General features: G+C 38.3%; 7 protein-coding genes across 9 annotated transcripts; 3 read left to right on the top strand and 4 right to left on the bottom strand.

Annotated features, from left to right (window-relative positions):
* Positions 1–50904: 50904 nt before the first annotated feature.
* On the bottom strand, positions 50905–58030 carry LOC140239590 (uncharacterized). Its single transcript, XM_072319424.1, has 4 exons — positions 57877–58030; positions 55932–56090; positions 54576–54738; positions 50905–51647 (listed from the first exon to the last, which is right to left on the bottom strand). The coding sequence occupies exons 1-4, from the start codon at positions 58028–58030 to the stop codon at positions 51107–51109; spliced, it is 1017 nt and encodes a 338-aa protein (XP_072175525.1). The 3' UTR covers positions 50905–51106.
* A 3818-nt stretch (positions 58031–61848) lies between these two features.
* On the top strand, positions 61849–89540 carry LOC140246151 (CXXC-type zinc finger protein 1-like). 3 transcript variants are annotated; one of them, XR_011902437.1, is made up of 17 exons: positions 61849–61962; positions 73007–73248; positions 73832–73932; positions 75020–75342; positions 75778–75816; positions 76356–76430; positions 76997–77071; positions 77851–77952; positions 78531–78761; positions 80685–80869; positions 81755–81962; positions 82665–82772; positions 83366–83415; positions 83931–84024; positions 84718–84870; positions 86053–88250; positions 88320–89540. XR_011902437.1 is itself a non-coding variant. In XM_072325590.1 (16 exons), exons 1-16 carry the CDS (start codon positions 61930–61932, stop codon positions 86209–86211), a joined length of 2178 nt encoding a protein of 725 aa, XP_072181691.1. In that variant the 5' UTR covers positions 61849–61929; the 3' UTR covers positions 86212–89540. The 3 variants fall into 3 exon arrangements, 2 of the variants coding, with proteins under 2 accessions (XP_072181691.1, XP_072181692.1); XM_072325590.1 differs by having other exon boundaries at positions 86053–89540; XM_072325591.1 differs by lacking the exon at positions 75778–75816 and having other exon boundaries at positions 86053–89540.
* A 6086-nt stretch (positions 89541–95626) lies between these two features.
* On the bottom strand, positions 95627–111085 carry LOC140238166 (NACHT domain- and WD repeat-containing protein 1-like). The gene is made up of 20 exons (XM_072318107.1): positions 111080–111085; positions 110386–110521; positions 109402–109604; positions 108552–108852; positions 108075–108192; positions 106871–107602; positions 106235–106461; positions 105274–105472; positions 104645–104848; positions 104189–104300; positions 103726–103878; positions 103009–103160; positions 101959–102185; positions 101465–101590; positions 101060–101289; positions 100149–100394; positions 99223–99406; positions 97769–98652; positions 96879–96947; positions 95627–96038 (listed from the first exon to the last, which is right to left on the bottom strand). The coding sequence occupies exons 1-20, from the start codon at positions 111083–111085 to the stop codon at positions 95844–95846; spliced, it is 4704 nt and encodes a 1567-aa protein (XP_072174208.1). The 3' UTR covers positions 95627–95843.
* A 15806-nt stretch (positions 111086–126891) lies between these two features.
* LOC140239601 (dynamin-1-like protein) lies at positions 126892–160230 on the top strand. Its single transcript, XM_072319436.1, is given in 18 exon segments — positions 126892–127054; positions 129701–129758; positions 132276–132365; positions 138599–138628; positions 138786–138907; positions 139339–139425; positions 140596–140758; positions 141516–141596; positions 142357–142424; positions 143355–143459; positions 144445–144650; positions 146670–146790; positions 148009–148245; positions 148680–148856; positions 149340–149540; positions 152229–152289; positions 157183–157394; positions 158627–160230. Coding segments are annotated over 18 exon segments (2178 nt in total). The 5' UTR covers positions 126892–126952; the 3' UTR covers positions 158684–160230.
* A 6924-nt stretch (positions 160231–167154) lies between these two features.
* On the top strand, positions 167155–190260 carry LOC140238177 (uncharacterized). The gene is made up of 17 exons (XM_072318118.1): positions 167155–167250; positions 173773–174074; positions 174463–174695; positions 175722–175880; positions 176578–176640; positions 178022–178131; positions 179583–179690; positions 181259–181352; positions 181970–182100; positions 182946–183032; positions 183630–183745; positions 184802–184880; positions 185095–185184; positions 187000–187104; positions 188211–188369; positions 189500–189561; positions 190188–190260. Exons 1-17 carry the CDS (start codon positions 167155–167157, stop codon positions 190258–190260), a joined length of 2067 nt encoding a protein of 688 aa, XP_072174219.1.
* Positions 190261–193455: 3195 nt separating this feature from the next.
* LOC140239611 (kelch-like protein 26) lies at positions 193456–203631 on the bottom strand. Its single transcript, XM_072319446.1, has 6 exons — positions 202406–203631; positions 201068–201662; positions 200186–200372; positions 197817–198059; positions 196858–197084; positions 193456–196274 (listed from the first exon to the last, which is right to left on the bottom strand). Exons 1-6 carry the CDS (start codon positions 203612–203614, stop codon positions 196087–196089), a joined length of 2649 nt encoding a protein of 882 aa, XP_072175547.1. The 5' UTR covers positions 203615–203631; the 3' UTR covers positions 193456–196086.
* Positions 203632–214428: 10797 nt separating this feature from the next.
* LOC140238187 (uncharacterized) lies at positions 214429–227975 on the bottom strand. Its single transcript, XM_072318127.1, has 9 exons — positions 227666–227975; positions 225377–225509; positions 222259–222410; positions 221079–221248; positions 220040–220181; positions 218434–218658; positions 217548–217730; positions 216608–216777; positions 214429–215901 (listed from the first exon to the last, which is right to left on the bottom strand). The coding sequence occupies exons 1-9, from the start codon at positions 227973–227975 to the stop codon at positions 214429–214431; spliced, it is 2958 nt and encodes a 985-aa protein (XP_072174228.1).
* Positions 227976–243793: the final 15818 nt, after the last annotated feature.

The raw sequence follows: 243793 nt of genomic DNA on the forward strand, positions 1-243793 counted from the left end.
TAGCTTGGCCAGAACTGAGGAATTATCGGGAACCAAGGACTACAGGTGTTACTGTGTTAGAGCCTTTTAAAAGGAAGGTAGCAAAGAGGGAGAAGACTCAAGATTAGCAAGAATGCAGGGGATGGATAGATACCTGTAGGAATACCTTGCTTATCATCTCAAGATCTCATAGTCACTCTTCGCTCAAGTTATTCTCCTGTCAAGTGCCTAAAGTTTGCCAAATCAAGATGTACCACATATTACAGCCCAGGTCAAATGTGATTATCATGCCAATCATTACAATGGGATCAATGTCTGAATGACTCTACCCATACAGAAAACAAACAAAGAAACTCAACGGCATGCATCAAACATAAAATTGGATATCACCGGTTGCCGATATCAAGATTTATGTTTGCTATGCACTTAATCCTCAAAAAAGTAACTTTATGAGGGCTCATCACAGTGCCAAGACAATTCAACACCATAGACTTTGTAATAGGTGAATGTGTCAGGTTTATATCTTCATTTCATCACACTGTAATTCTACTTGTATTGACAGATCAGCGGGGTCAAACCATTTGTGCACCGCTATTGGGTGATGGAATTGTACTGCCGACTTTGCTGTACATCCATTTTGCCTCGAAGCGCGAGTCTCAGACTGCGTGTCTGTATGAAGGTCAAAGATTCATTTCTCATCCAGAATTCTGAACCAATTACAGTAAAGTAGAAAGGGGCTCATAGCCCTGAACAAATTGAGTAAAGGGTGGTTATTGCATAAATGTAGATATTACTTACATGTCTGCATTCCTCGAATTGCAAGTTTTTAAAAGTGCACCTAGAGGGCACAAGTAAATGGAGACTTGCTTGGAATCAAACACATCTTTGCTTATAACTACTGTATACTGACTACTTTTACCCATCAGTTTGACTTTATAGAAAGCATCTATAACATATGCACACAACCTTCAACCACCTTATGCAGCTTACGAAATCTATATTTCAACTGTGTGGATAATGACAATTACCATGATATTAGCATTAATGACAAAGACAAAATAGTACCAATATCGTGGGCATAGTAGTAAAGTAAACCTCACGTAACTTGGACTTTGTGTGCATTCGTACTCATCACTTACTGTTAGCATTATCTTCAGTCACCTTAAGTTGCTGATGAAAACATGGACAGTGGTAGGTTGATATATCAGTGACTGCTAGTGTTGTACAATGTACCTACAAATTTGATGACCTTTGAAGTTTGTACCCTTTTGTGGAAGAGATTTCTTTGAATTTACTGAAAGACAAGTTCGGGCATGAATCTCAAAAGTAGATTAATGTATTAAACATCTTTGTTTACACTCCCTTCAGACATCCAAATCTGAAAATTATGAAATCTCTCCTGGTTAACTATTACTTGTTATTCATTATCATTATTTCTGTTGCTTATATTGATAAAGTTAAAAAAGAAGAAGACAAATTTTGGGAATTTCCCTCCACATTCCACTTTCATGATGTGCTTCCAAACAGTCCGCAAAAGCTGACCGAGCAAGTCTTAGGTGGTGTTTATTGTATTTACTTGAGAGAGGGAACTGGTGGTACCATTTAATACCTTTCATCCAGGTACCTGATTATTTATCTGGGTTGAACAGGAATCGTCTGGTGAGACACCGCATCCATTGCTACATACATTAAATGTAGATTGAACTTCGGAACTTTTGGCTTAGAGAATTGAACAATCTCCTTTATTACAATGATCCTACAGAACAGGGCAGACTCTATCAATTTTAAATGCTCTTTGCCTCCCTATCCTAAATATACTTGAAATACACAAGTGTAATCACATGTATATCTTGACAAATAGAGTGATTTGACAACCATACAGTTAGTCAAGAGATGTGAAAAAAATATGTGTGTGTGGGTAACATGACTGGGTCCGAGTGGGCACTTCTACGCGAAAATGCATATTGTAACCTTTTGTCTAATATCTTGCTTGCACTGGACATATACTGTAGTTGGGAATCCATCGACACAGAGACACACAAACAAAGTACTTCTACTGGCCCATAGAATCACATCTTAGGGACAAATGGACTCCAGATATGTCAGTAGGAGGCAGTTACCGAGAGATTCATCTCGTAGTGTTTGCACTGGCTTAGGCTAGGGATCATGTCACACCAGCTGATGATGATGATGATGATGATGATGCTGGGATAGACACGCCCACCTCAGTATTGTTGGATGTTGACGTGGTCTTTTGGTAGAGTGTAATTAAGGGAGGAGGGAGGAAAAACACAGTCAGCAATGATACACTCGTGCCAGATTCTGCGGGGGCGGGCAAGTCTCGTGCCTGTTTGGAGTGCGGGCTTTATGAAATCCTCCCATCCCACGACTCTTTGGTCCCTTGAATCCCTGTGGTGTGAGAGGCGATGCAGGCTGGACATGGTGTACATAAGACACAATGTAAACTGGGTCACGGTCGCTACGATTGATGGACAATGGCAAGTTTTTTTTCCATCTCATTGTGTAATGATAAAGGCAAAATGGCCAGGCAAACAGACACACATACATAATATATATAAATAAATACACTGTATGTACATAAATATGTATATAAATATAAATAAATAAATAATATATATATATATATATATATATATATATATATATATATATATACATATTATTATATGAAATTTTTATCTATATTTTGAGAGAGACAGAGAGAAAGAGAGAGACAGGATGAGAGATATATGCATACAAACATATTGTATATGCCATATATCTAGCAAGTCTGTTTCGGAATCGGAACTTCAAACAATATTGCGAGTGGTTAGATTCGTGATTGTCACATACAGTATTGAATGGAAAAATGTATCTTACATTCATTTCGGGATCAGAGTTAATATTTTTGTGTGATTTTAAATTCACAAAAAATAAAAACCTTGTGATATATTCGGCATGTACAGTAATCTATTGCAGTGACACCACAGAATGTCCCCAGGAAAGGGAAATATGAATATACAAAATATAAACATATATATTTGACAGACAGGTGACTACTGTAAATGGTCTGGTGGTCATTTGATATTCAACCCACGTTTCTACATGATAATTAGTTCCACTCAAGTCTTTCAAGTGAAAGCAAAAGGTCAAAAGACAATAACTAATTGTTATATTTCAAAAAGCTATATAGACATACAAAAAATACAATAGTGTCTGATTTTCATTTTTTTTGGGGGGTAATACTGTCAGTTTTGAATGCATCTTTCAGTCTCTATCTGTACTTCTCTTTCTATCAATATATACATACATAATTATATGTCATTACATAGAATGCAATAACATAAAAACTAGAATGTTCCTATCTGTAGGGCATATGTTAAGACAAATATATAGATACAAAGATAAAATGTACTTTGACTTCATTTCTAGGACAGTATGCTGGCTTATGCGTCGTGAAATGTTAATTTCTAAATATGTGTATTCTTTTGTTATGTGTGATTTGGAAAAAGGCAGAAATAAAACCAAACCAAACCAAAACCAAAAAAAAAAATAAAATAAACAAATAATAATAACAAAATTGGGCTGAAAACTTGCCATGGAAGTGTATGCAATGAAAACTGAATCAGGGCCCCACCCATCATCCATCCTCACACTGAAATGGTGTCGAGTGATATTGCTTCCTTCCCCTCTTAAATAGAGACAATGAGACACACACATAAAATAAGAGACAGTACTCTACTACAGCTCAATTCATCTCAGTCTCCTGTTTGCTGTCTTGGCCACATAATGCCCCTTGGCCATCTCTATTCCGCCACCAGTTCAAGGGCAAGTTAGGAAGATGACACAGACTACATTTATCTCCGCCAGTGGGTAAATAATCTCGAGCTGGAAGATGCTTCCTCTCCCCCCCCCCGAGATGCTAAAGATTCAGCGGGGTCAACTGGGGGTCACGGGATGCGGGGCATGGGGTGTGTGCCGGCTGCCGCGGCAACCTGCTTGATCGATGGTGGATCGGTCTCCTGTCTGCTTTCACAATCCATACCCAAGCTGCTCGAGATACAATTTATACATACTGACAAGATAAGCATACCCTGGAGGGCTGGAGCTCGGCCCGGAGTTCAACAAATACGAGGAGGAAGAGTGGTTTCAGACTAGCAAACAGAGCTTGTTTAACATCATATTTCCGAAACTGATATCCAAACATGTTTGGAGTTGACTCATGTTCAGGCACTGAAATTAGTCTTTTCATTGGTGCTTACTGCTGACGACATTCTATACAGCAACTGCGTCACGAACTGCCATGGCCCGTAATTCAAACACGCAACTCTTGGTCCACTTTCATGCAGGAGACAATATACATACTTTAGCAAATGGTGGTGAAATGTCATTACAGGGTCGAGCTGAGTTCCGCCTCCTAAATCTCATTTGAGAGGTCATGTTCATCAGCCTGCAAACCTGGCTCTAGAATGGAGCCAATAGTTGAAGAACACCACTGGACCCATGAATGGCTAAACATGATCTTAAAAATGTTTGGGAAGAACATGATTCCAGCTTATTTCAGATTTACGATAATAACTTCATGAAAGTGCATTGTGTCACACATTTTGAATAGGACTTGATTTACATCTAACATATCAACAAACAAAACATACATCTAAACACATTAACAAACAAGTTCTCTTACAGAGTCTGAAATCCCCCCCAAAGAAAGAAAAAAAAAAAAACTACAACAATCCACCCTGCTACCCAAAGATAGTAAAATACAATTTATTAATGTATGCCTCTGCCCCCCAGGCGGGGTTTGCATTGAGAGCTGAAATTAGTCTAATCAATGAGATTTGTCCCCAGAAATCTGCGGCAAATCTCGGGGCAGCTGGTTGGATCCATACTCTCAAGGACGAACCCGCTTTCGCAGCCCAATTTATTACCCCGCAGACAAGAGCCCCCTCATTGGGGCACAAGTAATGTTGTCGTTAATCACCCTTGCAAAATTGATATTAATTGTTTCCTGATTAATAAGTCAGGAGAGAAAACAAAATGTTATACACACAGCATTCTCTGCAAAGCATTCAACTCATTAAAGTGAACAAAAGGAGAAGTAGATAAATGGGATGGGAAAGGAACCTACAGCTCAGTGGGGGTTGTCAGTGACGTGAGGCAGATCAAAAAGTGCAACGCAAGCAGAAACATAATCTGGGTTCGCATCGCTCGCAACGAATTGCCACATTTGAATAACCAAAACACAAGCTTCGTCACAAAATGACATGTGGCTAATGCACCATGTGTGGGGAGAGAGAGAGAGCTAGAAATTACACACGCTACTCTCTCGAAAGCAAAATGCTGAAACTTTGCACTAATCCTATTGTCATTAGTAGCCTTTGATCATTTTGAAAGTGGGGGGGGGGGTGGGGTTGGGAGGGTAATTAAGTTAGGTCAGGAACTGAATCATTCCATCTTTATCATTAAACATGATGATCCATTCAAATAGAGATGTTATATCTAACACCATATTCGAGTGCAGCATTTTACAACATGTCAGGTGCATTTTTATCACCAGCTAACTATACAAGAAAATACATTATTGAAAAAGGGGTGAAGATGGTTGAGAATTGATTGAGTCATGCATTTTTACTGCTCCTTGCAAGCTTAAAGTGCAGATTGATTTCACGACATAATAGCTTATCAAAAGTTTGAATGTTGTTTAAACACCAAAGACTTGTAAGAGAGAGGAACGACCTGTTATCATGGATGTGATAAAAAAAAAGGAGTTTAATGGTTTCGCATTCTGATGCATCACTGTTGCCTACGACACGTGTGCAGTTCATTGGACAGCGTTCCTCTGTCTGAGTTCAGTTTACACGACTGCCGCAAGATCCACGCCAGATATTCTGCTGCATCATCGTGCCCTTTGCCTCCCAGATGTGAACGACGTGGACGCTGAACAAACAATTGAACCAGCCAAATGAATGCCGGGGTCCTGAACCACTGGGCAGAAATTCAGGACACTTCGGGACATTTGATTACTGTTGACAGGGTAAACAGTACCATGCCTTACCATTCACAGGACTGGTATAAATGCCAACCCCCTTCCCCTTCCCCCAACCCCACCCTTATAGTTGAATCTCACCTTACATCAGAGTTTAATTCCTCCCTGTACAGTGTCTGTTCGTTATATTTGTGTAAAGATTACAACTTATTTAGAGCAAAGTCTATATTTGACTTCTCCCTGTATGTCTAACTCGCCACAGAATGGCATGACAAAGACAAAATTGCTTGATAGTTTAGTGTTACATAAAATATTATCAACTCAGCATAAATTTAGCACTTGTACAAGAGGGCCGGTATCAACGGGTTTTCGAGGCACCGTCTTTACAGGGCAGACAATACTGGATCTGAAATGTTAACTTGCATCTTCAGGCCCAGGGGATGTTGGTATTCCACATGTTTAAATTATACCTGCATTTATCACTTGTGTATATCATATTCTCAATTAAATGAAGGAAGCTTTTTTTGTGTGTGTGTGTTTCTGTTTTTAATGCACTTAGTTACACAAATTTCAGAAATAGTTCTACCAATCAAACAAGAAAAAGCAAGCATCATGTCCGAACGGCAGGCTGTGCAAAGAGACTTGCAAAAAAATATTTAAAAAGTAGAATAAATAAATAAGATATTCAGGATTTCCCTGGAATTTCTTCTTTGACACCAATTCAGTGGGGGTTAATGGTGTTACACTTGAACTTTTGATGGGAAGAATTTGATAGCTCACTCTTCTTTTCAACCTTTGTTCACGTGAAGTACCCTTGTTAATTTCAATAACTGGTGATAACAAAGTTTGACTCCTAAGCCCAATCGCAGCTTACAGCACAAAGCTCACAGGCGGCTTTCTGTGCATCAAAAGTAACCTCATGCATAATTCATTAGGAGTCAATTATGAAATAAAGCTGCTCTCAGCAACTCATGAATATTCCAAAACAGGGGGGCATAGAAGGGTCATTCCTGCATGGACCAGCCTCGTTCTCCGGGGGGCGCTTGAGGCTTGGGCGTGAAGATGGCCAAAAGTAGTTCCGTCTCCCCCTAGCTGGGGCACGCCACTCATTGGGTGCTGTTATGTCCCAGTCGCACAGTACCACCCGAGTTTGGCTTTGGCGTGTCCAGCTGACCTCACACATAAGTAGGACAGGGCGCAGTTACAGCACTGGCTAGGCTGACATCACAGCTGGTTTGGTACAGTCTTTTTCGGCTTGGCGTGTAGTAGTCTACACAAGCAATATTATCCAGACTCTTACATGAAAATGTGATCAATATGTCAGGTGAAATACATCTGTACATTATATCATATTCAACTTGAAAAGAAATATCCATGTGAATGGATATTTCAATGTACTTGAATGTTTCTGATTTCACGGGCTACGTCTTAGTGTATATTTTCATTTGACCTTGCACAAACCAATAGATATCAGGCAAATAAAACATCAGACATAAATTCCTGGCAAGCTTTTTAGGTTGCTTCGAATGATTACACAAATGAAAGCATACAGAAACAAACAGCTGAAATACACACACATATACACAAACCAAAATATGTGCTACAAATCCCCAAATTCTGCCATAGCATCCTAATCCCGCCTCAAAAAAAAAAAAAAAAAAAAAAAAAAGAAGAAAAAAAAAGATCCCCAACAGCAACAATAAACAAACAAGCATAATATAGCAATCTTATCCTGTCTAAACACGGTTGTGTTAAGTCATGAGGGTACAGTATAGATCTGAGGTTCTAGAATCACAAGACTATGGGACATAGCCTCCTTGATAAAATAATCATATCTGGCTCCAAGATGAACGTATCTGCATATATGAGCTAGCAGCTGGGGCGGTGGCCCAAGAATAAGCACGGGCCACTCGGAGGAAGCGAGGTGTGCGGAAATGGGGGGTAAAGGAAACTATCACTTTGTTGGTCAAGATGAAATCAGGATTGGGGGGGGGGTGGGGGCAGTCTCTCTCCCCTCCTCCCCCTCCCTCAAATCCCCCCCCCCCCCCCCCCCGCAACATTTTTTCCCCTCCAGTCTGTAGTGGAATAAATGAAAATCGGCTATTACATCCAAAGATCAAAGAAGCTGGTGGTGGCAGCTGATGCATGCACAGTCATAACCAACATTCTGCCGAGATCGCAGGATGATATGGCAAACTAAAATGTGGTTAGTCGGCATATATAGTGGTTTTGACAATGAGGATTGGATCAGTGTCTGTGTCTTTCTTTGATGTCCAATCAAATCAAAACACTGTGAGGAAGAATAAAGCTGATCAATGCTGATCCACAGTAAAGGAAAAATCAAACACACCAAAGATTTAGAGGCATATAAAGTGTAACTCTTCAAAGCAATAATAAGTGGTGTTAAAAAAAATCAAGGACTTTAATGATCCAACTGATATGAGGCATTTCAGGAGAAAATTAAAAATCGATCTGCAATCAAATTTCATTGTACATTACAATCAGTAAAGAAGACTCAGAAAACAGGAAGGATAGGTGTATAGGACAAATTTACTGTAAGATGGTATGAAATTGTTCATTAGCTGAATTCTATAATCTATATCAAATACATGGCAAAATGAACACACATATTACGGAAAACCCCTTGTGGTTTTAAACACAAGCATTAGGTTTTAATTTCTTGTGTGTTTATTTCTGCCTGTTTGTTTTAGACATCCAGCTTACAGTAGGTGTGCAGAACGCACATTGCCAGACACTTTAAAAAGTGTGAACCTCAAACGAAAAATACAATATGCAAAAGAATAATCCCTGACTGGGCACGGAGAGTAGCATAATATCCCTCATAACATATTTACAGTGAAATTTGTTTTCCAAATCAAGAGATGATCAAAGGTTGCTTCTTTGCTCTTTACAGTATGCATCCCAGCGTCGCAGAAGGTAGACTCAAGTGTGTTTGCTCCCCCTGATCGTCCGAGGCTGGAGGAAATGACCACCTGGGACTTTATTGGGTACTTGAAGCTACCATACTTCTCAGCGGTGCGTAAATGGATGGAGCACACGTAGGGGTAGTCTTCTATCATTGCCTCCTACAACATGTTTGCACATGATATCGAGGGCAGCTTGCGGCAGTCGTCCCGAGAACCCGAAGGTCCAGAAAGAGGGCTGCACTTGTGATCATAAGCTCAAAGCTTCTAACTGCCCCTCCCCAAAACACCCCCTCCCCCTCCACACACACACATACAGTTTAAGAGGTATGGTCATTCAGCAATTAACAGGTTGTTCCATCTATTTTTACAAAGCTGGTGAGATATCAAAGCAACAGTCCCTATTATCTCATCTTAATTACCTTAATCCTTTGAAATGTCCATTACACTATTGTAGCAGATTAGTGAGTAGCCAAACTATCTCATGCAGAAGCTGCAAAGGAAGGAAGTTAGACTATTCACTCACCTCTTAGGTAGGTCATCCTTTTTCTCAATCTTTTTGCTTAGTCCATAAATTATCTTCATTGCTGATCTGTATAGGATAACACAGAAGAGTAAAAAAGAGTAACAGAATAAAATGAAGAAAAAAAAAATCCCTTTCAACATAACCCATTTTGCTTAGCAAGAGACGTATGGTTTCATCATATTCATACATACACATACACACACACACACACACACACACACACACACACAGAGAGAAGAAGAAAAAAAACCCCCACATAATTCTAATAAAAACTCTTGCCGCAAAATGTTAGCAACTTGCACTTGCTGGATGACAAAGAAAACATCTGGTGAAGGGACACATAAATTTGTCAAGTTCATCAAACTTTCTCGCCATGCATCTACTGGGAGTGAAAAAATGATGATAATTTCCTAAAGTTTTGGAGGAAATTAGCCAAATTGTACACGAGGAAGACAGAAATTCCCGATGGCTATTTCTCATGCACATATGATTCCTCTTTCTTGTTGGTCTGTGGCCAAGACATAAAATGAATGCATCACATGATTAAACCTGAACCCCCCCCCCCCCCCATCCCCTCCCATCTTCCACTCCCTTCTCTCGTCTGTGAGGAAGGTAATGAAATATGTATTTATAACTCTGGATGCTTTTAGCAACCGCCAACACACCAGCGACCTGGACTAAAGATAGTCTCTAGGAAACCCTTGGGCAGAAATAGAAACCGCTTCAGAGTAAATTGTCAACTTCTGGCCATCACTGCATCGCCACATGTTTCACAAGCATGCACTGATTTAGGGGACCGCCCTGACTGAATGGGTAAGTAGTTCCAGTCGCAAGGCATATAGGGGCGAAATCGGCGCTATAAAACTTGATTAAACTGCCTAATTTCTGGGGCTAGCAGCTACGATACCTGGGATGTTTCATGAAAGCAAGATCAACATTGCCGAAGCTCACACACAACAGAGAGTACATAATTATGGCAATAGAATGGTAGCAATGTGAGAGTTTTATTCACACTTGCACTTTTCGGCTTTGCGATACCTACCCCCCCCCCCCCCCTCCAGCTTTCTGTCCGTAAGTCTGACCTGTCTGTCTATCTGTCTGTTGTTGTGTTTTTCATCTCTCTCTCTCTCTTTTTCTCCCTTCTCTGTCTCATCTCAAAATACTACAGAGTCAATGGCCTCAACAACATTTAACTTTTAGCAGAATGATGAAATTCTTTGGCCAAATAACATAGAAGACATAAAATGCCAAAAACATGAAGCATTTGCAGTTGCCATGGTAAACAAGGATGCAACTGGTTGTTCTTTTCATTGTAATATCCACTGTCCACTTTTGTATTCTTTCAGGCAGTAAAGCTATCTTCTTGTCAGATTGCTGAATTTATCTGATTGTGACTTAAAAGTGTCATTTACTGATTTCCCCCTTTAACATCTCATGAGGGCAGGGACCTCATTCTAGGCCCCCTCACCAACTTTTATCCCCCTCCCTCTTATAATCTATCCACAAACACTCATATATTAAGCACACATATACAGCCATGGACACACACAACGTCGTCGCTGGGGCGACAAGACCTCGTATCTACAAAATGTCAAATGTTCAGGAGAGCCGAAAAACATGGCGGCCAAAGCACTATAGCGAATGGGATAGCCTTTCCTTTGACATGCCGTGGAGGCTTCATTTTGGGGCAAGACAGCTAGGATTTGGACAGGACATCTCTTATTTGATTATTTGACCATTAATAAAAAAAAAAATCATTTTCACCAAAATTTCAGATACAAGGTCTTGTCACCCCAGCAACGACAAGCTCTTACACAAGTCCATTGTTATCTCTTCCTCTTTTTCTCCCTTCAATTGCTGATATTGTTTTCGTTTCAAATTTGTCTTCATATGCAATTAAAGGGATGGTATAGTCTTGGTTGAGATGGGGGCTCCAGGTTTCAAACTTTTTGTGAGATAATGAGTCACCTGAGGTGTGAATTTCCTTCAATTTGTCTCCCTCTACAAATCAAATTTGTAAGATTGCAACTGCTGATCTGTAATTTAATAAACATGTCGGGGGAAAAATAGGAACCATGGTACTCGAACCTGCCATTTACTGCTCTCCGGGCAGCGACACTACCACTAGACTGTCCATGGTGATCGGCAGTGACATGATGAACTTTAAAGAAATACCCATGCTCGAAAATTCCGACATTGTTATGTTAACCCGTTGAGGACGGTTTGATTTTGCTACAACACGCATTCCCCATAGACACCTGCCCGAGTATACTCGGGACTCGTCCTCAACGGGTTAAGTATCCCAAAGCAGACAAGGCATTAATAAAAACAAGAGAATATTAATCAGAGGTTTATTTGTAGAGGGAGACAATTGAAGAAAATTCATATTTTGACCTTTCCCCCTCTGATTAATATTATCTTGCCTTGATTATACTAATGAGTATAACCTCTTAGGATATATGAAAGAGCACACAACCCTAAGAGGAATTCAAAGTTTAGTTGATGAATATTGGTTTTGAAATGGCTGAGATATCCAAAACAAAGAGGTCGTAATGAAAGGTGGGTGCCAACTTTTCATAGGACCACTCTGTTTTACTTTGTTTTTGGATACCTCAGCTGTTTCCAAACTGATTTTCATCAAATAAATTTTGAATTTCTCTTTTATAGAATTGCATGCATTTTAATAATTCATAAGTTGTTTCTGATTATCTCAGAAAAAAAGTTAAATTCTGAACCCCACCTCAACCAAACCTATACCATCCTTTTATTTTATTTTATTTCATTTTTTTTTTTTTTGGGGGGGGATATTGCATATTTCTGTATTATGTGTACATTACATATCTATTGATCACCCTTCAAGAAATTAACACCTCACCAATCTCATTGTTTACATGATAATAATGATAATGATAATAATAATAACAATAATAGTGGCTACTTCTATAGTGCACAGGTCCACCTTTCAGTGCTCATAGCACTTCAAAATGAAAAGATAGATACATCCACATACACGTATATCTCTGATTCTTTGTCCAAATCTCTTCCTTTTCTCTTTCTGTTTCATAAGCTTAATTTTTTTTAAATAGCTCATTTATCCTTGCCTTGCTTTATGCTGCTTTCATATCTACCCTGCTCTTTACCCATTTCATGATCTCCTGCCTTCTGCCTTTATTCATTTCTCTGTAGAAAAAAGCTTTTCATTTTCATTGAACCCTATTTCTATAATTCTCCATTTTCACCTTTTTTCAAAGCACTTCCAGCACTTCTGTGGGTATATTGCTATATAGATAACCATTATTATTATAATCATTATTCATTTTTCCTGTAGGCAGCAACACACAACAAAAGACACACAGCAAACATCATATCAACCCATATGTGAAAAGACCTTTGATTGTTGGCAAGTCTACTCTGCCATTTCTTTATATCTTTTCATCTTGCTGTTTAAAAGGCTCCACATTTCATCAACACCCAAGTACTTCCCCAACATGTAAAAATAGAAAAATTGTGCACTGACGCTGTCGATTGGTCCCGGTGATATTGACCCATTTATGCGTGGTAGGTGAGCCACAAAGATAAACACACACACACACAAACACACATACACACAAACCATAGACTAGCTTCACGTGCTGCTAATCTCACATGTCGCACACTACTTCGCTACCTTGGCAATGATCCAATTTATCTATTTATACATTCTTTTTTTGCCTCTCCACCACATCAAAGCAGCTGCTCTCCATAGGTATCTCGAAGCATTTATGCCAATAGGATATTGAGACCGATCGTCCGTCGCGGTGATTCTGCGGGATAAAGCGTTTATTGTAAAATCTCACCCAGTTTCGGGCTCTGGGGTCATGTCTGGCGTCCCGACGAAATCATTCCCCGTGCTTTACTGTCCAATCAACCGAGGAGAGACCTGCCTCTATGACTAAATATCAGCGGAGATGGATGGCCATATTTTGCGTTGGTTCTCTCTCTCTCTTTTTTTTTTTAGGGTAATAGCTGATTAGAATCACTTCTGGTGACTTGAAAGAATTGTGTATTAAACTGTCATGAGTGAGCTGAATCAAATATGTTTTAAGTGTTTGTAAAAATGAAGTCCTAATGGTCTCCCCCTACTGATGGTGACATTTCATCTCGGTCTTCCTTAGCAACCACGACTGGGCAGAAATTTTGCTTACATAGCCATTGCTTTTCACTACAAATTGGCCATCCCTACATCAATATGAATGTAGCAGTTACAAAATGGACATAATTTTTAGGTTGTGTTCAGCCTGAGGTCATGCCAATAATGTCACCTGTATGGCAAACTTTGTTTCACTAGCAGTACTCGTACTCTGGCGACGATCCACTCTTGGCCTATATGATACTCTTGACATATATGATACTCTTGACCTACGACTCTTGCCTTCTCTTTTTTAAAAGAGTAGCCATCACTCTGTGGGCTTTGTAAACATTCTCCATATTATGAAAATGGCATTTGTCAATTGTAGTTATGAGATACGTTTCTGTTGAACTTTGCGTATGCACTGTGCTTTGAAGAAGTGCATGACCTACTAAAAGCTGAATTCACCACTGAAGGTTAAGGTAAATGTGCCATATTAAGTGGCTGTGAGTTTGCATTGCACTCACTCACATTTTAAGTGAATGTCAGAAACTGTTAAGATATCAAAAATGTATACAATGATTATATATAGTCCCTCTATTTATGGTAAGATACGTAGGTGGATCTATGCATTCACTAACAATGTCAAAATAATTGATTCTTTCTTTTAATAGGCAAATAATAGTATTCAGGCAATGTGTATGATTCTTACAGTAACTCTTGGCAAACAAATTTTGCATTTCTTTCTTTGTAATAAAGTGAATTATGAACTTAAAAAAAAACATTCCCTAAATGAAGATCTCATTTTTCAATCATAGCTAAGAGAGATGTTTCTGTTGAACTATGCTTAAAAATTGTGTTTTGAAAAGCACATGACCTACTAAAAAAGCTAAAATCATCAAAATAAAGTTAAGGTCAACATGCCATATAAAGCAGCTGTGAGTGTGCCTTGTACTCACTCACATTTTAAGTGAAATAGTAAACATTTGAAATATTAGTGCCTTTTTTATGGTAAGATATATAGGTGGGTCCATTCACTACAGAATTTTGAAATAATTGCCTATTTTTTTTTTCAAAGGCAAATACTAAGATTCAGGCGATGTGTATATCATGGATATAATTACAGATGTATCAAGTTGAACAAACTGCCCCTACGCCTGATTTAAAAATAGCTCCAAAGTGTTTTTGACAAAGAACTTGACAATAATCTATATGGTAGATAGCAATCTACAAAGATTACTGGCAGATGGTGTAAATACACTTGGGCTCCTTTGCAAAATTGGTTTCCTACAATGGGGAAAAATATCATTACTCTCAACCCCCCCCCCCCATCACTTTGCAGCAGACAATATCTTTGGTTGTTGCCAAAAGCATTTGCAATTATTCCCTTTTACCATCATATTGAATTTTCCATACAGCGGACCTTGATCTGCACAGTTATAAGACAACATCAATATCGGCGGAATGGTTTCCCACACATGCAAAATATTTGTTCTCAAAGTCCAACTACAGGGCAGTGTTTTCGTCTCGTCGCAGAAAAAAACAACTCATGATTAATTAGTCGTGCCACGGGAGAGTGAAGCCCGAAAATAGAATGCACCTCACTCTTTGATATTTACACTCGTGCATGGGTTACCATGGCGATGTGGACCAACGCGTGCGTTTCCCGAAACGAGGACAAAGTGCTAACTCACTGTTCCCCCGACAAGCAACCTTCCGTTCATGAGAATTGGGCCATCCATGTTGACAAAGTGCTGCAACCTGCCATGTGTTTTCCTGTCACATTTTCCACGCTAAAACTTAAAGGAAAAAAAAAAATCCTAAAAAAATCCTCCACTATCATCGAGACACCTTTGGATTAGATGTATGATGATTATAGCTAAGTTTGAGTAGTGCCATTGGGTATATCTGGTATAAATATCCCCTGAAATAATCACCAGCAGTGCAAGCTTCCAGCAGTAATTAGTGTTATCAACCTTTTCAAGACATCACCATCATGTATTGCACTTCAGATAATGATTGACTTTGAAGGAACACATGAGTTTAAGCATATACTGAAGAAAAAGAAAATAGAAAATTTCACTCTTGGAGTAGAATACTAAAAATATTCCTAATATCCCATCTAATTTGTTTAAGGCATCCTGCCTTCTTTAAACAGAAATGGCATGTGTTCAACATCAGAGTTTTAATGATATAAGAGTAATAAAATGTTAATTAAAGGTACTTAGTAGGCCTAGTCATCCAAAACTTTAGTCTTGCAGTGCTTTTAACACAAGGGAGAAGGCCCTGTTTGAAACATACAGTATATCATAGATAGAGAGATATAGATATATCCTGGATGGCTGCCAATATCATATTCCACCTCAGATCTGTCAAAGATCTGGTCGCTATTTTCAGCCAGACGGGAGGAAAGTGCCCTCAGTGATGCCAGAAGGTGACATCATGTGACGTGATTGCGGCGATAAGGACGCACAACTGTCGGCGACCTCTTCTCACACTTGGAGATCCCCCAAGTCCAAGGATATTGCCATTACTTAATTGTCCACTCTCAGATCTAGCTACCCATGTCGTAACTGCTCCCTTTGTAGCGCTGTCCTTTTTAACAGGGATTTCTAGGGAGCAGAGTCATGACATGATAACATTAGCCATTGTGAGGCACCATCATCATAGAAATCTAAAGTGTATTTACACTTACAATGGTATCTGATTTTTGTCACTGCTAACCTTTGAAGGGGTCTCGTTATGAATCATAATATTATGATCTATACCTGGCATTAACAAGGACAAATTACGCTAATTATGGTCTAAGAGAAGAATAAATCTGTTACACAGCTTGGTAAGTATGATTTAGTTAGCATTACTACCAAACTTCATGACACAACATTTTATATATATTTCTTCAACCAACAGGCATCTTGGCATCTGACAAGCCTTGATGTTGCTGATATAAATAGCCTCTAGTACTTGTGGCCAAATGCAGTGATAGTAGTCCAAATGTTCCCCACCTGTGTTGATATTTTACAATGCATGTGTTCTTCAGGATTTTTTTTTTTTTTTTTTTTAGTTCCATCTGTCTACTTGATTCAGAGTATGCAAACTTGTGTAATCATATTTTCTTTTTTCCTATACATGCAGTGATTCACTGGATATTTATGACAGAACTCTTTGTAATTACGTATAATGGTACTTCAGCTATTTTGGACTTACTAATATTCGAAGGTGTGCCACATTTTTCTTGGCTGGTATTACAGTTTGACCAGGAGCCCATAGCAGTGATGTTTTTACGAGATAAGTCACTATTCTTAGCTAATCTGACAGATGTGTACCCCCTGGATAACTTTAAAGACATTGGCAAAAATACTGCAGAGCCACCCACACAGTACCTTTCATGATATTAGCACAGATATTGAAGAGCCAACCCCCACAGTAACTGTCAGGACACTGGAAAATATATCGAAGAGTCTCCCCTGCAGTTATTTTCAAAACATTGGTAAAGAAATTGAAGAACCACCTACACGATTCATGTCAACTGTCTTTTTTTTTTTCATCCTTGACTTAAATTGATTTGAATTGATTTGTTATATATATGTGGCCCCTAAGAAAGTAATGAATGCTTGTTAGTTAGCAGCCACAGGACCGACAACTTAATAGTCCAATTCGAAGGACTAGGGAATGGAGAAAGTGTCTTGCCTTGGGACACAATGGCTGCAGCCCGGGGACTTGAACCAGGGACCTTGTGATTGACAGTCCATGGTCTTATCCACTGAGTTACAACAGCTCCTATTGACAATTTGTGATCTTATAGATGAATGCACTTTAAAGGGATAGTATAGTATTTGTTGAGGTAAGAATTCAGCTTTTATCTTTTTGCGAGATACTACAAAACCACTTTGTGAAATGTTAAAGGACATCCAATTCTAAGAGGAATTCAAATTCAAAATTGGTTTGAAATGGCTGAGATATCTAAAAACAAAGTAAAACAAAGTGATCCTGACAAAAGGTAGATCCCATCTTTCACTAGGATCGCTTTGTTTTGGATATATCAGGCATTTTCAAAACCAATTTTCATCAAATAAACTTTGAATTCCTCTTAGAATTGTATGCTCTTTCATGTTTCATAAAACATTTCTCATTTTTTCTCTCAAAAAAAGTTGGAAACCTGAAGCCCCATCTAACCAAAACTATACCATCTCTTTAAGCTCATGCATTTTGGTGCTAATGACTAATTGACAGCAGTCACTTTTCATCAAATATAATCAACAGGCCTGACTGATGATAGCCATTTGATGTTGCACGACAATAGGCTCTAATGATTCATTTGTTTTATGAGACAGAAAGGTTGATGGGAGAACAAAACATCCGTTATCACAAGTTAATGAAATTAATGTTTGATGTGGAGTTTTCCACATAGCTCTGCAACGGCTGTTAGTTATTTGGGATGAGAACATATTAATTATTATACATCTGGCATTTATTTTGAAATATGACCATGAATGCTGAAATAATTCTGCACTGTCAAGGACTGATATTATAGACAAAAATTGAAGGTGATAATTTTTCCTGTTGCAAGCCAGCAACGTCACGTTACCTGTGGGTCACTCGTTAACCATGGAAACTAGGAATGCCAACAGACAAACAAGGAAATTGATGGTTTGGGAAGTTCAACCCAGATAGTCTTGGCGGAACTGGGGGGGGGGGGGGCATCATCCCCCTTGGGAGTGACGCCGAGAAGGGGGGCAAAAAGAGATGAAAAGTGACATGTTCGGGGGAGGGGAAACAGCCGAGAATAGCAACAAGGAAGTCTAAAATTAGACATATCAGATGAGCGGGGAGAGCCAAGGGGAAGTCTGGTGAGGACAAGGGGGGAAGATGGAGGGGGGAGTAGGGAGTAAGGCACCCACCGATTCCAGAGGAAATCCCAGGCTGTGAGTAATACGCGTTGCTTTGGGTAGGGGGAGGTCAGACAAATGTCACAGAGTGCAAACCAAGGCGGGCCTGCACCCCAAACAGTGCACCGAAAGGAAAGACAGATTTTTTTTTTCATTGTTGTAGTCAGGAGTGAAACTTAGCGATTGTCAGATCATGTGACGAAAACATAACCGCTCTGATGATTTGATATGACAATGTCAAATCGGTGCCTGTCAGTTTTATTTTTGTCTGCGAACCTCATCGCGTTGCGCTATTCTTGCTCTGATGGTGCCCGATAAGAGCGACATGAGATAGCTGAAATGTTGAGACGTTAATTCGTGCCCGGTAAAGTTCTCTGCCCCAGCAAAGCTAGGTATTCAGACCGCCTGCCACAGCGTAAAATGATATCAGAAACTTTTCTCTTGGCACAATAGTGCATTATCGCTGAACTTGCTGAGACTCTGCAAATAGGAAACACACACTGGAAAGCAATCGTCTCCTTGTGACCATTGCCAAGTTCCTGCGTCAAGATTTTCTTACGCCCATGTCATTACAGTCTCAAAAACCTGCCCTTTGGCGAGAGAACTGAACCGGAATCTAATTGAACAAGTTCAAACAATTTATCGCTACAGATGATTACTAACAAGGGCATTTTGTATCACGGTTTCAGTGTGCAACAATCTCGCTTTAAAAAAAAGAAAAAGAAAAAGAAAATAATAATCCCTCCTACATATGTGCAACTTGATTGAATTACATAGAAGCAGGCCTGGATATTCCCATATGCTGTGAAAACATCATCACACAGCGCAAAGAAATTTCAACGCTCCATTTCTCAAGGAAATACAATGTAATATACCAACATGCAGGTACATAACAGCATTTTGCTGGAAAAAAAAAGATGAAAAAAATGAAGTTAAATGGCAGGTATTACTATAGAAAAATGACACAAGTCTATACAAAACTCTGTTTAAACGATCTGCACAGTCTGGGATTTAGTACAGTTTCCTTGATACTCATTTTCGACCTGTTAAGACAAGTCCCGAGTATACTCGGGCCGGCGTCTATGGGAAACATGTGTTACAGCAAAATCAGTCTGTCCTCAACGGGTTAACCTTCAAATAGGCATAAACATTAATTATAAGGAAATTCAAAATCTGTCATGACATAAACATTAGTCTGTTCTGTATCATTTAGGAATATTCAAGTGACCATTCATGAGGTAGAAAATGTTTGAAAATATGAAAAGGCACGATCCTAAATTATCAAATGCCCAGAAAGCAAATTCAAGAAAGTTAAGACATTGCTATAGGTTTACAACCAAATAGATATTTAAACATATGTGTACATTTCAATTTCACTTTATTTCAATGTTTCTCATGAAAATGTCAGAAAAAATACACTTATATAATACCAGAATTACAGAAATACAAATTAGGTAAAACTTCACTTGAATGCACAACTGTCTCAATGAACACAAAGGTCTGTTTACAGTAGTATTGAACTATGTTTAAAGTACGAGAAATGTGATAGGGGCCTAAGCAAAAGCAAGCTTGTTCAGTCATAGGTCCCAGGATAGAATAATGGGGGAAAAAAAGAAGATATATAGATATACCCAAGGTAAAGAAATATTCTGAATGACCTGTTTTACCTCACTGTAAACTTGTAAGGTACCTTGTGAGTCAATAAGGGGTAAGGAAAGGGTGAGGGTGTGGGTGAGGTTGGTAAGAAGAAAAAAAAAAGGGATATGTAAGGTGGAAAGGAAGGGGGAGGCAAGAAAAAGGATGAAGGAGGTAGGGGTAGATGGGATGGACAAATAAAAAAGGAAGTAAACATGATAAACAGTTAGCTTGTAGCTGAACCTGCCAACATTGTTCAGCCTTCCCTCCAACTCAATTCTCGCAGCTTTTGAAGTGATCAATAAATGGAGGGCGGGTGCCTGGCTGAGTAAACATTATGAAGTTATTACCCATTAACTGGCATGTGATGTATATTCCTCGCCTGCTCTCTCTCTCTCTCTTGCATGCTCTGTTTGTCTGTCTGTCTGTCTGTCTGGCTCTTTCACTCTGTCTGTCTCTCTCCCTGCCCATATCAATCACTATCTGTCTATTCATCTGTACATCTCTTTCTTTCTTCATAATCCTCAATCAGTTCATGTTGTTTGCTGATAAAAAAAACAACAACATGCAGTTGAGAACATTATATGTCACAGATCCTCTGATTCTTCCCTTCAGATATATGCTTGGCATGGGGAAATCAGGGGCATTTGTGGGCAATAAGTCAGAGTAACCTGCTCCATCCATCTACAAATTTGTACATATATGTATGTATGTATCTATCTATCCATACATTATATTATCTATCAATCCATCTATCCATCCATCCATTCATCTCTGTTATCACAAGAAGTGAAATGTATGATTTGTCTAAAAATGAAATAAACTTTGAATTGAAATTGAATTGAACGAAGAATCTATCTATCTATCTATCTATCTATCTATCTATCTATCTATCTACATGTACCTATAGCTATCTATCTATTACACTATCCATCCAGCTATCCATCTATCTACATCATTCTATCTATCATATGATCTATATCTGTCTGTCTATCTATCTATCTATCTGTCTATCTATCTATTTATCTGTCTGTCTGTCTGTCTGTCTATATATCTATCTATCCATCTATCTATCAATGGCAGCAATATTTGTTCAATCTCCCAAGTCTCAATGCAATCATGTTGACCGAAGCTACAAACGTTCTTCCCTGGATGGATAGATGCACAGTTCATGAACTCCCATAAAAGTGTGCCAAAATAAGAAAGGGACGGCTGGAAACACATTGCTAGCAACCGGAACTCAAGTTTGCGCTGAGAGGATTAAAAAGGCATACAACTGGCTATTTGAGCAAAAACCTAAAAGCAGGGATGGAATGCATGACTCGTTCATGCTCCACATCTTGTTACCTCTTGTGCCAAAAACTGAGTCACCAAGTTACTGCTAGCGCCACTGCTCATGAACTGCTTTGTAGATGACATCATGCACTTGTGTGTATATATATATCTATCAAATCTAAATGCAAAATCAAGATTTTCCTTCTCCTTGTCACTCACATGCGCTGATATGTCCCAACATGACCACACCAGTGAAAAAACAACCTCCAAAAAATAATAAAAATGATAACATCTTGAGCTTTAACCCATTGAGGTTGGGCTGATTTTGCATTACAACATGCATTTCTCATAGACACTTGTCCGAGTATACTCAGGACTCGCCTTCAATGGGTTAAGTGGGTTACATCTTCTGTGATTTCTAGTACCAAATGAGATAACAGTCACCGGAAATTGGCACGCATTGCAAAAGACAGTCTCTTCAATGTGCAGGCATCTTCCAGTTGCCTTAGGTTTGAAAAAAAAGGCCAAAAAAAAAAAAGGTTTACCTTCTCCTTAAAAATGTGTATGTGTATGTGTGTGAGAGATGGACAGAGAGAGGGTGAAGAAATAAATAAAACTAGTTTAGACAGACTAAGGCAGAGATGATTTGAAGGCAAAAGATTCAAAGTCTGGAGAAGCTCACATCCACCCAGGCAGATCAATATTTCCAGACTAATTCAACTCTTGACATTTTGTGGGAAGTGGCCTGGGTCATATTATTGGCTCAATCATGAAGCAAAATTTTCTGGGCAAGACCTCCGTGATCCAACAGGATTAAGGAATGCAAGCCCTAATGAAAATGGTGCAGATGAAGAAGGAATTTACTATTCTTCTTTGAAGTTCGGGCGACGGCTTTTCGTGATTCAAATTCTCTTGGCTACGATGCTCTACCTTAATGCTCAAAATGTCTGTCATTTTATAGGGACATCAGACAACTAGAAATCCACAGCTTTGTGAGGATGTATGTCTGAAAAATCAATCATCAAAATTGTCAAAAAAATTGACAGAGAAAGGAAAAAATAGAAAAAAAAAATCTCAACTGGTGACTCAAAATGAATGTTCTCGTATTCCCACAGCTTGATGAGAATCTGGTGCTAATTGAAGTCAAAAACTGAAATATTGGTCTCCCTTTATCTGAGCACAATATGCAGACAAGTAAAAATGCACATCATTAAGTCATTTTGAAAATGTAATGATATGTAAAAAAAAAAAAAATTGAAAATTCCACAAGATGTCATTTTTGCAAAAGTACACAATGACCCGTTACTCTCTGATGTTATTATACCATTCCCCCTGCCTTCTAAAAGAGGCAAGTCACATGCTCTTCTCTTACGTGCAAAAAGTGAAAATACATTGACTTTTCCTTGTATTTTCCTTATATTGTTCTATGCACGTGACATCACAACAGGTAGCAATCTTCTCATCCAGCAACGGCTACTGAAACTTAAAAAATATACAACTTTTGAATGTTTGCATGTTCGTGTCACAAGTTGATGGCCGTTTGAGATGGTAAAACCTAGAGGGTTAAAAATCACAATGTCTATTGGTTGCTTTATCAAACTTGAAAGATCTGACAACCGATGAGTGCATGCAAACACTATTCCTGTAGATGAGTGAACTTCAAATGTGTAAATCAGCTGCAATGGGTAACTGTAAAACCAGAAGTGTTCATGTGTATTTCAATTTCACAAGAAGTTCTTCTGTACTATATGCATTGAATGCCAGTGACAATTTGTGTTAATTTCTCAGTGCGAAAATATCTTGCTTTATAGCATAAATTGCATTTCCCTACAGTATGAAGCTGGAAGAGGGGGGGGGGATGGTTAATGGACTTACAAACTTCAAACATTTTGGGAAACTCATTCCTCTTTCCTTGTTCCAAAGCCTCCCCATGCATCTTGTTCCGAAGCCTCCCCACCCTATTAAAACAGCCTAAACCTTTTCGATTCTGACCTCTTCAACTCATATTAAACAATATGACAGCAACATGTTTGTGCTTTCCATTATCTCCCAATGGATCCTGACACCCAAGCACCTTAAAGGTCCAGTTTACCTTTGGGAGCAGTGATTTCAAAAATTTTCAAGATATCATATTTGATGCATATGTGTAGGTCTGTTGTATCATAAAACATCCTACCATATGAAATATTTGCAATAAAACCTAAAATATAAGGAGATATCAGGGTTTTTCTCAATAAACCGTAACTGTATACGGTTTAGTCTGGAAAAATTTTTATTATAACTATTGTTCACATTTTGTGTATTTAACAACACTTAACATCGATTATACGGATTCAAATTTTGACAGTGGTTGTTTCTATCCCTAACTCACATTTCAGAAGTATTTTATAGCACTAAATGCTTTCATCTGCAAATGGTAAATTATGCCTTTAAAATAAAGCAAGGAAAAAACAAAAACAAAGCAAAAGGCATCCTTGCCCTTCACAATAACGTGAAGCAATATGAAAGCAGTGCATCATCTATGGTTTACCCTTCACCTCATCTCTTCTCTTCCTCCTATCTCCTTAATCCGCTCCATATTGAAAGAACAGGGTTCCAGGGATTCCTCCATAAGTCCTTCCTTAACCCCCACGCCCATCCTCAAATCATCCTCGTCCCTCCGATAATTAAAACCATGAAAGCTCCTTCCCATGTCTTTGCATCGCCATCCAACCCTTGAAATCTGCATCATTCCAAAGCTGCATCTTCACACAGCCCCCCTTCTGCTAGGGAGTTGTGCAGAGTATATAGCTTTATTTCATCGGCTGAGAACCAGAAGGGCATTATTACAATTTTGGGGGGTATTGAGTTATTGGTATCACATAGTAGAGCTTAATCTCCTCTACAGTATGGTGTTAATTTGGAATTACTTTCATTTTCAGTAAAATGTTAAAAATAAACAAACACAAGGTTGCTATTTTGCCAGATATTTTTAGCAATGCTTATAAATCCACCCACTTTTGATTAGATAAACTTTGTTTTTTATTTTATGAAAACCGATATTTTTTATTTTCTATTTTTATTTATTCTCAAATGTTGGAACTCGTTAGCATCCTTCTGGTTCTCAGCCAATATTTTTTTTTTTCAATACAAATACATTATATATCTGCACACACACAAATGAATATTTTTATAATACATAATCTTATGTCGTTATCAATCCCTTGAAGATGAGCTGATTTTGCTATATCATGCATTTTCCCATGAAATTTTGCCCAACTATTGACCGATTCTGTGACGCGCTATGTGTATTTTTGGCATGGGCGCAGCCATAGTGGGTGTATCAGCCGACCCCCCCTCCGCACTCCCCCACCCCTCTCCCTACACTAGCACGCGCGCAGAATGAAAAACTGCTTTAGCCAATAGGCGTCTCGTACTGAGTGCGCGAACCTTTGTTACAAGTGCGTGTAAACATGTTGCCCGGGGGTGGGGGAGAGCAGGGGGGGTCGGCTGATACACCCACTATGGCTGCGCCCTGTGCCGTAAAATGTCTGCTGCCCTCAACAAACCCGAATCGGTCAATACACGGGACTAGTCTTCAACGTGTTAATTTCAACTCTTTCTAACCTACCTCTTTCACACTCACAAATTCATCCAGGCACCCTTTTCCCTGGCGTATCTTTTAACAAATGCTCATGTTAGAAACAACCACACATGTAGTCTTATTTTTCCAGGACCTGGTAAATGTGGGAAAAATCTGCATATCGATGAACCTCCTCCACCTCATGATAAAGATGGAAAAAGAAAGAGAGAGAGGGCAGGAAGGACCAGGAGACCCCAGAATTTGGTAACTTAACCAGACATCTAATTCACACTTTAAAAATGAGCGCGTTCTCATCACAAGTGATGCAAAGAATCGCTGAAGTGATGTACCTCATTTCGCCTTTGCAATGTAATTATTCTGCAACCATCAGAGTTCATCGTGTGAGCTTGTTGCCATAGCAACATCGATTCACTCTCCACTTTTGCGACTGTTTTTCTGATCCCTTCTGTGCAACGCACTGCATTAACTGCATATGAAAACACACTGCACATGCAGGTAAGCCTTCGTCTGGCAGCGCTGCTCTTGAGACCAAAACACCATTCTGCTTGTTACTTAAGTTCGCATTCATTTCTCGAGTGTGAACAGGGGTCACAGGCTGATCTACTCTCTTCTGAAATGAAACTCCCAGGTCTGCTGAACATGGGGGGGGGGGGGGGGGGGAGAATCAAGGCCCATCGAGTAAAGCGCTGTCAAAGTCTCAAACTTCTATGTGAAATAGAAACGCCAACTGTGTCTAATCAAAGCTACTAAAAACCCACGCTGACTTTTCCTAGGCTGTTGTAAACTTCAGACACCTAGTACATAATCTCAAGACAACACATTATCCATCAGTTTTCCTCGTAACAAACAACCAATGGGTGAATCTGTATGGAGGGTTAATGCATCATCATTATGGCTACAAAGCAGAAATAAGTTCATTCTTTTTTTAATAAATCTTTTTATTGATGGTTCTCAACTCCTTAGAGGAAATTTTCATGGAAAATGTGAACCATACGAAATAATTATGATAAAGATTACAGCTCCTATCAGAACCTTACTCATATAACTTGATAACTATCCTGTCTTTTAACCTTCTGCTTTACATAGGTCAAACAAGACATACATGTATGTTAAATGGACTGTACAGTACTGGTTGAGGTTAGGATTCAGCTTGTAACGTTTTGCGAGATATTTAGAAACTGCTCTATGAAATGTTAAAAAGCATACGATTCTAAGGGGAATCAAAAGTTTATTTGATGAAAATCGGTTTTGAATGACTGAAATATCGACACACAAGGTAAAACAAAGAGATCCTAATAAAAGTCATGGCCTGTCAATTCTATTAGGATTGCTTTTTGGGATATCTCAGCCATTTCAAGGCCAGTTTTCATCAAATAAACATTGAATCCTTCTAGTTGAAATTATACATGCTCTTTCATATTTCATAAGAGGTTTCTCATTATCTCACTAAAAAATGTTATAAACCTGAATCCTCACCTAAACCAGTACTGTGCACTCCTTTAACTCTGTGGAATTACCATATCTAGGGGGCCTTGGCTCAGAAACATCCAGATGCTCCACAGCATCAATGGACTTATTTGGCTCTCATTATCTACAAGGTTAATAAACTTATTTGGCTCTAATTAAAGTGAAATTCCGTCCCGATATTACATTGCTTTGTATTACAACTGAAAAATCAAAGAATTAGATTAGTGCAAATTAAGGGATAAAAATTCAAACATACAATAAAAATTGTGAACTGTAAAACTTTATGGAGTAAAGCAAATTTGCAACTCTGTGTTCTGTAGGTGTAATACAACTGAGCAGCTCTCAATGCATTCAGTTTGAGCTAAAAAAATAACAACCAATTTTAATATTTTTCCAGAGAACAAGTTTCTTCAGACCTGTATGTGGTATATAACAAGAGTAATACATTTTTGTGTATCCGCCTCATTGGATAAGTTCTGTCAGTGCCAAAGTATTGAGAAAAATAAAAATCAGTGAGATTGTGTGTATAAAACTATATGAATAGAAAACCCAATACCTACATCACACAGACTTGTCAACTTTCAAAATCTCTACACTTTCACAATTCATAACTTTTTTTTTTTTCAGTGTCTAATTTTTCCCCAAAATTTTTAATTAATTTACTTCTCTGATTTTTTTGGTTTTCATACAAAGCAAAATAATATCATGTTGGAATTTCGCTTAAAGACGTGATATTAAGGCAAAGATGTCCCCCCACGGCCACATGATCAGAATGTCAGTCTGTGGGGGCTTTTCATCCATGACATAATCAATGTCACTTGATTGCTTCTTTTCATTTTTACCTTGCTGCAAAAAGAGATTTGGTCTCTCACAAGTAAATTTTGCAAAGCCACATGTCAGCTTTTTGACTGCAACATGACAACGCATAATAACAATAATAATAATAATAATAATAATAATAATAATAATAATGATAATAATAATAATTATTATTATTATTATTATTGTTATTATTATTATATTACTATTACTATTATCATTATTATCATTATCATCATCATCAATATTATCATTATTATTATTATTATTATAATTATTATTACTATTATTATTGTTATTATTATTACTATTATTATTATTATTACTATTATTATTATTATTATTATTATTATTATTATTATTATTATTGTTATTATTATTACTATTATTATTATTACTATTATTATTATTATTATTATTATTATTATTATTATTATTATTATTATTATTATTATTATTATTATTATTATTATTATTATTATTATTATTATTATTATTATTATTATTATTATTATTATTATTATTATTATTATTATTATTATTATTATTATTATTATTATTATTATTATTATTATTATTATTATTATTATTATTATTATTATTATTATTATTATTATTATTATTTGAAATGAATTGATGCCGGTGTTTCCATAGTCTTATTTCAGGTTTTCTTACAATTTGGGGTCAGAAATGCACAGGTTTCATAACTATGGACATTGACAATGAACACGTTGTGGAAAAGATCTGACCTAGAAGAGAGAAAGGGCAAGCAACGGGGTCATAACTTTTTACGAGAGTTTCCCAAAAAGACATGCTTCTTTGCTGTCTAATCGTGCACAAATGTAATGACACGGTATTGTTCAAAGAAATCTAATACTCGACAATGACAGTTTAAGTAAAGCAGCAAATTTTATCGTTTACCATAAAATTTATTCATTTCCCCTTTGCTTAAGTTTATTTTCTGAGGTACGTCTTTAAGGTCTTTCAATATCTCTCTTTTTTTTTTTTTGTTGTTCACTGAAAGGTAGACACCGAACTTCTCCATGTGCATCGACATGCATGTCATGCAGCTTCTTGCGTGTCAAATCAATATGCTGGTATCGTAATTTCTCCAAGCTTTTGTCTGGAGAGAGAAGTCAGAAGTCACATCCCTTTGGAGTCTGGACCAGTATTTGCCATCACAGAGACACATCTGCATATAGCACCTTCGCTCCAGGTACAAGCAGGGGTTTGCATACCAACAAACTCATGGGGAAATGCACCCTAAACATACAGTATAATATGTGTATTCCGTGAACGCAATAGTAAAATGCTTCTGTGAATTCAAATTCATGGAAAATCAGACTTTTCAACATTTCCATTAAATCCATGTGCCGGTCATCAGTGGATAAGAAGTCTATAATGATTTGTTATGTCACAAGAGTGGAACGCTATAAAGAAAATGAAGACAATTCCACATATATTGTGTACTTTCATTCTTCATTAAAAGTACATGTTCCCTCGAGTAATTACTGACAAATGTTAAATGTAATATTATTCCCCCTGCTTTCTGAAAGAGGCAAGTCAACTCCTCTTTCATTATGTTAGAAAATTAAATCATATGGAAATCTCTTTTGTAGACTGTCTGTATATCGTTCCATAACTATGACATAATATCACAAACTCTATATTGTAGCCTTCTTTTCTAGCAATGGCAGCATAACTATAAAAAAATCCATAACTTTTGCATGGACTGTCCAACTTTCCTAAAACTTCATTGATGTATTCTACTAATGTTGCTGCAATCCCTGAATCCAAAGGTGTGTTTGACTTTGAGGTAAATTCCCCTCCAAGCAGCGAATGAGGCAAGTTTGTAAAAAGTCCCTGGGATCACAGTGCGGGTTAGCCTCTTTCAAAGACCCTTACTCTATTAATGGCACAGAGTTGTGAGCAAAGACAGCCAAAAGTGCAAAAGAGCCTATACTGACATTTGTGAAGGTGATTATTTTTCATGGGCTGGGAAAAAGCCTAGCCTGCATTCTATACTCCTTCTGAATAATCAAGTAAGTCACCTTGACCACTGAACTGCTACATTCATCCATCGACTGTCACTGCTTAACGTAAATGCATGGGCTTCTTTGAACAAAAATTTGCTGATTGTTCTGTGATTTTTCACAACTAGAATGTGGTAATTCACGGGCATAAATTCAGATATTTGAGAGGGGCCTCCAAATGAGGTCCTCGTTTCTTGCCAGCGGCCGAACTCTTGTCACGTGTGATGGACCCTCCGCTCGCTTCCCCTCCAACTATAACTGTAAGAGGGACCCCTGATAGAGGTTATAGGCCCACAGGGTGGGTGTGATATTGGCAGCTTTGAGGTTGGGGGGGGGGGAGATAAGAAAAAGATGGGGGTGGGGGTTTGAAGAGAGGGGGCTTGAAGGAAGAGCAAAGAGAAATTCTTCTCACCCCTGAACGAAGGCCCCAGTGGCATGATTTTACACGTGACGCAGCCTCTCGCCACTCAACTTTCAATGCAGAGAAATGCTGATGCTTTCAAGAGCTCGTATTTTTCTTCCTTACCATACATCTTTTTTTTTTTCTTATGCTCCCCAAAGTGCTTCAAGCATAGGTCAGCTCTTGTAAATATCGAAGGATCGAACTAGCTTGTACCCCTTTAGCTCTCACCTCGGCTCTGAATTTTGCCCCGATAGCATTCCGAGTTGACTGAACGCCTGTACGGTTCCCTAGCAGAGTGATATTCTACCTGTAGGGCAGGTGAAATAGAATAACAGGGGCAGAGGGGTGAGTGAAAAAGGAAAGGACAACATCGGAAAATGTCAGGAGTTCACAGGACCTTCAGCCTGAGCTCAAGAAATTCAAGGTTGTCGTCACTCCATGAATCTTAGGAAACTTCAACAACTCCTTGCTGGTAGAATGCCTTCAAAATCTTTCTGATGCTCAATTTGGTTCAACCAGAGCAGTAACATCACTTTTTTTTTTTCAAGAAGCTCTACCCATCACATAAAATTCTTGAAACGTGCACTTGGTAAATGGCAACAGAACAGCTGGTGTCGTATTTCACATCACATTGTCTCATGAACCAAGGAATCACAAGGCTTTTTACACTCATCAAGAACTTGTTTGTAAATATCAGTTTACTCTTCTTCTGTTTAAAGTCTGAACCACTTCACGTTTCTTCCAAAAGACGTGTTGCTCAAATCACGTGCTTGCCTTCAATGTGTGATTAAGGAACTGGAGTGCAGCTTGACCTTGCATTACTCATTTCTGCAATGGTGCATGCATTCATTTATGAACTTTTGATTTTGCATGTGAGTGTCATGAGAGTTCCCTGTTTGATTGACAGGGTACATTGTATTGTTTTGTTACAAAGCTTTTGTGTGGAATGCAGTTTGCAGCATGGCATGGAGATTAATATCTGTGAGTCAACGCTCAGTTACTCCTTTAATATGTTTAGTAGAAATAACATGTTCTTCACCTCGAGTGTGTCTGAATTTGACGGAGGCTTGCAATGACAGTTTCAGTCTGTTTGACAGCACTCCCCCATCTCAGGCAACTTGAATGAGGTGTTGGGTTTCAGCTTTACACTTAATGAAGCTGCAGCTGTAGACGGGCACACTTTACTGATGGGAGAATATAGAGCTGCGGATGGAGTACAGCGAGATGTTGAGACGTTTAGAAGTCTTCCAGAAGAGCAAGAAACCAATCAGCAAAGGAAAGTAAAGATACCATCAACCACTGGAGAAACATTCACACTGTCTGGCTACCTTATAACTTATGACAAGAACAACATGGATTCTACAAACAGATAAAGATAATGAGACTGATAAAGGTAATTTGGTAGATAGAAAGACGGATAGGTCAGTGACAGAGAGAGAGAGAGAGAGATAGAGAGAAATAGATAGATAGATAAAGAGAAATATATAGAGAGAGATAGAGGGGGAGAGAGGGAAAGAGAGAGAGATGAAGAGAGAGAGGGAGAGAGAGACCAACCACCAGAAAGCAATAAGGTAGCCATTACACTTGGCAAATTTAAGAGGGATTTAGTTTCTTGTATTGGGAATGTTTCGGTCTGGTACGGTGATATTTGCGCCTAATATGAGACCCAGCAAGGGTTGCGGTGGGGAAATGTAGGAACGGCGCAGGAACATAGATTGACCTATTCTTTCAGACATACCCATGGACAAGGCCTGCGCCAATTACACCCTATTGGATTAATGCAGGCGAGGGTCGCGTGAAATTGATATAATACGCACCACTTCTTGGCTGAATCTGAGTTGGAAAAAGGATCGAAAAAGCAAGCAAGAAAGAAGATGCTACATACTTCCAGCCCTCTGGGTATCTCTTATTCTCAACACGGAGGACAATCGAGACTGAAAACACTCTGATTATATCCGCCTGCATCAAGGCCGAAGCACTTATGAACCACTTGCATGTTGTTCAATCTGTAATGGACATCAGACACTCAATTCTTGTAATAGCCCCATGTCTCTCTTATACGTGCATGGTTGATTATCACAAGTACATTCATTCATCTATTTTTTCATCTCCAACAGAAACATATAATTATCAATATTTACAGAAAATAAGCACATAAATGTTGCGAAACATTTGCAAAACATTTTGAGCATACAAAAATGCTAGAAATAGGGAGGAACGCAAGAGAAACAATGCTTGAAAGATGCATTCCCTCAAACATTATTGTAACACAAAAGTTGAACTTGACCTTGGACTAAGAGTCAGCCAGAGTTAATTCCAGCATGTCCAAGTTCATGGCCATGTCAGTGTAATAACTTCACAAGGTATTTGCTCTTACGCTATGTCACTTAAACTGCACTGTAATGTTACATCCACAAAGCAATTAAGTTGGGTAACATGTCTTAAAAACATGACAGAAAGCATTTTAAGCTTCAAGGATTTGACCATGACCTTTTGATGATGAGCACATCCTGCTGCTCTCATAAAATCTGATGAGTGAATGATACTGTCATGCACACTTTCACACGGTGGCAAGTGCAAGCAAGTGAAATTCTCATGGATGATACGTCAGACCGTATATTTCTCACAGTCTACAAGAGCGTGCATGAATGAACCTGCACTGCTTCAGTGGTGAATTCCAAACACAAAGCCCCATGCAAACTTGTTGCAGTGATATATAATGCAATACACACAAAGTGTATCCTTACTAAAACAAACTGAAGCATTCAGGATGCAACTGTCATTATTGACCTAATACCCGCTAACTTTACTTCGCAGGTACTTTCCTAACAGTCCCTTATCTCGGAACTTTTCCTGTGAGCAGTGATCCCGATAAAAAGTGACAGTCTAATACTAGTCTCAACCTTCCACAGTGTCATTGTACTGTTTTCTATTTGAAAAACACACACACACACACACACACACACACACACAACAAGTTGCTTTAATTACAATGCCCGCAGGAGGCTGTTGTTTGGAGTCAAATTATTTATGCCCGATACTAACAATAAAGTTGACCCCGGACGGACCGAGACCCGTTAAGGCCAGCCCTTATCTGCGGACGCCCGAACATCTGGACATTTGAAACACCTGCACTGTGCTCAGCAGACGATAACATGTCTGCACCAGTGAGTGCATCAAAAGAGGAAGCGTGCCTGAATTCTCCGCTCCTCTTAAAGGCAGCAGCCTCTTCTCTCGTACATTTAAGGGCATTAAAATGTCTCACAATAGGCCCGTTCACACACAAGGGAAAAAGTGCGATTTAAAAATCGATTTTCTTATCGCGATCAAAATTTCGAAATTTTTTCCAGTGTGGACAAAAAAATCTCACTAATTACCGCGATCCTTATCGCGATCCAACTCGCACTATTAGTGCGATTTTTCAGAATAATCGCGATTATTTTGCCAAGCGTCGTGTGTGTGAGCGCGATCGAGATTCGGAAATCGGTATTTTTAGTCCCATCGTTCGTAGCGCGTGCGAAACTCTATTGGGACTGCGGGGTCATTCTTCGGTCATGCAAGATTCGCGCATGCCACTGATCGTTCTTTCCTTGCTGCGAAGTGCGATTTTTCCCTGTGTATGAACGGGTGAAAAAAAAATTGAAATTTGGATCGCGATTGAAATTTCAATTTTCGTTGTTTGTGAACGGGCCTAATATATCAGCCACAGATAGAGTACACCATGTAAAGCTCAAACAACCATGTCCCCTTATCTCACAAACAACACTCTTTTCTTTTTCTTGTGTGTGTGTTTGTTGTTGTTGTTGGTTTTTTTTTTTGGGGGGGGGATGACTTTAACTCCTTTTTTATTTCCCTTGATTGTTTCGAGGCACCTTCACACTGTAATGATATGCACGCAAATATTTACATTTCTAAAGTGCCCCATGGACTAAAATCTAAGAACCAGCTGATACCAGCTGGCTACAACGTGACAACAATTCTCCAATACCTTCATATTGCCTTCAACAACTGATCCCGACTTTTCAATATTACTGAATAACAGCTACAACATATTGCTGCATACTGTATTTTGTTGTTGTTGTTGTTGCTGGTTTTTTGGGGGGCATGACCTGGTTTAGCAGGACAGACAAAGCTGTTTTTTCCTTGTGTTAAAAAAAAGAGAGAGAAGAAAAAAGTGAGAGAAATATTTTTCGTATCTGCCATGACTTAACATGGGAGTAGATATCAATAGGGTGTATGAGCTCTACATGCTCTTTGCAATCTACAAAAAAAAAAAGAAAAAAGAAGACATTTCGCTATTTGATAGGGAAACAGGAATTGAAATATTCTAATATAAGATACCATCTTAAAATTCAGTTTTCACTCTATTAACAAAGCAAACATTTATGTATAAGATATATACATACATCAAACAATACAGGATTTTTACTTTACCTTATGAACCACCAACAACAGTAAAAAAAAAGAAAAAAAAAAAGAATATGTTTTATAATTTGTGCGACAGTTTGAATATCTACATTCGGTGCAAGTTTAACCATTCTATTCAACTCTGCTTCATGTCGTTGGATGAAAAATAAATAAATCCATCCTAACTTGACCTGGCTGTAAAGTTTGGCAAGCTGACTCAGTTGTAGGTCCATGGGAGTAGCAATGTGCCTCAGTCCAACAGGAAGACAAGGGTGACATAATAGTGATTGGTAGGATTAGGTAACCTCTATTCAATGACAATTCGTTCCCAGACATCTATGTCTATCTGTGCAGAAAGTACTCTAGCATTCTAGCATGCATGCCAATCAGGTAACTAGTTTTTTGCCATTCAATTTTTACTCTATGCAATGGTTTGCCTCTCCTCATCAGAGAGTGCATTAATCAACTCACTTCTGGCACAGTGTTAAGGTTTTCATACAGCTTTCAGGGACTTTTGAGCAGTTGATAAATGCACAGCTGTTTTGATCATGGGGTTAAAAACACGTTTCTGAAATGCAAAAAAAAAAAAACATGATCGTAGACGCATTTGAGCTAGAAACGTGTTTCTGTAGAGTTGATAAATGCAAAATTGTTTTGAAAGGCGCTGAAAGGTCAGACCTGCCCATGCCAACCACTGCGAACTATACAGATCTCCGCTCCTCAGGTCAAACAGCGCAATGGAGCTACGCAGTGTGACAAGACCTCTTTAATCGACTCATGACAGAATTGATAAATGCAACACCACTAGAACTGTGATCCAAAAGGCATTTGCAAACGCATTTTGATAATGCGTTTCAAACATGAGAAAGTTGATAAACGCAGCCAGAGTCTTACACAACATCATAAAAATCGACCTTTTGCTTTCTTGTTTCTTCTCTGACCCCGCCAATGAGTGTTGCGCCTAATGCATCATTAAATGAATCCTTGAATACCTGTGTGACACAGGAGGGAAGTGCGGAATGAGAATCGTTCGCAGCCAAACTGCAATTCCCGATTCAATGACCTTGACTTAAAATGGCCGTCAGCGGGGAAAGAATCTCTCATCACTGTCATAATTGGCAATGGAAAAAAGAGAAGAGATGAGAATGAACCATTAAAGAGGAAAAAAATTCAATATGTGCACCTTGCAAACCAAATCACATGAGCAATTACCGAGGCAATTATTCCTTCGCAGACGACGTAATTGATTGTATTAATGTTCATGTTGGGATATTCGTGCAATGAATGGGGAAAATACAATGAGGGAAACAAAAGAAAAGAAAACGAGGGATGTCCTTGGAATTCAGGTAATGAACAACTGCACAGCAGATTGGCAGGAGGATTGAGGAATGATGTCTACACCTGCTGAATACAAACACCTCACACACTTCAATGAACAAATACCCAATAAACAATCACAATCACTGTCAAAATGTCTGGGAACAGATTTTTTTTTTTTTTTTAATCTCATCTTTCTTTTTTACCTCCTCCATTCAGTCACCCAACATAAACTATATTTTTTTTACTCCTCGTATGAAGAGATTCTTACGAAAGAATGTACAAGAGGCTAGCTTCAAAACCACATACAGCGATGTCTGCATCTTAAATGTGGTGGAATGTGAGATACAATGCCTAAAGGCGGTGGCACGCACGGCGTATAGAGAAATATGTGCCATTTGCACAAGAACATGTATAACGTTTGCACTATCTATGAAAGGTCATGAATGCAACTACTTCTCAAGGTCAGAATGTACGTACGAAGAAGCAAAGAATCAAACAGATTTCTATCTGACGCAGAATGTCACGTACATGTTATTCTCACTCTTCTAGCTCAAGGTAACTTGAATGACCAAAATCTACTTAAAGATAAGGGGTTATTCCCAAATGGTACAGCAAAAGAGACAACTCCCAGGTTAAATTTGGTTTTGCAAATGAACTATCATTATTTGTAAGGCTTGACTAAATGCACTGTCGATTTCACTGTCGCACAGTCAGGGCAAACTATATTGTATTTGATCGATTGATTGCTTAATTTTATTTCTGAATCTCTTTTTATACATATATTTGATACAAAGTCAATTGACGGAACAAATTGAGTACAATATTATTTGACTCTAACAGTTGAAACGGACTGACAATGTTCCATGATAACGCAAAATGAAAATGAGCAAGTATCATTTAACGCATACATGCAAACATAGAATCTTCTGTACCTGCCGTTCAAAAGACAAATTAACCCGTTGAGGATGGTCTGATTTTGCTACAACACACATTTCCCATAGACACCTGCCCGAGTATACTCGGGACTCGTCCTCAACGGGTTAAGCAACTCTATATATACCAGAAATACAGGAGACCATCATCACAGGCATAATTTTGAGCCATGAAATCCAAGTGCATGTATTCTACAGAGAAATCAATGTCTATAATGACATTAATACACATTACATTATAATGCTGCTATCATATTACACGAGTAGACAGCACAGAGTATTCGACAGCTTCAAGTCTTATAAAGACTAAATGCACTGGTAACAGAAACCCTCTATTCTGTAAATCATGCTTTGTCTACTTCTGGTCGATGGTGAAACTCGATAGCTGTCATGTCTCATGCTGTGATATTATGTGAAGTATAGAAACCTTTTCGATCAAAAATCTTTTTTTTCTTTTAGAATTATTATTTCATAGCTTTCTTTTCTTCCTTTCTTCCTTTCTTCCTGGAATAATACTACCCGACTCTTTGTTTGCGAGGTTTACAGAGAGCGTCATGTGAGACCTTGACTGCTGAGTAAATCTTCTGCGTGGATGCACCCCAATGGCGTCCGACTGGAAGGTCTGATTGACAAGAAAACTTTCAACGATTAGCTCTCATCGCAAAGGGGACTCCCTCCCCCCCCCCCCCCCCAAAAAAAAAAAAAAGGAAGAATAGAAAAAGAAAAATGCATTCATCATCACAGGCTGAAGGTGGATAAAAAGAAAGACTGGAAGACTCATGGATTGTACAGTTTATTGGAACCTTCACAATGACAAGAGGAGAGCGACTGGTAGTATGAACTACGGAGGAAAAGCCGCAGTTGCATGTCAGGGGCCTTAAAGGGAAATTTCCAGACCAGATAAAAGAAAGTCTGTAAAGAAAGAGCGAAATTTCACAAGCACGACCGTGACAATTTCATCAAAAATCAGTGAGAAATCAGGGAAGTTGAGGATAATGTTAAGTTTTACTAATTTTCACAAGACAGTTCTTAAGTGGTCAAGATGATGGGTACATGAAAATGCAAATGACTGAGTTCATGATGACATTAACTAACATCTTGCCATAGTTCGAAGATCTCGAAATGTCCATTGTTTTTGTTCAATAAATGCAATAACGCCCCGTCTCAAATCTTAGTTATTCAACTACGAATGACATTACGTTTTAAATGTTTATAGCAGAAGAACTGAATTTTCTTCAGTTTCTTCTTTTCTTTTTTTCTTTGAAAGGATCAATGGAATGTTTTGATGATGATGGTGATGATAATGATGATGAACATCAACTATATAGTGTCATTTATCTATAGAATATTTAAAAGGGCAGTGATAACATCATCAGCTCACCTATTTATACATTCACATCAGCTGTTTGAGAATTGTTTTGCAAGAATTATCAAATCTTTCAAATTTCGTTTATCCTCCTTGTGTTTAATTGGATTTTGAAAAAAAACAACAAACCTGCCATTTTTATGCTTGTAAACTGTTTGTCCTTCTTCTAAAATCATGTATTTCTGGTCTAGAAATAATGTCCTTATGTATATCAGGACCACCAACCTAAAATCCTTTTGACTTTAGGTATACATGTATGCATGTTTCCAATATGACTGAAAGAGGAAAAGTATAGTTTGAGCACAAGACACAAAAAACGTATAAAAAGCACACAACTTTGCATTTTACTCAGCCACTGTCTTCCTTTGAAAATCCCATCAACTTTCTGTTCTACCTTTATTTTTCAACAAACGTGCCTCTTCATGTGACTATTTATCATATTGCCTTGTTTTTGTTCTCTGAAATGACGACATTGCCCACTCTCTACTATTCAGATTTTGTTTTTCAGTTCACAGCAAGAGAACAAATACCTATCAAATTTCAGTGAATCACCTGCACTTGTTTACATACACCCCTGCCCCGGTTTCATTTTCAGCATATTACAGCTGTCTACATTTTAGTGCATTATGTAATGGCAAAAAGTGTCTATTCCCCCCTTTTTTTCTTTATCTCAACTCCCACACGCAAATCTTTTCTTCTCGGTTGTCGTTTTCTTCTGATATTCCGTGGGTGTTCCACACAGAAACCATCTTTTCCAGGTAGGGAGCGGGAGAGACTAAGCATCAATCTTCCCATACTACCGAGTGATGCAATCTGGAGACATGTGCCCACTCTTTTCTCGCCCACTTTTCTCTTTTTCTCCCCCTCTCCCTTTCTCTGCGTCTGAATGTACCTTCTCTTCCCCTCTTTCTCCATCTCCATCATCTTCTATCAGATCTTGGCCAGTCTAACGCCCACCTCTCTCTCCCCCTCTCGTTCTTTACTCTCTCTCCAGGGGTAATGCTAGCGGGAGAGGGAGAGAGAAGGTAAAATCCCCGCATCTGTGGACGATCCAGATCCAACTGCAGAGGCAGCCTTTGGCGTGGGCATATCTAATCATCTGTCCACCGCGGCCTGAGTGAACTAATCACGACTCAGCACTGTGAATCACCTATAAAACTCCTCAAAAATAAAGACTTAAGTCTTTCTCGTATCACCCCCACCCCCACCTCCTTTCTCCTCCACATCTTGATTCTTGATCCTTGATTGTCTGAGTCTCCGATTGCAAAGGGGGGCATATTATCCAGCCAGTTGGGAGAATGCTTCTAGTAATAATGGTAATGGAGGAGGAGGAGTGAAAGTTATGACCACGGGTGGGTTTTTTTTTTTGTGTGTTTTTTTGTTTTTTTGCATAAAAAGAGATAATTCTCACATCACCTACATGGTACATATTACAAGCAAGTAAACTAGAAAATCTCACGTTATCTATATAAGCAAACATGTAAAATAAGAATATTGCAGACCAACGCCCCTCGTACAGTGAATTCTATCATGAATCATCATACTGTACCTCCATACTTTGCTGAAAAAATAAAAAAAACTATTGTCACCACCCCCCCCCCCTTTGCAGATGGTCTGGGTCCCCCCCCCCCTTAATTAAATTTGTTATTTGCAATCAAAATCATACTTCTATCCTCCTTTCACATGTTCTATTCTTTCTTCTTCTTCTTTTTCCAACCCACACAGTTCAATTCAACTGTGACATTTGTAAGATAAGCATGACTTTCCCAATGACACCAGTTCTGGGACAGTCTGTTACTTTACAGACAGTCAAAAAAAAAACACATCTTCTGACTGATGCAGGGACAAAAAAAACAAACCCCAAATCTCTTCATTGTCTCGAATCTGACACCGTTAAGGAAACAACTGGCACTGCTTTGTTCCTCTAACGAAAGAGCATACAATTTATCAAATGGTTCAATGGCATACATATATTGAAATCGCATAATATAATAATGTCTATAACCTCATGTGCTTCTCGTTGACCACAAATACCCAGTCATGCAGAGTATCACCTGACAAGGCACTGCATTCAGAAGTATGGGGGGGGGGGGGGGTGTTGACTACCAAAATTCCCCTCCACCATTTTTGGTTGATTTTTCTCATAAATTATACCGCAAGAAGGCAATTGGTATAAAACTATATAAAATATTAATGACCTTGTCCCCTGGTTTACACAGTGGCAGTCAGACCATGCTCTTTAAATCATCGATTCTTGACAAAACTCCATTGTCTTAAAACCTCTACAGTCATTTTCTTTTTGAGTGCCCTACCAATACTGTCCTTTTTTTTCCAGAAATGATGGTATTTATGTTTCATCCATATTTTCAAACCACTCACACTTTCAAACAGCCCATGGCAATGCACTAATCTACTAAGGGTGCATGCAACAGTGTGTTATAGCTTCATCATGTAAGGTTGAGTCAACGATCACATAAATAAAGATTACAATTTAAAATCTTCTTGAATCAGTACAAAATACAATGTAGCACATCCCAACATTTTTCTTTTAATCTTCCCACTTCAGCATTTTAAAATGTACATATTTGTAATCTTCATTATCATAGTGTAAAGTTCTAATCAATGCATACTGCATAAAGACTTCAATGCAATTTACACTATTCATACGTGCCAATAACTTGCTAATCTCGCCCTTCTTTGATCTTGCCTCTAATCTGCAAGGGATTAATTTATTTAGGGCTTGTCCAGCGAGTAATCAGATCTGAGATAAGAGATCTCTTATCATTTGACTCTGCATGAGATAATATCAAACCGATCATTTGACATAAGTAAACAGCCATATGAATGCTGGTTGCTGTTATGCATCAAAAAATAAAGTCACATTCACCTACAATGAAAACAGTGTAATAAAGTGATTCCATGTGACTGTTTTGGAGAAAAAAAAATAAATGAAATGACAGGTTTGTAGTCCATCTCAAGTCATCTTCTCTCTTTTGTTACATTCAAAATGTAGACCAGCTCCCCCTTTTGATTCACAACTGTGCAGTTTTGTCAATTTTTCATACAAAATACATTGCCTTTAACATCAGATGTACCCTGTTGAGGAGCTGTTATGGTTCAAGTGGAAAGGACCATGGACTTTCTAAATCTTTAGGTCCTTGGTTCTGTTCTGGTAGCAGCTGCAGAAATGCCCTTGTGCTAGGCACACTATCCTTACTGCCCAGTCTGTTTGTTCCCCAGTTGCTGGGCTTCTACGCATTCAATCACTTCCATGGTTGCCACATAGAATGAGATTCAAACCAACAATATTTTGTAAAAATGAAATACTGATACCTTCAGTGAAGGAACAATCACTTTCTAGATTACAAAATGTCACACTAATGACCTTTTTGCCTGGAAAAAAAAAAAGAATGATCACCAAAGTCACAAGGAGAGAGGGGGGAGAAAAAAATAACAACTGCCATCTCTTGCCAACTGTTCTTAGGCAAGTTTTTGACATCTCCTGAACACAAGCTGTGACGGCTCACATTCACATATTTGACTACCAAATGTCTTTTGAGAAAACGCATTTCTTCACAGCGCATATTCAACATATCGACTTCAATTAGTCGCTACAAAAATCGTTACAGCTCACACGTGCCTGTGTCTGTGTGTGTGTGTGCCTCTGTGTGCATGTGTGTGAGTGTGTGTGTGTGCGGCAAATTTGAATAGAGTACACTGGCCGTTGGTTGAACCCCTCACGCACACAGACCAGACTAGAGAAGAGGGAAGTGTGTTTGTTCGCAGCGATCAGCATACGCTCGTAACTCAAGCATGAATGAGTGACGTCCGCTACCCTCGCTTCCCTCCCCTCTCTCTCTCTCTCCCTCTCTGTCTGCCTCTATCTCTCCTTTTTTTCCTCTCTACCATATATCAAGCATGTACCAGATTCTGAGCTTCTCCAGCTGAGAGAACGGTAATGTGATCAAGACGGTGAATAAATTCACATCCCCCGAACTAAACCATATATCTTCCCCACGCACGAGAAGTAATCTATCCTTCTAGCCTTTCGTCCCCCCCCCCCCCAACGGTGCCCCCCTTATTTTTTTTTTAAGCATCTGCATTGCATCTCCTATCCCTTCTTTTTATTTCCTCTTTAATGTGCGAGCTCATCATGATCCTTTCAAGTATCATTTAATCTACTTTACTTGCTAGGTACCAAGCACATTACTTGTTAGCTCCACATGATTGCATTCTTGATGGTGCAGACGCTCTTGTCACTTCTGTTTTACTATTCTACCCTACAGTAGATCGAGCCAGCAGAGATTAAACGCCCACTTCTTTTCAGTAACATCTTTCACCTGCAGCGTCTTATTATTCTCCTCATTTCTCGCCAAAGAATTGCTAATGTTCCCACGTCACTGCATTATCGTCATTTCGTAAGGCATGATTTCAGAATAAGCCGCATCTCCAAAGTTGCCATCTCTCTCCACACTTTGCAAGGTGCTGAAGGTCGAAAAGTTGATAAGCACTGAAAACTCCAGGTATCTATTATTTAAGAGAAATTACTTTGATTTTGCTCTTCATATCAAACGACTGGTCCATGCTGCCACACTATCACTACGTACCATGTCTGCTAATAAAGAAAAAAAAAAATCAAATATCTATGTATGAATTATACAACTGCAAAATTCACAAGCTTGTGCATAGACACTGCATTGTATGATATTTGCTTTTCTGCCCAAAAGAATCCCATTTTCTTTGCTCATTTTTCCACAAATAAATTAAATATACTATTTCCTTTAACCAAGTACCTATATAGCACAGGGCATATTATTCTGCTGGCAGCCACATTTCATATTAGAAGTGTCCACCTTTAACAAAACTGATACAGAGTATATATCTGGTTCTGGGAAGTGGAGAACTGCATAGTCATCCAAACATGCTTTCACTTCACAATCAGCAGCTTGAAAGCAGCGATAGCTCAGACAGGGCGGTGAGACTTGACTGAAAGCAATTACGGCACAAGTAGATCACAACGCGGTCAGAGTGACTGTGTTGAGATAGACCCAACTGGCTGCACAGGGAGTGCTTGCAGCGTAGACAATTTTTGCCTAACTGTGAGACTTTTTCCTCGTTGAATGATGTCTTTCAAACAGCTCTTACAGCTCACAATGTTATGCCTGTTATATATTCCAATTTGCCAGTTTCACACATTCATCACTGATGTTTTGTCATGAATGTCTTATTTGGGCATTATGAACAGTGACAGCACACAACATATGAAATGCACTGAATTTGGGAAGTTTCATATGCACAAAATTCATACTGTATATGAAGTTTTCCTGTACTGCAATGACTGTTTTCAACCTGAACTTCTCTTGGAACGTGGAACGACAGAACCAGTTTTTCCACTTTCAACAGTAGAGGGCGCACTCCCTTTACGGTCACTCTGGCAGCTTGAGTTTGCCATCAATATGTTGAATGCCTCACTAGCAAAAAGCTGTCTCAAGGTTTGTTTTTATGTGCATGTGTGTGTGCATTTCAGTGATGCATCAAAATTCAAATCTAACAACTTTAACTCTCAAGCTGCTCTTTATATATGACTGATATTGCAGTGTACATTGCTAAGCTATGCACTATTTGTCCCCAACATGACAAACATTCCTATTAAACGAGCTATTCTTTTGCTTGATTATGCCAAAAATCAAAAACTCATAAGCTTTATTATTTTTTTTCCTCGTAGATAATGCTGATCTATTCTTCAAGAAAGTGACTAAACTTGAAGTCCATGAAAAGGGGAATGAAACTCAAATATACATGTAAATCTAGTGAATGCAGCAAATATTAGTAGAACATGTCAGTAAAGTGCTAAGGAAAATCGGACAATCCTTTAAAAAGTTATAGCTGTAAAAGTTTTGTGCTGCCATTGTTGGATGAGACGAGTACAACACTTTCTTCTGACATCCCACAAGATATCAGAAGAAGGTATAAAAGAGAATTCAACATATTCTAATTTTGCTAGCATGATGAAAAAAGCACTTGAACTACCTCTTTCAGGAGAAATCAAGGCGACTCATAATGCCCTTAAAATATATCAGTCTCAAGAGGAGGGAAAGTGTACTTTTCATTTTTTTTTTTTTAAACTGTGGAATTCTTTTTAAAATATTTTCTGTATATCATTGTCCTGCACTGATGTCACAAACTTTCAAAAGTAGTCTTCTCATCTTGCGATGGCAGGCACCGAAACTTAATTCGAATGTCAGATTTTCCTCAAACTTTGCTGACATGTCCCACTAATATTGCTGCATTCCCTCAATCCACATACATATTAGGGTTTAATTCTCCTTTAGGCCTCACAGGACTACCTTCTAAAAAAGCCATAGATATTGTGCAGAAACAAGGTGTAAAAGAGTTAAAGGACAAGTCTGCCCCCCCCCCAAAAAAAAAAAAAAAAAAAAACTAGAAATGTCGCTATGGCGACTGATGCCTCCGCCATAATGCATGATTCTCCCAATAGATGTATAGTACAATGTCTCCACAATGTGTGATGACAGTTTCACATAACTGGCAAAATATTGATATGATAGGTTTGTCAGAAATGTCTTGAATGTTCACTTCCATCAAACTGGGTTTGCTACAATTGTCTGAGAGTGCAGGTACACATATTTGGGGAAATGAGGATTTTTACTTGACTTCTGACCGACCCTGTTATAAGTTTATGCACTAAGTAATTTTCAAGGTATGAAGAAAGAGTGTAATTACAGTACAAAATAGATTTTAAAAAAAATCTAAACCTGACCTTAGACCCTTAACCTTTGACCTTTGACCTTCTGGCTGGAAATTTCCCAGATAATTTCCATTAGGTAATACATGTATATATTAAGTTTTAAAACTAATAATGCAAGCATTGCATATACTAGTATATGAGGGAAACAATAAAATTTTGAGGAGTTGACCTTGACCTTTGACCCCTGGCTATTGACCCATGACCCCTAAATTCCCTAGATAATCCCTGCCAGTCAGTACATTCATATGTACCAAGTTCCATGAAGATACATTGAACCATTTGCGAGAAAAGTGAAATTGCAACATTTTCACCTAACCTTTGACCTTTTGACCTTTGACCTTATGACATGAAACTCTCTCTGGAGAATCTTTACGCAGTAGTACATGTCTACACTAAGTTTCAATAAAATACCTTTGGGTATTGCATACAGTGTAGATATGGAGGAAATAGCAACATTTCTAGCATTTGACCTTGACCTTTTGACCTTTGACCTCTTACCAATGTCACTAAAATCTCCTCAACTGATTGCCCCATCATACATCATCCTTGGACCAAGTTTGGTGAAAGCTGCTTCATCCAGTCTTGAGTTATCACATAAACAGGTAAATTTTAGGATTTGACCTTGATCTTTGACCTTTGACCTCTGTCCAATTTCACTAAGAAACTAATCATGTAATTGTCCTATCATACATCATCCTCGGACAAAGTTTGGTGAAATTTGCTCGATCCAGTCTTGAGTTATCACGTAAACGGATACAATTTCATGATTTGACCTTGACCTTTGACCTTTGGCCGATTTCACCCATAATTTAATCAAATAATTGCCCCATCACACTTTACACTTGGACCAAGTTTGGTAAAATTCCAGTCAATATTTCTCAAGTTATCGCGTAAACGAATGCGGACAGACGTACGTACGGACGGACGGACAACCCGAAAACATAATGCCTCCGGCACCACTTCGTGGCGGAGGCATAAAAAATAAATAAATAAATAAGATAAAAATATGACTTTATTCTGAAAAAAGGGCAAACAAATTACAAGAACACAGATGAACATTTCGTCAAAAACAGATTGAAAATAAAGAAATTATGATATGTCAAAGATTGGTTGATTTTTGCCTCTGTTCTACTCTCTCTGTCTTTCAGGATACTTTCACCTGCATCTGTGATAAGCCTATGTGGATACAACTTTGTATCTACTCTAGAAACTCCAAGAAATGGGGAAGGGGGATGCTACCTTACCCATCCTAAGGCATCAAGATACACATGCACACAGACACAGACACACCCACATACACACACATACACACATTTAGCACAAACTTTGTCATTGATATGCATGGATTTTTTTTTTCTATGACAAGACCTTGTGCTTAATAGCACTGTCCACAAACTTCTTGCCAACCCTAAATATATTGCCAACCTCATCAAAGACATATCATAAATTCCATCGATTTATTTACTTTTTTTGTTACCAGTGCAAAGTATGTATTGCTTGTATTCATTCATTCATATTTATATCCATAATAAAGATTTTATGACCTGCATTGCTTACAAAGTGTTAACAATATGTGATTTATTAATGTACATTTTGTATTTGTATTGCTATTCTGTTGGATGGAAATGCAACCTCAAATGAACCAAACTGAATTGAATAATGCATGTCCTTTCCAATTCTCACTTTCAGGGAAGATCGAGTTCTTCTTGAGTGCACAATCACTGCAATAAAAGGTACTGCTTTCATATTAAAGGGATCGTACAGTTTTGGTTGAGACCTAATTTCAAGTTTCTAACTTTTTTGGTGAGATAATGAGAAACCTCTTATGAAATATGAAAGAGCATGTAATTCTACGAGGAATTCAACGTTTATTAGATAAAAATTGGTTTTAAAATGGCTGAGATATCCAAAAAAGAGTGATTCTTATAAAGTGTGGGACCTACACTTTATTACGATCGCTTTGTTTTACTTTGTTTTTGGATGTTTCAGTCATTCCAAACCCGATTTTCATCAAATAAACTTTGAATTCCTTTTGAAATGGTATGCTCTGTACTTTATCATAAGTGTTTTCTTGGTATCTCGCAAAAAGTTAAAAGCCCAATTTTCATCTCCACCAATACTGTACTGTCCCTTTAAAGTTGATATTCATTCTCCATATACTCTGCATTGTAGGCCTGAGAAATTATCAGCGAACATACACCAATCGTAGATGTAGCCTATAATGTAGGCGGAGGATGCAGCTATTGTTTTTGCTGTTGCACAAAATGTCTGATGCGGTGAGACGATTGTCTTTGCTAAGCGATAAGTCTGATGCAGAGAGACTGTGAACAGTGAATGCACGTGAAGCAGCCACTGCCTATATCCACTCGCCTTGCTTTTATAGTCAATAATAAGAAAGTAACGATGAAAGCGAGATGAGTGGATATAGGTGGTGGATGCTTCCACTAATCGTAGTCTCGCCACATCAGACATTTAGCCCTCTGCCTAGATTATAGGCTATAATGGCTGTAGCTGATAGTCCCTTTGCTTAGGATCCAAGATTGAGAACCAAGAATATGGATTAATATCAAGCATAATATCAAAATGCCCTCACTGTGATTTGAAAAATGATTTGACATCATTGTGAAGTAAATGAGGGTTGGACGCAGTGGGAAATGAAGTATGTTATATGTCTACTTTAACACCCAGCCAGAACACGGATACGGAAAAGAAAAAAGTAAGTCACCAAGAAATTATACTGAAGTGATGATATCAAACAAATCTGATCTAAACCTGAATCTGACCATAACAAATTAATATGTCTTTTACTCTATGAAAAAAATATGAAAAACAATGACAAAGCCATGATATTAAAAAGAAACCACCAAAAATATGAGTTAATATCATGTCTCTTTATTTTTAGATCGTTTGGTACAGCCAACTGCTTTTCCCTGGTTTCATGTCAGCATTTCCAATCGCATTTGAGGCTACTTAATACAAATGATGATTATAATCCTTTGTCCTTATTTACAATCTTGAGGCACATACAAACAAACAAACACACACACACATACACATACACACACAACATGCAAAAAACAACAACAAAGTTTTGATGTGCCACATAACACAAAAAAGGGGGAGGATTACTACACAGCTGCAATAAAACAAATCAACAGTTTCTGCCTTCCATGGCATATTCCAGCCAACTTCTTGTGTGAGAATAATCATTTGTGAAAAAAATAAAAGTATCTGTTCCATAGCACATATAATACATCAAATAACGCAAATTCTGATTGACTTCTGGTATTCTATAAAGCACATTGCATCTGTGCAGACATATATATACATGGCCTTCTTCTCCATGTACAGAAATATGTGAAATATCACAAATGACACAAAAATAATGTGCAACAATACACAAAATGAGAGTCACTGAACCTTTCAGTATGCTCCAACCATGACTACAGACATGGTTAGTGCCACCGTGATATGACATAAATTTTATATCATTGAAGCGTTTCACTTTGATGTTAATTCCATTCTTTCTTTGCTTGGGATGGAAGAGAGGAAAGTGTGTTTCTACTGAAGACCTTGCTTCAATTTGCAGAACTTCAAATGTTTCTACTGAGCAAGACATACACAGTAATGCGGGGTGAGGCGCGGGAACTTACAAAATGGGGTGCATCAGGAAGTCACATGTTAAAAGGTCACAGATCAGGTCGCTGTGATGATCAACTGAATAACGTGCTGAATCTCTCAGTAAGAATTTGAGACTTCTGGTACATTGCACATTTCCTTCCTCTGTTTTTACTGGACATCGTCCCTCGCGTTAACCTAGCATTAACAATCAAAAAAGGTGGACGATGGATCACCATGCATTACCTCGTATTGTCTACTACCTGATGTGTTTCTACTGAGGAAATTTGAAGCTGAGCCCACATGATCTTTTTTTAAAATATAGTTCAGTAGAAGCCCACTCTATGACACTCACAAGAACTTCTTGTTGGGTGTGAGCAAAAGACCCAGTAAACAACTGAGATACTGTAAAACAAGGAATGTTCGCATTCATTTTAATTTCGTGAATTTCGCGAACGCCAACATTCGCGAAATTAAAATGCGCGCAAAAGTTCTTTTCTACACAATATGCATTAGATGCCAGTAGCAATTCGCAAAAACTTCATGCTGCGAGAACAGCCGTCGGCTCCAATTCGCAAAATTTTCATGCCGCGAATATATCGTGTTTTACAGTATTAGAGGATTAACCAAAAAAAAAGAGTTAATTTTACCATACATTATTCATGAACTTCAAGAGCTGTCAATACCCACTGCTGCTGGCCATGTGTATGCTCTCTTGCTGATTCACTCATGTCATGCTATAATTTATAGAAGTTTCCACACTTTAAGATTTCAACTGAATAATTGTTGCTAGAACAATGAATTCATGATTTTGTTTTCTCCCGCTTTAGATCGAGAGCCATTTGCATTAAGAAGCTAGATGTGACTTAACAGCTCTATTATATTAGTAAATTATGTAATTACATAATATAGGAATGAGACCATCCTCAGATTGTCATCTTTTTGTTTTATAGATGTGACTAAGTATAAACATGATAATTTTTGAAGAAAATGTTTTAAAATAAAATTCAAAAATATATTGGATAGCTATCAAAATTTAAATTAGTAACACAATCTATTAAAAGCAATCTATTGCACATTATTTTCAGCAAAATGATCAACCATGATTTTACCATGAGAGAACTACTTCACAATCACTCCCAATGATTGTTTGGAGGAACTTTTTCCAGCAGTGCACAAAAGTATGCATAAACTTGCGCTAGATATTTCACCCATCCTCTGTTAAAAGAGTACAATTCTGGATTCCCTCACGTATTCTGAAATAATGGTGCCATGGCTGGTTTCGATGCGTGTGACTGGCATACTCTACAATGTGAAATTGGCATCAAAACCTTACGCATATTCATTGATCATAGGATCTCATCAGTGCCCTTTTATCACTACCTCATTCTGGGCAACTGCACTTTGTGGAGACCACAGGAATTTCAAGGTAGTGATCAAGTGACCAGGCCTGTGCAACTCCTTGCCTATCACAATTAGTTTTGAGATGCACAACGGCCAGAACGTTTGCATCGTAAGACCACCATGGTCGAGCAACCCAAAAGCTTCCTGAATGGAGCTCATGAATGCAATCGCCCCCATCCAAGTGTAACTTGGTAAACAGATACACAGATAAGATCAAAGACAAAATGATGCCCACATACATGTATGTGCCACTTCATACTTGGATGTACAAATCCACTATTATGATAACATACATTGTAGGTGAAATTTTTAACCAACAAGACAGTCAAAGTGGTAGCAAATACTTTAAAAGTGGATATTTTTGCACGACTAATTTTTCACGCTCAGCCGCGTAAGAAAAGTTTCACATGTTTTTAATTCCATGGAATCAAGACATCAACTACTGAAACATATGGCAAGCAAAAATGTTCATGTGCTTTTATTTTCCTGCTAGCTTCTGGTTGCGCGAAAATTTCAAAACCACGAAAATTTCCACTTTTACAGTACACAAAATCAGCATATCAAGAATGACAAATGTTCACTATGACTATTTCCACAAAGTGATGAATCAGAAATGTGGAATCGACAGAAGAGTGTGGAGCAAACACTTTATCAAATACGACCATCAACGTCTATGAACAGGGTATGCATGAACAATCACTGTATTGTTTGAATAAAATGTACATTATTTCGTCTCTTACAAATAACATGGATTCAGGTAGCAGAAGCAAAGAGCAAACAGGTGAACAGAGAAAAGGAGGGGAACACACGAGGGCGTTCAACCAAAACAGAGTTAGAGAGCAACCCTATCATGAATGTGTACGAATAATAAAGCTGGACGATTTGCCAGATGAATTAAAACCGAACAGTCTGAGAGCAAAACGGCCACAATGATGTGATATAGAACTATAATGAGTTGTCAGAAATTGGAATGATCTGTGAAAACGACGTGTGGGGAATAAGACAGAAAAATAAATCATGCCATTAGATCAATGTTAGTGAAGCATCTGCGTTACGTTTTTAGCAAATGGTTTTGGTTGATGACGAACAGAAAAATCAACACATGGAAAACTTCGAGAACTTTGTCTCTTGATCGCATTTGGAACTCTGTGCAAACAGACCCCAGTGGGCCAACCCCATTTTGTAATATTTGTACCTTAGAATGACGACATGGGGCTTTTGGTCGCCCTGACTGGTGGGGCATCGGAATTCTCATTGAGTCCTCTCGAGAGATGGAAGGTAGATTTGGCAGTCTTTGATTTGCTATGGTTGCAGCAGCCCAGTCTAGCTTCTGGCTCTCCAAAAAGAAAAAAAAAAATGCAACCACATGCATGACGACATTGTCAGGCATTGATGACATGCTCTTAATGGTTATGATGCGGAAGATGTGGCAGTCTCATTGTTACTTGCCAGTCTGCCTAAGGCCTGAATCTATATATTGTATTTCAACCATTCCCCTTTCCTCATTATCCTCTCCTTTTGGTGACACTTTATGCAGGAAACATCCTGTGCATACAAAGTAAGGCCCACTGTTGCTGCAAAGATTCTTCAACGATATGTGCTCAGAATATCTATCCCCATCACAGAGAAGAAGGGGAGCTCAGGAAAGCTGCATGAGACATCAGTGTCCACTGAACTCCAGGTCGTGCAGAACGGACTGGATTTTGATTCTGGCAAGCGACTGTTGGTGCGGAGGCAGGCGTCTCATGGCCGGTGCCAGACTAATGAGAAAGTGCATGACTTCGTCGAATCTCTCCGCCTCCTGATGGAGCGAGAGGGAATGGCTTGCGGGGGAGCTGCTGTGCACTGGAGTTGGAGTATTGTTTGGCAAGGCGGTCAGAGATGGTACACTGTCCAGATAGCTCAGGACACGCTCGTTGCCCATGTCCGTGCTGGGAACGCTGATGCTGGGAACGCCGATGGTGGCGCCGCTGTGCTGGCCGTTGTTGAGGTGCTGCTGGTCGCTGCTGGTGTGGTGAGAGGACTGCTGGGAGACGTCCTCATTGGAATCTTCCATGGCAGACCATCCCTGCAGGAGGTCATCGTCGTCATCCTCATCGTCATCGTCCTCTTCCACTTTTGTGATATCAGTGATGGACAGCGAAGAGTCCTGGTCATGGACACCTCTGCTTTCTCCAGGATGATGCGGGTAGCTTGGGGGTCTGCTTTGAGAGAGAAACAGAGACGGGCCCAAAATGTGGTTTGGTTGCACATTCCATTTACTGTACCATGAATCACACCTTATGTAAAGCAAACCTTGGTACGAGTATCACTAAGAGGGTACATTTCAAGGTTCATTGCTTAGACCCCGTTTACAGTGCGAGGCTCGGCCGCGGCTCGGCCGCGGCCTTGCCCAGCCCCGCTTCAGTGTAAACGCGCAAAAGGCCAAATGCGAGGCCAAAATTGGCCTCGCATTTGGCCTCGCTCTGGAGGTGGTCTCGGCCGCGGCCGAGCCCGGCCTTTTCTTGGTGTAAACGCAAACTGGGCCAAATGCGCGGCCAATTGCGCGGCCACTTTTAGTCTGGCTTCCAAACCCTCTGCTTGTATATTTCGCTAATCAGGATGTTAACCCCCTCAACGTCGAAAACTAGCATAGTTTAAGGTGGTTTTGTCCTGCAAAGGATGTTTTTCTTCGGCAAAGGCCTTTGCCCGTACGGCGACTCTGTCGGCACGGAATTCAGTTGGCAAAGGGTCTGAAAACCAGACAATACGAAATTGCGTATGTTTACAAGCAGAGCGCCACTACGACAAGATATTGAAAGGTTTGAATCAAAAGCGCGGCCGAGCCCAGCAGTGTAAACGGACAAAATTGCGAGGCTCGGCCGCGGCCGAGCCGTGGCCGAGCCCGGCCCCGCACTGTAAACGGGGTCTAAGACTCTAAAAACAAAAGTTCTGTTTAGACATTAGTCTACTTGACAGAAATGCTAATGAATACTTGTTTTACTCCAAACACATCTAAATAACACTGTCCATGCCAACACCTCCTCAGGCTTCATAGCTGATATTTTTTTCAATACAGTCCGACCTCTCGTATCCAGACATGTCGGGACCAGAGCTCATCTGTTTAAGGGATTGGCCGCATAAGGGAGACTCAATGTTTAAAACATGCAGCTGCCTATTAACCCAGTGGTAGCTGCATGTAACCTATTGATAAATTGCACAATGCAGCAGACAGTAGTCCAGCCATGCTAGCACTACCTATACAGTACTGGGCCTGGTGCTTGGCGCATTGCCATTGAGTGTGATTGTAAGTGTGTGTACAGATTGTGAGTGTTAAAGGGGCACTCCAGACGATTTTCATAATTTAACAACATGTAGTACATAAATCAACAGCTCCATGTATCGATTTGTGAAATTTATTGTGGTTCTTGAGCAGAGAAACAATACTTTGAAAAACCTAAAAACAAATTACACTAAACAGGGATGATGACATAGGAGGTTCACATATTTCAGACATGTAGCAGTGTATTTCCATTACAATACTGCTTGCTTGCGAGTTCACCTGTGTATAATCTATGCATGCCTTCATCTTTTGTTCTGCTTCCTTGAGCCCCAAATTATGCATTCTTATGGTGACCCTGCCATGTCATCATCGTTGTTCATTGCAATCTGTTATAAATTTTTAAAAAATATTCTTATTCTTCATCCCAATAAGCCAGTTCACAGTTACAATCTGAGCATGTGCAGATAAAGGTCATTGCAGACCTTCTCTTGCAATGGATTTGCAACTGAGGTATTCAAAACCTAGATAGGGCTTCTTGACAACTGTGTTGTAAATGAACCAGGTGCAGATTGGTATTTACAGGTGAATGTGCATTCTTTTCAGCAACATTGACAAAACCCATTCATGCAGCACTGACATGTAAATCAACACTTCCTGCATTGCTGTTTTCAACTGCTCTTCTTGAGGACTATTCCATGTTTTGCAAAGTCTGTGGTTGGAGAGGTCATTGCAGACTAGTGCTAACTGTGAACTGGCTTATTATCATAAATTCTGAAACTCTGCCCTCAGTACAACTTACATTGTATTTATAGTTGTACATATGTACAAATCTGAAAATCGCCCGGAGGTCTCCTTTAATGTCATTCATCGTCCAGCCAATGAACTCAAACCAATGGCAAGGGCAACATGAGGCAATGAAAATGAGAGGAGCACATATCAATTTTGCGTGAATATGTCACTTCTTCGTCAGCTGGTCTGCAATCAGAATTCTCTGATAATTTGCTCAATGAACGATCGCCTGTACCATGCCCTGATTTAATGAAACGTTTTCTGTCCATGTTCTTGCAGGGACTTGGGAGTTTGAGGTAGTGTATGTCTGAATGCATGTAATTTAGATGAAAATTTGACATGAATTTATGTTAATTTTGTTGAGAATAATATGTATTTGAAATGACTTTGTGTAGGAATTTTGTTTGAGTTTGAAATCCCCCTTTTCTCAGTAATATAAGATTGAAAATATATCACAGCAAGATTGTATCCGGATAACAGAGAGATTCGGATAAAGGGAGGCCGGATAAGAGAGGTTGGACTGTAGTACCTTGACCAAGAGAAATGAAATCACATAATGTAAATGAAAAACCAAAAGAAGCATATTGTTATTTGAATTTATGCCACTTATTTTGTCTGTCATGCAAAAGGATGGGATTAATTTCTTTAGTGAGAGTATATTTGATTGTGAAATGTATGTTAGAATTGATTGAAAGCGCATATTACATCTCTACACATTATTTCAATTATTACTATCCACTGTCTTGCAGTTGAAAAAAAAAGATGATAAGCTAAGTCAACAACTCTTGTGAGTGTCGAGAGAAGAATGAATTAAATGCTGCAATGAATCTATAGGATAAAATAAACTTACTTTGCATTTCAAAAGTAAATATTAAGTCCCTCCCCCCTCCTTCTGCAGTGTATCAGACAGAAATATCTACAGTTCTTGACAGACATTTTGCTTTTTGTATTGTGCTTTTTTTTTTTGCATGAAATGTTTTGTACACTTATATTCTTTGTTGAAAATGAAAATGAATATATGAATAAATGAATACATGCAACATTACTCTCAGTAACTTCACATTGTCTGGTTACTAACCTATTTTGCTTGCGAAGGTGCTTCTTCAAGAATCCCAAATAGTGTGTGAATCGGTACGGCTTGAGGGTCTTCCTGTACCCATTCATGCCATTGACGCGTATCTCCTTCTGCGTCTTGACGAAGCGATCGCGAATGCTCTTCCATCTGAGCTTGCAATACTCCGCTGAGAAGGGAGAAAAGGAATAGGCAGGTAATATCAAAGTGACTGACAATGTCCACCATCAGTTCCCTGATTCAGCTGAAAGATATATGAAAGATACAACCATAGAGGAAGAACTGGCCTTTTTCCCCAGATGCAATGCTACCAACAGGAGAGGATTCATATTGTATCAAAATTAGTCCTTGCAATCGAGTACAATCAATAGGGTATCACTGATATACTTCAGAATGATTTGAATGATCACAGCAATGTAAAAGTCACAACTGTTCATTTTTTTTAATCACCTGAGCAGTGTTGTCATCATCACCTCAAGATTTGAATGCATGACTGTCATCACACAGTGACCTTAAAAGATAAAGTGAATCAAATCTAATGGTATAAGTGTCATCCAAATTTGAATCAAAATATGAAAATTTGACAAGTTCAAAATTTCACAAAATAGTACTGTAGTTACATATGCAGAGTATGAGCTGATGATGTCATTGACTCACCACTTTCCCACTGGCTTACACACACACATGAATCATGTTTTACGGCAATCATTTAAATCTAGCACCCCATCTGCCACATAAAAGTGTCAGTCATCATTGTTTTGAAGGACCTACCTACACTTTGTATCTTTTTCATCTTTTTCTTTTTCTTTTTCTTTTTCTCTCTCTAGAATTAATTTCAAAGAAGATAAGAATCTACTGATGACTTGTGTGCAGGTTGATGGAAGAATCCCAAGGTCATGATCTTATCACATATAATTTCAATGTGAAGGGTTTGAGCACAAAATGAGTTTACTCCTTTGTTTTTAATTTGAGATATTTGCAATTAACGCTGCTAAAAAACAAAGAAAATAATGGAAAAATATACAATATTTTTCATCATACCTTTAAGAAAATCCCTTGTTATGTCATAAGTGAGGTATCACTGGAAAAGTTTTACTTTGCTCTACATCAAGATGGACTAATTGTAAATTATCTAAAGATGACACTTATCCTGTTCTATAATCAAACTTTTCACCATATGTGCTTGTGAATAATTTCACTGCCTCATGAGAACACGCAACATGGAAACTGTGTAACTCCTCATCGCACGTCTGGTTTTTATGACACCTATAACATGCTGCATTTATTGATTAATTTATCTTACCCAATCCATGGGAAACAAGACAAACATTGAGTGTAATTGCACTTTAAATCGGTACTCACGGCACACGTCGATGTTCTTAGCTATCTGTTGCCACGTCTTCTCCTTCACGAGGGGATCCCTGTTGTGGGGGTGCTGGGGGTTGTAAATGCACGGATGCCGCCGGACTTCATGGATGAGTCTGATGTCCGTCTCCCCCGTCCGTACGGCCGCACCTTCACCTTGGAAGCAACAAGACACGTAGATTCCGGCTAACATTTCATGAAAACACTAGAAATGCCGCTATAGCGACTGGTATGCCTCCCACTATATCACATTTATTCTCGGAATAGGTCTGCAGTACATCTTGCCAATGTGAGATGACAGTTTCACACAACTGGCAAGTAATCACTATCTAGTAATATATAAACACTAATTCTCAAAACATCACTTTGAGCCATTTTTAAAACGTGGAAGAATTAGTGAAATTTTAGCATAATCAGTTGACCTCAGACCCCATGACCTAAATCATAACCTCCAGAATCATCGTGTAGTAACACATGTACACCACATTTTAAAAGTTATTTCTAAGGTACGGAGAAAATAGACTAATTTCTCCACTGACTAATGCAATTTTAGCATTTCAACCGGACCTTTGATACTTGACCTCATGACCAAATATAGATACCTCACAAGAGAATCATTGCCAGGCATTACATGGATGTACACTACTACATGTAGTTTCATGAATATACCTTGAGCCATTTCAGAGATTAGAGAAAAAAAAGTGAAATTTTAGCATTTTAATGACCTTTGACCCCATTGCCCAACACTTTCTTCCTTGTGAAGCAGACTACCATTTCCAGGATCAAAGACTTTCAGAAACCTTATAAAAGTTATATCTCCTACTAACAAATGAATTTACATGTTTATGACACTGACTTTAACCCTCATCAGGCTTGGCTTTTTTTTTTTGTGGCTATGCCGATCTCGGCCATCAGTGGTACGGTTGCAACAAAATTTGACATGCCTGTCACCCTCATTGTAATCTACAAGATTGTGTCTGAAGATTTTTTTGATATTCTCAATTTCTAATTTTAATCAATCAATTTTAAACCAATCATGCAAATTAAGCCAAAGATCTTATTTGAGCCTAATCAAAAGCATTGACAGTCTAGTTTTTTAGTTTATCTGCTTTTAACATACCGGTACTCAACAATTGTGATACGATTGTGGTACGATTGCAACAAAATTTGATATGCCTGTCACCCTCATTGTAATCTACAAGATTGTGTCTGAAGATTTTTTTGATATTCTCAATTTCTAATTTTAATCAATCAATTTTAAACCAATCATGCAAATTAAGCCAAAGATCTTATTTGAGCCTAATCAAAAGCATTGACAGTCTAGTTTTTTAGTTTATCTGCTTTTAACATACCGGTACTCAACAATTGTGAATTATAAAACTTCCAAACGTCATTTCAATTCTTAGGTGTTTAACTGTTTTTGAATTTCTTTTGTATTTGTTTGGTTTTTACTTTTGTTTTTCTTTGCTCTTTATTGAAAATTGTCACTAACCACTTTTCTACCATAACTAGCATAAAATTAAGCAAATTAAAAAGATTAAAAGTAAAAATAATCAGGTTTTTATGAGTCATGATGAAGCACCCTTTTCCATATGAAATGTACACAAAATCACAAAGACGGCCTCTTCTTCAACGAATAATGAGATCCGCAGAGACACATGATTTCAAAAAAACAAAATTTTAATTGCTTTCTGATGTACCCCATGTAATTCAATTTTTTTAGGCCATGCCAACAGTAAAAAAAAAAAAATGTCTTCTCTCAAAAGTGTAATATGAAACCACTGACTTGGACTATAGCTTTCTATTATTTTGATATGGCTTAAAAGACCAAACAAATTAATTTTCAAAATGAAACAGAGCACGAGACTGTGAGATACTGCTCTATTCATCTCTGCAATGTATAGTTTGGTATTAATTCTGCAAGCTTTGTGAGAGTACCCACTGTTGTTCTCTGCACTGTGGTCTGCTCTGGTCCTCCTCAGGACGGCACCTTGAGCCTTCTGCATTGCTGGAGGGGACTCATCGCTGGTGTTGGCTTGCTCCTCAGTGTTCAGCAATGTCACAGGTTTACAATCCTCGCATTCCTCATCAGACATCTTGTGCAGTCTGAAAAAAAAAAAAAGAGAGGAAAATGTTATCATCCTACCTAATGTCATCTGATTCTACTGCCTTTTTTTTATGAGGGATATCTGGCATTGACAGCACATTGACAAACTATGTCTGTGATCCATCAAGAACTCTATGCTAAAATCATTTTGAGTGTGGAACTTGGAATTTACTCACGTACACAAGCATTAAGGTGTAATGACAATGTCTACTTAAATCCACTGTGAATGTACTTTAATTTCATCATGCCAATGGCTTTACTTACTGGTTTTCCTCACACTTTGTCAACTAGAGAAGCACTCTGAGAGTGCAGACCTCTGCCAAGCAGCTCATTTCCACCAATAATCTTGTTCTTCCACAGAGATCAGTGATTTCCACCTATATGTATGCATGCTGAAAATCGCCCCATTTCCCCGAGTGTAGAAGCCTTTTGTTTATACCTTATCAACTTCAAGCTGCGCACACTCCTCACCCTAGCAGAAACTAGAACATACACTTTAGTGTGCGTATGAAACCCTAAAAAATGCGCAGCTTGAACTCCTAAGTTCATTGACCCTACCTGTCAAAATATTGAAAATCCTTCATAAAATCCATAAAAATTTCTGGATCACTACCAAAATTTAATCATCTCTTCCTACATGTAGTGTCATTCCCAACCTTTTCTGTAATAGTGTAAGTTTCATCAAAATCCCTATGTAATTTTTTTAGTTATTTTGCACACAAACACAGATAAAAACATAATCTCCTTCCTTGGCAGTGGTAGATATGTACTGAAAAAAAAAAATGATAATGAACAATAGCAACTGCAAGACAATGATACCATATAGGGTAAGCCCATCAGTATTCAGTAACCTACCATGGTCTATTTTTACTATCACGATGGACATTGGTCTTGCGATGGTGACAATAACATGAATTGGTAAGTGGTCAACCTTTATGATATAACCTGGGTTAAAGCAATTTGCAAGTTTGTGTTTCAGAGTGGAAAAACCCTTATGCGGCCGCAAACCGAGACACTTTAATACTCTAACAGTAGACCTAGTACTAGTACTATCTGGTTTTGATACATTCAATATGAGATTTTATATAACGCCTAGACCTAATAGATCAGATCCTTGTCATTTGATTGGCTGTTTGACATTGATCATTCGTCCCATTTCACTATGATGTCATCATCATCCTTGGATCCATGCAATTGGGGCTCCATTGCACGCACGCAGAGAGCCTGGCACACGACGCGTCAAACGCTTGCGTTCGCAGCTGTCGCACACGACAGCGCGTTAGTACAAAGCGCTCAGTGAGCAATTTCTCGATCTCAGATTCTCTCATTTCTACTTCTAGCTAAGTTAATAAAATATCAAATTACAAGGATCTACCGGTATTTTAGGCGTTAAAAAACAAATAAAATTTAGGTTTCTTAAGTAGATCTAATAGGATCTAACGTTTGTTAGGCCTAAATGTTTTTCATTTGTGCAATGGACAGAATATTTTCATTAAGTGAAATATGAAATCTTTGATCCATTCACTAGGGTTCTAACAATGTAACGAGGCGCAGCTGAGTTGAATGGATCATTTCATCTTTCACCTCATGAAATATTCTGTCCATTGCACTCATTAACATTCATTATTTGTATTTATATAACAACTGAAGAAATCCTTGTAATTTGATTGGTTCTTTGACATTGATCATTCGGCCCATTTCACTATGATGTCAGCATCTGTGCAATTGTGGTTCCATTTACCGTGCAATTTTGGATTCATACGATTTGCTCCATTGCACGTTTGCTGAGAGCCTTGCACACTGCGCGTGTTAAACACGCTTGCGTTTGCAGTGTGTGTATGCGACAGTAAAGCGCTCAGTGAGCACTCTCCCGATCTCGGTGAAAGATGAAATATTTGATCCATTCAACTCGGCTGCGCCTCGTTGAATGGGTCATTTTATCTTTCACCTCATGAAATATTCTGTCCATTGCGCTCATAAACATTCATTATTTGTATATTGTCATATAACACCTGAAGAGATCCTTGTTATTTGATTGGTTGTTTGACATTGATCATTCGGCCCATTTCACTATGACGTCATCATCCGTTAATTGTGGCTCCATTTACCATGCAGTTTTAGATCCATACGATTTGCTCCATTGCACGCACACCAAGAGCGCGACACACTACCCTGGTACGCGTTTAAATGTTTGCGTTTGCAGTATGTGTTTATGCGACAGCACGATAGCGTAAAGCGCTCAGTGAGCACTCTCTTGATCTCAGATTCTCTCGTTACGGAGACTTTCGTTCATTCAGTCGCCACGTCTGCACTCAAGCATTGCCGCGCCGCCGCCCCTGGCGACACTCACGCCAGTAATCGCTCGCATTTCAGCATTCGCATGGGTCGTTTGACATCGCATTTAAATCCATGATTTTAGATATGATGCCTCGAACCGATTTTGCTCAAATTTCGTGAGTAACTAGGAAACTTGTGAAGCTTTATGGACATAATAAAGCGAATTGCCGCAGTCCTTTCATTTTTGCATTGCAAAAAAGCGTGGAGACTCCTTATAAGGCGTGCCCCGGGGGTTACTTATAAGGGGGACGGGGTTACTTATAAGGGGGACGGGTTACTTATAAGGAGGGGCCCCCCTTGTGAGTGGGTTTCCCGAACTGATTCATTATTTGTATAACTATAAACGTTTACTACAGTTTCTACCAGTTGTTCTAACCACGTTAGACCCGGCCCGGTTTGTGATGATCCCACGATCCCATCCCGCATAGACTCCCATGCCATGCCCATGCCATTTATGGGGTACTTGAGTACTCAATTATCATGATTATGGTAGAAACTAGCCCGACCAGACGCTGTGCTTCGCAACATTTTATACAGCGACTGTGCCATTTATCAGTAAATTTACTAGACTATTAATTAGTGGCCGTTCGTTGCCGTTCGTTGGCTAAAAATGCCATTGATCTAGATTTGATGGAGCTCCTTTTCTACCAATCTCACCTGAAATTTCTAGCAGCGACACAGATGTTCTTTGAAGCAGCACGGCCAGCAGTAACGGGACCTCTTCTTGCGAATCCTGTTTACTCTTTAGGTAGAAGTGGCAGAAACTAGCTAGAAACCTTCTAATGCGTTGCCGTTGTACGTACGTCGTCGGTCCGTCCGGCCATGTGTAAACACATACACATCAACGTAAACCAACACAAACGAAGCCGCAAAATATCGCTCCCGTAGATCCCCTAGACGCCCGCACATTTATATTTCGCGTCGGCACTGCGGCGCCGCTTGTTATGTTACTGTATCTCGGCACACTCCATGGCGCGGCGCGGCGGATGATCTGAGAGCATGAAACATATCAAAGCAGCGCGAAGCTTTGATTGAAGGTGGAGTTCTAAATATCCTTGGACGATGATCGTGGGAGAGATCGGGTATGTGCCAATTTAATAAAACATTTATCTTTCACTGTGTCATGGTCAATGTTTCCTTAATGAAACCTAAAAAAATCTATTTTGAGACTTATTTATTTTTTAATATAATTATTTATAATTAATTAATTTATAAATTGGTAAAACAGAACAATTGTATTTTATTATTTTTGTTTTATGATGATTTTAACTTAAATCATTAGCCCCCCAAATCTAGTAATACTTGTATATTTTTTTATTCCCGACTCCGCGTCGCTTGCTTTTTCAGTACGCTCATACTGTACTTGTGACTGGGCGCTCGCTCCTTCCGGTGTACCAATGCACTGTGTGGAAGCGACGCGACGCGAGAGCAAAGGGAAGATCAAGAGGGTTGTATTTTATTTTACCAGGCCAGGGTGCTTGAATGCCGCGAATGGTGAAATTATTTAACAACGTTAACAATTGTTAGACAGGGCGAACTTTGATCGTGAAAATGGCGGATTCGACGGAGAAAGGAGAATCTAGCGTAAGTCAGCTACCATAAACAGTCTTTACATCCATGGAAGAATTAGTATAATCTATGTTGTATGCATGTAGACTTTTCTGTCGCGATTCTGAAATGTTGTTTGCGTGGGCCGTAACGTTAGGCGGCCTACCGCCCGGTATGATCTACACATGTAGCTATTGACCGATTCTGTGACGCGCTATGTGTATTTTTGGCATGGGCAGCGCCATTACTGCGGTGTCTCAGCCGACCCCCCCTCCTCTCTCCCCACCCCTCTCACGCGCGCAGAATGAAAAACTGATCAGTAGGGGCGCTGGTCCGAGAATGCGGATCGTCCGCACAAACGAGGGTATCTTCGTAAACGCGGAAAAATCGCGTCCGCGAAAATCAGCTTTTTCGCGGACGATTTTTTTCCTCGGGGCTTTGCGGGCTTAGGGGTACCGAACCGCACGTTCTAGATGCGATAAACGGATTCCTCGTGTACAAATACCCCTAGTTCACCGTCTACTTTTGTGGGTTGTCCGTCTTCCCGTGGATTTATCGCGCGAAATGTGAAAGTCGCTGTGCTGTCATTGGCAATACACGCATCATGGAGCAACACACCTACGAAGTAACCAAGTAATGCACTTTGCAGTGGAATTATGGCAAATTTGAACGGTATGAATATTTCTGATCGATAAAATATTAATTCTAATTATTGTTAATTAATATTTCGATTTCCGATTGCCTGGTTTGGCGACTGTATGCCGGTACCTAAAATCCCGTTGTGAACACCGTTGTGTTGAATATGTCCGACTGCCCGTGCATGGCAGCTGCGTTCATGCCGACGCTAGTTTCCCATGTACGGTGTAATGTATGCATGCACATGGACATTTAAATGACCACAAACAAAACAGAAAGTGCTTTAATATTCAAGGACCGGTTGAATATAACTAACAACAAAACTTTATGCAAAAAACAAAAAACAAACACGAAAAAAAAAGTAATTATTTTGAAACAGTGGAAACGAAATTATCAAAGATACTTCTTTCGATCGCATCTAACTTGTTAAATGATATTCCCATTTTTAAAATCCCAATAATAATTTATAAAATAAACGTGAAAATGGCTCCCATAAGTGAGTACTGTAGCAATTTTAAAGACTGGTCTCACTACAGTTATAGAGTATGCAGTGCTGATAGTTTTAACCAAACTGTGTTTGATTTATTCCCGTGAATCATGACATTGTATCTATGAGGGTGAGATCTCACCTGTAGGTCCGGTAGCACGCCCGTCATCGTGGAGTCAAGTGAGGGGAGAGGCCAGTATTATTATGGTAAGAAAAGTTACCGGTACCAGAACTTCTCACATGATGGCCCACACGCATGCTTCATTAATCATATCACATTTGTTTTATTGGTTATTGCATCATAAGCAGGAACAGATTATATGTACTTCTTTAGAAGTGTTATACGTGTGTCACATCTTAAATTCTGTTTGAATCTACAGTAGATGCAAGTGTACTAACCAAACTACATCTCTTAATTTCATAAAGATGACCTCCAAGAACTGATGGATGTTCACATTGAGGAAATGAAGGAGTTGCGTAATGAAGGCCAAAACGAACCAGGTAAGCAACGTTACACATAAAAGTAACATTGATATATTGCTACTAATCTGATCACATTGCATATTTATATTTCTCTCCGTGAAACCGGAACATTTCTTGACAGTTTTTGTATTTTTCTTTCCTTGTCTTATGGCACAGATCCCAACAGCACAGTCGAAGTTGAGCAAGGTAAGATCATACGATGTGTAGGATAATGGCAGCTCTGAAATAGGCCCTGCACTCTTCCCTGAATCATTATTATTATTGCTCAACAATGCTTAACTGCATGTTGCGTTGGCAAGAGGAGCTGATATGGTGCACTTGCGTTACTACGACACGAACGACATATTGTTACAACGTCGAAGCACATGCAAAAATTCAGATTTAAAAATAAACATCATTGAGTCGCTCAAAACTAAAACGTTTAATAGCTAGATGATTTTTGATTGAACTAAGTAACTTCCGGGCGACATTGAAAAAGAAAAACGAAATTTATTCAATTAGACCCTATAACGAAATGCGGGACGCTTACGATACACAGTATAACTTCAGCATAAGAAAAATTTAGCGAGCGTCGCTTTGTTGAAGAACGCATCACATTTTAGTGGGTTTAAATAGAAATCGCTCTGCGTTTCACGGAACTTGCATTAGGCCATATTATAAGATAATCCGAAATGCAATTACGATCGTTTTTCCGAAGGTTCGTAATTCCAAAACACACAAATTCTGTTTGCAGTGTACCTAGATGTTCGTTGCAAATCCGAAATAAACTACTGTCCGTCATTGCGACATTGTTTGTATGGCATTAGTTACTGCGAAGATTCGTTTTTCCTTGCGTTCAGTAATCCGAAAATGAAATAAGGTTCGCTATTACGAAGGTTCCTTTATCCAAAAATGTTAGGAATCTTTGTGTTTCAAGGTTCGTTAATCGGAAATAAAAATCATCGTTTTTAGATCAACAAGTCTTCGGATAATGAACCGTTTTCATTTCAGGATGAACGGTCTTTTTCTATGAACAATAAACCTTATTTCCATTTTATGATAAACGAAACGTAATAACGAACATTTTCTCATTGACGGATGAACGAACCTTCGCAAAAACGAATGATACATGTACTTCATTTCGGATTAATGGACTTTCAGAATAGCAAACCTTCAATTTCCTTTTCATATAAAAAGAACCTTTCATTATTAACGGATGAACGAACCTCCGGAAAATCGAATGATACTTCATTTCGGATTAATGGACTTTCAGAATAGCAAACCTTAAATTTCCTTTTCATATAAACAGAACCTTTCATTGACGGATGAACGAACCTCCGGAAAAATCGAATGATACTTCGTTTCGGATTAATGGACATTCAGAATAGCAAATCTTAAATTTCCTTTTCATATAAAAAGAACCTTTCATTGACGGATGAACGAACCTCCGGAAAAATCGAATGATACTTCATTTCGGATAAATGGACTTTCAAAATAGCAAACCTTACATTTCCTTTTCATATAAAAAAAAGAACCTTTGGAACAACCGTTACGAACCTTGGGAATAGCTAGCGAGCCGTAAAACCGGCGACCCGTCGAAACGACGAACCTTTTATAGTACAACGGACATTAGGAACAATGAACCTTTGGAATAGTACTCGAATCCTCAACTACTTTGATGTGATTTCAAACTAAGCATGAAGTACAAACAACTATCTCTATTAAATGTACATTATCAACGAAATTAGAGTGATAACATTGCATTTAATATTGCTTTTTAGCGTATTATGGGTACTCCCGGTAGTCGATAATCGCATACCGGTAATATAAACGGAGCTTGAGTGTTGGGTTTTGTGTGTGTGTGTGTGTTGTTGTTGTTGTACACAAAAAATTTGATACAAGGAAACAAAACTGCCGATCCCGAAGACTTTGTTCTAACGTCAGTGCACTGTACTTCGGCAAGATATCTTTATCGTAAATGACTGTAGCTTGATTATGTCGGACATACAGTGTATTATATTTTACATCAAATAGTTTTATTTAAAAGAACAAAAATATGTCATGGAATGGGTTACCATGCATATAAAGAGATCAGCTATGTTTAAGAGAGGTTATATAGATATATAATTTGAATAATGAACAACTAATTACATAATATAAGAGCTACAATGTACGCTCCTATCGTGTTTCATGTACAATTCTGCCACTACACTCAAAACTGCCGAGTTACTTTTGTTGTACAAATTAATTACAGTATTTGTTCTTCTCTTTGATTCAGTGAATGATCTTGGAGGACAGAACACGACAGCAGTTCTAGAAGTTGATGTTGAAGGGCACATGTTCATGCAAGTTGGGCTACTCCCAATTCATGTTCGCATGTTCGGCTTGCTCCTCACGAATGTCGGCTTTCCCGGCGGCTCTCAGTACCAGTGTCACGGCGTCATGAAACATAGCTTGCACCTGTCGTCATGCAATTAACATCCAGAATTACTGCTCAACTTTCCTTCAGCTTGTTCTTGATGGAAATGATGCTGTAACCTTAATTCTCATAACTTAATTCTGTAGAAAAAGAAAATGACATTTTTATTTCGAAACGGGGAAAACTTGTGTGATATCAAAGTATGCAGATCGTAAAGTGACTGTAGGCATAATGTTACAATATTGTGTACTTGACCAACGGTGTTGTATATAATGTTAGGGACATTCCTTCCTGATATGTTGCTGTGTATGAACAGCTATGTGCTTAGCATCTACCCATTCTGTTTGTAACTGAAAAAAAAGTCACCAAACTATCTTCTCCCGAGGACAAAAGATAAAAAGTCTTGACATCAGCTCCTACAATAAAGTCATACTTTTGTTTATGCCCTCCTCGGTAACTCCTAGGCCAAGATCTGTCTGTGCCAAACTGTTTGGTAACTGTTTAATAATAATCATTAAGTGCAATTTCACGTTCAACACTCACTAATCTTTTACAATTTACTAAGTTTATTATTATGTCTGTTATACTTAAATTGTCAATTATCTATTTGTTTGTTTCTTCTTCTTTTTTTTTGCTTTCCAGTTATCTTACTGCTGAATGTTTCATTATTCTAGGCATACAATGTAATTAGGCTTTTAGTCTTTTTTTAAAGCATAACGCTTGTATCATAATTCTAGCTAGCATTAATATTATCAGCACAGAAAGGAAATGCATGCATCGTGTGCTGTGATACCTGTGCCTATATATTTTTTTTATAGCATTGGCAATAAAAATGTGAAGATTTGTGTGTGTGTTTGTGATTAAATGGTACAAAAGTATGTACCTGATTTCTTGGCGTTTGTTTTGTTTGTTTTTTTCTTGATGTATGATAACAATTTCCTGGCATTTGGGTATACAGACTACTCTCAAACACCCAAATTGCATACACATGCATACCCACACAAGACTTCTAATACATACAGGTTTCGTCAGCGCTATTGAATGGAAAATACTAATGTGTGTCGTTTTCAACTAAAAATTGTAGTAATTGAATGATAGACGTAAACAGACTTGAAACTCATCTGCCTTTCACATACAAATCAACATGCCACAATAGGCCGCTTGCAAGAATTATTCACAATTTACAGAATCCCGAGTGAAACGTCCATGTAATCCAAGCACATCTAGAGATCTACTCAGGTATGTTATGCCGATGGTCTATACAAACATCACAATGATTAATAGTAGGACATTGATACTCACGTTTAGGTTGAAGAGCATTTTGCTAATAAAACTCGATCCATATTGCTCCTAGAAACGCAAAATTTGCATGACTTGTAAATTGATGTCGCAATGCGCAGCATGCAGCGGTACGTATATTTTTATCACGCGAAGCGAGGTAAACACAAATGTATGCATTTGTGTTTACCTCGCTTCGTGTGGTACGTTTGTATTATAGAGATAGCCCTACATGTATTACATGTATGTCAGCTTCAACTTACAACAAAACATATGCATGGGCACACAGAAAACGAGGAAAGCAGTGATCTCTGTTTATTGCACATCGTCCTCATTTACGAGGGTCAAAGCAAGAAGCAATCAACAGTCGCGCTTTTGCGTCCTTACTTTTGGGGACAATCATAGTTTTCTAAGGTTATATCAGTTTTTAAGGACGCATCCTCATTTGTCGGGACGCCGTTCGCCGAGAAGTCGGCAGCTTGCGACGTAGTCACCGTATACGAAGACGACCCTCATATACAAATACGATCCTCATTCTCGGACCAGCGCCCCTACTGCTGATGCATGGTTGTTTTAGCCAATGGGCATCTCGTACTGAGTGCGCGAATGCTTGCTTAGTGCGCGAACCTTTGTTACAAGTGCGCGATAAACATGTTGCCCGTGGGGTGGGGGAGAGCAGGGGGGGTCGGCTGAGACACCGCAATTTGAGCTCATGGCTGCGCCCAGTGCCATAAAATGTCTGCTGCCCTCAACGAACCCGAATCGGTCAATAGCTAGCCCGACATATCTATGCCAGAGACAGACGCCGTCCGACTTCTGTACAGACCACAGTAACAACATTTCAACATGTTCAACACTCAAGGCTGTGAATGATTAGCGGAGATCTTTGAGTAGATATAGGGTCTAAATTTACATGTAACTATTAGAGAAAACACAGGAGTAGGCAGACTTAACGATAATGAAATAAGATTGATTGCCATGATTGCAGAATGCTCATATTATTGCAGTAAATTAGACGGGGTTCTATAGAAACTCCAGCTATTTTTTAGCTATTAAAACACCCCGTTTGCGGCAGGCTTTGTTTGTATAGTAAGGGTAGGCCTACTAGATCTCGCATAGGGACTTGATGGTCGCGCATAGCGAAACTGCGTATAGCAAGCAATATTACGCGTAGGACCAAGCGCAAATTTGCCGATACGCCCATGCCCATGGTCGCATGGAATAAACATATTTTACCTGACAACTGCTAAACATGAGAAGGAAGCAGGTAAGAAATTTCGAATTCTAAAAAATTTTTCACTAAATTTCCAATTTTTTCGAACAAATTTTCACTAAATTTCCAATTTTTTACCTTGTAATTTACCTACCTTAGCTTAAAATCTGTTTTAAGGATGTTGTAGCCTAGACGTGTCGTCTCGCTTGTCTCGTTCGTAGCCTAGCTATAGAATTTGTAATTTGTTCGATCGATCATTTATAATAATATTCTACGAAAGCCAAAGCACGTTACAGCTGCAGAGGGGCAGACACTTTCATGCATGAAACTACATAGGGCAGCTGTGCGACCTTTACATACCCCGAGAAATTGAACGCACAAAATTAAGTCCGACACACAAACGGCGACAGCGCACTACTCCGTCATCGTATCAGGAGATTCTGGGAGGTGATTTTTCTGCATTTTTTATGATATTTATTGAGAAATTCAGGTACGATTGTGGAATAATTTCTATTATAAGAGCATCACAAATTTTCGTGCGCGATATCTAGACCCCTCAACCATACACTACAGGCGTACAGCCTTTTGTGTGGTGGTGGTGCAGCAGGGGCCGTTTTATTAATTGATTGATGAAAAGCATACTTGCCAACATTTTGAAACCCTGAAGAGGTAGACTTTGCGAGGGAGCGAAGCGACCAAGCCCGAGCGCGCTTGCGCGCAAGGGGGGGGGGGGGGAGGGTGTGGGGGGAGGGGGGTGTCCTTCCTCTCACGTTGTGGATTTTTTTTGTTTTTCAATATCAAAATATGAGATTTGGTGCATGCTTTTTAACCTTTTTAAAGGGTTCTTGGTATTGATAAAAAAACATATAATCCATGTAAATCTATGAACTATTTTGTAGACTATGCATATAAAAATAAATCAGACATATTGGTAAATAATTTTTGTAGGCTATTAAAGCATATGTGAAAAAGTAATCAAACATATTGGCAAATAATTTATCCCCTGATACATGTAGTGTACTTTCTATTGTGGAGCTAGTTTGATGAATAAGACATAATGTTGCCTTCACCAAATCTAAATTAATTAGCAGATGACCTGGCTGTGAGATTCCTGTACGTGGCAGATCTTGCTCTCTTCTGCAGTGTTTGGGAGGGTTTCCATTCGTAGCATTCACTCTTGCAGAACGTGAGCTACCAAAACATTACTATTACGCGTGGTTCTAGCTCCACGTACACATGTACAGTAAGTCTTGCACGCATGTACATGTAGATATGATAGAGACTAGTGCGCCACTGCAGTGTGCATACATGTGTGCATATTAGAAGGCTGAATACGGCGTTTTTGAGGAACGAGTTCCTTGAAATTATTATTAGTATTCTAATTATTAGCTTATTTTAGGGAATCAACGCACAATGAAGGGAAAATATGACTTCCATTTCATTTTATGGTAGGTTTGCTACAAAATCGGTAGATCAGAAGAGAAAATCGGTAGCCGGTCAAAACCTAAAAAGCGGTAGTCTACCGCCCAAAGCGGTAGAGTTGGCAAGTATGGAAAAGGCCCAGTCACAAATCAGGGAGTAACTCCTTCAAGGTTCAAGGTTGTGTTCTAAAGTGGGGCTAAGCGCACATGTACTAGCTGTTTTATTGATGAATGAAAGTGCCCCAGAGGTCTATCAGAAATAGGCACCCTGTTACAAACTGGGCACTATGGTTTGCCTGCTGTATGCCATGTACACAGTTTAAAGTGCCTCAGTCAATACAGCGCAAGAGCGAATAGAGTAAGTGTTGTGGTTCGTGGCCATGCGTCCGTTCACGGCCATTACAACGTATTCGTAATATAACGACACAGCGACACACTCTATAAATTTACATGTACAGCTGTATACCACACATTCACTAATACACTGCCAGTCTACAAAAATCAACCGATGACATGGGCAAAATCTACCAACAAAAGTGAAATATTCTCACCTAAATGACGACATCTCGCATCCAAAATTTCATTTTCCGTACTTCTTGACATCACACTTAAGGAATAAGGGGTCTAAGAAACTTGATTCTTTTGTTGTTTTCCCGATGTTCATGGATTTTGAATACATGTCTTCATGTAGAAATAGAACTTTCACGATGTAGGCCACCATTTTTTTTTCCGGAAGGGGATGTTACAATCGAAAAAATAGAAAAAAACATGAGAAAGACAACAATAACAATTCCAGAACTGCGATCCCTGTTGGTCAGTGCACATGCGCTAGGTTTTTCATGTGCTTTCGCAATGGGACTTTGCGCAATGTTCGCAAGCCATGTGAAGGCGGAGCAGCGCGTATCGCATAGGAATTGTACATCAGGCCATGAACACTACTGGGTTGCGGCCATGGTCATAATCCTCTATATGGTATATGAAATGGTTGGAAATAATTTGCCCGATTTGTTTAGAGTGAAAAAAACAGCTGCAAACGGCAACACGCACTCTACCTGATATGCATAATTCTCAGAGAATACTCGGAGAATATCGACATCTCGACTATCGCAGTGCAATCGCAACAAGGAGAGCTAAAAATATCTTGGCCTCTCTCGAGCTTTCTCCTCTCTGTTGTGCGCTTGCCAAGTCTTACTTCAGTGCTGATTGGCTAAGCCACGGCACTGCATTGGCCATGTGACTCGCTCGTCTTCCTTACAGCACATTATGTCGCAAGTTCACATGATGATTTTTTTTGTTACACACACATTATCCACTCTTCATGAAGAAAAGAAAAAATTGTGACTGCTCTTTTTGAAAAAAAAAAAATCAAAGTTTTAATCAGCCAATGTGCAGCGACCCACTGAAACATCGATGCCAGGGGGTTTGCTCAATGCAGGGCTGCTGCACCTTTTGGTCCTGATCCAACTCAAAATTTTCTGTGCTTTTTTTATGTGGCTCTCACCCTTCCTCACACAAATCAGCCCTTTGAAACTGAAGTCAGACATCATTTTACAAATATTCATATAAGAGAATTTCATAAAATCTGAACTTTAGAACCTGATCTTGCGCATATATTCCAAATTAATATTTCACAACGACAGAGTACAGTAGGTACTTGATTTTGCTAGCAAACTAAAATTACTTTGTAGGTATTACGGGTTCACTTTCTTCGTGAATTCTGCTGTCCATCAGCCTTTGGGCGTCTTATGTACGAGCGTCCCACGGCATCCAATGCAGACAGTAAGCAAGCCAGGCAATGAAACGCTATGTACAGCAATCTGCTCCTGTGCGTGCGCAAGCATGCCTGAAAATCCCACAGCTTGCGTGGCTTGTGCACTGTCTGACAGGCAGTGATGAGGCCTATTTCACAAGTATACCCCTACAACACCACCACCTTGCAAAAGAGATTCACAGCCCAGCGTACCACACGGTAGGGCTATGAATTCCGCCCAACCGTGTGTTTAGCATTGAATGGTCCGTAAGTACAGTGATGGGGCTTTCTTGCACAGTTTAATACTTATGATTGCTGCCCCACCAAGTGGTGTTTATGTGTGATTGATACAGCAGTGGGGCCAATTACTGCAACATAGCATTTTCTTCCTTCCTTCTTTCCTTCTTTTTCCTTCCTTTCCTTTGCTCTTTCTTTTCTTTCTTTCTTCCATTCATTCTTTGAAAGACTTTGTAATGTCCTTCCACTGATTTTATTGTTAGATACTGTACGTGTACAACTCTTCACTAAGCTAACCTTGCTTGCTCATGCACTGCACTGCACAGACGGAGCCTATTTTACGATTTTGCCAACTAAACCATCCAGCCACACACGCATGGTTCTGTCTATGGCTGGAGAGGCTAGATACAGCCATATCAATATGCAGTGTAAAATTACACTGCGCACTACAGTACCATGGCAACAAAGAAAATAACCTTATACTGTATACGCCCAATATTTCGCGAGGTTTTTATTTTCACGAATTTCGCGAATCGGGTGCTATTCGCAAAATTAAAAACATGCGAATATATTGACTCTGTTCCCGATGTGGATGTGACGTACGCTAGTACATTTCTCCGTTCTGTACAGGACTCCACAATCGCGAATTTAACCACTCGCGAAATCGTCGGGAATTCCCGATTCACGAAAATTTAGACTCGCGAAATATACTGTATGGTGTATACAGTATTTCTCAAAGTCTTTTTCCCTCCATTCTCACCATCTTTTCTCCTTCTCTTTCTAGTTCTAGAAAATTGAACTTGAAAAGACTTAATTCGAGAATGAAGTTTTTAGTTCTGAATACTCTCATTTCTCCTAAGTTAATGTACAAAATGTAGTCCACTAATTAAAAACTGTACAAATTCAAGGAGTTCATTTAATAGACGGTTGCTTTATCACTCATACAATGTGTATTATACACCAGGTGTCATAGCTTTGATATTTATAAATATAAACTGTGTATATTTTTTATTTGTTAGTGGAAAATTGAGCAAAGAAAATGGGATTCCATCGGGATTTTTTTATTTGTTCTGATTCCGTTCAAATCATAAACCTCTCCATCTCGTCTGTCCATTAATCCATAAAGTCAGTCAATGTCTTATGTTTTGGTGTCCATTTGATTGAACTCTATGGTTAGGATGACTCCCAGCTCCAGATGTCCTCATCGTACCCCTTTGCCGTCTTGCCCGAGAGAAAGGCAAAGGTGGCCACTCTGGTCAGCATGATAGAGAAGACGGACAAGGACAAGGAGAGGGAGGTAAAGGTCAAGGCGGAGAAGAAATCGGACGACAGCAGCGGGCCAGGGGGCGTCTCCACTGCCGACGATGAGCCGATCATCTACTGTCTCTGCAGGAGCTCGGACTGCTCTCAATTCATGATGTGTGTACATTGCTGGAGTATTTCTATGTGTTTGTTTTTTGTTTTTATTATAGGAAAACATGTCCCTTTAAATAGTGGACTATAGAGTTATTGGTGTTATAATTTGTGTACATGTGCATGGTCTGATATTGCTAGAAACAACCTCCTAGAGTGATTAAGTTGTCAGGGATAAGTACAAGTCGGTCATTTAAGATTCCTACATGTGACGTTTTGAAAACAGTACTGAAAGTTGTCAGGAGGACACAATTTCTGCAGAGAAATAAACAAGACAGTTGTGAAGCAAAAATGCTACAGTTATAAGCCACAGTCCTCAGTGTTATAATTGTGAATGAAGGGGATCTCGTTAAAGGCTGTCGGATATTATTCATACAGATGACAGATGCACTGTACTAGATGCTCTCCCCTTTACTAGGCACGATAACAGTAACAAAATTCTGAGCACGTCATTGTCTGTGCCATTGTTTTATACAATTTCACCAAGAGAACCACATGCTTTAGGCCAGCAGAAAGCTATAGATGTGGACTAATCATTTGAAGTGAATGATCGATTCACAGTCATGCCCTCTGTGTTGTATCTTGGCAGAGCCTGTGATAACTGCGAAGAGTGGTACCACGGCAGATGTGTTGGCGTTGAGGAGGCAGCCGCCAAGTATATTTTGAAATATGCATGTCCACCTTGCAAAGGTATGTCATATAAAGTATGTTATTCTCTTCCCTGCGGCTCTTTCTCTCTGATTGCATTGTTACATTTGTTCTGCTTCTCAAAAGACAGAAGCTAATTACTGTATACGGCGAATATTTCGCGAGGTTTTTATTTTCGCGAAATTAAAAACATGCGAAAATATTGACTCTAATACCGATATGAATGTGATATACGTTTTAACATTTCTCCATTCAGTACACGACTCCACGATCGCGAATTTAACCACTCGCGAAATTGTCGGGAAGTCGTGATTCGCGAAAATTTAGACTCGCGAAATATATGGCGTATACAGTAGTTTTTCTAAGATCTAAGTGTCGATGCTTATGATAAATCTTCAGTATCATGTCACAAGCAGAGCTTCCAACCATTACGTAAAACTTGTATTTGTTGCAAAAGTTTGAAGGGAATCTGAAAATTTGAAGGTGCATCCAAAAAGTACTTATTCATATGGAAAAAACATTAATTAATAGATTTTAATGTAGAAAAGATTGAGGCACAATGCATGTATCCAAGACTGGCGTTCAATGCATATAGTGTAGATAAGAAATTTCGCGTGCATTTTAATTTTGCGAATCTTGGCACTCGCGAAATTAAAATGCACACGAACATTCCTTGTTTTACAGTATATCATTCAGTTTCTGACTTTTCATCTGACATATTGGAATTGTGGAGCTTATCTTCTGACTCTTGTAACACACTCACACATGCTGACACAGAAGGTAATGTCTTTGGCGTCAGTGCATTTGTGCCCTGTGAATACTTTTTCAGATTCGCTTTGACCACTGAAATTTTTTCAGATTCTCTATGTCCGTTAAAATTTGTGTATATGCTTTCCATGTCTGTTGCCTGTTGTTGATGCCTTTGACAAAAGCCATAATGATAACTGCACCTTCTGTTTGTGGCAGTACCCATTGAGATTAACAAAACCATCATCACAACCTTTTTGGTCATCAGCGGAACCTGTGATAAGTTTAGATTATATGTAAGATTTAGAATTCATTCATTGTTCAGCGTAACGAAAGTGACATTCCATTCTTTTGATACTACATTTTTGTGTCTATCATACAGAGAAGCATCCAGATCTTCACATCGTGTACAAGGAGAAGAAAGAAAAGAAGGAGAAGAAGGAGAAACCGGAGAAGCCGAGCGGCAAGAAGATCAAGAAGAAGAAGAAGCAGCTCCTCAAGGAGAAGAAGATGAAGATGAAAATGAAGATGAAGATGAAGAAGAAGGAGCGGGAGCGGGAGAAGCGGCGCAAGAAGATGAAGCTGCTCAAGATGTCCCAGAAGGAGGGATCGACCGGAGGAGAGAAGACCGGTGCCTCGGAGGCCGATGCCTCGGAAGATTACACCACCCCAGCCCCCGGACTGAAGCTGTCCAAAGCCGCACAGGTGGGCGGGATTGCTGTGTGTGCTTTTTCTTTTTCTTCATTTGTATGTGTATGTATGTGCCTTTAATTTATGCTGCATAATGGCTTGAAAACAGGAATTGGTTTGACTTCTGCTAAATAAACAAAATGTTGACCATATTGGTTTATAAATCTCGGAATTGGCCCTAGAAAGACCAGTGGTCTATGTTGATCACCCCACTTTATTACTGTTTTATAGTAGTGTTTAATCTCTGTTCAAAATGGTATAGTACTTTTTTCTGTATTTCCCTATGTTCTATGTATAGTTCATATATCCTTTGCATATCCTTTTTATGAGATGTGGAAATGAAATGAAATGAAATGAAATATTGTATTATCGTATATTGCTGACAATCAGTGAAGTAATCAGAATGTATTGTTTATGTTACCACTGGTTACATAATTTTTATATTCAAAGGTACGGAATACAGATGCCCCAAAGACATCTAAATATCCTGTGAGTGTAGTGTAACAAAAGGAATGGTCAGAAATTTATGACAATATTTCAGTGCTATCAAGTTGAAGAACTGAATAATTGGCTGTATGTTGGAGTAAAATAGGGTTTTATGATACGCCAGGATAGATGAGTTGCTTGAATGAGTGCTAGATGGTTATATGATTAAATATAAATGGGCCTAGACACCTTCAATAAATAATAATGGTAATAATACATTTATAAGGCCCTTAATACGGCTGTTTCTAAGCGCACAGTTTACCAGAAAAATTAATATTGAGACCAAAATAATACAAAAATACCAAAATACAAATACAAAGATAAAAAAAAAATAGATATAGTTTTATAACTACTGCATTCTCTTGTTGCCATTTTTGAAACTTTCAATCTGAGCCTGATTATTTTGCAGGTGGCCTGTTTGTCAATGAAGCACACAGGAAAAAAAAAAAAAGCAGTTTTACTAGACTGGGAGAGTGGTTATATTTTGATGGGGGTGTTTAAAAGTTTTCATTTTGTTTTTCCCATGTTTCTTCTACCCAAAGAGAGCAAACAGGAGATGTGGGGACTGTGCAGCCTGCAATCGAGTAGAGGATTGTGGAGAATGCGACTTTTGCAGGGTAAGCAGCTGAATCGATGCTTTTAGAGTGATGTAAGAATTTGTCTACGCCAGTGAGGGTTGAGTTCGTTTGTTTCTGTCATGTGACATAAATGATGGAAATGGAATCGTTCACATTATCCATTCTTCTCCTGTCATTAAATGCCTCGTAGGTCAGCAGATACAAAGTGAGCATCTTAATTGTTGCCATATGCCCTTGTGCTTTGTATCATGAAATCTTTGTTTTGCATTCTTGTATTCTTAAGTTGTTGATATTACAGTCAAACTTAAAGGCATATAACGTTGCTCATGAGGAATTTGATAGTGGTGTTATGCACATTTCAAAATTTGTATGTTATATGTCATATTATCCTTCCTCAGTTTTCCTAAGCATGCAAGTGAATGATCAATAACAGTAAGAGTTTCAAGGATGCAAATGCCATCATCTGTAGGATTAATGCAACAACATATCAATTGCTAGCTGCAAGTTGTTTCAAGTGACTACCGTGATACCAATATTTTGTTGTTTCCTTTCGTGAAAGAAAAATGCTTACAGCATGTGATACTGTATCTCTCTGACTGTCACAGGATATGAAGAAGTTTGGAGGGCCAAACAAGATCAGGCAGAAATGTCGTCTGAAGCAGTGCATCAGAAGAGCAAGCGTGAGTACATCGAATCCCCATACCATCCAAAGATATGAATCCCACATGTCAATGTGGCTCCCATGACTTTGAAAAATGATGATTTGACATCCTGGATTTTTAATGCATCTGAGATATATGATTCATAAACAATGAAAAGCTTGCTCGTTGATGTGTAGTATAACTTGTTTGCAATTCACTGCTCCAAAATCGGTTGCTGGTCTTGGCTCAAGATTTTTGAGTAATGTGATTACCGTTTACTCTTCAGGAGTGGATTGGAGCAGTACAGTATGGAAATGTAATTTCTAATCATAAATTGCTTTGAAACACATATGTTTTAGCTGTGGAATGTCATTCTCGAAGTAACAGAAATGAAATTAAATCCATTATTTACCATGTGCAGATGAAACAATAAACCAGCTTTAGTGCTTCAAAATAGTTCTAAAATGTGGGTTAGGGATAGAAGCAACCAATGTAAAAAAATGATTCAGTACAATCAATGCTAATATTGTTAGATATATAAAATGAGAACAATTAAAATGTTTCTAGACTAAACCATCTACAGTTAGGGTTTATTGAGAAAAATCATCATATCTTCTTTATTTAAGGCTTTGTTGTGAAACTTTTATTTGGTAGGATGTTTGTGATATAACTGACCTACACATATGCATCAGATGTGATATCTCAAACATTTTTAAATCACTGCTGCAAGAGAGGTCTTTCAAGGGATGGTTAACTTGACCATTTTGATACCTGCTGTATTCTCCCGTTGACTCTGGCTGTGTGTCCTGTCCCCACAGAAATCTTTCCTGAGGCCATTCTCCAACAAGAGGAGCAAGCTCATGGGTGCTGACGGCAAAAAATCTGATTCTGCCACCAGTCATGATACGGACACAGAGGGGGTGAGATAGATAGAAAGAAAGAAAGAAAGAAAGAAAGAAAGAAAGATAGATAGATAGATAGATAGATAGATAGATAGATAGATAGATAGATAGATAGATAGATTGATTGATTGATTGATTTGAATTCTAATAGATTCTCTTATTTTGAATGAAAGATGTAAATCTGGAAATAATTTCATGTTCCTATATCTTTTTGGCAAACTGTTCACAATTTTTTGTCCTTAGTACAGACTCCTCAGTTGGCTTTACACTCTAAACTAACCGACAATTTGGAAGAAAAATGTCATTTTTTATTTTTATTTCACAAGTTTAGTGAGTCGGGTGCTAACCGTGAATTCAAAAACACACAAAAATGTTGATCTGATCCTGACACAAATGTGTCATGCATGCATACATTTCTCTATTCAATTCTGTACTCCATAATCGTGAGTTTGGCCACTCGAGAAATTGTTGGGAAGTCTCGATTCACGAAAAAATAATCACTTGCTAATTATTAATGGCCTATACAGTAGTAAATAATGCAAAGGGTAAGAAGTGGATTAACGTGGAACTCTTGTGTTGTCTGTCGTCTCCTTCAGGCTCGCGCTTTGCAGTTAATGCACCACCACCATCACGACTACGCCATGCCGCCCGAGTTCAACCCGGCGATGCGATCCCAGCTGCTGATGATGCAGCAGGAGGAGAAGAAGGAGAAGAAAGTGGAAGAGAAGAAGGTCAAGAAGAAGAAGAAGATGAAGAAGGAGAAGCTGCAGAAGAAGAAAGAGAAGAAGGAGGAGAAGCAGAAGAAGAAGTTGAAGCTGAAGAAAAAGGTAGGGCTCGTGACAAGGCATTGAACTTTTGAATTATTTCCCCAGCAGACTTATTAACAAGCACTGTGGAGAGTGGAGGACACTTGAATCTGATGGTGGCTGGTACACCTAGTACAGAAACATTTATGTGTGTGAATGATATTCCTGTATCTTCCTGAACCTGTGGATTTTAAGCATCAGCTTTGAGAAAGAAGTGAGCGTGACAAATGTGACTCCACAGTGAGCGTGCATGAAGCAAAACTGTGGAGATGTGCATGGTAAAGAATTGCGAGAGAAGCATGACGGACTAATTGGAGACGAGGCGAGATTTTCAGTGGAGGATACATTTTTTCCCGACAACTCGGGTGCCAAAGTGCAATACCAAGTGCCATGAAAGAGATTAGCGTACATTAGAAAAAGAACATACTGGAGACAAGACCCTGGAGGTGTGTACTGAAGGATGGAGATCACAAAGTGCTTGGCTTCAAAAAGCTAAAAAAGGAGAAGCGCAACCCTCCCAAACTTGTCAGCTGGTAGTACAGCAGGAGCGCAGAGGGCAAAACAGAGGTGATGGAACATTGGATGCAGTTACAAGAAGGTGTGTGCATGCAGACAGAACAGAACAGCTGGACAGGAGAAAATCAAGGCAGTAGTACAGGAAGACCAAATGCAGAAGGTTTCTATGATGTGTGGATGTGTGCTGTAGTGACAAGGGTTGCCCATTTTGTATGCCACTAAATTACAGCAGTTGCCCCACATTTCTGTTTCAGATAACTTTCCCTGCTTTTGGGGGCGGCTTTTATCTAGACAGTTCTCCGCGTGCCGCATCTGAAAAATTCAAGAAAGCAGATTCAATATCTTGTCTGTTTTTTGTTTTTTTTTTAATTTTTATATTTCGTGTCGTCTTGAATGCCTTCCCGTGCATCATGGCAAATGGAAAGCATTCATGGTGTACATTTTACAAACTCTGTGAAGCCAGGTGTACCATGTACCGTGATAATGGGCTAGATTTTGCCTCAGGACTGTATCTTCATCTGGCTCCATTGCCCCTGAATTACTCTAGTAAGTGTTTGGTCTTGCAGGGGCATTGTCCAAAAACGAGTCCTTGTGTCTGTGCATGGTACAACGCCAAACAACTCCAAAACATTGTCAGGTATCATTCATATTTTACACAGCAGGGAAACAAAAAACAGCCCTACTAAGTATGTTGGTGTCGAGACTGTCAAAGATTATTTTGTTCTTTCTGCGGTCTCTATTCTCATGTTACCAATTTTGCTACCACATCCATACCACTGTCATTGTTGTGATCATTTTTTTCCTATTGAGTCATAGTCAACTTGAAAGAAAAAAAAGAACTGATCAAGACCTAGGAGGGATTTGAAGATTGATTTGTAAAACAATTACAAAAAACAGAGAACATTGTGTCGCATGCTATGTGGAGAAACTTTTGTATCAAAACCTAAAATGACAGTACCAAAAATGGTTTTGTGTTCCAACTTCAATTTTCATAGCTGATATAAACCTCAACTATGATGCATTTTTGACACAAAGGAATGCTTACATATTAGATGAATTTTCAGAGTAGAGAAATTTGTCCAGATTTGAACACCATGTTCAAAATGAAGGGATACTGGAGAAATTTGTCCAAAATTCAACAGCATGTTCCAGTTGAAAAGATGACAGGAAGCTGCCGAAATTTGTCCAAAATTTAGGAGCATGTTCCAGTTGAAAAGATGAAGCCATATTGCTGATAGGTCAAAGTATCCAAAGAGAATAGGGCAGATGGTCAAGAAATACATGGAAATACAGATTATTGATTTATGTACAAGAAAGCAAAGATGTGCATAATTCTAATTTGAATATGATGTAATTGTACTTAATCAGATAAGAATGATCTTTGTTCACATGCATATATTTTGTTGTTGTTTTTCATCTGACGTACAGGTGAAGGTTAAAAAGGTCCAGGTCCGGGAGCTGCGCAAGAGATCGGCGGACGGTGCTGTGAAGCGTTCGCAGGAGCAGAAGTCCCTCAAGAATCAGCAACAGTGCTATGGCCCTGGCTGCACGGAGGCTGCCCGATCCTTCAGCAAATACTGCAGCGAGGAGTGTGGTCTAAAGCTGGCCACAAAGTGAGTTGCATCTAGAAGTTTTGTTCGTCTGGTAGCGGGAGAAGCTACCAGTGGCTCGTCAAGAGCAGTTGCCAAGAGTTGCAGAGTCTCGCTAAATATGCACAAGATCTGATATGTTGAAGATTTATCTCTTCATGCCCTGATGAGAAGCTGTATAAGCCTCTCTGATTTTGATACCATTCATCATCATTCACCATCATATGAGTCCATCAAATCAGGAAAGGCTATGGGCCCATTAGCTCTGAACTTGCCATATAGTGAGTGTATGTTTGATTTTTTTTTTTATTTATCTTTTGGCATTATATGTTAATGGAAGTGCTCTTCTCTTAGTGGCAAGCCATTGGAGGATTCATGAACAAGATAATGTGTGGGGCTGTAGAACACATCCTGATGTCTGTCTGTGTTGCACCAAATGAGGCTGCAGTTGCACTTGGGAAGGCCGAGTACGTCAGGGTTTACAAGAAGTAATGCTAGTGCTGTCCTGAAGTGGATGCCTCAAAATCAGTTCCTGTGTCTCATTCTACTTGCTCTTACATGTGATTTGCTCTTATGTGTGATGTTTGCCTTGCAAGGAAGGGCTTTATGACATGAAAGGGATCAAAGAGATGTTCCTACCAAAAAAGGAAAACAGTTTTGTTTTGTTTTTTGTTTTTTAATCCATGCATGAATAATATGTATATAATTTTTTCAAGGTGCCTACCCAAGTACAGGTCTGTCAAAAATAGTCAGAACTTAGCTCATTCTGATTAGATTCATATTGAACAAAAGCATTGATTTTGTTGCCTCACCTCAATTTCACATATCTATTGAAGGGTCTCTCACTTCTCTCTCTTTTTATCTGTCTCATCATTCTTCACCCCTCTTTTGATGCCGTGCCCGACGCAGCCGCATCTTCGAGCTCCTCCCGCAGCGCATCAAGCAGTGGCAGCAGAGCCCCTGCATCGCCGAGGAGAACAACCGCAAGTCCCTGGAGCAGATGCGCAGCGAGATGGAGAAGGTGAAGCACAAGATCGCCGAACTCGACGACAAGATCGTCCGGCTGCAGAAGATCATCGCCCGGGCCAAGAGCGTGCCGATCAGCGCTGAGCAGGACGTAAGTGCAAATGTTCCTATTGCCACTGCTCATACCTGAGAATGTTCGCCTAGTGCAAAAATTTAGGCTCAGAGAGTGACTGCAATACATTCATGGTATCTATTGTTGTATTACATTTGAACACAAAAGCCATCATTAACATCTTTGTTATCTGTACAAGGCTAGAGTCAGAGGTTATGTCAATTCATGTTTTACATGAAAATGCTGTGTAGTCATGTTGTCAAGTTTGTGAATCTGTGAACTCTAAGTATTATATTGATGGGTTACTCTTCTGTTACAACTAAGTCTCTATTATATCATGTTCAAGAAAATATAGCACTTTAGTGCAAAAGAGATTGTCTGTTTGTTCATCTTAGTGAAAAATAAGGAAGACTTCTGTGAGTACATGTATTTGTGAGGAAAAAAAGTGACTTTGAAATATTACTCTAGCCCGAATAGGTACTGTACTCACTTGTACCACTTTAATAATGCCAATAAAGAAAATGAATCTATTAATGAGACACTGTCTGAAAGTTATATTTTGTGCAGGAAGTAATGAATTTGTTGCTATTTTTTTCATTCTGAATACACCCCTTGCTTCCTCACCCCCCACATTTACACTCATGTGCACATACACACAAATGCACACCTGCTTATACACTCCCCTATACACACACCCACACTTGTGCACAAACACGCATACACCAACCACCCCCCACACAGAGTACGGACAACGAGGACGAAGCAGAGGCCAGCGTCAACTGCGTCACGTGCGGGCATTCCATCAACCCGGCCAAGGCTCTCATGCATATGAGCAAATGCTTTAGAAAGGTCAGTCTGGTTTCCAAGGAAATTGTTGCAAAACAAAAACCAACAGTATTGATGAAGATTAATACCAGTGTCTCCAGCATAGATTGCCTTGTTCAATTGATTTTGATGATAGTAGTGTCACTGATATCTGCTGGTTATGAATAACATGATTTTCAGGATCTATGCTGGAAGATTTCTGTTCCAAGAGAGGAGTTAATTTGTTTGTTTTTAAGTAAGAAAAGCTAAGTTACTAAGTTACTAAAAGGTGAGAAAAACGTTAAGAAATAACCAAAGATATGCTGTAGTACTTGGAAGAAGCAGAAGGCAAATACTCAAGAGATGAAATTTCATGAATTTTGGTTGACTCGCAATATCTGCTAAAATGAGACAACGAGGTGTACCATGTATATGCTAATATGTAGCTTAAATTAGTCACTACTTGTTAATCAGAATAGATTGAAGGGAAGTTAGCAGCTGGAATTCTATAGGTACTTATTTGTTCAATTGTTGATCCCTGTTTGATGTTGTGAATTGGTGGATGTATTCCTAACTTTGCACACATTATCTCCCCCCCCCCCCCCACACACACACAAACTCATTTGTCATCAACACAGTATGAGAGCCAGACGTCCTATGGATCAGCCTACAAGACGAGAATTGTAGGGTAAGTCACTACAGGTTTTGTTTTCTGCTCATTTAAGTGGAGGTGGCATGTTTTCTTTGGGAGTGTTACTTGAACTAGGCAGCTTCCTACCTGGAGACAAATGAAATCAGTACATAAAACAGCAAGGGAACAAACCAAAAACTTCCATTCAAACAATATATATAAAAAAAAAACCCAGCAATTAATTTGGTATTACTTTACATAGTAACAACAACAAAATGACCTTGCCTACCAACACATACTCACACACACACACACATACACACGCATGCACTTACAAAACAAAACATTAACGACAAAGCAAACAAAAAAAATTGTGAGATCAAATTGATATAAGATTTAACTGCCTAAAAATTATTAACGCTTTGTATTTCATGTACTCCCATTGTCCATTTATCCCTGCTTTAGTGTCTTTGTTCCCTCCTTCAAAGTCAAAATGCATTTTTGTGATCCATATATTCTGCCAAAAAATATATCTCACCACATTCCCACTGATTCACATTTTACATCCACAGGGAATCAATGTTTTGTGACTACTTCAATGCCCAGCAGAACACGTACTGTAAGAGGCTGAAAGTTCTCTGCCCGGAACACACCAAGGAACCTAAGGTACGTAGGATGGCAGTGTGATCACAAAATGCTGCTTAATTTGCCTGAAATTTGTTATTTGTGTGCCATAGATTTTTTACGCCTTCACCGCAAAGTGCCGCCGGAGGCATTATGTTTTTTTTTTTTTTTCCTTATGCACTTCTTGTGACTACATGTAATGCTTAAGAATAGAAACAAGAAACTCTCCAACTCCTATCCCCCCCCCCCCAAAAAAAAAAAAAAAAAAAAAAAGATAGATGACTGAATGAATGATCATGTATGAAATTACCAATTACAAGCTAGCAATTGTGATAATTTATTGAATGAATTTGAGAAAAAAAAGTTCTATATCAATAGTGGTGACACTGATTTCACTTTCAAAGAATAAAGGCAATTGTGTATTCAAAGCACATAACTTAATATTGATTGTGAATTACCCAAAATTTGGACAAGTGCATTCTTCTGTGCATTCTGAAACACTAGGTAAGCTCCCAGTGCAGATAAAAAACATCCCATTATTTCTGTTTGAGTATATATATATATATATATATATATATATATATTTTTTTTTTTTTTATTGTTCTCTCCATTTCATGTGGAAACACATTTAAAGGAATGTTTTTTAGGATCATTTATTTCAGTATGTTAGCATCTGAACAGGTCTTCAAGTTGCACTTTGCATTCAGATGAACTTTTTCACTTCCATCCTACTAGGTGAGTGAGAAGGAGGTGTGTGGCTGCCCTCTAGTGGCTGACGTCTTCAAGGACACCGGGAAATACTGCCCTCTACCCAAGCGCAAGTGCAACAAGCATCACAACTGGGAGAAACTGAGGAGGGCGGAGATTGATCTGGAAAGAGTCAGATGGGTGAGTATGATTTTTTGCTGGAATTGTGACATTCTGAGATATCAGCACAAAGAATCCTGCATTATCATATGTACAAGCCTGCACACAGGCTTCCCCATAACTGCTGTAAGGCACATATGGGGCATTAAATGCTGCTTCTGTTTAAATACATCAGTATTTTCTTGCGTAGGTAGCACTTAGTATTTTTTAATTACTCTCAATACATTAAAAAAGAATCATCAAAACTAGCCTAACCATTATTCCCCTTATCCCCCCCCCCCAAAAAAAAAAAAAAGATTGAAAAAAAAGAATTAAAAAAAATACAAACATAAAAACAATTGTCAAATATTTGACTAGTTTATACTGCCTTATGTAGATCTTAACCAGCCATCCCATTTCAATAAACTTTACTTGTAGTGCAATGTTGGTTGCTCAATCTTAGCTTATGCCTTTTTGATCTCAAATTACATAATCTCCCAAAGGGAAGTCTCTTTAAGGAGTGAAGAAGAGTTTTGTTCTATGGTAGTAGTCTGGCTCGTGATAGCAGAATCTATGTATTGCCAATGGCAAGATACAAAGTCATCACTGATTATTAAAGGGAAGGTAAACCCAAAAAGCAATGTGGATTGAGTGAAAGCAGCAACATTAGTAGAACACATCAGTGAAAGTTTGAGGAAAATCGGACAATCGATGCAAAAGTTATGAATTTTTAAAGTTTTGGTGTTGAAACCGCTGGATGAGGAGACTACTAGTGGATATGACGTATGAGTGGACAACAATACAAAGAAAATATAAAGGAAATTCAACAAAAATTCACTTTTCTAGAATTATGAAAGAGCAATGGACCAACCTCTTTCAGAAAGCAGGGGGAATAATTGCTACCCCTAACATATGTCAATATCAAGTTGATAGAATTTGAAATTTTCATGAAAAATGGATTTTTGTAGAATTTTCTTTATATTTTCTTGGTATTGTTGTCCACTCATACGTCATAACCTCTAGTAGTCTCCTCGTCCAGCGGTTCCAACACCAAAACTTTAAAAATTCATAACTTTTGCATCGATTGTCCGATTTTCTTCAAACTTTCACTGATGTGTTCTACTAATGTTGCTGCTTTCACTCAATCCACATTGCTCTTGGGGTTTATCTTCCCTTTAAGATGTATGTATTGGTTGAATGTTGGCCACCCCCCTCTGTCCACAGTGGTTACGGCTGGACGACCTCTTAGAGCAGGAGAGGAACGTTCGGACGGCGATGACCAATCGGGCGGGCGTCCTGGGTCTCATGCTGCACCAGACCATCGACCACAGTCTCATCAGGCAGGTCCCCCAGCACCAGCAGGCTGACGTCGCTGCCAAGTAGCGGCGCCACCACGGCAGAGCCCTCTGCAAGACTCATTTCTCTTTTTAAGACCCGGTAGCGTGTGGATACCATGGAGTGGGAAGGGTAGCCCTTCTCAGATATATTCTAGAAGCTCCATAATGAATTGTTTACAGTGTTATCACTGATCTCTGTGTAATTACACGCTCGGCTGAAGAATGTTGACTGGGGTCGACCGTTACTGATGGGCATATGCTTCGATGCACATGTTCGCTGAGCAGTGCTATTTGTGGCTTTTTTGAATGTATCACAATTTGCAGCAAATGAAATGGGCCACCCATGAACCCCCACGCTGCTGGGTCAAGGGGGGAAGGACATGATTTTGTTGCATGAAGTGGACACTGCATACTTGAGTCTGCTTTTTCATCCCTCAGCCTAGTGCACTGCCTTACACAAGCCTTCCACCCCCTTCCCCCACACACATGCACACGCAGTAATCATAGAGAGATAGTGCCTCACCTCCCTTACCCTTGGCAGTGGCAGTGGCTTTCCAGTGGAAGAGCAACCAGAGTACCCCTTTCTGCGGTAGTGCCCCCTGTTCCTGGCTGTGTCCAGTCCCGTCGCCTGCTGGTGAAGGTGAAGCTCGAAACTGGTGCTAACAGTATGGGAGTACATCCTATGTGATTAGTCCAGGGTAAAGATTTTCAAGCAAGGTTCACACAGCACAAATCTGAAAAAAACTGCCAGTGTAAGAGGCATTCATGAAGAAACATCAGTTGAATGAGATGTTCCCCAAAATGTCTCATTTACAATAGCAATCATCAGTGATTGTTTTGCAGACATTAGACCAGTGAACACTCTGAAATACTAGAGATAAAGATCACTTTCATAACATGCATCCTGAATTAACTGGACCAAAATTTGTTGTTGGTAATGAAGTATTTCATAGTTTTGTATAGATATAGAAATAAAAAAAAAAAACAAACTCAAATTTGTCTTTCCAATGGAGTAACTGCCCAAAAATCATCATGATTACGAACTTGAGGTATATATTGGGGTTTGATAAATGTCTAGTAAATGTGAATAGTTGTGCTTCAATGAATGGGCGAATTATAGAAGAAATTTGTTTAGATATGGATTTTATGGGCTCAGCCAAAGCACCTGTTTTGTATGTTTGATTATTCTAATTTTGGGTAGTTGTTTTTTTCATAAAGCAATATTGCAAGAAAAACAAAACAAAATAAAATACACGGTCCACAACAGTATTAAAATCTTTTTCAATTGATCCTTGCTTAGTCTGCTGAAAATAACATGTCTGGCATCTTATCTATCTCGAAAGAGGTGTGTCTGGGATTAATACGGTCAGTAGAGGGCAGTCTTTGATCCATGCAGAATTGTCCAAAGATATCTTCATCCCTGACCACTGTTATGCATGCATTTTGTCTCGTTGGGGTCAGGAGAAAAGGTCATTTAATGCTGTGTTGTGATGTTCATGTCTTCAGAATTTCAATGTGAAATTTGTAGGGGTTTTCTCCCCCCACATTTATGTCCGTCACATTGTTGAAATTTCTCAAACAATCTGCAAACTGTTGTGTTCTTGCCATGTAAGGAGTGCAGATTATTAAGAGCTGTGTTTGTTTGTTTGTTTGTTTTTGGACGAGTAAGAAGAAACAAAAAAATGAGCAGACAAAAAATAAACAAACAGATGCATAATTGGCTGCTGTATACATATTGTGACCCGATTCGGATCCCCTACAACCGAATGTAGAGCCATTATGATGTGATAATCTTGTGTGTTTGCTGTCCATTACAAGTGTGTATCCATATCAACTTTGTTGTGAAGACTGTTGTCATTTCTTGTAATGGCACGATGTTAACCACTGAGCTGTAACAACATAGAGGTACTTCTGGGTCTCATTTTATGAAAGACATTATGGTTTCGATTCTTGCTGTAGAATGGCAACTTCTCGTAGCGACAGCCAGTCAGGAAGCAGGATTCTTGTCATTTCCACGATGCTTGTCATTACATCAAGAGTTGCTGTCTGTCAAAGCAAGTCTTATGAAATGGAACCCTGGGTCCCGTTGCATAAAACTTTTTTAGCAACCTTAAAAAATTCAGATTGGGATTTGCCCAACCTGAATTTTTTAAGGTTGCTAATCTAAGAATGTAAAATCCGTTGCATAAAAACTCTGGTTGGGAGCTTCCAACCGGAATTTTGTGATTTCAACCGGAAAAAAGTCCGGTTGGAGTTTTATGCAACGGGCCCCTGGTTTTGTTGGTGACTGAATTGTTGGCCACATGCACATTGTGGGATGACTTTATATACTCCTCTGCCCCTAGGTCTGCAATGTAATATATTGTTCTATCTGGCATGCTGAATGATTGAATTTTAGACTCTTCCAGTTAAACATCAGCAAGAAAATGAAAGACAACCAAAAGAATCACACTGTATGGCCAAGATCTGCGGCAACATTTATAATCAATTGCATTGACGACAACCGTGGTACTAATGCACAATTTCATGCCTAAACATACCTGAACATCAGTTGATTTTAAAAAAAAAGAGGAAGAAAAGTTTGGAATCTATATTCATTCCCCTTTCATGATATTATCTCTGGAATTTTCAGAGAAAATTTGGCACAGTGTGTTCTGTAATGATACTGGGTAACGTGAGATTTCCGAGTCAGCATTTGACACTGCTTTTATTGAACGCAATGTCCACAATTTTCTGTAACTGAAGTGAGAAATTTTGCCATGGGAGTGTTCTTGGAAATTACATTTGAATTGCAGCACCTTTGTGTACCGAAGAGATCTTTATCGGTAACATCCGATTTATAAGAGCAACAAATGCGAGAATCTGTCTTAATCTCAGATGACCATGAACATGTCAAATGGTTGACCCATCATGCTGCATGTGAGCAAACTGGTAGTGACTGTTACGTGTTTTATAGTTTTCAAAATTCTTCCTGGATGTCTCATCTTGACCAAAAAGTGTTCACAATCACAGCGCATGAAAGTATGGCTGTGCTCATCTACCTGTATTTGTTACTTGGCTGAGTTATATAATGCTTTAGCTTCAAAGAGGAAGTGTGAAAGCAGGCAGTGGCAGGACTGGTGTTAAAGAGAATGACAAATCACTGAGAAGTAGAATGGACTACAGTTGTGTGTATATATAAGCATGTTGCCAAACAAAATTGCTACATATTCAACTACTTTGTCTTTTCTGTAAATTTGATGGATTGCTCTGTACAGTATGTAGATATGTAAACAGTGTTCCAAAGATATCACTTTTGTTGTCTGTTTGTTTGTTTGTTTGTTTGTTTGTTTTTGCTGCCAACGACTGCACTAATAAATATTGAAATGTACTATATATGTCACTCGTGTGAGTTTGTTTGTATTTTCTTTGGAAAATTGGAACCCCAAAACTTCAGCTCCTAATTATTGTCAAAGTAAGTCCCATCTGGTATGCACTGTCTTTAGTACACAGGGGTCTTTCATTGTTTTAATTTCATTCCGCATCATATTTTTAGTTGGCTGGTACTGAAAGTTACCTCTGTGTGCTTTGAGTGCCAAATGGCACCAAACAAATCAAAACAAAACACACACACACAAAACAACAAAAAAAGAAAACAAAAACAAAAACATGGCATTGTACTTACTGTCCAAAGTCCCGGCACAGAAATGGGTAAGTCAGGACAAACATGATGGTAGAGATTTCATCAAAATCGGATCTAGAGTAAGAAAGTTACACATGTTCTTAAAGGAAACAATGATATAAATAGCAACAGTGCACTCCAGTTATAACAAAAATGGTTATGACAAATTTCTCATTACAATGAAGTAAAAATTCAGGTCCCAAAATTATCATCTATATATCTTACAAAATGTACAGTACTGTACTGTTTAGCTATAATAAAATTTCGATATAACAGAAAAAAAAACGCCGGTCCTGAGGACTTTGTTATAACGGGAGTTGCACTGTACCTGTGCCAGAAAGACTCGATCCATACCCACAATCTTCATTGAAATTCCTTTGAAAAAAAAAAAAAAAATACCACTTAGAAGTTGTCAAACATTTTGATTGTGTAAGAATAAAATTACAGGTACAGTGCACTCCCGTTATAACGAAATGCTCGGGACCGGCAGTTTTCTTTCGTTATAACGAAATTTCGTTATAACCGAACAAATACAATATATAACGAAAACAAGGAACCACGGATATATATCATATTCTGTTTGCTGAATACTCATCATACACTGGAAAGCTATGTGAAATGTGATGGGATAACTGTATTACAATAATAAACACAAGTTCCCCTCAGAAATTGTGCGTGACACAAGGAGCGAACACACAGTGGTGTGAAGCGTTGACCCATGCAGAGACGCTATAAATGCTTGTTCCGCTACGTATTTTCGAAAGCAATTCGCATTTCGTTATAATGGAGAACATTTCTTTTGTTTTTCTTTGTCTGTGGCGCTCGGAAAAGACTTCGTTATAACAGAAATTTCGCTATAACCGTGTTCGTTATAAGCGAATTTTGTACCATAGACTTTAATGGTGATAATTTTGGGACCAGAAGATTTACTTCGTTATAACAAAATTTCGTTATAACAGTGTTCGTTGTAACGGGAGTGCACTGTACATTCTTTTTAAGGCACAGGTACATTCTTTTTAAGGCACGTATTGATGGAAGAATTGTAGAAGAATTGTAGAATTGACATCACCAGCTCGGCTACCGGTACTTTGCATGTGGTCACAACCGATACCACAGTGTTTTTGAGAAGATTTCAGTGCTACTTCTTCAATCTTCATTTGTAATTCATTGCATTAGACAACAACAGTACCCATTAATTCATTTAGAATCTGGCATTTTGGGCATAATTCAGACACATGATGTGCCAGTTTTACACTATGAATTCCTTAGGGCTTGCACACTAGGACCTGCATAGAGTTGCGTAGTGCTGTGTACCAACTATACCGTGCTTACACTACCCTATGCCAAGTGGCTAGCACCAATCTGCTGTGTGTTCAACCCTTGCTTTGCCTTTCTTCACCATGATAATTTATTTTCAAATCAGTAACATGGCGTGGAATATAGACCAAGTTATGAGGCCTGACAAAAGGCTAATACAGTATGTACTTCCTTTCAGTAATACAAAAAATGAGCAAACATAAAAGCTTATTGGGACACTTATTAGTTCTTAACGTAGCTCTTCATGAAGATATCTTTGCAGGCAGAGAGAGAGAGAGAGAGCAAAAGAAAAATACAACTACAAATTTATGTGAAGACAGACATTGTACACAATGGGCAATATAGATTTTTCATGCATTAGTGTCAAGTTTATTCAAACATTTTGCACAATTCAGCAAACCCTGATTTAAAAGAGAAATATTCTGCATTCATGGTACAAAAGCATCATAGATTGCATTATGTTTGAAAGACATGGTAAGATAACAAAGTGCTATGAACGTTTAACCTTTCAGATTGTTCTGGTGATCATTTGTGACACTGTATTCCAGTCATTCCATATTAACAGGTTTGTATACCAACACAGGAGGTCAGAAGTGTGTATGCACAACACTTCTTAAGTACATTATCATTGGGAGGTACAATCAGTACATACATTGTACATGGTATCTTGCCGTTGCTTTCTTAGTCTTATTTCAGCCTTTTGCATCAAATACTAGTATATATTACCATGGAAAAGATGATTTCAAAGACCAAAAAAAAAAAAGAAAAAGAAAAAAAGTAACGGCTCATTTCCCAAACTAAGTTGAGTATGGAAATGAACTATTTTCTTGTCACAGATTACCATAGATGCATCAAATGACTTATCTTACCAACCAATCTATTTTGCCTCTACAAATGTAAGTCTATGCTTAGTCTAGGCTCAGTCTAAATACATATTCATTTCTTGTAGGAGAGAAAACAGATTAAGGTAACACACGATGTGAATTTCGCTTATTTTATATAGTATTTTGTTTTAAACTCAATTTGTTTTTGTCATGTCAGTTGCCATTAAACCATAATGGTGTTAGTTTACACATCAAACACCTTCAGTTGTCTTCTACTAAAATGCATGCATGCATGCGATAGAAATGCCTACCTGTACAACATACCAGTGAGAAAACCCTGCTACCATATCAAACAGCAAATGTCCCAAACAGTGAAAAATAAAATGCACCTTCGGTACAAATGTACACATGCTAAATGTGCTCCTATTTCATAGGAAATTTCTCACAAAATAGTTCAAATTCATACCAAAACAAACAAACAAACAATGCAGTGCCTTGCACAGATAGTTAATACACACTATGGACAACATAATATTTGAGTTGCAAAACGGCATATGTTACAGAAAATAAGTGTTGTACACTTTCCTCTTTGGCAGTGCACAAAAAATTTCAAAACGGTAATACACTCTAATAGAAGTAGTAAATATTAGAACTTTCCTGAAAGACACGAACAGCGAAAGACAAATCATGTACATTGTATTGCATACACTGTATGTGGCCACATATTTCACAAGCATACCAGTATTTCACAAACCTGCGAGCCAATGTAATGAGTGGGTAAATTCATGGTAGAGAACCAGGGCCACACAATGAGAAGTTAAGTATTATTCCTCGTAAGGAGAAAAGATAGAAAATATCCCCTTTGGAGACAATAAGACACTGTATTCCTGCACAAAGGGGCAATATTTTTACATTGTGTTAATTTCACAAATATGAACAGTTAAGTCACAAAAATTTACAGAAATAAAAACAAAAGTATACACACAAATATATAACCTATACAGTATAATGCATCTTATCATGTTCAAGAAAGGGAGAGAGAGACAGAAGGAAAAACTACATGAAATGTGTATTCTCTGGCAACGCAATCGGCCCAAAATACTTCCATATCATTATCTACAGAAATATGATGGACACACGATACAAAATAATTATGACACCCAAACATTTCATACAAAATCAATAAAACAATCACAATTACAGTATTTTCAAATATCATACACAAATAATACATCAGCTTCACAATTTCATGCACATGATCTTTCTTGCATTAATTTCTTTGGGTGACATGACATTTGCTCCTGTGACAATTGCTCCAGTCTTATTTTTTTCCCCAAGGACTCAGGGTTAGGGTTGTGATAGAGTTTTAGGTTTAGTTTGATGTGAGGATTAGGATTAGGATTAGGATTAGGGTTTCATGTGTACTGTAAAACGAGAAATTTTCGCGTGCATTTTAATTTCGCGAATTTCGCGAGCGCCAAAATTCGCGAACTTAAAATGCACGCGAAAGCTTTTGTCTACACCACATGCATTGAACGCCAGTGGCAATTCGCGAAAATTTCATGCCACGAAAAAGGCTGTCGGCTCCAATTCGCGAAAATTTCATGCCGCGAATATATCATGTTTTACAGTATGTTTGTGGGTAGAATTTATGTGTGGCTTAGTGTGCAGATATTTCATGGGAGCAATTGTCAGTGGCACAGGAGCAGGAGCAAATGTCATGAACACTTTCGTTTTACACATCACATATACCTGCAGATTGTATTTGCTATGCAAATACCGAGTGTAACAGTCAGAAAATAGAGCCTTCTTTGAATTGCCTTTCCCTTCCTTTTTGATACCTTCTCGCATGCTTGGCAGTCTTAAAGCTGGTGTAAGATTGTAAAGCAGCTTTCCACTAGGAACAAAAAAAAATCTAACACAGCAAACATGAACTGGACGTAGAATCACCCGTATCACTACAAAGCCATCAGTTACACTGTAAAGTTATAGCAGGTCTTTGTATATTTCAGAGCTTTTCTTTTATCAACAAATGATGACTTCTATAAAATTTATTACAAAGATGCAAAAAAACAACAACAAAAACCCAGACACTCTAAGTTTCCCTTGATAAGGCCGGAAGACATTTTGATGCATAGATTGGATTTACCCAATGGCAAAACATAACAAATTTTCATCATCTTTTCATTTAAATACTGATAAATATCCACAAGCCTCAATATTACAAAGAATTAAACAAAAATAGGGGTTTATCTCAATATTTTCAATTTCCAAAGAGAAAGCTGCTCCATTCCCATAAGAAGACAGCCTAGACGCACAACAAGTACTAATTGAAAAGAAAGTGAAAATATCATTAAAGCTCTGACTGCCTAAACCTTTGTACTGCACAGCTTAAAGTGCAAACACAGTAAATTCACATATGTATTGCACCCTCGAGGATTGTCAATAAAATGTTACATTCTACGGCTACAAAGCAAGTTATGTTCCACTGAAGGATTACACATACAGGGCAGTAGTCTCTGCCTTCTCAAGTAGGGCCCCATCATAACATCTGACATTTTCTGCATATTCATAATCTCCGTCATCAGCTACTATGAGACACAGGTTTGGAATGCCTGTCTATGTAGCTCCTGCTTTTACAGTTTTGCCACTCAAAACAAACATCCTTGTGTGCATCCCTGTATATGGCTGATGGTTAGGTGCATATTATTGGTATATTATCTACTAGACACTAGGCACTGGGCAATGAGGTAGTTCAGGAGAGCCTGACTGCATTTAACTAGAACTGTCACTTGACGGATCACTACCTCACATCCTGTACAGATACTGCTCAGGATGAGCTGGCTTCATTCACTCGTAATTTGTCAGGCTTGCTCTTATCACTATGAGGCTCTCCCTCGTTTCCTTGGAAGGTGAACCTTTCAGTTTCCTTCATCACATGTCATTAGAGGTAGTGCTTTCTAATCTTTGTGAAAAGTACAATGTAAGTCATGGAAGACAGTATGGGATCTTTGATATTAACTTCACAGTAAGATAAAACAACATGATTTATACAGAGGATGATTTCATCCTTCACGCTATTAGTAACTACTCTTGAAATAAAAAATGGTTACACAATACTGGAAAGTAATATAAATATGAAAATATATACATCTCACATTAATCACAAAATATTACAGTCAATAAAAATGTTTTGCACTTTGGAAAGACTTACCCTGATAAGTATATCACAAACAATAATCATATGAAATATTACATATACAATTTGGTACCCCATTGGGGCAACAAAAGTAATTACAAAAAAGGACATCATTTACTTTGATTATGCATCTAAAATCACAGCGAGAGAGGAGTCAACATAGTTTATTGATACGCCTCTGCATCCAATGCCTTTCATCTACCCTGTTGTGCTTCCAAGAAGCTCCTGCTGCTTGAAATTACCAGATCCAATTAGTTTACATTGGTATTGGTACTGCATTTAATTCGCCATGACCTCTCTGAGTCATTCTAAAGTGATCAGAGCAACATGAAATACATAGGACAGACAGACAGGCAGAGATATGGACAGACGGACGGACAGACAGACACACCGTCAGACAGATAGACAGATAGACAGAAAGGCACCCCAAAAACAGGCTGTCACTGGCATAAGTGCTTGGAAGAAGATTTGAGAAATGTTACAAAAAGCCCTGAATATTCCCATGAAGGCACAAGTTACAGTATTAAGCTTAAGCTCACATTCTTCACTGACATCAAAAGGAAGCAAGCTCTACTTGGTTACCGCCAATCAAAGCCTGTTCATGAATCTTGAGTGTCGTGATGATTGCATGTCCGTACCATAACATGCCTACCAAGGAACTCTAGCTACGGCAGATTCTACAGGATGGTGCAAGTTCTTGATGTCTGCCTCTTCAGAGTCCTCCTACGGACCTTGATCGTCATGGCGACGACCTGACCGATCAGGGTGGTACCCACCAGGGCGCCCTCTGTGACGGCCAGGCTGGTCAGGTTGGAGTAGACGTAGGTCTTCAGCAGATGGCTGCCGTTGCTGCGGTGCCATACATGGATGGACTGCAGGAAGTACACACGGAAGAGATGAACAAGGTAACAGCGGGTAGAATAATGTTAAAATAGCAAGCCAAGTTTATCAGATTATACAAACAAACAAAAAACCAGAAACAAACACATCTGACTTATGGTCCCTAAGGAGAACAGCTACAAATAATGGCACATGCTGCCCTACAAATATTACTCAGGTCCATTGAAAACAAACAAACAAACCAACAATCAACTAACCCTAAAATGATATACAGGTTATAGGTTATTGAGACAACAGTAACCATACCCACTTTGTTGAAATCTGCCAAACTTTTCAACACCTGGTTGCACTTTATTGGGCATATTATACAATAAGATTCCTGCAACCAATCTGGTCACTTGCTCAACACATCACATTTTCAAGAATGTACCACTGCACACTTCACTATCAAGCATGCTATGGCTATCAAGCAGTTAAAGATAGCACATGCTAATGTCTCCAACCATGTACATTACTCCCATTGGCTCTTTATCAAACCAGCAGTTTCTTATTCACCTTGCGCCAAGAAAGGGTTGTTGATGTACCCTGGCCTTGGCTTACATCACAACTGTTTTAATAACATCCAAGGTTTTGTGTAAGACAAACAGTAAATGGTCTGTATTCTTGTCATGGAACACGATTTCATCCTTTTGGTGAATGCTGTGATGCTCTCGATCAATAACGAGAATAGGGCATCTCATCTTTCGCCCCGGGCCCAATCTCGTTCCATCGTATTTGTAACCATTCACCATTTACATACCGTCTTTCGTGCCACTCCTCATTCACTCCAGTGCCACATTCTACAATATATCACACTATCCAGTGATGCTTACCCGGTCATTCCCAGCCGTAATGATGTATGTGTTATCCAAAGTGAAGCAAAGATGATTCACCGACTTGGCCTGCAAGTTGACACAAATAAAAATATTGCTCTGATACATCCAGTTGTTCTCCCATGTCACCTGAACCTCAGTACATTACAACCAGGATATCTAAATAAGATTTATAATAGAATTTCCCAATGCTATCAAATATCTGATAGTAGACCAAGTGGTAATGAATCCTATTAAATGATCGGAAATGAGCATTGAGCGACATATTTCAAATTCTGTGTTTGTCCTGAAAAATGATAATTTATGTATAAGGACTTATTGCTTATGACTCAAGATAAACAAAATATCTTCGTAGCAAATTAGAAACATGACTGGACTACAGATTAACAACTGGAATACTCCAATAAATGCTGCCTTTCAAAACGAATCTCCATAAAGGTAACAAAGTGTAATAAAAAGATTCAATTTCTTCAACAGTAGTAGTAGCAGTACAAACCTAAATGCTCATATTTTGTAATCTCGTCATTGTGTTGAATACAAAGTAGCATTCATGACTGAAACACTACAAATATCAAAATATCTGTCTACTTGAATTCTCCCTTAATACATCAGGAAATAGTGGCCCGTGTAAAGAGCAATGATTAAGCTCATTAACATAAATCCCCAACCAGAATTCCATTACTGTAAAGCCAGAAATATTCGCGGCATGAAACTTTCATGAATCAGACCAAACTGCCTTTTTTATGACATAAACCTTTTGTGAACTGCCACTGGCATTAAATGTAATGTGTAGACAAAAACCTTTGCTTGCATTTTACTTTCATGGAGATTTCGTGCATATGAAAATTTCTCCTTTTACAGCTGTTTGGATTGGGCTTATGTTGTCCTACCTTGATCTGGAGGTCAGCTCTTGTCAGCTGCAGATCCCAGACGAGTGCATTGGCCTCCTCCATACCACAGGCCAGCTGCTGCTCGTCTGGGCTGACGGCCAGGCAGTTCACACGGCTCTGATTCCCCTCCAGCTTGATCAGCTCGCTAGAAGCTGACAGCTTCACATAGACCAGGCCCGCATCACTGGCCATCACCAGCGCATCCCGTGGAGTGACGCAGACGTGCGACAGGCTTCCCTTCACGTCCACCTGGAGCTGGCGCTGCACCTTCAGGGAATTAAATGCCAGGACGGCAATCGTGTTGTTGACGTGCACCACCGCTACGACGCGGTCGCCTGCTGGCAGAAAGATCGAAGTGACCTTATTCTCTGTGACGCGGGCCGAACTCAAAACTTTCTGTGAGGCAATGTCACACACAACCACACTCCCATCCTCGCATCCGACGACTGCACACTTGCCCGAGTTGGTGACGGTGAATGCAGAAACGGCACTATTGCCGCTGCAGACGTCCACCGCGCGACCACTTCCCGTCGAGGTCTCCCACACGCAGATCTTGGATTGGGTGACATTGTCCTGGTGGATGACATATTTGTAGTCTCCGGTGATGGCGGCCACGCCCCGCTTGTCAACAAACTTGTGCTGCTGCTGGGAGAGATACTTGGGCGATATGTCCCAGAGCTTGATGTAGGGCGAGACGAAAGAGGCGGAGGCGATGAAGTTGCCATGGTATATGAGGATGGAGATGTCTGTCTGCTGGCCCTCCAGCATGCCAATCCTGAAGCCCTGGGAGAGGTCCCACACCATTATCACATCGTCGTTGCCCCCGGACACCAGGAATTTGTTGCCTCGGGTTACCCGCATACAGCTCACAGACTCATCGTGACCTGGTGACGACAGAAACATTGGAATCAGAGAAATGCCACCAGTGTGAGCTGCAATTAAAGTTCTTCACTTTACAGTGCATGCACCAATGGTAGCAGCTTGTGAAGAGATACAAGTCAACTATAAACATCAACCTATTCAGCATTTATTCTTGGTGACTAGTAGCATTTCCTAAATATCTAAAATACTGGTATGTTGTTGTGCAATGCTGAAATGATTTTGATATTATTTGAAATGATATTATTCACCATCAAGACATGAAGTCAATATAGACACTCACCAAGAACCAAACAATAATTGACTATAATATTCATGGTGTTTCACAGATATTTCTATAAAGACAATTTCAGAATTCATAGAAATGCACAGGTTTTCTTACTCATGAGGCTAATACACTTTCCTGCCTATGCTCAAAACTGTTTCAACAAGCCTTGAAATCTGTTTTTTTTTTTTCTCTCTCTCTCTAGTAAACTGAATATTAATTGAGAAAATAAATGGGGAACAATTCAATGGAATTTCTACAGCTTGATTCTCCATTCTAGTTCTCAGTGGATAAAACGTAATTGACATACCTCTCAGCTCATGTTTCACTTTCTTTGCGATGCAGTCCCAGACATAGATTATTCTGTCAGCAGCCACTACCACCAGGTTTAACTCTTCCTTGATGCATAGACATGTGACTGTGTCACCGGGGACCTTCTCCGTCAGATGGACATTCCATTTGTTGTTCTCTTGGTCATCAGGGCGAACATAGCACTACAGAGAATTGTAAAAAAAAATGTTTAATCTGCTGTTGTAATGTTTGGTAGCTTCATTATGAACTGAGTTAATGTTGCTGATGATTCTGCAATCATTTAGTTGTGGAACTCAAAACAGACATACACACCGACAATGCTCATTTGCAGATATTGCAAAAAGATTACTTATGCTGACATAATTGGTGACACAACATTCGCTCCAGAGACAATTGCTCCAGACTTATTTTCTCCAAGGGTTTAGGGTTAGGGTTAGGGTTGTGATAAGGTTTTAGGTTTAATTTGAGGTGAGGATTAGGATTAGGATTAGGGTTAGGATTATGTTTGTGGGTAGAAATTATGTTTGGCTTAGTGTGTCAATATCTCATGGGGGAAATTGTCACAGGAGCAAATGTCATGAAACTGTCACAATTATAATGTCTTGTTTGTGACTCTTTACTGTGTATGCTTTCAAACTGCTTTGATTCAAAGCAACTTTCTCTCCGAGGAACATTTTGCTCCAGGAAATTTGAAAGCAGAATACTTCTGAAAGATGGCCGAGAACAACTCGTGACCTAAATGTGATACATTCTAAAAGAGGTAGAGGTGAAAAAAGGAGTGTGCGGAATCCAGGTACAGGCTAGCTTGCACACAAGGGAATCATTTAGGTAATTCAAACAAACCAACATCCAATTCTGAATCCCCCCCCCCCCCCACATGATTGAAATATAGAATATTCTGCGACTGACATAACTCCAACTTACAAATATCCCATCTTTCTGACCCCAGGCCATCTGACCACTCTCCGTGCTGGCAAAACAGGTCACCTGCCCCTCGTGAGGTGAAAGGTCGGACACCAGGTCAAAGGTCTCGAGGTCATAGGTCAAGCAGCTGGCCTTTTCAGTCATGACGTGGACAAACTTGTCTCCGTGGGACAGGCAGAGTCCCTTGATTGGCCCGTTAGAAATGGCCAGTGTGCGATTGCAAGATCCAGACTGGATAGAAAACATCTGAAGGTAAGGCAAGAAGAAAAGTATTCCTTGTTAAAGTTCGAATAACTGTTTCCAGAAGTGAAAAAAAAAGAGAATTGGGCAACAATGCCCCATATTTGCTGTAAATGACCAATAATTGCACAGATTTAAATCTCCATTGTAACCTTTACCACTTGGCAGACCAGCCATTATAAAAAAGACTAAAGAAGCAATTACTGCTGACAGAGTGTTGAAGTGTTAAAGCAACAACATGGATAAGGATATGAGGGACTATATAGTTTTAATGACTTATGACATTGTGAAGTTTTGCTAATTTCTGCTAAACAGTTCTCGAACAGTTGATATGAAAATGCTACTGAGTGAGCTGATGTCATAACCATACAATTTTCTATGAATTGTGTACAAGAAATGGACAAAAATCATTTCTGCTCTAAAAATTGAAAAAAAAAAATGGTATTCCTGGCAGAAAAATATTACAATAACAATCAGACTGATATACTAAAATTTGAGACTGGGGCATAAATGCACTTGAAAAAAAAAAGAAAATTTCAAGATTTTGTGTATAAAGTATAATTTGTTCATAGTTATAATGTTGTGCTTATAAAATTTTACTCTTTAATATCAGATTAACTTTCAACTGTTCCGGAATTCCCCTTCAAACTTCCCCAAGCTTTCCAAGTCACCTTAATTTTGTCAGACACACCACACACGATGGTCTGCGAGTTACTGGTCAGTGCAATGGAAGCCTGGTGCCCTTTCTCCTTGTTAGAGTCCCCAGTCCCCTCGCACACAGACATCCTCGACGTGGGATCACCACTCTGCATACTCCAGACCTGGAGGGTCGCCGAGTCCCGTATCCATCCCACAATCCACCTGTTGTCTGCTGAGAAGATCACCTGATCGACTGCTCCACCTGAAAATGGGGAAACCGAGGGTGCATAGACAGAACTATGTGAAAATCTTCACCGAGGCAGTACAATGGCACAGACACTAAAAATCAAAAAGTTTGCACAGCATGTAAATGCTCCATTACAACCATTACCCTAAATTTTAAACTTTTCACTCACGGTAAATGGCAAGACTCTTACCCATTGGGTCTCTTAGTGAGTGCATTAGCTCATCCAGACCCAGCTCCCAGATGTACACGGTCCCCTCCTGGTCCGACGTCGCCAGGAACTTGCCGTCGTTGCTTATTGCCAGATTCAAGATGTTGCCTGAGTATCATAACGGAATTCCAGAAATTTTTCACAATATGTTAATTGGAAGCAGGCACATCTTAATTGCTAAATTGATGACAAATTTTTCAATTGGTATCATATAAACGATACTTAAATTGGCAATATATTTAACAGACTAGACTGCTTGTTTCTCTGTCAATCTGATAACTCTAATTTTGTGCAGATGAAATGAACTTAATACCACCATCTAATCTTTCTACAGTAACGTCAGTGTTGCCAATTTGATGAAGCCGAGATTATAATTTTTGCAGCAGTTAATTTCCTCCAGAACTGTAAGGGTTAATGTGTCTTTCACTCCCCAACATACTGGAAACACATGTGTATTCCCTTGAGAGCATTCTCACCCGCATGCCCAATGAGAGTAGTGCGGAGGGGACCCCCAGGGGTGGGGAAACAGCTGATCTGTGGAACCAGGTAGGGCTGGCTGCTCTCCCGGCACCACTGGTGGCACCCGGACACCAGGCGGCCGATCAGGGACGGGTACTGGGTGGCAAAGTTGCTGAGGCGTCCCAGGAGCTCCACGGCGAGGGGCTGGAGGTTGTTCTTGAACTCCAGGGTGGGTTTGGCCAATCTGCAGGAAAGCAGGCAAAGTGACGATCAAGAATCAAACTCCTTTGATACAGGAGAGATTAACCCATCATGGACCACCTGATTTTGCTACAACACACGTTTCCCATAGATACCTGCCCGAGTATACTAAAGACTAGTTTTCAACGGGTTAAGCTGCCGCTACCTGCAAATACTCCATGCCTTCTTTGAGATTATTACCATAAGTACAACATACATGGTCTCTGTCATAAAGACAAAACTGATAAACAAAGAGAACTCTGATTAACTTTTCCACAGGCAAAGAGTGTCAAGAAAGCTTACCGTAAAAGTCCTTATTTTTGCACTACTAAATTTTTGCACTAAGCGGCTGAAAATATATTCTGGTGTTCTTCAATTTGCTCTCTGTGATTGCTTGCTTGTACATTTTCATCCTATGCACAAACGAAAAGACTAAATTGATATGACATTTCCATGGATGAAAATTGATGTACAGTACTAACTAGCAACCCATTTGAGTGTAAGGCCTGCACAGAAATCTACAAAGATGCACATACGCACAGAATTTTTGTAAATGAATACTACAATTGTAGGACACATACAAATACATGCTCGTACACACCATGTGCTATCACTGTAGTAGGCCTACTAATTATCAGTTGACGAAGAGCACAATTCAACCTGTTCAAAATAAGCACAGAAAATATGTTTTCACAGGTTTTAGAATTCCCGCTTGCCAAAAGCAGTGCAAAGTCTGCAAAAATCAGTGTATTTTTTGTATAATTACAATATTTATGCATTAACAGGAGTCCAATATGAGTGGGTAACTGCCATGCAGTGCTACAAACCTGAGTGTGTCTTGCAGAAGAGCCAGTTGGGAGTGCAGGTCAGGCCCCAGGATGGAGGGGTGGGTCAGTACCCACGACAGCTCCTCAATCAGGTACTGGGTGGAGTTGGCTAGGAAGCAGGTGTGCAGGAACTCAAAGTTACCAAAAGTTTGCTGTAAAGGCAAAGGAGAACCTCTGAGAATGAATACAAATTTTTCTTCATCACATTTTTTGTCAGAGTAACTGAAAATCTTGCATTACAACCTCTTCAATTGATGATTGTGGCAGCCAGGTATGAATGCAAAAGAGATAATTGACCTTCAAAGGCACAAAATATTTGAGTCAATTTCTTGTTCATCACTGCACAATTCTCACATATGTTTACCACAACCATACACCTCTCCACACTGTCAAGTATGACTGCACTCTAGCTTACTGGTAATGACCGGACTCTTTTAATATGAATGAACTTTCTGGTAATTGTTGGAAAGAAAATTGTTGAAGAAACTTACCCAGCAAAGATTTGAGAAGAAATACCTCAGATTCTTGACAAATATCATAAACTACTAAATGGCGCTAATGGAAGTTTGAATGTCATGTGGACTGTGTTCCCAACAAGCTATAAGCTATTTCTCAGGAAAATTTGTGAGTTTAGTGTAAGTGCTTAAAAAAAAAAGGAATTCTAACAGAGTGAAACAATGAGGAATAGAAGGGCTACAGCATCCGTTCTATCCCTACCTCGATGAACCTGGGGATGTCTTGGGCAAAGAGCAGGCAGTAGGGCAGCTCGCTGATCTTCCGACGGTTGAACTCCCTGTCAAAGCGGAGCGGCTGGGAAGCCACTTTGCGATACGCCTGAAGGACTTCGTTCCTCTGGGTCAGAATCAGGGTCTGCAGGGTGCAGAGAAAATTGAGCACAGCAGGCAATGAGGCACATGTATTCTCACATATCTGAATAAAGCAACAGTTTTTAGACACAACTGCAAAAATTTGCTCATGGAAACTTAAGAAAGAAATGGTGCAAAACCAGAAACACCTCAAAATTCTTTTATACTTCCAGATCTTCTCATCTGTGTAACATCAACAATTTCCACAAGCACAAATATCAGAGCATTTCAGTCATCCACTTTGCAATGTTTGTTTGTTTGTTTGCTTGTTTTTTGAATGAGTGCTTGAAAGTTAATTACAAACTTTTGCATACCTTTGGGGTGTCACACCATCTTGCCTGAAAGAAATCAGACAGAATTCTATAGCGCTCTCTGGCCGTCTCCGGGTCATTCAGATATCTGGCTTGGGCAGCTTCTTTGAATTGCCTTTGGAAGGATCACAAACATCATACGGTATTGAATTCAGTTAATGTTTGGGTGTGGGGAACAACAAAATATGATGGAAATTATGCACTGATTTCCAAGTTTCCTGTAAAAATAATCAAATTTCACAAATATCCCTTTGGACAAAGGGAAACATTTCATCTGTCCTGCTAATTAATGCATATAAATCCTATTGGTCATAACTTTAAACACAAAATATAACCATTACAAATCAACATTTACTTTAATGACATTGCCAATTTGACACACAGAAATAAATGATTTTCTCCCTCTAATGCTTTACCACCAGACTAAAGGAATGGGTAGGAGCCATCCTGCCTCCCTACCTGTGGTAGAGGACCATCACTGCCCTCCCGTCAGCCTGCCTCTCCACCAGGTACTCCTCAAGCTCGTACTTGAGCCGCGTCCAGAGCAGGGACGGGATCCTCACCGTGGTCGGGTCAACCGGCGACCAGTACTGGTAGATCTCGTCCAGGACGTCGTCGTCGATGGACAGGATGTCCTCCAGCTCAGCTTCAGCCAGCCCACTCCTGTCAGGGAAGGAGGATTGGGGGAGGGGGATGAATTGTACTTGGTGTTACGTAATCAGAACATATTAGTGAAAGCAGTTACATGGTCATATCATGATAAAAGGCTCACATCCCCCAGTGCCATTATTCCACAATATCAAATAGCAAGGGATCAAGCCACTTTCTCTGCATATCAAACCAAATACAAAACCCAAGTTTTGCCTTTTTCGGAATTTTGCTGAAATGAAATCAATTTCTGGTGACTAAACATCAATTTTTACAGCCCCGGTGGCGACCACCATTAAATGTCGAGCCCTGCATTAGGCATTGTGCAAAATTAGATATGCTGTTCTTGTAATAAGAGTCACCAATAGGACCAATATAAAAACAAAAGGATAGAGTAATATGAAAAATTTCATCTATTCATCTCACGCCATTGTTCTCACCTAGCTGCTGTGATGTAGCCGAGAGCGTGAGAAACAAGACAGCGGCCAAACATTCTCTCCAGCCTCTCAAAGAGCTTCCAGATGGCGGCCCTGACGGTCACGGCCAGATCCTCCTCCCTCACGACAGTGTAGGACTTCCAGCGACGGGCCTCCTCGAATAGGAGCTTGAGGAACAGGGGCTGGGGGCACTGCAGGAAAGCTGGATGTCCGAAGGTAAACCGAATCATAATCATGTTTTGATGAAAAACACAGTCATTTCCACAATGGCGTCGCCTTTGAATTTCATTCTACACCAAACTCTATCCAACTTTGAATATGCAGTAAACCTTGTTCATCCTCCCTTTGCCAGACAAAGATCCATCTCATATATGTCTACTGTGACAAACTTACTTATCTCCGGTACTTGGTATTTCTGTTGCATAAAGACAAAGTATGTGTACTTTATCTTAGGATAAGCCTGTCAAGCTGTTGGTTTACCCGTACGAAGGGCTGGCTTTCATTCACATTATAAGAGCAATATAACTTTCTATTTTTTCTTTTCAAAAAACCATGGCCCGAATTCACAAATGTGGTTTAAATTCAAATCATTGTTTATGCAAATTTCTTCTATGATAATACGACTGACCAAATGAGTATGCCAACAGACGTTCAGTAACAAACACGCGATGATATGTGCATGCCAAAGGTATGCCTATTTCACGCATCAATATTTTAGTCCATGGTCTAAAAATGGAAACCATGGACTGAATTTAAACCACTTTTGTGAATTTGGTCCCATGTGTTGCATTTGCTTGCCTGATTGGCAAGAGGTGTTCACACTTATTGCCGCATGAGCAAAATATGCCATTGATACTGCGTGATGCAGGCAAATACATTTCTTGGTTACTGGTTGCAAGAACCCTACGCTATCTACAATATCTCCACATCTATGGACACAAATCATTTAATACGGAGTACCTACCTCTCTTCAGGATGTTGTTCTGCTCATCTGTGACTCCTCTCCTGATACCCCTCATCCAGTTATGCATGATCTCGTCCCCGGTGCCCTCGGTTAACGGCTCCACTGGGAGGAAGCAATCCTTTTTGCCTAGCAACTGCTCCAGCTTCTGGAGGATGCCGTACATGTCCGGGAGGGTGGAGACCACGATGTGGATCTTGGGTGGAAGATTGCGTGGCAGCCACAGACATCTTGCGAGACACAGATGAGAGAGTAGATAGAAGATGAGTGATTGCATGATAGACTGAAATATATGAAGAGCATTAAAGATATGACACCCTGACTGAGTGGATGGTATAACATCTTCATCTATCAAGTGAAGGAGACCTTGGAATTTCTTGTCCAGGGAGGGAACTTTTAAGATATATTTGGAAATGTCTCCCATTGACTGAGCTTCTTCTACAGAAGTTTGATAACAATCTACTCCTTGATCAGTACTTTTTGTGAGTCCAAACTCAACAATTGCAATTTGGATTTGCGTAATCTGGTTGATGAAACTAAAAGTGTCTGTATCAATTATCAAAACGAAGTATTGTTGGTCGTCATAGCAACAGAAACTACATCCGCTAAACAGAGTACAGATGACACAGAGTGAAGTACCTGTGAGCCCCATGCACACTCTCCAGCTGGTCCAGGGAGTCAAACATGACCAGGAGGTGACGGTCCGACGTGGAAGACACGTGGTGGAGGAGGGAATGGAAGTAGGGAAACATTTCCTTGGGGGTCCTCTTGACGGTCTCGCTGGTGTCCGGCAGCTGGAAGGCTGCGCATATCTGCCGGGAGATGGAGAGGAGGACGTTGATGATGGTGGAGCTCTGCGAGGTGGTGCCGAGGAACCGCGCGACGACCACGCAGGGGAAGTCCAGCCGCTTCGTCGCGTTCTGCTGCACCATGGCCATGATGGAGGTCTTCCCGCTACCGGAGGGGCCGTGAATGGCGACCGGCTTCTGGAGGGTGTCGTCTCTGATCTTCTCAAAGATGGCACCAATGATGTCATCGCAGCCCTGAAAGTTGGTGCATTTGTCGCGGCAGAACTGCGCGTGGTGGGCGACCTCGAGGAACAGCTCGTCCTTGCCGAGCGCGTAGTGCTTGTACGTGCTCTGTGCCATTTTGATGAGGTCGATGGTGTTGTTTGTGATGGCGGCGGCAAACTGATCGAGGTAGGCTCTGTGGTTGCTGTTGGCAGGGTCGATCCCCTTGGAAGACCATCTCACATCAAAGTGGTGTACGTTTTGTGCATCAAGACGATTCAGCACATAGTTCTTTTTGAGGTCTGACAGAAGGACTTGTTCATCAGTTCGGATTTTGCTATCAGCAGTCATGTCACAGAATCTAGGACAAGGAAATTGATTGCATAACATATTACACTGAGACTCTCAATCATGGGTTTATATATTTCAGATTACACAGAACAATTCCACAGTTGTCTGACCTATCCCTTATCCCCTAAGGAGTGTAATGAAACCTCACAAATTGGAAACAATTAAGAGTGATAAGCCACATGTTTACAATCAAAGTGCTACTTAGACATCAATCTACATCTACGAAGCATAGACTACTTCTTACATGCATTCCCAAAGTTTCCAACTGCGTAGTATTAATGGCATGGTATCCAGTCAAATTGAGGTCTAATGCATGTCATGATAGAAAAGAAAGAGGAAATTCATTATCCTTTGCCCAATACCTCTGAATAATTTTTTGATGCAATGCTGTTCTCTCTCTCTCTAAAAAAAAAAAGGTATGGTTACCACAGGGCATGACCCTTTCCCCTTTTGCATTCTGATTCAGTGTGCATCTCACTCACTTTCTGGCATTTCTCTCTCCAAGGTGTTGCTCGAGATCTGTGATGGATCTCGTCACACCCATGCAGTGCTGACTTGGATGACCAGACTCTAGAGCTTCTCTGATCTCAAGTTCTGTCACTGAAGTAAACACAAACAAACAAATAAACACATAAATGGCAAACAAGAAATGACAGTTAATGGAATCATCTTAAAGAGAATGATAAACACACAATATATGCTGGAAATATAACTGGTATCACTCCCGTAGGGTCCTCTCAATCTGCCTGATAATAATAAGTAAACGGTATAAGCCAGGATCAAAATATGATAGGAGAAGATCATTTGGATCAGAGAGAACGATGAATTGTCAAAAGTGCCTATGGCCAGTGGTATCTTGCCTTATTCAAAGATTTTTAACATGAGATTCCATTCACGCCAACTTCAGTTCAAATCTGTCAGACTGCCAAAGAGAACATTTGTAATTAACCCTTACACACCTGATGTAAAGAAAGAGTGCCTCTCAATCGGTGTTATCTTGCCAGCCTGCTCCGCCTCCGTAGCTGCCCGCCTCAGGATTGCACCCAGCTGCTCCGAAATGTCCGACCATCGTTCCCTGGCATCCTCCGAGATGGGCTGGAGGACAAAGACCGGAGGCACCGAGTTATCATCCCTGAGGTACCATGACGAGAGAAGGGCGGTGTCGCTCGCATCGGTGACGTGCTCTTCGAGGAGTCCATACGTGGATGCTCTGATGGTTGCCGGTAGAGGGCAGTATCCGTATCGCTGTCCAAGCAGGAACTGAGAGGGAAGGCATCCAATAAATTATGATTGTAGAATCGCTGATTGTTACATCAATACATCATACATATGTACATGTATGCATGAATTGTGCAAGATACTCCTGCATTTTATGTCACACTGCAAGCTTAGTTTTGGTTACTGTCTCTTACAAAGTGCTCGAAATGTCATCAGTACTTTTGATGAAAAACATACCTCGGGAGATTTCCAGGTACACCACCTTGAAGCAAACATCTGGATGTGAGCCATCCTCTTCCCTCAGCAACAATGACACTTACCTATACATGTTTTCTCAGCATAGCTCAAGAAAAATATGCTACTAACCATCAAACAAAAATTTGCCAACATCTCTAATATACTATCAACAAATGTAATTGCTCCAATTTAAGGACTAAAGATGGAGCATCCTTCTACGATTTGTCCAGTGTGAGCTTAAACTTGGCGCGATCCTATTCCATTACAAAGCAGACCTTGAAATGTTGGGTCAAATGTGCGGAGATACAATGTCGAGAACTACTCCATCTACTGCAATCCCGACAGGTAACTCACCAGGAAGTTTGGGCCCATGGAGATCCGCTGACACTTCTGGATCTCCCGCAGGCAGATCTGCGTGGTGGCGTGGTCGGTGGACGCCTCGTCCCGCACCCCCCACCGCATGTCCACCAGCTGGAAGTCCAGGTCATTATGCTTGCACCACCACCAGAGGGTGTTGTTGACCTCGTTCAGCAGGACGTTCCTCTCTGCCTCCGCATCTACACAACATGAATGAGAACATGAATAGGAACACTCTCTGTCAGTTAATCTCAGAAGTACAACTCTGACTGCAAATTTCACCAAAAGGGAGTAACAGTGGACCAAAGTAACGGTGAGTCTGAGCATGAGATTGCCATGAAATCAGGTTTTATGCAACAGGGCACTGTTGAAAAACTGAAAATACAGTTTGAACCGAATCGATCTGAAAGACACACACAGTAATGTGAATATATATACAAACACACACACACGCACACATCCCATACTGCAACATCTTGGACTTGTTGCCTTCGTTATCAAGCAGTCACAGCACACAAATTCAACCATAACTTTGAGAACTCAAAAACTTTCAAAAAGAGGGTCTGATTTCCCTCAAACTTCATTGCCATGTTCTTAATTCTAACATTTCTACATTCATAATGGAAAACTGAGCAAAGAAAGTGGGATTCCATTGGGATTCGAATCCCAATGGAATCCCATTTTCTTTGCTCAATTTTCCACTAATAAATGATATTCATTTGTGGTCAGTTTTTCTGTTTGCGTTTATTTCTACATTCACTTAAAAAATCAACGGTATGGGGTGAATTCCCATTAAGTGTTCACTATTCACAGAATCTCCATAAATGTGTGTTCCTTGGAGTTTTATGTCATCAACTATCTTGCCCTTTTGCAGACTAACGTAAATTCAATGGAAACTTTGAACTCTCCATGGGCTAAACTGCCATTATGATGGGAAGAATCACATGCCAACAAGCGCTTGTGATTGTCATCCCCACTCACCAACAAACGTGGAGCTGACAAAGATCCTGACGACCTTGGGGGGCAGCTCGGGCACGGAGGTGGATCCAGCGTAGATCTCCTGCTTGATCTTCACCTCCTCCTCATCCATCCCACCGCTGCTGGTCTTGATTACTACCTTGAGTGGGAACACAACAAAACAACTGTGATTTGAATTGATTTGAATCCATCTGAATTGATTTGATCTGATTTGATCTTATGTGATTTGAATTCTGCACTTGCAATGTGCAAGTACTGTATATACTTTATAATCTCATACATAAGCTGAAGAAGAAATACAGAGAGGAAACAAACTGCAAATATATATCGTAATTGTATTCATCAATACATTCCTGGGAGAGAATAATTTCTACAATTTCAAATAATGTCACAAACAAACATACAATGTACTGAAACTAATAAATACTGTACAACTTGAAGAAAACAATAGAGTAGAATCTTGCATATGATTGCTATTATAATGTTATATATAGACCGATACACTTAATTAGTAATACACAATAATAATTACGTCACAATTGATACACAATAGTAAATACATCACTTTGCTAAATCATGCAGGTAATTTACATCAAATCCACTGTTAAAATTCAGTTCATGAATTAGATAAAGTGCGAAATACACACACAGGTACTTTGGCACACAATCTCTTGACAATGCACACAACATGTATCACCTGCATCGCTACACAACTGAAAATTTGAAGTACCCACAGACTACATTCAAATTGCTTCTGTGAATTCTGACCTTTCTCTTCTGAAAAGAAAAAGAAAAAGAAATTGCCTTTTATGGGATGTTTCTTGAGGAAATGTACGAATTTCAATATACCCATCCTACACAACATACATTATAATATAATTGTAACAGTTTAAAAACAATAAGATATTAAAGGACAAGTTCACCTTCATAGACATGTGGGTTGAGTGAATGCAGCAATATTAGTAGAACACATCAGCAAAAGTTTGGGGAAAATCCGACAATCTGTTCAAAAGTTATTCATTTTTGAAGTTTCTGCTCAGGCATGGCTGGATGAAAAGACTACTATAGCTTGTGATGTCACATGTGTACAACGATATAAAGAAAGAATAAAGGAAATTCAACATATTTCCATTTTTCTTGCATAACAAAAGAGCACTCAACTTCTCTCTTTCAGAAGGCAGGGGGAATAATATTACCCTTAACATACGTCAGTAACAAGTCAAAGGAATGTGCACTTTATTCAAAAAGTAAAGTTTTGTGAAATTCTCTTTTTATTTTCCTTGTATCGTTGTACGCATGTGACATCATACACTGTAGTAGTCTTCTCATCCAGCAGTGATTGGGCAGATACTTAAAAAATTCATAACTTTTGAATAGATTGTCCGATTTTCCTCAAACTTTCACTGATGTGTTCTACTACTATTGCTGCATTCTCTCAATCCTTATGTATATGAAGATGGACTTGTCCTTTAACATGCATACATTGTGCACCATAGCATTTATATCCACATTGTACTTGTTGTATTTAATAACATGAGCACTTCTTTTATTCAGAATTATTCAGAATTATCCAAGTTACTACAAACCCATCATATGCCCTCATGCTTATTATTAAAAAGTACAGTGGTATGGTATATTTGCCCAAATGGCAATGGGAAAATATCATTTTGTTGTGCCTCGTTTTGATTTAAAGAAACACAAAGTGCAAAATCTGCAAAAAAGTGCTCAAGCACACTCTTTCCACTCCCCTGTGTATGACTCCCAAATATTTTCTCAGAAGAGACGTATAGCTCACCTCATAAATTACAAAGTCAGACAAACAAAATTGGGCATGACCTTCCTGGCCAAAATTTCCCTTTGCAGCTAAACACTGTACATGGCTTTGTCACATACATTGGCCATCATAAGAGTATATTAGTTTTATGTAGACCCTGTGTACAACAGTGTATGATCATGGTAAAACACTGTCAACTCAATTAAATATTTCCTTTTCCTTTTTTGATATACTGTAGTCTATGGGAGAGTGTGACAAACCATCAACCTCATAGCGAGGCTATAGATACAATTGTAGAATCATTTTTGAGACCAAAATTATGATTATCAAACAACCAAAAATATAATCACTCAAATATGAAACACATACTGTACACATCCATGCCAGCAGCATCCATTTCCATATAGAGGATGCGTTCTTTACGAATGTTTTGTTATTTTTCTTTGCAATTGACACACAGCTGATTAAATTCACCATTACAAAGGTTTGTACTTACATAACAAATATAAATTCAACACAAATTTCAGGTGACTTTGTGCAAGAATTGCTCAATCACTGTTTTCACACACAGAGGTTTTCAGTCCTTAAAACAAGCTTTGAAGCCCTAATGGCTGTTAGTGTTTGAAACAATTAGAGTCAACACGGCCCAGCTATACTATACACCTTGTAAAAGGTATTGTTTGGTATGTCGGACAGAGTATCACCATAACACTTCCTGAATCCCATTGGCATTTATAGCAGTCTTGTACAAGTTCATCAGACTTGAGTTTGTGTCCAGGATTCATCACTATCATCAAATCATCACAACTATTTTTACAGCAAAACTTTCAAACACATGCAGTTTTGTGAATTACATTTGTACCTGATGAAATTTCGAAGTGTATTGAAAGACCACAAACATTTGACGCATTCCACTTTCGCAAATTGCCACTGGTATTCAATGCATTGTGTAGACAAACACTCACATGAATCTTGGCTTCTCGCAAAAGTTGCAAAAGTTTCATGCACGCAAAAATTTCTGATTTTACAGTACATGTATATTCAAGACTTACTTGTGACATTGCAAGCACAACTAGCTAAAACAAGCCTGGGTAGTGACTCTAACAAATCATCACTAAGAATCATCAAACGCGTCAATCAAATAATTATTAAACACAAGCACACACATCCAGTAAACTGTTCTTATTTTAGGATACCAAAGTCAGATTGGCAAAATTGAAGTAAATATATAAAGAGATGTACACCTTTGTAATCAACTCATTGTCATCATATCAAAATACATGCTGAAATCATATAAAACAAATAACAAGAAAATATCGCAAACATTGCATGAATCGCAACTGGTTTTTGTGACTCAGAAATGACAGAGCTGCTACCTGAGTGAAAATATTGACTTCGAGCCAGGCTGATCAGTCGCTGAATTGCTTCCTCTGGATTGCGACACTGTGTTCAGCACGGGAAGGCAAAAGTTACAACGATGGGTGCATGACAGAATGAAACCAAGCAGGAAATTCACCGGGCTTATACACAGGTCTAACAGGAAATGCTTCATGAAGGTAACATGGGGCAGAGACTAATTCAGTTTTAAAAAAAAGAGCATCTCAAAAACGCCATGTGCGCTAATCACCTTCCAACAGAGGATTGACGTCTGTACTAATGTCATACAGGTACCACAAAAACACTTGCCTTTTACGTGATATTGGTGTAAACGCTTCAGTATATGAGGCATACACCCACCCACACGCCAACGGTATCTTTTGTCTTTTGCTCGACCATTTATTACCCACCTTTCTCTGCACTAATCATTGAACACTAGTCCAATCAGGGATTTAAACGTCACTCTTACCAGAGCGGAATGCATCCATTATATTCTCTCTTTTTCTTTCTTTAAACCATGCTTGGGAGCAATCAACGGCACAACTTACAGAATATTGTCCATGAACCCTTCAGTCTTTTGTATAATTGGGTGCATGATTGAAATTGTCTGTATTTGCACTGTTCCGCTCTCGCTCACTCTACCCTCCCCCTCTCTCTGTATAATATCTATCTATCTACAATGTATCTCTGTATTGCCTTTCAATAAGTTTGTACATCCTATGCAGGACTTTATAACTGCCATACATTGTACAGCATTGTGTTCACAAGTGATGCGTGTAAGTACTATATTTTGTAAAAAAAATCACACGAATGTTCAAATATATGTGTGTGAACAAACACTTTACATACAAACATATACATTGTAAATGATGCTGACAAATCCAGTTAGAGTTGATAAAGAAGATTCATTCCAGGATTTTGTCATATATGTATGGATGAAATACTGTAGGTGTGGCAAAACACATCAGCTAAGTGAAGTACACTGTATGATCTGTGCTTGAAAGATTCAAAATAGGTAATGTTTACAAGAGATTGGCACTGATAATACACATCAGCTCTACATGTGTGTATCAGCTCTGTTTTGATAATCAAAATCAACAGACTTAACTTTGTACTGTAATCTTTTTTTACTTATTTTCCTTCAGATTACTTTTTACAAATGCTTGAATTTTTCAACTTTCCTGACTTTGATATTTATACAAATCATGGAAGTGCAGAATTGGAGGGCCTAGAGAAGGCTAACTTTTCCCCTCCCCAACACTCAAACATAGACATAATCAAATCTGTAATTTTGGCTAAAACAAACAAACAAACAAACAAACAAACAAACAAATAAAAAGGAAAAAATTTTGGCTGAAAGAAAATTCTGAAAAACCCCAGAAAACTCAGGATTTGTAATGCCCAATCTGTATGACCAAAATACTTCCCCCGTTTTATTTTATTTTGTTTTGTTTTTATTTACCAGGACTAATGTAATCTGCAAAGATAAAGCTAGTAAGCTTATATATACAATATATACATATGTATAGCAGGGTAACATGCCACAGTTGTCACATGTCCATCAATCCTGATATTGAAGCTTGGAAATACACTGAATCACTTACAAAGCATATGACCTGTACTGGACTTAGGAGGTATAATGTATTTCTTCATGCACCTAGAAAACACTAGCAAACCTGCCTTTGTGATACTTGAATGACAGCATTTCTTTGATTCTATAGGCTATGTACTTCCTTTTTAATACAGAGAACACAGTGCGACAAAATGTGCATCAACCACACAGCAGTCAGGCACCTGTCCTGCAGCCTGTGGCTAGCAGCCAAGGACTTTTTTTTTTCTCTCATGGCCAATGGGGGGGTCTCTTCAATTGTGTGTACGAGGATGCCATTCTCATTCTCTAGCAGTGCCAGGTTGTTTTGGGCCATTCATTACATCTACCTACAAGCAGTTAGAACCCGTTCGATTTTCAGCACACACGTTCCCAACGAGAACATCATGAACTCATGGCTCGGCCCCCAGACGGTCTGATTTTCGCAGCGGATGTCGTCATCCATCCTACACTCAAGGAGACCACGAAATCCCCCATGGACACATTTTCGAATCCCATAATGATCGTGACAGAGAACATGAGCATGCGCAATTTCTTCACATGACATCATCGTGTCGCAGTCCACTGTGTGGACACGAATATCAAAAAGTCTTAAATACCTGACAATCACACACATACACACACTTTATATTCATCATATCATATAAATTAGAACAAGTAGTTAACCCCTTGAGGACAAGTTGCGAGTATATTCGGACAAGCATCTAGATGGGAAATGTGTGTTGTAGCAAAATCAAACTGTCCTCAACGGGTTAAAAGATGCAAGATGTACAGGGGCCTTTCACTCTCAAGCTTTTATTTTTCTATCCTTCTTCTTCTCTTTTCTATTTTTCTTTCTCTTTCTCCCCTCCATCAATTCCATCTGTTCATTTTCTTTTCTTCTCCTTCTGCTCCTTCTTCTAGTTTCTTTCCCTTTTACTCCCAACTTTTTTACTACAGTAAAACCAGAAACAATTGCAGCATGAAACTTTTGCAAATACTGTATACGCCATATATTTTGCGAGTTTAAATTTTCGTGAATCAAGACTTCCCGACAATTTCGCGAGTGGTTAAATTCGCGATCGTGGAGTCATGTACTGAATGGAGAAATGTTAATGCGTATGTCACATTCATATCGGTATTAGAGTCAATATTTTCGCGCGTTTTTAATTTCGCGAATAGCAGCTGACTCGCAAAATTCGCGAAAATAAAAACCTCGCGAGATATTCGGCCTATACAGTAGGAGCCGATGGCCTGTCTTGTTGCCATGAAACTTTTGCCAATTGCTGACCATGAAAAACTTACGGCACATGACAGCTACCAGTAATACAGGGATCTGTTGAACACACACTGCTGGTTGATATACAAACGTAAAACACAAAACAAAACTGAATTTGCACTCCTTAACATGCATAATTTTGTTTTGTTTTGTTTTGTTTTGTTTTGTTTTGTTTTGTTTTGTTTTGTTTTGTTTTGTTTTGTTTTGTTTTGCTTTGTTTGTATTGTTTTATTGCTTTTGTTTGGTTTTGTTTGGTTTGGTTTGGTTTGGTTTGGTTGGTGCTTTTTTTAAGCACACAACTAATGCACATGACAAGTAGACATTGTACTTGTATGGTGTAAGTACAGCATTGTACTGGCATTCAAGTTGCAATGTACAGACCAAACTTAAGTGAAACTTGGCTTATTGGGTCATTCCATGGGGTTGGGTCTTCTCTAGATTTTCATGTTGTGTGGGGAATAAAAGTCATATTCTGAAAAATTTATCAAATAATTGTCCGTGGTTTGCAGTTATTCTTGGAGAGAAATGTGTGAAGAATTATTTGATGAAAAAAAAACAAGCTTGTGTACAATGTATTTTGTCTATGACTGTTTCACTAATGATGTCCCATGGTTTTTTGTGGTTTATGTTGTGACATAAATATATGCCATTTTCATGGCAATGTAAAACAGGAATATACAACCTTTCAGCATTATGCCTATCATAATTAAGAGAGGCAAGGTGACTTCTACAAAGACTATAAGGCACATAAACATTTGTAACAAAATAAGAGCACCAGAGCATCTTCAAGCAACCTCATACCTATGTTACAAACGATGTCCATGGCAATTTTTGCTGTAACATAGGTATAGCATGGTTTTACATACACTTCCAATCATAATATGATTAGAAACTTTATTTCTATAATGAGATTTATATTTCAGGATTATTCTTATCCAAAAATTAGCATCAAAATCCTCCAAATAAACGAGAAAATACGGAACATATCACTGTACTTCAGTGCGATGTCCGGCCTCTTCGTGTAACGTAGGTAAGGAAAGACGCGTCTCGCGATAAAAAGAAGAGCTACTAACTTCAGCAATCGTATTCATGTCACTGGAAGTCCTCCCCCAACGGCAGAAAAACTACTCACAGCCAATATACACCTACCTGGACAGCGCAAGATCTGTTTTTCTGCCGTTGTCCATGTAACGTAGGTACAGGAGTTTTAATGTTTCTGATGTCAATTGGTAAGCTTTTACGCTATTTTACAAAAATAATAACATTTGTCATATTCTGTAACTCTATTAGAGGAAAAAAAACGACATCTAAACCTCTGAACTGGCCAAAAATACTGTGGACGATGATACTGTAGTCCCACATACTGAGATATTTGTTACAGGTTCATGTTCATAATTTTGATTGCCAAATTTTCCGTCCATGCCGGTCTCTGCAAAAGGAGCATATATTCCTCTCTTAGAAAACCATACAAAAGTATATCAGTGTATCTTCACTGCAAAATAAAATTGTTTTACCTCCAGATTATTGTGAATTTTTGGACCCTTTTGTCATTAGGTATCTACCAAGGTAGACATGCTAGAGTTAGTATTAATCACTATATACTAGTTGGAAAACGTAGATGTCCAGACTGCATCTGAACTAGAGAAATAGAGTTTGCCTTATTTTGCTGGTGATATTGAGGGAACTAGGAGCTGTGAAATTCTTTCTCTTTAACAGATTTACTTTGAAAATGTCAATGTTTTCCTTCCAAGATTTCACTGACCTGTTAGATGCTCTGATGAAGTTGTGAACATTTCACAAGGATTCACCATTTCCATTCCATGTTCACCCACTGTGAAGTCCCAAAGCTAAAATGCCAGTGTCCTATTCAGTTTGGGTGGGTAGTGGGTAGGAAAGGCTTCAATAAAATTATGAACCCCAATCAAAATTGGACTATTATTGCTCTACACTATCATTCAAAAAGAGGGCGACAATTTCAATGGGGGATGAATATAAAATAGGGCCTAGTATTATTTTGGGAATCTATTAAGGACCATAACCGTAACCGTAACCGTAACCCTGACCCTAGCCCTAACCTTAGCTAGGACACTGGGGGCAGCGACCTGCCCTTCCTACAGTGTAGCTTGCATCCGAAAACAAGTTTTTAGCATAGAGTATGAAAATGATATTTTCCTATGTTTTACATGCTATATTATTATTATTGATATTTACATCATTTTAAGCATAACCCATTTTTTTTTTCTTCAATTTTGGTGGGAAGTACACATGGAACTCTATTGCTAATGGGTATGCCAAGAGGTAGAAATGTAAGCAAAATTGTTAAAATTATTTAATTCCATTCATAAACACACAGATACATCAATAGGAATATATAGTCAACCCTGACAAAAATTTTCTTTTAATTTTTTTATTCTATTTCTATTTACACCGAGGGCTAAATGGACATTGGACAAAAGAGCAGAAATTAATTTCAAACAAAGAACATGGAGAAGACAATAAGACTTGTCTGATTTCTCTTTATTAGTTTTCTTAGTTAGTTGACAACTAGTTGATGATGTTGTTAGTGTATATTAGGTCAAATTGTGTAAAGCTTCACTTTCTTCTTCTTCTGATTAAGTCTGCCTTCTTTCATATCAGAGATACAAAGAATTGAAGTCTGTGTAACATAGGTATTGTTCCACAGGTGTGCAGTAGATATAATTCCAAAGAACTGTTACAATAGTGTTATTTGTGGGAACATACATAAAGTCTATATGTGTAGGTTTTAACATCTCACACCACAATAAAGGAAACCAGTTGATATGTCGTAGTGTACCTATGTTACAAAGACATACTGTCCGTGTAACATAGGTAGTACACCGTGGGCAAGGTTGTTGTCTGAAAACCCCTGATTATAACAATAAAATCATGTTTTCACTTGAATACCCATACAAATCACTTGCTTCAATTGTGGTGCTTTTAAGAATATTGTCATTGTGTCACTCTTGATGGAAAAGTTAAACCTTTGATTGAAATTGTTAATGGTTTGTAGAAAAAAACATATTAATAAAAGTGGCTTGCAGTTGACATCAGAACATACAATCTTACTAATAATGATCTCATGCGCCTGTTAAATAACATGTTGATGTGCTATGGACGAAAAAACGTGAATGTGTTCATTGTTATCATTTCAGAACACAAAATGATGAAGGATGTCAACAAATGAAGTCCGTGTAACATAGGTATTTTGCCATACCTGTTTACCCATGCTGACTGAAAGTGTGCGAAGTAATAAACAGATTTCTAGGGGAATATGTTGAAGAATGGGAGTAACAAATCAGGGGGAAAAAGGAAATTTCAATTTACCCAACTTGAATTTTCAACTTGTATGTCACAATTTCAGTCCCAACCCCATGGAATTACCCTATTGCAAAATCCATGAAAGGTCAATTCAATTCAATTCAATTCAATCATATATTGTCTGATTTAAAAAATACAGAAAATCTCCTCCACTGGCAAGATAACAGAGCATAACACGACAAGAATAACAAACAGATCACATATGAAAAAAAAAAAATAACTGATAATCAATTAACAATTTGATACATCATCAAACGATATATATCGTAACTAATTAAACTGAAATACTAATGAAATGAAGAGGTATGTTTGAGACTATAAAAATAGAACATTAAAATATACTATTGATGCACTGAATCTTTTCAACATGCTGACATCTGACTATGACAAATATATCAAAAATGCAAAGTCATAAATACAAAATTGCACAGGCCCTAAAAATATGATGGGAATGAAACATGTGTGGTGTACATAATGTACATTATACAGAAACCCAGGGATTATTATTATTATTATTTTATTTGGCTTTCAATCACAAATACATTTTTCGAAATCAGAAAATTGTACATTGGAGTGGTAAGGGGGCACCAGGTTGGGTAGCCCGGGTCTGGAAAGAGCCAACTAAATGACTTAGGCCCTCAGGCCATCCTCCCCAACCCACCTGGTGCACTCAAAACAGTCAGTTTACAATATAAAAAATACAAATTTCATCAACAGGCATACATAAAAAACAAAAACAAAACAACTGTTTCTTTGTAAGTGTCAATTTGAGATATGTGAACCTACCAATCTTTCTTATTCCATTCAGATATCAGAGGTCATTTTCTAAATAAAATACTAATTTTCCCCCATACATATAAATACGTGTGCATGCATACATATATTTTCATGCATACATGTGAAAACATGTCACATGTGTGCCCAAGAAGAGCAGGAATAAGAAGAAAAGAATAGAAGTGGAAAAGGATGGGGAGGGTTCCATAGAACAGCTGCCTCGATGGGCACACATTGTAATACAGTGTTGTTATGCAAATATGCATGCACACGTATGCATGCATATTTGCATGCATACGTGTATTTTCATGCATACGTGTGCATGCATACATATATTTTCATGCATACATGTGAAAATTTCTGGTTTTACAGTACTCTCTTGAGTATTATCAGCATTCTTTATATACAAAAGAAAAAAGAAAAAGTGCAATTATAATGGATGATCATGTCACGGAATGGGCATGACAATTTGATGCTACAGTGTACATGTACATGTGTATACATTAATTGACACATGAAATAATGAGTCAGGAAAAGCGCACACTCTGGAAAAAAGTGAACTGAAAAAAAGAGGCTAGCTGAAGTACAGGGTCTATTCAAGCATTTAATCTTTACCATGCCGTGCTAGTTGTGCAATGAAAGGGACAAAACACAGGATGTAAACCACCGGAGCAACAACAATGAAGTGGTTATCAGATTAAGCTGAAATTGAATACGTTCTATTAACACATTCTGTCTATAATCAATGCCAACTTTCAAAGCCTTAGCATTATCCTTTCAAAAGTTATTAGACTTGAAAGTGAGGAGTGTGTAAAGGATTTTAAGGAATAATGAAGAGACTCTAAGACATACAATGTACATGTACATGTACCTGATCATTCTATTTTCCCCAAAAAAAGGGTTGTAAGAAAACTGCTGACAATACACTTTCCCGTTCATGTTACGATCCCAAATAAAAGAATAATGTAGACGAAAGATAGCTCTTTCAGAAAATATGAAAAAGTCAAGATTGATTCAGTTGACCCATTTCACCATGTTTGAGTCCTCACATAAAATCAAGTGGTGTGACTTTTTGTTCGTTTTGTGATGCATGGTCACATAATTATTATACTTATGACTAGAACCAAAGCAGATGTTTCACACTGTTTGTACTGATGCAATTACTTTTTAAAGGAGCCTCATATCATGTGACAGAAATTAATTAAACAAGGCAATTGTTTGTGAGCTTTCTGAAATAACACTAGACACAAGCATGAGGAAATGACTGTTACTGGTCAATGGACAAAACTATACTATTCAATTGTTGTATAAAATATGGTTTATATTCATACCCGTGTGGGATGCTGCTGGCACTAACTGGCAAATACAGTACCAGGTATCGACATAAGTGGTGGCTCGGCAGCCCAGGTCACTATAAAAAATTGGTGTGGGGCAACCAAACTTATCTTTCGGTGGCCCGATTGGGCAGTTTAGATTCAAAATGGATTGTTACTTACTTTCATTTTGGACCACTTCATATCTTTCTTTCAGACCACCAAAATTTCACACATAGATATTTTTTGAGCCACCAGAAAAAGAAAGTTAGTGTTGAGCCATGTACACAATGTACCAACAGTACCTGTGAGCCGTGTGTATGTTGCCTGGAATCAACCGGCAAATATACTGACATTACCATAGCACTTGTGAACTGGCGGTGCACCAGTGCTTGACCCACACACACGCATACACACACACATGCACACGTGTGCACACATATATGGTGCATGCACTAAACTAACTCACTTGACTAACTTTTTTTTTTCCACAAAGATATTCTATGCACTTATCAACATTCAGGTAGAAATAAATGTCACATCATATGATACATAAAACAGGAAAGGCAGATACAAACATTCTGAAATAATATGAATACTATTCCAGTTAACATTGAAGACAAATCCTTCAATTTTTTTTTCAGACATACAAAATGTATATTCATTTACTTTCTATGCTTTCTTTAAATGATGACAAAATTGGCAAAAATCTAATGATTTTTTTTTTATATTCCTGGCAAAGTACTTTGCATACAATTAAACCACATTGTACACGTAACACTTGGTTTTCTGTAGAAAAAAAAAGTTACATTTATTGTGACATTTATTTGTAAAATGTGACATTTATTTGTAAAATCGCATTATAATTCCAGACACGATTTTCGTAATGGAATAATCGACGTCTTTCGCATCTTGTCCTTGCACCAGAATCACAATTCATACCTACCATTCACCATACACATTCCTACCGAGCGGACAACAAAAAGAAAAAAAAAAACGGCAAATGAGGTAAAATATCTAAACATGAACATTTCGAACAGTTCATGTAATAAAATCTTTAATCTTATGATAAATTGACAGATCTTCTAAAGTAGCATTTTTTACATTTTTGTGTCACATTTTTCGCGATTTCGGTCCATACACTCTACACGGTGAGGATAGTCTACTAAGTCCCGCCCGTATTGAATGTCATTAGTACTAGTACGCAGAAATGTATGCAAATGTTGTGTGCAAATGTGCGCTAATCCGGAATTACCATACTGTCTGGTAATACCATATGGTTGGGTACGGCACATGTACATATGTAGCCACCCTAACATTCAACCAGTGATTGTAATGTCAAAACTGACTGTAAATCGGCTAAAAATGTACACTGTACTCATATTGTGGAGAAAACTCTACAGATTCTGATGCTGTTCTCAAAATTAAAATTTGAGGTCGCCTTACAAGAATATTGCCACGAGTTGCGCGCGGTGTACGTTTCCTCTCGCTCATTGTATCTGATTTTCGCCTCACCAACGTTAAAATTACTGCAGGTTCAGATCCCGATCTCACACACTCATTTTTTATTCCACCGGCAGAAATATTGTTGTCATATTGCATTGACGCATTCCAGGGCATAGACCTGTGAAATTTTTAGAAAACTGGCTAAATGCCAAATTGAAAACTCAAGAAAATCAAAAATTTGAGCAATTTGATGCCTGTTTCCACCTTTTTTCTCAACGGCAAATCAAACCAATGCATGTTTTCTGCGTATTGCGCCTATCTTACCGCGTACTTTTGTCTTGCTTTACGTGCAAGCTGCAAATTTATACGGCTATGGCGATATGGGGCATGGTGGCGAGATGTGGCTTAACTACCATACCTGTATATTACCGACTAGCCCGACCAGTCGCTGTGTGGGTCGCATTTTTACAGCGACTGGGCTGTGTATGTACAGCTGTAATTCATTACCTGGCCTGAGAAACCTGAGCTACACAGAACGACTGAGGAAACTGGGTCTCTCAACATTGTCATTTAGGAGACGCAGAGCAGATATGATCCAGACGTTTAAGGTAACTGAAGATCTTGATTTGCATAGCTCAGATTTCTTCTAGCAATATTCCAGGACGAGAGGTCACATACAGTGTACTTAAGCTCAGAAAAATCAACACAAACTCAAATGTAAGCCTAGGCAAAGGAACTTCTCTCACCGAGTAGTTAACTTGTGGAACAGCCTACCACCTGAAGTCATCAACAACAGCAGTATTAATACCTTCAAATCAAATCTTGAGAAGTCATGGAAACATAAATTCAACTGTTAAATTTATGACCCGCATACGTACCAAATACTCCTGCCCTACGCATGCAAATAGTACAGTGCAAATAACACTTGCAGCAAGTCTCAGGAGGATGCAGAGGGGCAATTAAATCTAGTAGTATAATATGCCCAACATCAAGGTAAATCAAGGCACAAAAAAATACTGACTTTTTAAATTTTTATTTTTAATCTCTAGTCTACTCTGTCTATAGAGTAACTGCGTCAGTAAGCGGCCGTGCAGCCGTTCGCGGCAGGTACAACATACACGGTAACATACAGCTAAACACAGCATTGCACTGTTACATGCACACTACACATATACTGCTAACACACTAGCAATCAACAAAAACCAACCGATAAAATGGGCACGATCTCTGACGAAAGTGAAATTTTCTCACCTAAATGACAACATATCACATCCGAAATGAAATTTTCGGTACTTCTTAACATAACAGTTAAGAAACAATGGTCCAAGAAACTGGATTTTTTGTCGTTTTCTCGATGTTCATGGATTTTGAAAACATATCCTCACGTAAAATAGAATTTTCGCGAGCCGATGTGGGCCGCCATTTTTTTCAGAAAGTGGATGTTACCATCGAAAAAAAATGAGAAAAACACAAGAAAGACATCAACAACACCGCCAGAAGTGCGATCTTGTTTGCGGCCAATGCATGTGCGCACGCTATTTTCACGTGCTTTCGCAATGGGAATTGGCGCTTACGCAATGTTCGCAAGACATGTGAAGGCGTTCAGCTAAAGATCGCGGAGCACGTGCGTATTGCATAGGGATTGTACATCGTGCCGCAAGCAGAAATACTACGTCATATATCGCCCTTATCGGCGAAAATTGTGCCGGGTTTTGCCCTGGTAAATCATGAAAACTGCGTTGGTCAATGGTAAATTTCTTTCATGAAAACAATTGCATTAATGAATAATCTTGTCTATGATATATGAAATTGTTGAAAATAATTTGCCTGATTTGTTTACAAGTTGGAAAAACTCTTAACAATGCTTGAACTGCCGCAAACGGGATATTTTACTCTATGTATGTCAGATCCAAATCTACCAAATCAACGCATCATCCCAGCAAATCACATCAGCAAGGACCTTAAGTTTCTTAGTAGACTCTTTCAATATATTGCAAGCAAGTATGAAATGGTGCAAGACGGGTTCTCAAACCCTTACCAAAAATATGTCACATTATCATTTGACCAAATATGCCAAAAAGGTTAAGATTTAGCAATACTAAACAATGGTCCAAGAAACTGGATTTTTTGTCGTTTTCTCGATGTTCATGGATTTTGAAAACATATCCTCACGTAAAATAGAATTTTCGCGAGCCGATGTGGGCCGCCATTTTTTTCAGAAAGTGGATGTTACCATTGAAAAAAAATGAGAAAAACACAAGAAAGACATCAACAACACCGCCAGAAGTGCGATCTTGTTTGCGGCCAATGCATGTGCGCACGCTATTTTCACGTGCTTTCGCAATGGGAATTGGCGCTTACGCAATGGGAATTGGCGCTTACGCAATGTTCGCAAGACATGTGAAGGCGTTCAGCTAAAGATCGCGGAGCACGCGCGTATTGCATAGGGATTGTACATCGTGCCGCAAGCAGAAATACTACGTCATATATCGCCCTTATCGGCGAAAATTGTGCCGGGTTTTGCCCTGGTAAATCATGAAAACTGCGTTGGTCAATGGTAAATTTCTTTCATGAAAACAATTGCGTTAATGAATAATCTTGTCTATGATATATGAAATTGTTGAAAATAATTTGCCTGATTTGTTTACAAGTTGGAAAAACTCTTAACAATGCTTGAACTGCCGCAAACGGGATATTTTACTCTATGTATATCAGATCCAAATCTACCAAATCAACGCATCATCCCAGCAAATCACATCAGCAAGGACCTTAAGTTTCTTAGTAGACTCTTTCAATATATTGCAAGCAAGTATGAAATGGTGCAAGACGGGTTCTCAAACCCTTACCAAAAGTATGTCACATTATCATTTGACCAAATATGCCAAAAGAACTAGTTCGTGTGCATTGCGCGGCCGGGGAGATGCGCGGCAGCAGTGCAGGCGGGCAGCGGGCATTGGCAAACTAGGCCACGGGCGCCACCGGGCGTCTTTGGAACAGCTTGTCGGCAAGCCCCTGGATCACTCGCCTCTGCGCGAGGGGGATCGCGCTGGAGGGGGAAGAAATTTAGTACTCAGGTAATCGTGGCTTACCAAACATTCAGTCTGTCGGTTTCTAAGCAGCGATAACTGAAGAGTAACACGTTCCCATAGTGCTCATATGAAATTGTCAAAAGTTAGAATATGCGTGAAAGTAGCAAAACTTTGGCACTTCTTTCCTGGTTGAGCTGAGTGCAGTTGTTGTTGTATCTCGTTGCATTAGAAACGTCCAGTCGTTTTCGTGCATTTATTTGTCTCGCGCATGTATAGTTCGACAATATTACACACGAAGTCCTACTAGCAGCCAACTGAACAACTGATAACAAAGCTAGCTCTACTCTGTTGCCTATTTTAAGAGGAGTATTTGTCTGCTTTTAAAAACAAATTTTTAACAATATTGTGAACTTGAAAACATTAATACAGTTTTATAAATGATTTATATAATATATAAAACTAAAATTTAAGGTATAAAAATTAGCAGTGGTGTCTTTATACATCGATTATCTTAAATCCTAATACCGCAATAGTACATTAACCGTACCGTGCCCATTTCACTTTTTACTTGCTTGCTGCGGATCGGATCGGACACCGAACCTCTGCTAAATGATAGTTGAAGAAGACCGTGTCAAACGGTAATTTGTTGAGATGGAAGCTCTAATACCAGTCATTAATAAACTTCAAGATGTCTTTAACACTGTTGGAACCGATGTTATCCAGTTGCCGCAAATAGTAGTCGTTGGAAATCAGGTAAATATTGATTGAGAGATCTTTGCATTTTGTTTCTTCCATTCATTTTTACACTGCATTAGCCATTGGCACTGGTGTGTACAGCACGCACAGTGCAGTCTAGGTCAAGTAAATTTACGTAGGGGGGCCTACAATGCAATGGCAATGAAGTGTGGTGATGTGTGTGGTGCAGTAGTAGCCTAGCCCGATGTTCACAATGATGTAGCCCGATCCGACCAGACAGACGTACCGTTAGTGCACCAGTTTTCAACAGGACCCAGATTTCGACACCCAGCAGATAATTCTTATAAAATTTTATACTCAAAACAAACGTCTGACTTCAGCAATCAACCAAGTTATCAATCACATTTCTAGTCTTATATAGAGTTCTAAACACCGTTTGACACTTGTCATCATAATCCGACGGTAGAATATTTAGGAGAAAAGCAACACAGTGTCAGCAGAAATGTGAATGTCAGCCATTTTTAGGGGTTCAAAACAATATGACGCATTTTGTATACATCGCCGTAAAATTAAATTCACCCGTGTCGGTTATCTTGCTTTAGTATCAGTTTGTTTGCCAGATCTTGATGTTAGATTTCATAATCGTCTTTAGTAATATCATGGCTGAATTTGTGATAAATGAGCAAACTTGTAGAAAGAGTTGGCTTTGAGAATGTGGCACCAGATTTCGACATTCCCATATCAAGACACGTTATCAGAGGAAACAACAAGTTCTTGCGCCGGTATGATTGCTAGTTTGCGTCCACAATGCAGTGTACGCGTACTGTACGCGCCATGTGATTTCTGTGTGATGCGCGCTGTGATTGTGTCGAAAAATGATGCTGGGTGTCGAAATCTGATGCCAGCGACGGCGTGACGGAAATCGCTAAAATTGATCACGAGTGCATTCAAATTGGACTTCACTTAAGGCATATTATTATTGGCCTTTGTAGCTCAACTTCATGTCGAAATTCCAAGGTAAAACGGTGCAGTATTGATGGTAAACAAGGAAATGTGCTAAAGTGTCGAAAACCGGTACCCTTACTGTACAGACGGGGCCTCAGGCAGACGGGGCCTCACCATCAAAGTGGGGAACCACAACACAACTACAAAACTTATAACAATTTAAACATTACTTATAGATGCTACTCACGTAAAGTGCATGCTCATGTTACAGAAGGTACAAAATACGTTTAAAGTCCGTTGAACAAAAAAAATGCACTTTCTAGGCTAGGGCAATCCCCAACCGTCGGGGTTCATCGTTGCAGAATTCAAAATGGTGCATTGACCACTCAGAAAATGCAAATTATGCGTGGGTGTGCGTGGCTGGAAGGGCAGCGATCTACTGCATGCGTGCGCTCTTTGGTAGCAGCAAGGTCGACAGCGTGACCTTTAAAAGTGCATTCCTGATTGCGTGAACTCCCGATTATCAGATGTACCGTTCGCATGCGCACATGCTGCATATAATCTTAATTTTTCGGTAAGTTGTTAAATGTTTATGTCAATATCGATAACATAGCTATGTAGTGTCATTAATGAAGATTATATTTAATGAGTTTAAGGTGACAAAAAATGATGTCAAGTATCTAAACTCAAAGCGATCGTAAAGCGATCGCTGAGCTTTCTTTATGTAGCGGGCAGTCAAAATTTTGGACTGCTTTGTGGTCGAATTATGGACAGCTTGCTTTACAATGACAATCAGTACACGTAGAAGAATCCCCATAGAAAGCCGTGACCAGATAGCTGGGCCGCTGATTGGCTGATCGCCTGGCCGTCCGCTTCACCACACAGCGCAGTGAGCGAGATTTACTACTCTGTGGATTGGTGTGGTGTACACAATGCGTTACACTCAACATGCGTGCTCGCCGTCATAATATCGTTTTATGTAGCAGCCATGTATGGCGGTGAGCTCGGCTGAAGAGCTCCCGAGTACACGTACTGTAACACTACACAAACCACACAATATGGCGACCAATATGCATTGTGGTGTTGAGCTTCTTATGTGTGTCGCTCTACACCCGTACATGTTGTTACCATAAAAATCGCATGTATTGATACACACACACCAAAGAACACATCGAACTACTTCACAAATTCATACGTGAAAATCATGTAAAAAATATGACTTACCAAATCTCAAACACAACGACAGCTTCGCTGAATACATGGTTACACCAAAGGAGGAAAATCTGTTGCCAAAAGTCGGAAACTTGATGTAAAAATGCCGAGTTTATTATCAAACTGTTCGGTCGATCGCGCTGGAAATCATCGCACACATGTTATAACGTTGTGGGAAAATATGTAAATGACGGGGGTAAAGAGCCAGTGATGATGCAGCTTTGGTGTAGCTCCAATTCATGAATGAAAAATTATGACATGCTAACATGAGTGAGCATAGTAGCGATTGCTTTTTCCATCTACAAATGACTCTAATATGCGATGTATTATGCAAAGTGTATTCCAAGAATAAAGCAATGAAATTCATATTTTCAGTAAATATGAAATAATAATTTGTCAAAATTATCAACAATGCCTACAAAAAATCCCTACAGTCGTTATGTTTGTATGTTTTTCATTAGATATAATACTCTCAGTACAGCTGTATGTTCACCATTTTGTGAAAATGTTCATGGTGGAATTCATGTCATTTTTATCTTGTTACAGAGCAGCGGCAAAAGTTCAGTTCTAGAAAGCCTGGTTGGCAGAGACTTCCTTCCAAGAGGTATGCCAAAAATTTGACAAATGTACATACATGTACACTGAGTATTCTACATGTACGTTATATCCTTTTTCCCCCATTATAGGCATAATTTACCATTTGCAGATGAAACAAAAATCCAGCTTTAGTGCTTCAAAATTGTTCTAAATGTGAGTTAGGGATTAAAAAAAAATCAGTGTAAAACTTTAAATCAGTAAAATTAATGTTAAGTATTGTTAAATATACACAATGTGAACAATAGTTATGATAAAAAAATTTGCTAGACTTAACAGTCTACAGTTACATGTATGGTTTATTGAGAAAAATAGTGATATCTCCTTATATTTTAGGCTTTATTGTGAAATTTTTACACGTTAGGATGTGATACAACTGACCTACACATATGCATCAAATGTGGTATCTCAAACATTTTATTAAATCACTGCTCCCAATGGTAAACAGTACCTTTAATGCCATCTTTATGAGCAAAGCAAACGTACACCTACATGTAGGTATGCTATTTATTCATGTCAGTAATTGTTCACATAAATGTTAAAGATGTACGTTGATATAAATTCCAAAGCGGTCTTAGCAAGTAGTGTGATGTATTTCCCTTCAAATTATAACATCTCAGAAACAATGCATTCTCTTCTGTATGCATACTGGTAACTAGATACAGCTGTATCATTTACCCAATGACAAAATTTGCACAATCCAAACATCTGTTGAGTTAATCATTTTAAGCAAGTTGAAGAAACAATCTGTCATTTTTTTTTTTTTAATCTTTTGGCATAGGGTTTAAGCTTGGGTGACAATAAGTAAATTTGTGGAAAGACAAAAACAAGACATCCATTTTCTGTTTAAATCAGTGTGAATTTGTTGTATACTGTATTTACATTTATTTGTTATAATATTTTATAACTGGTCAAAGTATAGGTACAGTATCCTGCTTTCCTCTCGGTGCTGTTACTATGATAAAGAATAATGAATCCTTTGATGAACTTGTTCTAATGAATATTCTCTTGTCAGTCATGTTTTTAAAAGGGGTGTCAACTTATTTTTTTTTTCATACACATGTCTTTTCTTCAATCAAATTAAGAAAATATGTCTGTTGAAATTAAAAATATGTTTTTATGTGAAATTGTGTGTAGTGTGCTCACTATACAAGAGCAGTTGTTCCCATTTTTAAATAAAAATATACATATATATATATATATATATTTTTTTTTTTGCCTTTTAATACCTGTCACAGTGTGCATCACTATTATTTCATCCAAAGAGACAAGTAGCCTTTTATTCATGGCCTATTTGGGGTGGATTTGTTTGTTTGTTTGTTTGTTTGTTTGTTTGTTTGTTTTGCTAGTTAAGAAACTTCCTAAACTACATATTGTAGTGAAGTTTTTTAAAAAAAGTAGAATTTATGAGCTTGAGGCAATAGTGTTGTACAACTGTAATTTGTTACTTTTTAAAATCCTTTTTCATATTAGCACTGGAGATGTCTTGTTCTTTTTCTGTCTATCAAGAGCATGCATTTAAATGGGGCTCATGATAAAATATATTGACTACTAGTATGTACAGAGTAACCTAACAGTATCCTATGTAATAGACAATCAACTGCCTTACATGTTAGTTCACACAGGAAAGAAAGTTAACTCACCATGTTTCCGTAGAGACTTCAGAATTCCTGTCCTCATGAGAGATAACTTTGTTTCAAAATGAATATCTTCGCTTACGACTAGAGGGAATTTGTCCCAGTAGGGTGCCTTAAGTAGCAGGCTTGTCTACATTTCTGTCAACAAGTGTGTTTTATAGTTGTTTTCATAATATATGTTACTTTGACATGCATTCAAGAGCAGATATATCACTAATTAGACAGTTGATTGCAGTGACCTGATTGTGGAGAATAATGTTTTGTAAAAACAACTCTACGGCTTGTATTGCTGGGTTCCTTGAAAAACCATGAAGGTAACCGCACAACACATGTGCAGCAGGCAAGTTTGTGTTACACTTGATGAAAGATGACTTTTTCATCTGTCTGAGTGACAAGTGTACACACACTGTAATGTATAATTATGTTGAATGCGATCTTGAATAATTGGCTACAGCTCCAACAAATTGTTACAATGCAGAGAGAGAGAGAGAGAGAGGGGGGGGGGGGGCTGAGTACAATATACCCACAGTGGACTGCAAACTCATTTGAATTGCCAAGCACTAACAGCTGTCGTCTCAGCTTTTCACAGAATTCAAGCTAGCAAGAATAACTCACGGACTTTCTACATACAACTTGTACAACAATTTGTACCTCATATGGTGTGCCACAAAATTTCAACAACCATATCACATCAATTTTTAAACAACCAATAATGACTAGATTGATTTGTGTTGATTATGGCCTTCTACACTGTATAATGGTGTCGAGTAAACATCGTATGTGTACATCCCTCGTATACTGTATATTGCTTTGTCTATAATTCATTGTCATTTCCATCATCAATGCCATTGAGGTCTACCTGTTTTTTTTTTTGGCTCCTCGTTGCTCAGGAAGTGGCATTGTGACTCGGCGACCTCTGGTCCTGCAGATGATCCATGTTGACCCTCAGGATAAACGGGGTGCGAGTGGGGATGGAGAAGGTGAGTCCCTTTAAAGAGGTCAACAATTCATGCTTCTCTTTCTAATTGGTAATGTCTAGTGGACAGTTCTATGGACGGACCTCTGACATACCTACATGTCATTCTTGACACATTTCTATATGACAATATGATCTGGCATTGAGACATTTAGAGTACCTGGTATGAGAGGAAGACTACTGTAATTCTTCTCTTCTTCCCCCCCCCCCCCCCCCCCCCCGTACTGTACCTGCACATGAAGACATACACAATGTATCGATCGTATGTTAAGTATGTGTGCATTTCGTTTCATTTTTGTTGTTGTTGATTTTTTTTAGAAGAGGGAGTTAAACTTCATGCTTTATTTTACTTGTCCCCCCTACCAAGAAGACTGAAGAAATGCAGGCCACCCAGCCATTCTGAATTGGGAGGAAAGAATCTGAATTTTGACCATTCCCGGTTCTTGTTTCAGTAAGAGTTTCCTATTTTTCTTGATAATTTTACTGCACACTCCTATGGGAACTGCTCTTTCTTTTATACTTTTGAGCCAAATCATTCCTATTTTTCAGTCAGAAACATCTGGAAATGGTACTTTCCAACTGCTCTATGTTAACAAATATTACTGTTATTTGTTCAAGGTGTCACTGAGCGTTGTGTGCAATCGAGATGGTACAAAAATGGCACATACTGTACACACACATCTTATATATTCAAGATTAGTTTGTCTGAAAGTGTAGTCGTACTCATGCCCTCCCATTTTCTCCTCTTGTATAAGTTTCTATTACTTACATTTACGTTGTACCAAGAACCTTGTCAGCCGCTTATTTCATCTTGATTCTTGGAGGTATACAGAAATGTGTGGTGCTGTTTGTATTATGATAAAAAGCTTTTTTATTCTTCCAAAGATAATATTGCAGTGACACTTAACAATGAAGCATTCTTTTCGTCTGTGCCTTATAAACTGACTTACTAAAGTATTAAAATTTGCTGTGTGCATGTGAATTACAGTATCATTACTATACACATAGAACTGATTTTGTTTGTGTGTCTTTTGCTAATGAACTGGCATACAAGCATATTCACATAATTGTCAGTGTGGACAGTGTACATTGTATATACTTTTGTGATAGAATAGGCTACAATTGTGTGCTGAAACTAGGAAGCTACATTGTACGCTGTTACGTAGCCAGAGATTCTTCTGGTATTGCACCACCTAGATTAGTATAGTACATGCAAAATGGATGCCAGATTTCGAAATATGTTCAGTTGAGACAGGTGAATATAATGTTCAAGGTTGGGTGGGGGTGGGGGTGGATTACATTGGTTTTGCATCAGCACTAAGTTTGAATCCAAGTTCTTTGACCTACAGGTTGTAAAGACAATGAGCCATGCAAAGTTCCCTCTACCTATCCCCCTACCCTCCCTCCTCTCCCTTCCCCCCCCCCCCTCAAAAAAAGAAACACCCCCAGAAGAGATATTATACACAGTAATTGATGGCAAGTGTGTGTCTTTTGTACCCACTCCACCCCTTTGTCCCCTACCCAATGCACAGGAACAGGAAGAGTCAATGATGGTGAGTAAGGGTGCCTGTTGTTCCCTGGAACAGTGATAGGGTTACCCTCTCAGCATGTATCCTACTCGTGACATAGCGCTTCTTTTGCCCTTTTTCTTTCCCAGTACCTTCGCCAGGGAGGTTATATATTATATTTTTGCCTCCATTTGTTTGTCAGTTTGTTTGTTTGTTTGTCTGTTGTTTAATAGCAATATTACCCACAAACGTTTTGAACAGTTTTTCTTGAAATCCTCAGGATGGTTCCACTATGGTATAGTAAACGGAACAGATGATTCGTTTTTAGTGGTAATCTGGAATCCTGGATCCAAATCCACTTTTTTTTTTTTTTTGTGAGATAAATATGAGAAACATCTTATGAAATATGAAAGAGCATACAATTCCAAGAGGAATTCCAAGTTATTTTGATGAAAATTGATTTTGAAATGGCTGAGATATCCAAAAACAAAGAAGTCCTAATAAAAGGCCGGACCAACCTTTCATCATGACCACTTTGTTTTACTCTTTTTTTTTTTTTTTATATCTCAGCCATTTCAAAACCAATTTTCATCAAATAAACTTTTAATTCCTCTTAATTTTATGCTCTTTCATATTTTATAAGTGATATTTTTAATCATCTCTCAAAAGGCTGCAATCAGAAACTCCCATCTCAACCAAACTGCATGTATACCAACCCTTTAAAGGGGGTGGCTAGTAACTGATCAGTGGGAATGCTGGGGGATGATTGTTCCAATTCTTGTGGGATTCATTTAAGAGTACATTATATATCTTTTGTTGTGTGAAAATTATTTGCTTCAGAACGGTCTCATATTCAAGTAACGTGCAGTTTAATGCCCCGTCACTATACATGCTAGCCTGGAATTTCTGGAAACATTAAATTGCACATTACTTGGATATGAGACCATTCTGAAGCAAATAATTTTCACACAACAATAGATATACAATGTACTCTTAAATGAATCCCACAAGAATTGGAACAATCATCGCCCAGCATTTCCACTGTTTCCCACTGATCAGTTACTAGCCATCCCCTTTAAAGGTAGGGGATACCTTTTACAGACCTCCCAAAATGCAGCAAAACATTAAATATGAACCTCAGGGGACTTGCTTAGGCCACTGCTTAGAAATTTGGAAGTCAACAGTTATCTAAAATTTGAATAATGCACAAAACTCAACTACTCAGTAGTTCTGTGTGTCAGCCACACTTAAGCCTTTTTGTTGCATTCTTCTGTATTTGTGATCTATAAACACAAATCTAAAAGTACCAGAGCTGATGTAATAACATATAGAGTGTGTGGCAAGAATGTATATAGAAATGTTTGTAAGTGTTGATGAACTTTCTTCACAAAATATACATGATGGACACACATGCAGTACATGGGTCTGCAAAGGTAGCCTAGTAATGTACTGGAATTTACGGTGAGCCCCGAAAACAATTCAATTCAAAATCTAACGGTAAAAAAAATGTACTAAAAATGTTACCTTCCACTTTCAATACTTTATGGGAGTTTCCAAAATGATACTCTCTTCAACATACCACTGTATTTATACAACTCTTCATTTAAGGCGTGCAAATGGGATTCCCTACCTTTAAGCTTGAATTGAACACACATGTACAATACTACTTACTTACCCACACATACACATACACACACACACACACACACACACACACAGACACACAAACATACATGCACTCATGAAAACTGCAAGTTGCATGTTTCTGAGTACCAGTAACCGGTATGTCGATGGTGTAATGTTGAAAGAGCAGGATGCCCGCCGATAGTTGTGGTTTTGGATGATCTGTACGCATGTATGTGTCTTTTGCATCCTTCCTGCTGCAGATTTTTTTATTTTTTTATTTTTTTGTACCTGTTTACATGTATAATACTATTCTACATAAAGAAAGTGCAAGACTTGTGACTTTGAATGACTGTTATGTGTTCTTTCCTGGTAATATGCTGCTTTCATTTTTTTTTTCCTTTGAAGGAAATCAATTTTGGCCTGATATTTCCTACTATGTTCTGACATATTGTTCATTTCCTGGAATGCACATTTCCTCCCAAATCAGAAATTCTTCAAAATGTTGATGGTGTTCAGTTTTGAAATGACTGCCATGAGTGTGTCAAAATGATTCATTACTAATTTATGGGCTGTATTTCTACACCTGTATGAGAGAGCAACAACTCATGCACGTAAAAGATCCCGCTTTATTCATTCATGGCAAAGAGCAGGGTGTTTAACCCGGTGAAGTGGTCCCACCTCACATCCAACTGGACCCCATGGAAGACCAGCTTAACGTAGCTGAATTTGGGCTATCCAGCCTCCTTCTCAGATGGAAAATGAACAAACAAAAACAAAACCTGTAAATGGATATGATGGTATTTTTGTTGTTTGAATGTGCATTTAGTATCGAATACAATTGTATGTCAGCATCCGGAGTCACATTCTGATCCCTCAGATTTTAAGCTGCTAATTGCTTCTTAGACCCTTTGAATGTGCCAGGGTTACGCAGCTTAGCTATCCAAACTTTCTCATCAGCATTAAGTAATCCATCCGAATGTGGCCTGGTTGTAAACTAAGAAGCCTACTCAGGTATAGCAATGAGCCTCAGTCCAACAGGAAGGCCATGGTGACGCAATATGGATTGACAAATTATTTTCCAGACATCTGTGCCTGTCGATGAAGAAAGCACTCTATCCTGTAGTGTGTGTTAGTCAGCAAACAGAACACAGTAAGGGTTAACTACAAGATGTAGTATTTTGAAATTTGTTGATCTGTCCTATCATGGCTGCTGCTTTGCTATATATCTGGGTTAAAAAACTGCATGCAGGTGCATGTCATAGGGCCTACTTCAACAGATGTGTGGATGTATTGACAGCGTTCTGTGAAGTTGACATTTTACTCAACTACAGTTACTGTATGCACAGAGTGCAGTAAAGATTACATATAATTGGTTCAAGATACTACATTATGCATACATGTAGGAACTTATACTGGTTGATAGGGAGGCATGCGATGCATACAGTGTTGTACGGTAATATTTGTGAATGTATCATTAGACATCCTTGTCCTTTAATACTACACAGTAGCTTCAGTCAAGTAATAATTTCTCTAGATGGTTTCTGTCAAGTGCACTCAAAATTGTGCTGGTACATATGTACTTGATTGGAGGCCTAGAAATTCCTTCAAAAATGCAATCCCACACCACAAATTGTTAGAGGGAATTGCATGCTGTATCCTAGAAATTTTGAAATTGTACTGTAACAGGTATTGATTGAAGCCCATATCAGCATACAGCTGTACGTGTATGTACATTGTAATATCAGAGTTGCATTACATTTTGTAGGGCATCCATAGTGTTTAGGAATATTGTGAAAATCAATGTCACTCATTATTTATAAACACTTTTGACTTTATGTGCTACAAAAAAAAAAAAAAATCAAAAAACCTGATGCACAGTATCTTATGGAGTATGGCAGGATTGTATTAAAAATGAACAATAGCATTGGTTTTTGAAGCATTGTTCATAGTTTTCTCACCTGAAATTGCACACACAAATACAATTAATGTGCTGAGTGCATTCATGTCTTTTTGATGTTCTTTTTCATATTAATTGAAACAAGGAACACTTTTGAAGACAAAAAAAAAAGAAATGTTGACTATTTTTTTCAAAAATATTTTTTCAGCTTTCAGATTCTTTTTGTAACACTGCAATGGAGAGAAGTTTTGTTCAGATCTGTACTTCGTGTATTCGGAAATGAGATGAATATTGAAGATCCCTGTGTCATTGGTGTAGTTATTGACCATGATTGTCTTGAAATTCTGTACTTGGGTCGTACATGTACTTGTATACTTCTTACTATCTCTACTACATGTACCTTCTTATTTATTGTACTGTCAGTGAATAATCCTTTATGCTTCTTGGCCTGTATCTACCTCTTTCCCTCCCTTCTCCCAGTGGAATGAGTTTTGGCAGTGTGTATCTTTTTTTTCCCCCTCCAGATTAATGTAACTTTTATTTTTTTCATATACAGTAGTATCATCATTATTACTCTCTTTCTATTTGCATTTATCATTGTTGTGATCACCATTATCATTATCATATGCAATCTGAATGTGACAAGATTAGAATGGTCAGTACACAGTCATACACAGTAGACCAAAAAGCAAAAGTACATGTAGTAATAGGCAGTAGTATTGCTAGTTTGGTGAATTGTTGGGGGGGGGGGGGGGTGAGGGGCCAGGAATGAGCTGAGGATCTGAATATCTCAAAAGCTAAATCTAGAGTCACTATTCATCAGGAGGCATGGGACCCTACATTTGTACATACAGTATTTGTACACACTTTGTATTTTTAAAGGGTGAGTATCTGAAAAGCTAAATCCAGAGTCACCAACAGAAAGCATGGGACCGTACACACTTAACATTGTTAAAGATCTATTGTATAACCTTTGTAGTGTACAAATATTTACAGAAAACGGGGACCAAGTGACTTCTTAGTGAATATAACAAACATGCATTTCAAAATTAAAGCACATGACTGACACTCCTAAGAAGCTGAAATTACATGATGTGATTACACATGTAGTTAAAGATAGGGTAAATTTTATGACGGTAATCTTTGTCACAATTATGAAAATTGTGCAAGTTTATGCCATGCCATGTTTGTCAGTCTGATGCTCAGGGGTGCATTTGATTATCATACACTGTAATTGTCTGGAGTTTGAGCAGCATCTCTCTGTTGGGTTTTCCTCGCTGTTTACATACTGTTTGAATATTGACACTTTGTCTGAACTCCTGTCATGAAATACAGTTGTATATGATATACAAATGTATGTTTGTTTGTTGTTGTTTAACTTTATCCCCTTCAGAGGAGATCACCTCAGACGAATGGGGCAAGTTCCTGCACACAAAGAATAAGATCTACTCAGACTTTGAGGAGATTCGAGAGGAGATACAGAATGAGACGGACAGGATGGCAGGAACAAACAAGGTACAGTGTACACAGAATACTGTATACGCCAAATATTTCGCGAGGTTTTTATTTTCGCGAATTTCGCGAGTCGGGTGCTATTTGCAAAATTAAAGACACTCGAAAATATTAACTCTGATCCGGATGTGATTGTGACGTACACATGTACATTTGTCCGTTCAGTACAGGACTCCACGATCACGAATTTAACAACTTGCGAAATTGTCAGGAGTTCCTAATTCGCGAAAATTTAGACTCACGAATTATATTGTGTATACAGTAGTACCCCCGAATTGGATTGTAGCGAGTATTAAAGGAAAACAATCTTGGTTTGAGTGTTGGAAGGTACACATGATCTATTCTGTCATACGTGCCATCAGAATAAAGACATCATATGGCATGATTGCATGTTGTCACTCATGTGTTCGGAAAACTTTGCTCTTTACGTACAGGGAATCGTTCACGATGCCATTCACCTCCGGATCTACTCGCCAAAAGTCCTCAACCTGACCCTGGTAGATTTGCCAGGCCTGACAAAGGTGAGCCATTATTCTACTTAGAACTTTTTTGTGTCTGCATCAAATGTTGCAAGCACTGCAAAGGCATTGCAATTGTCATATACTGTATATGCCAAATATTTGGAGAGGTTTGTGTTTTTGCGAATGTCGCGAGTCAGGTGCTAATAGCAAATTTAAAGACACACAAAAAATATTAACTCTGATCGCGACATGAATGTGACTTGCATGCTTACATTCCTCTGTTGAGTGTTGTGTTGTACTCCGCAATGAGCGAGTTTATCCACTCAAAAAATTGTCGGGAAGTCCCAATTGGCAAAAAGTTAGACTCTCTATAAGATATATGGCGTATATTGTAGTTTTGACACGCCAGTATTAGCAGATATCAAATGTCCGATATAAATCATCACCTCGAAACTTCAGTAGAAGAATCTGAACTGATGTGACGTGTTTTAATTTTGATTAATTATGTGATGGCACAACACATTCCATGTGGGCTTCAGTAATTAGCAGTTTGGTTATCACAGTACATGGGTCCAATGTATGATAAGCATACCATCAGTAGGCAAACTGTTTTACATGGAAACTCTCAGTGATGATATTGACAGTTCTGCAAAATTTCTCATGTATGTTTGGGTTTTCCATCTAACCATCATGATTATTTGTGACTTCAGATATCGGAGAGCAATGTATACTATTGCAATAGAATTGAAACTCTTTCTGTGTTATATAACCCCACACTAATATATTAAAAAATATTCCTGGATGTGGAAATAATGAACAATTACAATGATTGCCTTTGTTTTGTGTGAATACAGGTATTGGTGTGGTGTTCATATTTAAGACACAGATAACATATAAACATGTTCAGTAGTTGGAGAGACTTGTAGAGAATAGTAATGCATTCTTGACTAAAAATGGAAACAAACCCCCTCCTTCCCCCTCACCTCCCCCTCCCCCCCCCCAAAAAAAAAAAACAAACCCAGATATGTACAATATAAAATTAATTGCCAAATGCATTTTAATATCTTAACCCGTTCAGAACGAGTCCCGAGTATACTCGGGCAGGTGTCTATGGGAAATTTGTGTTATAGCAAAATCTGTCCATCCTCAACAGGTTAAGTTTGCAAGCTGTGAAGTAGGATGATCAGCAGGTGTTCAATGTATCTAATTCCCCTCGCTCATCTCATCTAGGTGCCGGTGGGAGACCAGCCGGAAGACATAGAGACCCAGATCAGAGAAATGCTCCTGAAGTACATCAGCAACCCCAACTCTATCATCCTGGCAGTCACCGCAGCCAACACAGACATGGCCACTTCGGAATCTCTCAAGCTGGCCAAGGAGGTGGATCCAGATGGTAAGCATCACCAAAGACTCTGGCGATGGTGTGTACTGCAGTGCAGAACAGGGCGACGTTCACATCTCTCCTCTCTCTCAATCTCTATATTTCTCCATGTGTATTTCAATCTATCCTTCCTCCTTTGTCAAATAACCAGGCAGTGATATGATGTTACTCATGAATGATTAATTAGTAGTGGCCCCTCATTTTGTTGTACTCATTTATGCATTTCTTTCTTCAAAGGATTCTGCAAGTTTCTTGAGTTCGTGCTGAGCCTGTAGCTCCTATTTTTGCTTGGTATTTTTTTCTTAAAATATTTTATCAGAATGTTGATAAAGAAACGATACCAATGATTCTTAATTTGATAGAAAGGAACAAGTAAATATAATTCATTCAATTGATGGATTTAAAAAAATATACACAAATGATTCAAATTCTTTGTTATGTTTGTGTTGTTTCTGCAAGATATTCTTGTCTTCACCCGATCAATTGATCTGAAGTAGCGCCACCCTTCAAGTTGATAAGAAAGACACATGCTCTCATTCTCTGAACTCCACGTTTAAGTAGTATCTATTTATGGTACAGCTGTTGTAAAACCAGTCGTAAAAGAGGGAAGTCAAATTGGAAATAGAAATGGATCATCGATATGTTTGTCACACCACACACAACTACATTGTGTTGGATGGTTAGTATAGTCAGTGAGGGGATTGAGAAATGGACAGTTAAGAAGGGAAGAAATGGAAGAATTCATGGTCTCGCTTTTTAAATTTGGCAGGGAGACGAACACTTGCTGTAATCACCAAGCTGGACCTCATGGATGCGGGCACCGATGCTGTTGATGTTCTATGTGGCAGAGGTAAGCACATATATGTCTTGGGTCTCTGCAAAGCTTTGTACTGAACTGTACTGCCTGATCTCACAGATATCCCGTCCCACACACCCCCCCCCCCCTTCTAAAAAAAAGGGGGGAGTAAAAGAATTGTAAAACTCAAGTAAATCAGTGGTACAGTATATGCGTTAATGTTTGTTGTCATACTCTATTATTTGATGAGGTTTGATGTTCACCAGTATATGATAGGAGGGCAAGTGTATGTCAATGACATAGTGCCTATTACCCATGCCTATTGTAATATGTCATTAAAACGCTATGGGTGGACACTATTGTCATTGTTTTTTTTTTATTGTTATTCTATAAAGCAATACTTTTCTAATTTAGCACATTTACTACCAGGACAAAAAAAAGAAAAAGAAAAAGAAAAGGCTAAGAACCGAATTATTCCACTCTCTGAAGCTTATAAGTTCTGTAGGGATCAGAGGTAATAGTTTTACTTCCAAAGAAGATTAACATTTGGATGTTGACTTAATTTTTTTTTTTTAGTGTTTTCTGCGTTTTCCCCTTTTTTCTTTCTTCTCACTTATTTGTTGATTTTTCAATGGGAAAATAATTTGTAGTTGGGCTCTGTCTCCAGTATTGTAAGTCTTTGTGCTTTATCGGGCAGTGTATCACTGCTATATATTCTGTTTTATCATTTTCTGTATAAATGGAAGTACATACACAAAACTAGTGAATCATGGGAGGCTCAAAATGTGTCTGTGTATTATTCAAATTGTTTCAGTGATTCCTGTCAAACTTGGAATAATCGGCATTGTGAACAGAAGTCAGATGGACATTAACAACAAGAAGGTTGGTCATGGCTGATGTCTGCAGCCAGGCATTTCTATTTTTCTTGATATCATCCATCTTACTTTTGTATCATCGTAGAGAGTGACTGTAGTACGGAAAAGGTTGAATAATGTCAAACATAAAATGATGTTGTGAGTAATAGTACTTATCATTGCTGGGGCGACAAGACCTCGTATCTACAAAATGTGAAATGTTTAGGAGAGCCAAAAAACATGGCGGCCAAAGCACTGCGGCGAATGTGATAGCCTTTCCTGTGACACGCTGTGGTGGTTTCACTTTTGCAGTAAGACAGTTGTGATTTGGACAGGACATCACTTTACCCATTATTTGACTATTAATCCAAAAAAGTCATTTTCACCAAAATTGCAGATACAAGGTCTTGTCACCCCCAGTGACGTTTTGTGTCTCAGCCATTAATATTTGCATGCCTTATCTTTCCTTTCATGCATATCATGCTTTCATCTGGAATGTACTGTTTTTTAATTGAACCAGAAAGAGGTTTGATGGCAAAGACCATAGATCTAGAGAATTTCCCTATCTCTTCAACCTGGTTAGCACTAGATTGATGATGGCGAGCATGATAAAGATTTATATCTCTTTTCCTATTATATTATGTTACTGTGAATGTGCTTGATTTGTGTACCACAGAGTCTGATTTCATGATTCAAGTCGTCAAAGTTATCTGTCCAGGCACCAAAACTGCATTGCACAGTATTTTTATACAATTTTCGATGTATGTTTTATATGTATGTATATGGAAGAACACAAGTATATTTACAGTATTATTATATTAATGGAATGATAGAGGGAGAGAAATAAACATGGTGGTGGCCATGCTTTCCCCCTTTCTAGTAACACTGTGCGATTATGAAGTATTCTCTCCTTCAAATAAATGATGATGTTGTCTCTTCGTTTTGTTCGCCCCTGCAGCAAATCGACGATGCCATGAAGGACGAGGCAGCGTTCTTGCAGAGGAAATACCCAGCTCTTGCCAGCCGCAACGGGTCCGCCTACCTGGCGAGAACGCTGAACAGGGTGAGAAAAAGAGGATAAAGACAATCTGAACAATTCTGCATGGTCCAGGGTTTCCCAGGCCCTATCAAAAGTGTCCCCCTGGGTCAAAAAAGTGTGCAATAACTTCATAAGACTCCTATAGGGGGAGGAATGAATGACTTGCAAACCAGAAATGTATTACAAGTAGATTGGGTTTACAGCTGCAATTCATTTTACCACCCCGATTCAGTTTAGAATGCTGGAGTCACCAAGACTATGCATCTGAACTCAATTTAATAGTTTGGTACAGAAATGACAGTCCTAGTTTTGATTTGTGCAGGTATCTTGCACCTCCACTCCTTCATTCCTTCTTATGCCAAAAAGGACTGTGTTATGGAGTCACCTTTTTATTTGTACTATGGATTAAAAATGTTTTGACATACTTCCTATTTTCTTTGCTCTGCTTTATAATTAATGCACTTAAAGGACAAGTTTACCTTGATATATGTGGGTTTAGTAAATGCAGCAGTAGTAGTAGAACACATCAGCAAAAATTTGAGGAAAATTGGACTATCTGTTCAGAAGTTTATTGCTGCCATCACTGGATGAAAAGACTTCTACAGTTTGTGATGTCACATACGTAGGTCGATATAAAAAAAAATTCAAGAAAATTCATCAATATTTTTTCTTTTTTCGCATAAGAAAAGAGCACCTTCCCCTTTTAAAAGACGGAGTAAAACCACCCTGAAGATAGGTCTGTATAAGATTAGGGAATGTGTACTCCCCCCCCCAAAAAAAAAAAAAAATAAATAAATAAATAAATAAATAAAATTTTGCGGAATTCTCTTTATATTTTTCTATATATTGTATCTTTACATGTATTGCAAGCATATTGATGAAACCCTGATTGCGGTGCACATTTCCAAATTTACGAACAGCCAGTAGTATGCAATATCTGTAGAAAATTTATAAATCCAACTCTTAATTTACAATGTGTCCTCTCATCCCCCCCCCCCCATCCTTCCAGTTGCTGATGCACCACATCCGCGACTGCTTGCCCGAGCTGAAGACACGAGTCAACGTCATGACGTCCCAGTTCCAGCAGCTGCTAGCATCCTTTGGTGAGCCTGTGGATGACAAGAGCCAGACACTCCTCCAGATCATCACCAAGTTTGCTGCCGAGTACTGTGCCACCATCGAGGGCACGTCAAAGAACATCGAGACATCAGAGTTGTAAGATTTTTTCGCCTTTTTTTTCTTTTAACCCTATTTTAAAGGGTGTGTACAGTTCTGGTCGAGGTGAGGATTTAGCTTTTAACATTTTACAAGATATTCACAAACCACTCTATGAGATGTCAAAGAGCATGCAATTCTTAGGGGTATCAAAAATTTATTATATGAAAATCGGTTTTGAAATGGCTGAGATATATAAAAACAAGGTGAAACAAAGAGATCCTGATAAAAGGCGTGGCCTGTCGCCTTTTATTATTATCATTTTTTTGGATATCTCGGCCATTTGTAAACCAATTTTCATCAAAAAAACATTGAATCCTTCTTAAAATTACATGGATTCTTTCATGTTTCATAAGAGGTTTCTCATTATCTCACTTAGGAATGTTCAAAACATGAATCTTCACCTCTACCAGTACTGTACAGTCCCTTTAACTGGGCTATTTGAGACCAAGTTTTTACTGGGGGGGTCAATTTGACCCCCCCCCCCCTTCAGATCCCGGCCGCCGATCGCACGATTGCCACAAAATTTGCCTGAAGATAGAGCCGGATGTCAACTACAAGATTACATGGTCATACAATAGAAAAATATTGGCTTTCTATTTTTATTAAATTATATGCAAATTTACGCGTGAAATCATATTTTCACCCATAACTCCATTAAAATGACTGAATTATCCCTAAATTTTTGTGTCAGAGTTCCTCAAGGCACATCGAACAATTTTCTTTTTAAAAAATAGCGAAATCAAAATCAATTTCTTTTGTTTTTTATTGTTTTGTCAATTTCTTATGTATTTTATTGTTTTTTTGACCTTTTGTTTTCTATTGTTTTTTTGCCAAGATTTGTTGCAGGCACTTTTTCAAACTTATCTACATTAGAATTGATGAATTTCTATGGTCAAAAGTTGAAATAATCTAATTTATATCAATTTAACAAAAAAAAACACAATATGCATTGGATTTGCACACGATATCATGAATTTGAGCCGTTTTGGGGTTGACGTGCATACGCAAAACATTACGTAACTTCAGAACAGTGTACCCGGACGTCGCAAATTTGGTCTCAAAATATGCAGGAGACTTCAATGAAAAAAGTCATGAAACGACGCGGCAAAATCACTGCGCGTTGCGGAATCGTGGCGTGAAACGTTGAGGGGGGTCAATTTGACCCCCCCCCCCCCTCCCCCCAGTTGGAATAGGGTTGACCTCCTGTGTACCACATGAATTTCTTCCACGGGTACATTGTATGTATGAGAAATTGTGCACATTTAATACTCATCACTGCAGAAAGAGTTAAAGAGGGTCAGGTCTTAAGAGAATTTATTTTCTGTAAGCCATTCTCTTCTGTCAACTGTTTGCAAATTTGTAGAGGTTTGTAGATATTGTCAGAGCATTTTTTTTTTTTTTTTTTTTGATTTATGCAGCCATTCTATTTTGCGGATCCTCTTTATTTCAACTTTCTAATCTGATAGCCATTTTTTTTTTATTCAACACTTCCAGTTCTAAACCTTTGTGTGAGCCATTTTTTGTCAGAGCCTTCAATATCACATAAATACACATTCATCTTGCAAGACTTTTGCTTTTTTAAGTCACCATTCTATTCTCAGAATTTTTTCTTTCTCCTATCAATCTGCAGAGCCCATTTTCATAGCCAGTCTTATTCTTCTTCTTCTTTAACTCTACTGTTTCAATTTCTGAGATTTCTATAGCCCATTCTCATAACATTTCTGGTTATCCCTTGCACTTTTTTTCTTACGCCTTCTGTTCTCAGATTATTTGTGTTCACACTTCTATTCTCAATCTTCCTCAAATTAGCTCATTTTGAAGAGCCATTTTGTTAACCCTTATTTTTCATGTTCTTAAAGCTTTATTCGTGAAGCCTTACACTTTGAATTACCTCTTGTTGTGATGTGTTATATTGATCCTTCTGTTTTATGTACCTCCTATTTTCATGGAATTTTGTTGTGGCTATAAAACAAGGGAAACACTTGTTTTGATTATTTGATTTTGCTCTTTTTTCAGGTGTGGTGGTGCCAGGATCTGCTATATTTTCCATGAGACCTTCGGCAGGACATTAGACGGTATAGACCCGCTTGGTGGGCTTAGAACCATAGACATCCTTACAGCCATTCGTAATGCAACTGTGAGTAGATCACAACTTTTGTGGCCACATATTTTAAGTTGATGATGCTAAAGTACTCCCCAGGCTTCTCTTAAAAGATTTGCAAGTTGGCTTCCTTTTAAAAACCTGATTAGACCTACCACCAAGTTGTAGTTTTCAAAACCAGAAATTGTTATTGGTATTAGATCTATAGAGATTTTTTGTCCCCGCCGAACGAGTTCGAGCAGGGGACTATGAAACGGGCTCCGTACGTGTGTGTGTCCGTCCGTCCGTGTGTCCGTCCGTGTGTCCGTCCGTCCGTGTGTGCGTCCGTGTGTGATCAAAATCTTCAATTTGCTACTTCTCTGTCATTTATGAGCCAATTTTGATTCTGTTTGCTTTATATGATAGCACTACATGGGAGCTTTGAAACTTCTACACAGAATTTCAGTCGTGACCTTTGACCTTGACCTTTGACCTATATTGTACATTTTGCTACAAAATGCTACTCCTTCGCCATTTCTAACCCGATTTCGATTCCGTTTGCTTTATGTGATGGCACTAGGTGAGGGCTTCAAAACTTCTACACAGAATTTTGACCTTTGACTTCTTTGACCTTTGACCTTGATTTTTGACCTGTATTGTACATTTTGCTACAAAATGCTACTCCTTCGCCATTTCTTACCCGATTTCGATTCCGTTTGCTTTATGTGATGGCACTAGGTGAGGGCTTCAAAACTTCTACACAGAATTTTGACCTTTGACTTCTTTGACCTTTGACCTTGATTTTTTACCTATATTGTACATTTTGCTACAAAATGCTACTTCCGGCGGGGACATATATTACGCACCGCGTAATTTCTACTTTTCCTTGTTATCTATTTTATTGCCAATTTCTGTAAATGTGATCAGAGGCTCAGTGTAGATTGAGCATCTGTTATTTACCAAGAGCAACAGTTGAAAGAAAACCTCTATAACCACATTCTTTCTGATAAAAAACAACAACAACAAACAAACCTATTTCCTGGCGTTAGATCCATACCATGCTTTATTTTGGGGGCTTCGGATTGATAGCTGATGTAAAGGACTTCAATGAAAATCGCCAGAAAAAAAACAAATATTATGCAGGCACTACTTTACTGCTCATATATAAACAGTCTTTTGTTTATGTTGTCTCTGTGATGTGCAAATGCCACGGTGGCTTGAGAATAAGCAGAAGATTACCCGCAACCTCTTGATTCATCTCGAAATGCTCATTAGGGTCCGAGACCAGCCCTGTTTGTACCCGAGGTCTCGTTCGAACTCCTGGTCAAGCGTCAGATCAAGCGTCTGGAGGAACCCAGCATGCGGTGCATCGAGCTGGTGCACGAGGAGATGCAGCGCATTATCCAGCACTGCGGCACCCAGGAGCTGCTGCGGTTCCCGCGGTTACACGACCGCATCGTCGAATGCGTCACCTCGCTACTCAGACGGAGGCTACCCGCCACAAATTCAATGGTATGATCATGGCTGAAGGGCATAACCTTTGTGTTGTTGGCTTTCAATTAGAAAATAACGATAATGACAAAATAAATGCCACAGTGCACATTCTAACCACTTCATGCTGATTACGTGATGACGCTCTAACAAGTGTGTGTAAGTATGTTACTTAGATTATTAGCTGCAGTTTTTACAATGGCTTCATTGATCCTTCAATTAAGTTGGGCAATTGCTTAAGATTCATGATTCTCTATGATTTTGAGGTTTTTATTATTTCAGCCCCCTCCCCCCCCCCCCCAAAAAAAAAAAAAAGTGGACTTGCTCTTTATTAGAGAAATACACGGTAACATAATCATAATTATGTTTTTTTTTAATTGTACATGATTGTGTTCCGTTGAAATATAAATATGACACTTGCATCATTTTGGTTCTCTTTTGTTTGTGCATTCCAGGTTGAAAACATAGTCGGTATAGAGCTAGCGTACGTCAACACTAAACATCCAGACTTTGCCGATGCCAGTCTTGTAAATGTACTAGTTGAGCAGAACGACCGGGAGATGAGGAAGTCGACAGCCAGCAGAGTACCAGAATCAGTACAGGAAAACCACAGAGAGAAGAATGATAGACAGGCCAAGGTAGGTATCAGTCTGTGCATCTGTCACTTTTCAGTAGGGAAAACTATTAAACATTGGGTCTGTAGGAAGAAAAAAATTAATGTATTAATGATTTTCTCTTTTTTTTTCCAAGACTTAAAATGTTCTGTAGTTGACCCACTCTCCTTTACACAGGTTTCTACTGGATGAATTTTATCATCTACTGATCAATGATATATATTTATCAGGTGAACATAAGATTCACTCGTTGCAGCAGAGTCAAGAAAGTGTGTGAATCCTGCTTTTAACCTCCAAGAATATTTCATCCGATGAAAATATCAGACGAAGAAGATGGTACGAGAATGGAATATAAAACTCTTATATAGCTTCAGTGGCATGCAACTTGTTTATGTTCCAAGCCTCCACTGCAAGTTTGAAATGGGGAGTTAGCATTTGTAATCCCTCTGTGATCACTGGCTCTGTAACCTGGCATCAACTCTATTTCTGTCTTGTTTGCAGGCTATTCAAGCTGCAACACAAGAGGGCGCTGTTCCACGGAGTGATAGTAGAGACAGTAGTTCTTGGATTCCTTTCATGAGGACAGCCCCCGCAAGCAAGTCTGCCAGTGTCGAAAGCCTGGCGTCGGTCAGCACACCACCCCAGATTAACAGTCCCAAGATCGACAAGCGAATGCCGGGAATTAATCTCCTTCCAGATGTGGTGAGTCGAAACGACACCGACTTCTCGTTCACACTTGATGCTTTACGTGTATCATTTCATTGCTATATGCTGCTACGCTGTGCCATATATCAAAGCAAATGCCCGGAAAACGCCCTCCTCTTTGGTAGGCATAATCAGATGCTTACATAACTGGGCAGAAGTCAGTCTTTGGGGCAGATGGATTAAAAGTTGTTCTAATTAGACGGGTGACCCCAATGGGGCCCAGAGGTACGGTCCCAGGGCCAAATCTGTATTAATTTAAAAAAGCATTTCTTCCAGATCCACAAGCAGTATGGCCATGAGTGACCCCACGGGGTCAGCATGTTAGAGAAAATGCAAGTAGTTGAAATGGACATTTCCATCTGCAAGTAGAAAGAGTAGCATGATCAATGCTTTGTTAGAAGGGAGCATTTTAGGGTGTCAGGATATACGGACTTGATTGCATTTTGCTCCAGAACCAGGATTCCAGAGTCAAGTCCCAAAGATCGGAAGCACTGCTAGAGATGGCATCTTCTACAGATCAAGTAGTACTCTCTTATGTTTGATTGTCTGTGTTGCAGACTGTTCAATTCTAATTCCCTAAATCCTTGTACCTTTTTGCTTACATTCCGTTCTTGAGTTCTTGAGAAGCTTTTGTAATTCTTGTTTTTGTGAAACTCCTTTGGATGTCTTGTGTAGTTTTCAGAGCTTTTTTTTTTAAATATCTTTTTTCCGTACCCCCCCCCCTTTTTAAACTCACATTCCTCATTGTCATTCTTTTAACCTTACTATTTCATTGCACAGCTTCTTTAACTCTTTATGTGCCACATTCGCACATCCGACTCAGTCGACGGCGTGCCAACTTCGCATATTCTGCTCAAACGCACAAACCCACCCAAACCGATCGATAAATCGCCAAATGCCGCAATACAATGAAAGCGTTTCTCACGGTTTTGCTCCTCTCACATATAGCTTGCTTTTCATGTGGTGATTGATTATTAAGCCATGTTCCCTACTGGATTTGTGTGTGATTTTGCAGTTTCTGTCACTTTTTTGTGTGCAAAAGTCATGCCATTACAGTAATGCGCTACTGGTCATTTGAAAGACAAACAATCCCAGATTTGTCATACAATTTACATCAAAGCAAAGCTTGGCATTTTTTCTTTACAACTTTGCTCACTACATGTCCAACTTAACATAAATCTATAGAAGTTACAAAGATTTGAAAAAGAACATGTTTTTTCAAAGCATGTCTACGTTGGTGTCTTTGAATAATGTGGCACACAAGGGGTTTCCACCAATGTGCCATGGCACATAAAGAGTTAACAACCCTTTGAAATATTATATAACTCTTTCTTTTAAAACCCTTTCATACTTATAACTTAACAGTAGTTCATACGAGCTATTTCTTAGCCTCACAACTTGTAGGGCTTTTTTTTTACATGATCAATTATGTTGATCCATCAATCTTCAGAGCTTATTGTTAACCCTGAAATTCTCTTTTCTGAGTACCCTTTCATTCTCGTAGCATTTCTTTATAAATCTTTCTATTCTTAGAGCGTATTTTCTGTTGCCATTAAATTGTCTGAGCCTCTCCTTTGTGTGGTATTTTTTACAGTCTCAGAGGCTTTGTTTTTGTTGTTCTTAAAGGTCCAGTTTACCTTTGGGAGCAGTGATTTCAAAAATGTTCAAGACATCACATTTGATTCATATGTGTAGGTCTGTTGTATCATAAAACATCCTACCATATAAAATTTTTGCAATAAAGCTTAAAATATAAAGAGATATCAGTGTTTTTCTCAATAAACCGTAACTGTATACGCTTTAGTCTGGAAACATTTTTATTATAACTATTGTTTATATTTTGTGTATTTAACAACACTTGACATCGATTACACTGATTCAAATTTTTACAGTGGTTGTTTCTATCCCTAAATCACATTTTAGAACTATTTTAAAGCACCCAATGCTGTGTTTTTGTTTCATATGCTAAAGGTAAATTGTGCCTTTAATGCTTTCATTCGTTGAACCATTTTGTTTAACCTTCATTTCTTAAAACCTGTAAAGTTCTCATTAATTGGGGCTTTCCCATTTTTACTTCTTCCATTCTCCAGCTTTTGAATGCTCTGTTTGAGACCCTTTAATCTCAGAGCCTTTATATCCTTTCATTTCTTACAGCTATTTGATAACCTTTTCTTTTTCTTCCTTTTGAAACCCTGGAACCATTATATTTTTTATTGCTCTATCAATGTTGTATAGGTACTATGCTAATCTAGAGACCCCTGCAAGTAAAGACTGCCAAGTATTTATATACACCTGTGAAAAGTGCTTACAACTTATGCAATGACTAGGGGCACGTCAGAGGTTTCAGGTTGCAGGTAGTGGAACCCTAGTTTATTTTTCCTCTTTCTTTTGCTTTTGGCCAACTTCCCCCCCCCCCCCCCCCAGTTGGCTTTCCCAATGAGACCATTTTGTAGAACAAAACTTTCTACAATGCAGATGCAAACTTCTTGAAGTGGGGAACCCTCATAGACTTAGGACTGCTATTCATTCTTGACTTTTGAGTTATAAACCAAAAGCGTTTATGGAAGCCCACATGGGTATTTCCACAGAAGTGTAGGGCAGCCTGTGGGGTTCATACTACTACCGATAACTAAGGAAAACGGAGAATAAGGTGCTTGTAACTGAAATCTTGTACTCTCTCCTTAGCCGGATGTACCTGCCACTAGGAAATTGTCATCGAGGGAACAGAGGGATGTAGATGTGATCAGTAAGTATGGAAACATTTTTCTTTCTTTTTTTTAAAATCAAGTCACATGTATAGGAATATCCCTGTATCCTAATGAGACTTGGTATGTATATGCATGAGTGGACGAAAATGTGCCTATTCACTTTTGGGCGCACATGGTCAAAGGTCAAGGTCAAATACTCAAAATTTCACTATTTCCCCCTTATATATCTATGCAATGCCTGGAGGTTTTTTCTTGAAACTTGGTGTATACATGTAATACCAAATAAAGATTCTCCAGAGAGAGTTTCAAGTCATAAGGTCAAAGGTCAAGTGAAAATGTTAAAATATCACTTTTTATGCCTCCGCCATCGGGTTTGGAATGACTGAAACATCAAAAAACAAAGTAAAACAAAGTGAATGTAATAAAGTGTGGGTCCTACACTTTATCAGAATCTTTTTGATATGTCAGCCATTTCAAAACCAATTTTCATCAAATAAATGTTGAATTCCTCATAGAATTACATGCTCTTTCATATTTCACAAGAGGTTTCTCATTATCTCACCCAAAAATGTTAGAAACCTTAAATTAGATCTCAACCAAAACTATATGATCCCTTTAATACATATCTATCTGCATATTTCAGTACTAATTTGCATAATTATGAAATAAAATATACTATTTACCATATGAGAAATGTTTATCGCTCAATGTGCTAATTCCATTCTATGTACAGAGATTTCAAATCACTTTTTCCAGCTCGTTTGCAAAAAAAAAAAAAAAATGCGTGTTTGAAAGTGACAATTTCTGTGGCTGGGCAATGATTTTGTTTATGCAAATTAGATGGTCTAGATCTGTGAATTTCGCTTGGGAACCAGAGTTATCCTAACCCTCAAAACCTTTAAGTCTACATATTTAGTGTTAAATTGCCTCTCAAGAAAAAAAAAAAATTGTAGCAATTACTCTTCCAGTGTTAATATATATTTATCTGCATATTTCAGTACTAATTTGCATAATTATGAATAAAATAATACTATTTACCACGTGAGAAACGTTTATCCCTCAAAATGCTAATTCCATTCTCTGTACAAAGATTTTAAATCACTTTTTCTTCCAGCTCGTTTCCAAAGAATTTCTAGAAAATGCGTGTCCGAAACTAACAATTTCTGTGGCTGGGAAGCCATTTTGTTTATACAAATTAGATGGTCAAGATCGATTAATATCGCTTGGGAACCAAAGTTTTCCTAACCCTTAAAACCTTTTAAAAATCTAAATATTTAGTGTTTAATATGCCTCTCAAGAAAAAAAAATTGTAACAATTACTCTTCTAGTGTTAATATATATATCTATCTGCATATTTCAGTCCTGATTTGCATAATTATGAATAAAATATACTACTCACCACCTGAGAAACGTTTATCCCTCAAATTGCTAATTCCATTCTCTGTACAAAGATTTCAAATCACTTTTTTTTTTCCACCTCATTTGCAAAGAATTTCTAGAAAATGTGTGTCTGAAACTGACAATTTCTGTGGCTGGGCAGCCATTTTGTTTATGCAAATTAAATGGTCAAGATCGGTAAATTTCGCTTGGGAACTGGAGTTTTCTTATCCCTCAAAACCTTTTAAAAGTCTATATACTGTATTTAGTGTTTAATTTGCCTCTCAAGAAAAAAAAATGTAACAATTACTCTTCAGTGTTAATATATATATATATTTATATATATATGTGCATATTTCAGTCCTAATTTGCATAATTATGAATAAAATATACTATTTACCACCTGAGAAACGTTAATCCCTCAAATTGCTAATTCTGTTCTCTGTACAAAGATTTCAAATCACTTTTTTCCAGTTCATTTGCAAAGAATTTCTAGAAAATGCGTGTCTGAAACTTACAATTTCTGTGGCTGGGCAGCCATTTTGTTCAGTTCAGTTCAGTTCAGTTTTTTATTTCTGCATTTCAAAATCAATACAAATCCACAAATCAACAAAATACTTACATAGTCATTTACACAGCTAATATTCGTAACGTTTGGATCTTACATACATTTTTTTTTTTTTTTTTTTTTTTCAAGAACGAATATCATATATGAAAGGAAGCAATAGGAAATGATAAAAATGAAATGCAGGGGACCATCATCATAAGCTAAGCTTGACGAGGAAGATGGCCCCAGGTAAAGAGATACATAAAGAAAATCTTGCCACTCACTGAGTGGGGGGTAATTGTGCAAAGGGCACAACGAAGAGATACATAAAGAAAATCTTGCCACTCACTGAGTGGGAAGTAATTGTGCGAAGGGCGTGCGGTGCAGTGCGGTGTGCATTGTGTTGGGATGAATCTTGGTTTGTACGTTGAGTGTTATTTTGTGTATCAGTGTGATGAGGTGAATATTACTTCAGTTATGGCCGTGAACTCATTGTTTAGAGTGTTTGTTGACCAGGTGGTATGAATATTTTTATGTGTCAGAAGTATACTGGATTATGAGGGTGTTTTTTAGTTCTCGTTTAAAAATGTTCAACAACGTACGTTGTTTTAAATTAGGGGGTAAAGAATTCCAAATATCTGGTCCATTGTGCTTTAAAGATTTTTGAGCTAAAATGATTCTGGGGTTTTCGAGATGGTAATCGGACGACTGACGTGTTGGATATGAATGAACGGTGAAATTTGGAGTGAAGAAGCCATCAAAAATTTTTGGAAGACAATTAAATGTATATTTATACATAAAAACAGCAGTTTGAAAGGTGTGAAGATCCTCAATTTTCAATGTTTTTAGTTGATGAAATAGGGGATTGGATGGGGATAAGTGACGGGAATTGGTAATCAAACGTACAGCACGTTTTTGGAGAGTAAGAATTGGATTAATTTTAGTTGAGCCACAGTTTCCCCAAACGATATTGCAGTATGTGATATGTGGTAAGATCAATGCATTGTATAGAATAGTCAGGGAATTTTGAGAAATGAAGTTTTTCAGTCGATATAAAATTCCTACAGTTCTTGAGACAGACGTGTGGATATCATGAATGTGATCGTTCCAAGTTAAACTCGAGTCAATTGTGATTCCTAAAAATTTAGTAGATCTTACTTCAGTTAAAGATAATCCATCAATATTGATATTATAACTGCTGTTAATGTTCTGTGAAGCAGTAGGTTTGAAACGTATAAAATTTGTTTTAGAGACATTAAGGGATAATTTATTACATATAAACCATCGGGAGACTTTGTCTATTTCCGTGTTCAGAGTATTAAACAGTGTTTCGAGGTTCTCATGGGAGTAAAAAATATTAGTATCATCCGCAAAAAGTATAAATTTAAGAGTTTTTGATGTATTTATTATATCATTAATATATACAAGGAACAGTAGGGGGCCAAGAATTGATCCCTGGGGAACACCACATACAATATTAGAATTCGGAGATTTAGATGACTTAAATAGTACATATTGCTTTCTGTTGGATAAATAATCAATAATCCAAGAAAGTGCTAAACCACGAATACCATATCTTTTTAATTTGTAAATTAATATATCATGATCTATGGTATCAAAAGCCTTTGATAAATCCATGAAAATTCCTATAAAATGTTTTTTATTTGCAAAAGATTCAGTAATCTTATCTAACAATTGAATTATAGCTAAATCGGTGGAATGGCCCTTTCTAAATCCAAACTGATTAGGTATAAGTAGGTCATTTACATGAAGAAAAATGTACAGGCGTTTATGAATAATTTTTTCCAGAATTTTAGAAATACTAGGTAATAACGATATTGGTCTATAATTTGTTAAAAAAGAAGGGTCGTCTTTTCTTTTGAAAATTGGAACTACTTTCGCAATTTTTAATGAGTTCGGGCATATTCCAGAAGACAGTGAAAGATTGAAAATGTAAGATAAAGGTGTGGTTTATTTGTTTGATGATTTTCTTCAGTATATAAACACTTATTTCATCATGGCCACTAGATCTACTTGGCTTTAATCTGTTAACAATCTCCAGTATTTCTTCCTCATCTGTTGGGGTAAAGAAAAGGGATTTGTCGCAGTTTGGTGGAAGAAATTCAGTAAAGTTTGAATGAACATGTTTGTTTTTTATTTTTGAAGCTAATTGGGGGCCAATATTAACGAAGTATGAGTTAAAAGCATCAGATATTTCATCAGGGTTTATGAGTTCTTTGTTGTCATTATAAAAAACGGACGATGTTTCCTTATTATTTTTACCTGTTATTTCATATATAGTTTCCCATAAACCATTTACGTTATCCTTTTGATTATCAAACTTATCGGAATAATACATTTTACGAGAAATACGAATCAAATTACTGAGTATATTTCTATACTTTTTGTAATCTGTAAAATGTTTTGTATTGTGGGTAGTAATCGCCAGTTTATACAATTTATTACGGTTTTTTATTGAATTGATGATTCCCTTTGTAATCCAGGGATGTTTGTTCTTTCTGCGTGTTTTTTTCTTAACTAAAGGAATGTTTTTTCGATAATAATATAAAAGTTTATGCAAAGTTTATGCAAATTAGATGGTCAAGATCAGTGAATTTCGCTTGGGATTGGAAACCGGATATTTCGGTTTCAGCATACTCAAATAAGGTAAAAGAGACCGGTTCCCAACTTTTACTCAAAAATGCCTCTGACACCTTTTTAGAAAGTGCTTTTTCAGAAATCCCACTAGACCATTTGTTGGTTTCATCACCTGGCAGTTACACAGGTTGAGACAAATAAACGAGGCATGATATAACGGCAGAGGGATTGACATTTCAAAGAGAAAGAGAGCTAGAGACAATAAAGAGAGAAGAACATGAGGATTATATACAAACAGGGTTGCACAACCTCAGTCCATCACATCTGTGTATGAGAGAGAGTATGTGTGAGTACCGAAACAGTAGCTGCATTGCTTGCTTACTTGAAGTATCTTCTGTGTGACCCGCAGAGCGGCTCATCCAGAGCTACTTCCTGATTGTGCGCAAGAACATCCAGGACAGTGTGCCCAAGGCCATCATGCACTTTCTGGTCAACCACGTGCGGGACAACCTGCAGAGCGAGCTGGTGGGCCAGCTGTACCGCCAGACAGAGATTGACACCCTGCTCAACGAGTCGGAACACATGGCCCAGAGGAGGAAAGATGCTCAGGAAATGCTCCAGGTGAGTTATTTTCATCTCCAGGTGAGATGAGGCGTGCACGCAAATACTGTCTGAAAGGAGGTACAGTGTTTGAAGCAGCTGTGTGGTCGTCCAGAATGAGGCCAGATGCTTGTATCACATGTGTGCTTGACGGAAATGAGGTGTGTATGCTTACCATCTCAAAAGAGGTACAGTGCTTGAATCAGCTGTGCAGTTGTCCAGAATGAGGCAAGATGCTTTCATCAAATGTGTGCTTGACCGAAATGAGGTGTGCACGCTTACCATCTCAAAAGAGGTACAGTGCTTGAATCAGCTTTGTGGTCGTCCAGAATTAGGCGTGATGTTTGCATCAGATGTGTGCTTGACTGAAATGAGGTGTGCACGCTTACCATCTCAAAAGAGGTACAGTGCTTGAATCCGCTTTGTGTTCGTCCAGAATGAGGCAAGATGCTTGCATCAAATGTGTGCTTGACTGAAATGAGGTGTGCATGCTTACCAACTCAAAAGAGGTACAGTGCTTGAATCAGCTGTGCAGTTGTCCAGAATGAGGCAAGATGCTTGCATCAAATGTGTGCTTGACCGAAATGAAGTGCAGTGCCTAAAAGAAAACTATGTGATTGTTCATAGTGATGTGTAATCAATGCCTGAATCAAATAAGTGAGCCTTTGAAATTGAGGTGCAATGCTTGAATCAAATGTGTGGTTTGCCAAAGTGAGGTAGGATCCCTTGACATCACGTGTTTGGTAGACACTCTGCTGACATTTTAGATGTTGAATTGATTTTGACAAATTATGTAGCCATGTGCTATGTTGCTATCATCAAAATAAGAAAATAAACCATCAGAAAGGATTTGCAAATAGTCTCTTGACAACTTTCTTTTTCAGTTAAGTATTTCCCATTTTGTTTATTATGACATTTTGTATGGTGGACCTTGATGTTCGTACATATAATGTGATAAAATGTTCTGTGCTGTTTATGAAAGTTTTTGTTGTGAGAGAAGAGAGTGAATGACTGCATGGGACTATGGGACTGACTAAACGAAGCATCTCTATTGTAATACAACAGAGAATTGTCTATCTTTAGTCACAGGTCACTACACACAGCTTCGGCTGCAAATGATTTACAGTATAAAAGCAGCACTCCAAATAGAGTGGAAAGAGACCTAGAGAACACATTGCCATAGCTAGGAAGTGAACATCATATGGTATACTAGATCTTGCATCTTTGTTTCTTTCTATGTTTGTCTACAACAGGCTCTTCAGAAGGCGAGTCAAATCATTGGAGAAATCAGGGAAACACACCTTTGGTAGTGACCACATTGGATGGTAAAAATAGAGCAATTTCAGTAAGGTAATGAGATGATAATGTATCTAAAATGTAACGAGAAGGAGACGGTATGTGTAATGCCCCGACTTGGCACGAGAAATCAAGGTCTTTATGGACGAATGTGTATGTTTCTATCCCGGTTTAGCATGGCGTTATTGCAGCGTAACAATGCCACTCGGAAAACGTTTTCTGCACTGATACGAATGTAAAGTAGCATGTTTCTGAAGTTGAGTGAGAAGCTGATGTATAAATCATTGTAAATCGTTGTTTTTATCCCAGCTGTGACGCGCTGACACATTTTTTTTTTCCTGGTACCTGAGTAGTAGCTGACCCAAAGTTTGTCCGAAAGAGACTGTACTAATTCATCAGTTGCCCAGTGATATGTGTGATTTTCACCATCTTCTCTGCTGACTGGCCCATTAATACTTGAGTACTAGGTGCAATATAGTCATAGATGATATGCCACAGATTATTTTGCACTAAGAAGCTTTCTTTGTCGGATTGTCGAAAGCACCGTAGTTGTGGCACCACTTTCTGCAAAATCACTGTAATTCTTGTCCGCAGCCAAGATGTTCTAAACTGGTGCTGTCACTTTGTCTATCTTTTGTTTGCCTTGATTGTTCAGAATCACAAGCTGCATCTCAAAAAGAAGAAAAACAAAAGATACCTTAAGTACCTAAGTTCTTCCATCTATCTATAGGAGGAACTCTCATTGAGTGGATGGGCTAGTTCTCAGTGTCATGTCCAAAGCATGCATTAAAAAAAAATAACCTATGTATAAGTAGTCCCGTTCACATGCACCCAAATTAACAGTTTTTGAAAATCGAATCTGAATTAGATGTAAACACTGCAAAAGTGTCAAAGTGTTTCATTTAAACCCAAGTGATTTGGTTTGTTTGGTTTTTTTTTGTGTGTGTGTGAGGACGGTGACAAATAATGTCAAATTTCACATGGCAATGCAAATAATTGTTTTCTCCTGCGTGTGAATGTGGCTATTAGCTATTTTCAATACACTGAGGTTTGATGCAGAAGAGATGAATGTTTATTGTGTTGTTTCTACCAACTGTCCCCTGCAGAGTTCTGTTAGAAGAATTGGTGCTGCAGAGCCCTGCATTCAGCGCACCAGCGATGATATGTGGAAGATTTGATTATTTACCAACATGTGTTGCCAATTTCATGTGCATTTTCATAGGATACATTCAGCATTTGAGAGCATGTGCACATACTGTATCAGTGCATAGTGACAATGAAAATTTGTGGGTTTTTGTTTTCCACATTGAAAGAATATCTTTAGATCCATGAATTTTTCCCATTTTTCCTTATCATTTTTAATCCATATCCATCCATTATGGGCTGATTATCTTAAGCAAAAATGGATGCCCTAGCCCTTCAAAGTCTAGCCCACCATGAAAGTACTACCGCCTTGACCTTGACTGCATACATTCAGATTTGATGTCAACATGAATATTAATCTCCGTATATATCTATGCAAAAGATCATTAAATTCATGATTTGCTCTTTGAGTCACTGGTTTGAGTGTATTCTTGCATCAAAATTTACGGTATTTAAATTCGAGTCGAGATGTATTGTGCTTTTTTGACATGTATGTTTAAATTTTCTTCTTTTTTTTGGTGAAATTCTTTTGTGAAGATTTTTACTTGACAGAACATAGTACTGGCTGTATGACATTGTTAAAGGTGCATGGTCGCGGTGTTTTAGTCAAATGCGTACGCGGGCGCACGGTGCAAGTTTCCTATAGAGACCTGCGCTATCAACTCCTCTTTAGCGCTTACGCTGTGGCCCACTTCCCCGAGTCCAAAGAAGTCCGATTCACTGTAGTCAGTGGTCCGATCACAGTTCGGCTCATGATTCGGTTGAGGGGGATGACAGCTTTAGCAAACTTCTTTTGTGATGTCATAATGACAAGCACATATGCACGCACCCTGGCATTACCACAGACTGCGCGATGCGCAAAGAAGACAACTAAGGCAATGTTATTTAGCAACACCTACGCACTTTACTCTTGATGACAGCTCAACTTCGGTAATCTTCGTATCAGTGCTAACGGTGATCGGCAGTATCATCAACAGCACCCTCTACACTACCGGGACTATGCACCTTTAAGCTTCTTCAAGACCCCCCCCCCCCCCCCCCCCCCAAAAAAAAAAAAAAAAAAAAAAAAGGTTATAAACTGAAATGGGTCATTTGTACTCTATATATTAACTTCCTTGACAGCACAGTGTAATTAAGGGAAGCATGTGTCCAGTATATTCCATATTTGTTTGGTTGAAAAGTGTTAATAAAGCTGAGAAAGTTTTCTTTCAAGGGACTGATAATTGAATTGGTGCTTGTACATTCTCTACATCAGTGCACATGGTTATTTTGAGATATCTGCCCTATCTTGAATGAGATGCATTTCAATGTTACTTGCAAAGCTATGTATACACATCCTCAGCATCCTCTCATTGTTTTTGGATGATTTTACTGTTTCCAACAGTATTGCTGTGTATCAGGATGTTGAATCATCCCTCACAGTGTCTTGTGTGGAAATGGGTCATATGACAAGAAGTTGTCTTCTTGAACTTGTAGACAAGCACTTTTTTTTTTTTAATGCTGGCTTGACCATGAATTGCCATGTACATGTGTACCAGCAATTCTGATGGAATTGACAATGCCAAATATCCTGTGTGGATCACATTGGATACACAAGCACATTCACGCATCGCTTACTCTTTTTCTCCCTCTTTGCTCTTCATGTTTCTTATTTAAAAAAAGGAAGAAAAAATATCTGGCGTCAAGGGCTTTAGGATCATTATGGATAAGCATTTCACATGCACAGTCTTGTGAAGATACGAGTGGATTTAAATGTGTACTAATTTAGGATTTTTTTTTTTTCTGACATCACGTTAACCCGTTCCTCCGAGAGCCTTCGATGCCCCCCAACAGGATTTTTTTAACTGTCAACAGAGAATGGACAGGTTTGTAATCCACCTGTGTGAAAAGCAGTCAAGTGGTACATTTATCCCTTTTCCACGGTCAACTGCATGTGCCATCAAACAATGCAAAATATTGATTTGACGTGAGGTATGGATAGAACATGCACTGATTCGCTTGCAAATTTTGTTGTTGTCCCTTACAAGGGCATGAATGGGGTCAGTGAAAGTCAAAACCTCTTGAGCTCAGCCTTCATAGCTTAGTACATCTCCTTCCAAGTTTTATAGCAAAACAAGCGTACTGCTGCATTGGAAAAATGTAAAGTTGACAAAATACACACAATTTTGATACAGAAAGAGAACAGATATTGAGAGAAGAAACTTCAATCTTTCAATTGATTTAATTTCTCTGGTCAGCGTAACACAAACAAATATGAATTTAGGTCATAAATGCAGACACTCTTGTCTACATTTTGGGAACCTGTCATACCAGGTTCCGGTATATGAATTGACGCCATGGTATACCTGGTTCCCATTAGAAATGGGTTAAAATCAATTGAGAGAAAAAAAAACAAACAAACATAGCAAGATGACATAATGAAGTGAACATTTATGTACTTTTTTGTTATCTTTTGCTGTTCAGCGCAGTGCATTGAGTGCAATGTCAATTTAGCATGTTGGACATGCTGTGAAATGTAAGTGTAGATATATGCAAATGCAGGGGCCATGTCAATGTACATAGATTCATTACGGAGTTTGCGTGGAGCAGATGTTCATTTACTCTTAGGTCCTACCTGTAAAATGTCCTTTATTTTATGTACAAAAGTGTAAAGTTTGAATACTGGAAATACCTTTAACATGATATATATAATGTTTTGTGTCTCATTTAAAGTGTCCATTTGTATCTGTATGGTTTTGATTTGTTTTTGTATTCTTTTTGAAAATCAACTGTCTTCAAGTCCATACAAGTAGAGGGAGTAGAAAAAAGAAGAATACTCTTGTGACACAAAAATCTGCATTATTTGTTATATTACACCTACATTGTATTATTTAAAGAAATAAAATTGTATTGACTATATCGCACGTATTTCACGTGCAGTTTGGTACTTACTCTTTTCGCTGCAAGACATACTTTTGAAATACCTTCCCCATGGCAAGTGTGTAGATTGAATTTCCCTGCTTTTCTCCTTTTGAATACCTCAGCCCAATGATGTAACGGGATCATTAAGGGTGAACAAGAAATGAGGGGAAAGAAAAGAAACATCAGAAAGAATGAAAAGATAAAGTGTATCCTGTGTACGCCGAATATTTCGCGAGGTTTTTATTTTCGCGAATTTCGGGAGTCGGGTGCTATTTGCGAAATTAAAGACGCGCGAAAATATTGACTCTAACCCATTGTGAATGTGACGTATGTGTGTACACTTCTCCGTTCAGTACAGGACTCCACGATCGTCGGGAATTCCCGATTCGCGAAAATTGAGACTCGCGAAATATATGGCGTATACAGTATTTAATTGTCAGATCGGGAGATGTGTCAAGAACATAAAATTACTCTACGTGACAGTTGATACGCACACACAGTGGACCTTGAGAGAAATAGTGGATTTTTCCATTCTTTTTAGATCCAAACAGCATTTTACATGAATAAAACCAACAAAATGTTTCTCTCATGTTCTTTGTTGTCTTTCATCATTTAGACCATCATACCCCTGACATAGATGCTATAATTAACAGGTGCACATACATTTTGAGAGAGTTATACTATACTTTTTATTGTTATTGTTATTTTGTGTTGTGTTGTTTTGTTTTGCTCAATGAACATGATCACTTTGATGATGCGGAGGGCAAGTTTGTGTGTAAGATCTTGAAACCATATTTCAACTCAACAACCACAGCTGTAAAAGGCAGAAAGAGAAAGTCCTCTTTTCCCGAGAAGTAAGAGGGAAGAGAATAACTCTGTAAGAGAATAACTTTTTAATGAAATTGAAACTGAGCATCTGTGTACCTTATATCTTGATTATCCATTTAAGAGTACAACAAAGGAATTTCCCTCATCTGTTTTACTGGGCCAAACAAGACGATGTATTCTGTGACTTTGAATGCAGTGCTGGCTTGCTGTGAACAAATGAGTCAGTTGGACCCTTTTATTTCAGCACAGAAAGGCAGTAAAGTGTGTGTGTTATTTGCAATCCATTTTACACTCCAATGCACAAGTGAACAAGAATGCGTTGATTCACAGTTCATGCTTCGAAGCTATATTATGCTTCTGCACACACATTTACAATGGTGTGCTGTTCTGAACATTAAGAATGTGTGTGCTCTATAGTTGGACTTTTCCTCCTGTTAAAGATAGGACATTTTTCTTGTATGTATTTAATATCAATCCCATGCTCTGGTCATTTTTGTGTGTGTCTTGCATCGATTTCTATGCTACTCTTAAACTACTGTGGGGTTTGGTGATATTATCTAGCTGTGATTAATGTAAGTCATTTTATATCATCAATTGTATGTGTTACAACATGGTCTCTTATCAATGATAATGCATATCAATTCTTTGGATTTTTCTTTTTCCTAGGCAGTTGATAAGTCTGGGTATTTAGTGCCCAGCTTTTCCACCTAAAAAATAACCTGTTGTAGAAACTAGGCCAACTTCCAGTGTAAGTATGTCTTGGGGGAGCGTGGCATTCTGTAAATTGCTCTATTTTAGGGAGATTCTTGTGGTATGAGGATATGTGTATCTTAATCTTATCACTGTTATGTGTCAAGCATGTGGTTGATACAGGAGTATCTGGTCAAAAAGGTACTGCCCTCGAGACCTCTGAGCCAATGACCACACAATAGTGTGGCCAATTTGAATGAATAAACAGAGATATATGAAATAATTGAATGCGAAAAAGGAGAGAAACGGAACAATGTCTACTATTTGAGTCATTTAAATATGTGGGGTGTGAAGTATATCCTTATCTTCTGTGATTGTTGTGTTATGAATGGCAGAAATTGAGTTAGAGTATAGACATGGATGTGATTAAATCTAATGTGTGCCAGGGATATTTTCCCTCGGTCTGCATAAACAATGGGATGCTGTCTAAAATGATAAAGATAGTGAAGAGTTATGAAAGGGGGGGGGGGGAATTCAATAACCCCCCACCCCACACACTGACATACCGGGGTTAGTAACCAGAATAATAATAATACATAAGTTACCAAAATAATAATAATACATAATAGTATTACAAAAATAGAAAATAAAGAAAATGACAAATCGCAAACCACCAAGAACCCCCACCCCCTTTCTCCGTTTCCAATCCCTGAAGGGAGGAATGGTGTTTACCATCAATGTCACTATGAGCAGACAACCTCACACCCCCCCCCCCCCCCCCTGAACTCCATACACACATAAAAAAAAATGTTCGGCAGACCCTGCATGGGTCCAACTTGCCTGTTTTTAATAATGGGTCAAATAGTTGTTTCAAGCTGGTTTGTGTAAAATTACCTAGATATGCTACAAACGGGTATTATAAGAACAGCCCCATTTTGACCATAATCTCAACTCATGAAACATACAATTATGACTTACAGACAACATAATTGGCATTAAATCTTGATCGCCGTCATAATGTTAAATAATATTGCATATGATTTGATTTATTTTAATATGTGTGTCTCTCATCAGACATTTGTTACCATAATATCACTCCATATAAGATTTAGAATTTTCTTCTTTGGAGCCAAGATCGGCCTTCTAGATTGGAACAAATTAATGTGTAAACTCTTGGTTTGTTTCTTCCAAAATCTTCGTCGTCGCAGTCTCGCGCTGATTTTACACAGCTTCTGTGTAGCTTCAGATTGTTGCATCGCAAACATCACAACAGCGATGATTTAACTGCTGCTAAATGATGAATGAACGCCGTTCAATTCATATCATGGCAACAGGGGGTACTGCCCGGGGTATTGCTCAGAAAGGAATTCGAAAATTACCCTTCATCATCTGTAGACACTGTTTTAGATTAAACAAGCGAAAGACATTCGAGCTATTCCGATGCTACGCACCAATTTGCACTTGACAGAAATGCCAGTGGTTTTTGCATGTGGTTGCTGCCCCTCGATCCCCCCCCCCCCCTTTTTTTAAGGTAGCAAAAGCTGTTCAGGAAAAACGAGAAAGAAAACCAAATGAAAATCAAATCTTCCTAAATTTTAACATGGTAATTTTATACTCTTCATTTTGCGTTGACTCTGCAGCTAGTCAATCATGGATTTTATGGCATCGATGGTATTAATATTTTGTTCCATGGTTTTACTGTTGTTGTTTTGGGGATTATTTTAGTGAGTGTGCGTGTGTGTGCGCGCGTTAAATCGAACGAGCGTGGAGCCGCAAACACAGACTGTCTCTTTCATCGCCATAGAATGAGGCGGTCTCCGAAGGGGCCGGAAGCGGGAGGAGAAAAAGCACGCAAAGCGGGCGAAAAGAACACTGCGAGAAAACTGGCAGGTGGTTTTCTGGCTGGGTGACGCTTTCCGCAGAGCAGACGACAAAAACCTCTCCTTGAGGCGCGAATGGTTTCCAGGCAACTGCCAGGGTGGTGCACCTGTCACCTCACTTTCGACTTCAAGTTTAGCGAGAATTGAGCAATGTGTGAATGGCTGCTAAGGAAATACATTTGTATAGTATAATAATGATAACAAAAAAACATGGCTTGTATGATGGTGCTGTTTTTACTTAATTGCTTCTTTCGCACATTATTATTCCACTTGACTGCGCTATATTATCACCAGTATGAATGGTGATATAAAGGGTTACAGTTTAGAAGTTTTAATGGAAATTGCTGTTACTGCTGGTACAAGGTTTTAGATATAGCTTTAAAATATGTCGCAAACTCGTGGCGATATGCGTTTATCTTTAAGATGACTCAACGAGCCTTACCTCTTTAAAATATGTAGCAATACGCCGGAGTTACAGCATAATTAAAAACGTGCCAGTAAAAATGACCAGTGTGAAGTCGCGCAATTTTGTCCATTATGAAAGGAGTATCGTGAATTCTGCGACGATGCATCAGTCACCGAATAGATTCATCCACTGTCTTCTGAAAGCGAGGACGAGTAGAATCTCCTTGGATGAATCAAGGCGCACTTTCTATTTGAAATCGGAGAAAGAATAACACCTGCAGGTATCAAATATGAACTGTGATCGCCAAGGGCATCTCTACGTCACCGTAATAATTATTTCTTTCTCCGGATATCTTCCTTAAATCGGAATCGTGTGGGCTGCACTGGTACGAAAACAAGACACCGCCTCGGCATTAAGGAATGATCGATCATTGTTTTATTTTTTGGCGAGAATCCACAATCGGCAAAAAATCATCAAGTATTACAGGAAGCTATGATCCCTCCTCTTCTGGCCTTCCGTTCGACCTTTAGGCTTTACGTGATAATTGGTTATAAACAAAAGAAAATAATAACAGCAGAGGCTGCATTGGTGCACGGTCTCTCTAATTGATAACACTGTGGTATCGTACTTTTGAGAGATGAGTTCGCTGTCTCCCGATTCCATTCGAGAAGTCGGCTACAAGTGGAAAACCCGCTGGGCAGGGAAAATTGTCCTGGAACCGATTTATAGAAAGGTAAGTACAGGTATAATGTACCCGGATCGTAATCTCAGTCACGTTTTATTGATTCATTCTTTGAAGATTTATTTTATTTATCTTTATTTTTTATTTTTTGCCAGAAATGTTCGGCAGTGGTCACGAAACCAAACGGGGAGTTTGGTGAGTGGAGTTTGCGGGCCAGCAAATCGTATTTATTTTCGTTTTCCCCTCTTGACGGCACATTGCAATATATTACACAGCATACAATATCGACACGACGACCCGTTTTGAGCCGCTCCTTTCAATAATCATTTGAAAACATTTGTATAACAATGACAGTACAAGTACACTTTGCAATTGAAGAGTTTTATCGCAGAACAGCTAATTCCATTCTTGTAAAGTTAAGATATTTGTGATTAAAGCTGCTAAAAAGCAAAGACAATAAAAAGAAAATACAGGATATATATATATATATATATATATATATATATATATATATATATATATATATATATATATATATATATAATATACTTTTAATCATAACTTCTAGAAAATTCCTTGTTATGTTACAAGTGAGGTCTTACGAGAAAGGTATATATTTTGCTCTATGTGATGCTGGACTTATTTTGAAATGTTTTAAAATGGCGCCTAGCCCGTTTTGCAATTAAAACTCTTTAATTGTTATGACAGACGTAGGTGTGCTTTCTTTGTATCTCTTTGCTTTCTCCTTTTAATCATCTTCAGTCAGATTTACAAATATGAAATCTGTGCCAGCTGAAAATGTTCCAAACAATGTGAATTTAAATGAGATTCGAGATTGGGACTCGAATTATTGGGTCTACGTTTAGCTGTCACTTATTAATGGTGGATGATTACTGAAATTACAACCTTGAGTGTCTTGGACAACATTTCGTCCAATCGCATTGTTACCGAACTTTGGCAGCATTTGCAAAAAGAGAATCGGGTCAAGAAATCGGAAATCCGGGGGAATAAATCGGAGAGAAGATTCGAGAAAGTAGATCCAGATGAGACGATAGGAGCATTTGTTATGTGATCGTACCCAACACAGTTAAACGGGGGTGGTAGAACAATGAGTTTTTGTTTTATTTTGTTTTGTTTTGTTTTTGTTTTTTTTTACTAGCCGTTCAAAGATGAGGCTTTTTAAAGTTTTGGTTAAAACCGTGTAACCACAAGCTTAAAACTTCATAACCTATATGAACGGAATTAAACCTGCGATGATGTGTCCTATTACGTAAAGTTAAGGATTATGAAATGGGCTTTAGAATCTCTACAATCTGATATCATCAATACTCTCCAACTCGCGAAAATTTCATGCCGCGAATATATCGTGTTTTACGGTAATTATGCATTGATTTTTACTAATCCTCACTGAGCCATAATTATGCGTCCAGAAAAATCAGAACACATATGGCTCGAGCCTTGCAGGTGTATTGGACGAATGAGGGGGGGGGGGGAATTTAATAAAACGAATAATGCACAAGCCTATCTCGTGGATCGGTGAGAATTGGATGCTCTCGTTTAACTTTGGAAACAGTGTAAAACCCACTCGCTGCAGCTCTCGTGGGTTTAAGCAATCCAAAGTTAACTCTCGCATCCAATTCTCACCGATCCTTTCTGTCCTGTGCATAGCTTGGTTAGAACACATCAGGGAAATTTGAGGAAAGCTAAATAGAGACAATCCGTTCGATGCCAAAATGAATTTCATGCTTTGATCTCCGAATTTACGTGTTATAATTGGGGAACATTTTCCCCTTCGTCATGTTAGCAGGGAAGAATAGCAAAAAGCTGATAAGATACGGGCGCTAAGAAGGAGTCCCGAGAGGACGGGTGCACATCAAGAGACCGACACCCACGAGTCATTCAGCCCACGAGTCATACTGCTCACAAGTCGTACATCCCATGAGTTATACAGCTCACGAGTCATCCAGCCCTGAATTCGACACTAAGCAAACTTGGCCCACGAGACCGACACATTGAGCCCCGTGTTGTATCTGTCGCACTCGTGGGCTGTTTTTAGTTAGTGTCGAACTCATGGGCCTTATTTGCCTAGTGTCGAGCTCATGGGCTGTATGACTCGTGAGCTGTACATGACTCATGGACCTCTTTTCAATGTCGAACTCGTGGGCTGTATGACTCGTAGGTGTCGGTCTCGTGGGATAACCCCGAGAGGTTTCGGTCCAGGAAAAGATTGGTGGATTGTTTTAACGAGAATGGATTCAAGATTTGGAATAGATGGGGATACACTTGATGATCAAGATGACAATTTTGTGTATTTGTGTTGAATAGGGATAAATGACACTAGTTCGGGAGAAAATTGTGAATCTGAAGAGATTTAATTTATTCTGTATATCTAGTTCTTAAAAGAAAATCATATCCGATTTAAATAAAGCTGTTTATTCTATGTTCATTGACGTTAGAGTTAAACGTGGATTGGCGTTTCATCTTAAGGAAATTAAGCATTATACATGCAAAGTCATTTCATTTGTGTATATTTAAGTACATGCTTTACAATTATTTGTTAACAACCGTGACTGCAGCATTAGGTTATCTTGGGTGGGGGGGGGAAGCTACCAAAACGTATTCAGAAAGCTAAATCGCGTGCTAAATTTCTGAGCTAAGCCCCATCCCCTCCACCCCCCCCCCCCCAAAAAAAGAGAAAGAGAATAAACAAAATTTTCCTCTGTCAGAAGGCTCTGATAATATTGAAAGAAAAAAAAAAAAAAAAACAGGCTTTTTTTTTTAAGATGGGGGGGGGTCGGCTGTAGGTCAATGGATTCCCCCCCCCCACACACACACACACACACGCGCACACACACGCACCTTCTGGAAATATGGATGCCGTGATTCTTTTTTTTTTTTTTTTTTTTTTTTTTTTACAGACCCGACCCTCCCCCCCCCCAAAAAAAGGCCAATGCCCTTGTTGTAGGCCTTCACAGTTGCTGTCTTTTTTATTTACCTGGTACACTGTGCTATCCATCTCTCATCTTTTGGTTTGTTTGTTTGTTTGTTTTTCTTGTTGTTTCTTGTTAATTTTTCTGAAATAAAGCTTTCAAAGTTCACAGGACGTCGATGTTGTGCTCCCTATCAAAAAGCATTTACGATAGATGGCGCTATTTACATAATTGATAGTAGCCAGGGCCAGGGTTTATGCACACACTCGTACACACACGCAGTAGTATACACAAACGCCTGGCGCGGATATGCACACACAATCATGTCAAGTTTAGTGAAACTTCGGCACAACTGTTCGGCCAACTTTCTACACTACGAAGTACGCCGCCGCCATATCCGGCGACGTTAATTGACTCCCAGCGTACCTAACAACGGAGCGACATGGCAGGTTGTGTGAGTTCATATTTAACCTGCATCTACACAATATAAAATCTCAGTCACGTCATTCATATCATGTGATTCTAGTCAAAATGAAGTGCGCGTTGTATTAAGTCTTCCGGAGACAACTTTTTTTTTTCTTCTTCAAAAGATTTGGTCAATCATGTCAAGTCCTATAAAACTTGACTCAAGGTCGCACTGCTGTCGCCACCACCATCATCATGGAAAGTTGGACGGGACAGTTTCGGCCCTGCGACCTCGCAGTTCCCGATCCGCACTTTCTAGCAGCGTCGTATCACGGAAACAAAAAACTGTAAGCTTGGAAAGAGAATTTTAGCTTATATTATGAAAGGATCGGTCAGTTCTTTGTTTCTTTCTTCCTTTTATTCTTTCTTTCTTCTTCTTCTGCTTCTTTCTACTAAATTCTAGGCCTAGGCCTACACTAGTTTTGTAACAGGTTAGATATCCACGGATCCCATGTTTAATCATTGTTGTAACAGTTAAGTATTTTAACGTTAGTTGTAAATTAATCGCTACCTTAAGAGGTAAAGACAGTAAATGTATTCTTTTTCGTTTTCTCTCCTCCTTATCCTTTTCATATTGGCTTTTTTTTTTTTTTCAGGCCTTTCGGTCTTATTCCAAGCTTTTTTTTCAATATTTGTATGTTGTTTTTTTTTTGTTCAAGTTATTTTTGCACATGAAGTCTGGATTATCATTGCACAATTTGGCAGTAGAATATTTTCTTTTTCTTTTGTATATGTTTGTGTGTATGCATCAGATATATCTAGGCCTGATTTTACCAAGATGGTTTAAATTTAGATTAATTACCCAGTATGGTTTATGCAAATTTCCTTTGCGTATAAATACGATTGACAAATTTCTCACTCCAACAGAAGTCAAGTAACAAACGTGTTTATATGTGCATGTCAAAGATATGCCTATTTCATGCCTAGTTTAGTCCAGTGAGTCCATGGTCTAAATTTAAACCACCTTTGTGAATTCAGGCCATAGATAGGGTCTAGCTACTACTAGCTAGATACCTATGTACATGTAACTTATATCCAACAAAGACTATACATGCAGAAGATAAGCAGCTCACTACCAGTACCAAGAAACCCCACAAACAATGAATGAAATAGAAGGACTTTACTCTTTCAAGTTTTAGTAGGGTCTACATATTAATTATGCTGAAAGCAGTTTACAATCTTGACATGGGGATAAATAGCTACTCATTCTTGACAGTTAGACCATACACCATAAATCTGTGTTCTCGAGGAATAAAACCTGGGAATTGATACTGCTGTTTCTATGAAAATAAAAACATACGTCATTGTGTAGACTGTCTTTAAACTGGCAAGACATTACTCAATATTGTGTTTGTAAAATGTCTGATCCTTTCATCATGCGGTAAGATGTAGATAAGTAAGGTAAAATAAGTAAGTAAGAGAAAATCTAAAGAATAATGAAATATGATGTACAAATTATCAATTGTGTTAAATACAAGTATATTTCATAGTCCGTTTTGGTTTTGGAATTCACAAAAAATATGAGGTCACTAATTTTGTCGTAGAAATATTTTCCTGTGCATGATGTACAGTACATACTTTGTCATACTCTGACCTGCACAAAAGTTTGATGTTTTCAATGGAAAATCAGTGACAGTTTTTGTTTTTATTAGGTTGTTTGTTTGTTTGTATTATTCTCCCAATATACATTGGCTTCAAAATGGTATTAGATAATCCAATGAGTCTGGTTCCCCCAGTGAGAAAATCCTGTGGTTTTGTTTCTTTGTTGTTGTTGTTGTTTTTTTTTTAAACTGATAATTGATATGGCGTGTGAATAATTATTTTAAATGCCTGGGTGGGGATGAATGACCCCAAGCAGAGTAGTGTCCAGAATAACTAAGGTGAATTGCATTTAACACTTTAAAGAAATCACAACCTCACATTACAAGAAATTCTCTGTGGTTGCCTGATTGATGTTCATTTTCACTTAAGGGTTGCTATGTTTTGTGCAAACTTGTAGTAGATTACACGGTTATAAAGAGTTAAGAATTCTTTCATCAATACTGGGCCCAGCTGTAATCTGAAATTCTTTGGTAACAGCAATTAAAATCATGTTGTATACGGCAGGCACTTTGGACTCTATGTCTATGAGCAAATCATGCATTTTGTCAACTAAGTCTATGTTTACACTTAGTGCATAATGCCACTAGTGTGAGTGATATAATCTTATATGCACTGATTCTTTTATCTGCTGATTGACTCTTCCTAAGGTAGATTTATCTAAGTACCTCCCTTACAAAAACTATGTTTGCATAACCCCAGTCCAAAGTACTACATGCTATGTGATTGTTGTCTTTGTATCCATGTATGATTATAAACATAGACCAGAGATGATGTGCAGTTTGCATAATAAGTTCTTTGCTTCCCTGCACAACTTCAAAACGTGTTGCTGATCAGAATATTACTTGCAGAACTACTCTACATAGTAAGCGCAAAAAAATTTTGTGTCGGTGTTCTGAAAGGTCCATTAAGTGATTGAATTTAATGGAGAGTTATTGCAAATCTGCACAATAAGTAATTTCTAAGTGAAAATGTAACAAAATACTTTATAATGTTCTCAGTGTGGCATGTACAGTTGTTCATGAATGTGCAAGGGAAGTCATTGTTAACAAGTCACAAGTTTTGATTTCAAACTGAATTCAGAGGGAAATAAGTCTACTGATGCAGGTTGTATGGCTGCATAAAAAAAAATCAATGATACATAACCCTCATTAACAATATTTCCTATATAAATTTGAAGTACGGTACCTGATGATTTGCAAATTTTATGAGAAAAGATCTAACACAAATTTATCTTTGGGTTATTACTCATGGAGAAGACATATGACATCGTGAGATTTATGGTCATTTATTTCCTGTGACATTGTAGTATTGATATGATTTAACAATTGATCATACCTCAACTGAAAGACACTGAAATCAGTCTGAATAAAAAAAAAAATTCTGATCATCTTTAAGTTGTTTGTTTGTTTGATTTCAGTATTTGTTTTTTGTGCTGCTCAAAAAGAGTAATTTAAATCTCAAATTTGGAAATATCTGTACACACATGCAAGAAAGAAGTGGATGCTTTCAACAATGAGTAACAACACTGCAAGTGATGCATTGCTATTGTATCTTCCTCTTTATCTCAAAACACTAGAAAAGCACTAAGACCAAGTCTTCCAGTGGCAGGAAGCGGCTTGCGTCGTCACCAGAGGGCAGCAGTCATTCCCTCTCAGCTCAAGGGAGGCTCCTCAAGGACCTCATCTCCTCCAGTGAGACCTCGCCCCGCAGAGATGCCACCTCCCCGACCCATCTGAACTTTGGCCGCATCAGCCTGGCGGATGAGAGAGGGGATGCGGGTGACGCCCTGTTCGTCAGACGCAAGTCCCCACGCCAGGATGTGTCCAAACCAACTTTCGCTAGGTCAGCCGCCAGGCCTAAGACAGCATCTCCAAACAGGTGAATGAACCGTACCTTTTTCATCTTTTTTTCTTTGCCCATTAACTGTTCACTAGTAGATCCTTGGACAAAATGTTTGTCCCATTTTGTCCCCTGTGACCCAATTGTGCACATCAAAGCTGGCTATGCTTAGATAAAAGTTAAAGCAGGGCCTTCTTGGAGATCTACTGATCAGTGTTTACAGTGAAATGGCTTTCCTGGGTATATAAAATTGATCATTTCTTCCAGAACACAAAAAAGTAGTTTCCTTGTGGAGTACCTTATTGAAGTAAGCAATTTGTGTCTTGTAATAAAAAATAGGTTCAAATGATTGATAATGAGAAAAAAAAAACCCCAAGTAATTGCATTTAAAAATGCTAAATATGATTTGCGTGTTTCTTCATTGGAGGTCTCCCAATCGGAGTTTAAGCCCACAGAGCCGCAGGGCAAAGAGTTCCATGGCATCCCCTACAATCATAGTGAGTCCACCCCAGCAACACACAGATGTCAATCGCAGGCGATCTATCCCGGACTGTTCCACTTCAGATGACAGGAGGGAGAGTCATGCCTGGTCTATGACGGAGGTGCTGGACGACGATACATGCTCTTCAGATATGAGAGATGAGGAGTTTGAGACACCAGGTGAGAAATCTTCACCCTGATGTTGTATCATATGAGGTCATGGTAGAGAGAATGGGGTGGGGGGGGGGGAGAGGAGGGGTGGAGGAGGAGACAAACAGGGGGGTGCGTTTCATCAAGTTAGTCAGCGCTGACAAGTTGTCAGTCTCTGACAATAACCATAGTAACAGTCAGTGACCAGAGCATCTCAGCCAATCAGAACCAAGGATTTTGCTGCAATTGTCAGGGACTGACAACTTGTCAGCGCTGACTAACTTGATGAAACACCCCCCTGGTATGAACAGAGACATTGAGAAAAAAATTCAAAGGGAAATAGAGAGATATGTTTGCATAGAAAACAAATACAGACAGATAGATAGCATAAGGAGAAAAAGAAGAGAGAGAGGGTGCAGATATATATTTTACTAAAACATTTGTGGAAAAAAGCAGAAATCTGAAGTATATTAATTCTGTTGTTACCATTTCCAGCCCATGTGTATACAATGTTGATGACATTTTGAGATGACGGAGCTGTGAGGAATGCACATTTTATCTCACGATGTGCATTCTCCCATTCCAACCTGGTCTTGCTCTTTTTGATTTGTATCCATGTGTCGAGTCTAATCAAGTTTGTTTATACAAGACTGAACTGCAGTCATTGCCTATCTTTTCATTCATTGAAGAATGTCACATTTCTTTGTCAGTTGTGTCCATGTTTTAAGTCAAACTGAGTTTGTTTGAACAAGAACAAAAGACAGTAATTGCATATATAGTAAAGTGTTGATACTTTTACAGTGAGGTGTGAGTATTATGTTATACCTGCACTGAGATGACACTAAAGGAACCAATATTGGCTTCCATTACATTTTCTACTGGAACACAGAAATATCCAATTTTAGAATATATCTGAATTGTGTGATAGTGAAATCTTTGCACAGAAAGCAATATTTTTCAGAATATGCAAAAAAACAAACAAACCAAAAAACAACCCAACAACAAAAAACAAGCAAGAAGCCTGCAAGGCATCACTTAATATTGTCTGTTTCCTAGAGAGTTTAGCAACTACATCCATCTCCAAGGAAGAGGAGGAGGAGGAGGAGGAGGAGGAGGAGAGGCGTGTCTTAAAGGATCCAATCAGAGACATGATGGCTACTCCTCCTGACGATGAGGATGGCTACGACACAGACCTGGCTGAAGATTTTCCTCCAAGTAAGTGCGAAAAAAATTTATGATTCCATATACTCTAAATATACTATATACTCCATATACTCTAAATATACCATATACTCCATATCATATAAATATACCATATACTCCATATACTCTAAATATACCATACACTCCATGTACTCTAAATATACCATATACTCCATGTACTCTAAATATACCATATGCTCCATATTATATAAATATACCATATACTCCATATACTCTCAATTGGCACATGATATATGGAAACTTGATATGAACATCGGACCCTGATATGCACATGATGGGAAAAAAATCTTGATCCCAATGCAGTCATGTCTGGGATGGAGGTGGGGAAACAAAGCAACCCCAACTAGGATTACGTGTATGGTAGCCTCTTTTGTTTGGAGCAACATTGACGTTTCTTTGTGTCTGAAAAATTCTGTCTCTTGTATTTTCTATGAGCATCGCAATGCATAGCACCACATAACACTGTTATGATGAACTTGTCAACTTGTGTTACATACAGGTTTAAGGAAAAACCACTGAAAATACTATGAGGGTGGAAGTATTAATCACAGATTAAGTTTCCCCTTTTACAGTAATTGAATGCCAATAATAACACTAGGCTGGTTGCAGCTATGTGCGGAGGCTTATAAAGAGGCGTCATACATAACTTCTGAAGAGATGTCGTTCTTGTTTTCTCACACCAATTCAGAACCAAGAATTCCCCGAGATGCATCAGGGAGACAAGTGTACATCCAGAAGTGTCGGGAAGAAGGTAAGTTACTGCACTTTCCTATGTCTAGTGACTAAAACATATGGTTGCTATTTCAGCATATATGTTGAAATCTTTGAAGGCTTCCATGGTGATAGGATGTCAGATGGTAGAAGGCTTAACGGTGCACCACGTATTCATACCCAAGAAAGAATAAGTGGTGCACCGTTAAGCCTTCTACCACCCAGGATGTGTGTTCACAACAGAGATCTTCATTACAAGAAAATTTCCATCCGAAGTGAACTTTGTGTATCATTGGAAGTATAAGAATGCAATAAGCTGCACACACCAAACATTTGGAAATAATGTATTTGAACCAACCTTTAGATGTGTGTCACACTGCATTATACTGACAAGGAAATAGTCAAAGGCAGAATGGTAGCAGCTGGGTAAAGTTTGATGCATCAGGTACTGAACTCTCTATTCTCACAGTGTGGTAGTTTTACACTCATACATGAAGTAAGAACTGAATGTGCCTTATAGTTTGTGAGTATGATATTGTGAGACAATTTTGCAGGTGGTTGAATATGCAATTAAGAACCACATCAATGGAATGAAGAATAAACAATTGTTCACCTAGAAGACAATATTAAGCACATTTGTGTCAGGTTAGGCAATATTTTCTAGAGTTGTCAATTTTGCAAAAGTTGATCGATTCACAAAATTTGTGAAAAATGAAAACATGCCAAAACATACCATGCACTCAGTACTAAGTTCCAGTTAAGTGTAATTTCAGTAAAGTCAGTGATTTGGAAAGATTAATCTTGCAGCTTCCACTATCCTATGAACTGAATATTTTCAGCTTTGTTGCTGTGCTGTTTATAACTAAGCTAAATATCAAATGAGAAATATTACTGTAAAAGTGGTTTCTTTCGCGGTGGTTTATTTTCGCGATTTTCGCACTTTGATGTTGAACCGTGAATTTAACATGCACACACGAAGATTCCGCGCATTGAGTGTATTGATGGTCAACACACACAGCGATACCGTGCAGTGTACATTATGTAGGTACAAGCATGTTATAAAGTCCTCGAGAGACGGGATTTCAGGTAAGCCTGCATTTAATTTTAATTTCTATTTAATAGATAAAAGAATAATTGTATTATAGTTTGGGTTTTCATGTGGAAAATAAAACAGTTTTTTGCTGACCACGAATTCAAACACACGCGAAAAAGTCGGCACCAATGGAAACCGCAAAAGTATCTGTACACGAAAGAAACACTTTTACAGTAAGTTGTTTTGTAAATTTTACTTCCATGGAGTGTTGAAAGTGAAAAGTGAATATAATTGGCCTATGAAGTGTGTGTGCAACAATCTTAATCTGAAAAAACTCATTTAAGTTATGTATGGACTATAAATTTTCCACCCTTCTGCCACCATAAAGGAATTGACCCTGCCACATACGTTCTGAGGCACCTGACTGACCCCGCCTTTCAGCTTCGTCACCGCTACCTCAACCTCCAGAACGTGCTCCCGCTGACAATAGCAATGAAGGTGTGTTTCTGTCTAGGGGGGGGGGGGGATGTTGCAAGGAAGTTGCAATCAATTACAAATTTGCAATTAATTGCAAGCTCCCTCCTTGCAACAGAAACTTGTGATTGATTGCAAGATGCAGTTGATCCATCTATTGCAAGGTTTGCAATAGATATTTGCAGTTGATCGCAACTTGACTTTCTTGCAACACCCCATTAGAGTGTTTGCATTATCATGTGTGTGTGTGTGTGTACTTGTGTGTGCTTGTGTTTAAGATTTGTAAATCTTATGATTAGCCACGGTTGCACTGGCAAAATATCAGGAAGTTTTAAGTTCTCAAAGTTTTGCCAATGTGACCGCAAACTTCCCGTAAACTTCAAGCAAAATTTCACAATTTCCCACTCAAACTCGGAAAATTTCCCTGACCCCTGCCAATCTTCTCCGTGTTTATGCAGACTGAATGCTTGCAACTGAAACTTGGCAAAGTTTGTCAAGTGAACAGTCTGTCACCTGTTTGCGAGCGGTGCCTCCGAAGCGTGCTCTTAATCATTGGCTGTCAGACGGCGTGCTCTATCTTCTTTTTGGCGCATGCTCACCAGTGACCCTAACTTTGAGATAGGAAACATTGAGAAGTTTGGCTGCCAGTGTGGACAGACAAGCAAACTTTGCAAAGACTTCTCAAAGTTAATCTTCATGATGTTTTGCCAGTGTGACCGCAGCTAGTGAGTAGAGTTGTAGGGTTTGTTGCCATTCATTCTCTATCAACTTGATATTGCAGACCATCTTCCCTCATGTATTACAACTCACCTGAGGTTGGTGTTGATGTTGGTATTGATGTCTGATTGTTACTATTATTGTTTTTAACCTATTCCTGTCTCAAGTCTTTTTGCTCACTTTTCAATTTGCAGTTTGCAAAGCTTTTTGTATTGTGTGATACCTTCAAATTCTGTTTTTCAACCCTTTAGAATCCTGAAAATTTTCTTCTCTTTTTTTTTTTTAACCCTACCTTTCAAGTTTGCAGAATCTTCTGTTCTTTGATCCTTTAACTCCAACATTCATGATGACAGTATTTGCTGTATCCCCACAGCTTTTTGTTCACCCTTCCATGCGCGTCTGGAAATTCATTCCACTCTGAGAGCATTTTTCTTGACTCTTCCATTGTTAGAACCTTTATGTTGATGTTTTCTGTCTTGGAGCCTTTAATATCCAAATATTTGAAATGTCCATTTTCAACCTTTCAGTTCTCAAGCCCTTTCAACTTTTCATGTCTTAAGAACCCCTGTGTTCATCCTTTAACTTCTTTAAAAAAAAATAAATCAGTTTTTAAAGCTTTGAAACTCTTATTTTTGTAGAAGCTATGTTACCCTTCCATTTTGCAACAGCTTTGTTCTTCACCTGGCCGTTCTCACAGCTTTGAAGTTATGCATTAGCTAAGGTCACCCGCATGTCATCATTGTCCCTGTCTCATTTAGAGTAATTCGATGATTGAGACACTGGACATGTCGGACAACCATCTGGAGGAGGAGAGCGGTGTTGCCATAGCAAAGATGCTGGAAGATAACATCAACATCACCAAAGTGGTGAGTGAGCAACACAGCCGGTCATACACGTGCAATTCTCAAATCCATTGGATCCTCGGTGGGCAGATTAACCCCCAACATCTATGATAAAGTAATTCCCATACGGTCACCATGTGACATGTGTCTTTTTCCCGTAAGCGATGTTAATTGATGCGGGCAACAGTCACAACTTGTCTGCCTTAATTTGACAATATTGTGAACTAGCATATGGGCAGTGTAGAAGAATGATACAACCAGATATGAAATCTACATGGTTTCATGTCAAAACTTTGTCATGCCAGGTCATGACCCTGGCACCTTTGATTATCTCATTCTTTATGACCTCTCTGTAGACTCTTCATCCAGAAATCATCAAACGTACATTTCTCTATGTTACGACTGCTTTTCATGAGAAATTAACATAAATGCAAGAAGAATCAAACTCGCCCTAAAGATTAATCCAAATGCAAAAAAAAAAAAAGAAAAAAAAAAAGAATGTTCTTGTTAACTCAGGCCAACACTGCAATAGAGACTCGGTCAATTCCAGCTATTGCTGCTTTTCACTTGTTATGATATCAAATGTTTTGTCCAGATGTATGTATGTTATCAAGCAAGAAAGGGTTCAGGGTAGTGACCTGGAGGTAACAAAACATTTCTCCAGTTAAAGTCATATTATGGTCTCATATTTGTTTTTGTTTTTTTTTGTGTGTTTTTTGTTTTTTGTTTTGTTTTTTTTTGTCTTGTTTACTGGCTGACGTTGTCAGCAGCAAAAGAAGTCAATTTACGGTCAGCATGGATTGAATAATGCCAAGAGTGTCAACCCAGGGACTTAAGTACATGGATGGGTGGAGGGGAAAAATATATACCAGCAATTGTAAGCATCTAACTATGAGGGTACTTGTACTTAACTCCTGTTTGCAACGGATGTCTCTGTTCACTCACTCTTGTGGTTCGTCCATTGGGGGTGTGCCTGATTTGATACCAGCAAAGTGCCACATTTTCCCTGAAACTACCTTAAAAGGGCTATTGAATTTGGCTCAGATTTGTTTTTGTTGTTGTCGCTGTCATTGAATGTTTTCTCCCTCAACATTGTCCATGGAGATTTTAAAGTTGTGTGCCAGCTTTATTTCGAACCAAAATATATTTTGTGATTATTGGAGGATTGAGATTAAAATAAAAGCAATGATAATAATGAAAGCAGTAGTGAACACTTCTCTAGTTTGACAATCCCTCAAATAGATGCTTACAATTCTTCGAATAGAAAATAAAGGAAAAGGACAGAGGAAATACAAAACAAAACAAAACAAAGCAAGAAAGGAATCACCCAAAAGTGTCAAACCATCAAATTCAGAGCTAGAGAGACAAGAGTTATGCAGTCACTAGATACTGAACTTGTCCATCCATGATAATGAAAGACACACACAAAAAAAGTGTATTGATTTAAATACTTGATGTGATTGTTGCTATTATGATACACAAACTGATGCTCTGTATGTTAGCAGTTCTAATTTTTTAAAGAATATCTGTGAGAAACTTTTATACCCACCATATGCTACTATTACTTTTTGAAATACATTGTATGCGCGCAGGATTTGTCCCAAAACCTGATCAGGGCAAAAGGGATCACGGCCTTCTCAAATATGCTGGAGACGAACTACACGCTCAAGACCCTCTGTCTCCAATGTGAGTATGAGTTGATATGTTTGACATCATCTGAGGGGCATTTCATGAAGCATTTTGTCAGACAAAGTTGTGGGACAAATTTGCTCTCAGCCAATCAGATGCAAGGATTTCAGTAGCTTGTAACAGTTTGTCAGAAAAATATCCGACCAAAACGCTTCATAAAATGCCCCCCTGTTGTGTTAGACAAATTTGATTTTTTTTTTTTAACCTGAGAAGTACACATTCCCTAAACTTGTTACTGACATATGCTAAAGGTAATGTTATTCCACCCGCTTTCTGAAAGAGGCAAGTCAAGTACTTTTTCATTACGTTTGCAAAGTGGAAATATGTTGTATTTTCTTTATATCATTGTAATATGCGTGACTTCACAAAGTGTTGTAGCCTTTTGATTCAGCGATGGCAGCATAGATATTGTAAAAATGGATAACTTTTCTAGAGACTGTCCGATTTTCCTCAAGCTTGGCTGATGTGTTCTACTAATATTGTTGCATTCACTCAATTCATATGTGTATTTGGGTTTCATTCTCTTAAAACATAGCTTCTTTCTCTCTCCACACTGGTTGAAGTCCCAGTGGCATAAGTTAAAGCATCACTGAATTTGATTCATGTCTCTGCAGCCAATCATCTGACGGACAAGGACGCCATCCCCCTGGCAGAGGCTCTGAAGAATAATGCCACACTGACCGAGCTGGACCTCAGCCATAATGACCTGGGAGAGCTGGCCGGGGTCTACTTGGGAGCTGGCCTGGTGAGTTGGGTCCAACTCTCTGTAGGATAATGCATCTGATAGGAATTAATGATAATCACAGCGACAGTGGTGATTATATAATTGATGGTTATATGGTATTACTACTACTACTGCTACTGTTTTGCTACTCCTGCTAATACTACTAGTACTTCTCCTAGTGAAATGCAATTGATAGAAGGTGATGTAAGTGATGATTATGATATTGCTAGTACTACTGCTACTGTTACTGACTACTGACTACTACTACTACTACTACTACTACTACTACTACTACTACTACTACTACTACTACTACTACTACTACTACTACTACTACTACTACTACTACTACTACTACTACTACTGCTTCTGGTGACATACAGTTGATAGGAATTGACGATAGTCACAAAGTGATGACAATGGTGATGATGAACATGTAACTGATGATTAAATCACTGCTACTGTTACTGCTACGTCTAATACTGCTAGTATTTTTCCAACTACTAACTATAATAATGAAAATGATGATGATGGCAATGATGACAGTAGTGACGATGACATTGATATGGACTGATGTTCCCTTAGTATCCCATGGTAGCCTCACAACCTTGAAGTCTCTTGGTTAGAGTCTGACTGTATCCTATTTTCTATTGTTGCAGTATCTGCGGATATGGCTGCTAATTATTTGCCTGTTGGTTCATCAATTTGTTTTGCTGCGTGTTGCTCATGCATTATTTCACCTGTGATGTAGAATCTTTGAAACTTCTTGGTTTAGTTAAAATTTAATGTAGTTTGACCGACACCATGAGATCAGAGACATGATATCAACGAAAAACGTACATTTTTGTTTGTCTCCTTCACCTAAGACTGTGAATGATGGACTCATGTACTTGGACCTCAAGTGGAATGCTGTAAGGAACAAGGGAATTGCTGCAGTTTCAAATGCTCTAAAGGTCAGTGAACCCTCTATCTTCTTTATTAATAAAAAAAAAACATTGAACTGTATTCAACAGTTCAATTCAAGTGTTAATAATTCCGCCATCACTGCAGAGTCCACCGCTACATTCTTTATGCAGAGATAAGTGCTGCATTTTTGTTAGTTTTGACAGAGTGAAAGGTTAATTGTGTGTCTTTCCTTCTAAAGAATTTTTAATTCATGGCAAATCTTTTGCTCCTTTGTAGCAACAATATATGTGAAATCTGTATAAGGGTGAGTGTGAATGTTTAGTATGAATGTTTATTTATCAAACACTCTGCGACAATGTGCTCACACTTTTGCAAAGTCTTTTGTTTATTGGTTGAAAGATATCTTCTTACAATTTCTATGAAAGTAAAACTTGCTTTAAGGCCTCATTGAACTTGGTATATATAATCATGAAGTGCTCATACAATGTTAAAACAATGTTTTAGAAAAAAAAAATGCCAATTTGAGGAATTTTAGGGAGAACATAATGTCAGTTCTCACTTTTGCTTTGAGTGTCATTTAGGAAATGTTCATGAGTTATTTACCACCTAAATGAAGAAAATGACCCCTTGACTTTTCATTGCAGGTGAACTCAAGCCTGGAGGTCCTTGACCTTTCCCACAATGGTGTGTCAGTCCCAGGATGCATTGCGCTCATGAGAGCCCTCAAGATCAACATGGGTCTACGTATTCTGGACTTGAGGTATGGGATGTGGCATAAAAATCATTTTGTTTGTTTTTGTGATTGTTGGTTAGTAGTATATCTCTTGCAAAATATGTCGGATGCAAAAACAATGGTTCAAGCACTGATTTTCTATAAAGGCATGTTTACATCAAGGGACTAGCATCTGTTTTGTAAGAATATGTGGGGTTTGGGGGTTGGGGATTTTCAGGAATTTTCAGAAAGTAAGCGAAAAGAGCTTTCTTTTTTGTAGCAGGAATGCAACATTTATTGTTCTTAGGATGTGTTTAAAAGTCGCAGGTGTTTTACCATGATATGAGCAGTGAACATGGTAATTAAAGAGGAAAGTTATTTGTTGCCAACAGAATATAATGGGGTCAGATTTTGTACAGAATGCTACTAGAAGCAAGTTTCTTCAATGCACAATTAGATGCCAAGTAAGAATTTCTATGAGTTTGATAGAAGTGTGCTCAAGGGTGATGTGGAAAGAGTCTTTCAAAGAAGAGTTGTATTGCATTTGTTTTCGCATTTTATATATCATAACCTAATTTCAGTGTGCATAGAAGTTTCACCACAGGTAGAGTTGGAGAAAGAGCAGAGTACAAGTTACAGAATCTTACTTATGATCTAGTGTGTTCCATAATGCTGTATGCGCCATATATTTGGCGAGTTTAATTTTGTGCGAATTTGGACTTCCCGACGATGTTGTGACTGGTTAAATTCGCGATCGTGGAGTACAGTACTGAATTGAGAAATGTATGTGTGCACATCACATTCACGTCGGGATCAGAGTCAATATTTTTGCGTGTCTCTAAATTAAAAAATGGCACCTGACTCACGAAATTCGCGAAAAGAACAACTTCATGAATTACTTGACATATACAGTATAAGATCGTAAAATAAAATCTCCATAGGCTTTGTATGGGTCCCATTTCGTTCTCCAGGGACAGTGGGTTAAGAAATAGTGAATCATGTAATGCATAAGTTTATGAATTTCTATGACAATTTGTCCCTTCTGTCTGTGAATGCTGGAATGTCATTATTGTGTTTGTTTGTGTGTTTTTTGGTCAAAAACAGTTACAACCACGTCAACAGTGTTGGAGCACAGAAACTCTCCATCGGAGTGAAGAAGAATACACGCTTAGAAGGACTGCTGGTAAGACTAAGCCCATTTCACACACTCCCTCTCATAGGCTTTTAAACATTCACAATGAGTATTCTCAGAAAGTTATTAAGGATTCAGTACAGTTTTTGAATGTTTGATTTTTTAATTTTGACAGGGTATCTATCTTTTGAAGAAATGTTCTTGGTTTTGTGAGCTTGCAAATTGTAAGAAAAGAAAATAGAATTTTTGTTTCTGCTTCACACAGCTGACTTCTAATCCAATTGGAGACGACGGCATGGTGGCATTGTGCAAGGCCATGAAGCTTAATCCCACGCTGATACTTGTGTCAATACAGGTGAGTAGGCATCTTAGCATACATTGTACCTGTTTTCAGAATATCACTTCTTTTTTTTTTAAGGGCAAATAAATGAACAAGAATATGGCATAATGTCTTTACCCAAGACTCTTCATATCTTGTATCCATCGAAAATGCATTCTTTCATTTTAATTAAACAGTTTTTGTAAATTTTTCACTCAGTGTGTTTTGTTGTTTTTCAGAAGATGATCTTCACATCTATAATGCATTAGTCTTGAGCTCAGTATTGTTTTCCCTACTACCAGCCAATGCTCTTTGTATTTGATTAAGATTAATACTTCTGCTGCCAAGAACTATGATTAATGTGCATTTACAGTGAAGGCATAAAGTAAGTACAGTGGAGGAAATAGTCAAGGCACTTCATTTAAACATGATTTCGTCAGAATGTCATCAGGGTTTTCAAGGCGTTCGTCATCAATTCTTTTTCGGATGAAAGTTATTTCTCAGAATCCTTTAGCTACCATTACGTGATGTAAGGGTAGGGAAAGGATTCTGAGAATAACATTATACGGTGTAATGGTCATAGGGAAAGGATTTTGAAAAATAATTCTGATTTCATGAAATCCTTTCACTACCATTAAATGGTGTAAGGGTAGGGAAAGGATTCTGAGAATAACATTACACGGTGTTATGGTCAAAGGAAAAGGATTCTGAGAAATGATTATGATTTCTCGGAATCCTTTGGCTACCATGAGATGGTGGTGGATTCTGAGAACATTACACTGTGTTTTGATAATAGATCATTAGAAATTCCTAAGATAAGAATAGGAACAAGAAATCAGAAAAGATTTATTCAAGATGTTCCAACCAAACAGTTTTACAGACTTTTGTGTACACATTGTCCGGATAGTGACAGATGTTGTATATATTGGGAAAAGATATTCAACTCATCATTTGATTGGATGAATATTTTCAAAAAAAAAACCAACAACTTATGTTATTGTAAAGAAAACAAATTGAAAGAATTTAATTTAAAGATTTGTATAATTTACTACCAGTAAAAAAAATTTAAAAAACTGTATAGATGGCATATCAAAAGAGATGGAAAATGTCAGCATTGCAGTGTAGATGAAAACAGTCTACGTGTGTTTATGGAATGTAACTACAATAAGATTTTCTTTTCATATCTAAATGTTATAATCAAACTTATATATGATGTTGATTTTGAGATAACAGGAATGCATCTGTTAAAAGCTCACAAGGAGACTGAACTAGATTTGATTTTGACAATTGCCTTTTGGTGTATTTATAAATATATACTGTTAAGGAATGAAATCAGAAAAGACTGTCATGAAACTAATTTGCAATATTTGTTTGAAAGAGAAATTTGTAAAAGAATTGAGGAAGATTTTAATAGTAAGAAAGCACATCATAATTTACCAAAGCAAAAGATGTATATATTGTGTAAATAGTTTGTGACTTTTTTTATCTCAAGAATGTCTTTCAAAGTTCATTGTACTTTCTTTTCCCACTTTTTGTAATGTGACATAAAATGTTGAACTATGGAAGCAATAAATACCCTGTTGGGGTAAAAAAAAAAGAACAAACAAAAAAAAACAAACAAACAAACATTACACTGTGTAATGGTAGGGAAAGGATTCTGAGAAATAATTTTGATTTTTCCGAATCATTTTGCTACCATTACACGTTGTAAGGGGAAAGGATTCTGAGAAATAATTCTGATTTCTCGGAATTCTTTTGCTGCCATGAGATGGTGTAAGAGTAGGGAAAGGATTCTGGGAATAGCAATATGATTATTAATTTTGCTTCTCTGGATCTGTCATTTGTTTTCAGAACATTCCGATGCCGCTCATCGTTCATCAGAAAATCAGAGATGTGCAGGAAATGAAAGATATTCACGTACTCAAGTTGGACGTGGATGGGCATAAACGAAACACAGTAAGTTCTATCAGAATAGAGGCACCTAGTGCATGCTAGCTTGCTTTTTTCCTTTAACCATCTAAAAAGAAAAAAAGGCATGGAAGAAAAAGTCACCTCACAGAATCAAAGATACATGAAGAGGATAACGACATGATTAATGTTTGTATATGGCATTGATCCAAGACATATATTCTCTCTATTTGTCAAATGGCATTTTGATGATCCACATTACCCTGCATTCAGTGGAGGATTCTTTTCTTATTCTTTCCTTATGTGAAAATCACACCTGAGCCCCATTTCATAAAACTTGTTATCAGTGACAAGTTGTCATAGTTGTGACAAGCTACTGAAATCCTTGCATCTGTTTGGCTGAGAGCAAATTTGTCATAGATATGTGGCAGTTCTGTACTGTAAAGACTTGTACATTGCCTTGTCTTCTCTTCACTTTCCACAAATTACACAATGCAATTACTGTATATGCTATAATTTTCGCGTACAGAAATTTTCGCAAATTGCCGCCGTCACACATTTTCGCGATTGGGGGACGAGAGAATTATATGAAGTGGCAAAGAAAGTGTGAATTTTCAACTTACTAGCAAATAAGAATGATGCTAGTTATACACTGCATGAAAAAAACTTACCAAACTCTGCGAACTAGTAAGTTAGAATTCAACATTTTTGAAGTGGTTATGTCCATCGCGCTAGATTTCTGACGAGTGGTTCGAGGGGTTGCGATAATGGATTGGCTCTACAGTTTGATGTGGACTAGCCCGACCACCCCCAGACGCTGTTAATACGCTGTGCTGTGCGAATGCTACTTACAGCAACTGGGCTGTGTATACTAGTAGTTAGATGTGGACGTGCTATATGTACGTAAACAAGCTTTATGGTCTGTTCAGCAAGCCGTGACTTGGTATACTAGTACTGAAATGTTCGTATCATCAAGGCAAGGGATTCATTTTGGAAGGTAATATTTTAGCGTGTTGTTAATTTCGCGAAAAGCTCCCGACTCGCGAAATTCGCGAAAATAAAACCCACGCGAAATATATAGCGTATACAGTATCTCTCATTGCTCTTCCCTGATTTTCCTCCCCCCCCCCCCCCCCCCCCCATCCTAATCACAGCCACGGAGTCATGTGGTGGCGCTGGTCGACAAGTTCATCTGCGACAACCAGTCACGGATACTGAACCATTGCCTGGCCCAGGACGTGGATCACACGGGAACCCTGGATGTCGGCCAAGTACAGAGGGTCCTGTGGGAATCAGGTCTTGATGTTACAAAGGTACGGGACGGTTGCACCAATTTGATTCCAACTACTGTAAAGTAAGAAATCTTTGTGGCATTAAATTTTTGCCATTTGGGTCAACAGCCTTTTTCACAGCATGAAAGTTTTGCGAATTGCCACTGACACTCAATGCATATAGTGTAGACAAGAATTTTTGCGTGCATTTTAATTTTGCAAATCTTGGCTCTCGTGAAATTTGCAAAATTGATTATCAATTATCATGACAGTTGCCTTACAGAGAGGTGGGGGAGGAGGATTGGATGTGTTGAAATTTCCCAGTAGATGAATTTGTGCATTTGAACCTTCCGACGAACACAAGATAAGTCTACCCCACATGATCAGTCAAACTTTTCATTTTATACTAGGTTATGAAATAGGAAATGAGGAGCAAGGTAGATATATAGTGCCATAACAGGGTTTGAGCTTGGGACCTCTTGTAACAGTGCAGTGCACCTTCCACTATACCATGACACCGGCAACCATTATACACCCAAAAAGACAAATTTGAGAGTTTTATGTGTTGTAAATGAATGAACTATGTATAGGATCAATCATTTCCTCAGAGAATCCATGTACAGTAATGGACAAATATATGAAAATACATATATCTGTATGTGTATATATTGACATTTATAAATATATAGATATATATATGTATATATATATATCTATATATGTATATACGTACACATAATATGTAAATATATGACATATAAACCATGATCCGGGAAAAAAAGATAACGCTGCTAGGGTGACAAGACCTTGTATCTGCAGTTTTGGTGAAAATGACTTTTTTTGGATTAATGGTCAGTTAGTCAGTTAAGTGATGTCCTGTCCAAATCCTAGATGTCTTACCCCAAAAATGAAGCCACCACAGCATGTCAAAGGAATGTTTATCCCATTGGATACAGTGCTTTGGCTGCCATGTTTTTTTGCTCTCCTGAACATTTGCCATTTTGTAGATACGAGGTCTTGTCGCCCCAGCGACGATAAGCAATGTTTTTAAAGGGGTAGAGGTATATTTACTCTGAATGGTTATTTGTGTATTATGGGTATTGTGCTGTAGGAATTACTTGATATTCTTATTTTGTGTTTGAATTCCATTTGATATAATTCTTCTGTATCAGGAGCAGCTGGATACAGCTCTGCAGCAGACAAAATTGATCCGACACAAGAACATACCTTACAGGTAATTATGAACTGTTGTGAATCTATGGCCCTCTGCCCAGGAGAAACCCAAACAACACGGCAACTTATGTGTTACACATTACATGTTTATGTCTTTAAATTTCGGGGGTAGTAGCATCCAAGCTTGTGTGTGTGTGTGTGTTTGAGTGAGGGGGGGGGGGTTGGGGACATAATATTGCACAACATTGTACTGGTATGCTGTGGTTTTGTGTGATGACAAACATGAGGCTGTAGTGGACATGTTTATTTGTGTGTGTGCATGGATGCACTTTATAACTAGGGGTTGGGGGGGGGGGGAAATAGTGTACAATTTAATTTGTTTGTGGGTTCCTTGATTTTTGGTCAGAATGCTGTGCAGTTGTAGAATAGTTTTATTGCTACCATCTTACCACTGTCATACATGGAAATGAAAAATTCTTGGAATTGTTTGCTAGAATTTTGCCATTCGTTTACATTTCAACCTAATACCGCCATAAACAATTACGGATGTACGAGTGGTGTTTTTGGAAAGATGTTGATTACCGTTGATTGGAGGAAGCACTTGCAGAGAATTTTTTGTTTGTTTGAGCTCTCTCTGCGTCAGCAAATGTCACAAAATGTGATGTTTTGAAATGTGCAACCTTGCAGGCCCATGCTTGACGGACTCTCGGCATTGATGATGAGGACCAGTTGGAAAGCGCCACTCAGTCACGTGACCTGAAGGGTGCATCCTCGTCACAGTCGGAAATCTTTGCTTTTGCTGCATGGAGGAGTCGACAAACTCCAGTTGAGCAGGTTGGGTTGAGAATCTCAGCATCCACTGAAAGATCGTCCACCTCTTCATTGTATTTCATGATGGGAAATCTACCATTATGGTTAATTTTTAAAGGGTGATTGCGGATCTCTACAATAGTATCGCAATCTTACAGGTACAGTCAATAATATCAAATCTAGTTTTGTTAATAATTGGCATTTAATATGCAATATCAATATGATATTCAGACTGCCTGTTTTAATGTCATATTGAACAGCACAGTTATAGATACGAGAAACGAATGCAATACCAAATATTTGCTGTCCTGTCAACATCAACTTTTACTTTCAACACTTTATCTAACTCCCAGACACCTTTATGGATAAGAGCCCAACTTATAAGGTAGGTGGTACGTGACAATGGTGTATCAAATATTACAATGCAATTCATTGCTGTACCAACAATCTAGGGGAAAAAAATGAACAAGCCAAGAGAGATGTGCTTATGAGATTTTATATGATATTTTTTATAATGTATTAAACATACAGTTTAACAATTGTTTAGCACAATTTTCATTAATATTTCTGTTTTTTGTTTTTGTTTTTTCTGGGGGGGGGGGGGGGAGATTGAAAACTTATCCTCCAAAAAAAAGTTATTGTTGAGTTGATGAACAGCCAGTGAAGTGAGATAATTATTGATATTTGTCATTGTTGCAAATTAGTAGTGCTTCGTCCCTTTTTCTTTCTTTCTTTTTTTTTTTTTTTTGGTGTATGCTGGTTGATGTTCATTTAAATTCTGCAAATGTAAAATATGATCTTTTGTTGGATGACAAATCCTAAATGAAGCATTGATTTTCAAATTGCTGGCCTGCAAGTTCTTATTTCTTTTCATTCGTACACCATGCAGGATTGTGAATATTTATTGGTGACATTGGTGACGTTCCAGAAAATATTGTTCGCATTATCTGTGAATCTCGCCGACTCCCAAAGCATTCCATGATTGAGGCGAAAAAAACAACAACACTTCAATATCTTGCCCATTGAAGATGCCAAACAGATAAATGCTATTTATCCAAACAGCATACATACTTTTTCAACTATCATATTAGATCCAGAGAGGAAAGAAATGGCTTTTTATTTCTGCCTTCCATTATTACTAAATAGCAGCTGTGTTGTCATCTTCTTGCTGTTAATATATGAATAAGAAATCTTCTGTGTGTATTTATGTTCAACCAAGCTACATCTAACATTGGTTGATAAAAGGCACCTCTCCATGTATATGTGCACAGAGATGCCAACTTTTACATTTTTTCAGTAGTTTGTAGGCCTCCCATTTTTTTGTGAGTGTGTGTGTGTGTGTGTGTGTTTTTGGGGGGGTTGTGCCAAAAACACTGCAGGTTTGATAGAAAATATTGTCTTTGAAAATTGTATGACTACACATATCTATTCCAGGAAAGTTAAAAGTATTGTTAATCCATCACAAAATATGCTTTTTCGGCCCTCAGAATACTGCAATACTGTTGGCTTCCCTGCCTGTATACAGTCCAGTTTGGCTCACCGATGTACACAATTGCAGGTTCTGAGAAACCCAAGTTTTTGAGGAGTTTGTGTTGTGTAACTATTGTGTAGAAAACATATCAGAGACACTGATGGAAAATAAACCGCAGAAAGATAAAAGACTTACAACAAATATTCGCAGCTGGTACATGTTTTAAGATTGATGCTGCCAACTACCTTATTATGAGTTAACAACTAGGCTGTGAAACAGATGATACTGTCCAAACTAGCCTTCTGTTGCTTCTTGTCTAGAGCCACTGAGGAGCAGTATGTTTGTGATTGTCATACTAGTCATGGCTATAATACCTTTACTGTAAACATTCCATGGGACATTTTCTTGCATCTAATTGGCATCATTATGATCATTGAAGTGTTTTCACATTCTGTACGACCTCAGTAGAACTTTCCCTGCTCTGAAAATCCCTCTCTTTCTAGGTTATGTTTTAAGTTTCATAAAGGTCACAAATGAATCTCTTGTGACTGCTCTGAGTTTTATGAAGTTGAAAACCAACTCAAATGTAAACGTTGTTGTTTTTTTTTTGCTGTATAATCTACCACCCCATGTCCATTTAGGTTGTAACATGGATATTTGGTTACAAGGGGAAGGATACGAGAAGACTATGATTTTTAAAGTGATCTGAAGGTAGGGACTTTGTCATGGGAATTGTGTGACTTCTATTCCACATTTTCGAAATACGAGAACTTTCCCTGGAATGCTATAATGTACTCATTTTTTCGTCTTTCATTGAAATGTGCTCTTTTTCGGAAGTGCTCATACAAATGTCTGTCTCTAGGGGTGGCTGTCTCTAATGCCTTCAGTGTGCATACAGGCAAAGAATGTTAAATTTTGTGGATTGATGCACAGTGCAGATTCAGCAAGTCAGATACCAACTCAAATTCTCTGTCAGTGCTACCCAGTTACTATGGCAACATTCCACTCACATCCATTCAGCTGTCATTACTTGGAGTCAGAATTATGACTACATGACATTAAAAAAATGAAATTCATAACAAAGCATATCTATTGTCTACTATGCATTTCTATGTAATTAATGTGTTTTGTAGCGTTGCAGCCATTTCTAAGCTTCAGCTCATTTGATAGAGCATGATGTATTCTTGCACAAATGTAGCATATTCTGTAATATGAAATGGGTTAGTCAAATACCAGTTAGTAATTGGCTAAACAGAGTCACGTGATGGAGGTACATTCGTTATGTTTACCCATGGGTGAACATTCTTGTGAATGTTCTCCCATGGGGAAACATTTTCATGTAACAAATGACAGAAGGCCTAGGACCGCATGCGCACAGTGAATTTGGCTCTGCGCAATGTAGGTCAGTGGCTCTGCGCGATCGAACGACGCAAGCGATCGAGTGCGTTGTGCTGGGTGATTGATGTTGACGTATTTGACGTATTTGACTAAACCATGTAATATAACAGATGATGACTTTTGCTGTCGGGAACATGTACCGAATGTTCCACCCTCAGGGTTTTAAATGCTATTTCGGGAGGCTATAAGTTCCTCGACTTCGTCTCAGGACTTATAACCTCCCTCAATAGCATTTCAAACCCTTCGGGTGGAACATTCGGTATGTTCCCTCCCCCGCCAGTCATCATCTACAAATGTATATAATGTTCACTTAATTTCCAGCAGTATCAACCCGGGCTAATGTGCAATATATTATTATCATCATAATTGAACATTTCCTTGCCCAATTACACGCACTGTGGTCTGACATCAGATCAGTATTTTGTATCAGATCTATTTCATCGTAAGAATGAAACATCAGTCCGATAGAAAATGAATATGAAAAGGTATAAGACGTACTTTCGTTGACAGTTTCATGAAATAGCGATTAGAATAGAGCAATAACTCCCAATTATCCTTGTTGGAGATGATGAGAGTACATGTTGTAGGTGTAGTGTGATTTGGGTTTCTCATTTTAGCCATTTTTTTTTTTTTTTTGACCATGCTGGAGTGGTTGCCGCTGTAGAGAACCAGTTCTCTTATTTTAGCGGTAGAGATCTCTAGACGCTGGAGATGTTTTTATACCGGTTCTTTGGGGATGAGGAGTTTTATCGCATAGTTCTTTCATATTTTACTTTTATTTAACAGAAAGACATTGATTCCAAAGACTATGTGTACATGAATTTCATGTGTTCTTCCCACAAGCTGCTGGTGTTGGAATAATAAAGTAATTTTGTCATCACATTGGACATAACTTAGTATTATGTGTGTTTACATTGAATATAATATTGTTTTCATAAGTTTGTGTGCATGTTCACATTTCTTTATAAATGTGGGGAGATGCATTATCCAAGTACTCTGTGAAAGTATGCACATGCATACACACATGCTATAAACATAATGAAGTGTATAGTGTACCATATATCAATCTTCTGTTGATAAACCAAGTCACTGTACGTCCCATTCTCATGTTAGTTTGCAGCATATTGGCAAGTAATATGTTGAGTGACCTTGTTTACACCTATGTTTGAACATCTGTTTTGGGTTTTTTTTTTTCTTTCTTTTTTAGTATTTTTTTTATTTTGGTTTTTTGCTGAAAAAAACACTGGAGAGGTGGAATGTTGGTTCGTATACTTGGAAATCAAAGAGTGCTGTTCACATTACTCAGTCAGTACTATTTGGGCATGGTCATAACTTTTATGAGAATTAATTTATTTGCTGGTGTGCAGTTACACTGTGTGAACAGATACCATTGGCTCCTTGATAAAATGGTAGATATACATTGCATTGAAGAAGTTTGTACTTCTCAAAAAAAAACAAACAAACAAACAAACCTAGCAAATAATTTGATTTACTGAACGCTAATTGACTAATGTGGTAAGTCTTTCCGATTAACTAATTGAGATGATGTGTATACACATATTCCTTTTTGCTGTTACAGCGCAGTGCAGGTAAGGGAGTTCGCATTGTGTGAATCGCGTTGTGCAAAACATGCTGTGCAATACACAGCCATTTTGTATTTCTGAGCATTGTAGATAGTATGTAAATGGTCTGCAGTACAAAAGGGACACTAATAAAATATTTTCTTCTCTTGAATATGTTGTCTGTTGTCTGCCTTTAACAATACATTCTTATAAAAATGATTTCGGTATATGTATGCATTTAAGTATTTTTTTTTACACTTTTTCTGACTGTGAAGGTTTATTAGTACATTTTGTATTAAAACCTTGAGCTTATTGTCTGAGGTATGGAATGATCTTGAGAGGTCGTTATGCTTGAGACAAAAGTTATAACGATCCCTCTTTTGTTTGCCGAAGATTAAATCTCTTTTAACATCACTTCAGCTCTTTGTTGTTGTTTGTTTGTTTGTTTGTTTGTTTGTTTTTGTTCAGTGTGTAATTTAATGTCTCATTCGTTTGTTTCTTGTCCACATTGTGCAGTGGAGCAAAGCGGGAGGGGGTAGAAAAAAAAGAGGAGAAATGTTTGCATATTATTGGAGGTGATGTGTGATATCTTCTCGCCACTTTCTATTCAATTCTCAAAGTTTGCGACACCTCAGTTACATGTACAAATACATGTCTATGCAGGTACATGTACTGTTATATTTACTTTGTTTCCCTTCGCACTCGACCATTAGAAGAGCTCGGGATCAAAATACATCTAGTTCTCGAACCTTTTTCTGAGTCTCTAGCAGTAGTGGGGACATTGAACAGATGAAAATATGCTTCATTCGATATAGTAGAGATTTAGTACTTACTGATTTTACTGTATCTCCAGCTAATTGTGTCAAGTTTATAGGAATTAATATGGAGACAATCATGGCACGGTACACAACTTTTTTTTTTTTTTTTTTTTTAGAAATTTCTTTTTTCCATGATCAGTGCAATCTTTCATTCATCTTCTGTATAAGAATTCGAAAGATTGAATTTCTGGAAGATGTGACTGTGTTGCATGATTCACGTAGCCTTGATTTCTTTATTGTTATTTTTGAAGCGTTTTTTTTTTTCTTTATTTATTATTATTCTCCTGTACAGTAGTTTATCAAAACAGTGATCTCTAGCAATTGCACTCGGAGCGTTTTGTTTGTATGAGGACTTAAGAAATTGAATGAAATTATGACAGCCATTCGCTGTACTCTGTATTTCTTGCTGCAAACGTCGATAGCGTCGATGTGCACAAGGTTCAATTACCATGAGCGCATAGACAGGAAGAAATCCGATAGATCCAGCCCATGTAGTACAGTTCCCTCGACTGGATCGCACCGTCTGTTTACGTGATGAAGGAAACGTGGTGTATGTAAGACGCGGGAATAACGCAGCAGGCGTGGCCGACGCGGGCTTGCGACGCCGGACAGTCCCGTTTGTCCCAGCGGGAATTGGAGGCGTCGAAGCTCCTGATGATGGTGTGGGGGGCTCCAGAAATGGGATTCACGTTTCCGACAATTACAATTTTGTTCCCTGCAGTAAAAGACAGCAATAGACATAGTATTATTACCGACTATACATCGAATGTATCGCATCAGTCAAACAAAACAAAATAAACAAAGTCATACACAGTGGAAATGAATGTGTCGGGATTTTGCCGTGTGGAATCGATAATACAGGGGAAACTCAGTTAGATGTAACGAACATTGGTCTAACGAGATATTAGATATTCCCACGAAATTCCCGCAGTCCGAATTTCTCTTCTGTGCCAGTCGATGATGTACAGTATTATATTAAATGGGTTAGTCAAATACCGGTTAGTGATTGGCTAAACACGGTCACGTGATGGAGGCACATTGGTTATGTTCGCCCATGGGCAGAACATTTTTGTAATGTTCTAATTATATAGATGATGACTGGCGGGGGAGGGAACATACCGAATGTTCCACCCAAAGGGTCTGAAATGCTATTTCGGGAGGCTATAAGTCCCTCGACTTCGTCTCGGGACTTATAACCTCCCTCAATAGCATTTCAAACCCTTCGGGTGGATATACATTCGGGTGGATAATATACCACGTCGAAGAGAAGTGGACAAGGTTTGCTGATGAGAACTTACCCATACTGACGGTGTTGTTGGTGTAGTTTCCTTCTTCAGTCGCCGTCACGGTTTCCCAGCGGTCGACCGCGTCGTCGTAGACGTCAATGGTCGAAAACGCACCTTGCTGAGATGACGAAGGACGAAGAGTCGTGTTACTATAACCGCCAACTATGTAGAGTTGGTTGTTGGTCCTTACCAGACAAGCGTGCCATCGTGGGACTGGCAGATCGGACATTCTCGTCCAGCTTTTTTATAGATAATGATAATAATATATCATATAATCACACATGTGTATAATTCTATGATTATAGAATTGTGTAAGAGGAATTCTAAGAGGAATTCAAAGTTTATTTGATGAAAATTGGGTCTGGAATGACTGAAACATCCAAAAACAAAGTAAAACAAAGCGAAAGTAATAAAATGTGGGTCCCACACTTTATTAGAATCGCTCTGTTTTGGATATCTCAGCCATTTCAAAACCAATTTTCATCAAATAAACATTGAATTCCTTATGGAATTACATGCTCTTTCATATTTCATAAGAGGTTTCTCATTATCTCACCAAGAAAATGTTAGAAACCTGAAATTAGTTCTCGCAACCAAAACTATACGATCCTTTTAAAAGGATTTTACAGTTACTTCGTACAATATACCACAAGGGCCAATTTGAAGTGTCTTTCAGTGTTCAGCTACTTCCCAGTGTTTGACTACATGTGGAATGTTGCCACAATACCATTGATAAAATGTCTCCGATCGCAACCCTTAGATCCCCAGTCTCGTGGTGAGAAAAAAAAAAATCAGGAGGGCCAAATAATGATTTTGAAATCAAGAAAAATTACAACCCCAAAATTGAACATGTATATTTTTTCGCTTCCTCATCGTCACCTTCAATTGCGCATGCGAAATATAGCATGCAAATCCTTTTGTTGGTATGATTCAAAATATTAACAACCTTTTGAAATAGATTTCATCCGAACCTGTCATCGTGAGCAGAGTAGAATTCCACGACAGCAGTGGGATAAATGTGCACTCCTTCGGTACAGTCGACGTGTGGCGCCGCGTCGCCCGTGGTGAATGTCACGTGATTTGTGGCGCCCCCTGCTATCCACATCCGATAGTGAAACACGGCCGCAGCCGCTGCGAAACGGGGAAAACTCAGCGGAGCGACATAGCGCCAGCTGTTGGTGTACGGCGAGTACCTTTCAACAGTCGACAGAGAGCTGTGTAGGTGGATTTTTGTTTGTTTGTTTGTTTGTTTGTTTGTTTGTTTATGTTCGAAACAAAGAATGAAGAGGAAGGTATCAAATGACTTCTAGGGAAATGAAAGAAAAAGAAAAAAAAAAACTCTTTCCAGCAAAATGCAATGCCTTTCTGAAGTTTAGATTAAAGGAAAGGTGAGAGACATATCGAAAGTGCAGGCATTTTTAGCATAAACAAACATTGTCTGAAACTCACAAAATAAAAACAAGGTCCATTTCAAATAACTGCCATAATCATCGCCTCTACATTGATGTTTTCATAGGAAATGAGCTCTAAAGTCGAGGAATTTAGGGTTTTCTTATTATCAAGAGCAGAATAACAGGCATATTCTTTCAGTTCTTTGCACGCCTATACATCACACTACGCACTTATCGGTCTACCCGCACATTTCACTTCGCTCCACGCAATGCCTATGCGTCCGCTATTACGCGCCGTTTAATCTTCCCTCTCTACCAATTTCTCTTAAGTGAAGACACTAATGCTGGTACACTTTCTTCTCGAGATCCTCTTGTACAGGTAGTATGTTGTCCTTTGAATTCATATGTTTTGTGGTAATAATTTGCCTCTTTGCCTTGACATGGGAAAACCCCCATCTTGTGGATGCATGAGATGGGCCTCCTACTGAAACATTGATGTCAAATTCGATTTTCGCTTTGTATAGAAAAGGGGACTCTATTTCATCTTACATTGCAGTGACACATACAGAGTCATGTCTTCTTATTATACTCATGTACACATACATACATATATTCTACAGTAAATACAATTAGTCAATGAATGATAGATATATGCACATGAATTATTATGTTATATGTATATTATATACACATACATGATGAGAAATATAGTTCACGTGGTGGTTGCAGTCTAAATAAAAGATGAAACGAAGAGAGTAATAAATCATTGTCTAACAATTCTTAACCGTATCAAATTTTCAACTCGTTACACGTCTTCTTCAGCGTTTCAGAACCCTGAAGAATACGTCTTATGTATCGAAAATTTGGTGCGAAAAAAATTTGGTGCGATTAAAAGTTGTTTGACGGTAATGCATTAAGCTCTTCTTATCATTCATGTTTATACACATACGTATATACAGATAGTGAATAGTGTATCTATGACAGGATTTGTGATTGGTCAAATTGGTAAGCATACTTATGTGTTTACTTCGGGCAATTAAGCATTTCTCACCCATGTACTATGGTAAAAGCATTTATGTAGCAGTATTCATTACCCGAAGAAAGTCGGTGTTCGAAATATAAAGGCTTAATACCTGGTGTCATAAACTTGTTTACTGCTACTAGAATTCCTTACCGATATGACTGTAGGCCTACATACGATAACATTGTTAGAAAAAAGAAACGCGTAAACAATGGCTACATTTTCGACCTTCTTTTCAAACAACGTTTTATGGAATATGTTGGCACTTTTTCAACCCACGCAATCATGTTTATGTAAGCTTCTCCAGAGGGGGGTGTTTCATCAACGTTTGTCAGCGCTGACAACTTGAATCACCATAGTAACAGTCAGTGACCAGAGCATCTCAGCCAATCAAATCCAAGGATTTTGTTGAAATTGGTCAGCACAGACAGTTGTCAGCGCTGACAAGCGTTGATGAAACACCCCCCAGATCATACCAGTATTGACAATTATTCAGGGTTTTCTGGGACGGACACCGTTCTAGGGCTTTCTATGGCTCCCTCGGTATTGAGCACCGGTCTAGCCGCATCTTAAGGTCTCTGGTTCGTATCACAGAGGAATCCCATTTTCTGATATCATTATACCCCCACCCACATTTATAGTGTATGGAGGTATACAGGAGTCACTCTGAGGTTGGGAGGCCGGTCGGTCGGTCCGTCGGTCGGTCGGTCTGTCGGTCGAGTGGTCGGGCAGGTCGGGCAATTCGGGTGGTCGGTCCGTTGCAAAATCTTGTGGAGCGAACTATTCCCTCATTTTTGAGATATTGACCCCAAATTTGGTGTGTGTGACCGCTATAGTGGGTAGATGTGCAAGACAAGACACTTTTTGTTAGTATCGCATATGCGTTGCCATGTCAACGGCATTTTTAATGAAAAAAAAAAAATCTTACACTCCATTGACGTCTTGTCCACCGATAACGTAGAGCTGTCCAAATAGCGCCACCATGTTGTGGTATGATCGAGCCGTGCCCATGTCACACAACCGACGCCATTTGTCATCTTTGACGTCATATTTGTGAAACAGCTGACAGGGCGCTAAATCACCTTGCGCCCTTGCCAAGTTCAATATGTGTCCTCCTGCAAATAAAGAATGTTATTTGCAACAGGGTTGGTTAATAGTGCAAAATGTGCACTCCTATACTTCAATTTTACCGACATGAAGGTCAGAAAAATAACGTAATGTGATGCAGACAAATATCTCTATAAATTTTATACTTGTCATATGCTTGCACTTTAGCAAAGTAAGAGTAGTTGTGGATTAATTGCTGTTGTTGTTTTTTTCAAAGAGATGTCATGTTTTGGGTTCATAAATCAAGAAAACACAAAATGTAATTTGCAGCTGTAGTGAGTCAATAGACAGGAGGCGATCGATCAACAAATTGTTGAGCAAAACTTGTAATGACCTTAATTTGTAACATTATTGATATCACATTAATCACCTCAATAAGGTCATGTAGATCATGTGCCTTGATTATTGTCTCAGCTGGTACTGATGTAAATGTTTACGACTGAAATTAGATTCCTTCATCACTCTGCCTGAGGCGAACAAAAATATTACATAAATGTAACATAATCTTCTTCGACGAAACAACAACAACAACGTCAATGTTTATTTTCGTTCACAAAGTCAAGGAAATCAAAGTAAAGGTGATAGGTACTGAAAAGTGAAGAAAAAACCCGACAGAAACGAAAGTAGAAGAAGTAGCACCTGTATGTAATGACGACAGCTTATGAAGCCCCAAGTTTTGTACGAGATGCTAAAATAATCTTACCCGAAACGTAGATGGAGTCCTGTATAACGCAGACAGCATGGTGATCGATCGCGATTGGCAGTCTTCCGAGTGTCGTCCAGTCCGCCAGTGTCCCGTCCTCGAAAACTTCTATGCTCCTTCCTTGATCATAGTATCCGTTCCTTGGGAGTCCGCCCACACGGACCAAGCATTCGTCGCCAACAGATGACATCTGGCGATATCTCGTCTGTGTCGACGAATACAATTTAACGGCAGACGGCTCTCTGATTTCAGTCGAATGATACTGATCCAAAAAAGGTACTGGCAGATATTCCATATCAGCACCGTAGTTTGACGAAAACTGAGCTGCTGCTCTCGCCATGGTCTTCCTTCCACCCGGCAACATCACTTTTGCTGGACGCTGGAATCGCCCCGCTTCCGCTGGATGCTGATAACTTCCTCCAGTCAGTGAAGAGGGAGAACTGCGCGATGAAATTACTCGTGGAAGTATGCTGCTGTACGGGCGTGCCGGATGATTGCCCCCTTGCTCCTCGGTAAGGGAGGATAATGGAGTAAACTGTCCGCCTCTGGCGGATGGCGATGGTTGATAACTATGTGGCGATATCTCAGGTCGTTGCTGCAAAGAAAATAGCACCGAACACTTTGTCCTTTAAAGGGAGCGTATAGTTTTGGTTGAGACCTAACTGCAGCTTTCTAATATTTTTGGGTGAGATAATGAGAAACCTCTCATGAAACATGAAAGAACATGTAATTCCAAGAGGGATTCAACATTTATTTGATGAAAATTGGTTTTAAAATGGCTGAGATATCAAAAAAGAGCATTCCTAATTAAAAGTGGGAACCACCGTTTATTAGGATCGCTTTGTTTTACTTTGTTTATTGATGTCTCAGCGATTCCAAAAACGATTTTCATCTAACAAACTTTGAAAATGGTTCTTAAAATGGTATGCTCTGTACTATTTCTTCAGTGGTTTCTTGGTATCTCACGAAAAGTTAAAGCCCAATTCTCATCTCCACCAATTCCCTTTAATTACAAAAGTAAAGTTATGTTCATTCTTTGCTTTCCTGATCAGTTTTATTGGACGGCAAAAGAAAGGCGGAATTGATCAGTATGTCGATCTGCCCATGAAATGCGCTCAAATTCCGCCATGATGACTCTTACGAGAACACTCAAATATATCCGTATATATTCAGGGCCTACATTATTAGTCTTTGTTGGTTTTTATACATTTCGTAAATAAATTCAGTAAGTATTTGTATTATCGGATGACGTTTCTGTAGCACATGCAATATCAGATTGTGCAATGGGATTCGCACACAAATAGCTAAATATTTACCCGAAACGTTTCTGGAACTTACTATCTTTGTCGAATCTCCTGCGTTTGATGTTGTCGTTCCTGTATATCCGGGTACGCAGCAGCGAGCTACCACCGCTGCGATATGTCGCCGAGTAACGGGTGGATGGAAGCGAAGACGAGCTGGTGTAAGACCAGAAGAGTATCTCCGAGCATCCACTATGAAGCGCTTTATAGTCTCACACAGCAGAGTAGGTGTCATCTCTTCCAGCAGATCGTCGACCGACTCTACCGAGATGCAGTGAAATCGGACGTGCCGGAGCATCGTCAGATTTGAAGTTGTATCAGAGGCATGATGGGAGCTCCAGAGAAGTGCAGCTCGTAGAACATCAACCTCCGAGTTGACACATAGTCTGTCGTCTGCTAGAATCCTGGCCGCGAACTTTCCAGGGCATAGCGCAAATTGCAGACTCTTGGCAATATCGAGAAATTCAGTTCGGATGTGCTCCAGAATTACGGCATTGAGTTCATCCAAACCTGTCGCGTGGGTCACGCAGAACGCGTTGATGCACTCTTTCTTCCAGCAACTCCACAAATATCTCCGAATGGCGTAGGTGAGTGATTCCACGGATAGAGCCAGTGAAGCTCGTAGGAGCTCGACAATATCGCTAAAGCTGACCTCGATGTGTGAGGTGTAGATGAAACGAAGTACTTTCTGAAATACCTGCGGGGATATGTCTTCAATTTCAACAGTGATTGGCTGAATTTCGGCGCTCAAAGAAACGTCGAGAAATATCCGCTCAAAACATTCGCTGCTGGCAGCTAGGAGGACTCGGTGCGCACGAAATTTCTGACTTCCAACCTTGAAAGTGACGTCGCAGAACATGCCTTGTGACCACATTTTGTTGAACAACTGCAGCGTTTCTGCCTGAGAAGTCCGGCTCAATACGACTTCGCTGTCGACAGCGACTTCACCTGTTGGTGCCTGGGGGCGTCCTTCGTGTTCAATGAACTCTTTTCCTACGTGTCTCCAGCGATCTGTGGCTATGCCTCCATCAACGGTGCAGTCACTCAATGCAAGTCTGATTGTCTTGTTGTTACCAGCAGCAGAACTTTGCATTCTTCCAACTTTCCTTTCGCTGGGGACTCGATATTCAGGAGACAGTGAATGCTTGCAGCAACAAGTATTCAACTTCCCTTCCTCTACACCTGGAACTCGACAGCTCCTACTTCGTTCGGCAGCTCCCTTATCCAAAGGTGTTCTGTTTGGCATCCTGCCCGCACCATGAAGTTGCCTCAAATGACTATGGTCCTTGGACTCATTTAGAGAAAAACCATTAACTTCCCTGATGCCGACATTGTGGTCTTCATGTGCATTTCCCATCCTGCCTGAGCCAGGCATCCGACCTTGGCAAGTCATAGGCGGCCGAGACTTCATAGTCACGCTGGCGTCTTCGCGGGTATCGCGTCCACAACTGCCAAATACATTTGCGTCGTTGTTTCTCTGATATTTGTTAGTCCCCTCATGAGGATCGGCGGTAGCCCGACCTCGCGATTTGATTAGCCAGGAATCAATCTCAGAAGTAGCTCCATCACCAATGTCCCTCCTGGGTTCTGGTGTTACTAAATTCCCTCTACCATGAGCAACCGGTTGCTGGACTTCGCTTTCGTTTGCTCGGTTATCATCTTCTGCATATTTCACAGTGGACCCTCTCTTCCGACAAGTAGCCTCCCTGGTGTCTAAAGATCCGGGCAAATACTTCGGCACAGATGTTCCTCTTTCCCTGGTGGCGCTTTGGTCATTATTTGTCCAGGATGATTCTAACGAGGTTGGCCGAAAATGGCTTTCAGCACTCCTTTCATAGTCTTTGGCGACATCATTATTCGGTGATAGTTTACTGCTGGAAGAACGTGGAAGCTGCTTACTTTGGTCGTCCGAATAGTGAGAATTCTATGACAGTTAACGAGAGAAAGAAAGAAGGTAGCTCAAGGCCAAATATATTAATGGTTTTAAATGATCTTCTGATAGATAGATGGTCTACTACGGAATACAAAAAAAAAATGTCAATTATTCTTGTATTCATCAACAATTTTTCTTATTCATCAACTATCTTTGGTATTCATTTTCTTGCTGGTCTGTTAAGATCTATGATAAAATAAAATGATCAGTGATCATTTCAACCCACTGTCAGGGACCCGCGTATGGTCATTTCGTCAATCCAAGATGCGTCATAAAAAGATAACATACGAGATTGGCATAGAGATCTACTCAACCGTCAAAGAAATATGATGAAAAATATTTACCATCTACACTCTAACCCCACTCCCCATTTGAGTTTCAATGATTTCCGCTTGCCCTGTCTGTTGGGAATTATACTACAGGGACGAATTAGCCTGTAATTCTTATTCCAAGGTTCATTAGTCCGACGGTTTGTATAAACCTAATCCAAAATTATAATAATCCGAAAACTAAAAGAAGGTGCACACTAAACGTAAGAGCCATCAGATTTACAAACCTTATTCGTGTTCCGATCAATGAACCATAGGAATAATAATCGTTTTTTTTTTTCTGATTAAACATCTTCGGAGTAACAAGCCTATTTTCGTTTGCAGAATTAAAAACCCATGGAATAACGAACTTTAGTCTGTTTCGTATTAACGAATCTTCGGAATAACGAAACCTGTTCACACTCTTAATATTCTACTTACGGTTACCCTGTTTACACTGGCTGCCACAGGCTCGTCAGCGCCGCCGACGTGGCGGTAATCCTCAATGTCCTCACATGAACAAAACTCTTCCGCCGAGCTCCAAAAGTCCTCTCCAACACCCATCATATTGCTATTGTTGGTGGATTGTGGACGGCCCATTTCTAGAATCGGGTCTCTCAACAGGCACTCAGCAAACCCTTTGTTCCTGCAGATATTACTAAAATATCTGAGGGGTTTGTAAAATACTAGAGTGTATCTTAGACATCGCGAGTGATAACAAGCCATACGCCATGCACGTACAGACGCAGACAGGATCAGTTCTTGATCGTTTAATATTTTTACGTCCTTAGTCTCCATGACGACCGCGCGCTCGGGATGTTTCCCACGTTGTTTGATGTGTCGCGCAGTGCGCATTGTGTGCGCATTCAGGAAATGTGCTATTCATACGTCATGTTCATAGCGGACGCGGCACATCTTTATCTCAGTCTACCAAAGACAGATGGCAAGAGCTCGGCTGAACATAAAAATTATGTCAGTAGCTTTATTAAGGGCTTTTTACACTTGTGTTTCTTAACCCCGGACTTTCTCTGACCCAGGACTATCGTTAGTCCCGTACCAATTTTTTCAGCTTTTTACACTCGCCAATTAATCCCGTACTATCTCTTGTCCGGGGCTAAGGAGAAAACTGACCTTTTTACACTCGTATTTCTTAGCCCCGGACTTTCCAAACCACATGAATATTCATAATTACGCTGTGTACTGTACACGTACACGCACGCACCGGCAGCACTTGATTACCTCGTTTCTGATTGGTCAGTGAGGGTCGGACTTCGTCTCCGTCGCTTAGCCCAGGATTATTTTTTTCGTTCTGTTTACACTCACTTGCTTGGCACCGCAATTGCGGTGCTAACCCCTGCTATTTTGCAGGGCCAGATAGTACCGTACTATCGGTGGGGCTAGCCCACTTTGGCAAAAACGAGTGTAAACAGAAAGTGGGCTAAGGATAGTCCCGTACCAACGGTGGGGCTAAGGCCCCCCTTAGCCCCACCGTTGGTCCGGGGCTAAGCAAAAATTTACAAGTGTAAAAAGCCCTTTAGTTTCATACACTTAGCAAAAAAGAAAGTAAACACTTTTTCAAGATCATATTTCCTCATAGAATATTTGGCTATACATATTCATGTTTTATATACCATGTTAAACGTAAATAAATTGGTTATCAACCTGGTAGGTCAGTAAAAAAAAAAGAAAAAAAAAGAAGTTTTACGGATTAGTGAACACATTCGTTTTTCTCTTCCATGGCTCAAAAGTAAAAATTGCAAAAATTAGACTAGTCAGTCATCGCATGTGCTCTTCCATGTAACAATGAGAACAAAGGACATTAATTTCAACATAATAAGAAACACAAAATGATTTGCACAAATCATCCTGTGATCTCTATTTAAAGTCTAGGCCTATAATATCTTTGTAGCCCCCAAAGATAAAGAAAGGCGAAAATGATAGAAATTTGAAATGTTATTTCAAATCAAAATAATATTTGGTTCATTAATTTGTCTCATGAATTCTTAAATTCCTAAATCAAAAGAATGAAAAAAGGAAACTCTGATTATGTTATCGCCTTTGCGGCTTACTCCCTATGTCCTGAAATTGAAGTTTGATTCGACCAAAAATTCTTACTTTTCCCTTTTAGTTTCCCACTCTGTTTTTGTTGAGGATATAAAGAGATACAAGGGAATGAAACCTTATTTTTGCTATTCTATTCAAGTCTCATTGTGTTGAGATGGTCTTTTGTTATCCTTGCTATCTTGAAGGGCACTGGCAAATGAATAACAAAACGTCAATTTCTGCAATTTTTCCGCAACCTACCAGGTTGATAGCCAATTCAGTAACCTTTGATATGGTATACGACACAATGATTTTTATAAAAATCTTCTATGAAAAAAAAATATTTGCTGGAAAAAGTGTATACTTTTTTTCCCTTTCTATTTTACTGACTGTACATTGGATTTTTAGATAGGGCCTTCTTCGAGAACTCTTCAACGAAGGTAAAAATTCAAGTGCATTTCTTTTTGCTCTGTGCCGCCATGAGTGAGTGTAAAACAAAACAAAAAAGTTCATATTATAAGTTCATTATAGGTGCTGATTTGATGTTATTTTTAGTGGGTTTTTTCTGTCTGAAATACTGAGCATTTCATCATCTCTTTTTAGCAGTTCATACACGTGACAGTTTAATTCCTGTGAATTCATGTGATACGTGCTGATTTAATCATATATATATATATATATGGTTTTATCGAATATAAAAAAGCAAATTATGAATTAAGAAGTACCTGTATATGAATAGGTTTTATGAACTATTATAATTATATATATATATATATATATATATATGTGAAATTATGAATTATAATTTGATTATGCGTCCATATTTTATATATACTTATATGTACATAGATTATGTGTGTGTGTGTAAACGTTATTACATATATATATATATACATATATATATATATATATATATATATATATATATATATATATATAATATAGGCCAACATATACGATATAATCCATATAATGTGTTCAAGGCATCACAGACCATCTCAGATATCTAAAACAAGCGTCGACAATATTGTCGCTCAAATGCAGGCCTATATATCATACATGTGAGCATACTGAGCCTTCAAACACATCACAGTATGCGTGTATCATCGCTTCAATGAACTGTCGAACAAGAAGAAGATAAAGCCAATCAAGTGCCAGCACAAGTTTACATAATTTAGTTGTTGTTGTTGTTGTTGTTTTACTTTGTTTCAGATGAGTTTCAGATGAGTTTAAGGCATTCTTCTGTCAATTTTGTCATTTTCTCCTTAACACTCTGATCTGATCTGTGTTGTTTTGTGAATATAGAGTGTTTCGTCGGTGTATAATGGTCCGCCTTTGAGAGCCCTGCAATGATGGTAGTTTATAGAATGAGCGAACATTATTAATATTCATATGTTCTTTGTATCTGTTACGAGCAAACGTCACTGCGATTCGTCGAAAAATTCATGTGTGTCCTATACTTCTATAGTATATACTCTAGCCTCCTGCTTGCCTCAACACGCCAGTTCTATTTTCTACTGTGTTCCGATTTTTTTTTTTTGCATGACTTGTTTGTTTTTTTAAGGAACTTCTTGGGGTTTTTTTCCCACGCTATCTCTTCCCTACGGAATCTTAAACATGGGGCGATTTCTTAAAACTGAACTTGGGAATTGGCGAGAGGACGAGTATTTATCCTGGGGAGTTTTGAGAAGTCTCCTGCTGATCTAGGCGAGTTTCAATTAGCGTTTTCTCGCCTTGTCGCCCAAAAACTCAGCGCCCATAAGAGAGAGAGAGTGTGTGCCTAATTCGCTTTCTCGTGTTCTCGTATCAATTAAATAAGATGCCTTATACGCGAGTTTGAACAATTCGTCTTGAAGCCGCCTGGGTGAGTTTCAACAAGACGCCTGCACGCATGCATGTAATTTTCCGTACGAAATTGAATGAGAATGGAAATTCTCACGACAAGATATCTCCGATTACTTAATATGCAGGTAGAATAACAGGCCGTCGTGTTCTTTGTTTTCTCTGATATTCAGATTTCTGCGATAATCTCCTGTAGCCGATAATGCCCTAATAACTATATATTATGCAAATTCATAAGCAGAGAAAATGACAGGTTAATTATGATGTACAAAATACACAATAATCTTACTCCTCTTTCAGCACAGGACTATATTATCAAACAGGCTACTCAGTTAACGAGAGCCTCGCAACTACACTCCTATCAGGTACCGTATTCGAGAACTGAATCGCATCGCCATTCGTTCTTCCCAAGAACTGTAAGGAACTGGAATTCCCTGTCGTCAGACATTGTTTCTGCGCCATCTGTGGGATCATTTCGAAACCGTCTAACGGTTGATCACAGTGGTTAGTTGTTTTCGTCAAATTTTCTATGTGCTTGTAAATATCTGTAAATAAATTGCATTATAATGTAAATAGCACCAGTCTGCAAGAATCTTCAGGCTATTGAAGGAGGCAGACTTAACCAGAAGAAGAAGAAGAAGAAGCTTCCTAAAAAGGAAACAGCTCTGAGTTTATAGCAGCAGACTCCGGAAGCTAGTAACGGTAGCACGTAATGAAAAAAAAAAAAATATATATATATATATATATCTTGTATGTGTAGGTAAACTTACAGGCCGAAAAGGACATGGTGTTTTGCAAAGTTAAATTTTGAAAAAGGTATGTAATAATGATTGTTTTGACATTTGCAAGCGTATGTGTTTTAGGAATATGGAATTTTCATACACAATAAACCGCATTCTCACAGTCATCACTACACATGACAATGATGACAAAACGAACACAATTTTCCTTAAGATGTTTATTCTTATGAAATATGTAAGGTAGTGTATTATCAACTAACATTTCATACTATACACTCTCTTAACTCAGCTTTACATGGTTGATGCCAATACTCATTATGAGTAGCATGGTATCAATAAACGTTTTTATTTACAAAGGCATAGTTACACTAGATTTCGAAACATGCACAGTTATCAAGAGATTAAAAAAAAAATTGTACAGATATAAATACTCAAACCATTTATCAAGCAGCAATCACGTGTTCTTGTTCAGAAGACATAATTTCAGTTGAATTATTTGTGGTCTTTGGTAACCGCGGATATGTCAGTATCATGCTAGGAACAAGTACATGATTACAAACTTCGTTGATTAACGTATAACCTTTGACCATTCCAAATCCACTGTAAGTTGGTCTGTCACGAGACTGAATGTAAAATATCGAACTTTTTTCTTTTAAAAATCAACGTTACGCTTCTGTTGACGATACAATTAAACGCTGCCAGATAGATATAGCTATTGGACAAATATTGCTGCAATTTTGGCCAACATTCACGTATTTCAGATCATACTTTCTTTATCCGTTTGGAATTCACTACCTCTCATTACAATTGTATTTGACAAAACGATCGACATCACTGACACATCATTGTCTGTTAACACGAGCCCTGAAATATGTATACATACAGATATACACATACATATACATATACATATACATATACATATACATATACATGATACATATACATAGACATATATACATATACATACCATACGTATACATATACATATACATATACATGATACATATACATATACATATACATATATACATATACATACCATACGTATACATATACATATACATATAAGTTATTATACATATCTTACATCCAACATACCCATATACATAAAAGATCATGCATATATGATTCAAGGCTCGACATTATCGGTAGCCCGGGGTCCATAAAAAAATTGAGAGTGTGTACATTATTTCTGTGTGTGTTGTGTGTGTGTGTGTGTGTGTGTTTTAGAAAAGGGAAGAATAACTCGCGTCTCAGTGCTTGATAACTGCACGCATTTCAGCTAGCTACCGTGATCAGGGTTCAACTCAGTGTACTTTATTAAAAAATTCGACCAACCTTTTTTGTTGTTTTTTTTTTCTCACGGCTAAATTTTATCAATCAAACAAACAATAAAAGTAGATACCCCTATGTTAAATACGATCAATTCATGAGTAGTTTCATGGAAAATCATGTTTAAGTCTCCATTAAGTATTGGAAATGTCAGACAGACTGAACTTTTTTTTTCGCACTGTTATCAAGGTATATAACAATTTTTATTATTTCATTTTTGAATGTTTATTTATCTATTTATTTATGTTTTCTTTAAAAGCAGGATTGTCCCGTTCAGAGCCACAAAGACCTGCTTTGCAATGGAGCCCTGCGTCAAGTACAAAAGCTACAATATCTAATACGGACGAACAAATAACATCGAGTAACATATATAATTATATACAAATGGAAAATAATTAATAAAAACATATGAAAACATACAACATAATACACGTGGTGGACATATGAAATAGTAACATAATAGTAACAGAAGACTGAGGGGTGATGCCGGAGGCATTTCTTGAAAGTTTGTAATGAAGAGAATGCTTGAACGGAAATTGGTGATGAATTGAACATTTACTGGATGAGTATAAGAAAGAACGTTTTTGTTGTCTGTTTTTGGTTCAGGTGGGTAAGTATAACTGATTCGTTTGGACATGTCTGGTTGTCTGGTAGGACATATGACGTCACGTCGAGATACAAGTCTACAAAGGTAAGGCGGGGCTACTATATCATTTGCTATTCTATATACCAGTATACAGTACTGATATTCTAATCTCTTTTCAGTGGATTGTAATTTAAGTGTATCTAATAAACTATCAGTTGATGCCCGATAGTCTGCATCTAGTACCAAACGAGAGTACTTGTTTTGACACCTTTGAAATCTATGAAGATTCTTCTTCGTTAAAGATCCCTATACTGCACAACAGTAGTCAAAACGAGGGAGAATCAAAGAAAATAACACTGAATTAACATATCTTTTGTTAAACGATGTTTAATTCTACGTATACACATAGTAACATACGATACTTTTCTTATTACTTCATTTACGTGAGGAGACCTGTCGAGGTTTTGGCCAACCGTCATACCGAGGTATTTAAACTTTGTAACGTTCTCAGTCTTCCCCCGTTCATGGTAATTTCTAACTTCTTAATGTTTTTCTTCCTTCTTAGTATGAACAGAACGCGGTATTTGAAATACTTAATCATACCTGCCAATTTTCACACAATCAATTAATGATAAGAATCAGCTATTTTAAATTCATGCTCTTCTTTATTTTTTTTTCCTGATCACCAAATTTCATTGTCGGGTCATCATAAAATTGAATTTGATGATTTTGGTGGCCCGCGGGACGGGCCACTGGACGGGCCACCGCTCCCCCCCCCCCCCAAAAAAAAAGGTTATTGTCGAGCCTTGTCTATATACGTATACATGTGTAATATACGCACATATTTGCATACACAGTATAACTGTTCAGTAAGATGATTAATTTGTTGAACACTGACACCACATGACAATCAATGTTATAGATTCACTATATTACCATGGTATATAGATGATGTATGCTCTGTAAAGCACTATTCTATTGATAGACTTTATGCACTCGAAATGCATGATTAGCCCTCACGCAATGAAAACGGATCTTGCACCAATTGTGCATTAAAATCATGTACATGGGCACAAGATATACCTACTAATATGTATATGTATAAGTGAATGTATATGTATATGTATATGTATATGTATACATATCTTTATTAACTTCACCTTTGCATTCTACCGTGTACAAGTGTTTTTCAAATTGTTTTGTTCTTTATGGGGTTTTTGGGGAAAGTCTAGTCTACATCAATCATAATTTACAAACATGCAATACAGCTATCAAAAGCGGCAAGGATAAAAATGTGGCGGTTAATGATGCTAATTGGTGAATAAAAACGGGTTTTCTTGGCAAAGAATACATCAGCGGGCCTCCTGTATCGATCACCGATTTCAGAATCGATCACGGCAAACTGCATTTACAGGCAAGTAATCTTTCCCGTGGTTATTTTTCAGCACATTCATCATTCATTATATTCGTCCAAGTTTCTAAATTTCTTACACGTGAATTTTGTCTCAGCAGTAAAAGCAATGATACTAATAAATCATTGTTATAGTCATTCATTGATGATATAAACATTTATCGTTAACTTCACACTTTACCTAAAAGCTATAGTGGCCAGCCTCTCTGCATAGTTACTATGATAATTACAATCAATAGCATATTTATTCAATCATGAAATCCGCCCTTGTTTCTGAATTTCTTAAAGGTGAATTTTGTCTCAGCAGTGAAAAAAAAAATAATTCTTATAGTCATTCACTAATGACTACAAAGGAAATCTATCGGAAACTTCACACTTTTCCTAAGTAGCTAGTAATCCACCTCTCTGCATAGTTACCATGGTAATTACAATCCCTGCGACGTGGCAAATATAGTCAGAAGATTGTAACACTTTACGCAGCACTGTGAGCTAGCTCATTATTATACAACAAATAACATATTAAGAAAAATCATCAACGGTATACCATTTCATTTTTGACGCACTCATAATTGTCATAATGAATAGTTTTACAACCAGTTACTGTAGTTGGTATGTTTATGAATGTGCATAGGAGACAAGAATGTAACGTATCCTCTGAGGGGGTGCTGTTCGTTATTCCGAAGGTTCGATATTCCGAAGGTTCGTTATTCCGAAGGTTCGTTAATCCGAAACACACAATTCCCTATACCTAGAGGTTCGTTAATCCGAACATTTGTGGCGTTATTCCGAAGGTTCGTTATTCCGAAGTTTGTAAATCCGGAAATGAAATTCGGAATAACGAATCTTCGGACTAAAGAGCCTTCGGAATAACGAACTTTCGGAATAACGAGCTGTAACCCTCTGAGGACACATTAGCACATTCCCGGACTGAAATACTCACTCTCTGATCTGTCATTATCAGCAGTTCCTCTTCTTGTAATTTATGTATTTTAGTGGAAACCTGAGCAAAGAAAAGGATAACACTTTTTGTGAAAATACGTGTGCCCCATTTTACAACAAATCGCTCTCTTATAATAGGCATAGAACGTAACATTTCCTGAGTAATTTTTTGTTGTTCATTTACGTTTAACGCAGGCGTCTTATAAAAAGAAGTGTCAGCATTTACTATTTCCTTGCAAATGTCATCTTTTCATATTCTTTGCATAGTTATGAACGCTGTCTTTCATTACGAGCGCGTGTATACATTCCCACGTATGGACCAGCGCCAATTAACTCTGCTGTACATAGGGAGGACGGAAAGACATGGGCATAATTGCACATGCCAAGGACCACGATACAGCTTTGGTTGCCAAGGACACTTTTTGAAGATCTCCTCTTTTTCGGAAGCCTAAAGTTAAAAAACCAATCAGCTAGTTACGGTATTTAATCTTTTCTACCACAGCTGTAACATCTGAAGCATAATTACATAGACAATAAAAAATCCAAACAACTAACAACAACAACAACCACTTTCCTCATGACATAATGGCATTGACCGCATCATCTCTATTCGCCAATTAAATGCCTCTTAGTGCATGTGCTCTTGGGTAAAAGTAAAATACTTTTTGGTCCTAATCACTGTGAAGAAGAACTGTGACAGGCTATCGAGGTATGCACCGAATACCATCCACACAAGTATTTGCATTTCCCCACGATGAGGTATATATCCCGATATCATTGCTGAAGAACGCTGCTCACAAAATGTCTTCTTCTGGTATGAAATATGGTTTAATATAAAATTGATGGTGACGAGGAGGATGTGAATGGGTACCGTCTGTTAGGTAAAGGACGTCAGATAAATTTTGTCCCTGTCTGCACCGATTTCACGAAAACACGACGTTGCTCACATACCCCAGTTCTGGGTCAAGGAACTTGATTTGAGAATACTGTATACAATAGTCGGGTTCATCCGATTTTCCGCGAACATCTGGTGGTTTGCACATTTCAAAGACCTCATGATGTGATACATATCCTGAAGACCACTTCAGTGGGAGACGACCGTTGTCCTGCGAAGGAGCAGTGTCCAGAAAAGTTTCCGGACTCTCCCCATCCATAAAACTGACAGAATTTACAGACATAGGGGATGAGGCAGTAGACGAACACTGTGACGATGAGGACGGTTGGGAAATTGATATCCACTTTGAGCCAGCAGTTCTCTGCATATCCCCTTCCACCGTGGATGACGCTCCGCTAGGGTGTTCGCTGAAAACGGAATCGTCTCTCGAGTTCATCACAGGGTCGTCATAGCCGAGGGATTCGTGTTCATTGACGTCTTCGATGCCATAAGTCATTCTGTGCTTCCTGTCTCCTTCATGTGCATTCCGTCCTTCCTCATGTTTCTCGACATCAGGTTCTGACGCAGCCACCGTGGGATCATGGACCACATAACCATAATCAATATTGGTCTCCTCCATGGTAGCCATCAACATGTATCCAGGAAATCCGTCGCTTTCACATCCAGAGCTTTTACTTGATGAAGCAGACTTCCTGCGACCGTGGGAAGTAGCAGGTAGTCGGACGTCGTCGTAATGCGGAGACCATCCCTTACAATTTAGTCTGGCACTGCAAGGCGACCCTTCACGATCAGGTGAACTGAAACATTCTGCCCTGCATTCCTTCCCAGGCGCCATGGTCAACTTTTCTGTTTCTCTCATGGTTTGACGGAGGTCCAGGAACGACTGAGAGGTCATCACTGTGGGACTCGCCTGGCGGGAATCCCCGTCGCTGTCCGCGCTGCCGAATCCTTGATCACTATGCAATGCCAGTACAGCGGGCATTTTGCTTTGGTCTGAGTCACCATTCACGCTGACGATGGAGATGAGATTAGTATGCGGTGGCTGTTCGCAGTCGGATTCGTCCGAGGTCTGTCTGCTCATGACCACCGCCTCGACTTCGCTCGGATTAACGTATCCTTGACTGTCCACTTCGTAGTCGTCGCATCTCCGCAGCAGCGGCTTGCCTTCGGAATCGAGTCGCGCGAAAGGACAAGGAACGGAGTAGCCGGCGTCGTCGCTCGTTGCCGACGCGTTGATTTTGGGATCACACAAAGGAGCGGTGCATCGGATGGTAGAAACAGCGTTGTACTGCGAAGAGTTGCACACGTACTGGGAACCGCTCCCTCCACTGTTACTCTGCATGTCGTAGAACCCGTGGTCCACGCTCGATCCTCCGCTGTTGGTGACTGTCGACGGTTTGTCCAGAGGCTCCTTGTCGGACACGGTCTTGTCCGACGGGTATTTCCGGATTTCATCGAAGAACTCTGCTGGTCGCGAAGCCTTAGGCTTCAGTGTTTCACGCTGCATGGACAGAAGTGGCAGAGTTTGGTATGAATTAACTTGCATTGCACAGTGCTACGATTAGAAAGAGAGATTTATGTAATTTGGTGCATCAATGAATAGGACACAATAACAAACATTTCAGTATCGTCATTAACGTCGTCGTCAGAAAAAAAAAAGTACTTATACCGCTAAAGTGAAATAATGTCATTAATCCTCGATTAATATAACATGTGCAACGTATGTCCGGAAAAAAAGGTACTGCAATAAATCTACCATAAATTCGAACACACTTAGTTCGTAATTAGTCCAGAAATTATCAGTCAATATCTATGAAAGGCCCATCACCCCCTCAAGAGTTTGTGGACTTGTCTGTAAACCTTGACTATCTAATATGTTTTGATTAGATGGCGTTTGGCGTTGATGCAGATTGTGCCAAATGAATATGGCAATAAGGAAATTCTATGTTATGGGTTGAATGCAAAGAGCAGTTTCTCCTTTTGAGACAAAAAAAAATTGTATACGAAATTCTACATTAAATTTGTTCTTCATGAAAAACTGCGATGTTCGTGTTTCGAACGGCATTCTGCTGTAATTGCAGATACATCAATCAGCTTTCATTCGGAGACGACATCATCGTCATGCAACTGAGAGCCAAGTACTTTTGGGAAACAATTCTGATGAAAGCCCTTCCATAGATTTTATAGGAGACCGCAGACATCCATACCTTCATCGAGAGGACGTCGGAGGGTATGTACGGCTGCGGCACTCTACGGCTACGCTTGAAGAGGTCGTAGTCGGTGAGCCAGCAGAAGACGCAGAGGCCGAGGACGAAGGTGATTTGACACACCGTGATCACCGCCACGATGACGACGCTCGATCGTCTCCCAGGTTCCGCTGAAGAGAACCATCATTGAAAGAATTTTAATAATAATAATGATAATGATAATGATAATGTCATAATAATGATAATGCTAAAAGAATAACATAACAACAATACTAATAACGATGATCATGATGATAATAATAATGATAATGATTACAATGATAATGATTATAGTAATAAGAATAAAATGCTAATGATCAGCTAGTTTTTATGCAGAGCATTTCAGATTTTTTAACAATTCCAATGTGCTTTACAGACTAATATTTCCCCGGTTGCGATATACATTGCTTCCAACCAGCACAGACAGTGCTCACTCTCCACTCCCTGGGGAGCATTCTAGCCAGTCGCCATTTTATAGGAGCTCACATGCTGATCAACCAACATAAACATTCTCATCCTACCGGGTACCCGTTTATACTCCTTGGTGGAGAATAGACCATGCATATCATCGTGATTAATCTGTATTCTAGAAAATATTGTCAGTATGTCGTATTTCCATGTTTTAATCTAATACAAAAACATATCATTGAATGATTAATATCTAGGAATTACATAAACGTTTTTAACAAAATGAGACAAGAGACGTGTTGTGATTCACCTAGATGAAATCAATTTACTCTGATACGATTACCACTGATATTTATGACAGTGAATGGAATATACCCGCATCCTAGCCAAGACCTCCTGATTCAGTTACACAGTTATATCAACAATGAATACCATTGTTAACGATTTCACAGAAATCGAGAGTAAAAAGGCATAAGGAGAAAAGATTGCCAACCTTGAGGTTCAGGGACAGATATAAGAGATGGTCTTGAAGGCGGTCCTTCTCCAGCCGCGTTCATTGCAGTGGCCCAGACGAAGTAGGTGCTTCCATAATCCATGTGTAGGAACGTGAACGAAAATGTGTTTTCTTCGTTGGTATCGTAGAGCGTGGCGTTGAAGAAGTGATCCGTGACGTTTTCTGTAGTTGTATTTTGATTTTGGTGTACGACAAGATGATAGTTAATTACGGTAAAGACCAGTACACTCGCGTTCAAACTCTATCAAGATGATTTTCAATCCCTTTGGGGAAAAAAGGAATTTTTCTACGAATGAGTGCGTAGTAGCCCCGAGACATTACAGATGTAAATTTGTTTTTGACGTTACGCATTCAAAATGGAGGGAGACCCCCTTATAAAACTATTTGCACCGGTAAATCACTTTAGAGTCAATCAATGTGAATACTTTCATGACCTTTCATTTCATTTCATTTGTTAGCAAATGCGAATGCACAGCAACTCAGATTATGTTTAGACGATGGCATATGAATATACTTTGTCTTGAAAGTTCTGGTTAACACTATGGGCACAGGCATAGCTTTGACACAATTTCACAAATAGTGTACTATCTATTTGGAAAATATTAGAAATGACGTCACATTTTCCAAATAGGATAGGGTCCACCATGGAATGTGAAATATGCCAACAGTGTGAAATAGTTGAAAATACATATAATCAAAGTGAGGCTCTTTCCACCAATCATTAGAGGATTTTCTTTTTTTTAAGACAAGTCAAAATAAAATCTATATCTAGAGTATACATGTGTTGATGGAATCCATAAATGAATACTCTGTACTCGCCCAGGCTCATTAAGTATGCCAGTGTGTGTAACATTCAGCGCCTTACCAATACACAGATCGTTGATCCAAAGAGTCTCAGATTCGCTGGTTGCTAATGTCTGCTCCATCTGCGTAAGTGGCTGAGAATCATTCACCATACAGGAGTAAATACCGTAGCCCGACACGATGCCATTGGCGTCGGCGGAGTCTACAGGCATCCACGTGGCCAACACCCAGTTGGGATTCTCTGCCGTCACGGCCAGCGAGAGATTCTGTGGCGACCCTGTTGGGGCTGCCAAGTTAACAAGAAATAAAGAAGTAATCGATAAATATGGCAGAGTTGTTTATTATTTCATTCAAATCCTTATTTGTCAGCGACCGCAAGACGGCTCGACGGGTAGCGTTTGCCAAACAACGCTATAAAGCATTGATTGATTGAATGATTATTGTAAAAAGACAGAAAATTTATTCCACATACAATATAAACGGGATATGTGTGGTAATGATGTACTACAAGTAACTATAGTAAGGCATGGACGTCAATTGCGATTCTCAGGTCATATGAATGAATGAAACCATTTTCGAATAGATAAGTATTATGTAATCCATGTGACATTGATCATTACAATTCCACGTGACATGATCCAAAATTCTCAGTTGTTATTTTTATTGTTCATGTAGACTGCTTTTGATACATTGTTTACTATCTTCTCTCTCCTATTTCATTTATTATCATTTTTTTTTGTACTCTGGACAGTATTTCTATGAGGCAGAAGAACATTTGCAAAAACTTTTTGGCTCCAACATACTTTAAAAGGAAAACGATTATATGGATCAGAATCTATAAAATTCAATAAAAAAAAAAACCGTCAAATAATTCAATGAGGTATACAATACAATTTCAAAAGCTTTTGTTTTCAATATCAGTGACTTACCATTCAGTGAATTATATTGGCAAGCCTATCTTAAAGACAGGGCGGATTCTCGCTTTAAGCCTTGGTGGCAGAAAACTACAGTATGTGCCCCCCCCCCAAAAAAAAAAAAGAAAGAAAGAAAGAAAGAAAGAAAGAAAGAAAGAATATACTGTATTTTACACACACACACACACACACACACACACACACATATATATATATATATATATATATATATATATATATATATATATAATCAGATTTCCGCATTGATAATTTTCAATATGATTAAACTCTCTGAATGCTAGTTCAGGGTGTAAAGATGTAACATCTTACCTATATTTTGCAGAAAACCCCATTCAATTTGGGTAAGTGGTTACAGAGAAATGTGGATCGTTGTAAAGCATGTCACGGGTCTGTTTCTTCCAAGTTTAGCATATTGGATGTTCTTGGCATTTTGTAAGGTGTGAACACAATGGACAGAACCTGGAGCGAAGGGTTTCCTGGCATGCTCTACAAAGATCCTCATTTCTATTTGACCACTGAAGCAAATTGGACGAGGTTTTCTGTAAGATGTGGGTAGTAAATTGTTGAGTTTCATATCCTGAAATTGTATTTGGATTGATTCACTACTATTAAAGCTCTCGTTGAGGAGGGTCCCGTTGTCATTTTGGGAGGGCATACGGTATAGCGGTTACTTCTCTGTGTGTTAAGTGGTATCGGAATAGATAAAACATAAGGCGTGTGCAAAGTACTTACCAGTAGTGAAAGTTCTCCTTATTACTGGTGTTGACCAGGCACTCCATAGACCGTTCGCGTTGAGCATGTACTGGCTGGAAACCTTCACCTCATATTGTGCGTATGATCTTAGGCCGCATAATTGCTTCACCGTGTTCATGTCCTTTTCGAGAGGATTCAAACAACAACATAACCGTAGAATGTCAAGTAAAGTAGATGAAAGGAACTAGTGGATCAACGACCATGTAAATCATCGTCCATCATTGCGAATGAAGATTGATCACATCGTGGGATATAACTTAACTTGAATAAAACGAAGTTAAGAGCACAGCTTATACACGTACCTCCATTCCACTGAGAGATTTTTTTTTTCCATCGGTTACTTGTCGAAAGCAAAGTTTGTTGATTCCTGCCACCTAACGAAGTGTATCGGATCACAGTCTGATGAATCCGACCTGTGTTGGTCGACTATCAGGTGAGTGCCAGACGCGTGGCACGTGATCATCATCGGACGATCTTTCCTCATCTGATCACATCCCTTCATGTCCAACGCTGACCCGATAGTCGACCAACACAAGTCAGATTCATCTAACTGGGACACGATACATTCGGTAAGTGGCCAGAAGCAAAAAAAAAAAAAAAAAAAAAAAAAAAGGAAAAAAAAAAGGAAAAAACCTCTGTGGAATAGGGGTATAAGACATCGAAATTCAGGGCTCAAATCCCCCTTCTAAGTGATTATACCACTATATATATATATATATATATATATATATATATATATAAGATATCTCTCCATACTACAAAATCTTAATGCGCTCTTAAAAACTGACTGTTTATCCTCGTCCTTGGGTCATTGTAGATTTTATTTTTAGTCTGAGTATAGTGTGTCAAAGTTCTCATATAAACGAGCTCAATAAATCTGGCAGGAGTATATAATCTGTGTATATACTTCTATACTAAACTTCAAAGAGGCAGATTTGAATTTCTACATGACCAAAGAATAAGGCAAAGAAAGGGAAAAAAATCAACAACGAAGAATACTGTACTAATATCAACCAACCTCGATATTCGTACCAGCGCCGAAATCGTCCACCAGGCGGTACTGAAGGCGATAGAACAGAAACAACTCGTGATCTGTTCCCTGCCAATGTTTAGGACTCTGCCACGACACATCCAGACAGTAAGGGTGTAGGGCGGTAACTTTAAGGTTTTGCGGAGGTGCTGGGCGAACTGGAACAATTGAATAAAGAAGAGGAAAAACAAACACATACAAGAATAAATGATGAGAACAGTAAGTTTGAGAAAGTTTCAATTGATTTCGTACCACCTGAAGCGGTTGGTCAAATAGACATTGTGAGGGTGGCGGATTTTCAGGAATTCGGAATCTGTGTCTTGTCCTTCCCTCTAGATGTTATCATTTCAAGAAAACTGCCGATTACAATTCTTAATTCGTTAAAACTTCTATAGCGCTTTAAAGGTCCTGTTTACCTTACAAAAAATGTTCAAGATATCACTTTTGATGCATATGTGTAGGTCACTTGTATCACAAAACATCCTACCATATAAAATTTTTGCAATAAAGTTTAAAATATAAGAAGATATCACTATTTTTCTCATTAAACCATAACTGTAGACGGTTTAGTCTGGAAGCATTTTTATTATAACTATTGTTCACATGTTGTATATTTAACAATACAGTATTATTAAATATACAACATGTGAACAATAGTTATAATAAAAATGCTTCCAGACTAAACCGTTTTACTTAACATCGATTGGTTCAAATTTTTACATTGGTTGTTTCTATCCCTAACTCACATTTTAGAACTATTTTAAAGCACTAATGATGGATTTTTGTTTCATCTGGAAATGGTAAATTATGCCTTTAATATAGTACACGTGTAGGCCTATTTGAAAAGAGCGTTAGGAAAGCTTGGAAATAAACTCTCACTATTTTTTGTTTGTTCAGTGTCATCTGGTTTTATTTTTTATTTTTTATTTGTTTATGCAGTGCGGACTCGGCAGTTAAAATGCATTATCCACTGTGTTATATAGCTTCCATTCTTCTAGGCTGAATTCCAGAATTACTGTGACACTGGATCTACAGGGATGACCTGCAGCCGGATACTGAAAGTTGCGGAATATTCAATCATCACGAGGCGGATACATTTGCACGTGCGTCATTTTCTCCACCCTTCAACCCCAATGTCATCTTGGGTGTAATAATGAGGAACTCCTACCGATTTCGTCGAAGCGGTACGAAAGTTCGCGGTACTCCGTCCCGAGCGCATTCTCCGTTTCTATGCGCACGTACAGGTCGGTGAAGGACTCGCTGTTGCACGTACATTCATGGCGACTGGCGCTCATTGACTGGCAGACGGTCCAGTTTGAGCTACAACACATTGAACAAGAAGAAAGCAGAAAAATAACAAACCAATATGGGAAATGTGCACAAAAATTGTTAGTATAGAGTTTGCTTTTTTTTTCCTTCAAAATAGGAAATAGAGCAAATACGAGATGACAACCCTACTGAAAAGAACACAGTGTCCCACAGTGTGTTCACAGTGTGGTCACATGGTCGACTATGTGAAAACGCTCGAATTTAATAGTTTGGAGATGATTTCACACTGTGGTTTGGCTTTCACAGAGTGTTCACGTGGTAATGATCAGTGTCACACTATGAATTGATGACTCACATCGTGTTCACACTGTGTTTCTCACACTGTGTTTCTCACGCTGTGGGACACTGTGTTCTTTCCAGCAGGGAAAAAAGAAAAACAGAGAGTCAAGCATACAGACAAGCTTTGATCCATTGCTTTTCACTGGTGGCTATAAGAGATGAATTGATAGACCTCCATGAATATTAGCTAATGTATACATATACACTGTACCTTGCTCTGAAGGCATTCTTGTATATTTCTTGTTTATTTCTTGTTTTCCGTATCTAAAGAGCCAGTGTGTGTATACACGTATATGATAATGTATGTTTATCATATATTGCATGTACAATGTATGTACCCATGCATGTACATGGATAACGAAATTACCCTTCTGGAAAGAACACAGTCTACGTGTTCCAAAGTGTGAAACACAATGTGAAACACAGTGTGAACACATTGTGCACACATTGCAAAATCTCTCCACATTGTTAAATTCGAGAGTTTTAACATTGTGAACACAGTGTGAATCATGAATTCACAGTGTGAAACAGAACATAACTATGTAAACTCTTTGTGAAAAATCATACCACAGTGTGAAATCATCTTCACAAGTGCACACTGTTAAATTCGAGCGTTTTCACATAGTCGACTATGTGAACACATTGTGAACACACTATGGGATACTGTTTCTTTCCAGTAGGGACTGCTGGAGTTAAATTGAATTTTACAAACCTTTACACTTGGCCTTTAGAACATCTATATAAAAAAAAAAAAACCTAAAAAAGTAATGCTACAGAGAATAACCCTCGACATTTAATCCAACCTGGGGCGTTTTATAAGGTGCACGTCACGAGACCGACACCATGAGTCATACAGCCCATGAGTTCGACACTAAGCTAACAAGGCCCACGAGACTGACTCATTAAAGGCATAATTTACCATTTTCAGATGAAACAAAAACCCCGCATTACTGCTTCAAAATAGGTCTTAAATGTGAGTTAGGGATAGAAAGAACCAATGTAAAAATCAAAACCAGTATAATCGATGTTAAGTATTGTTAAATATACAAAATATGAACAATAGTTATAATAAAGATGTTTCCAGACTAAACCGTCTACATTATGGTTTAATGAGAAAAATAGTGATATCTCCTTATACTTTAGGCTTTATTGCAAAAAAAAAAAAATATTTATACGGTAGGATGTTTTGTGTTACAACTGACCTACACATATGCATCAAAAGTGATATCGTGAACATTTTTAAATCACTGTTCCCAAAGGTGTTGAACTCATGGGCTTTATTTGCCTAGTGTCGAACTCATGGGCTGTATGACTCGTGGGTGTCGGTCTCGTGGGATGACCCCGTTTTATATCTATCCCTAGAGAAATCAATTGCGCACCTTACAATGACTGATGACTATGAAACGACCACAGCAGGTTTCAGTAATATCAAGGAAAATTATGGGTTTGATAATTAATACAAACGCCACTTTCATTGCTGGAAATTAATGATGTGGTGATGTAAATTTCATGAATTTAACAAATTGCAGTAGTACGGAACAAGTTACTGTTGCTTCTATGTAAATGATTTTTAACCGTGTTTGCACTTAGACTGCTTCAACCTGGTTCGTTCTCAAGCGTATTTTACATTTATTCATGTAAACATAGTGCAACAAACAGAGTATACAATAACGAAACGTTGTGATAATGAAACATAAATGTAATAAATAATATCACACGTAAATATTATGTATGATAATATTTTAAGTGAAAAGTATGCAATGTACGAAACATGGAGGAAATTGATGGTTGAAAATGGGCGATAGTAAAGGTGAATTTTAAAAGAACGACATAGTTAGCCGTCAAAGCTATGTGTCCTTCACACTCGAGCAATGGATGGATGTACAAAATTCTCTTCATGGAGTATATGCTTCCACAATCTCTTATTGTTAAGTACTGTCTTTCATTGAATATTTGTGGTCACGACTATTGTGTGCTTGTAATGTGTATATATAGGCTTAAGCGTATTCATTTTGCAATGTGAAACAAAAACAAAAGAGAAACGAAGTGAAATCACAATTTTTTCTTTATCAAAGGTTTAATTTCAGAGTGTTTGTGTATACACGTTGATTACTTGCACGTCTTTGAAGTAAATAATAATAACGTAGAAGTGCGACTATACAGTATGTCCCCCCCCCCCCAAAAAAAAAAAAGTACAACCGGATTTTCGCATTAATAACACCCAATATGATTAAACTGCCCAAATGCTACTTCAGGGTCTTTAAATATAACATCTTAGCTCTATTTTGCAGAAAACTCCATTCAATTGGGTTAAGCGGTCACAGAGAAATGTGGATTGTTATAAAGCATGTCATGAGTCTGATTCTTACAAATTTTGCACTTGGATTCTTTTGGAACTGCATATTAATGTGTTAACGCAATAGACCTAACTTGGAGGGAAGAGAGTCCTGACATGCGCTACAAAATTCCTCATTTCACTTTGAAGCAAATCGAATGGGGTTTTCTGTAAGATGTGCGCAATGAGTTATAGTTTTATACCCTGAAATCGTATTTTGACTGATTTACTATTTTTAAAGCTATCATGGCAGAAGTTCCCGATGTATTTTTTTTTTTTTTTTTTTGGGGGGGGGGGGGGGGAGACATACGGTACAACAAGATCTATTTAGATCCATACTCACTCGGTGTCGGTCCGGAATCTGACCATGTACGTTACGGCCAGATTAGAGGTCTCGTGTCGGTGGTCCCACTTACACCAGAAATCTGTCGGGCTTGTGGCCTCACATGTCACGTTCTCCACGGACTCTGGGGAGCCTTCAAAATCACGGGGCAGGAGAGGAGACAAACATTGATGATAATCTTTCTATAGTTGTAATGTACGTCTTCTTGTCATTGCTAGACTAAACGTAACTTTAATCCGTTCGATTTTGTCAGTTTGAATTATCATATAAAAAAAAATGTAAATGCCTGTGTCAATTTACTTCTTAATTGGTGTAAACATGTTTCACTTATCAATATTTTTCAATCATTCTATGGGAACATTGCCTACTATATGTCGTGATGCACACTACAGGAGAGAGAGAGAGAGATAGAGGGGGGTCGTCTATATAATTGTGTATATACTAGTGATTCATATATATATATATATATATATATTTGTGTGTGTGTGTGTGTGTGTGTGTGAGATACAAAGATGATAACTTTTTCATCACATTAGTCAAGCTGATCGATTGTGTGGACTTATTTTTGTTATAAAGACTATCTACGTGCAGTCAAGGCACGGTTACTTATTTTGATATTTGATAGGGTATTTGAGATAGGATTATGTTTTATGAGAGTTTGTTAGCTTGGTTTATATGGGCATCAACCTAATGATTTCAGAACAGTTGACACTGTTTACGACATGTTTACGGCGCGGCCTCTTGTATCTCGTTTCAACATGCAATGCCTGCCGGTAACAAACATCCATCTTTGAAGGGACACAAGTATATGCCGGTCAGTTCCAAAGGCACCATTATTTAGATATCAAATGTCCGTAGTCAAAGCATTGTGGACTGTAACAGTTCCTTAAATCCTCTCGTGAAAAGCCAAAATACGTCGACAAGCAATTAAACACGGTTATGTTCAATTCGTTAAAGGACAAGTCCACCTTCATATACATGTGGATTGAGTGAATGCAGCAATATGAGTAGAACACATCAGTGAAAGTTTGGGGAAAGTCGGACAATCCGTTTAAAAGTTATGAATTTTTAAAGTATCTGCACAGTCACTGCTGGATGAGAAGACAACAGTGTATGATGTCACATGCGTACAACAATATAAGGAAAATATAAAGAGAATTTCACAAAATTTTACTTTCTGAAAAAAAGTGCACATTTCCTTGACTCGTCCCTGACGTATGTTAAGGGTAATATTATTCCCCCTTGCCTTCTGAAAGAGGGAAGTCAAGCGTTCTTTTATTATGCAAGAAAAGTGAAAATATCTTGAATTTTCTTTTATATTTTCTTTATATCGTTGTACACATATGACATCACAAGCTGTAGTAGTCTTCTCATCCAGCAGTGACTAAGCAGAAAAAAATCATAACTTTTAAATGGATTGTCCGATTTTCCTCAAACTGTTGCTGATGTGTATTATTAACATTGCTGCATTCACTCAATCCACCTGTCCATGAAGGTGAACTTGTCCTTTAAGAGTGTTTAGCAACGACAGAGTTTAATAAATGGGACATATACATCTTTCATATTTTCGTATTCTGAACGGTCTTGATTTCTGTTTTCTTCTGCGTTCTTGTATCTTGATATTCTTAAAGGTATCGTCAGCTTCAAGAAATACTGACAGCTTAAGTGCTTAAAAACAAAATCACATAATGAGAGGGTTGTAAAATGCCTGTAAAATCGAGACTCCGTAGGAGTGGAACTAAGTATGATCGCGCGATGGAATGATGACAGTGCTTGTACATAGTACTAACGGAAACTATATCTGGAATGAAATTCAAATTCTATATGTGCATGGGTATTGTATCTATGTGACGGTTCAAGTCTGTACGCCACTACCTTGATTATGTACCCTTACAGTAGACTGTTTGTTTGTTTGTTTGTTTGTTTGTTTTGTTTTTGTTTTTGTTTGTTTGTTTTTCTTGTGAGGGGGGGGGGGGAAGGATATCGCATGCTTTTGGATTTTCTTTTCATCGTAAGTGAGTATATAGAAAATCACTGTCTTGTGATTTTCAATCACTCTCCTGCTCAAATAACGTATTACATGCAACTATAAATGTTTTACAAAGATTTTTGTTATGCATTTATCATAAACTGCACTTTTGTATTGCTCCTTTATCATTTGGTTATGTTTTGTTTCAATTTGTCACACCCATGTCATTCATTTTTTTTTTTTTTATTTGAGAAGCAAAATAAATACAAACGAACGAACCCTTGATGAGAGTTTGTTGAAGGAAAAGGAATCTAGCTTACGTCCAACGAAGACATGAACTCCCCGCTTCGCTCCCCACTCGTCTTTGGAAAACTTGCAGTAATACTTCCCCGCGTCCGTCGTAGAAACGTCGCGGAGGCGTAGCTGAGAAATGTAAGCACTGGGCGTGGCGTACCGTTCAGTGGGGATGAGGGTGGATCCTTTCATCCACACTATAGATTCGGAGGTGTGATTGGTGGCTAGGGGGTCTAGGGTACACGAGAGATTTAGGGATCCGCCCACTCTGATGACGGGATCCGTTGGGTTGATAGACGCTGTGTAAAAGGAGGTATTTAGAAGTTTAGCTGCCATCATACATTGGGCCAGAAACTTTGGAAACAGTGATTCTTGAAAATCTATTGTACATTATTCCTAAGGTTGGTTATTCCTATGGTACGTTATTCCGAAATCAAAAAGGACTCGTATCAAAACCTAAAGAATTTGGAACCTCCTCTGTGGCAAATTCCAATAGTGATCCACTCAATCTTAATTTCTGGCTATAAAATAAGTTTTCATATATATATATATATATATATATATATATGTATATATATACATATATATATATTCGCAAACATAGAGCACGCTACAAGGGTGGTGCATCAACTCCATCTCAATGAAACATAAAGTGAAAGAAGATGAGGTTTGTAATGTGCATGAACGGGAAAAGCCTTTCCTTTTGCCCGCACTAAAAGATACAGTGCCTCAACATTTGAATGCAAACTTGAAATATTGTGCTCAATGGATAGTAACGGAAACAGTTTGCACACATACAGTTGTTGCTATATGATTAGGTATAAAGTTTCCCATCATGGACGAAATACGTGAAGGTTGTTTTCAGTACAAAGCACAGAAACACATTTGATGAATCAGCATCATTTTTCTGTTGAATACAGAGTATGGCTGTGTCTAAACCAGTTGCTCAGAAAAATCCCTTCCATTGGCCTCTACCGTCTCTATACACACCCTGTAGATACAACATTATTCTGCATTTTGCATTCGACCAGCATAGACAAATCTGGAGTCCCCACTACCAGCAACATCGACAAATAAATTTATAGAATCAGTAACTATTTTCAAGACATATTTTTATCGTCTTCGTTATACCCCCTCCCTTTGTCGTTCTTGACTTCTCATATGTATGGGTTTATGGACAAAATTTTTCTTCAGGGATATTTCATGGTACAGCGAAATGAGTAGATGAAAAAAAAAAAATCTTTCACCACGCTGTAAAGGAAAGACGCAGTGGTCCTGTCCTTGGGAACAAGTTATCATGTCAAAATAGACTTGGAACGCTCATAACAGGTATATAGATAAAATAGGTTAATATCGTTCTCTTTGTTGAAGAATGAATACCGGGGAATTTTACTGTCGGATGCGTGTCGAATATGTTCACTACATTTTGTGAAACACAAGATATCATTTAAAGTGCTATAACCATATCGACTATACATCACGGAAATTACGACACAAGCCCTTATCGAAGAATTCCTCAAATTCTGCTGAAAACCTTGCATTAGGCTACATTTCACAGAAATGACACATTTTCAGTGGCTCTCATTGAAGTCGATATCCATTTAGTTCACAATGTGAACACTACAGGTACCAGCCACCCGTATACGTATATTTTCTGGGAATTGTTAGGACTGGGAAGCTGCTAAGCGAGATAGCATTTTTTTTTTAAAGAACGTGGACATGGCTGACCACACAAAAGATGGAAAACCCCATAAACAAACATGAAAGTTTAGATTACTTTGGAAATTTCAAGATGACAGAGATACGACTATTTCATCCGGAAACTACGCAAAGACCATATGGCATAACTCTTTCCAACCAATTGTAATATCAGATGATCTGTTTGTGTTTGTCGAATAAAGTGGAAAGCAGGCCATGCCTGCAAGTTTTAAAGCAGAATAACTCTTGTTTTGTCGACGAAGAGAAGCATTTCTTTTTGTATTACATAACAAAATGTAGGCACCTTAGTACCGGTATACAAAGACAATTAGAACTGACGAGATCAACTGCGTTCTATATACTGCAATTGTTGTCTGTTTTCTTCTCTGATGAATGCATCATCGGATTTAAAAAAGAAAATGGATACACATATAACAAGAAAATAAGATAACAACAAAATAAGATAAATTCACAAATTCGCCGAACAACACTTTTTGCAATATCACGTCAAACTCATTAGATCTGGGCAATTAACGGAAATGAAAAGAACGGAATGCAGCAGACCACCATCATACGGAAAGCTCGACTAGTATAGATGGTTGCCTCGAAACAAATGAAAACACACCAGAAAACCTCTATAGGTCAAGAAGTACAAAACAAAATCGTTTGAAGAAAGTGAGTTGTTAGTCAAAGAAAGAGAAAACCATGGTTTGATATTCTTCACAAAAATTTCCTCTCAAATGAAAGTGCATCTGAAGATGCTATATTTACAAAATCCCAAGAGTTGTTTTGGTTAATGTTCCAAGTTATCATACATTGTTCAGCGGTCATCGCAAGTAATGTTTCAGCGGAGGGCAAAGAATTGAACATTCATTTTGGATTGTACACTCTATGAAATTTAGGTTCAACTTTGCTCCTTTACAAGGTTCACACTGGGAGCACCTTTACGGGTGCAACTTTGAACCTTTCAGTCCAGAAAGGTGCAAAATTGCACCTTTAAAGGTGCTCACTGGTCTGGAAGGTGCAATGTTGCACCCGTAATGGTGTTCCCAGTGTTAAGCTGGTAAAGATGGAACGTCAAACCCATTTTTCGTAGAGAATATGAATAGTGTATTTCTGTTCATGATCTGAAGCCAAGATTTTCTCTTATTGAAAAATTTGTTGAAAAATTAAACATTTTATTTGAATTGCATGAAGAGTGCATTTTTTTTTTCTGTTCATTATACGAAGCCAGGAATTTTCTCCCCCACGCTTTTATGATATGAGCCCTTAATTTCTGCAAATGTTTTTTAATTAGAGATAAAATTGCTTGATGGTGAATGAACTCATTGCTTCATAATTAAAAATTTTTTTATTTACGTTCTGAATGTGATTTTTAGTGCTTTGTGCTTTTTTATGTAAATCTGTAGTTTCTTAACATAAAATGTTTCATAGGTGAGATGAAAACTACGAACCCAAAGGTGTCCGGGCGGTCTTGACAAACACCAAGCAGATCAAGGTTAGATTCAGTTTCACAAGTACATACACACCAACGACAATTATGGAAACGAAGCTAAAAGCTTCTTGTTCTCTTTTTTTTTTTTCTTCAAAAAGCTATATGTCGTCGGCTAGTTTGTATATGAATAAACAGTTTTGGTATGTGTCAGGGGAATAGAGATTTCAAGATAATTGTAATTGCTGTAATTTCAAATAGATTGATTTGTCATATGTAATGACACTCCATTTTTTTTTCACAGTCAATGAAAACATAGATTATGTTACTTACCAGGAATAGAGATGGCAGGTACGGTGTAGACTGTTAAGAGGATTGTTGCGCAAACTTCTAAACGTAGAAAGGCCATTTTGGGCAGTCCCCCCAATGCAGGAATTACATCACATTCATTTCTGTGAAAAAACAAACAAAGAGGGACAAGGTTACACGTCTTTGATATCAAGTCAAATGTATAATGATACTGTACACATTCAAGTGCTAACATTACAAACTAACTTTTGGTTGTTCCATTAACTGGACGTCTGATGCTTGTGTATGATATTATCATGTCCTTAAATAACAATATGCACTCTGCAATATTCAGTTATATCCACCATTGCATTGAATTCGAGAAGGGAGAAACATGAGCGTCTAGAATTCGCCATTCATCGAGCAGTACGTTGAAAAGTGCATTTGATTATCATGATTTATGCTTTTGTACATTTGAAGTTGTAATATATACATTTGTTTTTATTTCTTATACATATATATATATAAATATAAATATATATATATATATATATATATATATATATATATATATATATATATATATATATATACATACATAAATAAATACATATATGTGTGTGTGTTTTGTGTAGATGTGACATGTGAGTCAACAAACGCTGTGTTTGCATCAAGGCGAAATAAAACTGAATAAATTGAAACCGTTGGGCACATGTCAAAAACATCCATTAATCTCTGATACTTAAAATGTTTGCAGACGCTTCGATTACGCCCATTTTTATGGTGCCATGGAATGATGTGTCCAGACGAAGCTGGTAACAACAAATAATCATAGATTGCCCCTTCCCCCCCCAAAAAAAAAAAAATATATATATATATATCTGTTTATATATATATATATATATATATATATATATATATATATAAAAGATTAGTAACCAGGCAACCATGGTGAGTTTTATGGCATCGGGAACAAGGTTCGTTCTTATAGATAGCGCATGAGTGTTTCGTCCCGTTTGCTCGTCTGGAGGTCTTTTCCTTCCATTCTATTCATTCTGGCATTGGTTTCAGCCAATCAGGACACTCATCGAATTTTCCACACGGTTTTTAAAGGGAACATCTCCCACGGAGACACAAAATCATTTAGCAGAGAATTAAGGCACTCTACGACAACGTCATAATGCTAGAGACATAAAAGTCAAAAGAATGCGAGTGCCTTAAAATTTCAGGAAAGTCTTTTTTTCTCTCATCTCTGCAGCCTACGATTACCTAATCAGAAAGACGTGATTGCATTTCTTATCTTTAATTTTTCTGAACTCACCTTGCGAAGGAGGGTAAATGGGTTTCGGAGACTGCATTGCAATCAGACTAACACACATTTGTGTATGTGTGTATGTATGAATCATATAAATTCTCTTGAAACATTCGTGAAAAACTATGTCACCATCTGATGTAGAGGAAAAGATTCTTATATCAAACACACGTGGCATTTCTATATTAGAGTGTGCATTTGTCCATGGATTCGCATCACTGTTTTGTACACATCTCTATGGTCTCTACTACTTAGGTTACCCTGAGGTACAGCGAGGACATAAAACTGTTTTTTATTGCAAATTGCATAAAATTGGTTTCTAATTTGAGCAAATGTGCGTGAGTGCCAGCAAACATAATTCATCCCTTTTTTAATCGAAGCTTTCTCTCATTGTGTGTGCACTGGTGTGTGTGTGTGTGTGTGTGTGTGTGTGTGTGTGTATGTGTGTGCGTATGTGTGTGTATGTGTGTGTGTGTCCTAATAATGATGCATTGGACTCCGCTGTTTTAGTACGTCGAAGAATAGGGGGATCTGAATTCTCACTTCAAGGTTGTAACTATTTTCTTTGGGCTTATAGAAGATCTGACGTGTAACTTGGATGAATGAATGAGACGATAAACTATTAAATTACATTACGCTTGACCTCGAAGCTACATAGCAATACTCTTGGCACATTAATGAGTTCCTATCTTTACATGCATTTCGATTGCCTTGTACATACTGGATTCCATTCGTTATATGCTTGACAGATACAGAAAATGGTTGCAACGTACGTGTATACTCATTGAAAGTTTTGAAAATAAAACTCTTCTTCTAAAGCCCGGTGGCTCTGAGTGTAGGAGAAAGAAACGAAATGTTAATGAGGAGAAAAGTTTAACTCACACTGCAAAAGTAATTAATCAAAAAGAAAACACAAAGAACATTTTTTTTAGCTTTTACAGTGATTATGGCGATAGGATTGACGACAGAGAGTATGAAAACACATGCTAAATGGGTATTAGGAGTGCCGTCAGTTCAAAGTGTTCCCATTATTGTCTTTTTGTGTCTTCTTGCGTATACCAACACCGTGACATGTTATATTTCAAAAGTTTGCATTCTGCTTATTATCTTGTGTTTGATATTCCCTGAAATGACAGAGAGAGAGAGAAAAATGAATGTATGAAATGAATGTGCTCCCGTAATGTCGGCACGAATTATGGGATAAGGCAAGTGTATGGACTTCGCCTGTTTGACGTATAATCCAGGCGCATTACAGATGAATAAAGACCCCAAAGTAGGTGATTAAAATATTACAAATTTGCTACGTTTTTTGGTTAACAACGTGAACTTCAGACAGACTATTATCAGTATTATTTTGATTATCATTATCATTATTATTAATCAATAATTAATTTATCTATTTATTCATCTATTCTTTCATTTATTTGGTAATACTTTTGGAATATAACATACATACAGGCCTGGATACATGTATAAAATGTATGGGAGTGACACATGGGCCTGGGATCACAAAAGTAAAATTCTTTACAATTACCCGGGGTCATATATAGAGGCCCTCATGTGACACTCCATATCACATATTGAAGGTGATCATAATATCAAATTTTATTCATCATGAATGTCAGTAAAACAAAAAATAAGACATCATTTAAATACATCAATCATGTCATGATGAACACTATAAACAGGATTTAGAACTGAGTACATGATGCAAATATTATTAATGGGATCAGGACTATAAAAGCAGAAACACGTCACAATCTCTTGGACATTTCACACTTATAGTTGCTCTTAAAGTCTATCACTAAAGAGGATGAGCACCATTTGGAAACAAAAAAGAGTTAGTCTATGCCTTCCATTGTCAGCTAACTATTGACAGTGAATTGCACACTCAAGAGACATTTTTAATGTTTTTCTCATTAGTATGCTTATAGGGGTGTCCATTGAGACCGTCAGATGTCAGAGGACAACAAGAAATCAACATGATATAAATCTATGTAGAAGAAAATAACTGACGACAATTCTTCATCCCTACACGTTTCTTTCTGCATATCGTCTTTGACAACCTTATAGTTGGCCAGGCTCAAATTCAATGATGTTGTAACCAGCATGACATGTTTTCGCAGAAAGTAAGAAAAGAACAAAGAAAAGAAATAGACTGGAGAAAGAGTAAAGTGTCCAGTCCACGACAAAGGATATTGTAGGATGTTCAAGGCAGAAGTATTTGATTTAATTTTATCTATTTCTTGGAAATTGATAGCTATAAAATTTCAGTAGAATAAATACAACACTTCAATTAAGGTATTCATGTGCACGTCAATTGTCACGTAAAGCATAATTAGCGAAAATTGTTTCATCAAGTATTAAAAAAGCATAAATGCAACGCAGAATTCTTCCAAGTTTGGATAAACACAAAGGGCTCCTGAAATCCAAATGCATGTTGATTTGGGTTGATTTATGATATCCTCAACATCACTTTTGCGGTGAAACGAATATCTCGAAACATTCCATATATTTCTAACGATTTTTTCTTCTATTTTTCTTCAGATTACTTGGGAACGCCCACTCAGCATAGCTTGCATGTTTCTGTGATATTAATGTGACTAACAAAAGACATGGCGAGGGAACATGCAAGTTGTGCTGAGTCGCGGGGAAGGTGCATTCCAATGTCTTTTGTTAAACATTTCAGTACTTTAACAATGATTGACAGATGAGGTCATCTGAGGAATATTGGTTTGGAAGGATTTTTTGTGGGCGTTCCCAAGTAATCTGAAGAAAAATAGAAGCAAAAAAATCGTTAAAAATATATGGAATGTTTCTAGATATTCGTTTCACCGCAAAAGTGATGTTGAGGGTATCATAAATCAACACAAATCAACATGCATTTGGATTTCAGGGGCCCTTTAAGATTTTGGACCGGGTTTTATTATAACAATTTATGAGAAGACAATTTGTTTGACTATAGAAAAAGAATGGTAAAGGGGAAGAGAGTAAAATAAAAAAAAAAGGATGAGAAGAAAAGACCACATTCGAATGACATTGAGTAAAAGTCACATTCATGATGAGCGAGAAAAGATGACAACTTTGTTGCAGCACTATACCAGGGATTACATTTTGGTACAGTTTCCGTAATGAATGCCAGCAGATGGCATATGAAGACACTAAACTATGTGAAATTATGCCACGTGCAAATGTCAGACTTGTGAATGCACGACAGAGGACCTGCATTTGTTTATAAAAAATCAATAATTAAGATTGATATTACTCGTTACAAAGGAAGAAGTGATAGTGAAGATGGAATACGTATAAATAAAAGAGATCGAAACTATAAGCAAACGAAGTAGGCCTAACAGAGAAATCCTGAATACCGGTACATCATTCTTTTCTTTGGCGGAATAATAGCACTGAATGGTACTTGGTTGGGAAAGCTAATGACCAGCATCGAAACCGTCGTGAACATCCCTCGTGAAGGAATTATTGCAGACAATTTGAATACACAGATAAGCGGTAAGCAACTGATAAGGGGTTCATTGTTTACTTGCTCGAGTATATAAACTATAGTGATCGGACTTTGGTATCTTATTTTTATTTCGCGGAAGTGACTTGTGTCTGTAGGTTTAATAAGAAAAAGACTTGAACAAATGTTGACTCTCTTTGACGCATTATCAAAGTATAATAACAGCCCTCACACAATTTATAGTCTGCTTTGAAAACTGGTACTTACACTGTCATGTCAAAGAACGACCAGTATGAATTTAGCATTTCTCTTGTCGAACCCGAGAAAAACTTGTTCTGTGTAAATCATGTTTGCAAAAAACGGAAATATCTCTCGATAGCCTCATAAAGTACGAAAGTTAGTGAACAGTTTGCTTTCTTAAAAAAAGTCATATTGTATTGCCTTTTGAAATGCCACAGACTATATGTGTTACGACATTTGTCTCAAAGTAATGGTAATACACAGGTATAAAGAAAGCGCGCACCCACACCACAAACATACATCAATATATTCTTATGCATTATTATTAGATATAATCAAGTTCGCTATGCTTTGAACAACCTGTCATCTTACCATCAGCAATGGTCCACTCTTTAGCCGATGTTCCAAACAGCTTTCATATAAAGGTTTTGCTCAGTAAACAGAAATAACCTGTGCAACAGGACAGCTTCTAGTTTGAAGTTCTTGGCCACAATTATCCTGATGGAATTTATATGTATCAGGGTCGACGATGTGCGAAGCCCCCGGAGAAGCAGTGGTTTGCGGGCACAATATCCCGATTGCGGAGATGTTTCTGAATATGTTATGTTTAAAAAAATACACACACGCAGAGACTACGATGGTAGGAGATGTAACTCTATCCTCGGGCAGCGGGCGGGGAGGAATGGCAGCCGAGTTCGTTGGTAGCACCTGCAGTTGTTGGGAAAGGAGGTCTTAGTCCGCTTTTTACTCCTTTCTGCTGAGCTTCTATCATCATACTCCACTCGACATCGTTTTATTTACTGGTAGTAAACGGAGAACACTATTTGGCGCACAAACTTTGAATGCTGGTAGGCAGTGCAGTGAGCTAGCAACAAAACCGCGCAAGCGCTTTGTCTATTATACCCTCCTCCGTGTGACAATGGTAAACATCTCTTAAGGCTCCGAACTGAGGAGCTCAAGGACTATGAGTTACAGGATGAATCAGTTAGATGGCACACATAGCACATCTCACTCCGCAAGCATTGAAATTGTCAGTGTCTAACTTTATTGTACGATTGCCCTTGGTGTATGAAAAATATGTTTGTTCTTAAAATAGACCGTGTGGTTATATTAAAAAGAATAATAATAAAGGCTGTGAAATTACTGAAATAGGATAAAAATTTATACTGCATAGATAATTGACAGTGGCACCAGTATTATCCTTCAATCTTAGATCGCCTACTTACATCAAGTTGATATTCGGAACAGTTTTTGTCAGGCTTACAATTAGTGTGATGACGTCCTTATGATAGAAGAATACTGATAAAGTTTCTTTTTGTCCATTTTTTGTTGTTGCTTATTTTGCGATGATTAGAAAAAAAGATGGCTGTGATGGAAGACGTTGAAACTTTCTTACTTTAATTTCGAAAAGTTGATCGCCGAAATTCTAACGGATGATCGTATAGTGATAAAACACCTAATATTAAACATCTTTTCATTTCTTTTTTCTTCTTCAAAGAATTCAGTTGTCCTTCACACTCCTTTGCTGTAGCCGTCTGTTGTCCCCCCCCCCCCCTGCTTGCCTTTAGCCTATTCAATGATTTAGGGTTTGAAAATTTACCATCATCAGATTATTTGACATCAAAACAACAGTTTGAACTCAGATTTGCTAACTCTTTCTTTTTCAATATTTTGCTTTCCCTAAACAGATACCCGTTCCATTAATCGCAGGCCTTTTATATCTTTTGGTGCATAGTTCAGTTCCAACAAATGCAGTTACCATAATCCACCAGTACATTATGATGTACTCTTCAACACTTTTACTGCCGAACAAAGTCATCTGCCAAAAAAATAAAATAAAACTCCTGGACTTCTGACAAATTGCGAGTGGTTTTATGCATAACCGTCCTTGATCGCTTTTAAAAGGAAAAACGTTTCAATAGTTGTATATCTTTGTGTTCATATGGAAATAGTAATTTGTTGCCTTGACCTAGAGAAAAAGAATCTGTCTAAAACATAAATCAACTTATTGTTTGACCATATTTTATTGTCATAGGTGTCTTGCGCATGTTCATATTTTTTGATGTGGCTTTCGAAGAAAACATTGAGTTAAGCTTTGCATATTTTCCCATTACAAAAAAAAAAAAAAAATCTATGTATGGTGTATAAAAAAAGTCTCTATTTTAATCAGAAATACATTTCGCAACTCTTCGGAATCCATAGTTCCTTATCTATTGGGGTGTTGCAAGAAAGTTGCAATCAATTGCAAATAATTGCTAGTTTTGAAACAACCATTCTGATTGGCTCAGGGTCTGCCCTATTAAGAAGACATGCATGCAACAATGATTTTGATTGGCCAGTGACAATCAGTTGCAAGTTGCAATTGATTGCAACTTTCTTGCAACACCCCCTAAGTCATGCTGCAGTGCTAGATTATGTGGAATTTCAATGTTACAAACGACGAGCATTCATCCTCTTGTTGAATAAGATTTGAAGTTTCACTCTGCACTCCAATGTCAATGTGACTCTGCTTTTGAAAGATGTGTCTGACATTTTAGTTCAGTTCAGTTTTAGTTTTGCATGTCATTGTAAACACACATTGATACAATATTTAAGTGTCGACATGATGTATTCCAAATTGGCATGCATTATAATGTAATGCATACCTACTAAAGAAAGTAAAATGAAATCATGAAGCAATACCATGTTGAATGTACACTGACAAAAAAAAAAAGGAATACTTTGAAGAAAATAATTGAAATACAAGGGCCCAACATCTGTTCATAAACAGAGCTTGGCTATACGGTGATGGGCCCTAGATAATGTTGCAACATGAAATAAACTACCCAAAAGTACAGCACAAATCCTATCCCTCATGAAAGTGGACAGCATTCATGTAGTGATAACGACTGGCTGAAGTGGTTACACGCACTTCAAATTCTACTTAAGTAGTAATTACTTGAGACCGTGAATAGAAATAAGATGTTTGTTCAGCAGACGTCTGCCTGTTTTCACGATTTTATCTAGAGTTTTAAAAGTTATAAAAGACCTTAGTATGAAACCAGCAATTGGACATTAGTGTAAAACAAATGTACGCAGCGGGAAATGAATAAAACAGGTATTTTCTCCCCAGAAAAGACCATAGCGACAAGCTAAGAAATGCTGAATTGTCGAAAAGCAGTCATTGTGGAGGGAGTAGTATAAAGTGACATGAGAGTGGATATTTATTCTGTTCCTGTAAGAAGTGTTACGAATTCATACATTTTCTTTACGACCCCCTGAAAAAAAAATAGTGCATGAAATTCTTAAAAATCTGTGTTTTCACTCTGGTATAAACTTCAGGAAAACACATTTAATTTTGCTAACCACATGTCACATAAAGCTAAGAAATAAGTCAAAAATATATAGTGATATAACTGGTGTTATTATACTTGAGGTCACCGATTGATATCATAGTAAAATTCCCCGTCATGCAATGACAAACTACAAGATCTCCAAGTCCTAATTCTCTCCCTATAATATTAAGGTGTGGTAGATACAAGGAAGGGAGGGAACTCGGTGGCAGAGTGTACTAGACAATTATCATAATTTTTAAACCACGAGGAAAGTGCCAGCATAAATCACTTTCACGTAATGGCATTAAGGAAGTGCCTCTCCTCAACAGACCCTCTTTGGTTATTTGTAATAAAATCTCACCTGCAAATGACATTTGACCCAGCGGTGTATCAAAACTCATGTCTACCCACCCAGCCGGAAATATGAGAATTGAAGAATTACATCACTATTCTAAGTTTATTGTTCTTTCTGAATTTCTTTACTTTTATACATTACACAAACCCTTGTAATAACTAAATAAACTCAACTAGTGAACCTTTTTTTTTTTGTAATTTATCCCCAGCCAAATGAAAGATTGCTTCAAGATTTTTTCTCCCTGGAGTTATAATGAACTCCTGCAAGCACAGTTTTCACTCTTATATGTTACCAAATAGAAGTGAACTTAATGGCCAAGGAAAAACCGCATTACAATTACATCTTATTTTGAACGGCATCGGGACGATTGTCCATATGTATAGTCTCTTCAAAGACTTCTGTATGTCTACAAAAACGAAATGAAAACACAAATAAATCAATGACGATAACACAGAAAGAGCAACGTAGGTTTACTCAGACATTGAAACAATCAAAGCGAATCAAAGCAAATACAATTGCCTTATGATGGACGGGGTCTTTACTGGCTAAGTGAAACTTGGTTGATATAATCACTGATTTCAAATGTCATTATTATTTCCACCAAGATTCATCATATCCAAAACAGGGTGAAACGAGTTTATTTTATGGTAAGGATTACTAACAGTGCTACGGTCAAAATTTCGATAGTGACACAAATGAAAAAGAGAGCAATACTATGCCGAAAAACTATACATTTATAGGACGTGGAATGAATTTATAATGTTGTGTCCTATGTCTCCATGCTGTGAGAAACCTATAATATTCACGTACGTAATAAATCTATGTTACGAAGATACAACACTCTACAGTATATCGTCGGCTGAGAACCAGAAGGGCGTTATTGCATTAGTTTTGTTTGTTTTGTTTTGTGTGTTTGTTTGTTTGTTGTTGTTGTTGTTGTTGTTGTTGTTGTTTTTTTTTTTTGGGGGGGGGGTATTGAGTTATTGGTATCATGCTGAAGGGCTTGATATCCAGTATATTATGGTTTCAATTTCAAGTTATTTTCATATCTAGAAAAATATTAGAAATCAAAACCGCAAGGACTCTATGTTACCCGATATTTGGAACAATGCTTATCTATTCACTTTGAGTAGATGAACCTATCATTTCACGAAAATTGCTTGTTTCGTTTATATCTATGCACAAATCTTAGAATGCTATAGCAGCCTTCTGGTTCCCAGCTGACGATTTGGTATATAAATCTGGGCGTATGACGTCTAGTTGGCCATGACTTTCAAGGCTACAATATTGGTTTACAATGACATTTCGACATTGTACAGTTGTATGAGCCATATTATGTATAGAACGAAAATATCAAACGACCAAGTACTCTCTTTTATATTGACCGCGTGACACAAAATAGACACATACTTTTTCTTTTAATTAATTTTTCTTTTTCTGTATAACATAATGTATGTAATGATGTGCCATGAGATTAGTACTCTGACTCTGATTCCTTTTCCTGACTGTAGATTTATATGTTCGATAACTTTTTGGATTGCGCAAAGTACACAATACTGAAATATATTGGAAAACAATGCGAAAGAATTCCTGTGTGTAATTACGTCATCTAAAAAGTGAGAAATATTTGACATGACCACGCATCGCACTGGGTGAACACAGACAGTGAACGATCGAGGTCAATTATTGCTTGCCATTCCCACGTTTATAATTGTGCCCCGAAATAGTATTCAAACCATCGACATTCTGCAAAACCCCGCATGTTGAGGGCATCTAAAATAAGTAGTCCAATGTCTTCTGTACCAGTACTGTTAGTTTTGGTTATTTAATAAAAATGTACCAAAAATGCAACGTACCAAAGACTGGTAGCATATTCAAGTAGGTATTCGTAAGAATTTAACCACAAAACCACAACACTTTTCCCCCTGAGCTTTAATCTATAGTTCACGTATCATGCATGTAAACTCTTGACAATAGATGTAATGAATAAGATATACTAAGTTATTTCTCTTAGCAGAAATAACTTTAAGAGATCACAATAGGCAAAAATGAATGTATACAAATACAATGGGAACATGGCAAAAAAATGAAATCTTATATCTTGCTAGCATTTTACCGTATAATATGTACAATGAATTGTGATTGTATTTTTTTGTAGTATTATGTAATAGATGGTTTCTTATATCAATATGCATGCGTGCTCTTGGTGCACAATTTTTGGGCAATTCCGCACTTTCACCGTTACAAGACACGATTTTGATGAACCATGGATAATGATAATGATAGGTCCCGAATACTAATTTATTAAATTTGAATATAAGTATTTAGACGCTGCAAGGAAAGGAAGTGGAAGCAAACATCACAATCTGTGAAATTTCTTGAATCTAAATTGTGGTATTATAATACATCTTGTAAAAATAAAACAAGTAAAAAAATTAGGGCATATGAGTAATTGTGAAAAAGATACAAAGATGTAAATGTCGTCCCATTAAATCAGAACACACACACACACAAAAAAAAATCACTTTTCCATTCATGCTTCCGTTATCGACAAGAGTATTAAATACTCAAAATGAGACAATCACATAAACAGGTATAGCCATTTATTTCACGTGCACTGTAAATGCTATTTATGATTTACGGAGGAGTGTATGATAGCTTCTATAAATATCGGATGACCATTATTGTCCTTGAATATACCAAAATAAATGATCTATTATTATACGCCAAGAACTCTTTGTATCAGATTTGGTCCGACAGGCTTCAGAAAGGACATTCTAAAAAACATGACACTCCCGTTGAAATCGAATCGGAACTTGGTATTTGAAAGTTTACGAAGTAGATCTTATCGATGCTCTGTGAGCAGTAAGTGAAACATCAGAAAATAAAACGACATAGACAAATCGTTTATTTGACTACACCTGCTTGAAATGTAAGCATATAGCAAAAAAAAAAAAAAAAGAAGAAGAAGAAATTCTCTCGTAATAGGGAAAGGTTTAAAAAGACTTATTAAGGTGCTGTATGTCAGGTACATAATCAAAGTCACTCTTTCTACTCTTGAGGAATCACCGAAATGTGAGGGTTATATCTCACCTTTTCTTTTTGACAGCCATTTCCGTCAATGCATTTATTGAAATTTTCTATCATTAAACTCTGCACTTTGAAAGAAAATGATGCCGACTCAGAGAGAGAGGAAACAACTTTTAAATCAAGTTATGCAGTAAGAATGACAACAGCCATTGACACTGTAAATTAAAGGTACTATTTATCATTGGGAGCAGTGATTTTATAAAAAAAAATGTTCAAGATATCAAATTTGATGCATATGTGTAGGTTAGTTGTATCACAAAACACTCTACCATGTAAAAATTCCGCAATAAAGCCTAAAATATAAGGAAATATCATTTTTTCTCACTAAACCATAACTGCAGATGGTTTAGTGAAGAAACATATCTATCTTAAATATTGTTCAAATTTTGTTTATTTAACAATAGTCAACATTAGTTATACTTATTTAAATTTCTACATTGGTTGCTTCTAGAACTATTTTTGAAGCACTAAATCTGGTTGTTAGTTTCATCTGCAAATGGTATATAATGCTTTTAAGGGTGTGACTATATTCCACTGATCGTTATGACAAAAGCCTAAAAAGAATACTTATTTGGAAATACACGATAAATTGTTAGAAAGCTCTCTAAAACTGAGGTTTTGAATGTGTCAATGGATGAACACTGTCAAATGTATGAGAGATCGTCCCAGGGTGTTGGAGCGTAGCTGTGGTATTAGACCAAAAATAACATTATTATTATTATTTTTTTTTTTTTTGGGGGGGGGGTTGGATGGAAGGGATGGGTTGGTCAGTGTTTCTTCAATAAGTCCAGAAATATGACATTTCTTTTGTTAGTAGATAAGTATATCTTTATTGACACATTTGACGTACTGAGTCACTTACCATGCTTACCTGTTTCAAGTGTCAGATTCAAACAATATTGTATTCAGTTACTTTGTTCAATTGATTTTGTGTAACATTTATTTATAAAAATGAAATGTAGAAACAC

Source organism: Diadema setosum, chromosome 2 (assembly GCF_964275005.1).
Source record: "Diadema setosum chromosome 2, eeDiaSeto1, whole genome shotgun sequence".
Taxonomy (NCBI): Eukaryota; Metazoa; Echinodermata; class Echinoidea; order Diadematoida; family Diadematidae; genus Diadema; species Diadema setosum.

Excerpts from the sequence above, each read along its gene's own strand:
- LOC140239590 (XM_072319424.1), bottom strand. The coding sequence starts at position 58,030 with ATGTCTGATGAGGAATGCGAGGATTGTAAACCTGTGACATTGCTGAAC. Across the intron at positions 56,091-57,876 it reads CCACAGTGCAGAGAACAACA|GTGAAGGTGCGGCCGTACGG; the intron begins GTGGGTACTCTC and ends GTTGCTTCCAAG. Across the intron at positions 51,648-54,575 it reads CACCTTCGCAAGCAAAATAG|ACCCCCAAGCTACCCGCATC; the intron begins GTTAGTAACCAG and ends CTCTCAAAGCAG.
- LOC140246151 (XM_072325590.1), top strand. The coding sequence starts at position 61,930 with ATGGCGGATTCGACGGAGAAAGGAGAATCTAGC. Across the intron at positions 75,343-75,777 it reads AGCTGTCCAAAGCCGCACAG|GTACGGAATACAGATGCCCC; the intron begins GTGGGCGGGATT and ends TTATATTCAAAG. Across the intron at positions 77,072-77,850 it reads AGTGCATCAGAAGAGCAAGC|AAATCTTTCCTGAGGCCATT; the intron begins GTGAGTACATCG and ends CTGTCCCCACAG.
- LOC140238166 (XM_072318107.1), bottom strand. Across the intron at positions 108,853-109,401 it reads CCATGGGCCCAAACTTCCTG|TTCCTGCTTGGACAGCGATA; the intron begins GTGAGTTACCTG and ends CTTCCCTCTCAG. Across the intron at positions 105,473-106,234 it reads GAACAACATCCTGAAGAGAG|CTTTCCTGCAGTGCCCCCAG; the intron begins GTAGGTACTCCG and ends TCGGACATCCAG.
- LOC140238177 (XM_072318118.1), top strand. The coding sequence starts at position 167,155 with ATGAGTTCGCTGTCTCCCGATTCCATTCGAGAAGTCGGCTACAAGTGG. Across the intron at positions 175,881-176,577 it reads GGCTGAAGATTTTCCTCCAA|AACCAAGAATTCCCCGAGAT; the intron begins GTAAGTGCGAAA and ends ACACCAATTCAG. Across the intron at positions 185,185-186,999 it reads TGATACTTGTGTCAATACAG|AACATTCCGATGCCGCTCAT; the intron begins GTGAGTAGGCAT and ends ATTTGTTTTCAG.
- LOC140239611 (XM_072319446.1), bottom strand. The coding sequence starts at position 203,614 with ATGCCAAACAGAACACCTTTGGATAAGGGAGCTGCCGAACGAAGTAGG. Across the intron at positions 201,663-202,405 it reads CAGGAGATTCGACAAAGATA|CAACGACCTGAGATATCGCC; the intron begins GTAAGTTCCAGA and ends TTTTCTTTGCAG. Across the intron at positions 197,085-197,816 it reads TACTCTGCTCACGATGACAG|CTGGACGAGAATGTCCGATC; the intron begins GTTCGGATGAAA and ends TCTATAAAAAAG.
- LOC140238187 (XM_072318127.1), bottom strand. The coding sequence starts at position 227,975 with ATGGCAGCTAAACTTCTAAATACCTCCTTTTACACAGCGTCTATCAAC. Across the intron at positions 221,249-222,258 it reads GTACCGCTTCGACGAAATCG|TTCGCCCAGCACCTCCGCAA; the intron begins GTAGGAGTTCCT and ends CAATTGTTCCAG. Across the intron at positions 220,182-221,078 it reads GCGCTGGTACGAATATCGAG|GACATGAACACGGTGAAGCA; the intron begins GTTGGTTGATAT and ends CCTCTCGAAAAG.